Source organism: Astatotilapia calliptera, chromosome 1 (assembly GCF_900246225.1).
Source record: "Astatotilapia calliptera chromosome 1, fAstCal1.2, whole genome shotgun sequence".
Taxonomy (NCBI): domain Eukaryota; kingdom Metazoa; phylum Chordata; class Actinopteri; order Cichliformes; family Cichlidae; genus Astatotilapia; species Astatotilapia calliptera.
Genome location: NC_039302.1, coordinates 8,252,602 through 8,540,959, shown reverse-complemented (window position 1 = coordinate 8,540,959; position 288,358 = coordinate 8,252,602). Strand labels below are relative to the sequence as shown.

The 288,358-nt window shown below is 40.1% G+C and overlaps 5 protein-coding genes across 10 annotated transcripts in view; 3 read left to right on the top strand and 2 right to left on the bottom strand.

Annotated features, from left to right (window-relative positions):
- Positions 1-57,200, top strand: part of tspan4a (tetraspanin 4a) — a 163,174-nt gene extending 105,974 nt beyond the window's left edge. For all 3 annotated transcript variants that reach the window (XM_026162126.1, XM_026162116.1, XM_026162122.1), the window contains 6 exons: positions 1,255-1,446; positions 16,000-16,074; positions 36,765-36,866; positions 38,902-39,033; positions 50,678-50,761; positions 56,781-57,200. In XM_026162126.1, the coding sequence (XP_026017911.1) occupies positions 1,255-1,446; positions 16,000-16,074; positions 36,765-36,866; positions 38,902-39,033; positions 50,678-50,761; positions 56,781-56,849 (654 nt within the window). In that variant the 3' untranslated portion in view covers positions 56,850-57,200. The remainder of the gene's footprint in view (positions 1-1,254; positions 1,447-15,999; positions 16,075-36,764; positions 36,867-38,901; positions 39,034-50,677; positions 50,762-56,780) is intronic.
- Positions 57,201-75,467: 18,267 nt separating this feature from the next.
- Positions 75,468-127,478, bottom strand: ddb1 (damage-specific DNA binding protein 1). Its single transcript, XM_026162014.1, has 27 exons — positions 127,266-127,478; positions 125,980-126,128; positions 125,571-125,687; positions 124,961-125,182; positions 124,644-124,758; positions 124,275-124,372; positions 118,526-118,684; positions 117,323-117,406; positions 116,755-116,871; positions 114,071-114,173; positions 113,270-113,345; positions 113,076-113,184; positions 108,928-109,106; positions 106,514-106,677; positions 103,221-103,328; positions 100,621-100,828; positions 100,260-100,355; positions 99,786-99,897; positions 97,554-97,677; positions 95,767-95,931; positions 95,137-95,231; positions 86,588-86,758; positions 83,769-83,878; positions 82,828-82,997; positions 79,145-79,247; positions 78,297-78,420; positions 75,468-76,139 (listed from the first exon to the last, which is right to left on the bottom strand). Exons 1-27 carry the CDS (start codon positions 127,324-127,326, stop codon positions 76,056-76,058), a joined length of 3,423 nt encoding a protein of 1,140 aa, XP_026017799.1. The 5' UTR covers positions 127,327-127,478; the 3' UTR covers positions 75,468-76,055.
- Positions 126,153-159,273, top strand: LOC113018703 (cilia- and flagella-associated protein 70). 3 transcript variants are annotated; one of them, XM_026162026.1, is made up of 28 exons: positions 126,153-126,866; positions 128,421-128,598; positions 130,268-130,454; positions 130,712-130,807; positions 131,392-131,474; positions 132,858-132,932; positions 133,843-134,034; positions 134,167-134,349; positions 141,280-141,374; positions 143,204-143,276; positions 143,425-143,562; positions 143,888-144,031; positions 145,654-145,745; positions 145,955-146,015; positions 146,157-146,339; positions 146,496-146,627; positions 146,706-146,834; positions 147,142-147,275; positions 148,271-148,386; positions 148,827-149,027; positions 149,283-149,410; positions 149,788-149,940; positions 153,551-153,712; positions 153,953-154,042; positions 154,334-154,435; positions 156,748-156,795; positions 157,188-157,311; positions 158,423-158,887. In XM_026162026.1, the coding sequence occupies exons 2-27, from the start codon at positions 128,527-128,529 to the stop codon at positions 157,296-157,298; spliced, it is 3,180 nt and encodes a 1,059-aa protein (XP_026017811.1). In that variant the 5' UTR covers positions 126,153-126,866; positions 128,421-128,526; the 3' UTR covers positions 157,299-157,311; positions 158,423-158,887. The 3 variants fall into 3 exon arrangements, 2 of the variants coding, with proteins under 2 accessions (XP_026017811.1, XP_026017820.1); XR_003271846.1 differs by lacking the exon at positions 126,153-126,866 and adding an exon at positions 159,168-159,273 and having other exon boundaries at positions 128,466-128,598; positions 158,423-158,583; XM_026162035.1 differs by lacking the exons at positions 126,153-126,866; positions 158,423-158,887 and having other exon boundaries at positions 128,466-128,598; positions 157,188-157,320.
- LOC113028488 (transmembrane protein 138-like) lies at positions 157,341-163,546 on the bottom strand. Its single transcript, XM_026178841.1, has 5 exons — positions 163,527-163,546; positions 159,669-159,857; positions 159,295-159,466; positions 158,894-158,969; positions 157,341-158,099 (listed from the first exon to the last, which is right to left on the bottom strand). Exons 1-5 carry the CDS (start codon positions 163,544-163,546, stop codon positions 157,987-157,989), a joined length of 570 nt encoding a protein of 189 aa, XP_026034626.1. The 3' UTR covers positions 157,341-157,986.
- On the top strand, positions 162,727-191,684 carry LOC113018724 (CD151 antigen-like). Of its 2 annotated transcripts, none has more exons than XM_026162062.1 (8): positions 162,727-163,042; positions 172,231-172,315; positions 175,811-176,002; positions 184,470-184,544; positions 187,984-188,088; positions 189,776-189,931; positions 190,155-190,241; positions 190,374-191,684. In XM_026162062.1, the coding sequence occupies exons 2-8, from the start codon at positions 172,232-172,234 to the stop codon at positions 190,431-190,433; spliced, it is 759 nt and encodes a 252-aa protein (XP_026017847.1). In that variant the 5' UTR covers positions 162,727-163,042; position 172,231; the 3' UTR covers positions 190,434-191,684. The 2 variants fall into 2 exon arrangements, with proteins under 2 accessions (XP_026017847.1, XP_026017840.1); XM_026162055.1 differs by lacking the exon at positions 162,727-163,042 and adding an exon at positions 168,241-168,468.
- Positions 191,685-288,358: the final 96,674 nt, after the last annotated feature.

Here is a 288,358-nt window from a genome sequence, read left to right as displayed (position 1 = left end):
TCTGGGTCTTAAGGACAAAAATTCAAAGGAGCCAAGTTGGCTTTGGACTGAAAATAGTGAAGATTTTGCAGCAGAGCAACTGAATTCTTCAAACGCTCGTCCCAACTGACTGCAGTCGGTCATGTGATGGAAATCGGCAGTGAGCTGCAGGTTCACTTTTGCTAGGAGACTTTGAGGCCCAGATGTCTTACAAAACCAAAAAGGTTTTCAATAAATATATCAAAGATTAACAGAACATGTTGCAATCACAGTGTGTCTCGCTCTGATATTGACCACGCCACGTACACCTGGGTGCATTTCATCATATCTCTGCTAACAGAAGTTCTCTGACATTTCTCTCCCACAGAGAAAACAACAACAACGGAAAAAAAAACAGGAACAGAGAGTCTCCTTGTATGTTTACTTTGGACATGTTACTAGGAGGGGAAGTATTTTCTGCCCCAAAGATTTAAATCAGAACACCACTGTCTAGCCACAAATATCCATCACACGATGGTGAACTACTCTTTTATCAACTAGTATAGACACTATTGTGTTGTATGTACAATTATACCCTGGTGAACATAAATTTGTGCCTAAATGTGACCATTCATGAATTAACTTTTCAGCATGGGAATATAAATGATCTCAGTCTCTCACTCAGAGCAAGTCCTCATCACACTTAAGTTCCCCTTTGCCAGTTTTTTAGATTTTGCAACAACTTTTATATCCCTTAAATTACTAAAAAGGAATGCATAAGATCAAATCTAGTTACTTTTTGGTTAAATGGCTGCCAGCACTGCCCCTTTGGTGTGAGGACTTGCTGTCACCCTGCGGGTGTCTCTCTCTCTCTGTCTTCCCTGCTCAGTGAGAAGCATCTGTGGATGAGCTGGATGTACACGTGCTGTGTGTTTGTGGGCTTTTCCCTTGCAGAGGCTATTCACTGTGTGAGGGAAAAAAAATGAAAAAGGTGTATTGTCACTCCTAATTTTCTCTGTGACTAATCATTTTACATGTGAGCATAGCTGAAATCACAGCACAGCCTTTAACTTGTATGTGGTGATTTTGTCAGACATTCCTCAGACTTGTTCACTTCCTCGCTATCTGGCTTTCCCTCGTTAATCTGCATGCTCCAACCAGTTTTTAATTTATTCTTTTGAGAAAAAAAACTAAGTGGAAAATAACAACATATCTGTAAATACTTTAGACTTTACCATGTTTGCCTGTACTGCCAGCACACTGATAGCTTTACATCTATTTGTGTTTCCACTGCAGTTGGGAGGATGTGGCATCCTGGGCGTCGGGGTCTGGCTCTCAGTGACCCAAGGGAACTTCGCCACCCTGTCATCATCCCTTCCCTCCCTGTCTGCAGCCAACCTGCTCATCGCAGTGGGGACGATCATCATGGTGATTGGCTGCCTCGGCTGTGTGGGAGCTGTCAAGGAGAGCCGTCCTCTGCTGCTGACAGTAAGCAGAATGGTTTTGGATTCACCTGCTGACTTTAAACACAAAGTTGCGATGATGTCATATTTTCAGATTACAGCTTTTACAGAGCACCATAGCTCACGTTGTTTTGAATTGTCTAGTGTGTGTGTGTGTGTGTGTGTGCGCGCGCGCCCGTGCATAACATAAGTACAGTTTTATGTGCTTCTGTTTGATCCGATTGCAAGAGGGCCTTTAGGGTTATTATTGTCATAACAACTATAATAAGGGATTTTCATAAAGCAACAGGTCTAAAAAATCATGCTGCATTTTTAGACAGCATGATTTTCAGTTTTGGGACACTTTGATATGATGTTGTGGTTATTTGACAGGTAACCATTTCATAAAAATGCTTTTAGTGCTGTGAACCACTGTTGCCTAGTTTTGCTTTGGTGAGCAAACTATATTGGTCACACTCATTTTATATCTGAGGTAGGCAAAGAGCACGTGGAGCACAACAATCAGAGTATGCTTTGGGGTTTAAAGTCTTGTTTTTAAGGGGAATATCTCTGCAAATATCTAACAACAACTGTTAACAATAGTGATGACAGTGATGCTGTTTTAATGCTAACATTAGCTTGACAGACGGGAAGGCTTCATAGCTACAATAGACTGATTTACACAATAAAGGGTTTTTCTGGGTCTTTAGACCACAAAAGCTTATGAAGTTCAATAAAGAAGATCTGCATTCACTCCTCTGCCTGCATTCCCGTCCAGGCTGTTAGTGTATTCTTTACTTCACTTCCGTTTTTCCAGCCTGCCAAACTTAATTTTGTCGTCATCGCTCTAGCCCACTCATTTTCTTGCCTGCCTTCTGCAAGCTAAACAGCTTCTGTTACATGTGCTTTAAATCTCAAATCTCTTCCGTTTTTCTGCATTTCAGACTCTGACTTCATGCAGTTGTGTCTTTGTCATTTTGTTTGTTCTTAGTTGTGTCCTGATTACTGTCTAATCACAGGAGCAGGAGCTGCATCACATCAGCTCTACAATCACTCCTGTTGTCTGCAAGTTCTCACTGCTAGCAAAGTCAATCCAGTACCCAGTCATGTTAGTGTACAGCTATAATAGTTAGCCTCTGTCTCATCGCTGGCCGTGCTAGCTTTCTCTTCTCTCTCCTGGCCTCTGATGGCCCTCAAGTCAAACGTAACTACATCAGTAACAACTAGTGAGGGGCCAGTCATCCTCTTGTCCCCAGACTCTGCCTTCTCTACAGAAGGTGTGTCAGCAGGATTGAGGAGATCCTTAGAGTATTCTTTCCACTGCTCAGCTATATCCTCAGTTGAAGTCAGTGGCAATCCTTCTACTTTTACTGTACACTGTGTGAGTATAGTATAGCTTTCCACTCCAGAATCGGGTGAATATTTACCAAAATCACTTTGTTTCATTGCCTCATTGAAGTCCTCCAGACCTGTGTTTTTGCTTCAGCTACCACCTGAGTCACATTGCACTTGGTCTGGCAGTATCTGTCCCACAAGTTAGCCTACACCGATAAGTCTGCTTCTTCAGCTTTATGGCTTCACCATTTGGTTCGGGGATTACCGCAACATAAGATAAGATAAGATAGAACTTTATTAATCCCTCGGGTGGGTTCCTCTGGGAAATTCGACTTCCAAAAAGCACAGCAACGACCGAAGTTACAGTTACAGAATTGTTATGTGTGTGTGTATATATATATATATATATATATATATATATATATATATATATATATATATATATATATATATATATATATATATATGTATATATGTATATATATATACACACACACACACACACACACACACACACACACACACACACACACACACACATATAAATACAGAGACAATATAAATAAAATATACAAAGGGGATAAATAGAATAAATAGGAATAAAAAATAAAAATACAAGTGAATTGCACATTTCAAGTATTGAGTCTATTGCACTGTTGACTATTTACAAAAAGTATTGCACAAGGTATTGTACAGTGAGGTGAAGAGGCACTACAGCTTAGTTGTTCCCCCCTCCTTTGTCCTCCTGTCTCCCCTCCCTCTCCCCTCCAGAGAGGAGTTAAACAGTCTGATGGCGTGTGGGACAAAGGAGTTTTTAAGTCTGTTAGTTCTTGTCTTGGGGAGAAGCAACCTGTCACTGAACAGACTCTTCTGATTGTTTATGGCCGTGTGCAGAGGATGCCCAGCATTGTTCATAATGTCCATCAGTTTCTTTAATGTCCTTTTCTCTGCCACTGTCACCAGAGTGTCCAGCTTCATGCCGACCACAGAGCTAGCCTTCCTGATCAGTTTCTCCAGCCTGGATGAGTCCCTCTTTGCTGTGCTGCTCCCCCAGCACACCACAGCATAGAAAAGTACTCCAGCACACCACTGACTGGTAAAACATCCTCAGGAGCTTCCTGCAGATATTAAAAGACCTCAGCCTCCTGAGGAAGTACAGTCGGCTTTGGGCTTTTTTACACAGGTGCTCTGTGTTGCATGACCAGTCCAGTTTATTGTCCACCCACAGCCCGAGGTACTTGTACTTGTTGACCACCTCCACCTCCTCCCCCTCTATCTGAACCGGCAGTGGACCTTCTCTGGACCTCCCGAAGTCCACAACCAGTTCCTTAGTCTTTGAGGTGTTGAGTTGCAGGTGGTTTGTGTGACTCCATGCGACAAAGTTCCTCACCAGACTTCTGTACTCCTCTTCCTGATCATCCCAGATACACCCCATGATGGCCGTGTCATCTGCAAACTTCTGAATATGGCATAATTCAGAGTTGTAGCAGAAGTCAGAGGTGTACAGGGTGAAGAGAAGAGGGGACAGCACAGTTCCCTGTGGTGCTCCTGTGCTGCTGACCACAGTGTCAACATGACAGGCACCTACTTGCAGCCACAGCTCTGTGCACCCTAAATATATCTGTCCAACATCCCCAACATCCGCTCTTGCCAACTGATTCAACTCACATCTAAGTAGTGATGAGTCGAGCTCAGCTCGTCTCCTCATCCAAGTGTCCGTGACATATGGCCAAAGACTTCAGGATACAATCACAAAATCAGTCATTGACCTGTGACCAAGGTTGTCCTGGTGTAACATGCGCTTATGAACACCCTTATGCTTAAACATAGTATTTGTTATGGACAAGCTGTGATTAGCACACAACTCCAATACCAGAACAGCACTCGGTTTCGGGTCAGGCAGGCTGCTCCTCCCTGTCATGCCTTTCCAGGTTTCACTTTTATTGCCCATGTGAGCATTAAATGATCTCATTAGGACAATGGAGTCATGAGGTGGGGCATCCTACAGCACCCCACCCAGCAACTCCAAGAAGGCTGGGTGCTCTGAACAGTTATTTGGTGAATAAGTGCAGATAAATGTCAGGAACCACCCCCTGAGCCAAAGGGCAGGTAAAAAAAACCCTCTTCTGAGATACAGGTTATGAGACAGGGAATAAAGGAATACCCATCCCTGTCTGCTGGCTCTCACTAAGGGTGGCTCCAGAGTGGAACAGAGTCTGGCCCATTTCCAGGACCCTAGTTGCAGAGCTCAAGCTGTGTGTTGAGGTGAGCCCGACTATCTTTAGTTGATATTTCTCAGCCTCACACACCAACTTAGGCTCATCCCCCAACAGAAAGATAGCGTTCCATGTCCCAACAGCCTCAGCAGCTGGGGATCTGACCACCAGGCCGAGACACACTTGGAGCAAACATTCAGTATCTGTGGTCACTGGAGTCCCTGTGACATTGCTAACATGCTGCAGGTTGAATGTTCTGTCTGTGGACACATTGATAGTTTACATACAGAAAAGTTTTTTTAAAACTCAGCAAAAATGAACAGAACCACGTAATATAACAGTAATAAACAATTTAATAACGTGAATGAAATTTATACTGTTAATAAGGAGCTCCTGGTTTTTCCTGAACTTGCAGGAAAAGAAAAATCTCAGCTTTAGCTTATGGGCCATATGGGGGCCTAGACTTATTGTCAGGGATCCTACTAACCTTTTTCAGTTTAATGCCTAGAAATACTTTTAGTAGCCTTGCTAATCCCAATAAAACAAGCTCTGTGGATATTGTTGGGGCACTGTTGTAATCACAGAAAGAGTTACGCATCATATATTAAAACAAGAAAACAATATCATTTATCACTTTTTCAGTGACAGGATACTATCCAAAGTGGAATGTTTTTTTCTGGAAGTTGAAATGATTTTTATTCCTTCAGTGGTTTCATGTGCTTCAAACTGTAATTGGCTTTTCATGTAGTAGTTATTTTAGAAAATTATATTAGTACTAGATGGCAGATTAGCCCACTCTCCTGCATTCAAATCGATAAAAACTAAAAACTCCCTGTGGCTATGTCAACAGTTTCAAAGCACACTTCAGATGTCCAAATATTAACTACAATTAAGGAGTGTTTCCACCAAACTTTCAGCCTGATCAATATTATAATCTACCATCACTTATACAGATATAAAACATAATTCTTTTAAAAGCTGAGTGCCATGATGCATTTTAACCAAGTGTGAGTTTACAATTGGGGCTTCTGACACTTGATTTATCTTTGCTTTAGAAGAGAGCTACATGCAAATGTGCTATCATACCAATGAAATCATCAAATATCAACCACGTTTATGATATAAACAAACTTTAACTTGAGCTACGATTCTGTGAACAGGTATCCTTCAACCCAGATGCTTGAAGGACTGATAAATATTGAAAAACAAAACAGACAAACACATCAGACATTTCACAGAATTATCTGGAAGAATAATTCTATGTGGGTAAAAAATAGAATTAATCATTAGGAAAATTGCCCAGCAGGAGAAAGCAATTATGAGCTCTGCGGGAATGAGTCTTAGTGTCGATCGTTAATGTGATCCATGACATTTTCCCGACAGTGACCAGACCGATCCCTGCTCCGTGTCAATAAAACGAGGCTAGGCAAATTATAAGCCTTCATCAATGAGTGACAGAACAGCACGTTCTTCACGGAGATTAGAAAAGATTCATCTCGCTTCAAATTTTAGAGCTAATTAGCATATTGATCGCTGATGAGAGACCCAGAGCACTGCAGTGTTGCTGTGAGATATTTGAGGAATTACTTTTGCACTCTGTGCTGGAATAAACATCATTGCTTTCTGCAAACATTTTTTAATTTGTATCACCAAACATCAGTTATAATTTCCAAAAAACACAAGGCTTTTATTGTTCCTTAATTCAGGCAAGAGTGATATCTTTGTTTTTCATATAAATGTAAAACTACATCCTGATATTTTTTTTAGTACATAACCATTTTTTTCCTAATGTGCCCTCCATGTTTAACAATGCTTTGGATAAAGTTACTTCAATTAACTAGAGTAAATTTATTAAGGAAACTCGAAAAAACAGTCTGCAATGCTCCTAATTAAATCTTTTTTAATTCAGCTTTAAACTAATACTAATACGATTTTGTTAAAAAATATTTTTACCCACACAGAAAGCATGAGGTTACTGTTTGAGATTTAGAATGAATTTGAACACTTGTGAAATATCAAGGTTTGCGCAGTGAGGTAAAGCTTAGGTTTAAAGTTTGGGTAGTAAGCTGATGAACTATCTAACCCTAGTTTAGATGCAGATGATGTGCAAACTCTGACTAAACTCGTCACTTCAGTGTAATTAGTGTAATGGTTCCCTCTCAATACAAAGAAAAGGTTACTGGAGATCTGTCATCACAGATATGTTGCCAAGCAACCAGGAAAGACCTCAGAAAGTCACAACACCAAGTCAAGAAAAACTTTAGCTTCATGTCTAAAATCAGTTCTTATTCCCTAGATGGTGGACTCTGTTTGCTGTCCACCGCTATATCGGTATTCTGACAGTAAATATCGATCCATTTCTTTGCTACTGTGTGGAAAGATTTCTGGTAGCAATCCCACAATGCAATCGTTCGCATTTTATTGATTACATGAGTTGCATTCATCCAAACTGGAGCAAGAATTCTTTAATATTGTGTCAGCATCATTATTTACATGTATTAGATAATTACACCAAACACAGTTAATAGGTACAGTGACCGAAATGAGCTAATATGAGGCCTAGGAGACTGTCAGCAGGCACTTGTGAAATAATGCATGAATTCAAGCTTTAGTACAATTCAGGCAGACACTCTCTAAGGAAATAACCTCCTTGTGGCGGGGCATGGTCTGTGGCGTGGCTACAGCGAGGCGGACACACCTGAGTGGCATCAGCGATCACGTCGCACCAGCATTAAAGCCAGTGCTGGGTCCTGACTGATTGTTGTTGTTGGTGTGTGTTCGGCTGCGAGCTGAAAAGCTGCAGTCGACCGTGTAAAGTACGACAACAGTGAATAAAGAAAGTGTATGCTGAAAAGCATGAACAAATTGTTGGGTCTGCTGTGGATTTATTATATTCCTGTACAGTTTTTGTGAGCTGCGCTTCGTTAAGTACTTCTGTGCAAATGCTTGCTAATGCAAATATATCACAAGCCAATCACATGGCAGTAAGTCGTGATCAAGACGATCTGCTGGAGTTCAAATTCAGCACAAGAATGGGGCAAAAATGTGATTTAGGTGACTTTGAACATGGCATAGTTGGTGGTGCCACACTGCTTTCAGCAGATAGAAAGCCAGCAGTGACGTAGAAAACAACTCCCAGAAAAGCACTTCTAAACATGTTGAACCTTCAAATAGATGGTGCCAATCCCGTTAGCTAAGTACATAAACTGAAAGTACAGTTCACATGGACTCACCAAAACTGGACAGTACAAGACTGGAAACACATCACCTGGTCTGTTTAGTCTTAATTTCTGCTGTAACATTTGAATGGTGCAGTTCAGGCTGGTGCTGGTGGTGTACTAGTGTGACTGATATCGTCTTGGCACATTTTGTGAACCTTGGTAACAATTGTGCATTGTGTATCCATCTTCTGATGGCCACTTCCAGCCGGATAATGTGCCATGTCACAAAGCTCCAATCATCTCAAACAGGTTTCTTGAACATGTCAATGAGTTCACTGTACTCAGATGGCCTCCACAGTCACCAGAACTCAGTCCAGCAGAACACCTTTGGGTTGTGGTGGAATAATAGATCTCTATCATGGACATGCAGCCCAAACATCTGGAGTAACTGTGTGATGCTATCAACTCAATATGGCCCACTATCTCAGAGAAAGGTTTTCAGCACCTTGTTGAATTTGTCACAAAGAATTAAAAAGGTTCTGAGAGCCAAAGCGGGTCCAACCGGATACTAGCAAGGTATCACTAGTAAAGTGGCCGGTCAGTGTAGCTATAAAGTCTATTTCTACCAGGCTATAAACATCTTCATTCACTATTTGAACCAGCCACAAGCGGCCATTCAAAAAATGGAGCTGTTGGATTGGAGGCTGTTGTGAAATAACAAGAAATCTCCCTGCATGACCCACCATTGTGTTAACTTACTGTCTGTGGTGTCTGCGCCACCACTTGCTGTTACATGAAATAAAACTACTTTAGAGAAGTAAACACAATCCATTCGCCCTACTGTAAGCTGTTTTGATTTGGTGAAGAGCTGCTAAGTAATATAGCAAAACAAGGTAATTAAACTTGTTTATCAAGTGAGATTGCTGTACAAGATTAGTACTTAGCATACGCAGAGGGAAGCGTTGGACAAAGTTTGAACACTTACAAGTCAGATTGTTGTTCATGTTCCTCTGACTCTACTGACGTAGTGCATGCAAAAATGGAGCATTGCCCTCCAGCTTATGAGCAAATAAAATATGTTTTATAACACTGACATTTATAAGTGATACCAGGAATAAACATGTCTTTTGTGGAAATAGGAATATCACATTTCCTTGCACCAATCACAAACAGGAATTAAGATGATCAGTAATTTATGATTAATTTTTCTGTGTAATTGTTGCGTCTAAGTCACAAAAACATGTTACAGATAGACAAATGTACTTATTGATAACAAAGGTGTTTTTAGCTGGAGTTTCATGTGAACTCTGGTCATTAAAACAGATTTGCACACAAATCCAATACCCTGTCCATTTAATTTGAAAATATGAACCATTTGGGGACGCTTCCATTTTCAACAAGGAAATGGGTAATTAAAGCCATGTTTCAAACCAGTCAGTTTCTAAAGTCAATATATTTTGAATCAAAGGGCACTAAAGAAATGTGGCGGTTCTTCCGACAGATAATCAAGAAAGGTGAGATCACTGCATGAAAGTGGACGCAGGCTGTTTGCACTGAACACCCTCACATGGGTCTGAGGGATAGAAACTGTAAAAATTTTAGACCCACCGCATGAAAACAACAAGGCTATCACCTCAAACGCTTCCCTCCATGTACGCTAAAGGCCTAAAGGGCTCAGATATTGATTTTGGAGGCTCTCATGGACTGTGTGGCTGACGTGACTGCTTCACCAGTCTTGCTGGTCTGTCAAGACACAAAGAGCTACTGACGCTTTCATACTGCAAGGAAATCACAGCATGCATTGATCGCCGTGCCTAGACTTTGAGAACAGCTCATCCTAAGGCGCCACTCAGTGCTGCAGAGCCATATCAGCAGTGCTGCCCAAACAAGTCATGATGTAAATAACACGAGCATATATGCAAGGAACCCTCTGGAGTCCATTACATAAATTTTCATAATGTGTTCGATTCACTTTTAGTCTTTATAGACCAATAAAAGCTACTGTTCTTCAGCTATATTAGAGCTAAATGAAGAGAAAAATAAATCCCAGATCTCAAGTGAGTAATTACAACACGTGCTTTGAAATACTCTACTTAAATACAACACTTTTTTTCTTAAAAAAAAAAAAAAAGACATCTATTCTTGTTATCCAGAGTTGGTGTCCTGCAGTTTTTTGCTGCTCCCTGAAGGCATCAGCGAGATACAAGCCAGCTGTGGCTCATTAGCTCGCATGGAACGAAAAACTGTAATGGAAGCAAAACCTGCAGGACACCAGCCTGCCACAACGGAATAAAGCCATTTGACTTTTATCTTGCTTATAGAGGTACTTGTGCTTATCGATTATAAATGTCTTACTCCTCCTCCGTTTAAGCTCCATTGTTGTAACTCCTAAGGGTAAATTTTATATGACATCCCACTTTGTGACCCCTTACAAAAGCAGCGAATGCACAGGGCTGCTTATAAGATTTCATGTCTCTGTGTGTGTTAACAGTAGATCCTCTTCAACTGGCTACAGTGCTACTAATGCACTGACTTATTTACTTAAGCAAAGAATCAGAGTAACTATTTAAAAATCAGCCTCGTTTGACGACAAATTTGTAAGCTGTAATGTTTTCACTCCATAAAAGCCTCATTTTGCTTTCTTTTACTTTGATCTTCTATAAATCTTTTTTTTTTTCTGTACTTATGCGGCTGGAAGCCACTGCTGTAAACAGAATAACCTATTTCAGTTTGAATAATGACATTTCAGGGGAAACCTATTGAGTCTGCTTCGGTAATGGGATCCAAGTCTTTGTTTCTAATAATTTATTGCTGCGAGTGCACAGACAGAACAAAACAACCCCACTTCAGTTTTAAGGTTTGGTGGTGATGTGTTGCTTACACGTCATTTGCACATACATCATTACAAGTCTGAGCTCAAGCTACTACGGCACAATTAAAGCATGATGATCTAAAAATGTATCTCCACTGCCTGCTGCATGTAACATTTGAGTGTTCTTAGACAACATCTTTGCAGAGCAAATTGGAAAGAAAAAAAGTTCCTATTTTACGTCTGAATTAAAACAACACTTTTACACAGAAAAATACATTTTGCTATGAAAGTTAAGTACTGGGAAGTTGCCTCTGTCCTATTAAATGAATTGTATGTCATCAAGATAGCAACTGCTTGATACTTCTGCACTCGACGTAACTGGCACGCTGTTATTGCTTTTATTATTATTAGTATTTCTATGCAGTTCACAAATGGATTTTCATCACTTACAGTTAATTTCTTCAGCCCTTTGATAATAGTAACCCACTGAAAGCAGCAGCTTGAAATTCCTCAAGCTTATTTAATAGCTTTCTTGTATCATATTAGAAAAGCAGAAAGCAGTATTCTGCGGTGGAACGATTCCACTGAGTGTGGTTTTTGCCTGTGGTCTAAAGGAGAAGTTAAAAACTTCCTATTAAGAGCAGAGTGATGGAGAAATATGCAGAGAGCCACAGGGGATGAGTCTGTTTGTTTTGCGAGCGCTGGCGAGTGCCGGTTTCTCCTTCTAAACGATGTCCGCTTGCTTGCTTGTAATTTCACAGACTGCGAGACACACCCCAAAACACGGAGAACCACCGAAAGACTGAAGAGAAGATATAAATAGCATTTTTGCGTTTTTCTTCACTAAAACATGCAGTGTTCCCAAATCGGGGTTGTGATGCAGGACTTTCAAAAAATAAATAGAAAAATGTTAAAAAAAACTTGTAAAAACTGAAAAGCGGCTCCAGCAGCAGCAGCAGGAGCTGTAAACAAGTTGTGACCTCCAGGAATAAATAATCAAGCTGGAGCAGAAGTGCAGAAAACTGCAGTTCTTCCAGTGGCCCCCTTGGGATTGGCAAGTCAGTTTCTACACCTCCTCCATTTAATATTCAGTAATACAGCAGAAATAAAAAAAACTGGTATAATTTCTTTTTTTTTACAACTCCCTCAATTGAATTGCATTATGGGTTTATAATTTGGGGGTGTTGCCACTAGGAGCACTAATACAATTATTTAACAAATAAGATACCTTGCTGTGTGTGTGTACATTACAGACCAAGTAACCTGGTGAATGAAGAATTTTCCTCATATGCTGCAGCTGCAGTGATGTGGACGCTGTACCAGTCCATCATAGTGAAGAGGGAGCTGAGTGTAAAAGGGAAGCTCTCAATTTACCCTCACCTATGGTCACGAGCTGTGGGTAGTGACTGAAAGAACAAGATACATACTGCAAAATTGAGCTTCCTCCGAAGGGTGGCTGGCCTCTCCCCCACAGATAGGGTGAGAAGTTTAGCCATGCGGGAGAGGCTCAGACTAGAGCTGCTGCTCCTCTAGATCGAAAGGAGCCAGTCAAGGATGGTTTGGGCATCTGACAAGGATGCCCAAACCATAAATAAACCTTACCTTAACTTACCCTTACAAGGATGCCTTACGGGCATGTCCCACCAGGGCAGACCCAGGACACGCTGGAGAGATTATATCTCTCAGCTGGCCTGGGAACGCCTTGGTGTTCCCCCAGACAAGCTGGAGGAGGTGACTGGGGAGAGGGAGGTCTGGGCTTCTCTGCTTAGGCTGTTGCCCCCGCGACTTGGCCCCGGATAAGCGAAAGAAGATGGATGGATGCAACTTAACACCAGTTAGCGTGTATATGTGTCTCTGTACAAGTCTAAAAATGACCGAATTCTGTTGCTATTGGGATAAACAAATGTTTTCTGTTCATATTTGGACTCCGTCTGGCTTCTTGTGGAAAAGAATTGGTAAATGCAGTTATAACAGTGGGAAGAAGGCCTGCGGCAAAATCAGTCTGCGCTGAAAGTTTGACCATTGCACCGAATGTAAATTTGAATTTCTAGCCTACAGTTATTCAGTCTCTACTCACTTAACGCTCGATAGGGGAAAATATTTTCCTTCAAGGATCAAAACAGACCAAGAACTATCGCAAAAGTCAAAATAGCAGAGAATCAGACTTGATCCTTGCTATTTTTATAGTTTTGCTGGAGTGTGTTTGCTTTATTTATTAGTGTATGTTAATTATACACGTAAACTGTCTGTTGATATTTTTTAATATATATTTTTTTGCAAAACTGTTCATGAGAGAAAAAAAATCATATTATCCCAAAATATTGAATTTCTTGAATCCACATCAGAGAATGTTATTTTACTTCTTTAGCTACTAAAAAACATTAGTGTTTACTGGAATTTCACACAAGGCAGGTCTTTATCGCTCAGACAATGAAGGCTGACAGAACAATAGAAATTGATTTCAGATGGTTATTTGAGAGCGCCTCTTGAAGAAGAGCACAAGTGAGTCAAACGCACCGTGGGTTGTATGCTGCCATCAGTTTGATACCTAGTCGGTCTATGCTCTTCCAGGGTTGCCACTGAGACTTTCATCCCTTCCACGCTTGGTGAATCATTCATGCAGGTGCTGCCAAAAGACCTTAGGGGCCCACTTGATGCCAGTCCTGTGAACTAGCAACACTCACATCCACTGTCAAGAAAACACCTGGAATACACAGAGGACACAGGAGCCATGAAAACTTTACTTGTACTGTGTTTTAACCCCCTGTGATGCTCTTTCAGTGTTTCTGTCTGAGCTGAAAAAACCCAGACAAGAGTGTAAAGTAATGCTGCGCTGCAGTGCTTTGAGCTACATGCTAAGGTTAGTATGCTCCCATGCTCAGTTCAGTGCATAATGATATTGTTAAAATGCTTACCTAAGGGTTGGTACGAAGCAGCACTAACAGTCCAAATGCCGGCTCTTAACTTGTTTGCCGAACCTCTCAAGTGTCCTATTTAAGAAAAGGAAAAGAACAAATTCTGCTTGCTGCTTGTCACAATTTACTTAAAAGCTCATTTCTGTCCCTCATGGCTCAGTCAGCTCTCTTACATGAATCAAATAAAGCAAACAGATACCCATAAAAGAATCTCTTTAACTCCAAACCCTGCATGAAAATTATTTTTACACTTTCTTCAATATCAAAACAAGATGTAGTTGACGGCACATCTGAGAGCATCACCAACACGAAAGCTGACAGCTCATTCAGCTCGTTTAAGGGTGTCAACTAATATACGCAGACAAATATGAGGCTTAGATTTCAGGTCGCAAAGTAACAAGAAAGTGACTTTATGTAAACAAAGTTCCAAGAAAATGTGAATTTGATTTAAGAATGAGGGAAAAATATCCATTAACATTAAATTGTCCCATAAATAAGGCTCTAAAATTGTTGCAGTTGAGGTCACCACAGCAGTCGCACGCTCAGCCTCTCCTTAAAACGAGTTCCTTTAGAGGTGGTTGTGATACACTCTATTTCCAAAAGTATTAACTCGTCTGTCATCGCACGCATGTGAGCTTGACGTGCATCCCATTCTCAATCCATAGGGTTTAAGATGATGCCAGCCCACTCTTTGCAGCTATAATAGCTTCAACTTGTCTGGGAAGGCTTTCCACAAGGTTCAGGAGTCTATGGGAATTTTCTTACAGATGCGCATTTGTTAGGTCAGATACTGAGAAGGCCTGGCGCTCAATCTCTGCTCTAATTCATCCCAAAGGATTGAGGTCAGGACTCTGTGCAGGCCAGTGAAGTTCTTCTACACCAAACTCACTCATCCGTGTCTTTATAGACCTTGCTTTGTGCACTGATGCTCTCTCAGAGGCCATCCCAAAACTGTTCCCACAAAGTTTTGAGCATGAAATTGTCTAAAATGTCTTAATATGCTGAAGCTTTAAGAGCTCTTTTCACTGGAACTAAGGAGCCGAGCTCAGCTCCTGAAAAACAGCCCAACACCATAATCCCCCCTTCCACCAAACTCCTCTTGGCACGATGCACTCAGACAAGTACGGTTCTTCTGGCAACTGCCAAACCCAGACTCATCTTTCGGATTGTCAGACAGAGTAGCATGATTCATCACTCACGGTGCCACGCTAGAATTCACTGAGCTCCCGAGAGCAACCCATTCTTTCATAAATGCAGAAGCAGTCTGCATGCCTAGGTGCTCGATTTTTATACATCTATGGCCACAGCTGTGATCGCAACACCTGAATTCAGTGATTTGAATGGGTGAGTGGATACTTTTCGCGATATAGTGTATGTCAGCTTTTTAAAAGGGTGTGCAGGGAAGCTGACTGCCTGCAACCTTTAAGCCAGCCTGCCAGCTAGAATAGCTCGACCAGTCTCAATCTTCAATTGCTGCATAACGCTGACGTGTGTACATGTATTTGTCCCCAGAGATCAGCCGATAATCGTGGTGCCGTTTCATTGAGATAGTTTTATGACCTTCAGGATCATTGTACAGTTGCCTCTCAAAATGTTTCACTCCTCAGCGTTTCAGACACTCACTTCCATGTGTGAGAGACAGAGCCATGTCCTAGCAGAGTAGGTGATGGATGAGCTCGTAACTGTTTTAAGCACTCAAATGGACCCGCAGGAAGAAGATGTATCGCCCATCAAGCAGCTACGCCTGGCCTCTATAGAGAGGAGAGGATGGCAGGGACTGGTGAGGAATAAAATGGGGCTCTTCTAACAAATTTAAAAGTAGAAGAAAACTGTATATCACCTCTCCCAAGCTGTGCTACTGATAGCCCATCTCCTTCTCGTTCTGCCTCTCTCTGTACTCTTGACCTGTCAGTTAGAAACATAAAGGCTTCAATCGCTCCTATTTGGCTGACTCTTCTTTCCTTGACAGTCTCTGCTCATTTCTTGCTTTCCTTACTTTTCTCTCAAACACGCTGGTTTTCTCTTCTTTTTATTGTCCAATTCATTTAGTCTCCACATAAAGACTCCTATTATCCTCCTTTGTTGTCCTTCTGTACTGTACTGATAAATGATGAGTTCAATGACTCATTTGTCTTCACTCTCCACTTTGTGTCTCCACAGTTCTTTATCCTGCTCCTGCTCATCTTCTTCCTGGAAATTCTGTCTATCATGCTTTTCTTCATCTACCAGGATGAGGTAAGTTGCCACTATTACTCTCATCGTGTTATATTTTATGGGTTTTCCTCACCTGTGCAAGATATTAATGACTGTAGAAGAAACTCTCCAATACATTGCATGCCCTTCATATGTCAGAGAGATTGTCGATGTTTCAAAGTGGGGCTGGCATCCAAAATGATGCAGCTCAGTAGCAAGGTTGTTTTGAAGTTCATACAAGCAGTGCTGCGTATGTCAGCTGACATTTTGCATAAACAATGGCTCAATGGGGCTCGGGCTGGTGCACACGCGCCTTTGGAGAGATGTCTGTGTCACAGTTTCCTTTCCTTGTTAATAAATCATATTTCATCTCTGCTCATCTATTTTGGAGGAATTTCGTTGTAAATAAACAAGTCAGACAAGAGTAAATAAGGTGATGAGCCATCCCTCTGCTAATATGAATTTGTAATCCCTTCACATTTTCAGCTGAGGTTTTATTAATGCATTGAACGGATATGTTAAATTCCTCACATACTAGTTTTAATTATGGGCTTGAGGGCTGGCTTTTGAAATAGGTATGAAATTTTAACAATCAGTAAAAGAGCTTGATTTATGCCTTGTTTAACGGTAAAGACACAGATGAAAGCACCGACACTCTCTGCGTTCTGTCCACAAACATCCATCAAACTGAGAATAACAGACGTCATGTTGACAGTGGGTTTTAATCAGACTTGATGAGATTAGTGAGATTACTCAGCGAATTACACTGCAGAGTAAGTCTGGGTCAATGCAATCAATGGATAAATATTTTAAAATATAGCGCTTTTTATCGCAGTTCCTTTATGTTGGTCATCACAACTAAAATTACAATTAGAAATTGAACAGAAATGAGTGGGCAAATTAAACTGCAGTGAACAATAAAAACAATTTGCTTTTGTATAATTTAATGGTTCCCCCTTTAAATATTTTGTGTAACATGCAACAAAGTATTTTTATTTTATTACTGGAGATAAAAATCTTGATTTCATTCAGCTTTTTTTTAATCAATAAATTATCATTACTCGTAGCAATAATTGAAAGCCACAGAGACTGTTCGTCTTACAAGCAGTTCCTAAACAAAAGAAATAAAAGCATTTTTTCATTGTTATGTAAAATTAAGAAAACGCCTCAAGCAAGCTGAAGTTGGACCATTTTCATGAGAAAGTTATGCTCGTATTTTTCTTTTATGCCTTTGATTTCATCGATTGAAATCATTAATCATTTAATCATCAAGAGAAGCAGGCAAGTGAAGTGGACGCAAACTGTAGAGCCTTGTAATTAATTACTGGAAATTTCACAACTGCTTCCATTACATTATTCATCTGCTGGGACAGAGACCGCTACCACCAAAGACTTAGGCCAAGGACAACCCTGGTAGTAATTTCTTTGTAGATTTTGGTAAACAACAACCTACTTTGATATTTCCTTGTGTTTTTATTCGGATGATGTTTCCAGCCGTAGACCTTGGACCTGCGTCTACTTTGTTCTGGCTTTTATGTCTTCGCTGCTATAATTCTGGCACGATCATAGAATTGCTTAATGTGTCATATTTCCATCACAGTTTGTCTCTGGTACTCTAATTCTCTGAATACTTGTGGACTTGCAGGTTCCTCTGGGCTTTCATCCAATCAGCGGTACTCTGTTTAGCCTTTAATGAATGTTGTCTTGTGTCACGCCTCACCTTAGTATCTGTGTTCCTTAATGTTGAGTGTACCCCATTATTCAACCTCTAAATAATTCAGTTTTGTCTACCCAGGAGGCGATTAACGACAGAACAAAGTTTTAAAAAACTGTTAGGGATTCTGCAGAGCTTGGGCACTGTGGGAAATCATTCACAGTAAAGAATGGGTGGCCATTAACAGGGTGAACTCTCTCGCTTTTTAAACAGCCAGACGCAGGACACCTAAAAGTATTATTGTATCTTTATATAGTAGAAACTGTACCCTAATGGAAAATATGATTACAAAAAAATTTGAATATTACAAAGTCCCCCTCAGGAAACGACCGCATAAGTCATTTTTGTGTAAGCTGTTTTTATGATCTAGTTATTCTTTCATCCGTGTGATGTCACTTTAATACTGGATGGAACTCAGCTCTGTGGTAATCTAGAAAATCGAGCTTTTAGACATTTTATAAAAGGGCCTGTTTTGACACAAACCATTACTTTAACTCTTAATCAAGCATAGATGGTCAAAACAAACCTGAAATGGCTCCAGGTGGAAGTTCAGCTCCAGTTTCCAGATTGAAAAATGTCTTCTAACTTGGAAACAAACCTGTTAGTTAATGCACAATTTGCTTCACTGCTGCTGTTGGTAAAAAACCTGCATAAAGCAAATGATAGATGCATGTTTGGTGCTCAGAGCATAATGCACTTTCCTACAGGGTAGCATACTTACTGATTTTACTTATAACAAGCTTTAGTCTCATTGTTGACTGAACATTAAATCATAAAAAACACTCTTGTTACGTGCTGCGTCTAGAAAGACCAAACACAGAATCCAGATTAGGCACAGCTGATAAAATGAGCTGCTATTGGCCATCAAATGAAGAATCAAAGTCCAATAAGAAAAGGAAAAAAATAAAGTACAAGGACAACACACAGAGCACAAGCAGATGGTAATTAGATATGTACAGGTGCAAAGGAGTTACAGACGGCTGCAGATGAAAGTCACAGTCACAGTGGAGGGAAAGGAACAAAAATGGGAAGTAAAACCAAAATTTATCAAAAAAAACATGATGTGACCAGAAGAAAAATAAGTAACAGAAACATGAAGACACTGAAATGTGAAGACAAACATTAATCATGACGACAGAGACAAGCGAGCAAGGAAATGGGAATAAGATAACACTAGAAACAACAACAAAGGATGGGGAATCCACGGGGAACATGACAGCTTTAAGCAGTTTCAAGATATTTGACATCCATCCATCCACTTATCCAATTAAGGGCTGCCGAGCTGTTGTCACAGTGCAAGAGGGTCATTGCTCGTTTTAGTTAGCTGTACCTAAACAAGTAGTAGGTTTTTTAGTTGTAGGAGAACATAGTGTAAAAGTCTGAAATGTCTTGTTATAATATAGATTTTTTTCCACCCAAAAGAAACACTGTGGGGTGTTTATTATTTGGGGAGAATTTACTGTGTTATGATGTCAAACAGAAATGTTATTGAGTACAGACGTACAAACACCTCCTCCATCACTATAATAACATCCTGGAAGCTGCTGGGAGTACAAGACAATGTCTTTCCTCCCGTATGCAAAGCCCTCCAGTTACCATAACTTAAACCGAGTGCAGCAGTAGGTGCATTTTGATGAACTCCATCCCCGTCTACAGGGATGGTCACGCTTAGTGGTCTGCTTTATTACACCTGCTTTAGCACTGATAAAAAGCTCTGTGATGTAGCTGCAAGCTACTTGCAACAGCCCACACATCTTGCATGCACCTGAAATGGTCATCGTTTGTTTCACTTTGTTGGCTACTAAGGATGATGAAAAGGTCCTGTGAGGTTAACTTCAGTGGACCCAGCGTGGCTCAGAATGTCAAAGGGAATAAAAATAAGTCTGACTCGGGGTGGGGTGGTGGTACTGAAAATTGATGTATGGTGCTTTATACTATCTCCATGTGGGTTTACTGCCTTGTCCTCTTGGCATTTTTATCACCTCGCGGGAAAATTACCCCATCGGACAAGCACCAACAAAGCAACAGAAACAGCAGATCACTTGCACTATTTTGTTTAGGGATCAGGAGACTGGCAGCACTATTAGAAGTACAATGTGATGCATACTGCTACCAATAATATCATACGTCACAGTAGCTGTATTATTAGTTGAGCCGCAGAGAAAATCTAATCTCATAACAACAAAGGTCTCTGCATTAAATTAAGTATAAAGGCTAATGAGCCTCTCACACCTCTTAAGTGTAGTCAGTTAATCCAGTGCTTGTTAGCACAATAATATGCCAAGAAAATAAGCGCTTAGTGTTAATCACATATTTAAATGACGTCTGGTGTGTGGACAGTGTATTGCTTCTCCAAAGTATCCTAAACAAGGAAATATCAGGAGAAAGCCAGTTCAACCAATAACATTCATGCATGGAGAGCTGAAGGGGAAGTGGAAATTCCAGGATCCGTTTGGCAAGTTGAAAGAATTTCATTTCAAACCTTTTATCATTTATAGCAGCAGCTTCAAGACCCCAGAATCAGTCTTTCTCTATTTGTCATTCACAAGCCCAGTATCAAAAAATCAACAAAACAAGGGGCCCTTATCAAACACAATTTCCAATATGTCCCAGCGGTGAGTTCAGCACACATAATTTAAACCATACCTGCAAGCTGCTGATCAGGAAGAACCTTCAAGTTGGAGGCATCGAGAATAATGTGAGGTGTTTGTAAGCAACAGTTTGTAGACTTTAATCTCCAGACATGCGAAACGGGTGTTAAAAGGTCTCAACCAAAGTGCAAGTAATAGAGTAAATACTTGGAAACCAACCACTGGAAAGTGGTAACACTGAAAAGGTCAATACAAGTGATTCAAATTATTGGCCGTTCCTCCTCCGGGTTCTTGATAAGTTACCCCCAGGGTCCATATAAAGCTGTTGCACAACTATATTGATAGGACCTCTCGTCCTAACCAATCAATAATGAAAAAGCTGTTTGTGTACACTGATTTAGAAAGCTTATTACATTAGTTTCCTGTACACTGCAGTAGATTGTACAGTTGTATTGGTTTTACAGCCGTCCACTGCAGAATGAAACCACCACATATCAATATTTGGTTGTGAGTGCAGAGACACACACAGACTCCTTTACTGTGTGAGCGGCTGAAATGAAATCAATCAAATAGACATATCTATGAAGTAAGAATGCTCTTTGATTTAAGATTCAAATCCAATATCTGCTTGACACCAACACTGATACCCAGCAGACTTCTGCATCTGCTGGGATTTTTGAGTTCAAACACAGTCTGCAACAAAGGCCCTGTAGCAAAAATGTTTCATTTTGACATATATGAGTTAAAATGAAAAGAAGAACTCTGCTCTCAGATACTCTTAAACTGCTCTGTGTCATCAGCCTGTGATGTTCTTTTTTTAGGAACACTTATCATATTCACTTTTCAGCTGGAATGATTTCACCTCGGCGTGCTCCGTCTGCTTCTGCTAAGAAAATGCGACAATAGTGACATTAGGAGTTTAGATTTAAATTGAGGGGTTGAGAGAAAGGAAAATTAACATAATAGTGAGAACTTTAAGTCAAGAGTATATCTCTTAAGACCATTAAAGGCAACTTGTCTTGTGAAGCCATACTCTTAGAGGGATTAACAATGAAAGTTCAGACAAAAAAAAACAACAACAATGACAACAACAAACTTCACAGCTCTCAGTAAGGTGAGGAATAAACAGGCAGTTTGGTGAACTGCTAATCATATGATATAATACACAGCTCTACAAGTGCTACTATTGTTTATTCAGTTATGTTCTATTAAAATCCTCTGAACTTAAATAACTAAAGCCTTTATGTTGTCACTAAAAATATAAATCATGCAAATCTGATCTGCATTTAGATGATTGCATAATTCAGCAATGAAAAAGTTGCACTACTAAAAATTTGCTTTTTAAGTTGTTTACGGTATAAACAGATTGTTTTTTATAGACTTCATTAATATGAACTGCTTTCCTCATTCATAATTCTCCATTTAGTTGTTTTTCTGTTATCTGTGGAAAATAAATTGAATTCAAGCAAATTTCTTGTGTAATTATGCCCGATTACAAAACTGCAACACCAGTGGATTTGAGAAACGTATTTCTGCTGTCAGAATCACAAAGCTTTCATTCATTGTCATTTACTGTAATGTTTGGTGACTGCATGAAGCCTCTTCTTAGGAGTTTTGTTCAGCCTTCTCGTAAAATCAAAAAAGCCGATAAGCGGCATAAAAAGCAAGCGATTTGGGCTTTGTTCTGCTGTGGCTTCATCATAACATGAGCATCATTCTAGAGTGTAGCTCATCCTGTCAGGATCATTTGTGTCCTCAGCTCTACACGTTGGTACTCATGAGGTAAGAGCAAGATGAGATATTTCCTCAGTAGGTGTCTGTCATGGGTAGCAGTAATTACATATTCGCTTGTGCACTTTGGGACCCGTCAAGGTGAGCTAATGCAATCGTAAAAAGGAAGTCACAAAGAGCTATGGCCAGGCTTACCCACTACACCAAAAGGGTATTGGCCATTAAAATATAACATTAAAATATAATAGTGTCCCTGTTTCTTGTTGTACTGTAACATCGAAAAGCTTAATATGAAATACTGGCCACGTTTTTGCGACTGTTAATCTCAGACAAACAATTAGTTAATGGTTTGGAAACAAGCAGCTAAATCATGAGCCACTGATGTAGAAAAAAAGAAGTCTTGATGTACAAAACATGTAATATTAAATATCCTTTATAAATATTAATTCATGCCTTTTCCTTATGCAAATGAACAGATCCAATCAGACCTAATAAAAAAATGTGGTACTATGAGATATAACTAAAATCACTGGAATAGATTCAATCAGTGGATCTTGACTGACTGATTTCCAGTCAAACTTTGATGTCCGTTGTACATATTTACATTTATAAATGTACATAACCACTTAGCTTACATTTCATTTTATTTTGACAGTAAAATAAACTGGCATATAAAAACAGTAATGAGATGGATTCTCTTAAACATTTTCCATGGTTTGGTAATGATGGTAGAATTTTCCTATATTTACTGGATTACAATCAAATAGCTTAAAAACCAGTGTTATTCCCATTGATCCCAGGGCTAACTACCAAATGAAGTCATGCCAAACTTAAATCCTGAAGTTAATCAGACAACAGATGACAGAGGAAGTCAGATATTCTCAAAGCTTTCATGAACGAGTGTCAATTTAGGAAACCAGGCTGTAGTTGAGACCTGCAGAGGAATAGTGCACACATCAAAAAAAAAAAAAAAAAATACAAAATCTGGAAACCAATCATTTATTTATTAACCATTAAGCTGCCAGAAAGATTCCCTGACAGTGTGCGAATGGGGTGCAGTTTGTCACAGTAGCCAAGCAAAGTAGTAAACGTAGACATTGGCAACTGCCCTAATTTCAATCATGCCTGTGATGGACTAAATAGGCTGTTACTGTCAGTCTGCAATGTGTTAAGTTTTAAAATGTAAGTTGTACTTTTGGTTTATGTTTTTATGTTTCAGTTCATAGGATGGTTTAGTCTTTTGGCCTTTTTCAGTTGATTGAACTATTTTTGAGGAACAAGTCAGGCTCCACTTAAAAGTACAAAATGCTTTTTTCTTATCGCTGTACATGCCAGAGAGAGTTTGTCATGGAAACTCCTTTGTTTTTGGTTTTTGTTAAGAATGCAAAGCTGTGACACCATGAGTGTAGTGGGTTGCTGGGTTGAGCTTCATGTTAGCACAGATACAGGAGAGAATCATCAGTGTAATCAATTAGTAGCAATGCCATGTTATTCATACATATCCAAAGAAAAGGAATTATAGTGCTACCCAGTCCTACCTTTCTCTTATTAAAAAATAAAGAGGGGGTGTTTTTGTGCTTACTCAAGTTAATCGAATGTTATTGGAGAGGTTTATAGCAACTCAAAAAAAAATAAGCGACTTAAACTACTTCTTTCAATGAATGAATGCATAGGTGCAATCAGCATCACAATGTGTCATTAAGAGGGAGGCCTACGGTTAAGGGTTGTTTTACAAGCCTCTAAAGACTACAGAGAACAGATGGTCCATACAAATTTGCTGAACACATTTCCTATGTACCCATAGCTGCAATATATTGTGTTGTAAATCATTCATGTGCTAAATAGATGGGTTAAAGCAAAGCATTATTAAATAATCCTAAGTGAACTTTCATGCCTCTGTGAACAATGAAGTGAAACACCTTTCATCTTGTTGGTTGGGTTTGAAATTAATATCTAGTTTTTCCAGCGAGAGAATGGATCGTGGTAAATTTTGCTGACACGCATCATTTCTCATGAGATCCAGCACCTGTTTCTGCTGTCAGGCGCTCTCACATCAGTGTCTCGTCTTCTTGGCCATGTTCCAGTTTTGTTCGCCTTAACGTGAAAAATTGGGAAATAACTTGATACGGGGAGGGAGAGAGAAAATGTATCCGCTTGTAAACAATCTACCGTACTTCATATACAGCTAAAGAGCAACCGTTCATGCAGTAAAGGAATCTACGGTACATGAAACCCACTGAAACCCTGTTTAACGTGTGATAGCTCCACTTTTTCCACATCATTACTGTTCTGGCATCAGCCATCAAAACATTTTAGCTTGTCAAGATATCAAAATGCCACACCGCTGTCAGAATACATTTCAAGCGTGAGAAATTTTCATTTCATGCCGACTGCAGTAATGCAATTAAGTAAACACCCCTGGCTAATCAAGTTACTAAAATACACCCACGTCAGGGCGATGTTTATATGAGAGACAAATTGAGATGATCGGCAAACCGACAAGACATTTGTTTGTGGAGTGCGGAATAAGTGCAGCGGGGGAATATGCAGTTTGATTACTGCAGATGATGTTGAGGAATTCCAAACATGGTTATTATAGGTAATTTGAATTGCAATCAGGCAAAAGGCAAAAATATACTTAAATCTCGTCAACTTGTAATTGAAACCCGATATGATGAAGAATGTTGCATTTATATCACGGTGCTTTATAATTGAGGATTCTAATAAGGACAAAATTAACATAATGAGGAGTTTTATTCCTAAAAACAAGCAAAAAAGATGAAGTGTTTTTTGATTTGTAAATAGGGTCTCCATGTATTACATTCATAAACCACTACCAACATTATCAACATCCACAAGTAAAGTATGGCAGGATGGGGATTTTAACAAAAGGTCTAGGGTTAAGTCTAGGGGCTCTGCACTATAGCAATACCTCTTTAGGGTGCCTGTCTGTATTGGTGACCTTGAACCCTTTCTCTGGCACCTGCCTAGAGTGTGTTTACTTGTGTTTGCAGGCAGATGAAAGTCAGAAAGCTGAGCCATAGGAAAAAGTTTAGGAAGTATCCTATCTGAATGAGAGGATGAACAGAATATTTGTCTGAACTATGTTCAAATGGTCCCAGTGGAAGGATAGTCTCAGAATATGAGGTGGAAAACCGTGTGATTGCCCCAGTTCTGCTTAGTACCGAGTTAACACAGTAAATTATTCTACAACTTACATCTCAGTCTCCTCAAGAATTCTTTTTACACTGAAGAAACCTGGTTTCATCAGAGTTTACATAACAGGACAGCGTGTTTCTACTCTGAGGTAAAAGACGGGGCAAAAGAATCTGAAAGTCAACGTGACTGATTGCGTATGTGTTTTTACGTCTTTAAACCTAGTTTTTTTTCCTGCTCTATCGGTGCATCATTTTTATGCTTCAAGTCATGCCTGCACGTCAGAGGGATTCTAATTTCAGTTTCACCTCTCAGTTGAACTACATTTTTCCTTCCTGTTAATTCAACAAGTTCAAGCCTACTTGAAGTTGGACTCCTAGGTATATTTTATTGCCTCAGATTATATATTTATTTTCTTAAGATGCAGCACAGTAAGAGCTAGCCTAATGTCTTAGGTACATGCAATGCCTACATCAGTGGTTCTGGTGTTATGGATTGAAAAATAGAAACTAAGTGTGGTTACTTATCTGTAGAGAGTATTTCACCTCGTGTCTGATAAAACAGTGTCAGTTGAGGGGTTTTATCATAAAATCCAAAAAGGCTTCTTGCAAAGGTTTACAATCCCTCTGAGCACTGTTAGCCTCAGGTGAACATCTGTGATATTACAAAGGCTTCACTGGCTCTTTAGGACAACATATAGAGCTGGGTGTGCGCTCTGATAGTGTGAGAGTTTATTTTGTTGGAAAAATCACAGTGGCACAAAGTGTGACATTACTAGGCTTGTTTAGAAAAACTCATTTGGGCTGTGCTGAAAAAACATGAAAATTGCCCAATCTGGCTGGTTGTCAGATTAAAAATATTTTTAAGATGCAAATTAGTTTGGGCAAATTTGTGCAGCTTACCTCCCCCAATCAATTCCAAAAGTCACACTAAACAACTCTTTTTCAAGACATGATTATAATGGAAATGGAAATCCAACAGTACGAATAAAAAGCACACAATGTAAAGGAGTTTTGTTCCAAAGACTCACAGTTTGAATGAAATTAAAAAATGTGTCATTTAAAATACCTTTCAACCCCAGGTAGGCCAAGTATGGAGAAAAGTAAGATAACATACATATATGTACAGTGTTGTCTTCATTTTACATGCAAAAAAGTATGTGTGGCTCCCAGTGTTTTCTTTTCCATGGAAACTGGGTCCAAATGGCTTTTTGGGTGTTAAAGGTTGCCAACCCTTGCCCTAGAGTATGGAGGAATCTGTCCCTAAAAGATCTCACCTTTTTTTAATGAATAAAGATTGTTACCGTCAATATCTATTCAGCCAATCACATGACAGCAGCAATGTTTATATGGGTAATCATGTCGACATGATGAAGACAGCCTGCTGGATTTCAACACGAGCATCAGAATGAGGTATAATGTGATTAAAGTGACTTTGGATGCGGCATGCTTGTTGGTGCTAGAAAGACTGGTGTGAGTATGTCACAAATTACTGGTTTACTGCTGATCCGCTGGGCCGCAGCACCCACCCGGTCACTCCTGTCAGATCAGAACAGGAAACTGAGGCCACAATTCACACAGGCTCAACAAACCTTGACAACAGAAGATTAGAAAAACATTCAGCAATTGGATGAGTCTCGATTTCTGCTGTAACTTTCGAATGGTAAGTTCAGAAATTGTTGTAAACAACATGAAATCATAAAATTCAACCTGCCTGTATTGACGGATTAGGTTTGTGATGGTGATATTTTCTTTAACACTTTAGTACCAACTGAGCATCGTTTAAATGCCACAGCCTACCTGAGTACCATGTCCTTACTGACCACAGGGTACCCATTTTCCGATGGCTGCTTCCAGCACAATAACACAGCGCGTCACAAAGCTCAAATCATTTTAAACTGGTTTCTTGAACATCACAATGAGTTCACTGTACTCAGATGGCCTCCACTGTCACCAGTTCTCAATGGGATGGATTCAAGTCGCATCAGGTTGGTATCATGGAGGTGAAGCCAGCAAATCTGCAGCAGCTCTGTGATTTGTTTCCAGGACCTTTTTAAATTAGTGTGATCACAGATATAAGGCAGTTTGAAGCAAAAAGTATTAGATAGATAGATGGATGGATGGTGTGTTCAGATTTTAAAATTCTCAGCACAATTTCTACCAGGGGTTTGTATCAATCATTGCCTCAGCATTTTTTTTTAAAATTTGAAATTCTTGCTGCAGTCTGTCACTGGCTGTTCCTGTCTGGAACACATAAAATGAGCTATCCTACGGCTGAATCTTAGAATAAACAATCCAACGTACCAGAGTAACTGGGATGCCAAAGCTTAGTATTATACAGACATGGCTAAATTAGCTGTGTTCTTTGCAACTTTTGTCATTTAAATAATTAATGACTTTTTTTAAATAAACAAAAGAGTCAAAGCCTCAGCAAACAAGACCAACTTATAATAGCCGCAGCAGTCAGCCTGCACATGCACCTCTCACCGAAGCACATATAAAAGGCATTTGTGCTGCTCTCTTTTGCTGCCACAATGCTGACCTGAAAGCTTTTCCTTGTTGATGCTGCTGGTGCTGTGCATGCAGCATTTCAATAACCCAACCTCGACTACAGTATCCACCTGTGAGGCTCAGAGTCAGTGCTCCAGAGAAGTTATTATTTTTTCATCATTATCTGTTTGATTGTGATGAGTCACAATGGCAAAGGCGTGACGTCAGTGCGAACACTGTGTGCACTCTGTTTAGACACAGCAGGCTTTCTGAACTATAGTGAAGGAAATGCAGCAGCTAAAAGGTGATAAGACCTCAGGAAAAAGGATCAGAATAGTTCTGTGATGTAAAACTGTTAAGGACAGATTGAAGGCACTGGATGACAGCTTCAGAAAAATGCTTCTGTTTGCTGTCAATAGCTGCAGGCAAAAGGCTTTAAGAGATATTCAGCTGCACATCAGAATAGTTTCACATGGTTTTTTAGAACATCAACGCTGAAACCAGGCACCAGAGGAATGCCTATATATCAGTTGAATTTCATTGTGCAGCATCTTGTATTAACGCCTAATGCCATGATTGAAGCTGTTAAAGTATCATCCTTCAAAACCTTGATTCCACTGCTTCGCTGCTTTCTGAGAGTGGCATTGATTGTCTACTCGTTTGCCAAGTTTGCCAAGTGTTAATCAGGAACTGATTAGAAGCAGTGGATGGAAAAGAGCTGGGGCTGTATTTGATTTGCCTCAGCTAAGGACAGAGATTAGTCACTTAAAGGGGCTTGCCACCCGCTTTAATAATTAACATATGTCATCACTGCTTCCCTGGACACAAGAAAAACTCCGTCAGCAGCTTTAAATGTGAGACCTGCGTGTCCTGGTTGCTGGCTTTCGCGCTTGAGAAGAAGGTTGCCTACAATATTGAGCAATCTGTCCCGAGGCACAGACAAAACGTAAACCGATTCTTCAGAAGGACAGCATCTCCCTATAAACCCTTTTCGAAATGCAGTGTAACGCTTTGATTTAAGCTCATATTCTAGGGGAAGCAAGTTCTTCTGGAGTCAAAAGAAATGCTCTGGAAAACCTGACTTTGGCTCATTTTTGATGGATGTCCTGGGCAGAGATGGGCAGTAACTGTAATCAGATTACTTTTTTCGAGTAACGAGTAAAGCAAGGGATTACTATTGCAAAAACGGTAATTAGATTACCGTTACTTTCCCGTAGGAACGCTGCGTTACTGCGTTACTAAAACCGTGATTTTTTTTTTGCGAGAATGTCTCATGACAGTGACGTAAGCGAGTGCGACGTTTGTGACAACAGCTGTGTGCAGATCAACAGTGGATCATATATCGAGTACTGGAGAGAGTATGAGCGTGCAGCGTTTAAAGCATGGAAGTACTGACCTTACTTTAAGTTTGATTCCATAAAAAGTGACAAAAACATTAGTGTCCATCGTGCGTGGGAAGAAAACTTCTTTTTACAGCGAAAACCCCCCCTAAACTTCCAAGCAAGCTCTGAGTGCGCTACCACATAATGGGAAATTCACAGAGAAACTGCCGTATCCTTCCACTGACCGCTGCGGCACACCTGCACCAGGGTAAACCTCCGCCTACCCTACTCCTGCTTTACAGGTGAAAATAGAGCAAAAGGACCGCTGAGTCTTTGACTTTATTTATTTTCTGCTGTGTTTTACTTGCATCTATTTGAAAGAGTGAGTGTAAACACAAAAAAAAAAAATTTATGTGCTGGAATGTGCAGAAAATAGGTTTAAATGTTAAACAAATTTCTTCCAGTCAGTGAATGTTGCATATAATTACATTTTTGCTTGATGCATAAAGTAAAACAAGTTTTAAAAAGGGACTTTTTCATTTGATTACATTTTGTATGATGGATTATGTAGAAAAAGTAGAATTGGGCTGAGAGATCTATCGCTTTATCACCTCTTCAGGTTGTAAATCGTGTTTTTAAAAAGTAATTAAGTAACTAATTAACTAATTACTTTTGAAAATAAGTAATCAGTAAAGTAACGGGATTACTTTTTTGGGGAAGTAATCAGTAATTAGTTACTGATTTAGGCACATGCCAACAATGCAGAGACCAACAGGTTACTAAATCACACCGACATGAAACAATTGAAACATAACTAATAGAACCTGCATTTGGGATGGTCCTGAGGTATGAAGCTACTAGAGTCACTATGACTTCCAGATTTCAAGTCCACAGCTTATACTTTGATCAGTGAAGCTGAAATTCTTCTTTTTTAGAATAAGTAATGTCATTGTGGAAGATAAAGTAGGGCATTTTTTATGCAGTTTGGCATCTTAGAGTGAAATAACGTGGCCATAGGAAATCCCTGGGGACTTTTATCATTGATCTTTCCTCCTTTTTTTATTAGTGCCTTTATCATTTATTTTTTTTGCATTCTGACTCTGTCTTCCCCCTCATGGCACAGGTAATGGATATCCACTGTTTGGAGGGAGCAAGTGAATTGAGGCATTTCTCTTGTCATTATTTCCCCTCCTCTGAAATCCCTGTCTTGTATTTCTTTCTCCTGGGCTGTCACTGATGGAAAGCTTCTTTTCTTTGCTTCCTGTATTGCCTGCCATCCAGAGTCCAACAGTCATATAACCACTTCATCTTCCCCACAGTGTATTTGCGTTGCACACATTCTAACCTGCGCTGTGCCCTTTTGGCTCATTCTCTCTCCCTCTTTTCCCATGTTTACTTTTTTCCTGCACCCAATATCTTGCCTGCCTTCATCTCGCTTCTCTTTTTCAAATCCACATCTTTCTGGCTCATCTTGTGTCTGCTCTCCTCCCAATATACATCTCTTATCTCTCCTTGTATTGCTGCCATATAAATTATTGATGGCCCATCCTTGACTCGACTGGTGTAGTCAAAGGGCGACCCAAGTACCGAGGACAACATCAATACCAAGCTAAAAGTGCAGCTGTGGCTTGTGCACTCTCTGCTTGACTAACTTTAACCAGAGTCCCTCTTTACTAATGACCTACTTAGAAAAAAAAAATGCTAATTTGAATAAAAAGTTTTCTCTTTTTCTTTCCCCTCTCTTTTTATTTTAATTTGCAGCTCTTCAGATGACTCACAGCTCACTTCAGTCCACTCAAATGGGACATAAAGGCCCCGTGCGCTGGATTCTTACATCACTTTAGACATTGTTGTTGGGATGTCATGTTGTAGCTTGTGGCACCAGTTTATTTAGAAATCAGCGCTTCTTTATTGTTGCAAGAAATTACATCTGTTGTCATTTTTCTTTTCATTCAGAATTCTCTTTCATCTTCATATCTTTGAGGCATCCGAATTACGATTTTTTTTTTTTTTTTTACGTGTTTACGGATCCTAATGCAGCGTCTAATTGTGACTGAGCAATGTCATTTGCAGAGAAGGATGCCACCAATTATTAAGGAAACACCCAAATGAACAATATTAGGAAACTGCCTGTTCAAAAAAAATAAATCAGAAATAAGAGAATCAGTCATTTTAAGTGGCACATCTCACTGAACTCCTTTGTTCACATTCTTAATGTTTTCTTACTTCATCGCTTCTGGTTATCAGAGCATTTATTGTCAGCAACTTGGTACAGTTGGAGTTGCTGTTTTTGTCATTTTGATGATTTTTTATCGAAAAATGCAGTAACAATACTGTAAGGTGTGTATATACACACAGTATATATGGCAGGTATTCTCTTAGAGAGTACGCGAAATGAAAAACAGAATAGACAACAATATTGTAAGCTTGTCAGAGGTAGTGCTGTGCTTCTGGTGAATAGGCTTCTTATTTTTATTGCTGATCAAACAGAGCGGGTAAGACAGGCCTAGTTGCTGGCAGACCTTTCTCAGATTCAGACTGGGACTTTAAGCGAATCCTGATGTTTTTAGACATAAATTCTTTTGTTATCCTGATAAATAAACGCTGTCTGTTACAGATTAGCAGGACTGATAACGTTTGCTGCCTAGCTGCATCATACATACCCATAGATGGTATCAAAGGTCGATGTTGCTATCGTTATATCACCCAGTTTTGAAGACATGAGCCTACATCAATGGTTTCTACCATGCTTTTTTAAGATAAAATGCAGGTTTAAGATTTTTCTGCAATGGATCCATGTGTTTTTTACTGTCTGACATCTGCAGTGGTGCTGTGTAAAGTTGTGGGTCAACTGGAGGAGGTGAAGACAACACTGTTGGTACTTATATATTACAAATTTTGCTCTAATTCTTGTTTTTTGGTAGTATTTCTTAGTATGTGAATATTAGTATTTAAAAAAAAACTACTATGTACTTCCTGGGTGACGCGCTTAAAGGCTAGAGAAACGGACCATTGACCCTGGAAACTAAAGAAAATGATTGATGTAAATATTATTGCACACCTGTGGTGAGCGAAGCTATAATTGGTCTGTTGGTATATTTGTATCACTACACCTCGAAGAAGGCGCGACTGATGTCCATTGTGTATTTTTTATGTCTTTATCCCTGTGAAATATAAGCCGTTTATTCCTTTTTTTAAAATATAATGTTATTTTGTGTCTTTTTCTTTTGCTTATAACTGTTCCCACTTTTCATTTTTGTTGCCGTGTGAATCATTCTGTTATTTTCTTATCATCAACTGAAAGCTGTGGTCTTCAAGAAATGCTGCAAAAATCCAAAAGAACAGTGTGGTATCTGCTACCAGGAAGTCAAACATCGTAGCCTCAAAATGCTCATGTTACATAGAGGTTTGGAGGAGACCAAAGCAGGGCAAAAAATAAAGGGAGAAATTTGATTCATTTGAACTACGTGAAACAGGCGTTTCTCTGTCCTCTCCAAATAAATGATAAAGTAGAATAAATCAGGAGGCCTAGAAACAGAATTATTTAGAGGCAACAATAATTCAGGCCTTTAGGTTTGTCAGATTGTTGCTAGATTTTCTCCTTCCTAGTGTCCCTGTTTCGCTTTTAATACTTTTGTACTTTCAGAGCAATTCTTAGCTTATTGAGTTAGAAGGAGCAGTTCCTTTCTGGTAGTGTCTTTTGAGGTCTTCTGTTACTACTTCTCAGAACTAGGGCATCCTGTGTGCTCTGCAGGGGTAAAATGTTAAATGTAAAGGTTTACTCTGTTTTTCTCTGTTGGTTTGCTGTTCTCTTTTTCTGAGATTTCCACTTGTATGAGAGGTCAGCAGTAAAGTTCACTTGTCTGATGAGGACACATCGAATGCTGGCTGAATGAGAGAGGCCAGATGGAAAACGCATGTTGTGAAACCAAACGTTTCCAGTTAAGTTCTGCCACACAACATAATGCAGACCCCAAAAAAAAAAAAAAAAAGATGCAGTTTACTGCATGACAGGAGCAGGAGGGGCTGCTTTCCCCATTTAATTTGTGAAGATGTCACAATTTTAAGTATTATAAAAATGCACTTCACTTCTGTCATTGTTGTCCCCATGGTAACAGATAATGGTTATGTGTTAAGGGGTCCAAAAGATCATACCAAGAAACAGCTGGGACTATTTGTGAGTGCAGCGCTCACTTGAAAATAATATTAAAAAATAAATTAATTTTTTTTAAAAAAGAAAGTAATTATTTTTGGTAAAGTATCTTGTTGGCACTCGGGGATTTGGTATATACTCACCACCCCCACACAAAGCTGTGTGTGACAGATTTACTGAGCAAAATTTCGCTGTGAATATATTAAGCTGTCACCATTAACCGTGTTTTACTGTTTATGCACATGTCCTTTCACTTTGAGCTGATTTATTTATTTTTTGGCCACAACATTAGCCTCTTTGTGTTTTTCTACATTCTGAAAATAGCATCTGTGTCGATGTTAGGGGTGACTGTAAACGACAATGACGAGATTATAAGCAAAACACATGGTTCATTGCTCCGGAGGTAGTGGCACATTTCTCTCCCCCCCACAGCCACTAGACTGATAAAACAGCTTCACACAGTCATCAGCCAAGCAGGCATTAATGACCTTTAATGAATCCTCGAATATAGGATCTGCATTTGATTATGATGACATTCTGCTATTTTTAAACAAGTTTCAGACAGTATTTAAGGAGAAAATCAGCCACTAAATGCAGCTGGATGAAGGCACAGCGTTAAAAGACTGACGTATGGCCCTTATCTATTTTGCCATCAATTTAAAATAACTTTCTTCTCGTGGAAATGTCAAACTGGAGAGAGTGTCTGTGGAGAGAGCAAAATATTCTCATATTTGATATAATAACACACAGAAAGCCAGAAGAGCTATGGAGCAAAGCACATTGAGCATTTAAATGTCGTTTGGTCAAATGAAGACCGTGTTCACTGAGTATCTGAGTGCTTTGAGTCAGGCTTGATGTAAGGGTTATGTGTCTGGAGCAAAGCAGATGCTAAAAGGCTACTGTGTAGGAAAGCACGAGGTCAGTGGAGATCAATGTGATTGATGTTTGATGGGGTCCACCATCTAAATGTGTAAATAAGGCTGAGCGGCTTTGGAGTTTTTGTTTGCCCGCAGTGTGTATAGCGCACATGCTCTCTTTTTTCTTCAGATTTTATGAACTTCAAAGGCTTGAGGGTATTTAATCATGTTTACCTCTGTGACTGTGTTCACGCCCCCAGTTTGTTTTCTCTTGATTCAAAGCTCACTGCAAAAGCTGATTTTGTTCAGGGTTTTTATCTTGTTTGTTTAGGTTCACTCTGCTAAGCCAGACCTTCTAAACTAAACCCGCATGGAGCCTGTTTACCGAACACCAGCTCAGTGGTCTGCCGTCCAAATCCAATCTAGTCCTCTCACTGCTGACCACAGTTTATCACTTTTAATATCATGTGAAAAGTGGTGTGGAATATAGCCTGAGAGTGAGGATCTGACTGCAGCAGCTCAGTGCTCAAAGTTCATGTATCCAAACGATGTTTAGTGGTGATATTCCTTCAAAGCATGCAACTACCAACACCGGTCTTCCATAAACTATAATTTCCTATCATGTTTTTCCTTTAACCATGCAGCAGTTTAACCACTTTAATCAGTCCAATCAATATAGTGAACAAACAAGACTAGAAAACAAGTGGGATCATTCCAGCGGTCTCAGAAACTACAGCCACTGGTGTCTCAGAGATGTGCACCAGCTGTCCTCTCATATCAAAAATAATGAAGTTACAGCATTAGTTTGGTGGTTCTTACTTGCAGTAGCATGCCAATGTTTTTCTCTGCTGCAAAACAGTGGAGTTCTCCATCGGGTTGGGACAGAGAGACATGCAGACTAAAAATGGAGCTAAGCTAAGAGACAAAGTTCTTGATTTATCAGTCATCAACGGTCTGATGCTCACCAAAAAAAAATCTTGAGCAAATTATTCTCTAGTGTGACTCGGCTTAGCCTTAGAGATAGGCTGATAAGCACATCCGGAGAGACCTCAGAGTCGAGGTGCTGCTCATCCATGTCGAAAGGAGCCAGTTCAGGTGAAGTGCTAGAGTCTCCCTTTGGATGTGCCTCCCTCCAGGCCAGATGATTATATGCCTCATCTGGGAATGCCTCAGAAAGTATTGCTGTGGAGAACGACTTCTGGAATACCCTGCTTAGCCTGCTGGCACCATCGTTTAAGATGACGGATGGATGGTTGTCGTGACAATAGTTAATGTTGTGACAAATTTGAAGCTAAATCACAATGATTTCTTAAAATTAAACAAGTACTTTTTAGTGCCTAAATCTAACTTTTTTGCCAGTCTAGGGGCTCATGCAAAAACAAAGAAACAAAGCAAGCGTACCAAAATACAACAGGGGGGATCCATGTAGAAAATTAACCAAATTAACCTCCTACTTTCTACTTCAAACTGTCATACAGAAAGCAAAAGGCACGAGTTACGCAGGTGTGGCAGGTTGGGACGAGGAAAATATGACTGAATCCTTCGCAGATGGTAGCCATCTTGGCTCATAACGTAACCTGTGGTCATCAGTGAAGAGTCAGTCATTCATAAGCTGTGGCGTACTGTTGACCACTTTTGTAGGCTACGTCGTAGGCAGATGTTTAACTTGTGAGCACAGCACTCTTTTTGCCTTCAAATGAAACTCTTTAAAACAGTACAGCTTTTTCTTGACATTCAATAACCCCCCAGTCAGTACCAGTCAGTAGTTTTAGACAATGTGTTTTCATCCTATTAAATATTACCTTTTTTTCTCACTCCAAGGTGTTTGTTGGCACTGATGCCAGAAGGTACAACCATGGAAATATTGGTTGATAAGATAATACCCCCCTTTTGTAGACCTTTTTAAGTCCACATTAGGTTGGAGGAGTGATAGGCGTTGCAGGTTTATCACCTAGAAAACAATGATTCTTATCTTGTTTGAGAATCTAAACCTAAATCTAAGTAGCTTTAATCAGCTGATTAAGTTTAGGTCCGGTGTTTGGTTTGGAAAAACATTGCGGTTTAGGTTAAAATGCATCACTTCACACCAGTAATCCTTCCCATTTATTAAGGGTTTTACTTTACAATACCAAAGGACGCCTTATGTGTAATTTTACCACACCACTCACATACGCAGTAGCTGAGGATGAACTGAGTATTTCCGTGCTGTAAGCTTTCAGTATGTATGTATGTAGGTGGATTGCTAATTATAGCTGTGTTATTTTACTATACTTGCTGCCTTTATAAGTGGGACAAAGACACATTCATGCATTGATGAAAGAACGGAGCAATTTCTTCTCTTCTCTATTTTAAGTATGTTTAATTATAGAAAACCTGTGATAAACAATAGAACAATATATATTCATAAAAAACATTTTAGTACTGTCTTTCGTCAAGTCAAAATCAAAATATATGGTATCAAAAACACTCTGTTCTGGTTCACTCCTGACAGATTGTGCTTTTCCCAAATGAGAACTGAGTCTGTGGTTATTTGTTGCCACTTGAGTTTAAATCACGTTTGTCCTCCGCTGATGAAAATGGAAACCAGCTGCTCTGAAATGTATAGAGAAGATGTCCTTTATAACATCTCACCCACACAGTAGCAAAAAGTAGTTTTGTTAAAGTAAATTGTCCTGTTGTCCTGCCTTAAATAACCGCGTTTCCTGTCCTGTGTTCTCAGATTGACCACTACGCCCAAAGAGATCTGAAGAAGGGTCTGCAGCTCTTTGGCACAGAGGGCAACGTGGGTTTGACCAACGCCTGGATGATAGTACAAACTGATGTAAGTTGTGAGATCACCGGAGGGAGTAGGCGATGCTTTGGGATGCATCTATTTCAGATTTAACTGCTTTAAAAGAAATAATATAACTGTGCCGGTAATAGTAAATACAACAACACAAGCTTGAATCTGTGACATTTTGACTGCATTATTCATTGTTATAGTACATTGCATCTTTGCTATTGGAAGAGTTTCACTGTCTCTTTTTCTTGTTTTGTTTTGGGGGGGTTTTGTGCCACTGGGATCACGTTAAATTATAAGTGAATAGTGAAATGCGGAAACACCATTTCGTTTTACATTTCTCCTTTCAGGGTAATATACGAATAAAATACTGCAATCCTTTTAGCCGTTAATAGGATCTGGACATTTATAAGTCGGCTAATAAAAGAAACACCACCAATCTGAGAAATGGCACCAGAAGACGTGTCTTGAAATGACTCTACTGACAGTAATAAACACTTAAAGCGTTCCTGGTTTAAATGCTGTGGTAAAATGTTTTCAGAGAGATTAATGCAAACATCATAGACTCTCGGAGGTAATCTTTGTCTCCAGCTCTCACTTTGATGTGCATTTTCCTGTTGCAATATTTATATATATAGTTGTTTTCTTCCTCTATATATCTCTCCAAAGAAAACACAATGTGAAAAACACAGATTTGGAATTAAGGATTGCAGAGGACGGATGCTGCTGTTAGAAAATGCGTTTGGGAGACATCAAATGATAGATCGCAGACTTAGGGGCTCTTTGGACCTTCTTTTTTTTTTACATCACAGATCCTGTGTTATGGCTTGTAGTTTTGTACCATTAGTAAATGTGCGGTGCATGCTGGTTGTTTGGCTCTGCTCTGTGTTGGTGTGTATACGTGTGTCTAGTGCGTGTTTACCTGTGAATGTGTGTGTGCGTGGTGACTGATAAGACATAAATGATGACAAAGAAATCTATTGCTATGCAAATACTGTATGCAAATCCAGGTGTGTTTATACGTGTAGGTGTAAATGCGCACATTTGATTTTCTTCCTGCACGCTGGATCATGCCATAAGAAGAATCTGCCTGAATGAACCGCTGCCTGAAAATGCTAGAGCACGAGCGTGAACGTGCATTTCCCCCCCACACACACCTTTGTCAGATCAGCCGCTGTGTGTATGTATGGGTCTCCACAGAGTCTGGCTGAGATGAAGATCATTATACGGCAGCTCTCATTCTGTCACTCCCTCCCAAGCCTCTTACATATATGCTGACTCACTGAATGGATAATGCAGCAGATGTCCCTGGAGCAAAGTTCACCCTGAATATTATTAATGGCCACCTATGGAGCTATGTATGCATGCATGTAGACGTAGATCTACCTTAGGCAGAGCAGGAAAGAGCTCCAAAAGGCACTAAATGAATCCTCGGTATAATAAATCTGTACTGGCTGCGCACATTTGGTCGTTAACTTTCCAAGGTGATAACATCTGAATATTCTGACTGTGTGTTCTGACCGAAGTTTACATCTTTATTTCCCAGCTCTCTCTGGTGATTTGAATTCTGTAGTTCCTCATGTTAGTGCTTCCATTGTTTAAGGAAGTGAGTAAGTTTTAAATTAACACAAAATCCCCAACTGTGCCCACGCAGACAGCATTATTCCCCTGTGGAATTTAAGTCCACCAGATGAAAAAAAAAATCTCTTTCAGAGGCATTTAATCTTTTCAACTACACTGATGAAATGAATTGTGCTGAAAGCCACGATGCCTTATATAAAAAAAATCTATACCAATCTCAAAGCGGGGAAATATTTATTTAAAAGAAAAGTGGGGCGAGTTAGAAAGTTATTTTAAGGCTTTGAGACGGCTACAGCTCAATATCAGGCGGATGAGGTGTTTTATATGCTCAGCACATATCGGTTATTTTACCCAAGGAATCTTAATTCGTGCGAGGTAAACAGCTTTCGTGCCCATCACTGGAGGATGTATATTTCTTTTGCCGTGAATTAGGATTTCAGTGTGGTGATAACAAAAGGTCAGACTCTGAAGGCTCATTGTTTTTCTCCTGGCGCAGTTTCGTTGCTGTGGAGTGACCAACCACACAGACTGGTTTGAGGTTTACAACGCCAGCCGCGTGCCAGACTCCTGCTGCCTGGAGTACAGCGACAACTGTGGCCTGGACAACCCGGGAACATGGTGGACAGCGGTGAGTTCAGACATATAAACCCAAGTATACAACAACTTCAAATTGTGCTACTGATATTCCTTCTTTTGTGGTGTTTTTTTCCACAATTTTATTTTTGCAGAGGATATATTTAGTTTGCTAAACCCATCCTCAAACACATTTGGTGTGTAAAGAGTCAGCGCAGCCACGTATCATTTTAATCACCTGCAAAATCATAAACACAACTGCACGTGAGAAAAAATTAAAAGATTTAAGACGAATTAAATGTAGTGTTGTAAACTTGAAAATTGGAAAACTTGAGAGCATTGCAGCCTACTGTTAGATAATGATGGAGATAGTATTAATGATAGAGGTTTTGCTTAACTCAGAGGAGCAATTACGTGTCACAGTTCTCTGATTCAGGTAAATATCTAGTCAATATCCTACTTTGCTAATAGTCTTAACTTCAAAACGTTATTAAGCATATGTAATGTGTAATTTTCTTAGTTATAATAAGAGTACCTCCAGTATTTTCCTCTGTTTGGACCGAGCAGTCTACTGATACTTTTGTTTTTGTGGCACAACTTATCATATTCGTTCAATCCAACATGGACGCTGACTGAAAACGACTTTTTCTTCATCTCTGTGCCTGTGAATTTCACATTAAAAAGATTCTACATGCTTTATTTTGTAATACACCATGCTGTAATACAGCATTTTGTAATACACCATGTCGAATTTGCAGGGGGGGGGTTATAGTGTGTGCTCAAAATTGAGTCTTTGCAGGACTGTGCAGGCCTTTTTCTTCACATTTTACCTAGCCAGTACTTTTTTTTTTCATGCATCTCTCCCAAATTACAGATTCTGATTCATTTTGATGGTAAGAAAGACCAATGAAAATGTCAGGCTTTTGTCTCTAATAGTTTCTGATATATTCATTTTCAAAAAAAAAAAAAAAAAAAATTGGGTCGACGGATATTTTTCAAACCAAATGTATCTTGAAAATATTTGATATATGAAACTAAAATTTCACAGCTACCATCATAAATGTTCAAATGTTCTGCTGTAAAATTGTCATCCAAATCGGCGATTGTCGAGCAGAAGGCTTGTTTGATTTGAGACAAAATGACTCTACTAGATTATATTTACATGATTCATCGTTCTAAATAATCATTAATGACCTTATACTAAGGCTCGGTTCATTTGCTCTCTGAAACAGACTACTTTAGCTTCTCTCACTCAACCTTAAAAGTGGCTGTTTTCTAATTGGCTGCCCCTCCCAAACAGAAGGTTTGAACAACAGGCTTCTGTGCTCACCGACATACAGAGTCAAGACTAGACAGAACTGTCTGGAACCGAGAGTGTAGAGCAGCCTGAACATCCCCATGTATGTATATATAGTATATGTGACAGAAAATAAGGACAAGCATAATAAGCCTCTTTCATGATGCCTCTGAGCTCACATTTACTAAAATGTCTAAAAGTTCAATCCATATAAAGCTGCTTTTGCATCCAATCAGAATTCTTACCTACGCTTGATTATCCAAGCATACCAAGTACTTGGTAAGTAATTGTAATTTGGGATGTTAACGGGCAATTCTTTGCTTGATCTCGAATCTGAAATCAATTCAGGACCACAATCAACGTCTAATTCATCTGCTTCAAAACAGTCTGACTCACAAATTGTCAGCAGTCATTTTGCAGTTAAAAAAGGAGAAGCCTTTAAACCTCAGCAGCCCAGCACTTCACCAAGTAAACAGGAGGCCTGGGAGATTTTTGTGTTCATTATAGTGGTTATTGAATTAATCACCTCTCTCCAGAAGGACTTGACTGCTGGTGCTACTAATGTTTTTCTAATGTATTATTAGTGTCATATTTTTAATTCTTAGCAGCTGGACCGTACAGAGAGTTTTTGTTTTCCTTGTGGATTTCAGCACATTAGAAGAAAAGAAGCATGAAACAGAATAACTGCATTTCACATGTATTTCTTTTATCGGGATCTTACATTCTGGCCAGGTTAAAGCCAGCAGTGCAATTTAGCTTAAAAATCAAAGCACTTCAAGGTACTCTCATCTTTAAATAACATTCAAAGTACTTTTACTCTCACGGCTTGGCCATGTTTAATTCAGATTGAAAAAGCTCCTTTCCATTTCAGCATACAGGCATTCATCAGGGAACAGATTTCATGGAAACAGTTCCTTTTTGGGGGGATTTCACTAATGGCAAACTTAAAAACCTAAGCCAGGTGTTGAAGCTCAGAAGAATACGAATGCAAATCACTAGTGTAATTGTATTATACTGCTATAATACCATGAGTGTAACTTGAATCTTAGTCAATCTAACTATTTAAATTGAATAAGATTCAAATAAGATTGAATAAAACAGTAAAATCTAAGTCGTCATTTAACCCAGGCCTGTAATTTATAAAATCAGAAAGCTTCCTTTTGGTTAAGTCTCCTTTATGTGTCACATCTTTGTATGGAAAGAATGATGTAATCACTTCCAAAGGCCTACAGTATAGATGGGTTACTAATATGGAGGTCCAGGTAGTGTCTAGCCATGGGCTAACTAATATTGCCCGTGCATGTGGAGTGTTTGTGCTCTGCTCTCCTGTAAATGTCTCATTTTTTTCCCGTGTAAACAACTTTGCAGCTGGGACATTCTAGCCTATAGATGATCGATGAGGTTTTGCAGTAACTGAAATGATTAATAGTAAACTCCTTTTGAGAAAACAACAGATCTCCATCTGGCACAGATGGAGATCTGTCTGTGCAACGACTTCATTGATTGCACTTGTAGGACCCCTCCCGTAGGTGTTAGACCCAATCATGATAGCTGTGTAGCTGTTCATCTTGTAGAGTCAAAGACCTGCTAAAACTGGTGGGTCAGGTAAGATCTGGATCAATACATCATCTTTTTCAATCATACCCCCACTTTGTGCCAATTTATAACATTCTTTCTGTTGGTTCGGGAACATTTCTTTGTAGGTTAGTTTCTGTTATTTCTGTACCCACGTTGCAAATTTTCCATGGAACTGACCGTAAGAGGCATTTTCCTCCAGCCACTTTGGATGAAAACTCTAAATACAGATGTGTACAAAGATGGTAAGATGTAAGTGCTGTATTCTCTCCTTGCTGTTATCTAAAGATAGCTTAAGATTAGGTCTATTGTTGCTTTGAAAAATAATGTGCTTACCTCGGATGAACATCCATCACTCCTAATTGTCATGGGATTATGGCGACCACCAAAAAAGTAGCCGAGTGCTGCTGGGCCCTGCACATGATCTATAATTGTGTACAATTACTTAATGTGCATGGTTTTGAAATTGTCTGTATGTGTGTGAGTGTTTTCCAGTTGTTTGAGCTTGTTAAGCATGCTGGTAGCGTCCTGAACAAAAGCAGGTAATAAAGATAAGAAAGGTTTAATGAAAAAGTCAATGTATTTTACTGCTGGCTTCATAAGGCTGTCTTTGCCTGATATCAAAGGGGAATTTTCAGTAGATTCATGTATCTCTGGAAGCATTCAAAAAGCAGGGTTTTCTTTCATCTTCAGAGATCCAGCTTTTTTTTGCTTGCGACTGTGAGGATTTCTCCTAATTCTATTTTCAGAGACGCAGCTGCATTGTGTGGCAAAAGTTGGTATAAGTCAGTGTTATTTAGTGTTATTTTGCACTTCGGCTGCTGCAAAATCGCACACAAAAAGGATTTTAAAAAGCCAAAAGGTTCAAAAGGCCAGAACTACGATAAATAGATGCTTGTCCGTGCACCGGTGAGAAAGGTGAGGAAGCTGTGGGATTGCAGTGGTAAATAGTAGTAGTAGTATATATAGTATACATCATTTTTGCAGGTTTGACTGAATAAAAATGGAACACGTGTTATTGTCTGGACAGTTTGCAAAGCTTCACATGATTTAGCAAGACTGGATGTTGTTTCTGGAGAGGTAATTGAGTATGCTGTGATAATATGGAGGGACAGCTGGAATTAATAGCACATTCATTCAAACCCACCTACTTGTGGCCTGTTCATCACCCTGTAAAACTGTGCTCCACTGAATGTTTTACTACAGTATCATTACATTACTGCAGTGTCATTGCAACATAATTATTCTGAACTGAAGCAGCTACCTCTTCTCTTGATATTCTTCCGTTAGATTTGCCATGAACACAGTTCTTGAACGCAGTTAGTCTCAGCACTTCAATCGTTAAATCAATCTGGAGGTTTAATGAATTGGTGAGAAAATTGGCCTCTTTTCTTTTACATACATACATATAACAGTCGTGCACCTATATTAAAGAAATTTCATCCCTGAACAACCGTGCACTTATTTTCAGAATTATCTCTCATTCCAAACTGTTTTTTATTGAATTTTATTAAATTTGTAGTCTTTCAGCGGGCTACATCTTGATGACTAATGAGTTCCTATTGGCGGATGATGCATCAAATTGTCCCCTACAGCTAGCCTTTATTATTAGCCTGTCACACATGCTCTAATGTTTTAGTAACCTTTGGTGACCCAAATTGATCTTTGGATTGCACAGATTAAAACAATAATGGCTAGACTTTAGCAAACAGCATGAATTTCTATATATGTACGCCCATCGACCTCAGTGTTAAAACCATCTGCCCAGTAATATGTAGCTCATTAGCAGCAGATCTCCTGGATCCTGCAGTTTTCAGCATATACTTCTGTGCATCAGACGTGTTCCAGAGGATCTTGTTCGACTGGAAGGATCAGTGCAGCGGCTTCTCTATTGCAATCTTCGAGATGTTTTTGTGGTGTGCCGGGGCGCACTGGCCTGCTGAATGGTGGGGTCTGCAATATTTATGAAGTGGTGTACGTCAAAGTAAAATCCACATTCATGCCACCACCCAAGCAGAACATTACATTGTTGATCAGCCTGTCAGCGGTTTAAATTGGTTTGAATGTTTGATCACTGTATAGCACCCCACACTTGAAACACACTGATTTATATGATTGCATAATTTTTCTAAACTGTGCATTTAATTATTGATGGTGAGTGATAAATAGACCAGCCTTAACACATGCCCAAAGCTAGTTAGTTAACTTCACCTGCCTACCGCTGTGCCTGTTCTGTAGAACATCTCTGATCTCTGCCCCTCTCCTGCAGCCTGGCTGCCTTGAATCTCCCTGCTGTTAGTACAGCAGGTGCTGCCACTGAATCTTTCTGCATTAACAGGCATCACTTTCTAGTGCTTTCAAGTTTTTCCTACCCACCATTTTCTTTGCGTTTCATCTCCATGTTTAGAAAATCCTAACTTTGGTCTGACCGTTCCACGGTGGACACGATGTTCTCTGGAATATCCATCAAATGTGATTGTTGCACCCACTCTTTGCAAAAGAAAGGGTTCAGTAGCTTTTAATGGGAAGAAAATGTCAAATAATATAAATGGAATAATTGGCACTGGCAAAGTGTCTCAGTGGCTGTATAAGATGTGAGCCTTTAAGCGTAATGAAGCTATTATGTTTAATGAAAAAGAAGAAAAGAGAGGCGCAGCTCCCAGCAGACAACAGGTGTGCCAACTGCAGCATCTGATTATTATCATCCTATATGGAGGAGATAAAAATAAGATTTGAAGTTGATCGTCATCATTAAGGACGGAGAGCGTTACGTTCACCTCACACACCGAGACTCCTGCAGTCCAGCAGCACTAAGCCAGTCATAGAACATCATTAGGAGTGAAGGCGATGAACAGTAATGGCAACGATTTTTGTTCCGTTCGGCGTCTGATGTTATTAAGTTATTGCAACAAAATAGCAAATGGGCCGTTTCAGAAATCATATCAAGGGTGCCAGATGCTGCCTGCAGAAACAGCCACAGATTGCATGGTTCGAGATCAGAGGTGGGCAATTAATTTTCCCAAGAGGCCACACTGGGACTATTGTGGAGGGCTGAGCTCAGTTCTGCTCAGTATTAATTTTGTCTCCTTTAAGCTTCTTTGTGTGACCCTCCACAACAGTCCCGGTTTCTCATGTGGCCCCTTGAGGAAATGAATTACCCACTCTTGCTGTAGAACAAGTGCTGTGAATCTCTTGAACATTTCAAAGCTTGTGAGGTGACTTTATTTTGTATCTATAGCTAGTGTTGCAAGTTCAGGAGTATAATTTTGATATTCTGATCTAAACCTTTTATTCCTTGAAAGTACTTATAAGAGCTCCTCAAAATGATTGCTTTTCAAACCAGCATTTTTCTGAACTTTTTCAAACTGTCAAACGTTAAATTTCCACAATTTTTAGATGAATGTGCTGATGGACATTAGCCAGCCAGAATGCACAGAATGCTCCTGATTTCCCACTAAATGGTCAGATAAATGTTTTGTTATCATTCTACAGAATATAGTCATTATATTAAGAAAGATTACATTTATATTTATTGGTTTATGATTTATCAAATGTTGGAGGTTAGCACTGTTGTCTTACAGTAAGAAGGTTCTGGGATCGACTCCACCACCTGCTGCTGGGACCTTTCTCTGTGGAGTTTGTGTGTTCTCGCTGTGTCTTCGTGGGTTCTCTCTGGCTTCCTCCTACAGTCCAAAGACATGCAGATTGCAAATTGCCCATAGGTGTGAACATGAGTGTGAACGGTTGTCTGTCTCTCTGTCAGGCCTGTGACACACTGGTAACCTATGGCAGCTGGGTTGGGCTCCAGCCTCCCTTGCAACCCTGAATTGGATAAGTGGAAGAGGATTTACAGATAGAGTTGTCAAATGTGAACTGTGAAACAAAGACTCTTACAGAAGATGACAGGTACTGAACTGAAGACATGAGCTTCAGCAGTCACCAATAAATCTTGGTTTCCTCTCGTAAACTGCAGAATTTGAATTCGGTGCCATTATGCACAAAGGGCCAAGCTGACAAACGACAATGGTTTTCACGTTTCAAAATGAAAACGTGCAACCTTTGAAAGCTTTTCCTATTTCTCTTTGTGAGATCAGCTTCTGCATAAACCACTGAAAGCTTTTTTTAAAATAAGGCATATTTACGCCCTTCAGGTGACTGCTTGTTGGCCTTCTGAATTTCACTAGCGCCTGCGGCTTGAAAGGCATTTTGACAATAAATTAATGTGGCTTGTTTTATATTTTGATTCATGTTTGTCTGCAGATCAAGGATTCTGTCCCTGTAGTTCTCAGTGAAGCACAGCAGCTCTCTCTTCCAATAATACCTGCATTCACTTCTGCACTGAATGTGGATATCTGTTGCATACCTCGCTTCAATTGAACGCGTACTCAGATGTTGCCCTCAGTGTGTTAGTATTGTCCAACTGAATTCAGTTTCAACAGCTTCCCAGTGTGAAGTCACACATTTTATACTCGAGTGATTTTTCTGTCGGGTTCCAAGCGACAAGTACAAATCAGATGCTGTTCAAGGCCACCGGCAGGTTTGCGTTGCTCAAGTGTCTCGGAGCAGATGGGAGTGTTTCTTTTCCCCACATTCAAGTTTTATAAATGCCTCTTAGTACCGTTCAGTAAATATTTCAATAATGCATGTAATACTGGAGGAATAAAGGTCTGCTGCTTTGTCTTGGTTTGTATTTTTGTGGCTCTTGTCATTGGCGGTTAAGTGTTCACGGTGTCAAACAATGTCAAAAAAATCCCGCTATGCATTCACTGACAGGCGAACAGAAACGAGGTTGGAATGACAGGTTCAAACAAAGGCTCGACAGCATTCACACACAAAGACGCAGTCACATTTTAAAAGCCCTGAAAATTTTTAAGATCTATGAAAACCTTTGTAGACAACTACATCACAGCTGCAACTGTTTATGCGAGAGGGCGAAGAGTTGAATAAACTCTGCTTTTGTCAGAATTACAAAGGCACAGGGTCATCTTTTAGATATCTCAGCCACACAGGCTGAGATATCTACTGGCTTGATCCGAAGCCAGTGGATGAATGGATTCAGAGATTCTTTAATGTCACTGTTAGACTCAAACCTACGTGACAAATAAAGGAGACTGCACAGTGTTTTAATCATGCAGAGTAAATAATGTGTACAGTAGTGTGTGAATGTCAGTCAGTCAACCAGCATGCTTTAGAGTCTTTTGAGCCCAACTTGCTTAGGTGTGCTGTATCTCTAACCAGGTCAGCTCCACCCACCAATTTCCTGTAAGAAATTGAAAGACACAGCAAATAAGGACAGGACAACGAGGCCAGCCCAGAGGCCGTCGCCAGTAAATGAATTGCTGGCATAGACAGGTTCTGTTTGCACCACCACCAGGTTATTAGACATGGCAATGGAAACAACAGCACCGGAGTGCAATTTCAACAAATTGTGAACTTCAGACAATCATTGTAGAAGCCCAGAAAAGGAAACACGTTTTATGTGATGGTCTGAGGTCTAAAATCACAAACGGAATAAAAATACTGAATGGAAACAAGTAGCAGAGGCTTTAACTAAGTTCAAAGCCAAAGGAACCAAAAGAAGGTAGAAGCCATATTTGAGTAACCGCTAACACCTGTTATTGGCACATCTATGATTCTACACTAGCAATGGATTTATATATATATATGCATATGTATATTCTTTTGCTAGTACAAAGGGAAGGAAAAATTACAGCAAGCAAACTTTTTCACCACTTGTTTGTGCAACTGCCAAACTTTCTCTGTTTGGCTGTAAAGAGTATTTCTAAAATTACGGTGAGAATTCAATGGGAACGGTGTTAGACCATAAAATGCAAAATGGTATATCGCCATTGCAGAAACATTTAATAGCCATAAATCAATCAAAAATACATCAGTTCAACTTTTACAGTCATAATATGTAGAAATCTTCTTTTTTTTTTTTTATTGTGAAAATCACTTTTTTATCACTTTTATGCTGAAAATACAAAAATATCATATATATCAACAGAAGACTAAATAGTGGCCGAGGAAGTGTCTGGATATACTCCCAATCCAAAAAGGCCTGTGCTACCGTGACATCGCTGTGCAACCATAAGAGTGGCACAAGGTCAGGTTGAAGCACCTCGTCTCGGTTCCTAAGTCCAGTAAGATTTCCACCAAGAACAATCAGATCAAAGATGCTGCTCTCGTCGACATGCAAGGCTGCAGCTACAGCTCAGATACGCATGCAAGCATCCAGCGTGCCGATAGGCCGGCCTCGATTAACTTCAGCCAGGCGTAGCATGCTGGCACATGATAATGTGTATATACTGTTTTTTGTATTCTTAGATCGACTTGAGAATATGGTAAATTGAACCATTTCTGAGGTGTACAAGTGAGTTCATTTGTGTTTGGTAAGCAAAGGAATAATCCTGCCACTGACTAAAAATCAACTGAAATTGAAAACTACTCATAGAGTATGTTTGGGTACCTGAGAGATGTACTGAAAATAGATGTGCATTTCTTCTTCTTTTTTTTTTCTACCCTGTTAAAGAATTTTTGAAAGGCAGTTAGAGTCTGTTGATTTTATTTTAAGGACAGAAGTTGAAGTCTGAACCCAGCTGTACATCATCTAGTTCGTATTTGAGCTGAGTCCTTTTTTAACTGACACGTTAGAGCATCTTTTCACAGTGAGGAAAATGATGCAGAGATGAAGGTGGAGGCGGTCCAGGGGAAAGTACAGTCCAAAACAAGATTCATGAGAATCCATTGAGACCAGGACGGAAAGTGCAAATTCGGCACACGCTGCACTTTTAGACAGAGTTCAGAGTTAACACCTACCACTTGAACACCACAGAATTCTTGAAAAGGCCAGAGCTGTGAAAAAGAGACTGTCTGTCAACATCAATGTAAACCTGCTGCAGCGCTCGCTGGAAATGGATGATATTCATGAACCAGGATGAGTGGAAAATGCAGGTGACGTGGACCTTGGCAGGACTTTCATGCAATGACTTGTGATCACACACGCATCACTTTTCCAGTCCAGCTCTTTTTACTCACAATGCTCTCGTTATCACGACTGCCCACACACACACTATCCATAGACTCTTCATTAGAGCCTCTCACAGGCACACTCATCCATCCCCACAGGCAATATCACAGGCCTGCCACTACAGCATGGGTAGTAATGACTGTACAGGTCACAGCCTTACAGTTCAGTGCCACTGTAAGGATTTTTCTAAACTAAACTGTTGCTGTTACTTAAGACAGTGTGGTACTTGTGCTTGTTATGCACAGTGTTTCTTAAATGTGTTGAATGGGGCTTTAAATTTGCAATAAAGGATTTTTGGACTTATAAGTGTTTTTTAAGCTGAGCAGTCATAGTTTTCTATTCTAATAACTTTACCTGCTAAATCCTCCTCTGTGTTGGCCAACTAAGCAGCCACAAAGCTGCCAAATCCCACATTAAGAGCAAGGAAAGTGAAATTCGTGGTGTAGTCCACTAAGTAGTGGCTACAACAGCCAAAGAATTGTTGCAAAGACATTGATTGCGGTTTCTTTTACATTTTTTTTTTAGCTTGCCCTGGAACGTTGTTGATGGGTTTAGTGTCTGGCATGGCAGGTTCAGGTTTACTAACGTGGGGTTTCCCCCCCCTAGGTTTTATGAGAGTCTGCAGTGGATGTCAGACAATAAAAATATGAATTTATATATTTTCAGATGCAGCTTTCTGGTCCAAGGGGTTTACATTCGGGCAGCATTTTGATGAATAACTTCGAAGATGTCTGAAATTTTGGCTTACTGCATGACTTTCCATATTGATCCAGCCGAGAACTCTTTTGCCGCACACCAAGGAAAAAAAAAATATATATATTTTTCGGTACCAGTGAAATGCAGAGTTGATTGTGTTTGCTTTCTCTGGCTCTGACTCAGCTCCTTGATGTAAGGACATTTATAAAATAGCACAATCAGGAAGTTAAGTCTGCAGAAATGAATAATTAAATTAGAACAGCACTGTAGCCTGTTATGATAGCACTTACCCTTTTACTACAGTGTGTCAGGCAGGCTTTTCTCCTGTGTATCTATCATATTGACACACACAGAGCTCACCACCCGGCTTTAAAATGTCTGCAGTGCCCGTGTGTCACATAGCTTTCATTGCAAATGCCACTCCATTACTTCTGATGTCCGCTTTCATCTGCACAGAGACAGCCACTTCCTTTGCTTTTGATAATCCATCTCCTTCTCTTTACTTGCGTAAACTTCTGAGCATCAGAATAACTAAGACTAATAATTAACTTTCTTTTCTTCCTGCCTCTCAGGTACACAAAGATTGTACATTCAAAAGTGATTTTTAAATCTAGTCTGGATGTTGAAACTGTCTTGGAGACAAAAACAAAAAACGGCGAAGCAGTGAGAGGGTAGAGAGAGGGTTCTCCTTTTTTTTCTGTCAACTTGCCTTCAGAATAAATTCAAGCAACGTCAGACATGAAAAATTCAGGCCCTTCTCATGTCGAAGTGATACAGACGGCATATGTGCTGCTCCTGTACTCACATTACTGCTGTTTGTACTGCTGAAGGGAGACAGAGACAGCAGGGCTTCGAATTTAAAAAGTTTTCCCAAAGAATATTAGGTCAGAGAGAAAGGATTAGTAGATAAGGATGTTGCCACATGGGATCCTTTAGCTTAGGAGTATTTTCTATCATGGTTTCTTTATACAGTAGGAAAAGAGTCGTTGTAAGGGTTCCTTCGCCTGTGTATTTATTACAAGACATCTTAATAGTGAGTTTACTTTTGGGGGCTAATGTTTGCTCATCATGTGCATATTTTTTTTCTGTGTGTCTCCGCAGCCGTGCTACGAGCGGGTAAAGGACTGGCTTAATGAGAACCTGGTGGCACTTTGGATCTTTGCACTATGCACAGCACTTACTCAGGTAATTGAAGCTGGAAAGCTGTGTGATTTTTATTTTTTTTCCCCAAGACCCTTTAGCTCCATCCTTGCTATCTATGGCACTGCTTCAGAAAAAGGCTCCTACTTTGAGATAAATAAATCTAATACTGCCTGTTTCCTTTGCATTAAGCGTAGGAACGCAGGATTTTTGTGGACAGCTTGAGCCCATATAAGCCTCTTGTGTTACTGCTGAAGACCACATAGGGAGGTTTGACTTTCCATAAAATTCTTTTATCTCCTTTCCAGCCAAGTGATACGTGATGTGGTTTCACAATCTGGGTGGAGAAATATGCTCTGCCTGAGAACATCGATCACACGAGGCTCCTGTGTGGCTGTAGGCTGATTTTTAGTCACCCATTAGAGTCTCAGTGCCCTTGAAAACCCTGCATGCAACATCCTACGTGATAAACCTACACAGAGCAAAATGAAAACTAGATCGAAGAATGAAGAGCTTCCGGTCTTGTCGTAAATAATCTGTGGTACAGTACAACACAAGGAGTTATTTACGGTTTAAATAATTGCAAGTAAGAATTTTACAAGTGAAAAACCGAGTGAATATCTAACAGAACGTGCAGAGACTTGTGGTGTAATCATAGACTCCACGCTCGCCTGTTCAACTGCTCGTTAACACAGATATGTAATCAACCAATCACATCGCCACAACTCAGCAAACTCTATTCTGAGGTTCAAATCGAGCGTCTGAATCGGGAAGAAAAGTGATTTCAGTGATTCCTGTGGGATTTTCACACACAGCCTTATTGACGTCCGAGGTCAGAGGAGGATGGGTGGACTGCTTCAAGCTGAAAGGCAAGCAACAGTAGCTCAGAAAACCACTTATTACATCCAAGACATGCAGAAGGGCATCGCTGAATGCACAACACATCAAACCTTGAAGCAGATGAGCTTCAGCAGCAGAAGACCACAGGCTGCAGTTTACAAACAAGCTCACCAAAACTGGGCAATCCGGTCATTAAGTGATGACGTGACGAATCCTACTTCCGGGTCTAAAGTAGTCTGCGTTTAATATGGCTTTTGTGTTGTTAACATGTTTAATGTTTTATATTTTCTTCTATTTAATCTCAAAAAGCTCCTAAAACAGTCAGTGATCACTGTTGACCTCCCTCGGCTTTTATTACCGCTAATCATTTATTAGAGCTCAGTTTTTAAAACCTTAGGATGTAACTACAGCCCAGCCCATGCAGCAGTATATGAATGACTAACCTCGTATTGTGGATGGATTATCTCAGTTGTTCTCCTGGCTGAAGTTTGGTCCTTTTACAGCATCCTGCCATGCGATTACATTTGTTCCTGACCACCGAGAACACTCACGTTAACTTTTATCGAGTGGAAAAAAAAGTTAGCTTGTTTATATTATGCTAACATAGCTGTGTCGCTAGCGGTCACGTAGCACATCATTATATACCAGCTAGCCAAACTTCAGTAACCCTACAAACGTCACTGCTGTTTAGTTTTCTGTCTTCATTTATGTTGGAAGTGATAACAGAGCTGTACGTTTTAATTTGTTTCCAAAACCCCGCAGTCAGGATATGCTATATTGTATTTAGATAGCAGGAAGTTAGCTCGCTAGCTTCTAACTTCTAACTCCGTTAAATGTCATAAATTCCGTTTTCATGGATGCCTGGATGTTAAACTCAATTGTTACACCTGGTAGAGCAGAACGCTGATCATTTTATTACAGATGAAAGACTTTAGACAGTTTTTCAACTCTCAGTAATGCCATAGTGATCGTTTGATATATGGACCCGCAGCGGAGTTTAGGCCCAGACACGGCTAGTGACGTCAGACTTAACGACCGGATGGAGGATTGGAACACAGTTCAGTTTGTTAGGGTTAGAATTTGGTGTAAACATCATGAAATCATATTTTGGGCTCCTTCGAACCAAATGACGATCACTCATTTTCCTTAATGACCACAGCGTACCCATCTTCCGATGGCTCCTCCCTGTAGGATAAAGCTCAGATCATTCCAAACTGGTTTCTCGGCATCCACATTCACCAGATCTCAGTCCAGTATAAACAGTGGACTTTGCTACAGCATTTTGGCTGTTACCATATTGATTTGAGAAACCGAAGGCACTGCATGCTCTTACCAACCACAAAGCCACATAAGGAAGTTCTCCACTGGCTCCATGTTTATAGACCTCCATCTTTTATCTACAGTCTGTGGGTACATATAATTATTTACGATAGTTGATGTTAGTAAACATTAGATGAACTGATGGAGCACAACCGATATTAATGATATTACTGCTTGATCTAACAAAAGGCTTGCCTGCTTATGTTACACAAGATTTTTCATTAATCATCAGTGGATATTATTCACATCAGTGGCTGCAGTTTGGCAAGATTTGCATAGTTTTTTTAAAGGCTCGCAGACATCTCTTTATTTAGCAACACACAGCTTGCACACAGCTCGAGAGAGATGTCTGAAAACCCCTTAAAGTGCAGCGTGTTTTAGGAGGCACTTTAGGAATAAACATTTTAGGAGTGGATGAGGTTTAGATAAACCCCAGAAGATATTTTTTTACTCATAGCATTAGAGACAGAGAATCGTGACAGTAAAGCAACTTAAAACCTAGAATCTGCTTATACATAAACCCAAATATATCCATAAATTCAACAAACCAGTGACTAGACAGTTCGGATAAATGAGGGATTATCATAATAGTAGTTCATATAAACACAGGCAACTGAAATTTTAAAGGTACTTATATTTTAAGACACCATGTTGACTAAAATTGAATTATGAGAGTGTACAAACCATATTTTCATCCATCTTGGCTGTGCACAAAAGTTAGCTTTAGGGAAGTTTTATGGTCAAGGCTCGAGAGAAGTGTTTAATCAGGGTTTCCTACGGTGCGTGCGACACAGCAGGGTCTACAGGAACATTTTAAAATAGGTTACAGATACTGGTAACAGCAGCCATTAAGCAAGCTCACTGAATTATGACTCTCCCACAAATCAGAAACAATAAGGGCCAGTTCTGTATAATGAAACGATGTTGATTTATTATTCTAAAAAGTTCGAACTATGTTAATGGAGCTGCATCATTTAATTCACTCGCAGTCAGGCAAACGCACACTTGGATTGCATCTGCATTGAGCCATTTAAATCTGAAAAGCAGTTTTTTTGTGTGTGTGTGCCAAAGTGATTTGCGCGCACATTAGCATTGCGGTGTCATTTCTGTGTCCACAGTGAAATGTTTGAATGCCACCATTTTGCAACATCTCTGTTTGTCCCCCGTGCACAATGAAACGACTTTTCTGGCATTTTAAGCTTTAAACACTCCAGAGACCAATTTAGTAAAAGGTCTGTTTTCAGGGGAGAAAAAGGCTCTTTTAGTCTGAATGTCTGGGCGGAGAGCTGAAACAGAGAGAAAGAGACACATTTACAATTTACCTGGCTTAATGTGGACGTCCTCCTACATAGAAACACGAGAATTTATTTTAGTCTTTAACTTTAAATTAAGGCACCTTTGTTTACTTTAACTAGTTTTTTATTGGCATGCAGATGAGAAGCATACTGGCTCTATAACTACCAAGTGAATGATTCAAAAACTTGAAAAATTGTGCAAACCTGCACAAATAACCGAGCGCTAACAGTGCCCGAATATCATCAAGTCTTTCCAACTCAGTCTCATTCAAAAGTGAGGTTTTTTACCCAGTGAATCCACTGATATTTTACTTTAGATGCCAGTTTCCCGCTCTAAAGTGAATTCACACTTAGTGAATTCATTATAGAAGACAACTGCCACTTAATTAACAGACTGCATCCTCAAGTGATGTGTTACACCTTGAAAAAAGTGGAGAACCATTGAGATGCACAAGTTTGATTTTAGTGGTACAAGAACAAAGTCATCAGAAGTAGAACTATGTCCTTTAATAATGAATCACTTCAGAGGTTTTCAAACCTAACTTGAAGGTTTTTTTTCAAAGTTTCTTTCAAGGCTGAGAACAAATGCACTGCCTAAATTTGCTGAATAACTTTCCGCTGACTGGCTTTATCGCTGTGTAAAGGACCACACAGGTTCAGCCATATCTATAATGCATCATAATGAGTCTGTGTGGGATAATGTGTGTGATCTCAGGTTGCATAACACTTTATACCAGTGTCAGTGAATTGTAAATTGATCGTTACTTTTTACTGGTATCAAACGCATCATAATTATTGTGATGTTTCATTGTTATTAGTATCATTTGTGTTACTATAATTGTAGATTGTATTGTATAAAATAACGACTCTATGGATACATATTGTATGATGTATTGCATCATAGATATCATGTACAAACGTGTCGAGCCACCTCTTATTTCTTTATATTTTGCCCACAAGGAGCCAAACTTTCGAGTCATTGTTCTATTATAGTTATTCTTTGTACTCATTTTGAGTCCAGTCCTTATACCTGACCATTTTCAGGGCAATGTTTTTTGTTAGACGAACATTTAAGAATAAATAAGTCATCTAACTCAGGGGATGGTGCTGTGTCTACAAATAACAGACAACTCATTTTAAATTGTATCTTTGGGCACTTTGTTACTAGCAGCAGGTCACAAAAAATTATAATCTGTTCTCATTTCTTTAGCTGAATCTATGAAAAATACCAAAGATAGCATAGTTTTACAGACTTGAAATAGTATTTTCAACTCCAACAATGAGATTCCCAAATAGCTAATAGCTGGAAACTTGAAATATCTTAGAATGGCATGCAGTGTGTCCTTTATAATTAATCCTAAATGAATAGTAAAAAATCCAGCAAAAACCTGACACATAGCTGACACTGGACTTTCAACTAAGCTGTTCTCTGAAGCATTTCAGCCAGTAGTGTTGATGATCTCTTCAAAACTGAATTCTGATTGCAGATAAGTACTGTTAGATTTTCATTCACTGTGCAATACCATCTGGCAGCAGCTTCATTTTTCAGTATGACAATGATCCCAAACACACTGCCATCACAATAAAAGCATAGCTGGATAGAAAAACACAGTGGAACACTATCAGTCATGGATTGGCCTCCCAGAGCTCGACACTCGAGATTATTGAAGGAGTGTGGGGTTGTGTTGAAAAAGAACTGAACAAAAAGTCAACCAACATCCTGAAGACTACTTAAAGAAATGACAAAACTTGACTAAGAGAGCTCAGACTGTGTTGAAGAATAAAAGTGATCATTTTTAATTTAATTCAATTGTATTTATACAGCACCAAATCATAACAACAGTCGCCTCAAGGCACTTTATACAATAATATAACAGAGAAAACCCCAACAATCATGTGACCCCCTATGAGCAAGCACTTTGGCGACAGTGGGAAGGAAAAACTCGCCTTTAACAGGAAGAAACCTCCAGCAGAACCAGGCTCAGGGAGGAGCGGCCACTGGACGTGACCGGTTGGGGTGAGGGGAGGAAGACAGCACAAAAGACATGCTGTGGAAGCGAGCCAGAGATTAATAATAAGTAATGATTAAATGTAGAGAGGTGTAAAAGCACACAGTGAGTGGAAAAGGTGCCTGAATAAGCATATTATAACCGATATGTGATATTGACTTTCAACCTCTGTTTTTGTCTTACTTAAAAAAGATAAAGCAGAATATTTAGCCAACATATCTTACACTTATTTGAGTGTTGGGACTGTCTCCTTATCATTATCAGAGATACACTTCCTCTTCTTTCAGCTGCTCGCCACAGCGAATCATCACATCTGCCTCCTCAGTCTATTACTAGCATCCTTCTCTGTCACAGGAACCCTCTAGGTGATCTGTGATCGTTCTCTCTTCCCTAGCAGCTCTGTCTTCACCATCCTTTGTCCAATAAGTTAAGTTAGCTACACTAAGAGTTCGCTGTAACAGTGGGAGAATATCTTTTTGTCATGTATGGTTGAGCAGGTACACAGCGATCCAAAAAGTGAGATGAAAAGTTCCTTTTATATTTCACTCCCAGATCTCTGAACCCTTTAATGGCCGGCCTGTTTTTGTTGTGTTTGTGCAGATCCTGGGTCTGGTCTTCTCCATGACAATGTTCTGTCAGGCAGTGAAAGTGGAGACCTTCTACGCCTAGCGATCGACCCTTCCCTTCCACCCTTTGGCGCACTTGGATTGTTATTCATCAGAGAGGAACGGCCATAGACCCACCCTGTTCTCCTCGTTCCTCTCTCCCTGCCTCTCCACCTGCTCCCCCTTCCCCCTCTTCTTTCCAGCGGTTGTCCTCTCTGTGACATTCGCTCTTGGATGTCACCGGTCAGTTTTCTTGCTAACTATCAACAAGCACAGTGTCAGTGTAATACCTGAGTTCCTATGGTTTGCTCTGTGTCGAAAGCTAATTTCTGTGATACATTTTATGAAACAGTATTACGAACATGTATAAAAAAGAAAACAAAACAAAATCCAGTGTAACCCCTTTTTTAAAATCTGTGTTTCGGTTTTAAATTATTTTATGGTTTGTATGTGTTTTCAAAACGAGAGCTACAGTTGAGCAGTGTGCACTGTGTAAAGTGCTTTAAGTGCATGTCTCCTGCAATGATGTGTATTAAATGTTTTGGCTCAACCTTATCTTGTCATTCCTTAACAGAAAACACCATTCTGGTTTAATGTGTAGTCATGCTTTTTTCTGCCTGGTATCCTGGATACTAAACATGAGCAATAATGGATAAAAGGGAAAAAATGCCACGTAAAATTGTTAATTTGGCCTCTCTGCCACGGCACACTGCAGTCATTAAAACATTTTGTAGCGCCTAACTAATCAGGCATTAATTAGATACTTTAATGAAACCTGTGACCAAGTCTGAAGCTTGTGACTTTTTTATTTTTTTATTGGCTGGAGTTTTTCATGAGACACGGGAATAAAAGGAGGAATTTAAATGAACAGTACAGTAGAAGGAGCCTTGAGACTGCCCTGGGGCAATTTCCCTTCCAGCACCAATCAACGCACCAATGACAAAGACTCATCTTTAAAGTCTCCTCTCGCCCTTTTATGACTCCCTAAGTTCCTTTTTTCTCCTCACCTTGGACCGTCAACTATAATACAAGAAATACACCGAGTGTGTACACCAGAGACAACCTTTGATTAAATAACCCCAAAGGGGGAAAACGCTTTAAGACTTGTTTTCATCTGTAATTTAAAGTGCTGCAGGTGCTGGAAGTCTTTTTTGCTTTCATTGTGATTTCTGGTCCATTGCTTCTTTTTATTTTCTTTAATTACAAAGTCATGACCTCAAAGGGCAAAAGTTCTAACATTATCAAATATGTGGAAATAGCCCTCCTGAAATCAACCCAAGAAATTACAGTCAGCAGCTAGGTAGAGCTACAGGCCTCATTACTGTTTTCATATGAATCCAAATGGACCATTTTCAGACATATACACAAGTGTTTCTTTTACCATACATGTACAGGATTATGGGAATGTTGGAAATAGGAAATGCAATAAACTGACAGAGCCTTTAACGATTCTGGAGATATCTTCAAAACAGCTTTTAGTGTTAAACCACTTTCCCACCAGAGAGTTGCAGATAATGGTTGCACCTGAGCGGCATAAACGGGCACTATTTTACAGAGAGGAAGAAGCTGAACTTAAAGATAGCATTAAGGCTCTGAGAAGAAATAAAATCTTTAAGTAATACGGTGACAAAAATGTATATTGTGGACCTTTTAATGCATGTCAGAACTGGGTGTCCTGTCATGGCTCGCTTTTCATTCTTCCATTTGCATCCATGTAATGGACCTGAGCGTGCATTACTTGCCCCAAGTTCACATAAATGGCATGTAAGTACTACAATTCTTGCTATTTTACCAATTGATATGAATGTACAGCAATATTCACTGATTACTGATATATATATATACCGGCCAATCACATGGCAGCAATAAATTTAGGCATGCAGACAGGGTCAAGGTGACCTGCTGAAATTCAAAGTGATCATCAGAATGGGGAAAGGGTGATTTAAGTGACTTTGAACGTGGCATGGTCCTTGGTGCTAGATGCTGCTGATATACGGGGATTTTTCCGGCACAGCATTCTCTGGAGTTTAGAGAGATGGTCTGAAAAAGAGAAAATATCCAGTGAAAGGCAGTCGTCTGGGCAAAAATGCCTTGTTGATGTCAGAGGAGAAAAGCGAGACTGCTTCCAGCTCATAAAGAAGCTAAACTAACTCAAATTATAACCAAGGTATGGAGAATAGCATCTCTGAATGCAGAAAACAGAACATTGAAGCAGCTTGGCTACAGCAGCAAAGGACCACCCCAAGTCCCACTCCTGGCAGCTAAGAACAGAACAATCTCCTATTGGACAATAGGAGGGTGGACAGAAAAATGTTGCCTGGTACGAATTTTAGTCTAAACAACATGAAAGCAGGAATACATGCTGCTTTGTATCCACAATCCAGGCTGCTGTTGGTGTATTGGTGGTGGGGATATTTCCTTTAGCACACTTTGGGCCCAGGTTAGTAACTGAGCAGTGTTTAAACACCAAAGACTAAATCTCATTGCTGCACGTGGCCAGACCTTTAGGACCACAGTGTACCATCTTCTGGTGGCTACTTCCAGCAGGATAACGTATCATGATACAAAGCTCACATCACTTCAGACTGGTGAGGATTGTTTCCGGCCTCTTGTGGAATAGATGCCACAAAGCATATAGACAGTTCTGAAAGCAAAGATGGGGTTTTACACATTATTAGCTAGGATATCACTGAGTGATCCCTCCTCACTTTGAAGCCTCAAGATTAGCATTTTTGCCATCACCACATTTGACTTTTGGACCCAATATCTGGGCAAGAGTGATAAGCACCATATTAGAGGTTCAGTTCAATGTCTCTAATTAGGGGAGATGAGCCCTAAGACATAATCCTGACTTTCTGTTCTAACAAAATCCCCATTGCTAGTCATTATGAAGAAGAAAATTAGCCACAGAGACCAAAATTATCTCTGTAGCATGCTGTAACAGCATGCAAGTCTATGATGACTGACTCACTTGCTTTTGGAGTCAGCCTCTAGTGGCCTATAGAGGAACTGCAGCTTTTGTTTTTCCAGCCCTGGAGGTTGCTGCTTGCTTTTCACACATAAATAGTGCATGAGAACTATGTCAAAAGTATGCACTCCAGTAGCGGTGTTGGATCCCAGCATGCAATGTGTGAAAGACAGGAAACACGATGGAACAATCACAAGTCAATCCCATGGCCCACATAGAGACAGAAGCAGCTTTCACTCACACATTCACACATTTATTATTCATGTGGTATATCCCTGTTAAACTGAAGCATTTTCAAGTAAATCTCATACAAAGCACACTTTCAACAAGCACTTCCATTTTTCTAGAACATGTAATTGAACTTAACTATCCAGCAAGGACACCGATAATACTGATAGGATGTCAAAGACACGCAAATGTGACATTTCAATAAGAAATTTAATACATATGAGAATACAAGGAGACTCAGAATGGTGTCAGCACACAGCGGTTCGGGATTCTGTGTTATGTAAGAGTAAAGTTTGAAAATTTTGTGGTTTTGGAAACAGTGGACCACAGTAAGATCTCATATCTTGGGCTTGTATTTGAGTTTGTTTGTTTTTTTGTGTGTTAGGATGCCGGGGTCGTTGACCCAGTGTTTTGAGTTTATTATATCATTTATCATTTCTAGTCTTTGGTTTCTTTGTTAGAGTTCTATCTTATGGTTTATGTCTCTGTGTCTGCCCTGGTCCCACGTCTCTGTTCCCTCTGTTGCAGTGCCTGCCTGTGAGTCTATGTCTGTAAGTTCAGTCTGTGTTCTGTTTCCTGTTTTACTTTGAAAGTCCTTGTCTCATGTAAATGCTTCTGGTTGTGCTTCCTTTTGTCATGGTCCTGAGTCTGAGGACTCAGTGTTTTGTGTTTCCTTATGCTTTTGTTCATTCCGAGTGTGTATTCTGTTGTGATTTTGCCATTTGTTAGGTTTCTGTTCTTTGCCTGCCTGCTCCCACTTCTCTGTGTTCCCTCTGTCTGTCCATGGTGTTATTGTGTCTGTCAAGTTCAGTGTCCTGTCTGGTTCTCTGTGTCTGTTAGTTTCCTGTTTTATTCTGAAAGTTCATGTCTCATGTCAGTGTGTTCAGTTTTACCTCTCCCCTGGCTCGTTAGCCTAATTGCTCCCAGCTGTGTCTCCCTCCTGTGGCCCATTCCCTGATTACTCCCCGTGTATTTAAGCCCTGTGTTTTCCTGTGCTCTCTGTCGCGTCGTCGGTTTAATTCCATGTCAGTCTGCATTATTCTGTTACCCGGTATTCATTCTGTGTCTTTGTGCATTTTGCTCCTCCTCCCGTGAGTGTCTGGTTTAAGTTTTGTTCGTTAGTTTTCCCAGTTTAGGTTTGTTTACTCCCCGCCCTGCTCTTCCTGTTTTGTCACCTTCTCACCCGCTGTAAATAAACACTCACTCGCACCCCAGCCGGTACCTGCATTTTGGATCCTTTTTTCAATACACCACACGACTGCCCCAGCCATGACACCTTTGTCTCGTTAGGCCTGATTTGCTCCAGTTGTGTTTCCCTCCTGTTACCCATTCCCTGATTACTCCTCTGTGTATTTAAGCCCTGTGTTTCAGTTTGTCTGTGTCATGATCTACTGTTTACGATGCTGTGTGGTCTGTTTGCCTGAGTTTGTGGTTTTTGGAGTCTCAGTTTTGTTACATTTTTTGAGTTCAGCATTAAAGCTGTTTTGAGTTCACGTCTGTCTCCGGAGTCTGCACTTTGGGTCCTTTTCCTGCTTGCACACAGCCGCTCCTTAACATTTTGCCTGACTTGCTCTTACAAGAACGAAGATGTTGTTAAATTGGTAAGACATGTGTGGGAATTTCCTCAGCTCACTAATATCAAAACAAATATCCCTAGATTTTTTACATATTGATTTCAGCTTTGTCAGTTATAAACATTGGACCTTTATTACCTTGTTTTTGTAGGTTTTATTGGACCAACAATGAATGCAAACAGTACATGAAAATTATAGTCCTCGGTCCTTCGGTGAAAGAAAGCAGCCACGGCTGAAACCTTATTTCAACAAACAATGTGGATATTAAAATTCCCGCTCCCTGCCTGTAATGGCTCAGAACCTGCAATCATACAGAAAATAGAAAATATTCTAACCCCGGTAGCGATCATTATCCTCAAACCGCAACGAAAAAGAAAAGACAGTGTGTTGGTAAAGTGTAAAAGCAAGGTTCAGGCTGAGCTAGGTTTAAATTCCAAAAACGAAATCTTTAAAACTTTAAACAAAATAAATCAGGGGATAGACAGCCTTTTTTTGAGGTTTCAGTTGGAAAAAACACACAAAAATAAATGAAAAATGACTACAAATTCACGTCAGAGGATCAGACGAGGGACATGTGATCAAAAAGACAGAAAACACTTGTTTTTTTTTTTAGTGTGTGTGTGTCTCTTTCACTTTCTTGCACCTGTGTAGTAGAGTCAAGGGTTTTTGTGAAGCCCATTGTGTCACATTCTGTCCACGGTCAGACTGCAATAGTCTGGATACAAAGAAAGTGACAAATCAGCAGCTGCAAAAAGCCCACAGGTGTGTGTAGCAATGCTAAAACAAGCGTGGTGCGACGTGCCAGTTCCATTAGCAGAGAAATGTGGTTGCTTTCAACACAGCAAGCCTTCTCCAAACCCCAATGCCTCTTCACCTCCTCGTCCCTCTGTTTCCTCACAAATTCACCTCAGTATTTTAGCACTTCTGCCCCCCCAAAACCTTCACATGCATTATTCACGCTCATGTTCGTGGACTTTCTCCCATCTTGTGCTTGATCAATAAAACATACCTGTGTGCTTGCTCCCTACACCCCTCAATCCTCTTGTCTCGCTCCCAGAGCGAAATCCTTGAGTCCCCGCTGAGGTGATAAAACAGGATGGCCTTTTCAAAGTGGGAGAAAATGACTACAATCCAGGCCATCTCTCACCAGCGTGAGTTGCGTCTCCAATTTGGTTAGCAAAAGGAAGTCCTTGTATTTGTCACACACTTAGAGAAACCAACCTTTTGTCATGTTCCTGGGTCTGTTGACCCAGCGTTTTAAGTTTTAGTTTATTTGCATTTTGTTTATGTTTAAGTTCATTAGATTAGCAAAGTTCATTTGGTTATTCGACTCCTTGTGTTTTCTTCCCCTGTATTTAAGTTTCCCTCACCCTTTGTGTTTCATGCTGTGTGTCTTATGTTATCAGGTTTGTATTATGTCTGTCTCGTGTTTCCTGTTTTATTTTGAAGGAGTCGTGTGTTCTTTGTTCATTGTATGTAGTTTCACTTCCCTTGTCCTGTCATTAGGCTCATGTCAGTCAGCTGTTCCTCCATGTGTTCCCATTTCCCCTAATCACCTCCTGTGTATTTAGGTCCTCTGTTTTCAGTGTGTCATTGTCAGGTCGTCAGTTGTCCACGCCATGCTTCCAAGTTTCATGTCAAGGTTTTTCTTGTTGTTTGTTTAGTTCTCCCAGTTTAGGTTAATGTTAGTTTTACTTCAGTTTGCCTTGCCCTTTGATTGTACCTTTTTTACCAGCCATATTAAACAGCTCGCTTTTTGTTAACATTCAAGTTTTGTTCCCTGTTCCTTGGAGTCTGTATTTTGGGTCCACTCTTCACAATACATACAGTCTCCCTCCGCCAGACTCTGACACCTTTATCTAAGTTTCCTCCAAGAAAGAGGAGGCACAATCCAAAATATTCTATCACCAGAGAACAAAGTAAGATAAATGAAGTTTAACTTCAGGCTGTTAAATTCTTAAAAATGCAAATCCAAAACAGACTAATATGATGCAGCACAGGGTGTCTTTTGTCCCCTCACTCCCAACTGGTGGTAGCAGACGGCTGCAGATGGAGGTTTCTTCCTGTTAAAAGGGAGTTTTTCCTTCCCATTGTGACCAAGTGCAAGACTGTTGGGGTTTTCTCTGTACTATTGAATGTTTTTGCCTAAAATGGCTCAGAACCTCCAACCATACAGAAACTAGAAAGTATTCTAACCTTGGTGGTGATCATTATCCTCAAACTGCAAAGAAAAAGAAAACTGACAGAGTGAAAAACTAAAGCTTTAAAAATTAATAATTAAATAAAACAGGCGTTTTTTGTTTTAGGGTTTGTTTTGTTTGTTTTTAAGAATATAGTGCACGTTGAGGCAACTCTTGTTCTGCTCTGGTGCTATATAAATAAAACTGAATTGAATTAAATGTTGTGCGTGCCAGATGTTAAAATGTGTTGCATCAAAGTGTTAAAAAAAAAAAACAACCTCCACGATTACGTGATTTGATTAGGATCCTCTGTATCTCACATCGGCATTCATTCACCCAAACATTACACCTACATATGATCTTGCTCCAAAACCATAAGAAATAACCTGCTGCTGCATCATCCTCCACTCCTCTGGGAGGCTCTCCATTTGCTTTTCTATTTTAGAATCTGGCTGCAGGGGGAGATGCTACTTCTGGCCCAATCATGGCCCACTTTCACTCGCTGGCTCACAGCTGATGTTCCAGTTCATCCACATTCCTACAGGGGATGATAATAGTAAGATAATCGAGCAGTAATTAGGTAACACTTAGCGTCAACTCACTGTGATGTATTACTTGACTCTGGGGTACAAAAGTGATGTTGAGGCACCGACTAATGAAAAAAAAAAGTCATTATTATATAATTTCTGTGCCAGTTCATGATTCATGAAGAAAGTGGTGAGTTTGATGAGTCACAGATATTTATGAATAAATCAGAACCTCCTCATTTGTTAATACTGCTCTCTGATCGCTGATTTTTATTTACACATCTTTGCTAGAAATTCAGCGACTCCTTACTAACATTTATTATTGATGCTAACTCGTCTAGTGTATTTGTGTGTGTGTGTGTTATCATTTTAAAGTGCTTCTCGCTGTCTGTGATGTTGCCTGCCTCACATTTGAGCCTCATACCTGCCAGACATTTCCACTTCACTATGACAGCAGTCCCAGTTGGCCAGGGTGCCTAGACCTTTTTTTTCCCCCACAGCAGCATCTCATCACAGCAAAAGCACAGGTGTAACTGATAATATTAAAAATGACTGCATTTCATTTCATTGAGCCTGTTCCAGCGTCTTAGTATTGTGTATGCTGGCTCTGTGTCACAGCTCTCCGAGACACTCGATGGAACTGATCCACCATGAATGAAATTTGCTCACCTGTGCTTTCCCAGCTGGCCCAATTGAAAATAGCTGTCATGGAAAAGAAAAAGGCGAATATAACAAATTTAACTGATTCACTGGAAAGACGGCACTTATAATAGTATTTCATTGAAAATTACTGATTTAATCTACTACGTGTATCTGATATTTTCCCTTATCATGAAGGGGTTGGCTTATATTTAATAAAAACAACTTAACTGCAGCCGCTGAAAGCTCATAACTGTGCATATTGTGCATCATGGCTCACTGTCATGGCTCATTGGGAAACAGATATGTAGTAAGCCAATTACATGGCAGCAACTCAGTGCATTTAGCCACGCAGACATGGCCAATGTGCTGATGTTCAAATCAAGCAAGAGACTCTGAACATGGCATGTTTGCTGGTGTTGGGCTGGTCTGAGTCAGCGAAGAACAGGTGACTGATGCTCCAGTTTGCTGTGGCTCTCCAAAGCTGGGCAACAGAAGGTTGGAAAAAGGTTACCTATGAGTCTCTATTTCTGTTGCCACGTTCAGATAAAAGAGTCAGTTGACCCAGTGCAAACATCATAAAAGCGTGGATCTATCCTGGCTTGTATCAATGGTTCAGGCTGGTGGGGGATGTAATGGTGAGGGCATTTTCTTGGCAAAGTTATTGCCCCTTAAATGTTTAAATATTTCACCCTAACTGAGTGTCACGGCTCATCAAGTCCATCCCTTCGTGACTAAAGTGTATCCATCTTCTGATTCCAGCAGGATGTTATCACTAAGCTCAAACTGGTTTCTTGAACGTGGCAGTGAGTTCCCTGTACTCCCTGTAAATGGGCTCCACACTCATCAGATCTCAATCCAACAGAGCACTTTTCAGATGTGGTGAGAGATCAAATCTGCAGCAGCTCTGTGATGCTATCGTGTCAACATGAGCCAAAATCTCAGAGGAATGTTTGAAGGACCATGACGAATGCGTGTCATGAAGAATTAATGCAGTCGTGAAGGGAACCTAGTATAAGCAAGGTGTACCTAATGAAGTGGCTGATGAGCGAATACACTTGACTATGTGAGCATGTTAACATCTGCATCATTCCACATGTAGTAGTGTCTCTGTGTATTGTGATTTGTGATCATACAGTATGCATTATCCTATTGTGTAACACAGGGTTTTTGACTCATTGAGACGACTTTAAAAAGGCTTCAAATTCTAAATAATTCCAAGTATTTATTCCCATCTTGTGCTTCAGTGAACAAAATCTGTGTGGTCAGACTTTAAACCAGCCATGTGAGGTAAAAAGTTTGACCTAGCAAACTCCCCTGCATGTGGTCATCAATCAAACTCTGGCTGGGGTCCTTTAAATCGCCACTGATCAACTGACATACCAGATTGCAGCGCAGTTTGTAAGCAGCAGAAAATAACTTTGGCTTCAGTAATTTTTTCTTTACATTTCTCAAGCTGAGAGTGAGAAAATACAAACCACACAGCACTGACTATTTTAATACTGCTCCAATTGCTTTTCCACAACGTGGGCTTTTTGTAAACTCTGGTTTACAATCCAGAACAACTCTTCCTCTCTTTATGCTGAATTGTGATGCCAGCACTGATAATACTGTCCCGGTGCATTAAAAGGACACGGCAGAAGTCTGGCGAGTGGCGACAAATGAAGAGCTGGGGGGTTTCTGCACAGAAGAATATATGTCCCTCACATTGTAAAATGTCATTTTTTAAAAAGCAGTTTAAATAATTTACGTATTTCATTAGCAGACATTTGTGTTTGGTAAATAATATCAGATCACAAAGAAATGCACAGTATTTCTATTCATTTGGCTCCCTGTTAAGTCCAAAATTGAATTTAAAAACCTTCTCTTAACATACACGGTCTTGAATAATTAGGCCTTATCATATCTTAATGGCCTCATAGTATTTTATTATCCAAACAGAGCACTTCACTCTCAGAGGCAGAGTATTTAAAAGTAAAATGGAAGGCAGAGCCTTCATCTTTCAGGCCCCTCTTTGGAAATAGCTCCCAGTTTGGATTGGGGAGACAGACACACTCTCTTTTAGGATTAATGTTGAAACATTTCTTTTAGATAAAACTTATAGTTACGACTGGACTCTGAATTATCCCTCAGTTACTCTGCAATGGCTGCTGGGGGTGTTTCTTCTTTACCCTTGTTACTACTCTCATATGTTCACACAGCACTCTGCACTTAAACATTAGTTGTTTGCTCGCTTCCCTAGTGTGTTTTTTTTGTCCCGCCTCTTACCCATCCCCCACCCTGAGCCTGGTCCTTCCTCTTAAAAGGGAGTTTTTCTTTCCTGCTATTTCAAAGTGCAAGCCCACTGGGGGTCATCTGATTGTTGGGGCTTTTCTCTCTTTATCTTATGACAAAGTGCCTTGACTTGACTGCTGTTGTGATTTGGTGCTATATAAATAGAACAGAATTGAATTTGTGACAAATACAGTAACAGGAGCATAGATTGACTAACGTAAGTGGATTTTCTAGTTTTCTCTTGTTCCTTGAACACAGTGGATGTTACAGACAGCAGGGAGCTTGGAAATGTCTAAATGATTGTCTTTGAACAGAAAGATCAAATATAATTTAGCTTCCAGTTTAAAGAATTTGCTGAGATTCCCATTTCAGAACCACACATCTTTGAAGCACTTCTTTATTTTAGTTATTTATTTTTAACCTGTGTCAGAAGATAAATTGGAGACGGCACAGACTGCCAGTGGCCCACCAAAAAAATCCTGCAGTGAGGTCAGACGACAGAATCAATATAAGATGAACCAAAAACAAACTTTTCCTCTGTCGCAAGCGGTTAAAACTTTCTTCATGTCGCTCTGTGGCTTAAAATGTGTCTCAGCTTCACTTCCTGTTGTTCACATATTAAGATGATGTGGTTCAGAGATCATTTACATAAAGGTTTGGCATACTTAGCTGATGAGCAGAGCACCTTCAGGTTTTTGAGTACTGCCTTCCATCTGATATAAACGTTTAAGGAGACCCTTGAGCTGAGTGCAAGCAGGCTCACATGCACAATTTAAGGCAGATGTTAAACTTTTATATACCCTTAAGTGAGAAGGGGTCACAGCTTTTGTCACAAAAAATAATTCCTAGACATGAATTCATAGAATTGTCTTATTTGCAGAGCAGGCAGGGTCCGTCTCCACCGGGTTGTTTAGACTGCAGCACCTCGATGAGTGCATGGACGAAAATGAAAATGTGTGCAGACATTTAAGATTCCCGGTGGAGAAGTCATGCCAGCTTTGATGCTTCCACAGCGTTTCTCCTAATGCCCCAGTTTGCTGACATGTCTTGACAAAAATGTTGAAATGTGAATGAGCAGTCGCGTCCTTCTCGGGTTGAATAATAAAGCAGAAATCAGAAAGTCAGTCAATCAGTGGAGGGCTAAAGCTGCTGAAAACTCAGCCTTCTTAGGGTTTTCTGGAGTTTTTCTTTTTTATTGTTGTTGTTGTTGTTGTACAATTTGGTTGCAGCCATGAACACAAAGCCAACGCCACAGGAAGCTGTGTGATTCTTGTTTGTCTCCCTGCTCTGTTGAGCGAGTGCACGACTACTACCAGATTACAATCTCCGCATGGTTATCAGAGAAAATCGGTGTTATCAGACACTTGCCTCCAGTCAACTAAAAATAAATAAATAAACTGAAAAAAAAAAAAAAGATTTGCTGCCTAATGTAGGGCACCTCAATTTGAATATTTCATGCAGTACACCCGAGCATCAAAACCAGTCCCATCTGAAGTTAACGCGATTAGAGGCACTGCATCATTAACACAATCGGGCGGAAATGATTGTGCAGGGCGTGCATTAGTGGTCTCAAGAACAGTTTTCCATCAAATTTTATCTTCAGTGTAATTTCACGGCGTAAGCTGTGCTCATTTCTGCCTCTAATTTAAGAAAGAGATGGCTGCTCTTATCACTAGTACACAGAGGAGCACTCATCGTTCCTTTTGAGTTGGGCTATCATGTGTTCCGTGCATTTGCCTGAAATCTTCACATCACCCTGTCAGCGTTCGCACACGTCTCCATCTTCCTACGCAATTACGGATAATTGTGGTATTGGAAAGGCAAGAGAGGAAAGCAACACTGCAATCTTCTAGTAATCCAATTCCACAATAGTTCTGCAGGGTGTAAAAAATCTAAAAGTATTAGTGCACATTTTTTTTTCTTCCCAGCAACACAATGAGAAATTATTTCAGTATTTTGACATTTGAAATTTTTCAAAATTACACCTGGAAGGAATTCATTTCGTATTCCGGCAAACAAGATACCTTGGGCCTGGACTGGGATGTAAGACGGAAATGCTGAAAGGACAAAGAACAAAACAGCTCTGATCACAAGCTTGCAGAAAGGAGACAACAAACGGGGCACGACAGCCCCTCAGCTGCAGCAGGACAGGAATGGCAATAATAAATTATGTGCCAGAAAGTAGGGGCTCCCTGCCAGGGTCGAAAGCATTAACCATGCTGTTTAGAGTCCATAAAATAGTCCAGTTGTGCGCTGGAGGGGGAAACACGTTTATCTGGGGACAGTGTGGAGTCCCGCTTGCTTGAATCTGTGACAAAGACATCAGGCTTTTTTTGGAGACACGAGTAACCACAATATGAAAGGCAACTGGTGCAAAAACGTGCAGAGCTGTCAAAGGAAAATCACACGAAAATGTTTTGGTGGTTTCAAACTGGGTTTCAAACTCAGGTGCAGTGCAGAGTTTCCCAACCTGAGGCTGGAAAAGTGTAGGCGGAGAGGTATTGGCAGCGGGAATGAAAAGGTTCACATGTTTAAGTTTGACTAACAAGAAGGGACACCTCCATTATCACTTCTTACTATTTTTCAATGAACTTTTCTCTTGTGAGAACCCAAATTTGTAGATCATTGAACTGCTGCATCATAAAGTCTGAAGAATCTGACCGGGACGTCTGTGTAGAACATTTGCTGTCATTTCTACAGAAACCTCACGTGTTCTTTCAAGAGACAATCCTGACATAATTCTCCATCCAACTATTAGTGGCAGTTATCAGGTCTACCGCCTAATGCAACATCATTAGTGCCTTAAAGACTTTAGACACCGCCTGAAGATATATGCCGTTATTGTTCATAATTCTTAGGCAGCAAATCTCAAGAATTAGTTATATTTATTTTATTTTTCCCCCACCCTGAGTTAGAAATCTTCACTTGCGTGCAACAAATTCACCAGTTTTATTCCTGCCTATACTCTGGAGGGATTTTCATGGAGAGGGTTCTTATATTATTCAGAGGTTGAATTATAGAACTTTTCATTTATGGAAACATTGTTGCACAAGAAAACGTTAAAAATGGATCACTAAGCCACACAGTTGGTGCTGGATGATGGGGTTTTGTTTTGTTTTACTACAGAGTCACAGTTTGGGAAAATCACATATATATATCACACTTTAAAGATTCCCTAATGAACTAAATGTGTATTGATCCAAGAAATGTAGTATGTGTTCCTGACTCACAACTACAGAGACCAGCAAGGGTAACCTAAGAGTAAGGACTAAAAACTAAAACTAAAAGTGTGCTTTAGCAATTTAATCAAACTATGACACTCGAGGAGTCTGCTGAAGCTCTCTGGGAGGGATGTTTTGAAGCCGGGGGCACCGACATCAAAGACTCAGTCACTTTTGGCACCGGGAATGGCCGGGGGGGGGGGGGCTCTCTAGCTCTGGCTCAGTGGGATTAAGAGCGGCCATATGTAGCTGGGGGCCAGACCAAGCGGAGGTGCGAAAAACTTCTCAGTGAAAAGAGTCAGCCCTCCGAAACAGAGCTGCAGGGCTCCTCTCTGAGTACACCTGTTTAGAATCAGCAGATAACCACATGTCAAAAAATCTGAAATGAAATTATCTCTTTGAGCCTCCCAGCTGCTCCAGCAAAGCTGCAAGTTTATGATATGAGAGTGCAGATGTAATGGACAGTTGCCAGAGGTGGTTCTACATGATTGACCTTCACCCATTTAAAGGAGAGTGTGATACGTGAAAGAATATCACCCATCAGTGATGGGCAGTGCCTTGCAGGAGGCCTTGTATGCAGCTTGAAACCCATCATCGGGTTAGAAAGAGTACATGAAGGGAGAAAGGGCTAACAAGCCACATACACGTTTCTTTTGGTTATTTTTTCTGCTGCGTATTGCTTGGTGTTATTTATAGTAATTTGAGTTCAGAGTTCACAGACGAGCCTTCAAAATAGAATTAGTGGAACTTTTCTCAGAAAAAGAAAAACAGCTGCTGTTGTTCTAAAACTAAAACCATTAGCTGAAAGATGCCAGAACCTGCTCAGAGCTTTAAGGTCAACATGATAAACACATGGGTTAATCATCACAAGCAGCTCTTTTTATGTTACACACCAGTATGCTAATCGTTTCTGCTGTGGACGTAACATATTTAACAGTGCCGCTTTAAGGTTGTGTCTTTTGTAGTTGAAGAGCTGATTTTAGCGTGCATGTTAGGAAAGGATAAAAATGTCTTCCTTTGGGTTTTATGAAGACATCTCTAAATCCAAATGTATTTGATTTACAAGTCTGAGGTCAACACAGTGATGTTAGCCTACTGATTCTCCTCTGCTTTAACTATGATGCAGTGCTGCTGGGTGGCAAAGGAAGCAGTCTTTTGTGCAGCGTATGACACAGTAGACGTGCCATAGAAGAAAAAGCACCGACCCACTTAATAGCATTAGGGTCATATCAGCCTCAATCCAGCACAAGGCTTCTGCTGGACTGTCTCAGATTTGCATAAAAATGTATGCAAATCAAATTTATGACAGAAAAATCTCTTTTTTTAACAAAATAATTCCACTAGAGGTTTGAGTGATAGCAGCGCAGGTTAATCCTGACTGTACAAAGTTGTAATCATATTTAAATACAACCCCAGGTGAAGAACAACACATGACACATTGCACCATGTCATTAATTATTTAACAAACACTTAGATCCAGCTTTAGCAGCCATGATCATTTTCTTTATGCCTTTATCAGTTTTTCGCATCATTGTTGGGGAATTTTGGCTCACTCTTATCTTTACAAAGCTACTTCAGATGGTTAAGATTTGCAGGAATTCATTTAATCACAGTTCTCTTAAAGTTCCATCAAAGTGTTTTAATCAGGTTGGACTTTGAGTTCATAGCTGGCTCAATGACTGCAAAGTTCCCAGGTCCTGTGGCTCCAAACAAGCCCAAATCATCACCCCTCCATCACCGTGCTTGACAGTTGATATGAAGTGTTTGTGCTGATATGCTGCGTTCGGTTTTCTCCACACTAGCCACTGTCCAGCATAGTCAAATGTCTCCAATTTGGCCTTGTTCGTCCAAAAGGACACTGCATCAAACGTCTTATGATATTTGTTCAGATGCAATTATTTTTTTCAGAGAAAAGGCTTTGTTCTGGCAACACAACAAAGCCGCTACTTGTTCAGTCTTTCGCTAATTGTATTCTCATGAATTTAACAGGCTAACTGAGGTCTGAGTCTGAGAGCTCTTAGGTTTTTTTTTGCAGTTTCTCTGAACATTGCACAGTTTGACCTTAGAGTGAATTTGCACTTCTGGGAAGACTGGCTGCGGCCTTAAATTGTTTCCACTTGTGAATAAAATCTTGCTCACTGCAGAATGATGGACTTCAAATTGTTTAGAAGCGCCCTCATAACCCTTCCCAGATTGATGGGAAGCAGCACATGCTTCTCTAAGATCACTGCTGACGTCTTTCCTTCTTGACATTATGTTAAGATACACCCAAACACTCCAATCCAGGAAACTGCTAACACGTCTCCTTTCTTAAAGGCGCTCACATAGCTGATGATCAGTTAATAAGAGACATTTAATTAGCAGCACCTGGCTCCAACTGACCTCCTTTACTTGGTTTCTCACACGGCACTTCTGAATTTTGGATGAATTTTTGTTAAATAAGTCATGGCATGGTGTGGTATGTCATGTGCGGTTGTTCATCTGAAGTTGTTTTTACATAATTTATGTTTGAATGTGCCCTGATACATCAAACCTTAGAAGTGAAGGAGTGTGTGCTTTCTTTCTGTGGAAACGGGGTGAACTTGCTGTCAAAACATGCAAAGCCATCGTACGTAGTCATGCTTTCAGTTTTATGGTTTAATGGTGACAGATTTCCAAAACTCTTAAATGTGTTTTAAGCGAGTAATTATGCAGGCTTTGTGGAAACAGCTAGGGGTTAAAGCCTCCATTATTTAATACAAACTGAGATGAAGTGAGACAGATTTTAGACATAAACAAATCATTAAAACTTGCATTCAGTTACTAAATACAATGAGCCATGGGGCTCTACACAGCCACCTTAAAGCGTTAGAGTCTTGGTTGTTTCAGGGGTTTTTTTTTGCCCTGTTGTCTGAAAGGGATTAGCTGAGTTTTCAATGAAAAATGCATGGCGATGTTTTTTTTGGTTTTTTCGCTTGAACCTCAGGGCTGATTATTTCTTTTAGTCCTGAATATTTCATGTTATAAATGTATTTTAACATAACATGTGAAAGCAAGCAAGTTTGCAAAGGCTTAAAATATTTAAGATCAGACATAATAGTTCAGAATATATTTGTGTGTTTTAAACTTTTAGTGAGGGCTGACCGCTTTGTTAACATTCGGGTTGAGGATGGACACACCCCTGGAGATCTACAAGGGGAATTATTATTTAACGGTGGAACAAAACATTGGGTCAAAGCGCCACATTAACCATTTTAAAGCTTAATATCTTACAGCAATGTTGCCTGGAGTGCTTTTTTATAAACCTTGCATTAACATTAAGAATGAATGCTGTGATATACACGGTTACATAGGGGGCTGTCACTGTGTCCTGCTTTCTGGTATGTCCTTGGTAAGGCATCAGTGTAGTGTGTATACACACAACTTACAACATGTGACTTACACAAAATAAAAAGCAGCAGTACTCAGAGTGATATGAGTTTCCATCACAGAAAATTGAATCCCCCATCAGTGAAAACAGGTACAAATATTGAGTTGACGTATTATTTTTAATGTCTGCACTCTAATTTGATTTCTTTGTGACATGTACAGAGGTCTCCAGTGAACTCAGAGTACAGTGGGTGTGAAGATGGAGGCAGAAGCAGAGCAAAAATGCCTTTGGATGGTGACAGTGGGACAAAAATAGCTCAGGAGAATTGGCAGTGGACTTTCGCTGCCAGTCAGTGACCAGTTTCCTTCAAAATCTCAGTGGAGAGAATCATTTCTAAAAGGCTGGTGTGCACAGTCAGCCCAGCAGTATTTCCATCTGTAAGACCTTTGATACCTTCAACAGGAGACGCTGCTTTATTCCAATCTGACATTGTTTACTGAAGATGAAGAGGAATGTGCACACGACATAAATTAATGAGATGCTTGAGAATACAATGCACAGCAGCATTCTGAATTTCAGCAGGTCTGATAAAGAAACACAGATGAGACTCTGCGTGCTCGGTACACAAACAGATTTACTGTCCCAGAAACACTTTTTAAACCAATTTTTCTTTTTTTTTTTTTTTGGGGGGGGCAAGTTCACTGTGGCTGTGGCGCTGACAGTAGCGAGTCAGCATTAACTGCAAATAAAACCCAAGGAGCTGTATTAATTTGATGAACGAGGCTGACTGCAGAGATCGTAGAGGGCACCTTCTGGAAGAATATTAAATAGTTGTACATATAAAAACGGGAAAAGACTCAACTTTGCAACCTAAATAAAAACAGTGCCGCCTGAATAAAGAGGCTATAAAGTTGTACGTTAAGAGCCGTGCCAGCCGAGCAGTGACATTTTTAGATTCTTTACATAATTATAAGTATTTATACTGCACTATAAAACCCTCCATTTCAGGTAAAAAGTACTAGCAATGTGCACAATTAAGCAGCACTATCTATTAATCTCTGATATCCTGGTATTTTAGTCCCGGTCTCATGTTTTGTTTTAGTGTTGTTTGATGTGAAGCACTTTGTGATTCATCTTGAATCTGCTCTTTAAATACATTTAAAAACTCAGTTGAAGATATTATTATTTTATCTCAACTGATTATTTCTTATCGCTTTTTAACAAAACAATGAAATTAAAGAAATTGCATTTTCCCATTTTAAAAGCTGGAATCAAAACTGTTTGCATCATCAGCCCAATGCAATTTAATTAAAGCTTAGTTATTAAAGCTCAGAGCAGCAGGATCACAGCACTTTGGCTAAACTGTAGATAAACATGTCAAAATGATGCAGTTTAGTGCATGTAATGTTCAATATGGGTAGTTGAAGTTATTAGTATAATTGTGTTTTATCAGTTAGCACCAACCACAAATAACAGACAACGGGGATGTCTACATCTTTGCAAGTAAATGGCTCATATTAAACCTATCAGCTGCAGAGACTTTAGATTTGTTAATCCAGATGAGCTCCATGAAAAGCAAGAAGTTTAAACTAGTATGCAGAAGTCTTCATGAGTAACTCTAATTATTGACTTTTACATTAATTACTGACAGCGGTAACCTCGAGTGATGCAGTGCACCAAGGCTTGAGTTTGGACAACAATCAAGAACCGGAGATAAAGATGTGAAGAGTACTAAAGCAAAGTTTATTAGAATTAACAAAGAAAACATCACAAAGACAAAATATCTATAAATCTATCTTATTTTCTTTGTCATACAGCAAGTTTACTCCAGACTTGACGAATAAACTTGGGAACTGTAAAGCAGTCACATTTAAAAGGTGGGGTGTAGACAATCAGCTAACCTTAAACTGTCACAAACATCCCAGAGAACAGCTTCTGTGTGAGGAAAATCTCTGGATTTTTCCTGTTTATATTCCACACACACACACGCGCACTCGCAAACACACAAACAAACGCACGCACTCAGACCAGTGTTTTCACTTCGGTCTTTCTGTTGTTCAGACAGGATGCTACGCACTTTGCCTGGAGACTCTCGTCTAAATGAAGAGTGCTACAGTCATCGTGTAGCACCTTCAGGGTCTCAACAGGTGACAAATTATTGAAGTCTGGCAGATGACCATGCGCACATTGTTTATTTATAATTATTTACATATCTGCAAAACAACCAAACCGTTCCCTTCGTCAGCGTCTTCACTACGCCTCGGGACCGTCCCCTCGCTCGCTCGGCGGGGCTCTCGATGCCACTGGAAACTAGTGGATCCTTGTCAGCTCCTCTACAATCTTAATCACCTCGTCCACTGTGGCTTCACGCTTCATGCCGCTGCCGTCATCGATCTGAAATTGAATGACAATTGGAGCTATGAGGCTCCAATACTGAGACAAACCCCCCCCCCCAGTGCCACTCAGCCTCACTCCTTCACCTGCATTTATTATTTCACTTGAGTGGACATGAAATGATCTAAAAAGCTTCTGAAAAAAATTACTCAACGCTTAGTTTCTGCCAATTTTTTTATTTATCTATTATTATTATTATTTTTTATATGATTGCACTTAATCCGTGTCATTTTTTTCATCACTTTCTGCTGCCTGTAGAGGCTCTTGGGTTTTCCTGCTGTGAACCGAAACTTCTTTCTACTGGGATTTAAATGATGGGCTTTCAATGAAAGTGCAAGCAAACAACACAAAAGAACTGATTACATTTTTTTTCTTGGACTATGTTTTTTTTTTTTTTTTGTCCGAAAATGACTAAAATGGATAAGGCTGGATTCCAGAGTCTTCTTTGGACAGAGTAAATGTGATGGCATCACTTGAGCTTCATAAAGCTGAGATTTTAATGGGCTTTTTAGCGTATTAAGATGCTAGGCTGCTGAAAAACAAAACAAGAAACTGTTAGTTGCAGGCTTAATTTTTTATATCAAATATGCAATCAGTTTTTAGTGTACCTATTTTTAGTTGCACAGAGACACCAGTGAGCAGCTAACATATTTTATTTTTATAGCAGTGATCCAACTTTAGCAGAACCCTGGCTTTAAACAGGCATCTCCTGGCAAACAAACCATCCAAATACTTTGGACTGTCTTTATTGGCTGCTCTCGGGAGGCAAACAGGGAACAGCCTTTGTTTATCAGCTAAAAGTGTAATTTTTTTTTTAAAAATGCAGTAAGGCTAAGAAGACACACAAAGCAGTATATTGTTATTTGTTTATATGCCAAAATTTATTTTCCCACCTGTTCTGCTATGAATGTTATTTCCAGTTCCCAGTCAGCTAATAAAAACTGTCCAAAGAGTCATTCAAAGTTCAGCGTCGCTTTAAGCCAAAAAACCACAAATACAAACTGCATCCTTCTTCACCAGCTGCTCCGGTTGGACCTGTTGGCTTCTGTCAACCTCAGTTATTACACCAGCTTTCATATTTGTTTGTTCACTTGAAATTTACTAATAACAATATGCAACTATACTAGAGGGAACAACACTGAATTTACTTCAGTGATATAGATGCAAGTCCATCTCTGCACTCGAGCTGAGTACACATGCCATAGAGAAGAGAGCTGTCTCACAAACCTAACACAAAGTATTTCTTTACACCAAAATGGCACTGCCTGCAAGATTTCCAAAGCAATTCAAGTTCCTATTTTAAAAGTTATGATACAGCTGCACACCCGGGAACAAAGTGTAAAATTTCCCGAAGGAGCCTCAGACTTTCAAAACAACTGTGGAGAAAGAGCCTCCATATTACCGGCAGGTACGTGCTGGAGAAAGTGATGGAGGCAGGAACAGACAGGCTGTAAGCTAAACACTAAACAGGCACGGGCCTGATGCCTCGCTGCTCTTTTGAACATAATACAACTTAAATATGAAAAGAGACGTGAAGACAGAGGTTTGGGAGGCGGTTTAAGATTGGACTAGAGCTGCTATAAGACTGACGAGGCCAATCTGACAAGCTGCAAGCGCTGGCAATGTTTGTCGTGAGGAACTGATGCTCTCTTGGTAATCACTGAACGTTCCAGGAAGACGGGGATCCTGAGCATACTGACTATCTCAGTTAGCAGACTTGAATCCAAGTGAAAAGATTTGGTGGGATAAAAACAATGAGCTTTTACAAATGAGGCAGATGGAAAACAGCAATTATAGACAAAGGCAATCTGACTAAAGTCAAAAGGTTCAGAAAGTTTAATGTCTTTCTTAAATATACTGACTAATCATTTGCAGAGGCCAGCCCACACTTTATGTGTAATCAGTGATGACAGTACCGAGGGATGTACAACTCTTTCTTGTACTCAACTAGAGGTCATAAAGGGAAAAGTCATCAACAAACTGTTGGCTTGGGATGAATAATGACTTCTATTTTGTTTTACAACATGTTATCACTACACTAAAAACACCAAGCGGACTCTAAAGAGACCTCTGTTGGTATGTTTTTGTAACAATGTTTACTCATCACTTGAAAACCATCCTGGTTAAATGTAGATCCGAACGGACATGAGCTCCTACCTGCAGAGTGCTGACAACCTCCTGCATCTTTGCCCGGCCGAGATCCAGGAAGCTTTCAATGAGGTCCCCGTCAATGAATCCCGTGGCCTGCTCCGTCTTTCGCTCCGTGTGGAAGGACCTCCAGGTGCAGCGCAGTCAAGGAAAATCAATACAAGGCAGTTGCTTCGCCTGAGGACAGCACCTTCGGTACAATAACGCACACTTTACCTCAGGCCGAGTCAACAGATATTCACTATAGTGAGAAAGCAGTCTAATAAAAGCAGCACTGCTCAGAAGACCAGAGAGAAAAGGTTGGTTGAGTCACCACGTTACTGCTGAATCCATAACAACTGTGCAATGCTTAATAATACTTTGGGGAATGTATTATCTAGACTAACATGCCTGGACAAATCAATGAAATCTAAAAAACAGAAAAATGCCCTTCACAATTTCCTAAAACCAGAGGAGATTTTCTTAAGCTTAGTTTTGTCTGACCAGCGCTCTAAAACCTAAAAACAAGCCGTCGCAGTACGTCAGTAGAAGATCAATGCAACCAGTAAAACCTCACATCAGAGAAATCAGAAGTGGCTCAAGTTTTGCTTAAAAATGATAAAATAAGTCACAAAAGACTTCTTTTGCCAACTGCTAAATTGCTTTAGTTTAAGCTGTAAATACAAATCAAATGATGAGACAAAAGCCTGTGGAGCCGAATACAAATTTTCGCACACTTGAAATATCTATCAAACAAATCAAAGCTAATTAAAAGAAAACAGTATTACTCCTCTCGCTTCTCAAACCACAGCTGCCAGTGCAGTTCACCTCCATCTTTCTGACAGATGGCAAGCGTACTATAAAAGTAAAAAGGATATAAGCTGTGCTCGATTTTTCCCACGCTCTTGATGACTTTGTTGAGGCGGTTCTGCAGGTCCAACAGGAGGCTGTACCAGCCCTCGGACAGGGATGTCACCAGACCTAAACACACAAACACGCACACGTTAGTCAAAAACACAATGGAGGCGTTACAGATTTTCACCTCGGCAGTCTTTTGCAGCAGATGGGAAATACTTCTGGGTTCACATCAGCGAGAAGAATTTTAAGGACTAGATTCATAATAAACTCATAACAGCTGTATAATTAATAAATCAAAAGATCATTAGTGTGACTGCAATCTCCCTAATACAAATTTCATGCTTGTATGCTGGGACTATGTTGGGTGTAAAGAAGCATGATTTCAATAGTTCAATAATTTAAAAGATTTCCAAACGGTCTCATTTTGAGACCGACTGTGCTGTAAATATTGTAGTCGCACGGTTTTGGGGGAGTGGTGCGCTCTTCTCTGTGCTACAAATTAAAGTTCTGGCACACAGAGTGGGCTAATCTAACGCTCTGGGGAAGTAATGTGCACTCAAACTGACTGCCACAAAAAACAAAACAAAACAAAAAAAAAGCAACTTGTGAACAAAGAGTTGCACTGATGTGCAATGCAGAACTTATTTCTGTGTCTGTAAAGTCATGAAAGTGCTTTGGGACATGAGCCTGGAGGATAGCAGGGCAACAACTAACTACTATAATCATCTATTAATCTGATTAGCTTTGACTGAGAAATGTCAGAAATAAAAATGTAAAACAAAACTTGGAGCAACAACTTGATATTAGGCACTTAACGCTTTTATGTTTAATAAAAAATGCTAAAGTGAATACGCTGTATGGCAATGTGATGGAAGCCTGTGCCGTATGCGTCAATAAACAGTAAATTCTATTTAATATGCTTTTTGTGTTGCTGTGACTGATGTGGAGCAACAGAGAGACTATAAAAGTGTTCCAAATAAAAGCTGCAGAAAAAAAATGCCACATTATTTTTCTTCATCAGAGGGTTAATGAAAGGTCTTTGATCATCAGTCTACCCTCTCCTTCTCCCTTTTCCACTGGAGGATTAGTGCCAGCAACTCAGTGCACCCAAATACCACATTCTGCATCAACAGTTCTGGATGAAAAAAACCAATGAATATGCATTTTCTCCTGCTGATCTTCTAGGAACTTGTATGTAAATTGGACTCATGGCTCATCATTTGCATGTTGTCTTGTTTTGTTTAACAAACAGTCAGAAATTTTTAGATAGAATATATATATGAAGTTGGGGAAAAAATTAAATCGAGAGGAATAAATAGATAAAAACTACAATTTATTCATTTTGGCCTCATGCTAGAACAAAACATATTTTGGAGGTTTAGCTAAAAGTGAATCAAAAAAACTAAATAAAACATTTTAAACTTCATCACACTGATTAAGCTCCGCAACTCCTTAGAAAATACTAACATCCAGTATTCTTTATTTGACTAATAACAAAAGTAAAATATTTAGAATTTACATTTAGCATTGAAAGACTGTTCCTAAAGCTCTGCCTTTCCCAAATAATGGACTCTCCCGCGTTACTTCAATCGATCACAATAATCTTCCCATCTAAGATTACCTACTATCCGTTTTCAACAAGTTTATTGCAAGTTTATCTGCTTGTTTGTTGCTATCTGGCTGGAATAATCTTGCGGCCTTGCAGCTTCTTTCCAGTAATGTCTAATAAATCAAAACATCTCAGAGCAATAACCCTGGCAGAGGTATTTATCTTCATTAGACACTGAAGCTCATTTTAGTTTACCAGCTCCTGTGGAAACCTTTAACTGGAGCGTACAATGGAAATTCTCGTATCCTGTTAAACTTTCTTCTGACACTTTTTCAGGAGTCACAGAGAGAGTGCTGAGGGGAAATTATGTGCTCTGGGAGACCAAGGGGTGAAATACTGCTGTGTCTGAATGTTGTGTCCTCCGCGTTTTTCATCCCTGCCTTCATTACTGCCAGGATGAAAGTTACTAGTTTTAATCTGAGTAATGAGGTGTAAACTGTGATTTCTTTTCCTTTCTTATTCCTTTCTCAAATGGAAACATTAGTTTTAAAGAAATGGCTTTGGAGACATTTGTGCACCGTCTAATTAGCCTGAGGAATATGAAAACACTGACAGTGACTGTAGCACTGCAGAGCAGTCATTTGCTAAAGGACTGTCATTGTGAGATTTTTCACCGGATTTATTTATTTTTTTTCTTTTTAAATTTCCTACCTAATCTGTTAGAAAACTGTTCACAGAGATACCTGTGGTTTATCCTGAGCAATGGAGGCAGCGTTTTGAAGCTTTTGATCAACAAAAAATATGCAGCTCTGTAAAACATAAAAACCACCTGGCTGTAATAATCTGCTATTGTCTTAAATATCACGGCGACGCCACTGCGTGCAATAGGTCGGCAGCCTCATGAAATTTCCCCTTGTGGGACTAATAAAGGTATATCATATCATATCACATTTCAAAACACTAGAAAGAAGTAAGAAAGAGAAACCAGGTTTTTTAAATTAAAACTCTAAAGACTTGTAGAATTCTTCTCATTATTCATCTACATATGCTGATCAGCAAAAACACAGAAAACACAGAGGTGAAAAGATCAACATTGAGAATCTCACTAGAACTGGTTAAAAACAAAAAGAAAGAAAAAAAAGCTGCCTCTTAGACTGTGTCCTTTCCTGGCGCATTTCATGATGCACGCCTTACTGCTTGAAAAGAAAAGAGCCTGGGTGCTATAAACTGGCCTGTCCAGACCAGTCACCTGAGCCAGTAAGAGAGAAGATTTCTCTCTTAAACCTACAGCAACTCCTCAGTTCATCAATAAAGAGCGTAGCAAGGAGAAGAAGAAGAAGAGGGAGATTCAATAAAGTGCTCAACATCTAACCTTTGACAGCATTAAATTTAAAATGAACTGTATTTCCAAAAACAGTTTCATTTTATTATCTTTTAAAATTAAACACAGGGTTAAAATGAGCTTGTTCTATTTACATCTTACACCACAGAATAACTCCTGCTATCAATCCTCTATTGAATAACGATGGAAACTCTCAGCAGTGGCTACTACAAATAAATCCATGCTAATCTATAAAACTGGACATTACTAATGAGTGGGAAAATATTCATATTTTTGCCATTTAGGTGAAGTAACGCTAAAAGAGAAATTTCAGCAGTTAAAAATCAGATTTAGCCAACAGTTAGATGACTGGAGCCCCTGACTTCTCAGTGCATCTTTGCACAAAGGCTGAAAAACAAGGAGGGCGGGGATAAATCTTGCCTGGCTCTGAAAACTATCTACCTCCCGTCACTTCCACTAATTAACAAATTATCTCTCATTTGTCTGACCAGGACAAAAGCCAAGGTGAAAGTAAAGTTTTGGAGTGCTACATGCTGAAAAGTTACTTGGCTGGGAGCCTCCACTCAGTTCAAGGAAACCAGTGGACAGTAGGAAGTTCCTACTACCAGCCAAGAAACAGTGCACCGTTTGTCTTTGTGTAGACCGAGAGGCAGTGGGAACTAAATATTGTTACCTTTGTCACTTGGCATGTAGTTTCCACCTCTTCTCAGTCTTGGGAAGCTAAGCTAACTAATACTGGCTAAGCTAAACTATGCTAACTAATACTGGCTGTAGGCTTACAGCAATTTGTCATTTGTCATCAGTGCACTTACCAATCATGCCATTAACCGTGCCAAAGAGCACTGAGCCCTGGGTGGGTGTGGAGCTCTCGCCGAGGTTCTGCAGCACCAGCGAACCATGGCAGAAGACATTTACAAACTCCCCAAGGTGAAACAGCCCCACTTCCTGCAGGTGCTGACGCTCCTCGTCTGTGGTGGCCGCACTGACCGGAGAAAGGACGGTGGGAGAGAAATGCAAAAGGTGGAGAGTGAGGGATTACAAACAATAAAGAATAAAACATGTGAGAAAAAGAGTTGATGTATGAGCAAACAGGAGAGAAAAAATAAAGTGCAAAAACAAAGAGAAAATTATGTTAAGGGAGAATAAATTATTGGGGGACAGACTTGATCGATTAAACAAAACAAAAAACAAGGGGGGCAGAGATATTAAAAGCGTTAGAAAAGGTCAGAGAATGATAGAGAAGTAATGGATAAAAGGGTGAGAAACGGGGGAGAGCAACAGGAAGAGAGATGTGACACAAAAATAAAGGTCAAAAGCATTGAGAGGTCCAGCTTGATGTAGAAGGCGGATAATAAGCTGGGACATAAATGTAGCACACTCACTTCCAGATCACATCTTTCTTACTTTTCCTTAAAGTCAACACTTGTTTTATAGCAGAATTACTAAAGAGAGAAAGGCAGCAGAGTGACTAAAAGTTCACCGCTGAGATAACTTCCAAAACAAATGCAAGGACAATTGCTGCTGCATCACATTCACTCCAGTGATGGTGCTCTACAAAGTACCGTGCAACTCACGGTAAAAAACACCCTCCTAATAAGATGATACTGCTTTCAGTGAATAAATGTTGGAGTTAACACAAACTTTTTGATGGTTGACTTCAATGGAAAATGTAATGGGGCCGTAATGCTTACAGGAATCATTCACGTTAATGTGCAAAACTACTCACGGCACCGTTTATACTGCTCCTCCTCACCTGTCCTTTTGGCAGACAAACAGATTGAAGGCGTTCTCCGCCCCCAGGAAGTTGTCGTCATCCAGAATTTCCACTGCACTCATCCAGTTAGGATTGAAGTCACGGGCAATCTAAAGCAAATAATAAAAAAACAAAACAAACAAACGTAAGATATGTCAGAGAAAACAGTAAACACCAGAGAGGTCCTGGGCAAAACAAAGGTGGTACTTGTCTCCAAGTAGATACTGCATTATCTATGAGCTAAGAAGTGCTGACTCCAAACATACTGCTTTTATGTTTCAAGCCCCGAGCAACATGAAATGTCCTTGAATACAAAGGCATGAAAAATGCTTTTCAAATCTGTTCTATTCATGCTGATTATGCGCATAGAGGATCCTGAACTGGGTCTATGATGGACACTATATATAACTCAAAGTATTTGCACTGTGAGCTCACTGGCTTATTTTAAATGAAGGATGCTAGATCATGTACAACTCCAGCAATAAGCCAAACAATGCTTTATCATCTATTTTACTGTTAATAGGAGTCTAATTGGCAAAGTAGATCACCGTGCTGTATTAAAGATGACTGAAAATTAGTGTTTGAGATGATAAACACATTAAGATGACCCCTATTGATCATTACAAAGAATACAGGTTCACATGACTACAGATAAATATAAGGCCAATATTTACTTTTAATCTTGTTTATCTTCTAAGGTAAATATCTAGCTGTTTATCTGTTGAATGTGTCATTACATTCAAAAGCTAGTTGCAAACTATCTCTGCTTTCTGTTTGGTGTTGAGCAGTAGGGGTTATACTGTAATATCTATCTTGAAATATTTCAGGAAAGGTGTGATAATGATATTTCTGGCAATGTAGAAAAAAAAATACTGAACTGAAGCAGCACTTATAAGTGTAAATAAATGAAGGACATTTTCCAGCCTCTTCCAATGAGCTACTGTCCCTGATGACACACTTCCTAATTTGAAGTGTGAATCTACTGAAACAAGTTGTTAGCAGGAGGAACAATATAGTGCAACAGTAGTAAATCAGGTGTAGCACCAAAGTAGTTTGAGTAGCTAGTTTTCCCAGGAAATCGTTGAAAATAAAGTAAATGCTTAACACTAAGTAATTTAACATGGTAGCAGATAGGGCTGTTCGATATAACGATATGTATTGGATGACGATATAAAAACGTCTATCGTTTCATTTTACGTTATCGTTTGTTTCATGGTGTCGCAAAATAAACTGTTTACGGCAATATTTTTTCATCGTTCTGATGATCACTGTAGTGGCTAAATTAATTATATTAATTTCTCTCTTAAGTTCTCTCTTTCTCTTATATATATATATATTTATTTAATATAACCACACTACTGATGGACAAGCGCCTGTTTTTATGCCTTGTGGTTAGCAACAGCGACGGTAGCACCTTTGCATGTCCGCTTGTTTATGTTCCACATAAACCTTTCACAATAAAGCTCAAGATCCTGCTGAGACTTTTCAAAATAAACTGAATCACGTGAAAGAGCAGATTAGAGCCGCCAGGTGCTAAAAAATAAACCTTAGACTCAAATGTTAGAACAGGCAACCCACAGCACGCCATGTAATAAATACAAAGAAAACGGCGGCCGTTACAACTTATGTCTAAAAATGTGTAGTTTCATGCATCGGTTAAAACACTCGACTCCGGTTAAAGGACGCTCTTATATCGGGATATGAGATTTTGGTCATATCGCACAGCCCTAGTAGCAGATGGTGTTGGGCAGCTCCTGATAAGTTACAATGTTAAATTGCTTAACTTATCAGGAGCGGCCCAACACCATCACATAAAAACATCCCACATCATCAACTGCAAGCATCTACTTCTTTGTAGCCAAGCTGCACTGGACAGCTTTGACCTAAAGTGTTGAAACACATTTGTTGTTTCCTCGTTTTGCATGAATGGTTTTCTTGCATGTTGTCGCGCTGGGTTGTATAAGTAGCTCCTGTTTTACATACTAAATCGTCATTGCAGGCTGACAGGTGTGGCTGTTGCTCTCACACACGCCTTGGCTTGTCTCGTTAGTCCATGCACTAGAGTGTAAATGTATGCCACAGCTATAGCAATGATATCACAATACGACATTTTAATATCACATATCAAATTGATTGTGTTATTGTGAATGATGTTAGAGTCCTGATGGCCAGATAGAGAAATATACAGCACTGTACACTAAAACAAACAGCCTGTTGCACTGAACCAAAGCTGCTGGCAGAGAAAATTAAAGATTTTCTATCTCCCAACAGCAAACTACAGAGTTTAGTACTTGTTTTTTTTTAGTTTTTTTTTTTAGGTGCAACACTTTATCTATTTTTAATGTAAAATATTGATTATACTTGCTTTGGTATGTAAGTAGATAATATTTTCCATCTAAAATTTTAAGGCACTTGAAGGTATATTTTGTTTCTAAATAAATTCAAGCCCTTTTGGTCTCCAGGACTTATTACACTGAGCATAACAAGACAACACGCACACAATAGGATGCGTGAGTCATCATCAAATCTCTGTATCTTTCTTCCACAAATCAATTTGAACACTTTGCTCATCAGAAGGCTGGGAGGTATGAGGCTATGCGTGGTAGACATTAAAAAACAACAACAACAACATTTATACCCTGAAGAGTGACAACATGCAAATGTGGGTAAACAGACACTAAACCAAAGTCTTTAAAAATAAAATCAAATTCTTTCAAAACCAGCAGCCTTGAATGAAACTCAAGGTTAATTTGTGTTTTCACAGCTGTTTTCAGTACAGACAAACCAACTTGTTTGATATATTAAACCTCTCTTCTTACCTCTTCAAAGTTGCCCTCCATGGATTTGTATGCCAGCAGCAGGACGGACCTCATCAAGTCTCCCACCAGAATGAAATCTCCTTTGGTCTTCAGGTAAAGGGCCATAATATTGTTGTAGTGGTTACACTCGGTCCTCAGCTCCTTCTCGGCCGTCCACTCGTACAGACGGACCTTAAACAAACAAGAAGTGTGTATAATTGTTGGTTGTCAAGCTGCCAAAGATAAAAGCAGCAGTGATTAGCTTTAGCCATGTTTGATGAAGTGTATGACATTTTACTTCCACAATGCTATCACTCCAGATTGTGTGTGTGAGCATGAAGGCGAGGTGCTGATTGAGTATGTGAATTATAAGCTGCAACATTAATGAACATTAAACGGCTAATTACACTCGCAGTTTCATGCTGTCTGCACCAGCTAACAACTTTTTTTAAATTAATTTGAGTCAAGCAATTGACAAAACAAAAAAATCAAGGTAGACCAAATTTCTACTCATGACGGTAAACTCAATAGAACAAAGACTAGCCGGTTTTATTTGGAATGATTATTATTATCATTATAGTCATCATCTATTGTTATTATTATTTCAAAAAATGTAACTACATGTACAAAGTTTACATTACAACAACAACAAAGAAAACCAACAAAAACAAAACAACTTCATCCTTTATTCATTTAATGACGTCTTTTTGTTTTACTTTCGGATCTATTTTTTTCTTTGTTTTTATAGTTGAGTATAATTTAAAAATGTAATAAACTTTATTTACTCAGCTGTACTAGAGTTACTAAGGGGGAGAAAACAAACAAACAAACAAAAGAAAAAAGAAAAACGAAAAAAAGAGAACCAAAAAAAGATGGTTGCCCAGTGATTACATCAAAGTAGCTGCAATCACCATGCAATATCCTCAACCTCTGGGTCACCAATTTTGATCACAAGGTGATTGCACAGGTCACTCGTCTCTAAACAATCACGGTCTCACTTCAATCTATTTTGTATTCCTACGCTGCAATCAATCTGAATCAGTAATGACTCTTGACTGTTTGTCTTTGCAGTAGGGGACTCCACTCAGCTTGTAGTCCAATATAAGAACAACATTTCTACTTGAGTCAGGAATTTCTTAAATTTCCAGAAAAAATTTAAATTATTTGTTTGTCCATATCAAGTTTGAGCAGAAATAAAGAGTGTTGTGCTTAAAAGACACTAAGGTGCAGAAAGAAAGATCCAAGTGTAAAACTCTGTAGTTTAAAAACAAACAAACAAACAAACAAACAAAAAAAGATAAGAAAAAATAAGAAAAATTGTCCAGTAAAAAAATCCCAAACATTTTGCATAATGCTCTACTGAGGTTGTCACCATAAAGAAAAATTAATACTGCTTCCAGGATTGATTACCCTTTAATCACTGTTTATCTTTGGGAGCTAGATGTGGAAAGTTAGCTGCAGTGAGTGATGGGTTTCAGATATCTGAAACCCATCACTAAATCTTTGGATAAACATGACTTTCTAGCTTTTAATCTATCTATATCTTAGTGTGAATGAGTGTGATATTACAAAAGAGTGGGGAGTGAGGCTGTTTCTTTCGCACTGTATGTCAAGAAATCCTAATATTCATCCATGTGGGATCAAATGATTTAGATATTGAAGAAAAACTGCTAAGGAGGTAGTTTTTGTCATTTCCTGTCACAATCAAAGAAAGTCAAAACATGCAAATCACTTGAAAGTGGACTAAATGAAGCACACTGAGCAGTCTGACTGAAAAAGTATTTGTTCCCTTTCAGTCGATTCACTCGGTACAACACATAAGTATGGGATATCACGCCCTCGCGTGTCCTGGCTGAAGAAACCTTTATTCACGCCTTTACGGCAGATGACGTGTGATGACACGCGCAAGGCCCCGCCCGCACATATAGCCGCTGCCATCACAGTCATCCCTCAGTTCTTACGCTCTTCACCTCGCTGAGAACACCTCTGCTGAGTTGGGCTAGCTAGCTACTGCTAGTTAGCTCCGTTGTCTGCCAACTTGAACCTAGCTTAACTGCCCCTGTTGGTGTTAGCCTCCACCGCCCAGCTGGTGCGTAGGCTGCCCGCGGAGCGCTATTTTCAAGTTTTTCTTGTGCAGCGTTTCGCTTTGCGTTTTGGGAATGGACTCCAAACCGAAGCGAGCAAAGCAGAAATCTTCTGTTCGCCCCTGTCCTCAGGGATGTGGTTTCTCTTTGCACGACAGCGACCAGCACGATGCCTGCCCTGTCTGCCTGGGGATCGTCCACGCTAGGAGAGCGTTGACGGAGCCCGAAGCTTGTGCGTTTTGTCGCCAGCTCCGACGCTCGACCCTGGAAGGACGGGTGACGTTTGTGGAAAGAGTGCTGGGACGCTCGGCTGTCGCACGGCATGACCCTCTTCTTTCCGAGTCTGGAGCCCCGGCTTCGTCCGAGTCCGAAGACGAAAATTTTCAGGTCGATGTCCCCGCGATTAGCTGGGCTGACCACATGGAATACGTTGACGGGTTAGCCGATGACGGACCGGAACCATGCAGGAGCGCTGACGGGCTTCAGCCTGGGTTGAAGCCCGCCAGCGCTCCCCAGGAAGACGATGACGTGCTGGACATCGGCCTGGACATCCATGGTTTGTCGGAGGATGAGCAGGAGAGCTCATTGTCGACCCAATATGCCGCCGCTGCTGCGCCGGTCGGCCACGATGACACCTCTCTTTTCTCCCTGTTTCGCCGTGCCGCTGAGAAGCTGCAGGTGGACTGGCCCTCTCCTCCACCAGCTCGGAAGCCGTCGCGGTTTGCGGGTTTTTTCCTTCCACCGGAGCCCGCAACGGCCAAAAACTGCCTCCCCATGTTCCCAGACTTTCTCTGCGAGCTAACAGCGTCATGGGACAAACCTCTGTCTACCCGCGTCACTGTGCCCGGCTATGGACAGTACATGGAATTGGACGGCGCCGAGGGAGCTGGTTTAGCTAACCCACCCCCTATGGAGCCGTCTCTGGCTGCTTATCTGGCCCCGTCCCATAACCATGGTGTCGGTGGCCCCGCAACTCTGCCGTCCAAGCACTGCAGATTCTCGGCCTCGCAGCTGGAGAAGATTTATCGGGCTCAGGCCGGCACCGCTCGAGCCATGAGCTCCGTCACCATGCTCCAGACGTACCAAGCAATGTGCCTGGCGGAGCTTGGATCGCTGGTTCCGGAGGACAGCCCGCTGTCACCTCTTCTTAACGAGGTTAGAGTCACCACGGATTACATCCTCCGTGCGTCTCGCGGTGCAGCGCTCTCCCTGGGCAGAGGGATGGCTTCGACAGTGGTGGCGCAGAGGCACCTGTGGCTGACCCTCTCCGACGTCCCTGATAGAGACAGAGCTGTGTATCTGGACGCACCAGTGTCTGCGGCTGGGTTATTCGGACATTCACTTGAAGCCATTCAGGCTAGATTCGATCTGAGGAAGAAGCAGACGGAAGCTCTGCGCGACATCATCCCCAGACGCCAGCCCCAGCCCAAGCCCACTGCTAGCTCTCACAGGCCCGCCGCTCCTCTGACAGCTGGCAAGAGACCGGCGCCCACTGCTGGAGTGGGAGGGCCGCCGGCGAGAGCACGTACTCCGGCCCGAGCTCCACGCCAGTCGGCCTGGGGCAAAGGCCCTCCCCCGGGCCCCCGACGGGACCCGACGCCCAGGAGGAAGAAGCCTCAGCCCTCCTAGCTGTGATTGCGAGTGGGGAAGGGATCCGGCAGCAGGGAGACGCTGCTCTTACCCCTCTGTTGCCGCACAAGAGGTGCCGCTTAAGTTCTGTTCAGGTTGTCAGCCCCAGAAGGCGCTGCACTTCCCTATCGCGGTCTCCCAAGCACATAACCCCTGCACACGGTTCAGATGTGTTGAATGTTCAAGCGACCACATCGAGTGTTCCCGCTGTTTTTCATTGTTATGGCCCGGAAAAGGTGCACCCAACAAAATGTATAAATGTACATGTTCCCATGTTGCAATCAATAAAGAGTGTTGTTTACTCTCAAACAATCTCAAATGCTCAACCTGCAGGCGAAATGAGCCAGGTCAGGCAGGGGATGCAGTCCCCTGCAGACACATTGGGGGGCGACGGCGCCCCGCCGTCAGTGCTGCAGGCCAGCCGGCTGGCTGCTCACTTCCCTCAGTGGCGCGCTTGCGCCCCCTCTCCGTGGGTGCTGCAAACCGTTGCCATGGGTTACCGGTTGCAGTTCCGGGTCAAGCCGCCTCGTTTCCAAAGAGTCGTGAACACGATTGTCAACCCCGAGGCAGCCTTGGTACTCAGAGAGGAAATACAGGCGCTATTACAGAAGAGAGCAATACGGGTGGTCCCCGCTTCGGAGACGGACAAAGGTTGGTACAGCCGTTATTTTGTCATTCCGAAGAAAGGGGGAGGGCTTCGTCCCATCCTCGACCTGCGAGTCTTGAACACGTACCTGCGAACGTACAGGTTCAAGATGCTAACACTCAGACAGCTCCTGAGTGCAGTCGGCCCGGGAGATTGGTTTGCGACAATCGATCTAACAGATGCTTATTTTCATGTCGCTATACACCCGAAACACAGGCAGTTTCTGAGGTTTGCGTTCGAGGGCGTAGCCTACGAATACCTAGTGCTGCCGTTCGGGCTGTCGCTCGCTCCCCGCACCTTTACGAAATGTGCCGAGGCAGCGCTAGCGCCCCTCAGGAAGAGGGGCATCCGCATCTTGGCCTACCTGGACGACTGGGCTCTCGTGGCTTGCTCCAGAGAACAGGCGGAGACGCAGCTGTCGCGGGTTCTGTCACACATTCAGACACTGGGGTTCTCTGTGAACTTTCAGAAGAGCTCGCTAATCCCAGGTCAACAGATCGCTTTTCTCGGTCTGGAAATATGCTCTCTTTCCAGCCGCGCACGGTTGTCAGAGCACAGAGTGGCCGCGTTTCATCGCTGCCTCGCTCAATTTCAGCTGGGACGCAGACTGCGTTTCCAGACGATATTGCGCTTGTTGGGCATGATGGCATCTATGATCGCCGTAGTGCCGCTTGGGCTGTTGAAAATGAGAGCGTTTCAACGCTGGACTCTCTCTCACCGTTTGTGTGCTTCGCGTCACCTCCGGAGGAGGCTGCCGGTAACTGCGTCTTGCATGCTAGCTCTCCGTCCTTGGAGGGAGCCCGGGCTACTGCACCAGGGCTCTCGGATTGGGAGGGTGTTGTTTCGCAAGGTGGTGTCCACAGATGCTTCCCTAAGTGGGTGGGGAGCGCTGTGCGAGGGTGCGTCAGTGAGAGGGATCTGGTCCGCGGCTCAGCGCCAGCTGCACATCAACCACTTAGAGCTGTTGGCAGTGTTCTTAGCTCTAAAGCGTTTCCGTCCAGTCCTGCAGGGCCAGCATGTCTTAGTCAGGACGGACAATTCAACAGTGGTGTCTTATATAAACAGGCAGGGAGGAACACGCTCTCTTCCCCTGTTGCAGCTGTCTCGCTCTCTGCTGTTATGGTGCAGTGTTCATTTTCTGACTCTAAGAGCCACCCATGTCCCGGGCCACCTGAACCTGGGGCCGGACCTTCTCTCCAGGGGGGGTCCTCTGGTGAGAGAATGGAGGTTACACCCTTCAATAGTGGCTCAGATTTGGGATCTATTTGGCGAGGCGCAAATAGATCTTTTTGCTTCCAGGGTGAATGCTCACTGCCCCCTGTACTTCTCCATAATCGACCACGATGCACCCTTGGGCTTGGACGCGCTAGCGCACCAATGGCCAGACGTGCTCCTGTATGCATTTCCCCCAGTGGAAATGATATCTCCAATTCTGGAGAGGGTGCGTCGGCATTCCCTCTCTCTGATCCTGGTGGCCCCTTGGTGGCCCGCGAAGGCGTGGTATGCAGAAATAATCAGCCTGCTTGCAGCAAGTCCTTGGCAGCTTCCTCTCCGCAGGGATCTCCTCTCTCAGGCGGGGGGGGAAGTGTTTCATCCGCGCCCGGATCTGTGGCACCTTCATGCTTACCTGCTGAGAGGTTAAACTTGGTTGCTAAGGGTCTGCCACCTAGTGTGGTAGCGACGATTCAGAGCGCCAGGGCCTCGTCTACTAGAGGCTTGTACGCTTACAAATGGCGAGCCTTCGAGCGATGGTGCCAGGACCGCCACACTCTCCCATTTCAGTGCTCTATTGTGGATGTTTTGACATTCCTGCAGGAGCTGTTGGATACAGGCCTTTCGTTTTCGACGATCAGGGTTTATTTAGCGGCTATATCTGCTTGTCATATCGGTTTTGACGGGGTGACACCAGGTGCGCATCCCCTCGCCGTGCGTTTTCTGAAAGGGGTTCGCCGGCTGAGGCCCGTGCTTAAGTCCAGTGTCCCGGCTTGGGACTTGTCTTTGGTGCTGGAGGCCCTTTGTGGCCCTCCGTTTGAACCCGTTGAGTCGGTAGATATGAAACTTCTTTCGTATAAGACCGCGTAACTTCTCGCTTTGGCCTCGGCGAAGCGAGTGGGGGACCTTCATGCGCTGTCTGTGCGTCCTGCCTGCACACAGTTTTCTCCTGATGGCCGCAAGGTCGTATTGCGTCCGAATGCCGCCTATCTTCCCAAGGTCATGCCTGCATCTTATAGTTCAATGGAGTTTGAGTTGCTGAGCTTTTGCTCCCCTCCTTTTGAATCTGAGGAGCAGAGGAGGGTGCATTCTCTTTGTCCGGTGCGTGCGCTACGCACCTACATTGAGCGCACTCGGGATGTGCGTTTGTGTGCCCAGTTGTTTGTCTGCTTCGCTAATCCGAATAGAGGTAGAGCTCTGTCCAGACAGAGGCTGTCCCACTGGATTGTAGAAGCTATCTCGCTGGCATACAGCACCGGAGGTTTTGCGTTGCCCCACGGGGTGGGAGCTCATTCCACCAGGGGGATGGCGACCTCATGGGCTCTTTTTAGAGGGGTGCCTGTGGCTGATATTTGTGCAGCGGCTAATTGGGCGTCGCCGCACACTTTTGTGCGGTTTTATCGGTTGGACGTTACAGCCCCTTCGGTGGCTCATGCTGTCCTTTCTGCTGGGTCTACCACTCACTAAGGATGTGGTGGTCCCGTTCCGGTTCGGTGGCTGCTCTGCGGGGCGTGTATATAGGTCCCATACTTATGTGTTGTACCGAGTGAATCGACTGAAAGGGAACGATTAGTTATGTCTATAACTTCTGTTCCCTGAAGGAGAGGAACGAGGTACAACACAGGGTGGCCCCACTGAGCGGTTGGCTCGGTGAAGAGCGGCTATCGAACTGAGGGATGACTGTGATGGCAGCGGCTATATGTGCGGGCGGGGCCTTGCGCGTGTCATCACACGTCATCTGCCGTAAAGGCGTGAATAAAGGTTTCTTCAGCCAGGACACGCGAGGGCGTGATATCCCATACTTATGTGTTGTACCTCGTTCCTCTCCTTCAGGGAACAGAAGTTATAGACATAACTAATCGTTTTGTATATTTGTCACACTTAAATTTTTCAGATCATCAAACAAATTAAATATAAGAAAAAGATAATAAAAACAAAATGCCATTTCTTAATGAAGGTCTTTATTGAGGGCCAAAAAATTCACACCTACATGGCCCTGTGCAAAACAGTTAACCCCCTTGTTTTAACATAAATCAACTCCAGCCACACCCAGGCCTGATTACTGCCACACCAGTTATCAATCAAGAAATCACTTAAATTAGGACCTGCCTGACACAGTGGAGTAAAACAAAATTCTCAAAAGTGTGACAAATATTAAAAAGGAACTCAGGAAGGGGGCGAACACTTTTTCACACCACTGTCTAACCTCTGCAAATTTAAAACGTTCACCACTAGGGGACAGCATTATATCCATGGTTGTGTTGTGCTGGTTTTGTTTTATTTTAAATGTTTATCTTTAGGTCTATTCTCATTTCCTCATTCCAACGTCGGACATGAGAATGTGTTATTTTGGTCGCCTACATAAATGTTATATTAATTCAATGCTCCATCTTGTGCTACAAATTCATATTATATGAAAGTACAGCCTGGTCCCAGGTCACCTTCAGTTGATGTCTCTCCAGCACAATACAAAGAAGTTTTACAAAAGTACGCTTAAGGAATAAACACTTTAGAGTGTAAATGTTATATATTCACATACTATTTGGAAGAGAATATGCAGCTATTCTTCACGTTAAGGTGAAATGAAGGATCCAAGTGAAAGTTTCTCTAGCTGGAAGCTTGAGCATCTGCAGAGCCAGGTCAGTTATAAAAGTAAACACAGTTTTTTCATAACTCAGTTTCCTCGACACATGGTGAGAAAACTGAAGCAAAATAGAGAGGTGCTGCTTTCAATCTCTGGACTACATGGTAAATTGTGACGTGTGCAGTGAAAAGCAATTGTGATGGAGGTGCACTTGACTCAGGCACCTTCCCAAGGGCCGAAAGTAAAGATTTAATTATGCAAGCAAGTTTTTTCAGTAAAAGAAAAAAAAATTGAATCTGACAAATTAAAACAATTTAACCTTCAAGCTGCACTTTTTCTTCAGGTCTTCAAGCATGACTATAAGAAAAAGTCAAGATTTTTCAAAGACCAGCTAAAAATACTAATGTCCACTTACTGTGCTATTTATGCTGGCCAGGAATTTGCCATTGAACTCTACCATAGAGTAGACAGCTCCTTTCACCTCCTTTTCAGCAACGGTTTGGAGCTTACCTGGAGGAAAAAGCAGAGTGTCTCCCAGTCAATCTTGTGTTAACTTTCAAAGCATTAGACATGAAAGGTTGAGTTAAACTAGCTCCTACAAAAAAAAGTGACTACTGCTTAATTACTGAGAGATGTGGGAAAAAGTGAAGAAAGGAAGACGGATGCGTTCAGAATGAGGATAGGCAAAATGAAGAGTTGCAGGAGGATAAACGAAAGGCACGCAATGCACCTTGAGAGGGGCGCAGTGTGAAAGGAAATGAGAAGAATCAGTAGTGTCGAGAGGAGGAACGTCTGATAAGAAGTGATAAGAAAATGATTAAGTGAGGAGGGAAACAGGAGCGTGGCAGGACAAAGTGTTCGTGCGTGAAATACAGGACAGAGGGTGGAGAGGAGAAAATGAAAACAGGTGAAGGATGAAGAGAGCAAGGCGAAATGAGCCGGGCTGAGAAGGCAAATGGGATAAAGGTTGAAGAACAAGACAGAAAAGTGATTTTAGGTTTATTTGCTGCAAATGGAGAAACCTGAAGAATGTTTGGGTACTGACCGTCGGTGTAGTGGAAGACAATGATGCGTCCTTGCTTGGGCTCAGCCTCCTCTGGGTACACCATGGCGGTGCCGACGATAAAATACACAGACGGGTCTTTTCCCAGGCGACAAGACACCAGGCTGAGAGCATACTCACTGGGGAGGAACTGATGGGCATGCAGAACTGACAAATACACAAAATACAAATGACTTTGTTAGAAATGTAAAACAAGGAGAATGTTACTTGAATTTAAAGTTTTTGTTAATAGTTGAAGAATGAATCTCTTCACAAATGGAAACACTGTAACATTGCAATAAAAGTCGGACAAGGCAAGCATGAGTGGCCAAGCAGGTTTTTAACTACACTAGAGAGGAAAAACTACTGCAATCGCTGTTATAATGTCCTTTCACAACACACAATGTCCACTTGAACAGTTAAGAAATATTATTTTAAAATTATTTAAGACGTTATTAGTATTGTTAGTATCTAAAAATCTACAGATAATATCCATGATGTGAACCTCTTTTCAGTTCACAATCTAATTGAAAAGCAGTGCCGCTGGATACTGTATAAACAACAGAAAATCAACAAACACACCACACCTGCCCAGATCTCCCTCTACCATCCTCTCACGTTGCTTCTTTTGAATCAGATTTATCTCGTTGAGGTGAGAGCTCAGGTTTATCTGAATATTGCAATCTCAGCAGCACATTACACTGGACTCAATGTCGTGCAGTAATTGTATAACACTGCACAATACATTCATTAGTAGAGCTATTTTAAACACATGTCCTACACATCGTCTGGTAATTATTCGCCCAGTTCAGCTCTCCATTCGTTGTTAATGGATGGCTTCATAATTAGACAGCATGCTTTTGTCTTCTCATCCAAATATCTTATAGCCAAGATGGAGGATTGCCTACAGCTTGTATACAGGTCTGTTTGATTGTTCTTGGCCCATTGTACTTTTTTTTTCTCCCCCATTTGTGTTTAATGCCAATTTCGATGTGTGATGCTGAACAAGATTTTCAGAATTATGTAGCAAACCGGGCTGATCCCCTGCATCTGTATACTATGAAGACAGGCATAATTTCTAACCTCCCTCACTCTCTTTTTAGTTTTATTGCACCTGTCTAGAGAGGAAATTTTTCAATTTTATTGCTGCTTTTGCTCATTAACCTAGGCAGTGTAGGTGGAGGTAATTAATAAAATATAACTGCATACAAATCAGGATCTGCACCCTAATGCATCAAAATGTGTCTCCATATCTGATGGAAAACTCACAACATCTAAATAAGCAGTTATCTGATTGCACATTAATAAAGCAGAATGGGATGTGGACACAGTGTGCTGAGCCAGTCCCTTATTTACATATTATTAACATATAACATACACTAATTTATGTGGGGATGGTCATGCCTGGGTATTTAAAAAAAAAAAAAAAAAAAGGCTTGGTGCAGTAAAATCTGCAATGCAAAACAGACTGAAGGAAATCCTGCCTGGGATTCAGCTTGAACTGTTTGCATGACTCCCAAAAATCATTCAGTTATTTAATAAAGAGCCAGAGGTTTGCTTTAGATACAGAATGCCAAAACATTTATGTTTTATGAACCTTTTTACAATCATAGAACACAAAAAACCCACCATAAAAACACAAATATTTAAGCAGAAAATAAGATTAAATAAAAGAAAACAGCAACTTTTATTAGCAAATGATGACCATGCACCATATTGCCAACAATTTTACATTACTTTACTATCATATGCTCCTAGTTCAAATGGAAATATATATTCTGCTGTCTCACCTTCAAAGGTGTGTTGATCCACAACCAGCAGATTGTGAACCTCCACCTCTTCCCCGAAGGAAGTCTCGTGGGGAGAAGTGCTGCTGGGGAAGAGCTTGCTGGAGCTCACACTGCTAGAGAGAGCCTAGAAGGATGCAGATTTATGAGATGGAACAAGCAAGAGAAGGGCAGACAAAGCCAAACACAGGTTTATAAAACAATTCAAATCCCCATTTCAACATGAGCTGTGTGAACAGCGCAGTCGGCACCATCTGTGGCAGCAGATGTGCAGCATTTTAAAATCAGGTAAACATCATTCTGGTCATCACATGTGAGAGGCGCTCTGGCAGTAAATGCAAACACAAATAAAAGTATACACCTGTCCCCTTGGAGAAGATAAAGAGCCATGCTGAGCGGGCATAACACATACTGCCAGTGTGGACGTTTCTGATTAGCTCTCCATGTGAGAATCCCTTTGAAAGTCTCATTCTACTATTTTTTTCTTTCTTTCTTGTCAGCTAAAAAGTCGTCATCTGCATTTCGTGTCAACAAATTAAACAAAAGCTGACTATGTTCCCTGTTGTTAAAATTTGATGTGAACTCTAAACTCTAACCAGATAAATTGAGCTTGACTGTGAGCAATAGTAAGAGATGACAATGGAATAAAGCAAATGCCCTAATCCTTCCTCATTCATTCACTCTGCTGCTTTCTAAATGGCTTTACAGGACAAATGTTCTAACAATAATTGTAATCCTTCAGGGTTCCTGCACCATTTGAAAATAAAAATTAATGTTTTTATATTAGACTTAGAAAATAACCTATTAATCATCATTTAGACATCATACATTTACTCTTATTGCTACTACATTATTTTTGTCACCTTTATTTTTATGAGATGCGTAGTTAAATGCATGCCCTAGCGCCTATATGGTCACTGCCACTACATACAGGGAGTTTTATTTTAATGGGGCGAGACAGAATATCAACCAAAAATGAAACACAAAAAACTAATTTTAAATTGATCTGATTGAATGAAGTGCTGCGGACAGATAAAATCAAAATCCAGCTCAACCTGCTGTGAGGAAATACTGATTATGAGCTAAAGAATAACATTCCCACAGTCAAGCACAGAGGTGGAAACATTATGCTTCAGGGCTGTTTATCTCATAAGTTTACAGGATAACTTCAGTACACTGAGTAGCCAATGGATGGGGCTACGAACTGTAAAATCAAGGACGAGAACCTTTTTCTTTCACCGTGACAAGGACCTAAAACATACCACCACAGGAACAAAGGAGTGGCTAAAGCAAAAAGACATTAAGGTCTAGAGGCCTAGCCAGTGACCAGACCATAATGTTATAGAAAAGTAGGAAGGAGCTAAAGCTTCGAGTTGCCAAGTGGCAGTCACGAAACCTGCAGGATTTAGAGAGTTTTTCTAAAGAGGAGTGGGACAAATTCCCTTCTGAGATGTGTTACATGTTGACTTAAAGCTTGCACTCTATACTAAACACCTGCTGTTTCTTTTTACTCATGTGAACCACCACCACCGCCAAAAAAATTACTGACAAGTTTATTTCTTCTCAAGGCAAATGTAATGGAATTATACCGTTTTACCATCACATTTGAACATAGATACCATGATTTGCTGTTCTCCAGCCAGTACAACATGCTTTCTCTTCACACTGAAAGCCAGAAACAACCCGTTGTTATCTAATTTGTATATTTAAAATGCTAAAAATTTCTATGACAAACCTGACAATGGCTCAGTAGTTGATTACTTCAATTATGCTATTAGGTTAGTGTTTAATTAACAGCTCCCATTAATGCATTCTAAAATAAATAGATGTGATCAAAACATGAGAAGAAAAAAAACACATTTACTTTCTGACTTCTCTAAACTCCACATAGCAACATTTCGAACCTTTTAAAACTTGCATACAGTATTGTTAATCTCTGAACAGGAAACCTTTTACTGTAACAGCTTCAGTTACGCTCAGATTACAATTATCAGGTTGTGATTAAGCAAAGTGTAACACTGAATACCACAGGAGTCAGATTTTAGACTCCTAGCTGAGAAATTTGGGCTGCAGTGGTCCTCACAGGTAACAAACAAGACAAAACATTTGGCGTCTTGACAGCTCACAGATTCATTTTATGAACAATATTCTCAGTCAGTGTGCCTGGCTAGATAAGAGTGCAGAACAAACAAGCCCTGTGGTGTTTATCATCCAAACAACAGGGAGGTACCGCACCTGAGTGCTCGCGCTGGGTCGTACAGCAGATGTGGTGCCGCTCACATCCTGAATCTCCACTCTGCTGGACAGAACTCCGAAACACTGGGAAACCTCCTGGTAACAGATCCGTCTGAGTGAGAAAAGACAGTGATAGAAACACGTTAGCGAATATGAAAACAGCAAATGGGTAAACAGGATGAAAAAAAAGCCCCTAGGGGAGCCTGCTTTGTGTTTTCTGACTTGATAACATAACCTTATCAATAACCTAACCTGATAGCCTTTATCAAATGATATTAAGCCATGGCTATCACTTAAAAGATTGGGGAAAAAAGAATGACAAAAATTGATCCAGCGTATGTAACAAAACCAGTGTGAGAAAGTGGTTAGAACAAATGGGCACTGCAAACATGAAGAACAAACAGCATTATTTGTACAGATGATGGATGTGAAATGCTCATTTCAAGTTCAGTTCTAACTCAATATTTGACTGACCTTGGAGATTCATACAGGGGAACAGTGCGAATGTGGAGTTTCTGAATCTCATCGATGGTTCCAATAGTCAGAGTGCTGTTGTTGGCCAGAGCCAAACTGTGATGAAAAACGCAGCATTAGTAAGGGGCGAGAAAAGAGGCAAAATACACCCACTATCTGCAAATCAAAAAGTGGGATTGTATGCATCTGTAATCAAAAGAGACTACATCTGAGTCAGCTCTGTCAGCTAGAGGATCAAAACAAAAGACGTTAAGGGCTTACGGCTACCAACTCTTCAGAGCACAGAAAAGAAAACAGATGAATTTCCCATAAAACCACACACTGATAAAATATGATAGGGAAGAAAAGTTCTGCTGCTGACCTGTCGGGGTAGCCCTCAGAGTTGAGTGGGCACATATAATTGACCTCCTTGAGGTTGACATTGGAGAACACCAGCTTGTGGTTGGAGGAATAGATAACAGTGGGTCGGTCAGAGCAGGCAAAGACATTGGAAGTGGACAGGGATCTGAAGGTCCTCAGCACAGTGGGCTGTGTACCAAGAGTGACCTTCTTACGCTCGCTTAGGGCACCTAGGAAAAGGAAACGAGATCAAACCACAGACTTGAAACAGCTTGAGAAATGGGTCTACATCCGTATTTGGGTCAAAAGAGCCTTTTGCCAAGTTCCTTTAAGCCACCCAGAAAGACGCACTGAGAGCAGATCCTCTGCCAAAGCAAATGCTCTATCAGGGGGTTCACGAAATTCAACTTGGTAGTTTTTGTTGATCTCGCTGGCATTAAGTATTAATGCTTTGCCCTTGTGTTCTCCTTGTATACGTTGCTTTTAATGCTCACCAAACCATTCAGTGGCCCCATGAGGTCTGAATAAAAGCATCTGCTTTAATTACGTTTCACCGCTCCATTCAGTTTATTCTTTATCTTTTGTCCAGCCAGTAGTTATAACAGCAGTATACAGAGAATAACCTGCACAGGCGTTGGCCTTTAATTTGACTGAATTACTGAACCATATTTATATGAACACACATAAATTATTTATTAATTTGCGTAGAGATAAAATCTGAAAAATCTTGTCTTAAAGTAAGGCTGAAAAGCTAGTTTATACATTGATTAGCTCCAGACTGTTGTAAATCATTATTATCTGGTCACTCTAAAAGCTTGAAAAGCCATCAGCTGATTCAGAAAGTTACAGTGATTGTACTAACTGGGACTAGAGAGAGAGAGGGAGAGCATATTTTTCTCCCATTTTAGCGTCTCTGCCTTGGCTCCCTGTTAAATTAAGAATAGAAAATCTTCCTCACATGCAAAATCCTGACCCCATCATATCTTAAAGACCTCATAGTACCTTGTTATCCTAACAGAGTACTTCACTTTCAAACTACTGGCTTATTTGTAGTTCAAATTTCATAAGACTATAATGGAGGGTAGAGCCTTCATCTTTTACGCCCCTCCTCTGTGGAAACATTAGGCTTAAAACTGTCCTTTTTAACAAAGCTTAAAATTAGGCCTGGATCAAGTGACCCAGGGGAATCTTTGTGATGTGTTTGTAAATGAAATATGGCATCTTTGAACTGCTGGTCTGACAAAACGAGCAATTAGAAAATGTATCTTTGTACTTTAATGGACCTCATAATTTCCATAATCAGTAATGAATACGTTAACAAACTGGCCTCCCCATTGGACTACATCTCAGCACATGCCTACATTTCACTGTAGAGGCAGAACAGATTAAGTCTTGATTAAGAGGCATTAATGGATTTAAATGTTCTGATTGGTTGGGACTTACATAACATTCATTCTAATACAGTAATAAAGAATAAGAATCAAAAACTTACAAAGATCGCTGTAAAACACTGCCAGATGTGTTTGGGTAAATCAGACAGTGATAATGCATGCAGCTATTTAAAATTCAAAAACAGACACCTGAAAATCTGTTTTAGTTTCGTCTGGCAGCAGTTCAGGACTATTCAACTACATTTGCATCAAATGACTGCACCGCCTGTGATAACAGTTGTATAATGTCTTCTGGGGCTTTTAAATTTACTTTTTTTTTTTACTACTGAAATGACCTCAACTGGGTATCTTGACTGCATGATATCATTTCAGTGACACCATCCAGTCGTATTCTGGGCTCAGAGATTATGCACTAGAAAGAGCTGAGCATTTAGCAGGCAGGGAATGTTTATTAGAAGGAAATACTAACATGTTGAAAGTGCAGGATGATGAAGTGGTCATGAAGCCTGAGACCTAAAATCCAGAGGTTACCAGCCTAAGCAGCTTTTATTTTAACTAGCAATATCAGAAATACTACATTAATGTTAAGCAAGCTACCAGAGAGCCCTTTCTCTATAACATGGTCAAATTCGTTTGATCTGATGTGAATGATGCAGCATACTAAATGAAAACCGAGGTAATTAGTGGAAAGTCTTTGCTAGTCCTCAGTGCGTAACATTAGCTGATGCACATATAAACACTCACTGGACTTTACTGAACTGCACAGCATCTTTTCAGGACCAAAAAGCAGACGGTTAAACACAGAAAAGCATTTATTGTCTCACTCTCAAGTCCTCCTTTTACAATTCCATTTAAATATATCCATCTCATGTCAGAGACCCTTTAATATTTCTATTCTTCTGGCCACATTTGGCCTTGATGTAGGCTGCCTTGGTCCTGTCTGTGAAACTGCTGCTTTTTTCTGCCTTTACCACATTGAAAATCTTTAACGGTTCAATGACAGCCTTTCAATCAAACTTATAACACAGCTTTCTTCAGGCAGTAGAGTTTCTGAACCAACACATCCAAATATAGTGCTGGCAGTTACGCAAGTCGACAAGAAATGATAAACTAAAAATGAAAATGCTCACAGACAGCAGCCTGTGGCCCAGCCTGAAGGTCCTCATCAGTCTGGAGAAGTCTGAGAAGCTCTCGTCTAAAGATTGTAGCGGTAACAGTGAGAAGGACCTACCAGTCTGCAGATCCAGACCAAAGTAGAAGAGTGCTCCATCTCCCAGGGCACACAGCAAGTAGTAGCTCCCTTCAAAGGTGGTCATTAGGATAGAGCGAGGAATGATTTCTGAGGACACACACAAACAAGTGATTTATTTTTGCTGTACTCTAGAGTCACTGGTTCTATACTAAAGTGATAAATGTTTGTAAAAATACCTCCGTCAGAAAAATCAATCAAGTTTATTCAGACTCTGTGGTAACTTTAAAAGAAACAATATTTGAATGCTTCAGGATAAATATAAAGAGTTCAGTTTTGCTCAGTTTCCCAAACACCGGTTTCTTTGACTGCAGGCCAGTTACATCAAAACAACTTTGGCTATGATTAAGTACTTACTGGCTGACTCACCAAAAAGCACCACTGTTCAGATAGAAGTGTACAAAATGAAAAGGGGGACATATTTCCATGGAAATGTACATCAATTATTTTTAGCTGAGCAGGACAAATTATTAAAGTTCAAACATGAAGATGTACTCTGAAGGACATGCATAGAAGGTCTAAAACACAATCAATGTAACAAAGCTAACATAGCTTAAGGGCAGAAGTGGGACGAAGTATTGAAATTCTGCTTCCACTGACAGATCTAAAAATGTCAACATGTTGAGTATTACAGTACTGTGCAGACATCTCAAGCCACGCCTTATTTCTTTATGGGATGCTAGGAAAATATGTGCAATGATTTATTGAAACATGTCCAAACATAAATGGAAAGACAGTATTAAGGCAAAAATAGTGGCAAAACTACCTCTATTCTTCAACAAAACCTGCACTCTCTCTTGCACAAGCTTCCTTCAAGTATCAAATCAAATTCAAATTTTATTTGTCACGTACACAGTCATACACAATACGATATGCAGTGAAATGCTTAGACAACTGCTCGTGACCTAAAGAAAAAAAGAAAAGGCTACAAAATATACACAAATATATATATCTCTATATATATATATATATATATCTCTGACCTGTCTCCCCATGTGATGTCTGTGTTGTGTATGTAAGGTCGGGGGGGGGGGGGGGGGGGGGGGGGGTCCCATTTCGCTGCAGGGCAACTTGCATGTGACAAATAAAGGCTTTCTTGAGATGATTCCACACTGCTTCAAAGAAGTTGTGGTCTGGGCTCTGGGGAGGCCAGTCCATGACTCATACTGTTCCACTGTGTGTTTTTCTTTTTAGACATACTTTTACTTTTCAGAATGGCCCTTTATTGTCATTGTACACATACAATAAAGCACCTTTCTACCATCAGTTCCATTAATATTAATATCTCAAACATCACTGGCTGAAAGGTAGCTCCTAACCATTGCTGCAGATACTTTTGCACCTCTCTTCTGACCTGCTCATATTAATGAAAATGATTTGAACCAACATTTCAAATTGGGATTTGTCACTCCATAAGACCTTTGTCACAGATTTTCAATTCTTGTGTTCCTGTCAGCATTTTCTCTTTGTTTGCCTTCCATAAGAATAGTTTCTTCACACCAGCCCTGAGACCATTCCTGATGAAGCTGCAGTGAACAGCAGATGGATCAACTGATTGTAGATTTTAGGCCTGGAACAACTTCTTGACTACATTTCCAGAATTTTATGAGGACACGCTGCAAACCATGCTGAGATAAGCAAAGTTTTCAGTTAATAGTTCTTTAGAATCTGATTATCTAACTCTGCTATCGTTGGCATTTTTCATAGATTCAACTAAAAAAAGAAAAAAAGAAAAAGGAACAAATTAAGAGTTTTTGCAACAGGATGCTAGTAACAAAGTGGCTAAAGATACAATATGAATCTAATTCTGTCAAATTGTCCGTTACGTCTGGAAACAACACTGGATCTTTAAAGAACACCAATAATGAGGGGTGGCTCAAGACTTTTGCACAGTATTGTATCTTAGCTACGAGTTTAAACTCTGCAGTCAGACTGTAGTTTGTATGGCAGCAGGCAAAAAAAGTGTAAAAAAAGTTTGTTCACTGAGCATCTGTCAATCAAACACAGTTGGAAAATAAAGTGTGACACTGTGGGAAAGACTGTGGAGTTGTTCTTTGTGGAAAGTAAGAGGCCTGCCAGTGCCAGTTCACTGTTATGAATTTTTTTTTTTCCCCAGTAACTGCTGACTTTTTCATAAGTTCAACCCAAAAAGTATTCAAGTCCTCTCTTGCATACTTTAAACATTCAAAGTTTAAATTCTTCTCAAGTGTATAAGTGGTGCACTAAATGCATTTAGATTAGCAGCATATTTAATGCTTAAGCACTCATCAAGTACTTGCTAAAATGAGCTGCTTCATGTGAGATGCCATTTACATCTATTAAACTGGAAACTGGAGATACAATCCATTTCACTGAAGCCATTACTGCACTATTATGGACCCATGCCTTGGAGTGATTTATTAAAATTCTTAAAGCAATAGTTTCACTATTTTTTTTGTTTTGTCCAGTTCTGTCCGGTCACAAATCAACATGTTTCAGTCTGCTTATTTTTGAGCACAAAAACCAACAACTAGCTGTTTCAGAGGTCAGTTTCTGTAGGAGTATTTCTTAGCTGGGAGCAGTTGAAGGCAACAAGAGAAGAGCTACTGCTCTCATATAAAAAAAACCCTTAATATTAAAAGTTCATTCCTGAACTTTTAAAAGATGCTAGTAGGCATATTTTGTTTTACCATTTGACAAAGCCAGGCTATCATTTTCTCCCATGGTAAGCTTAGTATCTAACTCAACTGTTTGTTGGATTTGACTTTTCCCCCCAACCATCACAGACCTAAATTGAAGAAATGTAAGCTTTTTTATTTAGAGAGAGTTCCACATCTCTTCAAATAAACCATGCACATAAAAAAATGGAACCAGTTCAGTAGATCAATGTGAACCAAAGTATTTTATATTGTTTGCCTTTTCTGTGGCAGGTATGTTTGAGAAATTCTGTAAAAACAGCTTCCTCAAATGAAGTTTGTTCCTGTTTCAGTATTCTTAATATTATTTTTGCTATCAAATCTTATTGGAATTAGGCTTTTGCTTAATAATTTTACAACACTCATGTTAGTAAATTACTGTGGTCACAGTGATATTGAGACCTCAAAGTTCATGTTATTCATACTTTCTGAGAACGGTTCAGGAATTGCTGCTTTTGTACAATTGTGCGGACCATGTATGCACTACTGTGCAACACAAATATACTTGAATGACATTATTTCCATCGACATCTCTCTCCACAAGCCACTAACAGCTTTCCACTGCTCTTGTCTGGGTAATCTCATTCTCATTTCTCTCACCTCCACCGAGCATTTCCTTGTGCAGGGCTGTGAAACAGGGTAGTTTGAGCACACGGGCTGAGATGTCAGTCCAGAGTCCCACAGCACAGAGCGGTGACTCACCGCCACCCTCCCCGAGAGGTGTGATGTCCAAGCAGGCGACCTCATGCTCCATTTCTGTGGTACTGAGAAAGGTGAGGAGGATTTGAGAAAACAGTAGCAAGCTGCCCTGCAAATTGTGAAAAGAAGTGTGACCAAATTTGCGCGCGCGCACACACACACACACACACACACACACACCTGACTAAAATAGCTAATGGGATAATTGTGTTACTGACACGGAGAAGGAGTTCTAATCAATTTTTCCTCAATGTGAGATACAAACTGAGAAATGTTACACTGATAAGTATGAGTCAGTTTAACACCAGCTAAAATTGCCAGACAACCAAACAACCAACCTTATTCAATTCAGAGTAATGGTTGGTGATGTAGAGGAAGAGGCAGTGTACATTTTGACCAGGTCAATAATAATAATAATAATAATAATAATAATAATAATGGATTGGATTTATATAGCGCTTTTCAAGGCACCCCATTCACAATCACAAATTAACCTAACATGCATGCCTTTGGACTGGAGGAGAAAGTTGGAATACCCAACTTTGCAGACATGGGGTGAACTCCAACAACAAAACTTCCTTCTCAAAGATGAGTGTCAGTCATACAGTTTACCTTCCTTGTTTATGCTCTGCTGAAAATATATATCTTTAACGACAAACCCCATTAGTGTGGGTGTATATGCTTGCTGAGTAAAAGCACAACATCAGGACATACAGCATCAATGTGGAAATATAAAATTACAGATGCCACAAGAGGCCTTTTCTTTAAATCATTTTAAAATGTCTATTGCTAAACTTGATAAGCGGATCTAAACATAGAAACAATTTTGAAGATGGAAAATATTCTAAGCTTTAAATTATAAAGGACATCAAGTTAAATGCCCTGGTAAAAAATCTTTAATTCACTGTCATTAAAATGATTTTAAAAAACAGTCTTTTAGTATCACACATCAATCTGTACAACGAAGGTCAAACATCTAAATTGGTCATTACTACAAAGAAAGCTTTGAATAAAATGACAAGAAAAGAAGCTTTTCACTTTTTAATTAAAATGGCCAATGAACTGCATTGTAATGGAACAAGGCTACTCAACAATGCAAATATAATGGATAATCACTGTCCAAGGTGAGTACTCGCACTTTAATTATATTAGAGGAGAGCATTAGAGTCCTGTACACACCTTTAAGCCAACAGTGACTTTCTGGTTTACACAGATTTTTGTGACGCACACAGCAAACCAGCTGCTTATTGATGCAGCCCAAACATTATTTCAAAGCCTCCATTTAAGACTCTTCCCTCTGTCTCCGTTTCATCATTTACGAACACCCACTGCAAACAAACACAGTGTTCCTCAAGCAGCCCTGGTGGCAAGCTTTACAACTGTGCATCCTTCTCTTCTAAACTACTGTGAAATAGTACATACATTACTGCAAAAGGGCCAAAAGACAGTCATACAAGGAAACCAGAGCAGCAACGTGAAAGAACAATAAAAAGTAACTCCACTATCCTCCTGCAACATGTATTAAATAAAAAAATTAAAAAAACATAACTGTGAGACTAATGAACTACTGGGGATAGAGTTAATTAACCTTTGTTAATAAGCTTCCATACCTCTGTTCTGTTGGGCATTGCATATGCAGTCAAATGTATCATATTGAATATTCAAATAACGTGAAAGTAGTCTAATAGTTATATAGAAATTTCTTTACGAAACATTTGAGCCCAACTTCCTGAATTAAGAGTTCACTTTTTATTAATAGGACAAGATTTAAGTCTCTGCACTTAGATAACTGAATAGCATTAACTGCAGTATATAGCTTTATTGCTCAAGTGAATCTGTATCGAGGTCCCAGTGAAAATGATGAGATTGGACATTGGACATGCTTGTGAACTCGCAAGCTGCTCATATTTGCTCACTAAGGCTTTCCATGATAATTATGCAGCTAAGTGAGCAGCCAGTTGGCTTTGTGGAAAGACTGGAAGTAATAATAATAATAATAATAATGGATTGGATTTATATAGCGCTTTTCAAGGCACCCAAAGCGCTTTACAATACCACTATTCATTCACTCTCACATTCACACACTGGTGGAGGCAAGCTATGGTTGTAGCCACAGCGAGGCTGCCAAATCGCGCCATCGGCCCCTCTGGCCAACAGCAGTAGGTGGTAGGGTAAAGTGTCTTGCCCAAGGACACAACGACCAGGACAGAGAGCCCGGGGATCGAACCGGCGGCCTTCCGGTTACAGATGCGCAGTGGGAAGTGGGTTTTAACAGTGAATAAAAAAATGTTAATAAGTCCCCATTTTTGTCCTACCTGATCTGTTTGAGCTCTCCAGCTAGGATCTGCAGGTAGTAGAGGGCTCGGCCCACAGCAAGCACCACTTGGGTGTGGTTGCACGCAGCCACACTGATGTTCCTGCCCTGTGGCTCCTTCCATTCACTCACCAACGTCTTGCTGTCCTGAAGCACCAGGCGCACAGAGCCTGATGTGATCTGGAGAAACATTATTTGTTATTTGGTGTTTCCACAGATGACAAAGAAACTGTGAGCTAGAAAGTATTTTAAAGAATATCTTATTGCACAGAATATCTTAATCTATGAAAAACCAAAGAGGTTTCATCCTTCTTCTAATTTTTTACATAAAATTTCCCATCTAATGAATTCCACTGATTTAGCACCGTTAACATATCAGATGCTAAGACTGCTTTAAAACACTTCCATTCATACTTATAGAGCTGATGCTAGACTTAAAAATAAAAGATAAAAGCAAGATAAAAACAAATGAAGACAAAGCAAAGGCTTCAGTAACATGCTTATTAGAAAATAAAGCAAAATCATTTTGTAGAAAATAAAGCAGTTTAACTACAATACAAATGTCAAGAAATATAGTATGATTAAAAGAAACATGAAGGATGAATGGCTGCCATTTGTTTGCTCCCAGAAATCACTTTTGTGAAACAACAAAACCAAATGTCACTGTAACATATAGTAATGATATTACTATTGTTGTAACGGTTCATTTCATTGCATTTGTATTTCACATCCCACAAAAGTCCCTGAGGTTAGGTAGCAAGACAAATGCAATGTTTAAAATATAATGGTGTATTGTAAAAGGGGAGTACTACTAGGGCTGGGCCATATTATACCGTTCACGGTAATACCGGTATAATGTTAGGCAACGATAGGAAAATGAAATATCGGGATAGAATGGGAGTAAAACGCGCATGCGCAGTGCCTTTGTTTTCATACGCACATGGCCGATTGTTGAGTGAAACAGATGAACCAGAATTGGTTTGTAAAAATGGTGCAACTTCCGTGATGTGGAACTGGTTTGGTGTTTGTCCGTCAGATACACAACAAAGCACATTTTCTTTGCAGAACATGCAAGCGGCCGTTGTTATTGTCATATTTGTCGGACTAAGATGCTCTTAAATCTGGGAGTAATCTGGGTCCTAAACTCCGTATGCTTCAGGTCAAACAACACTGCAGCATCACTTAGAGTTAAAAACTGTCTAAATTCTTTCATCTTTAATAAAACGATCAGCATTGCTGCTTTACCAGGTGTAACTATAAAGTTTAACTTCCAGGCATCCATGAAAACAAAAGTTATTACATTTAACGGAGTTAGAAGTTAGCAGGAAGCTAGCGGAAGTTAGCTCGCTAGTTTCGCTAGTTACCTAAGCATGATATTGCATGTTCTGACTGAGAGATTTCTGAAAAAAATCAAACGTACAGCTCTGCTATCACTTCCAACATAAATGAAGACAGGAAACTAAACAGCAGTGACGTTTGTAGGGTTACTGAAGTTGGGCTAGCTGGTATATAATGATGTGCTACGTGATCGCTAGCGACACAGCTATGTTAGCATAACATAAACAGTGAAGCTGGAGGACGAACACTAACACTTTTCCACTTATAAAAGTTAACGTGAAGGTTCTTCATGGTTAGAGACAAATGCAATCGCATGGCAGGATGCTGTAAACGGACCAAACTTCAGTCAGGAGAACAACTGAGATAATCCATCCACAATACGAGGTTAGTCATTAATATACTGCAACAACATGGGAATAGAGCAGCTGCCAGAGAATTCAACATTAATGAATCAATGGTACAGAAGTGGAGGAAGCAAGAAGAATGAGTTTAATAAAGTTTGATTTATTGGACTGCTTTGTTTCGCTTAATGTGCCTTATAATCCCGTGCACCTTATGGTCCGAAAAATACGTACTGCACACTGCAGTTTAATGTTGCAAAGCACCTCTTTTTAACTTCAGTGGATATTATACATGGTTATGCTCAGGATATGTCAGCCCATTTCTACTGGAAATGCCTTTTGGTTAAACTTTCAGCAAGGAATTTGCATTTGCACTGTTACATTTTTATAAAGCTTTAATGTACATAAAAACCAGCTTCTTGTTTAAGTGAAAATAAATGGAAGGTTGTCTTTTTGCGCTAGTAATGTTGTGGAGTTGTATTTTGTCTCGCATCAATTATATCGTCGGTTATATCGTTATCGCAAATTTTCAAATATATATCGTGATAAATATTTTTGGCCATATCGCCCTGCTCTAAGTACTACTATACAGCAGTGAAAAAGCAAGACAGGACAAAGGCGCTGAAGAAGCCCTAATTACAGACTGCAGCAGGTATAAACATTAAGAAGTGAAGGTAGTGCACCGTTTAGACAATGCAAAACCTCACGCTGCAGCACAAATACAGTTTGATAAGAAAAAGAGAAGAAAAAATAAATAAATAAATCATGCACGGCAGTAAAATGCAACACTGTTGTAAATACAACGGCAAATTAATGCTGCAGAAAATAATGTTGGGATTTAGTGCACGGAACAGTATATAAGTGAATTATTTTATGCTCATTTTAAGTGTGCTCAGTGCTGCTGTTTATTACTAATGTGATGGTTGCACATTAGAGAGCTGTGTATTCTGTGTTATAGCATCTGCACTTCCAAGTGGAACTTTTGGAATTGCAGTAGATTAGCATCAAGTATAACAACATTTAGACTTTGTTTAAAATTACCTAATGAACTAAAAGGACATTCCAGTGAGAGAATAATGCAAAGTTTGCACTGTTGTAACTTCACGGTTGAGCTTCATGTGATGTTAGTAATGTACAGCTCAACAACTTGGACAAATAAAATGAAGAGAATCTTTACTGACCTTAAAACATGCTGCAAATAATCTACGAAAGCGTGAGACAAAGCTATCCAACCAAATTATGAATTAGGCACAAGTTACAGCGGTGGTTCATCCACGTATAAGGAGAGCCACTTTTGTAACACAGAAAATCTGACTTTAAGATTGACAAAGCTCGCTAACCCAGTCTTGCTTTGTAGTGCACCCCTTTGGAAACTACCTATGTATGATATGATGGTTAATCATACTGGTGTTTGCAATGGCAAATAGACAACATAAGCATCCCTCTGAAACTGTGTTTGTTGCCACTTGTAGGTGTTTATGTGGTGTTTTACTGCTTCTGAGAGAAATATCAGCATTGTTTACCAGCTCCTTTTTCAGACTTTTTGCAGTTTCGTGTAAGTATGGTAGTGCATAGTTGGCTTGTCTGAGCTTGTTTACTGGAATCAGCTGCCTAGAGCTTTTATTGTGACATTAATTAGAGCAGCGAAGCACATGGCCTATGTGCAGGATGTTGAACCAAAACTAATGAGCTAAAAATAAGGCTAAAAGCTGCAAATAGGTACCAAGTCAGCCATTCATTCTGAGTTTAGTGCTATGAGCATGTTCATGGCACACCGAGTAATTAGGTAAATAATAATCCTATGTTGACAATTTCCTATTACAGCAATATTTAATGTGAATTTTACAAACTTTCAAATTTGGACACTACCACTAAAAATTAACACAGTCTTTAGTGTTCTCATGTCTCATGTCACCAGTGCCATCTAATACTATGCTGTAGTGTCCTTTCGGGACAACCCCTCTATCACTGGTGGCTTTAATGCAAACGTAAGGAAAACTCAACTGAAGGGCCAAAACAATGAGTGGCGTAGCAACACTCAGTCAGATAATAACGTCAAAATGTATTCAATATAAACACATGAAGTGTACGAGTTAGTAAAAAACCCCAGCACTGAAATACGAGCAGAGTTTTCATAACCTAAAGATTAATGGTTGAGGTTGTAACATTTGGCAGAATTCCCAGCAGGATTCATCCACATTTCCAAAAGGGAGGATGAAACTTGAGATTAAATTAAGTAAAATATTTATATTAAGTATAAAATACATGAAGTCTTTTTGAACTCTTCACATTCAGAACTGGCCCTTTTAATCATGCATGATTCAGCTCCGCCAAAGGATATGTTATTAAATGGCACAAGGCCACAGCTGAATAATTAATTTAGAATTTGTGAAACGAATTCTTACTTTCCAAAGCATGAACAGACCCCGTACTTTATATATAACAGATATGTGCATGTGTGCATACAAACCTGAATAAGTTGTTGGTGTGCCACATTTCCACAGTAAAATGTCTGCTGGTTGTCAACAAAGCCTGGAAGCTCAGTCTCCTCAACTTCCTCACCACTCAGCATCAACACTCTGGGGGGAAAACATACTCTTGAGATAAGATGCGCATTTTCAAAATTGACCCTGTCCTTATCTGGCATTCTGCACAAACGCTCACCGTGTCTGACCCACAAAAGACAGCACCAGCATGTCATCTGTCTCTCTGCCTGCCTCAGAGCGGAGAGGCCACAGACCTTGAAGGGAATTTGAGAGTGTTAGACTGAAAAAGTTACTTTCAGCACCAATTTGCAAAGAAATAAAAGAAATGCAATATCAAGACGGTGCCCAATGTTAAACTATTCCATTTGTCAAATGTTAACATGTTGGAGGATGTACAGGTTGCAAATCACTCTCGAGGAGCCATTGATTACCTAAGTAAATAATTGCCTCTCATAAAAGAGGCCAGGGGCAAGAGCCAGCAGCTAACTCTTTTAGGGCATAGATGGTCGATAAAGAGCTATAAACTAACAAGTGTGAGCAGACCTTAACTGGCCTGTGTGTCTCATTCAAGCACCGGAGAAGAGTCCTTTGAGAGACACCTAATTTTCTGGGATTAAGAGGTGTCTGCTGTCGTTAAAACCTGACGAGCTTCCTAAAATTGTCTGCTTACCATAGCAGACACTGCAGAGCACTTTGATTTTCTAAATTAAAACAAATGCCTCCAAACCAAACCTTGGCAATGTTCCTGTTATTTAGAAAGTGCAGAGGGAAGACCTATGACATCGGAGCCATCTGTTCCTGTTCAGGTGCCAAACCTGAATGAGCAACAGCTGGCATCTTGGCCAGCAGAGGCAAACAGATGTGCGGGGTGAAGTGGCTCTACTCTGAAGTCAGTAGAATATTAAGGTCCAAATAAAGTCAAGGCTCGAGAGGGAGATGGCTGATGAGACACAGACTTACACACACAAAACACACAAACCTTTGATTCCTGGCAGGTCAATGCTGGCATGCTCATGAATTCCAATGCCATTGCGGATTATCCGAAGAGAGCCCTCTTTAAATGCACCTGAGCATGTCACCAGCTGAAAGCACCAAAGAGAGACATTAAGACAAAGATTGAGATATGTCGCTTTCCTCCCCCTTTTTGTCAATTAAACAACACCTTATTTCTGCTTCCAACCAACTATTATGTTTTTGTAAAGAATAAATCCTTTCACACAATCTATAACTTTTTATATATTCTAACACATCATTCACATCTGTAACAAAACTGTCCATTACAGTCACTAATCACAAGGGAGTGAGCAAAAACTGCAAAGATCTGAACTCAAGGACATGACTAATGGGACAAGAAACATGAGCAGTCAGTCATACCATTTTACTCCCAAATGAAGTCATTTAAATAATATGGCTATGTTGTAGCGATGTCTTCATGTTTCAAAGACCCCAGCAATTAACTTGCTCACTGCATTGTTGTTATAACTATTCAGTTAATCAGCGATTAATTTTCTCCATTAGTTTCCAAACTGTAAAACGTGATAACATTAGGGATGCACAGATATATCAGCCTTAAGTTGGGATTGGCTAATACTGGGTGTGCTGAATGTTATGAGCCAATTAGTAGTCAGTAAAAGATATCCATCTGCTGCTGTGGTAGCTAAAGGTTCAAATTCAGTGTAATGAAGACATAAAAGACTCTGAAATAGCTAAATACTTTTGTTCTTTGTGAATACGGTATTAATGGACAGAAACACAAAAACAAAAAATAACAATTTCATAGCTTAAAGATTTTGTACTAAATGAGTGCTTCAGTGCCAAGAGAAAGCAGTTTAAAACAAACAAACAAGCCCCCAAAATGTTAGTATTTTGGTTAAAATTCAGTCAGACACATTATTATCATTAATGCTAAAAGACCTAGTTTAAGTACTTGTCATAAAAAGTCATAAAAGTGCAGAAATCCTTCTTATACGGTTTCGATAGTAAAGCAGACATCAATACAACTAAAATGTAGTTTGTAGAAATTGTGAACTGGCTCACAGTAGAGCGTCTCTGAGACTGCCATTATAAACATCACGCTGTTGAGATCCAGCAGCCTCAAGGTAAATAACTGCCTGTACAGTATGACTGGAGAGCACCAGAATGTTATTTATGCATCCAGTCATGGTACACTAACAGGATTAATACCAGAGCCTGCATAATCTCAGCGTCTACCACCTGCCACCCAACAGTTTCCTCCCAATAGAAACAGTCATGATGATCTTGGCAACCCACCTCGCTCCCTTGAGCATGTTTTCGAATGCCCTCACACACTAAGCCACACTCTCATGGGGCCGACTGCCTTTTCTTCTGTTGCACATCCATGAGCACAACCCCTATTATGATTTATCTGAGAGAGGTCGTGTTATATTTTCTCCTGCGCCATGTGCGTCAATCCTCTGACATCTTAACTGCGTTGCAATGTGTTTGCATTAATTAATCAGGGTCAAATGTTTTCCAGATTTGCAGCTAATGGCAAATTAAAACAATTGTGACTGGATTTATTTCTGGCCCTTGAATTAGAGAGAATGGATGAATGCAGGCAGTGGCTGATGCTGCGCTCGTCTGTACCCAGTAGAGTGGCTCAGTGCGCTAGTGGACCACTGCCTTTGGAACCACATCAAATACCCTGAGGCCTGGTGTCAAACTCTGCCAACAAAACCTTCTGCATCTCCCTGTGCCCCAGTGATTCAACACAAAGGAGGACAAATGTTCAAATTAGAAATTGGGGGGGTTTTTTGTGTTTTTTTTTTGTAGCAGATACCTGCAGTTATGTGTTGAAGAACATGCCAAAAGATGGTTGCATTTTAACATAAGCATTATATTTTGAGAAATAAGATAACATTTTCTGGATTTGTGGCTCCATTTTAAATCTGGCATTACCATGCAGTACAAGCTAGATCACATTGTATCCTGAATACAAATGGTTTGATATCTGCTCAAGGTAAACAGAACTAAGCACACACAAGTGCTGAAGATGATGGATTGTTGGGATACATGCAGACAGGGACAGGGTCTTCACCGTCAGTTTGAAAGGGTGTAAATATTATTAGAGGAAATTACATTCACAGCAATCTGGCTTTGTGCAATGGAATAAGAAAACCAATTTAGGTTTGTGTAGCAGAGGTGCATTTTAACATCCAGTGTAACTGCAGACCAGCTAACCAACATCTAGACTCGGCTAGGTGAAAAAAGGCACCATACATAAGAAGAACAACCACATTACATACAAAGCTCACAGGAATCTCCTGAGTGCACTGTACGCAGATTTTCTGGCTTTTGCAAGTTTGTGCTCTGAGGCATTACAAGCTCAATTCTGCTGAGAAGAACACTGTTAACATGGCCCTCGAAATCGCTGCATTGGTGGTATAAGCCGAGACTCCCTGAAGGCTGTGACAAAGATGATAATAAGGAGGAAAACTCAGAGGGAGACTCAACATAAGGCAAGTGTATCCAGTGTCTGCTTGAAGGGTTTTCAGTAATCACCATGTCACATATAAACTCTCTAGCAAACACCCCCACCCAAAAAAATTAATTTGATTTTGTTACTGAATATGTGATGTAGCCTTTATTTGCTCTGAAGCTCTGTTTTTTCTAGAAATAAAGGATTAAGCATGTGGATTTTACCTGGCCTTGGCCTTGCCTCTCAAGGTCAACCACACACATATCCACAATAGGGCCCAGATTGGTGAATGTCTCCATCACAGCCACGTATGAGCCTTGCTCATTGCTGTCCACGTTGAGCTGCAAATAAACAAAATTGTCTTTACAAAGGATGTAATCTGTACAATTTCTCTGAAAATCACACACGGTATGTCAAATTACGATGATCTTGGAGGTTATTAATTCACTATTTACTATACTTGCTTATTATATTTAAATTTAGTAAACCAAAATGCAAACATAAAAATAATAGAGCAGAATAATGAAGAACCGAGGGAAAGAAATTAATTTTCAAAATTAATTTCTGAATCAGTCCATTAAGTATTTCCATTGTTTAAAACAAGGTATGAAAAACACTGCAGGATTTATCACACATTTCTACACACATCTACTAAAAGTTTAACTTCTTTTAACTTAGTTTACCTTTTTTTTTTTTTTTTTTTTAACCAGAGGAAAAAAACCCAGTGTGTTTAAAGTTATTTTCAATAACAAAAAACAAACAAAAAAAACAAACAAGACTCTTTCTGCTTACCTTTACTAACTGGGAGTCGCCTAATCTAGAGCCCACAAACACAACACCGTTGTCCAAGTAGGTCAGACATTCAGCAATAGATGTCTGTCAGTGAAGGGACACACAAACATTTCAGCCTCTTGATCATAGCACAGTGGGGCTGCAATTTACAATCAGTTACATTTTAATCAATATGAAAATGACTTTGCTGATTAATCCTCTACCAATAATTGTCAGAACTTAGTTTGAAAAAAAGAAAAGAAAAGAAAAGTCACAAATATAATGATTTTTTTTTTCCATCTGAAATTAAAGATTTTGACCTTTTATACATTAAATCATTAATAAAAAAAGAATTAACCTGATGATAAAAAACCCTTTTTTTCCAAGTATAATCCTCTAACAGGAGAATCAGAAAGGTCACCTAACGCACGACTTTTCAGCTAGAAAATTAAAATAACTTTGGCAGACAAAAGTTATTCATGTAAAGTGTAAAAAGAAAAGATTTTAAAAATTGAATTATTGTATTTCATAATTAAATGTCAGTAAATCTAAGTAATGTAAAAACAAACAATGTTTGTTATTAAATTTACCCATCACTGTGTACATGATTTTAGACATATTGACTTAATAAAGCGTTCTGTCTGACATTTTAACATACAGCTGTTCCTACGTGTTTATTGAACAGACTTGTCCTAATAGCAGTAGACTTTATAATAATCTAAAAAGCAAACAGCTCCCAACTCAAAAGCACTACTAGAGTAAAACTAGAAGACTAGCAGGAAAGCCTTTTCCATCTCTAAACTCCTCAGAAAGTAATTAAAGAAAGGTGCTACAAACCAAATGTCGTCTGCCTTGAACATGAGCCTTAGCTTCAAGCACAGTATTGAAATACAATCATTACCTAAATCAACTTTAAAGGGATAAGTGACAGCCTGGCAAGCAAGCAACAAAGAGGTGAGATAATTTGTTCTTATCTTCTGTGCAAGTGTAGACAGATCCATTAGCTCAGGGGCATAAACCACTAAAAAGTCAATTGTAACAAAAGACAGCACAGAGATGATGAGAACAAAAAGCAGCGGTAAGAAAATCAGAAAGAAACAGAGAGGGTCGTTGAGCCAGGAAGTGAGAAAGTGATGGGAGAAATGCCCGAGGAAAGGCAGGTGGATAAACAGATGGAAGACAGCCAGCAATACCTCGGCCTAAAGAAAAAGAGAAATGAAAGACCTCTCCAAGCAGCTCCACATGCAGGTCTTTGAGCACCACTGTGCCGTCCATTAGCTCCTCCTTCTCCAACAGCAGCATAAAGAGACGTCCCTCCATGTCACCGAGCAGGTACCGTGAGCCATTGGGGTCCACGCGGTTGTGGCAGACAATGGTGCTTTGCTGTAAGCGAGAGCAAGACACAAACACATCAAACACAATATGACCAACAGTGGTCAGCCAACACCTATAAAAGCTTGATTCTAATAGGGTCCACGCTTTAGCAAATCAACCATTAGTCAACTATTTATATTTGTGTGTGCAGGGAAGTAGCAGTGCTCCACCACCAAAGCACTTCTTGGAGTATTAAAGAATTCAGTATTATGTGTACACCATTTTAGGTACATTGCAAAAACCTTTCATGTTACTTTAAAAGATCTTTTAAATTGCATGTGGGTGCACAGCAATACATGTGCAGAGAAGGAAGCTGGAAAACTAAGTTGTCAGTGCTCTCTGTTGGACAAACTTTGCAATAGCAACAGTATTTCTAAACACATATTTTGTATGCTTGTAGAGAAATATCATGTCACTGATGTATTTTTGATATGCTAATATTCCCCAGGAGTAATCTGAAGCAGACTGATTTATCAGCCATTCGTACAATAATGTAATGCCACTCTTATATTGTCTTATCAGTGTTTGCTGTCATAATGTATCATGCTGTTTAAAATATGCTTTCTAAACTTTGAAAAGGTATAGGAAAGGACTATCAACTGAGGCTGTTGTAAAATATTTTACAGTACCTTCACTTTGAGGCTCGCTTTCAGCTTTCAGCATTGAGCTTTTCAAAAATTCTTACTCTAAACAAAACTGAGCAGCACCAAAACATGTTAGGAGATTCAAATAATACTCCAGATTAAAGCTGGCATTTAACTCCCGTAGTGTGACCGAGTTTGTTACTTTCTTTCAAAAGGAGATATTATTATTGTCAACGACTGCTGTATATGCAGAGTCAATTTCTCACTTGATCAAACCTTTACAAAACTCATTTTCACAATCACCCAGCCTGTAGCATTACTTAAAACTTTTGTCAAAAACTTTTATTTTCACAGCTTTGCAAACTTGTGGACTCCTCTTGACTGAATGGCAGGTAATTAGCTGGTTAGCTCTGACATGTGAAACCAGTCTACTTCCTCACCAGCTACTGTAATGCCCTAGATGAGCTGAGACATTTTCAGCAGACCTCCGTGTTGGCAGAAGCTTTGGTGTTCCACATTCATTTTTCACTTTGGTGCTCCAGAGTGACAATTTATTAATTAGCTGCCAAAACAGTTCTGTTATACATCAAAGGATAAGCCTCTGTGTTTTCTTGATACTTTTGAAAGGAGTGTGTTTGAACTGAATACAAATAACATATTAGGTGAAAAAAAAAAAACAAATTAAAAAAAAAATGTGGCTTCAATGATCACTTAACAACTTTCCTATTACCTGTTCCTATTCAAACACTAGAAAAGCTGGACAATGCTACCGTGCAGTTGTAGTAATGAAGACACGAGAGCTTGAATTAGAGAGGGAAAAAACCCTGACAGATCAGTAGGTCTGGAGGATGTTTTGAGCTATTGATAAGACATGAGAGGAATCTGTGTTTGAAGCCACCATTGTGTTGCATTTTCATTTGAGGTGTTAACTTTATTTTCATATGGTTCCAAAGTCCTTTTAGAGGCAGATTTTGCAACAAGGAATCCATCCTGAAACAAACCCACGGACTTATTTGAGCAGTTATTTTGAAGAATGAATTACATGAACTTTGATTCCTCTATAACATGAAAAACTGATTTAAATGTTTCCTGTCCTTTGTTAAAAATATTGCTTTAAAAAACCCTTTTCTCCTAGATGTTATCATTTTCACCAAAGGATTATATGACTAAATTTCTCTCTTAAAATGTCTGTGGTGGTACTGATACAGTTACTACTTCTTTTTCCATTTTTGCTTCTATTATAATCCGACATCAACTAAATAATCAAGGGGAAAAAAGCTAAAGGGACAGCATACTTTGAACAATGTTGGTTAGTTATGAATATGATAGTAAAGTGTATCCCAGTGATAGCGCTGCAGCTAATAAGCGCCAAGCAATGCAATTAAAAACAAGAAAATGTCAGGAAAAGGGGAGTGATAGAGGACAATACCAGAAATGAGGCTCATGCCATCATGGGTGAGATGACACACCAGGGCCAGGAACACCAAGAAAGTATCCAGAGAGAGCTCCAGGATTTCTGCTGTACAGCGGGACCTTTTCTCAGGGAGAATTGGAAGTACAGTGGTCCCTTATTTATCTCAGGAGTTACGTTATAAAAATAACCTGCGATAGGTGAAATCTGCGATGTAGCCAGCTTTATTTTTTACAATTATTATAGATGTTTTAAGGCTGTAAAACCCCTCGCTACACACTTTATACACTTTTCTCAAACAGGCGGGAACATTTTCCCACAATCTCTCTTGTTTAAACTCTCTCAAAGTTCAAACCTTCGTAGAAAAATAAGTCCAGAAATAGAATGAAACCAAAGATCAAACCCTGTTTTCAGGTCCAGAACATGGGAATAGAGCAGCTGCCAGAGAATTCAACATTAATGAATCAATGGTACAGAAGTAGAGGAAGCAAAAAGAATGAGTGGAGTAAAGTTGGACTTATCTGACTGTTTTGTTTTACTAATGCGCCTTATAATCTGGTGCACCTTATGCTCCGAAAAATACGGTAAGTTCTACCTCATCTTCCTCTGCCTTTTGAGTGCTACTGCACGTGCCTTAGATGGTGCAAAACGTTTCGTCGACATTGTTGTGTTTGTTGGGGAGAAAACTTAAGCATACAGTACAGCACTTCAGAGTCACACTGCTAGTGATCGAAGATTTATGTAAATTTGACAAGCTGAACTCATTCTGTACTGTACAGGAGACACAGCACGGAGGAGATTGATTGACAATGGTCTACAGCCAATCAGGACGAAGAACACAATGCGCTGTTAAAACCCCCTGAGAAAAAAAAAAAGCATGCGAAATTGCACAAAAAAAATCTGTGAAACAGCAAAACCGTGTTATAGTGAGGGACCACTGTAGTTTTTTTTCCTCCTTCACTTTGATCCTATACCTTTAAAATGTTGTGTTATTATACAAATAGATGTTAACAGACTACAAAATCCAGTAAAAACAGTAAACTTGGTAAAAAAAGAAAAACACATTTTGAAATAAAACAAACAAACTTCCAAGCGGAGTGGCAATGCTCAGTTGTAGAAGAATGGTAGAAACAACCCATCATTATGGAAACAGGCCATAATATCAGCGATCAAAGAAGGGGAAAGAGGGAACAGAGTAGGTCATACAGACCCATTTCTAGATCACATATTATAGAATATTTACTTGAATAATTCCAAAAAGACCAGAAAATATTTGACAGATTCTGGAAACAAAAAACAAAAACAGGATTTTCACGCAAGACAATGTAAGGCGAGCACTGCAACTTGTTGATATCATGAGCAATAGTGGTTCAAAGTCACTGGCCAGCACTCTTAATCTACAAAGGGCCCATGACGCTGTACAAAGCCCATCTTAATCAGATTATTCATCAAAAAAAAAAAAATGTAAATAAAAATACTATTTAAAATGGAATACCAATAATATGATGTACCTGGGGGCTAATATCCCAAAGAATCTAAAAAACTCTTTAAATTATGGCCACATCAAAAAAAGAAATAAAACTAAAATTTGACTTAATAGTGATGTAATTTAATATGATTTAATAAATGTAAAAGTTCTATACCGAAGATGAATATCTAGGTAATTAGTTGGGTAAAATATGATGCAAACTTCAAACTTTCTTGGGGACTTTGTTGGAAAATTTCCAACATCTCAGTGAAAACTACAATTTAGACATACATGATTTGTTTAGATACTTACAGGTGAAGCAACACTTTTATAGAAATGCTAAAACTATTGGGGAATCTGATAAGAGCACTGTTATTATTTGGGGCACTATCCACAAGAAACAGGTATCTACAATTTATACATGAATACAATTTCTCATGAAATATTCCACCTTATACATCAAAATCAAATGGGAGAAGAAGGCAAATGTCACGCCAATAGTTGACGATCGATTAAATATGTGAATTAAATGCCAGCTAGTGGAGAGAATATTCATGAAAGAATTTTATGTTTTATTGCTCCAAAAAGAAAATTCCTACAAAATAGCAGATATGACAAACAGTAACACAACCATATCAGGTTTTGAGATTGACAATAGTTGTGTTATTGTATATTTAAGTAATATACTCCCTGATTATTACATTCAAAACAAATATTTTACGAAAGTATTACTTATTGACAGTAAAAAGGAAATAATAGGGAAGTGGCTGGATAAGGAGCCACCGACTAAAGACTAAGCCTGGTTCAGCCAGAGGTTTTATCCAGTTAAAAGGGGAGTTTTCCCCTTCCCACGGTCACAAAGTGCTTGCTCATAGGGATTTGTCTGATTGTTTGTGGGGCTTTCTCTGTTTTATTGTAGGGTCTTCCCCTTACAATATAAAGTCCCTTGGGAAGACTGTTGTTGTGGTTTGGCGCTATATAAATGAAGTCAAATTGAACAGAGATAATGTTAAAAATGCCCACTGTCATGGTCAACTACTGACTACGTGTGCCTTATTGTATTACTCCTGGGTTTTGTTGTTTTTTGTTTTTTTTAAAGGGCCCACACGTGAGCCCACTGTGAAATTCCTAACCTATAACGAGATAAATATATGTTAATATTTCGATAGCTGGTACATCTTCCTTATTAATGTATCACAAATTCCCTGACTATCTACAGCAGATATATGATCAAGTGATTACCTATATACTTTTAAGACAAACAAGCTTTCCTGTTTCCAAATGGGTGAATTCATCAAAAGTTTGAATCATTAATGAACCCTGAAAAGTCAATAATCAATCATCCTTAAATTGGGGAGATAAGTTAATTATTAGGATAGTCAACAGGTCTAGCAAAGATATTTGTTTTAAAATGAAGATAATGAAAACAGTGTAATTAGAAGATTCCTAATCTGAATGATTTCGAATTTTCTTTTCGTAATTCATGAAAATGTTCTTCTAAAGAGCAGCGAGGGAGGAAAGAACAACCTCTAATTATAGAAGCGAGAAACCGTTGAGGGGCTCTTGGGCCTTGAGCTCTTTTAAATGCCAGTAGAAAGACTACAACTAAATCTTGATAATACTAAAACCCTGAGGTATTGGAAGCTTAGCACCGATAAGAGTCATAACAAAAGAAAGCACATGTACACCTTAGGGTTTAAAAAATATAACAAAACAATCATGCTTACAAAGTGTGATTCTGAAGACAGCTCTACAATCACACTCTTGATTTCACACCGTTTTATACACAAGCTTCAGATTTGGGCTCATGTTCCCAGACAAGCTCGATTTAATTAGTTTGCTTCCATCAGCCCAATACTAACAGCTATTTTGATGCATCACTGAATTAGATATAGGATACTTACTTGTGATAGGGCACTACTACCCGCTCTGCAAGTGACTTCACCAACTAACTCTATTTTGACTGCCCCTGGTACAGAAATAGTCTATTTGCTGAGACTTACAGTGCTTAGGCTTCTAACAGCCACAGTCTAACTCAATTCTACATTATTGCAACTTAAATGTTTACCTAGCTTCTTTTGAACAGCTGAACGATCAAAATATCTAAAGCAGAAGTGTGCTATCTGTTATCATTACCTTGATAGTGGGTGGTGCAATGGCCAAGTATTTGTCTCCATTGTGGTAGGTGATAGACTCTTGTCCTATGATTATAGCTCCACCAAATGGCTCAGGGACTAAAATACAAGAACACAGACAAGAGAGTGATTATTCTGGGAAGTTTCTGCTATTTTGGAGATGTTTACAGCACAGAAGCTAATATCCTCTGCATTACCAGTTATCAGTAGTGCTGTGGGTTAAATGTATTCAACAATTGAAATTATTCATGACTTGTAAACTAAACTTACACACTTATGAACTAGCAATTCATAGCTCACATCCTTGTGTTTTCACACAGCAGTTTTCGTTATTATCACGGCTATATGTTGAGTTAAATAGTTGAAGTACCTGGGATCACCATTGAAGCCTCAGCCTCCACATTCTCCTGTTTCCAGGGGCCTTTGTTAAACTCCTTCTCCCTCAGAGAAACCTCATAGGTCTTCACATGGCGTCCCTGAGGGTCCTATGAAACACAACACATGGAATAAAACTGGTCACTAATTGCACTTTGCTACTGTGCATTGCTTAGTTACCATAAGCTTGAAACCATTCTCCCGGAATAAATAAATTAAATAGAAATGTCCCGGATATATGAATTTTTCAACATATTCTTTTTTTCCCATTTCATTAAAGGCACATTCCCACATTCTGTACTGCTCATGTACCTGGTAGATGAAACAAACAGTTGGAGCCTGGCAGCCATACAGAAAGTGAACGTCGATGACCTGGAGCTCCTCCAGTCTGATGTTGAAAGCTTTGAGCTCACGGTTGTCCCTGTCCAATGGGATCACCTTAAACAAGCCGTCATACAGCCGCAGGCCAATCATGCGGCATTCTGGGTCTACAATTCCGATGATACCCGTCTCTGACGGACGCCCAATACGATCCTGCAAAAGAGCATTGGGTTAGGAACTGTTTAGCACTGGGAGTGTATGAGAAAGCATCACATTATGTAGCACATAGCTAGTTACATTTTTCCAGCTGTTATAGTCTAAGAAGTCCAAAATGTCACTGATATAAACCACATTAAAGAATACAAGAATTCTGAAATGTTACCTAACGGTGTTTACCAATTTAAATGGCAAATGGATAATTTAAAACAGTCTAAATTAAGATTTATTAATATGAATGTAGTGGAGCTAAAAAAGAGTGAACTGCTGCATTCAACCAAGAAGAACAAAATACATACTGCCCTTCATATGAACACACCATAACAAATAGAATGTCCTTACAATGTGGCTCATGTCTATAACAATATTAGTGTTGTTGTCTCACCTGGACATTGCCATGGGCTCGGGTGATGATGTCAATGCTCTCCCCGGTCTGTTTGTATTCTAGGATGCAGGCGTTGTACTTAGATGTAAGAATGAACAGCAGGTCTTTGCTCTCACCCTGAAGAATGAGGAGGAAAAAGGCACCAGAGTTACATGTTATACACCTGATCAGCCTCTGTGAGCCCGATTAGAAGACAGTGCCTGCATGTGTCATATCCTATTTGTAATGTGCAGACTTTCACTATTTTTGAGAGGCAAAATTTGCACCCTACTTTGTAGATGATTGAGAAACACACCACAGTACAAATCATTTATGGTGCAGTTAAATATATATTAAATAACCAGACCACTAACTAGTCGAGCAGGAAAAATAATTCAAAGTGTTGCCGACTGCACACAAAACCCCTTACCTTGGGCCTGAAGAGCTCCATAACAGCAATTCTGCCATACATGCCCACTTCTTTGACGGGCCTCAGGCCCTCTGCTGTGACCACATAGATTTCCAAACGTGTGTTTTTAGCTATGAGCAAATTGAGGTCTTCAGCAGAGGTGAAGTGACCTGCAGAAAAACAATGGTTACATTATGTTCAATACACTGGTTTTAATGTGAGAGTAGTGGGCACACAGAGAAATTAAAAATGTCCACAAATATCACTAAATTGGGGCATAAATATTCTGGTGCTTCTCAAATACATTTACATATCAGCTTAACTGCTGATTTTTAATGTCTTCTTTAGTCTTTAGCAGCTTAAAAACAACTTACAAGGAAATTATCCAACTTCCTTAAGTGTTCTAATTTATCACAATAAGGAAAATCGCAAACGGTTACTTGTGTTCAAAATGGTCTAAAATAATATATCTTGGCCAAACTGGTTCATTCCATTATCTACTCCAACAAATGTAACTGTGTCAGAGTCAGTGCTACAATCAACGACCTACCATGAAAAGTAGTAATTTCGCAAGTTCTTTAAACATCTTTACACTCTGATTGCACTTGGCAGTATCAATTATCAGATTGCTTAACAATAAAAGTAACTTGTAAGTAGATTTCACGTCTAGACTATTACACGTGAGCATTCATCTCAATTCGTCACCCCATATCATCTCGAGGTCTCTACTATCGCCATGAAAAATAAAAAGAGAGTGAACATGAAGAGATGATGCATCCTACGCAGCCATTTCATGGGTGCATGTCAAACTGTAACTTTAATGTGACAGAATTCCTATTGGTCTAGCCTGAAATACAAAAAGACAGCAGCATAAGCGTCTCTATGAGCTTTAATGCATCACGGTTTTTGTGAGTCAAATGAACGAAAACGTAATCTAGCTTAACTCGTTTTAAGTGGGGCACTAAGTCTGTGTGATATGCTAATGTTTGTGAGCAGAGGAAGCGCATTTTGATCCGCTGCAACTGACGTGCAGGACACAGCTAACGTTACATCAAAAAGAAGAAGCAAGAAAAAAAACGTCTGCCGTGTGTATGTTAAAGCAGACGTGACAAGAGATGTGTGTGTTGAGACACGCATACAAACGAGCAGAACCTATGTGACAAGTAAACCGTTGACATAGCAAAACAAGAGCTAGCGGCTACTACAGGCCCGTTTGGAGCACTTTAGTTGTAGCGCGGGAGCAAAGCTAACATGCAGGTGGCAAATGTTTCCTTACTGCACAACGGCGAAAAACAGCGCGGATTTACCTGTGATGCAGGCGTTAACCGCCGTAGGTTTCTGGGCTGTTACAACGTAATTGTAGGACATTTTTGACAAAAACAAAAGACAAACACCAGAATAGTGTTTAATCTCTCTCAAGTGACAAAATCATTGATAATAAAGCTTCCGGAAGTAGAAAGCTGAGCTCTGTAGAGGTCTGAGATTGAGCGCCGCTAGCGACGCGGAGGACTACCAGCAAGGCAATGATTTTATTTATTTGTCCAACGAAATACGCGGTGCGTTACATTAAACGGGAAACGCATTAGTCAATCGCTAAAAGAAAATATATTCATATGAAATGTACAAATAAATAAATAAAATGAAAGTACAACTCTGACCACTTAGGTGATCAGTAATTTAGCTTATATAAAGAGCTGTAACGCTGCAACAAAATGGTGTTGATATTTTTTTTAATGTTGCAAAAACTACATAAAACGGTCTCTTTTGATACATCCTGCTCGAGATATTAAATTTTTGCAGTTTTATGGGAAGAACACAGAAAAAGCAAATTAAACTCCCAATGCCAATATAAAATGTGTTCTCGCCCTCAGAAAATGGCTAAGAGTCCTTGAATGCACTCAAGGTATTTCACACACAACAGCTTAAAAACGAGTGCGCCACCAGGATGTTTCCCCTGTAGTGAGCAGTGACCCCTGCTGTCTCACTAGTACTATTACAGAACAAAATGTTTCCTAAATGTTTTCCTGAATAAAAGCGAGTACAAAATCGATTCTCTCACATGTGTAATGCACCGAGGGTGAAAAGCAGTATTTGCCTGTAATACGAAAGATATTTCTTTAATATTTGTTTTTGAATATATCTTTGCAGAAGAATAAGATATCTGCGTTGAATGACGCTGCATTCATGTAATGACATGCATAATAGGCTATTCATGTACTATAATATTATAATATTAGCTGAACCTCTCACAAAAAAGCACTTTGAAGACAGGTACAGTGAAACAGGGCACTACTTTTATGAGTTGATTGAGTACATGTATCCATGTATCATGCTGTGCTTTGTTGTGTGTTGTGGTATATATGAGCACATTAGGACAGATTCCTATCAACCGCGTCGCTGAACTGGTAACAGTAAACTTGAATCTGAAGTTAATTTTGCCCTTCTTGTTGTATATTGTTCAGCATTTTCGAGTTCACGTTGAACCCACCATATCAGAGCCGCCGCCTGTGAGCGACGAGAGGTATCGTTGCCATGGAAACGCGTCCCCGTGCGACAAACTGACCTTTAATGGAGGCTCCAGGAAACACGAAAAGACACAGCATGAGTATAAAAATACATATAAACCGTGGAAATGACCTGGTAAGTCAACTTGCCGTTACTTAGAAATGATCCCCATAAACCTGTGAAATTTGCTAACACTGCGGCATAACAGTCTAACGGAAGTCTAGGTACGTGTTGTGTATGAAGTTTTTTTTACCTTAAAATTCACGAAGCAACAAATTACCTTGATAACCCAACATTACCGTCCAGCAGTTCCGAAAGAAACTTTGAGGTGTTCACTTCTAAGCTGTTATTGTTTGACAGTAAAAGATTATAGCTCACCTTAAGAGAGCTGTAATATTCCTTTATTCATAGAACCTGGAGTGCAGTATAGGAATATAGCATGATATATATGTAGCTATAATTTTGTTGCAGTAGATTTCATCATCCTTATGTTCGTGCGATTCAGTACAGTACATATATATGTAGGGATGAAATATATAGAGAATGTAATTTATAGAGAAGAGGAAGTCATCTATAATGGACAACAGTAGAAACCCTCTCCACGTTCTGATGGCTGGCAGGTACCCTCTGTCCTCTCACCCCCCACCCATTTATTAGTTATCAGTCCATTAAAACAGTGAGCAAGTAATCTAGTACTTGGAATGTTGGTAGTTCAATTCCTGGATGTTCCAGTCTGCATGCCAAAGTGTTCTTGGGAAAGGCATTGAAGCCAAAGTCCATCATCCATCAGTGTGTGCGTGTTAGTTTGAGGAAAAAGTATTTTTAAAAAGCGCTTGTATGAATGAGGCACATGGCAAGTAGAGTAGAAATGTGCTATGTAAGAACCAGTCCATTTGCAATCTTTTATTGTATTGTATTGTGTATCCCTCTTTTGAACTTTATTTATTTATGACTGGAGGAATGTTTGCTTTTTAAATGGAGCTGCTGGATATCTATATCTGGATATCTGTTTATTTGTTTTAAGACTTCTCAATAAGCTTTTTAGAGCTTCCCAATGAACTTGTTATCTTTAATTGGTTCGGTTTTTTATCATTACATGAAATTAGAATTGTGTTTGTTAAAAAAAGAAAATTGCAAATATTTTAGGTGGCTATTCTTTTTCTTTCTCCTTGTATTGTTACATAACTTTTACCACCACTTACCACCAAATATATAAAAAAAATACTCAAGTAAATGGGCAAATATCAAAGTAAAATTTAACACAAGTAGCACTTGGTTCAAGATTATTTCGTTCAAGATTGTATGCAGTTATGTAAAGCACTGAAGTTAAAATTCTATTTTAATAATGTCATAGTAAAATGTCAGTCAGTTTTCATTCTCATCATTGACCATCCATCATTGATCTAATTAGAAAACTCAAAGTTAGCTTATGTGTATTTGGGCAGGTCAGCTCGCTCTATATTTTCAGTCCCATATCTCATAAACAGTTGTTTTCTTATCAGCAAAACTGCTTTTAGCACACAGTCTTCTTTTCTAGTTTCAATTCACATTGACTTATCCAAAGAGAGACATAAAAGCAAACAACTTCCCGAGTTATAGGTCTTAGAAGGCTTTGGTAGCATGCGGTACTAATAGCTTACATGGAGACTGGTGGAATATACTTTTGATGTTATGCTAACTACATTTTACTTCTTCAACAAGTATCTAAGTAAATTTAATGTAATTAAAGCTTTATTTTAAAATGTGATATAATCTTAAGTAAATGTTTACAGCTTGCTATGTATTTCTTTACTTTTCTTTTTAGCAATCAAAAAAAGGAGACAGCTTTCAGAGTTTGGTGCGGGTTGAGTTTGATGGAACATTGCTGGGAGAGTCAGATGAGAAGCAGGGTAACCCCATGCAGGACTTTATTGACTATAAATTTACCTGCATCTTCCGCTGGCCAAACGACGCTCAGGCTCTCAGTGACATTGCCCAAAAACCCATTGTATGTAAGTCGAGATTTGAAATATTCTCCTGTCTCTGATAATATGATGAAACTGAAAATGGCACTAACCAGCAGCTGAAACATTTCATTTCATTCTATTTTCTTTCAGTTTGATCAACACTTTTTTTGTTGCTTTTTTTTATTTTATTACATTTTTGTTGTGAATACCTTGTGTAATTGGTGACAGGAATCTCCTTGATAACCAAACATGCTAAAAATGTCCACTGTTGTGTTTAATGTATATGGTTTTGTGGTGGTCAGTGACAGTGATAGAAGTCCTGGCTGAGGAGAAGAATGATGAACCAAGACAAGTGCCTCTGGGCCAGGCTGTTGTTGACCTTCTACCACTGTTACAAGGTACAGCTATAGCTATCCGGTCTTTCCATACCAGATCAGTCAGATCTGACAAAAGTTCCCACCTGGCTTCTTCATAATCAGATGACTTATTTATTGCTCATGAAAAAATGTAAATTCATACTATGACAAGTTTCTGAATTAAAGGCCCTGGAAGGTGGGTTGAAATGTGGTACATTTTTGAGCCCCTAACTTCATAACTGTTGGAGCTAGCCATATGAAACCTTCAAAGCTGCAAAAACAAATTTAAGCTCTATTATAAACTGAAAACAAGTAATTTTATTTTCCCTCACTTAGAGTATAACACTCCAAATGCAAAATCTAGTTTTAATTTGGCAGTTTTTTTTTTCTCTAACTAACCTTTAGCATCAGTGTACCTACAGTATCTACATTTTCTTAATTTCTGATACCGGGCTCATGTTCTAGCAGTGATCCCTTTTCAAAATTGGTTTCTGATATAGTCAGCATATCGTCCCAGCTAACAGCTGCTTTGTATGGAGGTCAGAAAAGCAAAAATTCATTTCAGAGAGCTTTTCTTAGCAGAGCAGAACTTTCATTTGTTAGAGTGATTTTCTCTTTGTCTTCAGGTCAGTGCAGTTTCTCATCCACAGTCTCTGTCAATTCGGTGCCCAACCTCCGGGCCAAATCTGCCCAGGACACCGGCCTCAAGGTCAGTTGAGGACTCTGCAGTCATTCTCTTGGAGACCCAACGATGTTTGTATGAACATGCTTTTCAGCATGTCTCACTTTTCACACATGGTTGCTGTATGCATACAGCCGGCTGTAGCTTTTCAGCTCACAGCCCGACACACACCAACACAACAGCACAGATAGCACAGACTTTAAGGCGGCGAGGCGTGATTCCGGGTGCCGCTCAGGTGCGTCCGCCTCCCCTGCAGCGGCGCTGCAGACCACGCCCCGCCACACACCTTAACCTGGTAAAATACATATTTAGACAGAATTTTGCAAATATCTATTTTTCATTTTTTAGCAGCATAGTGCTTTTTTTCCAATTATTTTTTAAAAGTCAGGTCAAGGCTCCAAAATCCCAAAGGTGATATAAGGGTGGCGGCTCACAGCATCTTTTGTTTGCTGGATCATTTTAGTTCAGCTGGGTGTCTTTCCTTTTGTTATATTTCTTTAAGATTTAAAAATGTGTTAATTACATAAATAAAATGTAACTTTCTCTGTAGCACTTCATGGATTTCATAAGCAACACACCTTAGTTGTTCACACAAAGCATAAAGGTAAAAAACAATATATACAGTGTTATCTTCATTTTAGATGTCAAAAAGTATTTGCGGCTCCCAGCGTTTTTGTTTGCATGGAAACCGGCTCCAAATGGCTCTTTGGGTGTTAAAGGTTGCTGACCCCTGGACTACACTCTCTGCTATTTTTACATAGCAAAGTAACCCAAATAAATTACAAGTGTTTTTGTGTATTTTTAATATTGACAAAGATTGAACATCTTTAAATGAACTTAAAAACAGCACTGATCAGACATGCTTGCATATAGTTCTGACTGAAAAAGTGAATTAACAATTAAACAATTATTTCTTATTATATTATTAAGTCTAGATTACCAACACAGACTCTACAATTATTTAGCATCTATTGCCTTTTTTCGATGGTTACAGCTAAAGTACAATTTTAAACCAAAACAAATGCCACAATTTGAGACTATTTATTGTCTGGTCAAAAATAAGGCTCCCAGGCTCAAGCGGTATCTGGTAAAAAAAAAAAAAAAAAAGTTTAGTATTTAGTATTTTTAACCCACTGACAGGTTGGGTTGAGTATATAAAAAGAGATTCCAAATATTAGTTTTGCAGACATTTTAAAATAATGCATTCAACACATTTGGCAAAGCCTAAGAAGCACACAGTGTGTTTTGTTAAATCAATACTAATTCCAGACATGTAGACACTTTAGTTATATATGAAATGTGTAAAATAACAACTAGAAACAATAGAAAGATAATGGACAGTTGAAAAATAGAATTCACAATTTAAGTTTTTTTTACATTGTTTTAAGAGTGTATCCATATTGCCCACAGTTCCCCAACAAAGATAGGAGTGCAACCAGAATGAAGCAAGGATCCAGCCAAGCAGTTTTTAAATGGAAAATGAAGGTAATCCCATTACTCTACAGGGACAGTTATAGTAAGCATAAATAAAATATCCCTCAGATGAGCCTTCAGGGGTTCAGGTCTATCTAAAAGTCCCTGCGCCCCCTTAGTTGAATTCTACAGATTTATGACTAGAAGTCCAAATTAGTCATAGAGTTTGGTAAAGAAAAAGTAAAATACCAACATCACAGGTAAGTTGCTGCTCAAAATCAGTTTAATAATTCAGCTAACAGTAGCTTCATCCATACAGCAACGAGCATGACATCGGAGGGTATTAACTCTGGTGCCCATGCAAGTTGGACTTTGAGAAATACCTCTCACTTTAAATGTGGTATTGCGGTATTATAAATTAACCAACAGCTTTTCTAATTAACACATTCATGGTGAGAAAGCCAAAGACCGGCACTTCATTTCATTTATCATGTGAAATGCTATGCTAGCAAGGTTCAACTCCTAATACTAAACAACCTTGTTGTTAGATTACAAATAAAATGTGATGTGCATCAAATAAAATACAGATAGAAATACAACAGATAAAAAGTGCAACAGGCCAGAAAAAAACAAACTAAGCTGTATAAACTGTTAGTGAGTCCTCTTATCCTTTTCAGTGGCAATATGTTTTTGTTGGTTTATTTTGTTATTTGTTATTGAGGAACATGTTCGTTTTAAGGTGTTGTTAAACATAAGTATTTTTTTGCTGGGTTATGATAAACGACAAAAAAACAGCCACTTACATGTATTATATGTTAAATATGTGAATTTACATATAATGATAAAATGAGCTTTCATTGCACTCAGGAAATTGTTTAGTGTTGTGTATTATGGTTTGAAAAGCACTTAGGACCTAAGGATTTGTATTCAGTATGGTTAAAGCAGTATATCAATGAAAAATATAAACTGCTCTGCTTTTTAGGTGCCTACCCTCGATGTGAGTGTCAGTGTGTTGGATCCAATACTGTCCGAGGCTGACCTCTCAGCCTCTAATCTACTAAAGGTAACTTTGGAGACAGCCTACTCTGTCCCAGACTCATGGATGCTGCCATCCGGCCCTGCTCCCACTACCTTCACATACACTGCTGCCCTAGAGATCCCTCTTACTGCAGACGTGAGTGTTATACTGTGCTTTTTATGTGGCCTCTTAAGGCATACTGCTCTATTCACACTAGCTTAAAATGTCAATCTTTCCAAGGGTGATGCGTTTTTGACAAATGTAGCTTTACTACTGCTTTGCTCCCAGCAAGACCAAGTGCTAGTGTTCCCTGAAGGGCAGCTGAAGGCAGGGGGGCAGGGAGAAGAAAAGGAACGTCAGAAGAAGAGGCCCCATAGGGACACACTAGCTCCAGAGAACCACTTCCTGCCTGGAGTCTTTTTCAAGCCAGAGGAAATTGATCAGGAGGATGGTGAGCTGACTGCTCGAGAGGTAAATACAAATGCAGCTTGCAGATACTACCAATAATATTAGCTGGAATGTTGCAAAAAAAAAGAAAGAAAGAAAGTTAAAAACACTCTTAAAGTGACCTCGAGATTTGATAATCAGTTTTGTTCATCAGTTTCTTACCTGTTGAAGTTCAGGGTGTGCCTGCTGAGGTGGTGTCAACATTCACTCAGCTTTAACATCGCCCTGGGTTCTCGGCCTGCTTAGCATTACCATTCTGTCTGTACAGATGCTTGCAAAGCAGCATAATGCTAACACAAGTTCCTGGATGCGGTTTGCACTTTACGATTGTGCTCTTGTCCTTTTGTGCAATAAAAATAAATGTAATGTCCATATCCGTACTACAGACCGTGCCATTTATTTCCCTTTTAAAAAGAAGGAAATAAAGTATTAATTTGCACATATGAGACACATGGAATTTTAGATTGGGATTTTATCGTATTTGCTACATCCACTACATCACACTGATGTAGAATTCTGAAAAACAGACAAATTTTCATCCATCAAATGTGATATACGTGTCATTACAGGGTTAGACAGACACAAAAACTAACAAAGATGGGTAATAAGGATCAGATGAACTGGATCAGATTCTAACTATCCCTGTCCCTAACAGGGACACCAACCTTTAGCATATCCATCCATCCATCCATCCATCCATCCATCCATCCATCCATCCATCCATCCATCTTCATCCGCTTTATCCGAGGCCGGGCCGCGGGGGCAGCAGCCTAAGCAAAGAGGCCCAGACCTCCCTCTCCCCAGCCACCTCCTCCAGCTTATCCGGGGGAACACCAAGGCGTTCCCAGGCCAGCCGAGAGATATAATCTCTCCAGCGTGTCCTGGGTCTGCCCCGGGGCCTCCTCCCGGTGGGACATGCCTGGAACACCTCACCCAGGAGGCGCCCAGGGGGCATCCTTGTCAGATGCCCGAACCACCTCAGCTGGCTCCTTTCGATGTGGAGCAGCAGCGGCTCTACTCTGAGCCCCTCCCGGATGACCGAACTTCTCACCCTATCTCTAAGGGAGAGGCCAGCCACCTTTCGGAGGAAGCTCATTTCTGCCGCTTGTATCCGCGATCTCGTTCTTTCGGTCACTACCCACAGCTCGTGGCCATAGGTGAGGGTAGGGACGTAGATCGACCGGTAAATTGAGAGCTTTGCTTTTACACTCAGCTCCCTCTTCACCACGACGGACCGGTGCAGCGTCCACATTACTGCAGCTGCAGCCCCAATCCGTCTGTCGATCTCCGGCTCCCTTCTCCCATCACTCGCGAACAAGACCCCAAGATACTTGAACTCCTCCACTTGGGGCAGGAACTCATCCCCGACCCGGAGTGGGCACTCCACCCTTTTCCGGCTGAGAACCATGGCCTCAGATTTGGAGGTGCTGATCCTCATTCCCGCTGCTTCACACTCGGCTGCGAACCGTTCCAGTGCGAGCTGGAGGCCCTCACCCGATGAAGCCAACAGAACCACATCATCCGCAAAAATCAGAGATGAGATTCTGAGGCCACCAAAGCGAAAGCCCTTCGCCACTTGGCTGTGCCTAGAAATCCTGTCCATAAAAATTATGAACAGAACCGGAGACAAAGGGCAGCCCTGGCGGAGCCCATCACCCACCGGGAACGAGTCCGACTTATTGCCGACAATGCGAACCAAGCTCTTACAACGGTTGTATAGGGGTCAAATGGCCCGTAGCAATGGGCCAGACACCCCACACTCCCGCAACACCTCCCACAGGACACCCCGAGGGACACAGTCGAATGCCTTCTCCAAGTCCACAAAACACATGTAGACTGGTTGGGCAAACTCCCATGCACCTTCAAGTATCCTCGAGAGGATAAAGAGCTGGTCCAGTGTTCCGCGACCAAGACAAAAACCGCATTGCTCCTCCTGTATCCGAGGTTCGACTAGCGGACGAACTCTCCTTTCCAGCACCCTGGCATAGACTTTCCCAGGGAGGCTGAGGAGTGTGATCCCCCTGTAGTTGGAACACACCCTCCGGTCCACCACCCCGGTCTTCCAGTCCACAGGTACTGCCCCTGATGCCGTCGGGGGGTTCCCCGGAGGCATCTTCCTTGGGGGGCTCAACCCGGGGTAACGGTCATGTCCGGTTAGGGGCTCTGTTGGCTCTGAGGTGACTGTTTCCTCGTGGCTGTGTGCAGCGGGGCTAGGGGAGGGTCTGTGCTGACGGACGTGGGTTACTGACCTGGTAGCCTGGCTGCCCCTGGGTGGGTCCAGGATGGGCGTGAGGTTCTGGGGGCGCTCCGTCTCTGGGCTGGGACCCGGGCCTTGGGGGCTTGGGTCCTGGTTGGTGTGTTGCCGGGGTTGTGGGCGGGTGGGTGCATGGGGGCCCAGCCCTGGAGCAGGGTGCCGCCGGTGCATCGAGCCACCCGGGGGGCTCTTCAACTGGTGGGGGAGATTGTAGCAGAGGTGGGACCAAGTCATTGTTTTGCAACTCTCAAGTAAGTCTCAAGTCTTTATCCTCAAGTCTCAAGTCAAGTCTCAAGTAATGTCAGGCAAGTCAGAGTCGAGTCTCAAGTCACTGGTGTAAAAGTCCGAGTCAAGTCACAAGTCTGAAACTTTGAATTTCAAGTCCTTTCGAGTCTTTAAAAAAAAAAAAAAAAAAAAAACGAAAAAATAATGTTGCAGTTATGCTAAATGTAAATATTAGACCATGTAATTTTTAAATCTGTGTTTTTCTCAACACATGACAAAATAGTGAACTTAGAAAATATACACAAATTGTGAAATTGCACCTCTTTAAAATGCAGCTCAATTAAACCTAGCTCCAAGAATAATTTTCACCAACAGTTCTGAGATAAGCTGCATGTTATTCTTGGATGCGGTTGTAGGACCAGCTTTAAAATCGCATGACAAAAATATCATACACATTAAAAAAAACTGCATCACCAACGTAGCCTGGACAACATTTGCTAGTTAGATGAAGTCAGCTATCTCATCTTAGCATATTTATATGCATATTTATAATCATACGGCTCTTGGAGTGAGTGCATACACTCATGAAGTTTAGTAACTTCAGGTCACTGCAACAAGCCCAGGTACAGTTTACCGACGGATGGGTGCAGGACCTTGAAATGCACCGTGTAGAACGAAAGACCATCGTACCTATCATAAGTTTACCAGTCTCACAAATCGTCGTCATAAATACACATTCCTTAACCGTTTATTAATAGGACCTTTGAGCTCAACGGTAATTAATTAGCAGTGGAAATAATTTCTGGTAGCATCACAGAAATGTAGCAGTGACAATAAGACTGTATGCTGTAATCGTACTGGGCAATTAGTGATACAAACCTGTTTTATCCTGTGAATAAAAGTATGTTTTTGTCAATGTACCATAATAACAGAAGCGAAACGCAATATTGTGTCAGGATAATTCACTATTTATGCACAATAAATAAAGGAGCATAGCGCGACAATTTCTGTTCAGCGCCAGACTTGCTTGTAACCTATATCACTAATTATGTTATGAAAATGACGTATTAACTACAACAGCAGACTGACCTTCGTGTAAATGCTTGGAGCAGACTAACCTGTGAGCTGGAGTGTTCTGGGACGTTATATTTGATCTTTGAACGGCTGCAATCCAGGCCACCCGTCGGCTCTTTGTTACTTCGGAAACATGGCTCGAACAATTTCTCTTCAACGACGTAATCCGATAACAACCGATCTCTTTACCCGTCGGCTTCCCGTGGCTGTCATGCGACCGGCTATTGTAGTTAATAATACAACAGCTTCTTGACATTTTTGTGTTTCTTTTTATCGCTGTGTGACTGATTTTAATTGAAAGCCTGCGTGCGCTAGTATCGCTTGCCACGAGTTCCCAGAATCCTTTGCGGTTCTACCCGTGAATGACGTCACATTTTCAATCTCTATATAATATGCATGTTAAATTTTATATTTTGGGTAAAATATCAAGTCTTTTCAAGTAAACCGGTTCAAGTCCAATTCAAGTCCCAAGTCATTGGTGTAAAAGTCCAAGTCAAGTCACAAGTCTTAGAACATTTTTTCAAGTCAAGTCTAAAGTCATAAAATTAATGACTCGAGTCTGACTCGAGTCCAAGTCATGTGACTCGAGTCCACACCTCTGGATTGTAGCATCTTGCAGGAGCTTTCCTCTCCTCAGGAGCTCCCTCTGCAGGAGGGGGAGATACAGGAGAGGTGGAGGAAGATCTCAGCCTGGGTGTTTATTGTCTTATGTAGTCTGGAAGATGAGTGGATGGTGGGGTGGGTGCAGTTTTCTCTGTGGTGGGGTTGGGTGGACTGTCCCGGGCTCTGTGGGGCCGGGAGGCGCTGCTGCACTGGGCCCCGGTCTGGATGGGCCTGGGCCCCCTTTCCCTGGCGGGTCGCGGAGTATGGGGGTGCCTACTGGGGTCAGCGGGGGAGCTGGCCCCAGGGAGGGGTCACTTGCCCCTCCCTTCCTTCCCTCCCCATCTCCAGCTGCCTCCCTCTTCCCGCTCCACCACAACCACCCACACATGCAGGACCTTGGAGTAGGGGTATGTCACCAGGGTGCAGAGGAGGCTACCCCCCCTCTGTCCCCTTCTGGCTACCTCTGCCTCAATTTTATCCCACAACTTAGACATTCACATTACTCACACTCTCATTACACATTTATATAGGATCTTGGGGGTGGGCACGATACACGGAGTCCAAAGTACCATCAGGGTGTACACCCCACCCCTGGCGTCGTTGCCCACCTCTCAATTTTAAATACACGTAGACATTGAGGGCTAGCAGGAGGGACCATGCGCTTACCTGCTGCTCTCTGGCAGGTAGCTCCATGCCCTCCTGGGTTTTAAATGCACCTTAGAACACACATGCATCAACATTACAATGAGCGGGTGGAGGGAGGTTTGGAGTCTTCTCTCACCCCCATTCTCTGCGACCTGCTGGAGCGGGGGGGCTAGGAGGAGGAGTTGGCCGTCCGACTGCGGTCTGGAGTGTGGGGCCTTCCTGCTGCTGCGGAGTCGGGGCGGTCTGCCTCCCCCCACCGCAGGGAAAAGGGTAACACCACCTGGGTCTGGGTGCAGTTCCCCCCTCCAGGGGCAAGGGTACCTAGACCCGGTTTGTAGAGTACGCTTGGGGAGTGTGATCGTGTGTACAGCGTCTCTTTATGTCTGTCTCCACGTTGGTTGAGTGTGGAGTAAGTGCATATGAGAGCATGAGGGTGGGAATGGATGTTTGTATCTGTGTGTGCCTGTACGTCTGTGTCTATATGTCAGGTTGGGTATCAGACGCCACCTCTCTGGGGACATCTCAGGCCCTCCAAAGTTTGGAGGCCTATCTCCCCCTACCACCACTTCCCCTGCCAGTGGCGGACTCCCTCAGACATCGGTGCGTTGGTGGTTCTTTGTGTCCGGGGATGGGCGTCCAGGTACACACCGGCTCACTCCTTGGCGGCCGCTTATCGGGGCCTGGAGCCTGGGGCTCGCTCGGGCCACTTCGGAGGTGGGGTGCCCCCGGCCTCTCGGCCTGGGGCTCGGTCACTCAGGCACGGCTGGCTGCCGGCGGAGCTCACGGGCGCGTCACTGCAACTCCCCCTGGCTTCTGCTCTGCGGCTGCTGAGTGAGCCCTCATCTGGGACTCTCCTCAGCTCTTTCTGGGACAGTGGCGCAGCTGCCCCTCTGTTGGTCTTCCTTGGTCTCTTGTGTTCTGGGGGCCTCTGGATGTCTGGAGTTTTGATCTCCTCCACACCTGCTTCACGCCCTGGAGGACGGGGCTGTGGCTCCCCACACCCTCTAGCAGATTATTACATGAAGGAACCTTTAAAAAAAACCAAAAAAAACAAGCGCGTCCATGCTCACAGGTGTACACACGGGTGCTCACACACACAAACTACACCCTTTTTGGCTCCTACCTCAAAGCACACTGTGTTCTGTTGATCTTATGTGCTGCACAATAATGTTTAACATTTAGTATTTACTGTCATATTCCCATATATCATTGTGATGTTGTTTATTCTATTACTCTTGTTCTCTTCTGCTTGCTTTCTTTTTTCTTTCTCAGCAGGTGATCCAGGTGATTGATATATGCATTTTTTTTTCTCTGCCCGTTCTGTTGGTTTATGTTTTTTGCCCTTCTCCCCCATCCCTCTTCTCAGCTGTTTCTCTTTCCCTCTTTCTTTCTCCCCTTCTTTCCCCCAGTCAAGTCTGTCCTGTATTCAGTAAGTGAAAATAAAATAAACAATAAAAGGTGAATCAAATGGACCATTACGGCAAGGCTGGGATGGTCAGTTTGGTAAAGTAAATCCGTTGGGCATCTTTGTTTGCCTTTAGACAACAATTCTGATGGCAAAAGAGCCAAACGGGACAGGCAAAAAAAAAAAAAAAAAAAGGGAGGCTGAGGAGTGTGATCCCCCTGTAGTTGGAACACACCCTCCGGACCCCCTTCTTAAACATGGGGACCACCACCCCGGTCTGCCAGTCCACAGGTACTGCCCCTGATCTCCACGCAACATTGCAGAGGCGTGTCAACCAGGACAGCCCTACAACGTCCAGAGCCTTCAGGAACTCGGGGCGGACCTCATCAACACCAGGGGCTCTGCCACCAAGGAGTTGTTTAACTGCCTCAGTGACCTCGCGGGTCATTCCCCTCATCCCCAGACTCTGCTTCCTTATTCATATCCTTATTCACTATATCCATGAACCTCCTCTGAGGTCTTACTCTTTTCCTCCTGCTTGACAGCTCCCTCTTTATATATTTGTCCACTCAACAAATCAAGAACTGAGGAAAATAATAAAACCCAAGAATCAATGTCGATAAACTCAAAGGAAGACAAAAACTCAGAAATCTCAGAAAACCACAGATAATCCAAAAACCACAATTCCATTGAAGATAACAGCATGTGAAAGCTTATTTACAGGCTTGTGGTGTAAATGTTCCCACAGGACCGGGCATTTCGTGATGAGGCAGAGACCACGAAGAACAGAGTGAGCTGGGACACAGAGATGTACTGCTTTCTGGACGCAGGGGGAACTACAAGGTTGGAGGCTGAGCATGCAAATCACTCCTTTATTTCTCTGTGTACCGGACCACCATGCTACCTGCTGGCTACAATTTTACGAATTTAATCTAGAAAGGGAAAGTCAGTCACCAGTTTCTTTGTTACAGAACACATGTTATAGCAGAGTCTAAGAGCAGGATTTCCTTATTCAGAACATTTCAGGCATGCAAGGAAATCAGAAAGTAATGAAAAAGGAATTTGATCTTATCACTGATTTTAGGCACACAGTGAGCATGTGATCTGTGCAAGTATACAGTAAGTAAATAGGCTTAATGCTTAGAGTAAAGGTCAAATGTATGAAAGAAAAAACAACTAGTGCAGTGGTTTTCACAAAGGCCCACATGAGAAATTGGGACTGTTGTGAAGGGCTGCACCAATAAGCTGAACTCAGTTATTATGCTCAATATTAACTGTATCACTATAAAACGCTACTGGTAAGAGTAGATGTTACAGCTAGACAACGAAAATGTGAAATATCCATAGTAAAAATTTAATTTTTTTTTATCACAGTTTAGTCAACATTCTCCAAAATGACACCTTTTTTCCTCGGTGAAAGAAATCTAGTCTGTTTTACCAACCCTTTGTTTGCTTGGCAGTAGCACTGAAGTTGAAACTCTCTCAAACAAATACTTGAATCCACTCCTTGTTTCTCTAAGTATCGCCAAGACAACAATAGTTCTTAACTGGAAATCAAAGAAATAGTTACATATTAACATCCAGACAAACCTTCTCATTGAAGACACACATTTAGAAACCATGACATTCTTGCAAAAAGACAATAGAGCTGTGTTTATCAACATTTTAAACCCATTTTCTGAATTAATCATGTTGATTATTATTATCATTGTTGTTGTTTAATGGTAAATGGCCTGTATTTGTATAGTGCTTTACTAGTCCCTAAGGACCCCAAAGCGCTTTACAAATCCAGTCATCCACCCATTCAAATCAAATCAAATCAAATCAAATCAAATCACTTTTATTGTCACATCAATATTCACAATGATATATGGGAGTACTCATTCACACACACTGGTGATGGCAAGCTACATTGTAGCCACAGCCACCCTGGGGTACACTGACAGAGGTGAGGCTGTCGGACACTGGTGCCACCGGGCCCTCTGACCACCACCAGTAGGCAACGGGTGAAGTGTCTTGCCCAAGGACACAACGACCGAGACTGTTCAAGTCGGGGCTCGAACCGGCAACCTTCCGATTACAAGGCAAACTCCCAACTCTTGAGCCACGATCGCCCCAGTTGTTGTTGTTGTTTATTTTGCCAGAACAATTTAATATGTGACCTTGGGACTGGTGGGATCTGGAGTTGCTCACTAGGTGGGTTTGGGCTGTGGTGGTACCTCGGGGTGGTCCTGGACCTCCATCCACTGTGCCCCATCTCTCATGTTGTCGGCCAACTAATGACATTGTCTTTGCAACACATTAGGAAACAAAAATAAAACAAAGGAATAAAGAAAGGAAAAAAATAATAATATAAAACAACTGTAATACACATGAAAGGGTAGGTTAAACATGATTAAAGTGGGATTCGCATCTCACAGTGTTTTGTTATTACATCACACAAGATTAGGGTTACCAAAAATATAGCAAGCTTTTAATATAACAAAAAAAGATCAAGGCAGTCATGTCAGTGTAAGCCGATATAGGTTGAATGGGTGCTTCTGAGTTGGGAGGTGGGAATGGGATGTCCCCTGGGCTGCACCCTCCATGCCTTTGGTGAATTGCTCTAGGATGATGGAAAACACAAAGAGAGAATATAAAAATGTGTGTATCAGTACTGATTATAATTTCAGGCTGAAGCAAAGGATAACTAAGAGCAGATTGTGGCCAGTGGAGATCATGAGGTCATTGGCTCCATTATCAAAGGTTAGTATTCCTTTTTATTCTCTCTTCTTTGGTGTTTGGATTTCCAGTATTTAGGATATCATATGCAATAAGCTTAGAAAAAACAACATGTGATTTTAAGTCTAACTGAGATGGAGACCAGACCAGACCTGTGTGTGTTTGTGTGTAGTTAGGTGCTGAGGACTCAGAAATCCCCTACCATGGTTTGGCATTTATAGACTTTGGGCAGCTGCTGTATCCTGGAGTCCAGCGAATCCGAGGAGCATACAGCGTTCAGCCTTTCTCTGAGGAAGATTTGCTGAATAAGGTTCCAGTAACACACACACATCACTCATTTGCTTTAAATTTGGTTTCCTTGTAAAATATAAATAAAAACAGAATGGAGTACTTAGTTAATCTCACAAACCAATATTTTATTCACAGTAAAAATCAGAAAACAAATCAAATATTAAAACTGAGAATGTATATTTATGCGTAAAATATGGGTTTATGAATTTTGGAAATAATTTTACTCTCTTTATAAATACAATTTACACAGTGTTCCAACTCTGGGGTTGCAGTTGATATTGCCTTTATTTAAATAGGGCTGTTAAATTGCTATGTGAATTGTTTAACCTCTCTTGCACTCAAAGGCCAAGCGAAGCATCAGTGTTTTAAAGGAAAAAGCTAAGGAAGCTGCCAGCCAGGCCAAAGATATTGTCAGCTCTAACAAAGCAGGAAAGAACATGAATGGAAGCAACAAGGGACCCACAGATTCCAATGAGCAAGGCAAAAAGGTCAGAAAAGTTTTGATGGTCACAAGTGAATAATTCTTTAGAGTTTTTATAAGTTTTCCAGCATAAGCAAAGTCCAACAGTTCCTTTTCCCCCCTCAAACAATTAAACCTGACTTCAGTTATAAGAATTTAGACCATAACATAAAGTTTTTTTAAAATTATATCAGCAACATGCAAATCACAGTGAAGGAGCTGTGCCATTAACTGCAGCTGGCCTGCAGTGATTTATATGAACCTGAGCCACAAGTCAATGCCGAGGGAACCCTAAGCTCCATGTAAACATCAACATAACTCTGCACAGCATTAGCGAAGAAATCAATAAAATTATCAGTGTTCCCTCGAAGCTGTGTGTGTGCACAATTGCGCACTGCTGGCACGGTCTCTGCGCACAGAAAATCTGCGTTGCGCACACACACAAAAAAATCTAACCTGAATTGAAATTAAAATCAATACTTTAACAAGTCTGTTTTGCAGTGTTAGTCAGTAAATGACTGGCTGCTCCCGTATGGGATCCAGCCAGTAATGCGATTCACATTCGTATATACGCAGCTAATCAATGTCGTTGACAGGCTCTGACAGCGTCCTTATGTGCCGACACCGGTGTTTTAGCGAGCAAAGCGGCGTGGCGACGTTTAGCGCAAATCTTGTATAGTTAGTGTGTATTGCAGTCAATAGTTTTGTTGTGTGTGTCAGAACAACTGCTGAATGTTACAGGTGTTACAGCAGTGATGCATCTCCTGTTGTCAGGCCTGCAGGTATCAGGTTGTTGTTCTCCTTTATCTCGTAGTGGACTGAAATTATTTTTGGGGTGGCACAAATAATTTGTGTGGCATCAGATTTGATGCAATTTGAACAGCTGATTGTTCTCTAAATAATTTAAAATGTTTATTTAAAAAAACGCCTTGGCTGCATTTTTAGGTAAACAGCTGCAAAAAACTTTGTTGTTTGCATAACTCAGTTACTTTTTTGAAGAAGTAACTATATAATTCATTGCCCAACACTGGTATATACTGTATTTTGCAGACAGAGAGTTACAGGACTCTCCCCCAGACCACAGACTCATACTCATAATACAAGTCAGAGCTTTATGAACAAAAAAACAAAACAAAAAAACAAAACAAAAAAAAGTTGTCTTCAAAATTGGGGTTTAAGTTATTTTTACTTCCAATAGTGTTAAGATACTACACAGGTCATGAACAAGATTTGTTTAAATTTTCATTGTAAGTGGGCTAAAGCAGTTAATTAAAAGTAGTCTAACATAAATGTAAATGCTGTAATTTGATTATTTTAATAAACCATGTAACTTGGATGGATTCGATGCTGGTGTGACCGCAGTGCACACGTCTGATGTTGCTCACAGTGGTCCAAGGGATCGCTCAGGGAGTTTGTGCGTTCGCTCAGAAACATGAATAAGTAGAGCGAACATTGATTAGGAGAATTTACTGGAGACTCCAGTACCAGTTGCAATTTAGTACAGCTGAGCACAGATCAGCAGCAGTAGATGCTCAAACTTACTGCACATCCTTATTACTGCAATATATTATAAAGTCGTATTTAGCTGATGTGTTTTCTGTTTAAGCAGAAATTTGGAAAACTTTAACTCTTCACTTGTGTTAATGGCAGATGTATGTGGAGGCCAGAACTTATATTATCATTGAGATAGCCTTGGAGAAACCGCTGGTACCAAAACCATCACCAGAAGAGCTAGCCCAAAGGTAATGTGCTAATTAAACCATGTGGTGACTGAGTCTGACCTGCTTCTTTTGGCTCCATTATTAGATTGTAGCACCGAGATAGAGTTATACATTTATCAACACTTTCACACACACGTAAGTGTTAAATTTAGTAGTTGCCCCCTCTGTTTCTGACTGACTGTGAAACACAAATGAGTGAGTGTATTGAGATGTTTTTGTGTTTCTTGCAGGGTGACGGCATTGATCCCTCCCAAACCTAAACGTCCAGCTGGTCCTAGTAGAGCAGAAAGAGTAAAACACACACACACACACACACACACACACACACACACACACACACACACACACACACACACACACACACAATGAATTGCCCAATCGAGGAGATTTGCATGCTTGATGTATTCTCTCCACCGGTGTGTGCTCCTGCAGGCTGTGCTGGACTTCCACAGGCAGGTAGCAAACACGGTGTCCCATGTTTCAGAACAGTGTGAGGAACTATTTGGAACAAGTTGTGAAATTCCCCAAGACGACAGCTTGGAGAAAATGAAGATTCAGTTGATAGGAGCGCTCAATGACTCTGGGAGATACTTTGTCTTCAAGGAACAAATGAAGGTCAGACCAAATGCCCACATCTATGATGGATTAATGAAATTTACAAGGACACTGAAACTATTTTTAGGGATCGATCTAATGGTTCTGGTCATATTTTTCTTCTACATTAGTGTCATTATTTCTCCACAACGGCTTGTGTATATTTCTGGTTTGTAGCATGCGGTGGTGAGGATCGTACGTGACAAGATGAGGCGGACAGAGCCATTCACGGATGATCAACAGCTGAAGGAATTTGCCAGCAAACTCTATGTCTACCTGGTTGATGAGATGCACGTTGCTATGAGCAAGGTACCAAACACACACTTTCATATACAGTCTGTGAGGACATCTTTTGACTTTTTTGTTTTATCCTTACTTCCTTAACAGATTTATTCTCCAGATGCTGTTGAGGGCTACCCAGATAACATCCAGTTACACTGTTCTCAGCTCTCACATTTTGCCAGAGAGGCACAGCTTACTGGGAATTACGAGCAGGCTGCATATTACTGGAAAGAGGTATAATAACAATGCTCTAAAGCTCATTGCGAAAAAAATAAATAATCAGGAAGATTTATGTAAAAAAAAAACAGAATAAGGGTGACAGACAACTATTTGCTGGACAGATTTAATTACTTGTCAGAATGTCATATAAAGACTGGGTTATATTTGTCTGTTATTCTCAAGAATATTTATAATAATGTTATGTTTGAATGTTTTTCTTTTGTTTCGTCAAGTGGACACAAGTCACATTGCAGCACTGAATAATGATAATGGTTGTTAAAATAGATGAAGTGGTTTCTGATATTTTTTTATTAACCTGCAGCTAGTGGTCAGGCACCCAAATGAGCCCACCTATATGTTTGAGTGGGGGGGCCTGTACATGCTGACCGGAGACTACCTGAAGGCAAAAGAGTGTTATCATGATGCTGTGTCTATCGACCAAGTGCACCAACCCAGGTTAGAAATGCACTCCTTACAATATTGATCTTCACTTTAAGCAAATCATTAATTTAATAAGAGATTAATTATTGAATAATTATTTTAGCCTGCATATTATATATATATCTAAATATTATAGAGTGTATAAGTATAGTCTAGCAATCAGCTCAATTCTAAATCATGATGGTATATTATTTGTATATTATTATTTGACAGAGGAAGAGAGATATTTAGAGTTACTTCCTGTCACAGTATTCTTCATCTCCACTGTATTTTCTGACGTCACAAGCAATGAACCTACCTGCTCGTGTTTTTACTTTTATTGGAACATGGTTCAGTGGTTACTTACAATACAACTTTATTTGTATAGCACGTTTAAAAGACCAGCGGTACACCAAAGTGCTTTACAATAAAAACAGGAAAATTAAGACATGATTAAATAATAGACTATTAACAAAGTAGGGAATATAAGAACTATGTAACAAAGTTACTAAGAAGAGATATAGCTAAAAGATAAAGTACATAAATAAAAAATTGAACCAAATATAAAATAGGGACACTAACTAGATGGAAAAGCTATGTTGAATAAGTGAGTTTTTAAATGGGATTTAAAAGATAAAATGGAGTCTGACGCACGGATAGTGATAGGAAGGTTGTTCCACAGATTAGGTGCAACCAGGGCAAAAGCACGGTCACCCCTAGATTTAAGTCTAGATCTAGGCTGAGCCAAGAGTAATTGGGCTGAAGACCCGAGGGCTCACCCAGGGACATATAGACTAAGAAGATCGACAAGATAACGAGGGGCTAAATTATTTATCATTTTAAAGGTGAGCAACAATGTTTTAAATTCAATGCGATACTTTATGGGTAACCAATGCAAATCAATAAGAACAGGTGTGATAGAGGCATGCTTTCTAATGCCAGTCAGGAGGCGAGCCGCAGCATAAAAAACAGGTCGTCAAACAGTTTCACGAGTTCAAGACCGATGTTTCTTTATCCTCTTCTTGCTCCAGCCTGATGATGTGTGGGGTATTGGCAGTGATGTTTGAGCATTACAGTGAGGCCCAGACTTTCCTTGAGCGAGCCACCAGCCTAGACCCTCTCAGCGTGGTGGCCTGGACACTGCTGGGTGAGATGAGGATCTGTTTTGCTTCCTGCTGCTATTGTATCAGTGAACAGCAAAATGATACTACCAAACTTCATTTGTCAGCAGCTATTACTGTTTGTTGTCTACCCCCAGTGTAATGGAGGCCCCGCAGGTTACTCAAGACAGTTTGACTGTTGTGTGTGACTTTCATAGATTTAGGTTGGTTTGTAAATCTGTCTTTAAAATATCCAACCATCATCTTCAATTTAGGGTTGGGTGGAGCCCAGTTTGTCATAGGGTGAGAGACAGGGTAGACCCTGGACTGGTCTCTTTAAGAGTTGACACAGACTGAACAGACAAAATGATGAACAAACAAAAAAACATGAATATAAAACAATCTGTAACCTAAACACCCACAACAATAGTGGAAGAGGGATGCATGCTGGGGAACGTGGAGTAACCTTGTTGGGTGTTTGCTCCAGGTTTGTTCCATGTGGGTCAGAACGACTCCATCCAGGCTGCGAGGGCTTTTATGGAGGCCACAAAGCTGTTGAATGCAGAAGAGGCAAAAAAGCAAGAGCAGAGCGAGGAGAAGGGGGAGAAAGACAAGGAGGAGAAACACCAAGAGGAAGAGAACAAGCAGGAGGCAGATGAAACAACAAACTCTCCCAGAGTTATGCAAGGTGAGGAAAACAAAAAAACAGAAATACAGACATATACAAGACAGTGTCAAGTGCAATAATGCCAGTCTATGCATGAGTTCAACCCATTCTGTTCCCCTGAGCCCCATCTCCCTGTCAAGGAACTACTTTTGTTACTACTCTGTCTGCTAGAGCTCTCATGCACTTCAGCCCAAAGGGCATAGGGCAGAAGAAAATAAACCCTTGGAGTAACTGATTTTATCTGACTGTGTAGCTTTATTTTTCTCCTTTACCCAGAACTTGTTGACCAGGATTCAGAGATGCAGAAAGAAGAGCCTCCAGCACTGAGTGTCAGCTTGAAATCAGCTCCTGCTACTATTTACACACAGATCATCCAATTCCTGCTGCAGAACAATGCACTGCAGGTAAAACATACCCAGCGTGTTGGTTTGTACAGCACTGTGTGAACGTGACCATCGGTTTATTCTGTTACCGCACAAAAAGGGGCATATTACATATGGCAATCTGCAATTTCAAAAGACACTTGGTTTTAGAAACATGTGTTAGTGATATGTGTTTTATGAAAGTATGATAGCATCAGTTGCAGTTTATCATTTTGAAAAAAGATTCGATTTTTCTCTTTATTTATATTTTTGCAATTTTTAAAAAAAGTCTTATGTAATATTGGGAACAATAAATGTCTAATTTTAAAAGCTCTGAGCAGTAATGTTTGAACAAAAATAAAACAAATGAAAAAAGCAATAGCCGAAATTGTTCAGAGATGACTGTTTTCTGTTGTCAGATGGCAGAAGTCGCTCTATCTGAGGAGCTCCTATGTTCAGATGGCGGTCGCAGTGCTTCCTACTTCATTCATCTGGCCCAGTTGCAGCTGCTTAAAGCAGACTACTGCAGTGCTGCTGCCAACCTCAAAGAGGCACTGTCCAGCATAGATCAGGTATTTCCACACTACCTCTGGCTACAACACGAGTATCGACTGGGTGAGGAATATTACATGAGTGTTCAACTGCATGTAGGGCATTACTTTTCCAGAAAGCATTTGGTGCTCTGTTTGTAAAGTGTGAAACCTGCAATTTATTGTCTAATTTATCATGCTATTCTTTTTTTTATCTTCACTAAACACCAAACAAATGAATAATAAATAAATATATTTGTTATTTTTATATTTTCAAGGTGCATATTTATTGTATATGACAAAGTAATCAGTTACAGCCACTGTTACTTTTTGATGCTCACCTTCTATAGGTGTATAGGTGTACATGGTTGCTGTACACACACAGCCGGCTGTAGATTTCCAGCACATAGCCTGACACATACCAGCACAACAGCTGAGAGAGCGCAGACTTTAAGGTGGCGAGGCGTGATTGCGGATGCCAAAGGCCATGTAAGGATGATGGCTCACAACAGGTTTTGTTTGCTACATTCCGCATCTACAGTGACTCCTGGTGACTGTGTGGGGACAGTTGGTTATAGTGCACCTGAGTTTATGCTTGGTAATACATATAATGAAGCAATAGACATGTGGTCTCTGGGGCTGGTAACTGTGGAGCTTGCTACAGGGGTGCCACTCTACCCTGTGGAAAATGAATATGATGTTTTGAAATTCATCATAGACACGCAGGGTCAGCCACCAGATCATGTTCTAGACTCTGGCTTGTACACTAATTACTATTTCATATGAGACGTAGTTGTCTTGAACAACTAATGGAAGCTACCACAGGACCTCAAAATGACCAACATTTATTTGTCAGCCTAATTAAAAAAATGTTGGCCTTGGATACAAACCAGCGCATAACTTTTCCACCCTGGCCTCTCGGGAGTAGCACAGGGAGACAAAACCTTGCGGCCTCTCAGCAGCCTTCAAGTTGGAAAAGAGAAAGCTCACACAAAAATAATCTCCAGCATTGCTTCGTTGACCCCGGACAAAAGTGACAAAAACACAAGCAGGGATTGGAAAAGGCCATTAACAGCAAATTACACTGCAAGAATTAATTAAGCTGCTTTTATATCACTTTGGCTTTTTTTTTGTTTTGTTTTAATTTTCACTCCCCCCACCCCAACCAGTCACAGCAGATGGCTGTCCCTTCCTGAGCCTGGTTCTGTCGGAGGGTTCTTCCTCTTTGAAGGGAGATTTCCTCCCCACTGTCGCTAATTGCTTGCTCATAGGGAATCATCTGATTGTTGGGGTGGTCAAAACTCCAGCGGAACTAGCAATTCTTGTGAAATTCTTTTTTAAAAGCCTAAAAAAAATCAAAACAACCTATGGATATTGTCTTGAACTTGGCCACAATTTTGCTTAAAATCCCTAAAGTAATCCCTGTGTCAAGTTCTTGCCAATATTCAAAGCGGAGCAGCAGACAACTTACCATCACATCAGTCCTTCAATCAGACCTAATTCGATACAAATTGGGGGAAAAAATGGATGTATATTAAATAAAGCAGCTTTAAGCATCAGCTAATTTTTGTTTGTAATTCTTTTTAAATATAGTGCTACCCTTTAGCCTCCTAGTAGACATACCTGTGTTATAAATGTGAAAATCCTCTTAGTTTTTTGTTTTGTTTTGTTTTTTTTAGAAAAGTTGAGCTCTGACCTTGAAGTCAAGATCCCTGAGATTTAAACCTTAAAGAGATTTTCAGCAGATGCAACCATGGTATTGATTTGAAAATTCTATGTTGCCTCGTACTTGAGTTTAGAGATGGCACGATACCACTTTTTTATGTCCGATACCGATACCGATATCATAAATTTGGATATCTGCCGATACCGATATGAATCCGATATAGTGTTTTTTAATCAACAAAACTGTTTTTTAAAATATCTTGCTGCATTTTGCAAGTCTGCAAGTTCATACTCAAGTTTAAAACAACAACTACACTAAAGCTATTCTGTTATACCTGTATACAAAAAAAATATTTCATAGTTCAGCAATACTGATCAATCTAATAAACTTAGACCTACACCATCCTCCCTATTCTGGTATTTTAAAGAGTACTTAGCGTAAATATTAAGCAACCTAACTAATAGGGTTCCAACTCCCAGCAACAACAAAAATAAATAAATAAAAAATAGGGAACCACCCCTCACGCTCCACCTCATGATGCTTAATCAACGTAATCAACCTTAATTTGATGCAGTGTGAAAAAAAATGCACAGAAATCAATTATTTTTCAAGAAATATTAAATAGATTCAACATCTTTCTTCAACAAAATTGCAGACTGCACAGATGGTACCTTCCCAAAGGAAAAAGTACTATAGCTTACTAGGGTATATATTAGACTTAATAGTTACTATATACAGTAATTGACTTCTATTCATTTTACATCAAATTAAAACTTTGGGTGTCAGATAATTATTTATTAAAAGCTAGACATTTTAAATGAGAATAAGAAAGAAAAGTATGTCTTTGTGCCCCCTTTTCCCAGTTAATGCCCTATCGGCCCCCCTGGCTAAACTTTGCTAGATCCGCCCCTGCACAGTTACCAGCCGTCAGCTACGTAGAAAAAGATCCTGGTGTAGAAAGTAATATTAAATAAATTGTAACAACAGCTGATCAAGCTTAAACGTGCTGCTGTTGTTCAGCCGCTGGTTTGCTCTTTCTGGCGCAAAGTGGACCAAAAACAAACAAGAGAGACTCACGACAGAAAAGCCGATCAGCTGATCATTTAAGCAGTTTCACGATTGAAGTAGCAGCCGGAGAGCGAGAGGCAGTCGCTTGTTAAGCTTAACGTGGGAATGCTTTACAAACATTCAGAGATGGACTTACACACTTGCTTTACTTCTCTCGGGGATAACTTTGTCGGAGATGAAATGCCAGGTTGCTAGCGAAGCTCCACATGCTATCCAGACCACCGACAGGTCCCGCATGCCACAGCTGCTCTATCACGTGATGCATACTGCTCCGACGTTCTGAGGCGAGTTACGGCGTGTTGCAAGTTTTGTGAGGTGCTTTCGTGATATTTAATGGATCGGATTACATTTTTTATTTTTCTCCGATATCCGATCCAGTAATTTAGGTCAGTATCGGACCGATACCGATACGTAATATCGGATCGGTCCATCTCTACTTGAGTTACTGCATTTACAAACTTGGGTGTCCACTGCGCCCCGCCATATACCAAACTCAAAAGATTAAGTGCTGTTTTTTTTAGTTCTTTCATAAAGTTTACAACACACAAATAAGAAAAATAGGAACACTATTGTCATTTTTGACAACACTATTTTCTTTTGTCTTTTGTGTGCACACAGTCTGTGTCAACACATAGGGGAACACTGACACTTCATAAGATTTTCACTGTGTTTGTCTAATTCAGCCGCAACTTTCGGATTTTTCACATAACAAGCAGCATGAATTTTGTCCCTCATCATTTCAGCTGGAAGCACTTTATAAGGTGGTCTTTCACGTGAACATTGATGTTTCTAATCCTGGAACCCTGGGCAGTTTATATAATAAGTTTCATCCAGACTGAGAAATGTGTCTAGAAGAAGCATTCGTCAAGCAACTTTGCTGACTATTGACCCAAAGAGTCTTGCCCACTTTCTCACCAGGATCCTGATGCATGGGCTTGGAATGGTCACTGTCACTATCTACGAGGGGAGTTCCATGAGGCTGAGGAGAGCTACGAGTGGAGCTTCAAATTCCAGCAGAAGCCATCAGACTCTCACATTGTCTTGCTCCGCCTGGGATCCAGCTACTTTATGCAGGAGAAGGTCAGATATTAAGACAGGCATCACTGTCTGATCAGTCAGACAGTTACTCATGTGTACTGCGTCTGCTAGCATCTATTCACTGTGTGAGAGTTTACCTCATGCATTTTTCAAGAAAGAAACAAAATGGACCAGCCATATGTCTTGGAAAATAACAGCAAAACTCAAATGTGACTTAAAACATCTCATGTGAAACCACAAAGTTATACAGTGTAACTCTGTCTTATTTTTTTTAACTCTCAGTTTCAGGAAGCCAAGGTTGTGTACCTGCAGGCCTGTGAACAGTCTCCATCCTGCCTGACCTGGCTAGGCCTGGGCGGTGCATGTTACCGGGTAAAACTCTTACCTTCAGAACATTGATGGGAAGGATCGTATTAAACTCAAAAAAAGCTTCTATGTTGTGCCTTCAGAATTATTTTTGTTATATGGAAAATAAAATAAAATTGTAAAACCTGTGATTCCACTCAGTGTATGGTTCAAGGTTTTAAGTACACTCCTGTTTCTATTGTTAAAAGAAATACTTTTGAAATACTAGCTTAAAAGAATAGTTGGGAGCCCTACTCTGTTTGTTTTGAAAGGAAGTCACCCTTTGTTGTTTCAGTGGGCATTTCTGTGTCTGTTTAGTTGGAGGAGTTTTGTACAGCTGAGGAAGCTTTGACTGAGGCCAACCATTTGGACAACCAGAATGCAGAGGTCTGGGCTTACCTGTCTCTCATTTGCCTCAAGGTGAGTGATGATAAAACACTATTAATGTCATTATTAATGTCCTCCGTCTGTATTTCAAGATAATCTCGCGCACAGTGGCCTGACACATCCCCTTTTATGAAGACTACAGAACAGCGTGTCTTTGTTAGAAATTAAAAAACAATCTACAGGAGTCAGAAGAGCTGAGTGGTTAGGGTTATGGTAAGAATTGAGTCAGTTTAAGCTTTGGAATAAATGACTCTTCAGGATGAGGGATGGGTTCAGAGTAAAAAGCCCTAACCTCCATAGAATCTAACGCCAACATCCATCCTTTTGCCCTTTGGTAAAGCCAATGCTTTAGTCACTGAACACACTTTAATGAGACACCAATTAATTTGGGAAAATGCTTGTGCAAGTAGACGCTGCATGTCGATCAATATGATAAATGGCTAAAATCAATTCAGGAATGCAGACTTTGAAGTAGGACATTTTGATTAGTATCAATTAATATTAGTGACTAACTGTATTTTAATTGAGCTCTCTTTTAACCTTGACACCTTGTCTTCTGCACATGTGAAGTACTCACAACATATTACTGACTCTGTGATTCAAAAATCTGCAGAAATCAGTAGTCTGATTGTGACTCATGACATGGAACTGAGTTCTGCTTCCTTCGATTCGCGGTGTTTAAAGATACTGGACAAAGTGGCACCTCCACAAATTAGAAAAGACAGCATCGCTAAATCATCTCCTTGGATCACTAAATCTATTTGCAGTTTTAGTTGGCTTTGCCTTAAGACTGAGTACCTGTGGGAAAACCACAAAATGTCCTATTTACAATAGGAAAAGGGAATGCCAAGGTTCTATTTGACACTGAGAATAACATTGTTTCTCCTCCAACACCAAGTACACCAGGTTTTTCAGATAAGGACTACAACTCCCACAGATCGCCCTTTCGATCATAAACTCTCACACATCCCAAAATTGTAGAATCTTTTCACCCACTTTCTTTAGCTATGTATGTCAAACACTACTCCAAATTAAACCCTCAGCAAACTCAGCCAATGTCTTAAGTTTTAGACTCCATTTGGCCCTCTGTGGTCAGGCTGTGTCCTAGAGTTCTTTAAACAGGTGGTTATCCAACCAGGTTTGAAAAAGCTAAATCTGGACCTTACACTAAACACCAGCTATAGACCTGTTTCAAAACTTCCTAAATTGCTAAAGTATTACAAAAACAAAAATAAAAGGTGGTTGGGACACGAAGGTGTTGGAGAAGCACAATATTCTTGCTAACGTTCAGTCTGGTTTTAGGAAGTTGCACTCCACAGCTCTCCTTAAAGTTTCGATCTTTGGATGGCTGCGGATAAGGGTGATTGCTCAGCCAGCCCTTGGTTTGCCTGACCTTATCTCAGCCTTTGAAATGTCAAATCTCCATCAAATCTTAGTCCAACAGTTAAACTACATGGTAGGGATCTCTGGCTCTTTCTTAGAGTGGGTCACTTCATTTCTTGCTTATAGAACACTTTTGTCCTCATTGGGAAATTTTGGGTTTGAAACGGCTGCATTTCCATGTGGCATTCTGCAAGGATCTGGTTTAAGTCCCTTGTTATGGGGCAGCGATAGCTCAGTAGGTAGAGTGTTCGCCCCGTGATTGGAGGCGGTCAGGGGTTCAAATCCACCGAATGGCTACCCTGAGGTACCTTGGGCAAGGTACTGTCTCTACACACTGCTTCCCGGGTGCAGGATTGGTAGCTGCCCACTACTGAAGATGCACGTTGATGCCTTTATCTCCACCTGCCTAGACTATTGCAATGCTTTGTTTTTGTGCCCGTTTAAAGCATCTATTAATTGCTTCCAATCTGTCCATAATGCTGCTTCAACACTTTTAACTCAAACTCATAAGTTCACTCATTGTTAGATAGTTCAAAATCTTGATTCTTACTTCTGTGACCTTACAAGATGAGGCCCCTAGTTATATCATCAATCTTTTCAATCTTGTCTGCAGATAAAGGTCTCCTTGTGATTCCACATGCCCGTATGAAAACTAAGAAGGATTTTGCTTTCCAGACTTTAGTGCCAAAACTGTGGAACAGCTTATCGCTTTTGCTGCACACCAATGACTCTGTGGCTTCCTTTAAAAAAAATGCCTAAATGCATCTATTCAGACCAGCAATTTGGTAAAAATTTTGTTTTGTGTTGTTTTACTTGATTCAGGTGTGTTCGTTTGACTGTATTTTTAATATTTGTGTAAAGCACTTGTCTTGAAAAGGAGTATACAAACAAACTTTACTTACTTACATAACTAAACACATGGTCTGCAACTCAATTAACACTGATGAACCTTTTGTTTTCAGTCTGGCAAAAAGGAGGAAGCAGAGAAGTTTTATAAATATGCAATACGGGTGAGTTTGGTTGTTGTTTTTGTCAGTCACTGTAATTTAACATATCAGTGGGGCGGTTAGTGATTTACTATTAATTATCCATGTTTTAAATTCTATATTAAGTAGTGATTTTTTTTAAAAGAAAAAGTAGACATGCAACATTAATACTGAATATAAAACAACAAAAACAGCTTCTCTGTGAGTTCTCTGTAGCATTTGATTACTAAGGATATAGATTTCCTGCTGTCCTTGATTTTCTCGTAAATTACATTAGAGCCCTGTAATCCTTTATTTTGTCACAGTGAATCAGTTTTTACTAAATATTGCATCCTCTTATCCAAGGTGAATTTTACATTAAGATGCTGGTTTCTTTAAAAAAGAAAAAACATTTTCTGTTTTCTCGGTATCCACAGTTCAACCTACAGATGGAGTCACTCCACAAAGAGTTTGAAAAGTTGAAGAATCAGCTTCGCTTCCATCATCTGGAGTCATGCTTTGAAAGAAGCACTGAAGCAAAAGAATAAATCATATGTCCAAGTATGTACACATTATATCTCAATGACCAGTATTTGAAACAACATTTTATTGGGTTTTCAGCATGTGTAGTGTATGAAAATTAAATACAGAGAGTTCAGATGTACATGATGACTTAGATTTCACAGACAGTGAGGATAAGTAACCGGTTGAGCCATAAAAGTTAAGCTCTGATCAATATCAACATAACAAACACAGTTAAAGCAACACCATAATCTCAAATCTATATAAATCAATTGCAATATAGTGTTGTTGTTTTTTTGTTTAAATACAAAAACAAAGAAAAGAAAGGAGGCTATATGGTGACTGGTACCAGCAGGATATAAAACATTTACTATTTCACATTTGATGTCATTCTTTTGTTATCATTTATGCAGGAAAACAAGCCCTCATGACACTTTGTGGTGTTTTTGTTCTAAGACACCTTTCAAAATTTTGGCACAATCCTCTCTGTGTTGAAAGGAAATGTTGTGAAATATTCTTTTGAGCTTGTCAAATAGTTCACGAAGGATGTGTTAGAATGGGCCCTGAATAAATTTCCTTTAAAACCAAATGGATTACAGTGACCAGTTCTTTGTTTTGCATGGGTTTTCTTTGTAACATACTGTATTTTGATATTCTTTTAATGCCGTTTTTAAACTAGGCATCTGAGTGTTGGTGTGATCTATTGCAGAGAGATCATTGTCTGACCCGTGAAAACATATCTCTCAGCCACGGCGAATCCTCATAGAGGCGAGGGTCACCCAGATACTCTGAGGTTCTCTTGTAGAAGTAGTAGTACAGCACAGAAGCTGCAAACAGGAAATTATGTTAGGAGGCTTTAAAATATACGGATATTTAATTTACAAATGTCTGTAAATTAGAAACATGACTGATGTGAATGTAGATTTTCATATCAGTGACTCTTTTGTAATGAGTTTGCACAGTGATCAAGGTTATTCAAGAGATTTATGTGATTGCAAAATAAACAGGGAGAAAACTTGAAAATTCCCACCAGTGTTTAAAACTGAGTGAGGTAATGGCTGTGCTTACACACTGAGTAGCTGTCTGGACAGGTCTTAAGTGGCAGACAAAGCAAAGACAACAAATAGCACATGACTCTTCTCATACGCAGATCACCTACAGAGAGTAATGCCAGCTAGACGATGCAAGCTTTTATCCACTTATGAGCTTATACATGTATAAAAGTGGCACCCACATGGTGATGAAATGTGATGTCACTGCCTGGAAGAGTAACCAGTAACAACAGGCGACAGGTAAAGGAAAAATAAAAAGGTGGGTGAAATGATCATACAGTTTACTAGGACATTAATGGGTTGTTGTTGTTTTTAGCTTAAATCTGTACTGCTGTTTTGAACTGCTTCACCTGCTTGTATTGTCTCCATGTATTTTCTCCTGTCTCATTTGCAAAATCTAAATTTAATTATTCAGTCAAAATGTAAACATTTATTTTACAAGTTAATATGTATAATCAGATTATAGAGTGGAAAAATCCTAACCTTTTGTACTGTATACTCTTCAGTGTTTACATGAAAACATTCTAAATGAAAAGAGGTACATTTGTTGCATGAACTTGTTATCTTACCAGCTCTTTGGAACACAAAAAGCACCTGAAGACCGTCGGTCCAAATAAATCTGTTTGTATTTAACCAGCGCAGATTCTGAAAGGAATAGAAGGATGACAAAAAGGCCACTTTGTGATAAATTCAGAGACTTTGTACATTATAGATAATTTAACAATTACAACCAGAATGATGAGAAATGATGATGTTATTTTCTCAGTCTCATATAATGACACATTTTAACCAAGTTTTATCTTCTTTCTTTTTTTCTTTCTCATGATGTTTTTCTCTTGGCAGTTATTAAAATCAAAATGAAAGCATTTTAAATGTCTGTAAGCTTGTTGTACAGTATCTCCCCAAAAAAGTGGCATAAAAATTTGAATTTTCCAATCCGGCATTTTCGCCTTTGTTTTTAACGACGTACCATAAGCCAAGAATGGAGAATGATGCTGAAGGTCAAGTAAAGAGCAGATAGCATTAGCATGGTTCTAAACCGCTCCAGCAATATGGCAACCAGTCCAACCTGGAACACATAGGTGTTGAACAGCATCAACAGAATGATGATCAGGTTAAACAGGATGGCAATGTCCTGGATTCTGTTGAAGAAAAGGAAACAGTATAAGCAGCAGAAAAAACAATGATGAAAACAGGAAGAGCTTGTCGGCAGGATTATTGTCTTGTCTAAAATACATTTTACTTCAGCATTTCAAAAGATTCAGTGCAGATAAATTGAGAATTATTTCCCCCCCTTGAGCTAGAGGCTGCGTTAGGCTGAAACAGTGAAAAAGTTTGACGTACATGAAAAGTACCAGCTGCACAGCTGGCTCAGTCCTCAGCAGCTCACTGAAGGAGTTGACAAACAGGTCAAAGGAGAGCAGGCTGAGCTGGATCAGTAACACCAGAGAGTAGTTGCTGGTATGGAGCGTCTCCGGCCCGAAGGCTAGGCGCCCGGGCGGACTGTGGTTCCACTGCGGATCCAAGGCTGCGCTGCACCCTCACACACACACATACAAACATCAATCGAGTTCTTTTTTTTGTTACAGTTTTGGGGTCTCAGTAAGGCATTCAAATGTCTCCACTCTCAATTCCCCAAATGTAATTAAAACATGACTGATGCCAAATGAAGCATATGTTGTTCAAAGCAGTCCTGTTCACTGGGTAAAAATGTATGTCCTTTCAAAAGAGGGAACGGAGTCCGTTTTAGGGGTGAGCTGCCAGGAAGTCGACATGTCAGAAGTGCTGATTTTTATAGCTCCAACACCAGCAGGTGTGGTAGCACGGTACCGTATTTGTTGTGGCTGAAACAGCAAGGTCTCTGTTGGGCCTCCATATCAAAACCGATGAGTAATCAGCACCGCAGTGAATGCAGCAGAGATCCTGTGGAAGGAGACAGATTAGTATTCTGCGACAACGCTTCAGGGTACACGCACACAAAAAAAGGCCAGTCTCATTTTATAGAAAAGCACCCAAACATTGTGCAAATTGCCATTTAACTGCCTTACACTCATTCAGCTGCTTCGTACTACAAAACATCTCCTGCCCCAGGTAAGTTACACTTTTATACCCTGAAGGGAGGGATACCTTGTTCAGAAGTGACAGTTTTATTGGGAACCCACACTGCTCTAAGGCAGTCCCAGAGTTCTGATGCCAGGAAAATATAGAATAACTGCTAAGTCAATTCACATAAATGGGAAATGTGTTACATTTCTAGTGGTTTCTAGCTAAATTTGAAATGCAGTTTAGACTTCTGCCACTTGCTTGTTGTCATTAGTTTTTATTGAGTGGACAGTGTCCAAAGCGCTAATCAAAGCATGAGAAAAAACAAAACAAAAAACATATCAGAACTAACTGACTAATTGTTTGTCTTTAAGCAGCTTCTCTCTCAAAAGAGCCTCATTTTCTGATGACAGAAAAACAGATTCTGATTTATTCCTTCCCAGCACATTTTATCCATCACATTAGGAAAAAAAGAAAACAAAAACAAAACATCTTTACTCGATTTTTATAGAGAAACAGGTCCTTTCACTACTGTTGTCACCCCTCTGTGTATTTCTTAAGTAGGTACTTTAAAATCTTTGCCTGTGCCAGGATCGCTATCCAGCAGGATCCTTCACACCGACACCAGGTTGATCCTCTTATGATCCCCGTATTTATGGCTTGGCACGGCCCTGGCAGGTGTGAGGAAGATTAGGACTATTTCTAAACCCTGAACCATCAACTACGAGGCTACTTCTTCTTGAAAGCTGTCCCACTAAGTTTCTAGGTTAGCAGCCCTACCTACCCCTTGGCAAAAACTGCTTTAGCAGTATGAACTAGAAAATAACAACATGTATTAAATGCAAAAAATTTTAAGTGCAGTGGACAACAACATATATGGACTGTGAGCAACTTCTGCTATTTTGTTAATTGATCAAAATGATCAAAAAAGTATATAAGTCTAAGACATAATGTTTTCCCTGTGTAAAGAAACGTGCTGTAAGTTAAAAAAAAAGTCTTTGTTGTTGTTAGTGTTCTACCAGCTTGTAGTTCTTAGTACTGCAACACTTAATCTTCTTAGAAACATCAACAGCTTGTTGCTTTAGACAGAAACAACAGAAACAATGACATTCTTCAAGTTTCACAACATAAGCTACTGAAACTGGATCACAAACCTGCAAACGAAGGTGGGTTTCAGGGGCTGAAGAAGTATGCAACTCTCCAAACGACGCATGTGGCCACCATCAACACAGCGTGCAGCAGATTGGCAGCTTTTGTCTGTCCTGGTAACAGGTCTGATCCCTCCAGCTCTCTAAAAGACAGGCGCAAAGGTTTAGTCATGTGCCACCAATCATGTTGAGTTTGTTTACACACAGCTTGTTGAGATTGTAATGATGAATAAAGCTGTGCAAGCACAGTTGGATGCAATGTTAGTGATTACCTGTGATGAGTCTATGATTAATAGAGTGAAAAATGTTCCCAGTGACTGTGCCACATTTCCTTTTAATTTGATTGCAGGTTCTTCAACCACATGCAAGTGAATGTTGACGGGTTACAAATGGATGCTGTGGGAGCTTTTTTCCCCTAGCTCTTTCAATCACATTTCCATTCAAGATTACTGTAATGCTTCTGGGAAAGATAATTAAAGTCAAGCAACTAGGAAACTGTTGTCATCTAGTGGTAAGTATGTATTATTGCATACACAGTGGCAGACCACAGAGAATCAGCAGAACAAGCTAGATTGAAGTCAATATCAATTTGATAATGAAATAATAAATTAATGTACTTAATTGTAACATATTTGTTGATTGTTTGGGGAAAAAAAAGATGATTCAGACCAGGCTTTCTTCAGCTCCCACTTTGGATTTGGGAGACAGACACCCTCTCTACTTTTAAGATTGGACTTAAAACTTTTCTTTTTGATGAAGCATATAGCTAGGCCTGCATCCGGTGGCCCTGACTCCTCCCTTTGGCCCTGTTACGGCCCTAGCAGGGCCTCCTCCTGAAGGTGCCTGTGTGGGCGTGTCCCACTACCTCTTCTGCCTGAGGTGCCACCTTTTCCCTTTTGTGCAGCTGACTCTCGTCAGTAATTAAAGAGATTTAAGCCCAGGGAAAGGTGAGCTCTGGCCAGAGTGCCATGTGAGTGGTTACAGCTAGTGAGCTGTGTGTCTGGGTTTGTGTCTAGTGAGCTGCGCTCTCTTTTTGACTTACGTTTTACTTTATTGACCAACGCCTGAGTTTTGTTTGTTTTCTTAAATGGTGATAGCGGCTTTTCCGTCTCTTTTAGTTGAGAAACTTGAATAAAACTCTTTAATTTAACCCTTTTGCCTCCTTGACTCCTTTTTCTGACCTGGACACTTTTTGTTACTTCCCCCTCACTGCCTAGACCCCTCAGGGGAAAGTAACAAGTGGGGGCTCGTCCAGGATATTTGAAAAGGGAGCTTCAAGTTGGATTTGATTATCTTGCTTTGTCACCTATTTGAGAACTACAACTTCCCAGTTAAGTTAGGTGAGTGTCCAGCTGAGCTTCGTTTTAAGTTCTTCCTTCGGGCACTCTTTTGTTATTTTGCCTTTATTATTTTTGGAGTAATCCTGGGCGGGGATTAGTTCCCTGTTGGGGGTAGGCAATTCAGGGCTCCAGTCGCTGAAGTTTCGCCTTTCAAGTTGCCTTGAGCCCGGCACGCTCCAGAAGATAGGTAGGTAAAGTTTGTTGTGCTTAGGAACTGCGTAAGTTGTTTGTTTAATGTGTATACTGCAAGAGGTAAGTTGGTCAGTTAAAGTAAGTTGTGTAGTTTTCCATTAATGGGTTAATTATTGGGTAGTCTCTGAGTGAGTTGGCAGAGAAGTGTGGTTGTGTCTTAATTAGGGTGTGTTTTCTAACCCTTCTCCGGCCCCCAAAATGGATGATGCAGCTATCAATGCACAGGTGTCTAGAAGCTCGTTTGTGGGCAATAACATCCACCTGGTTCCCGTTTTCTGTGAATCCAGTGTTGAGAGCTTCTTCAGTGTGTTTGAAAGCATAGCAACTTCATTACAGTGGCCTGAAGACGTGTGGGGGGGTGATGTTGCTGTGTAAATTCACGGGTAAGGCTCAGGAAGCTTGTTCTGGTCTGTCTAGGCAGGACGGCCTAGTTTATGAAAAGATCAAAAGTGCCGTCCTCCAAGCCTATGAACTTGTACCTGAGGCCTATAGGCAGCATTTTCGAGGTATGGAGTTGGCACAGGGTCAGTCCTATCTTGACTTCGCTAGGGACAAGGCGAAGCTTTTTGATAGGTGGTGCTCTGCAAGCCAGGTTGATGACTTGGGGTCGTTACGTGAGCTTGTGCTGGTAGAGGACTTTAAGAACACAGTGCCTGACTGTGTTGCTTCTTATTTAAGTGAACAAAGGGTTTTCACATTACAGCAGGCTGCCACACTGGCAGATGAGTTCACCCTAAGTCATAAAATAAATGCTGTAGAATGTGATACCCCTCTGTGCCATAGTACATCTTGGAGAGGTAAGAGTGGGCCAGCTAACCAGGCTGGAAAAGTTGTGGTTTCGAGACCCGAAACAAAGCTTTGTTTCTTCTGCCACAAACCTGGACACCTTGTTGCTAACTGTTTGAAGTTGAAACGCAAACAGAAAGCCCACTCAAAGCAAAAAGGGCCTGCTTTGAGAAAAGTCAGTCGTGGCTCTCAAACCGACAAGGTTGCCAGGCCTACTAAAGGCTAAACTTGGCGCAAAATTGCTCAGTAGCACCCTGTAGTCAGTGTAAGAGGTCAACTAGCCCAGAGCTGCTGCTGCTGGTTGACAATGTCCCGGTTTCTCAAAATGACCTGCAGGTGGACAGATCATGTATAACACCACCACTCAGACCTGCACCCCTGACTAACAAACATGCCTGTACCCGTGACCTGAGCAATCGTCTGAAAACTGTTACAGTAAGGTCTTCTGACTGCCTGCTGTGTTCTCCACATGTGATGGCTCAAAAAAGCCCTGGCTAGCACATGAGACATTGTTTTGAGGGTCTGTGGCCACCCTCAGTATTTTGAGCCCATTGAGATGGGGTTGGTAGCTTCCGCAGGCAATGCCTAACCATTGCCATGGGGTTTGGTAGGTGGAAAGCCTGCAATTTGTTGATGCGACGGTTACGGACTTGATTAGTTGTTCTGGTTATCATAATCATGTGACAAACCACGGGTTTGTATTTATGGGAGGGGGTGTTACGGCCCTAGCAGGGCCTCCTCCTGAAGGTGCCTGTGTGGGCGTGTCCCACTACCTCTTCTGCCTGAGGTGCCACCTTTTCCCTTTTGTGCAGCTGACTCTCGTCAGTAATTAAAGAGACTTAAGCCCAGGGAAAGGTGAGCTCTGGCCAGAGTGCCATGTGAGTGGTTACAGCTAGTGAGCTGTGTGTTTGTGGTGGTTGCAGCTAGTGAGCTGTGTGTTTGTGGTGGTTGCAGCAAGTGAGCTGTGTGTGTTTGTGGTGGTTGCAGCAAGTGAGCTGTGTGTGTGTTTGTGGTGGTTGCAGCTAGTGAGCTGTGTGTGTGTTTGTGGTGGTTGCAGCTAGTGAGCTGTGTGTGTGTTTGTGGTGGTTGCAGCTAGTGAGCTGTGTGTGTGTTTGTGGTGGTTGCAGCTAGTGAGCTGTGTGTGTGTTTGTGGTGGTTGCAGCTAGTGAGCTGTGTGTGTGTTTGTGGTGGTTGCAGCTAGTGAGCTGTGTGTGTGTTTGTGGTGGTTGCAGCTAGTGAGCTGTGTGTGTGTTTGTGGTGGTTGCAGCTAGTGAGCTGTGTGTGGTGGTTGCAGCTAGTGAGCTGTGTTTGTGGTGGTTGCAGCTAGTGAGCTGTGTTTGTGGTGGTTGCAGCTAGTGAGCTGTGTTTGTGGTGGTTGCAGCTAGTGAGCTGTGTTTGTGGTGGTTGCAGCTAGTGAGCTGTGTTTGTGGTGGTTGCAGCAGCTAGTGAGCTGTGTTTGTGGTGGTTGCAGCAGCTAGTGAGCTGTGTTTGTGGTGGTTGCAGCAGCTAGTGAGCTGTGTGTGGTGGTTACAGCTAGTGAGCTGTGTGTGGTGGTTACAGCTAGTGAGCTGTGTGTGTGTGTGGTGGTTGCAGCTAGTGAGCTGTGTGTGTGTGTGGTGGTTGCAGCTAGTGAGCTGTGTGTGTGTGTGTGGTGGTTGCAGCTAGTGAGCTGTGTGTGTGTGTGTGTGGTGGTTGCAGCTAGTGAGCTGTGTGTGTGTGTGTGGTGGTTGCAGCTAGTGAGCTGTGTGTGTGTGTGTGGTGGTTGCAGCTAGTGAGCTGTGTGTGTGTGTGTGTGGTGGTTGCAGCTAGTGAGCTGTGTGTGTGTGTGTGTGGTGGTTGCAGCTAGTGAGCTGTGTGTGTGTGTGTGTGTGTGTGGTGGTTGCAGCTAGTGAGCTGTGTGTGTGTGTGTGTGTGTGTGGTGGTTGCAGCTAGTGAGCTGTGTGTGTGTGTGTGTGTGGTGGTTGCAGCTAGTGAGCTGTGTGTGTGTGGTGGTTGCAGCTAGTGAGCTGTGTGTGTGGTGGTTGCAGCTAGTGAGCTGTGTGTGTGGTGGTTGCAGCTAGTGAGCTGTGTGTGTGGTGGTTGCAGCTAGTGAGCTGTGTGTGTGGTGGTTGCAGCTAGTGAGCTGTGTGTGTGGTGGTTGCAGCTAGTGAGCTGTGTGTGGGTGGTGGTTGCAGCTAGTGAGCTGTGTGTGGGTGGTGGTTGCAGCTAGTGAGCTGTGTGTGTGGGTGGTGGTTGCAGCTAGTGAGCTGTGTGTGTGGGTGGTGGTTGCAGCTAGTGAGCTGTGTGTGTGGGTGGTGGTTGCAGCTAGTGAGCTGTGTGTGTGGGTGGTGGTTGCAGCTAGTGAGCTGCTTCTCTCTCTCTCTTTTTGACTTACGTTTTACTTTATTGACCAACGCCTGAGTTTTGTTTTTCTTAAATGGTGATAGCGGCTTTTCCGTCTCTTTTAGTTGAGAAACTTTAATAAAACTCTTTAATTTAACCCTTTTGCCTCCTTGACTCCTTTTTTCTGACCTGGACACTTTTTGTTACTTCCCCCTCACTGCCTAGACCCCTCAGGGGAGCGTAACAGGCCCAGGCTACTGAAGGCTTCCCATCAGCTTGTTTCTTCTTCACTCACCTTTTTCCATTAACTGTGTGTTTATACACCACTCTACATTTAATTGATTTTTTTAATTTGATTTTATTGATTAGCATTCAAAGATAAGATAAGATAGAACTTTATTAATCCCTCGGGTGGGTTCCTCTGGGAAATTCGACTTCCAAAAAAAGCACAGCAACGACCAAAGTTACAGAACTGATAGATATAGATAGATATAGATATAGATATAGATATAGATATATATATATATATATATATATATATATATATATATATATATAAATAAATGGGAATAAAAATACAAGTGAATTGCACATTTCAAGTATTGATTCTATTGCACTGTTGACTATTTACAAAAAGTATTGCACAAGGTATCTCAGTGAAGACAGAACAAAGATCTACCACAAAGCAAGAAAGCATGAGACAAGGCTAATCAAAAGGTATTGGCTGAAGCACTTGCTTATTACGCCAACCCTTTTAACAAAAGATCTTTTTGCATGCAGCTCCTGTACACAGGGCTCGAAGCAAATAATAAAACAAAGCAAAAACCAACAAGAAGTAAAACTTTCCACCTTAGATAAGATGTGTTTTCCTCTAACAGAAACACATCTCTGCTTTATATTTGTCCTTATCTTGTTTTGGTTTTTTTTTTTTTTTTTTTTTTTTTTAAGAAATCTTTTCCCCTTAAGTCATATTGACTCTGACTTTGAACAGCTTCTGAGTACTGGGGCAAAGCAAGTTATTTTGTGCTTTATACATTATCTGTGCCATTTCATATTCAACTAAATCATAAAATTTCAGGGTATTCAGATTAATAAACAAAATGTTAGTTTGTTCTATATAGTTTGATTGGTTTATAATTCTTATAGCTCTTTTTTGTAACTTGAAAATAGGAAGTGTATTCGTTTTATATGCATTACCCCATATCTCCAGACTAAGTCATATGTGGAAGCAACAGAGTACAATAAAGTGTATAATGATTTTTTTTTTTTTTTTTTTTTTTTGTTCAGGACATGCTTTGTTTTATAGAGAATAGCAATGGTTTTTGACATTTTTGTTTTCACATGGTTTATATGATACTTCCAACTCAGCTTATCATCAATTATCACTCCAAGAAATTTATTTTCGTACACTCTTTCAATTTCAATTCCATTAACCCTGATTTTAGTAATCGCTGGTAATCATTGCTTCCACAGCGTGCCTTTTGCTCTGTCTTCCTTCCCTCATCCCAACTGGTTGTGGCAGATTGCTATTCCACCATGAGCCTGTTTCTGCTGGAGGTTTCTTCCTGTTAAAAGGGAGTTTTTCTTTCCCGATGTAGCAGAGTGCTTGCTCAAAGGGTTGTTGGGGTTTTCTCTCTGTTATTGTAGGGTCTTTACAATATTAAAGCACACTGAATTGACTGTTGTTGTGATTTGTGATCAAATAAAATCTAACTTAAAATTTTACGGGTAGATTGCATCGAATCAATCATAATTACTAAATACTAATCTCAACTAGTAAAATATAATTTTTTTTTAAATCTTAGAAATGAGACAACAGGTGACTTCTTCATAGGGCAAGATATAAGCCCAGATTGCTGTTTAATTTTAGATTTGTTTCACGTTTTATCATTATATTTGAAAAATAACTAGGCTAAGTCTTATGTAATTATTCTTCAACTTTCTTTATACTCTTTATACAAGAGTATATTTCTGCGACTCAAATGTTTAGTCCCGCATTTTTAACAAGCCTTACAAATGCACTTAGATCCTAGATCCCGTCTTTCTCGGCTTCCCTCTTTCCTCCCTGTGACTGTCTGCTCTTACTACACAAAGCATCGCCCCGGGACGTGAAAAACTCAGTAAACGTGCAAGGTGGCCCGGGGTGGAGTCAGCACTCAGCAGCTTCAGCCTTACTGACTGCGTGAGCTCAGCGTTTTGATTCCCTACCCTCTAGCTTCACTTCCATCTGAAAAACGTCTTTATCCTTGGAAAAGGCGTCCTTTAGGAATACCCACACATTTGTTTCGTCGATAGCAGCTAGAAGAACGGCAGGTAAGTAGAAACAGGAAGTAGTCTGCGTACAAAGGTTAGCGTATGCTGCGGTGCCGCAGTGGCCCGTTGAGGTGGTATTGGAATATTTTGTGAACTAAGCGAAAGGTTTAATTGCTTCTGATGGAAGCTTGGCTTACATGCACTCTTTTATTAAGATGATATAGCGTAAAAAAGTAGGTCGTTTTGAGGGGAAAACATGGCTGTGTAAAACCCCAAAGTTGATTCTGTTCATCTGGACGTAGCGTCAGTGGGAGAATGGCTGTTTTAACATTTACAGCCGCAAAGGACAGTTTTATAAGTGTAGCGTTAGCTTACACTACAGCAGCAAAAGAGATGTGTAACGTAAGTTAAAAACCACAGAAAAAAACATACAATATTGCTTTTATTTCATTTGTTTTATTTAATAGATATGGTTAGCTAGGGGGACTTTTCCTTGTGGTCAATGCTACCTAACGTGGCTAATATGCTTTAATGGGTTAATCTTGGTATTATCGCGAAGCTTTAGGTTTTCTGTTTGAAGCTGCGCCGATCTCAACGCAACATGACACTATCGCACAGCTATAACAGCTCATTAATGAAGGATTTATGCTTATCGATCCCAGTTTGCACACATGTATTGTTAAACTACTGTGGTTAGCCGAACGTACAGTGCTGTGTATGTGAATGTCATCCAAAACGGAGCAGGGTTCCCCTTAAAAAGAGTAAAAAGTAAATTTTGAAACATGTTTAGCTTCCCAAAAACAGTGGGCCTCTGTTTTCATCAGTCACAAGTAGGTTGCACGTAGGTCTTAAAATGTCCACAAACAGGTTGCTGTGTACATTATATGCTTTTATGGAAATGCTGGATGAGGCTGTAGCATTTTGGATGGAAATTTCTAAAATGTAGTTTTTGCATGTAAAGATAAATTAGAAGTAGCAACATTTTTTAGGTATGACACTAGAAAGTGACACTAGAGTGGTTTACAGCAACAAAAGCAAATGAAGGTTACATATGGGAGATCTTAGAGGGACAGGCCTCACAAATCTTAGTTTCCTTTCTCAGAACATTTCTCATCATATGTAAAGCTGTCAAATACAGTGATCAAATGTATGTTTAAAACTGGTGGTTGGTGCTTTAAATCAAGTACAAACAAAATGCTTGATCAACCTTCACTAACCTGCAACATATGTAGCACTTTAAAAAAATCTGTACACTTATGTGGATGATAAAAAATCCTTTCTGCACCCGTTCCAAGTGATTCACCACTGTAATCTCACACAGCAGACAAGACTGCTGTTAGCTCATGGACATGAGTGTGTCAGACAGGTGGTGCATGTTGGCTTTATTTACCAAGAGGTAGTCTTGTTTAATTTCCTGATGAGTAAAGACACCTCATCCTGAAACAAACCAAAGATGGCATGACACATAGCTGTGGAATTGTGCCCTTTGAAAGTAAACCCACTTAACAGAAGTGCTGTTTCTCCTGTAGTGCTTTTTTCCATTCTAAAAAGAAAGCTTTGAGACACTTAAACAGATGACTGCTCCTCTTGGCTCAGCAGACTAATATCCAACCCCGAAAAGCAAAAGGAGGAGTTGTCAGTTATGTCTTGTTTAAATTTAATTAACAGGAGCACACCAAGAGAGAGACCACCATAACAGATGGCCAACCAACGGAGACCAGACATACTCACTCATTCATGCACAGCCCATGTCTAAATTGACGGTAGTCTGCAGTATGTGGGGGTGGGAAAGCAGATGGGAAAGAAGAGGAGTGCAAGCCTGGGCCTGACTTGCAAGTTTGTAGCGTGAAAAAAAAGTGGATGGGAGATGTGGGAAACAAAGATTTACAGGGAAGCAGTATGTTGTTTTAGACAATGGGATATATAAAACTTAACTTCAAACTTTGTGAAGTGGAGTTGTAATGAGACTGCTCTCAGATTTTAATACAGTGCCTGTGTTTAAATATAGATGGGATCAAATATAAAGAAAAAATGTAGCCATTAAGCACTAATGCAGGTTGATTTTCATTTGTAGTATTAGTAATAAGATTTATGAAATCCACTCTGTTTAAAACATTCATATAATATTAAACAAGTGTTGGATCCTGGTATCAGGCACTAAAGAACTAAGAAGCGGGTGGTTATAATTTGCAGCCGTTGGCTACTGCTCAGCTCCTACTCACTGCTTAGTCATGGATCTCTCTGCATATACATGTAATAACTCAGCTTGCTGATTCTGCCTACACTGCTGATCTGGTGCTCACTCCCCCACATACTACATTAGCTTTGTAACAACTCATTTGTTAAAAGCCTGTTAAAATATTTCACTCCTTTTCTGTTTTATTTATATTGCACCAAATGACAACATAAGTCATCTCAGGGCACTTAAGATAGTAAGGTCAAGACCCTGCTTCACTTTTTAAGCAATCAACACTTTTGGCTATCAGGAGATTTCCTCTCATTCTACTTTTGGAATGTCTAGGTCCCAAAAGTAAGCCTGCACTCAGAGAGCAAAGTGCTCTGTTGGGATACGAGGTCTTTAAGACATGACGAAGCTTGATCATTAAGAAAGAGAAAATAAAATTTGGAGAAATCTGATCTCACTGGCTACTTCCCATCAGTACAGCAGCATTTTGGTTACACTGGAGGCATTTCAGAGTGCTGGAAGGCAACCTTGAGAATCTGAAATGTATCAGCCCTAGCACAAAACCCTGTGAAACCATATGATTAACTTTGGTATGTTTGTGTTTTGTTACTTTAACAGAAGAAATCTGGTAAAGTGTCTAACCATCAAGCCAAAGAGTGTGTTCCAGTCCCAGCACAGTTTAAAATGTAATCAGTGATGGGAAGTTCCTCTGGTCTTAGCTTCTTAGATTTTGATTGTCATACATGACGACACAGTGAGTCAGAATATCAATTTATATGGCAGCCAGAGTTTAAATTTATATTCTGACTTTAATCAAAGTAGTAACTTTGTGTTTTCAGTGTGTGAAGGGTTCACATAATGTCTCAAACCTGTGACCCTTTTGCCCATTTTCAGTGGCTTCCTGTGGTTCTGGTAAAAACTATATTAATATAACTTTAGAAATGAACATGAATGTTAACATTTTTATGTCTCTATACTTTCTTTAGCAATTCTTTACATTCTGCAGTTGTAAAACTGTGTGACTTATAATCAAATTAAAAAGAGGTTTTAATATTTTGTTAACTACAATGCTTGTCATAGCTATAGTCTATCACCTGGCACTTTATCTGCTTACTTTTGGATTCCAAAAACAAAAAATTGAAAGGTTGCCATGGAAAACAACAGTAAGCACATTTATTTGTTCACCACCCGAGCTGTTAGCTTACTGGTATGCTTCATCTCTCGTTGGTCTTTAACTTTTTTTTCTTTTCATTGTTCTTCCCTTTTTTTGAGCAGTGACTGCAGAGTAGTCACATGTTAAAAGATTTATTGTTAGGCTCAAATATGTTTTGTGACTCCACATTGATTTCTTTTGGTTAAAAATTACACAAAAATGTCTTTTGATTGTAAAGGTTACCAACCGGTGGCTTAGACAATAAATTTGCTCTGTTTTTTTAAAGGTGTAAGATAACGGCTTTGTTTAATGGTAGTAAAATACGTTTTTATTTGTACTATAATCACATTTATAGTTATTAGTTGTATGTGTGAAAGCTGGAGATTGTAGTGAGTGCTTGTGTACTGACTGTATAAACAGAACTGAAAATGCTGTTCCGTTATGAAATCATTATAACTGACTGAAAATCTGCTGTCTCTTGTAGCATGGGGGTCTTAGAGGAGAAAAAGGAAACATGTGGGACCATCTGCCTGAAATACCTGCTGTTTGCTTTCAACTTTCTCTTTTGGGTAAGTTTTCATTTAAGCGACCTCGAGCCTGTGCCGAGGAATTAACTGTTGAAATGTTTGCATTGAGCACAGATGCACAAATGCTTTGGACAGATTTTTTTTGTTATATCTGATATCACTGTGGTGGTGTTGTTCCTGCATCATTATAATAATGTTGGTCCAGGATCAATATTGCAACTGACCAGTCACGTTATCGTGAAATACTTACTTCTTTTGGTAAGTATTTCAAGTGTTTTCTTTATTAATTTATGCAATATAAAAATATATTATCAAGTCAGTTTTGCTGTTAGCCAAATTTAGGTTATTAATGTTAGTTTGCTAGTGATAGTTCGTTAATAGCATTAGCTAACTTCTTGCTAATGCTAACTGAATGCTTAGGCAGTGTCATTGGTCAGTTGCAGTGCTGACATCATTACGATGCAACGCAATGTCACAGCAAAGCGTGTAATAGATGCTGGTCCACTGTGTGGATGTCACGTTTTGCCTCTCGTAAGCGTGAAATGGACAGGATGTTCAAGTTGCAGTAAGCTGCAGTACCAGCAGAGGGAGATATTTTGTTTTAAGCAACCACAAATACAGTCACAGGGAACCATTTAAAGAGACATTACTAACACATTTGCGTGTAAATAGATATCAGGCACCTAGCTTAATAATTTCTGGCATACAAGGGGCCTAGAATGTACTTTATACCATCGTTGGTCACGACCATCTTCTTTGCTTTAAATATATTATCTCCCACTGCTGGTACTGCCTCTTAAGCATGTGTGACTTCTACACCCTTCTGGTGGATTCTGGCTGGTGAGATGATGTAAGAACAACACCAATACAGGGGTATTTTTTTCTTTTTCTTTTTTTAAAGAAATCCAATGGAATTGTATATGTTTTACCTGTTGGCTTAGCTGCTAATTTTATTAATTATAACAACATTCCCCCACAAATCAGGTGAGGGGAAAATAATTGAAAGCCACAAGTTTTCACACAAGCTTTAACAAACTAAAGGTGTAAGAGTCTCTCTCCTTTCACACTAATATGCATACACACAGTATACCTTCATATTAACCAGCTCTTTTTGGTAATATGATATAAATAGGAGAAATTGGCTCGAAAACCCTCTCTGAGGACATTAACAAAGCCTTCTTTATTTGGGCAGTAGATAAATGCCTGCTGCTATTCCAGTTCATGTAGTCAAAGGCAAGCTGCATATTTTTACAGAGGACAAAGGCGATGCGTTCAAAGCCTTATTTCCCTCAGACTTTCCAATGTCAAGAATGTGTTGTTCTGAACTCATCATCTGAATGCGTGTGTAAAATAAGAGTCAAACATCAGTGTGGCACCCTTACTGTCTGAACCCCACTCATTCTTGGTGTGAAGTCACACTTGCAGCTCTGCCCATATGTGATAATCATCTGTCTGCCAAAGAATCAGATCTTTCTCAAATTGGCAGACAAATAGAGCATCTTCAGTGCCAGAGTTACAGCCGTGTGAATATTTCACACTAAACCAAATCGTTTGAAATTTGCCTTGCAGTTATTTACATGGTCTCTGGTGGTTATTAAATCAGTTTGGAAAAAGGTATATAGCAACAGTCATTGCAGCCAGAAATATCTTGACTGAAGTTCAGACACCAAAATGAACACTTTGCCACACTATAAAGCATTTCGCTAAATGGCAGCCGTCCATTTACCCCAGGAGTAACATATGGTCACAGTGTCTGGGTTTTTATTGAAGTGCGTGGTTTGATCAAATTTGAAGAGAACTGAACACGCAGATTGAACTCAAATTGAGTGAAGAACAAAATAGGTAAATATTTTTAAATAAGATTAAGATTTACTCAGACATTGCAGGTTTTTCATAAAGTAAAAACACTGCAAGATCAGTTTGGGTTCTTTTGGACCATTACATCTTTGGGGTTTTAGTTTTTACAGTTGTGACATTGATACAGTATTTTCAGGACACTCCCTGATTAAAAATGAGCAAAAATTTTACATTTCATGCATAAAAGGATTTGCTATTTGTATCATTTTGTGTTGTATATGACCTTTTAAATATCATCAAACATCTGCTTCATATCTACAATATTTTAAATACAAACAAACAGACACTACATTACAGTGCAGTACGTTGCCCTTTAAACAAACTACTCCTTGGAGGAAATATTAAAAAGAAATGTAACATTTGGGGATCAGTGATAACTTAAACTTTGTTAAAGATAGACAGAGGAAGCTTCCTATTTGTTCAGACCTTCTCGACTGTCAGATTCTTCCCCTATTACCGCTTGCTGCCACTGGGGGTCACTAAAGCTTGCATGTCTTTTATACAGCTTTTGAATACAGAGAGGTAATAAACTAAAGAAAAACCTGAACCCTAAAGCAAAGGGGTCCAGTGGACTTGATGTGCTGTGCGGGGAATTTTGATGGCATGGTTTAGGCCAAACTGCCCAACCCTAAAAACGATGGTTCACTCTGAATCAATATAATCTACTGGTTGATTGCCACTAAAAGTAAACAGTATAAATAGATTACGAGTGAAGAGTGAAGGCTGTTGTGCTACACCTTTGTTTGGTGTTTTACTGCCACTGTTTCTGGGTGTGGTTCTGTCTGAGTCAGTGTCTAGTTTCTGTGGCCATCATCCTCTCTTTTAAATTAAATCTAAATTAGGCAGGCAGTTAGATTGACTGCTTTGGCATGAAGACAGATTTCTGTTGCACTGCTGCACCATCTGCTGACTCGTCTTGCTAATATTGTATTGATTTAATTCTCCTCATATTCTCTTTAACTGTTAGCTCGGGTAATGCCGAAGATGTGAGACAATGGCGGTAGTTTCGTGCTGGGTTTAATGACTAATTCTCTTTAATTAATCAGGCAGTAAACCATATGGTTGCTTTAAAAATGTTTGAAATTGAAAATTGTTAAAGAAGTGCCACAGCTAATGATAGTTTTATTTGAATAAATTAGGCAATTATTTTTGACATTTAATGCGTAAAATGTTAATAACAGCAAACAAATGTCATTCACAATTCTTCGAGCCTGAGCCTAGCCAAGAACTTCATTACTTTGCTTGTTTGGTCACCGTCCAAAAAGAACTATAAATAACAAAGAAGCAGCGGTTCCTTAAATGAAAATCATTAAACAGTTAAAGTGCGTGATTTAGTTTCAAATTCTTTCTGTCGAGAAACGATTGATCTGTCGCTGGGGCTGAGTTTGTATTCTCTTTAAACATGTCACCACAGCACCACAACCCCAACCTTCAGTTATCTCGCAACAGAAACTGATTCAGGTCTGGATCCTGTGTGGCAGCGGTGGGTCGTATTTTTGACAGATATTAATTTTAGGCTCCTACTTTGTCACTCTGAAGCCGACTTGGGAGATTAATAATTGAAACCTTTTTATCACTCTCAGCTTCAGTGTTGTTCAGTGTTCTGCACCACAGTCGTGGTTCTCGTTTCCCAGGCTGGCCGCTGGCAGAAACTGAACTCATCATGTGCTCTTCTCCCAGTTGGCAGGGGGCGTTGTAATGGCGGTGGGTGTTTGGACCTTGGTCCTGAAGAGCGACTACATCAGCCTTCTCTCCTCCAAGACCTACGCTGCCTCCGCCTACATATTGGTCCTGGCTGGAGTCATCGTCATGGTAACAGGCGTGCTGGGCTGCTGTGCCACCTTCAAGGAGCAGAAAAGGCTACTGAGAGCGGTAAGAGATCACGTCAAGGTAGAGAGACAAAACATACGAGTGTGAAAATATCACAGAGTAGAACAGTAACAGCTAAACTGTGCCGCTTAAACAAAAACTGAGAGGATGACAGAGGCTGTAAGTCATTTTGTATATTCCTCCTACTACCATCTGTAATTAGAGAGTTCAACTTTCTTAGCCAACTGCACTTTACAGTATTAGCTCATAAACAATAAAAAAATAACATCATAAACAGTAACTTGTTGTTCTGTTGCTTAATGACTGGTCAGTTTATTACATTACAGCAAATATTGTTCTAAAACTGCCTTGGTGTACTGAACAGGAAGGACATTCAGTTAACTAAGAACAAAAGGCATTTCGAAGCATAGATATCAGTTCAAGAACCAGACTGTGTAAATATGTATGCATGTACTATGACTTAGTATGTACAGTATGTGCTACAATGTAACCACCTCCATTTGGAAAGCCACCATCAATACTAAGCAGGAGTAAAGAATTTCCATTCATACAGATTAGTTGCATGCTGTGGTGCAAATGTTTTCTGCGTGTTTGTTGAGGTATTTCCCCTCTTTGTTGTGATTAGGAGTCATGAGTCAAAAAAGTCATTATTACACATATTACACTGGACACTTTTCTTAAAAGTAATGCAATAATGTTCCTTAATTACTCCCAGGAAAAAGTCATTTGTTATACTAGTCGTTACTTTACTTTCATGGTACTAAATCCTTAATGAGGACACACATCTCTAAGATCTTTCTCTTAGTAGAAACAAGGTACATGAACAGGTAGAAAGTGAGGCTGCAGCCTGATGGGCAGTGTTGGTCAAGTTATTTGAAAAAAGTAATCAGTAACTAATTACTGATTACTTCCCCCAAAAAAGTAATCCCGTTACTTTACTGATTACTTATTTTCAAAGTAATTAATTACTTAGTTACTTAGTTACTTTTTAAAAACACGATTTACAACCTGAAGAGGTGATAAAGCGATAGATCTTTCAGCCCAATTCTACTTTTTCTACATAATCCATCATACAAAATGTAATCAAATGGAAAAGTCCCTTTTTTAAAACTTGTTTTATTAGTTTTAATCTTTTAACTTTATGCATCAAGCAAAAATTTAATTATATGCAACATTCTCTGACTGGAAGAAATTTGTTTAATATTTAAACCTATTTTCTGCACATTCCAGCACATAAAATAAAATATGTTTTGTGTTTACACTCAGTCTTTCAAATAGATGCAAGTAAAACACAGCAGAAAATAAATAACATCAAAGACTAGCGGTCCTGTTGCTCTATTTTCACCTGTAAAGCAGGACTGCGGTAGGCGGAGGTTTGCTCTGGTGCAGGTGTGCCGCGGTCAGTGGAAGAATCCGCGAGTTTCTCTGTGAGTTTCCCATTACGTCGTAGCTACTTGGTGCTTGCTCGGAAGTTTAGGGGTTTTTTTCGCTGTAAAAAGAAGTTTTCTTCCCACGCACGATGGACACTAATGTTTTTGTCACTTTTTATGGAATCAAACTCAAAGTAAGGTCAGTACTTCCACGCTTTAAACGCCGCACACTCATACTCTCTCCCGCACTCGATATATTATCCATTGTTGATCTGCACACAGCTGCTGTCACCAACGTCGCACTTGCTTACGTCACTGTCATGAGACATTCTCGCAAAAAAATCACGGTTTTAGTAACGCAGCGTTCCTACGGGAAAGTAACGGTAATCTAATTACCGATTTTGCAATAGTAATCCCTTACTTTACTCGTTACTTGAAAAAAGTAATCTGATTACAGTAACGCGTTACCTCTGCTGATGGGTCATCAGTTTGTTACCCGTTGGAGTTAAGGGTCTGACTGCTGGGCTCGGCATTCACTCAGCTTTGATTTTGGGTTCTTGGCTAGCTTAGCGTTAGCATTTTGTCTTGGTAAATGCTTGTAAAGAAACGAGGTTGTGTTAGTAGCATAATGTGGCTGTTTCTGTCCTGGATGCAGTTTTCCACTTTACTATTTATCTCATTCATTTGTGCAATAAAAGTAAATGGCCATATTCATGCTCTAGACTGTGTTGGTGTTTTCCTCCTCTGACATGCAAACTGAAATCAACAGATTGTAGTGGAAGTGCAAGAACCGATAACTGGTATCAATAAGCAGGCAGTCTAACAATTCCCAGGAATTGGACTACCTGGAACTGGTTTTCTACAAGAACCGGTTCTCGATTCCTCATCGTTAATCATCTTGATAGAGAATCGAACAAAAGGCAGCCAGCGTCTTTGCACTTTTAATGCCCTTAAAAAAGCCTGGAGAATTATTCTTGAAGATCACGGTGTTTCTAAAAAAATGTGGCCATAAGACATGTCTGTTTGCCTTATTCCATGTATATTTGCGCAATGCGACAATACAATGTAAAGGGGTAGTTCAAGACTTATACACAGTACTATGCAGACAGACATACACACAGACATGATGAGAGCAGTCGAGGTTGAGGTGTCAGCCTCAGTTGCATTCACTTCAGACCAAACAAACACTTGATGGGAGCGTGTGCCCATATTTGATTTGGCACACGTCGTACACAGACTCAGCACAAGGTTCTGCCAATAGAGACACCTGCATGGCACTAAAACCAGCTCAAAATAGAAACGCATAGAAACCCACTCTTGCACAAACGCTCACTGTGCTCATCCAAACATTTCCACATGGTAAACTTATGCAAGCGCACCACTGTGGGCAGAGCTTAAATGTTTGTGTTACAAGCTTTGCCAGAACAGCTTTGCTTCATTGGCATAAGTCCACTTACTGTAAGTATTTTCTGTAGTACAAGAATAGCATTTCAAACAAAGTTATGTGTTATTGATGACATTGATTCTTCCCTCACAGGAAGCAGGAAAGGTATTGTTGTCTGCATAGCCTCATATGCCAGTAGGGTGCTCATACATTATCTTATTCTTGCATTTTATTAGTGTGCTAGTGATGAGCAGCACTGTTTGTAATGGCTAAAGTTACTGAAAAAGACTCCCTTTAATTTCCTATCTGGAAACAGCCAACCGAAAAATATTCAGTCACATGCAAGTGGAATTACGATCTAGTTAAATGGAAAAACAAGATTAGTTACCTCATCAAGATTGGTATCTTGATGATTAGGAAAGTTTTTTGTTGAGTATAATTGATTTGGAGCTGTCTGTTGCTTTTGTCCTTATTGAATTTTGAAGAACAATACACTCAAATGTGGGTGTTGGCTGTAGTTCTCAGAGCAACGAGTGATGGGAATCTGGGCTTTCGATGTTTCAAAATGTAATTAAATAGCCTAATAGATTTGTGTAAAATACATGAAGAAGTACCCACTTTCTCCATTTTATTTGATTCATAACGAGATGCGTGCACCACCTCTTATCGTTTTTCTGTGTGTGGGAGGGGGGGTTGAAATGCTTGGTGCAACTCGAAGAGTTGAGATTAGGGCGATGAATCACGGTGAAAGAATGAACTTGTCGACAAGGAGAGATGCTATCGAGATTGTTAAAGAGGGTGAGCATAAGGGCGGGGGGTGGGGGTGGGGGGGGGTGGAGGCGGATTAATTGTTGTTGTTATATTTTGTGTGCGGTGAGTGCCTAGTACCTGCTGAGAGTACACAAGAGCGGCGGTGATTGGCAGCACAGTCCTGTACCGTAAAGGTCACAAGTTCTAACAGCAGAAAAAGCTGATCCAGCCTTGGCGTCATCAGGACATTCTGCAGCTGTATGACTTAAACAAAGTCACTGCAGTTGCCTTTTAATTAAAGCGAAGGTCCTGTCAGACAGTAAGTAAAGATGTTTGCGATGTATGCTCTGTGCAAAGTATGAGAAGTCAGAAGGACAAAGGAGAACAACTGTCCCGTGGGAAGAGTCGGTTGGGATCTGTCTGCAAACACACAACTTCATTGTGTTGTTGGAGAAAAGCAAAAGAACAAAGGAATGACTCGGGGAAAGCAGAGAGAAACTTTTGCTTTCCAAATGACAGAGCCAAATGGAAAGCAGTCCAAACAGAGGCCGGATCCACCTGTGGAGAAACTGACTTCATGCAGTTTGACTGCACATGTTACAAGCTCGAGTGTTCCTTGGTCTCTGCCCTTCTCTCCCTTTTCTGTGTTTGCCTTGACTTCTTAATGCATTTACAATATAGGGCATTAGTGTATCAACTGAAAGACCACAAAAACTGCTTACAATTTGTTATTAATAATCAAGGTATTGATGTGTTTGATATGAAAGATACCAGCACAAATGAAAAACTGGAGCAGTCATTCCACTTTGAGTCGCACCGTCTCTCATCATCGGTTTTACTTCAAATCATTTTTTTCTTATCTGCCTATATTTGTTTTTTTTTCTTTCTTTCATTTGAATTATATTTATCTCAGTCAACAGGCAGACAGTTTTGCATGCAGAAGCAGAGGTTAATGATGGCTACTTTATAGTTCAATTAAACTTGCAGCCTGCCTGTTCTGTTAACTGGTGGGTTTTTGCAACCTGGTTAAAGATCACTGTCAACATTTGACAAGCCACACAGCTGATTCTGAGATCTCTCATAGGTTTCAAGAAACTAGAAGAAAAATTTGGTGTTAGTGTTAAAGCCATTCCTACTCCTGTAAATACATCTAAATGTGGCAGAAATAATGACATACATAATTCTTTGTGTAAAGCTTGGTCTCGGTTTGTGGTCTAAATCGTAGAGTTGGTGCTTAGTTTGACATCTTTGAATAGCCTCTCTGTTTGTGTTTGTGTGCTTGTTTTTTGATGCATGGTGCATTTTGAAGAGTTAGGATTACGGCCATGAATCACAGCGAAGGAATGAACTTGGCAAGAGAGAGCAAACATGGAGAACATAATGGGAGTTTTGTGTGTGTGTGTTTGTGTGTGTGTGTGTACACCATCCTGACTTTATCTTGCACATCAAAAGAAGCAAATTCATGGCATCTTGTCGCTACATCTTGGAGGCATTTGCATTTTTAACTCATTAGGACATCTTCATCCAGAATCTTTTATTTATGAATTTCAAATCGTCCATAAAAGTGCAGCTGACGTCTCCCTCTTCTATAATAAATTTGACTGATCATCTTATTTATTTATATATTTTTAATATCATTCAGCTACATTTGCTGGCGATATTGCCTGCATGCATTTTTTCCAACTTACCTTTTATGAGCTGGACAGGTAAGATAATTTTTCAGTCCACATGGAAAAAACAAGAGCCTAAAATATCATGTCATCACTACCTAATAACCAATATGTGTTTCATATTGTACCAAGTCTTTTAAAAACAAAGTGCATAAAGATAGAATTTCAAAATCGCTCTTTGCTAAATTATTCTTATATTTATTGAGTGTAGGCACAACAGTGGTTCATCTTTTGACTTGGGTGCCTTTTTATACTTGATTGAATCATAGGTCCGTGTTAAGTGGCTTGACAAACAACATGTGCAAAGGTTTTTGAAAGACCTTTAGAAAGCCAGAAGAGCTATTGCTCAAGATTACTTTAAAGACTTTTGAAAAAGTGGCTCAAGAGGGCTGCTTCAAGACTTTTGCACATTACCTGTTGAGAGAATTCAATAAAAAAACTTAAACTACAGGTAATGGGTAAATAGATAAACAAAAAACTAAATAACTAATAACCACTATCAGAAAGTTGTGGACTTCTGATTCAAGTTTCTCCAGTTTGAGGATTTTATATTTTTTAAATAATCAACATTTTTAAGAAATGCAGCTGAACCTTTGCATTCACCAGCAAGCAAAGTGCATTTAATGAGTAAGGCGATTACACGCCCCGCTAGCAACTAAATTACAAAAGGTGGCTGGTTCAGTACCTTGAAAGGCCAACACTCATCCAACTGTGATCGGTACGATTAAAAGTCACCTTCAGCATGACTTTGTTGCTCCAGGCTTAGTAATTGTAAAGGCAGCACTACGCTTCCAATAAAACCTGAAATGGAGACACAGTTAAACATTGATGTGCATGCAAATATGGGTTTCTTCTTTGCAGCACTATATTGTTCACTGTGGCGGAGGTACATTCAGATGAAGGAGAGAAAATGTTACATACACTCTGGAGTAAAACACATGCTGTCAAAGTAGGACACTAAAAGCCAAAGAACTCTGTTCAAATATTATCTAATAACCACAGCAATGTGCGAGTGATTTGACTCTGATATGTTAGCTGTGTGAGAGAAAAAAGAAAACTGTAGTTCAGTCAGAAAGCCTACATGGAAAGGATGCAGTGGAGTCTGAGGCCAACACAGTGCTTTAGAAAGCATTTTATTCATATGAACCTGCTGAGAGTCATTTTGGCAGTAATTACCCTGTACCCTTAAGTCACCCGGGAGAAGACTGGAAGCGCAGACGTAAAATGAGAGAGACTGTGCCTGAGATCTCGAGGAGGCCCGCAAAGTCGATGCAGTCAGTAATTCGTCTCTATAGCCAACAACAAGTTCTCTGTCACGCCCTGTGTACGTCACTGTCCGTGTGGGATCAGTCTGGAAAAGCTGTGCGTGCGATTGTGTGCAAAGGAGTGAGAACAGGCAGAGCCACACGACACAGTTATGTCACAGTATCAGGGAAGTGGCCTTAATTCTATGTATGTTCAATTGCAACTGTATATACTGTAGGCTGCAGGTGATGTTGTGATTGATGTTTAAAATATATACATATATAAAATATTAAAATATTTACATATATAATCATAAATTGGAGGAAGGTGTTTTTTTCTATGGAATGTTATTACTAAAACCACAGATTTATATTTGGGGTATAATATAAGTGAGAAAAATCTAATAATCCTGTTGCCTAATAAGAGTTTCAGATGACATCAGAGACATTTTAAGCAAGTTTTCATCATTGTTTTGACTTTTTTTTTTCCTTTTTGCAGCAGAACATTTTACACCTAAAATATATTATCTAACTCAATAGTCTCCGGAAATTAAAGAAGGAGAAATTAGATGTGAAATATCATTGAAAATGCGATAAAAGCGTATCTAATCCTGCAGTGTCTCCTTTATAAGTCATCCCACAGATGTCCTCATACACGCGTATGAGATCACTTTACACGTGGTAAGTATCAAATCCAGATTAATCCAATCATGGGAGGAAAATGATGTAAAAACAACATCATGCCAGGTGTGCATGGATTAAAAAAAACGAAACTATATCTGTATTTTCATGTGTTGTCTTTCTCTTCAAACCCTCAACACTGCATCAAATGCATCTTGAAGTCTGCTCAGCATTCAGGCTCAGAGCTGCTCGGAGATCTAATCAGCAGCAGCTATCAAATCAAAGGCCCAAGTCCTTTTTACCGGGCTGATTTTCTCCCCTGTGGAAGCAGCAGTCCAGAGGAATTTAGGCCAAGGTTTGGGTCAGATAATAATCTCTTCTTGTCTTTAATTCTGAAGAGGAGAAGTTCAACTTTTCACTTGGCTTGAAAGGCAGACGCTCCCCCTAATTTTCCAATGGGCTTGGTCACGAATCAGATGCAAATGATAAACTCTGTGACATGTGCCACTCTGCAGTGACTCAAAAGTTTTGCAGTTTCATCCTGGAATCTTACTCAGAGCAAAAGAGCAGAACAAGAGTGGATGATTAAGCAGAGAACGGTATTATTGTAATTTTGTCATCTGTTTTATGTTCTGGCAGAGTCATTTATCTACTTTACACTGTTACAAGGCTCTTAAGTCCACCTGTATGATATAATACCGTCCTTGGATTGGGTTATATCTACATGCATGAATGCCATAAACACTCAGTCTTGTGAATTTCCCGAATGTGTGAAATTTTTGTCTGTGTAAAGCTCTGCCATTTACTACCCTTAGAGTTCTAGAGTTCTACTTACAATATTTATATCAGCTGTACATTACTACATTAGACATTCTTGTTTTGACAGACAGCATCATAACAGTTTTGAAATAATGTCATTTAAATGTGTAACTTTTTTTAAAATGACAATTTAATGCTGCGTAATGATGCGTGAGCGTAATCAAATACTCTAAGGGAGGTTGTTGCATAGAATTCTTTCTTTGGTCATTATAGATAGACAGACAGCTTTTGCTTCACTGAAACAATTACCCACATCATTCCACCACTTTTATACTCGCAGGAACATTTCTCCTCCAAAGGTGTGTGACTGTGCAACTTTCTGCATTGTCTAGTTTTTGTATTTCTGATAGACAGCTTAATATAAGTTAGCCAACCCTTTGCCATTGCATTGTTTCTGTTTGGTTCTACCTCTCTAACAGTGCTGTGTGGATGACTTTGCTGCATGAGTGGGTTTGATTACATTATTCTTGCTCAAGGAAGGATGACACAGGGCCTTGGAAAGGAAACATAGTTCAAGCTGGCTTAAGAGAATCATGTTTCAAGTGGTGTCAAAGGCAGCCCCGCAAGCTGCCACATCACATTTGTAACCAACTGGTCGTGTCGCTTTATCACCATCCACTAACTGTAATTCCTTCTTCTCTGTGTTTCCAGTACTTCATTCTGCTGCTGTGTATCTTCCTGTTGGAGATCCTGGCCGGTGTCCTTGCTTATATCTACTATCAGCAGGTAATTCCCATTGTATCATTAAAAAAAACACCTTTCTTGTAATGTATGTATGTGTGAAATTGAAGGAGGAGCAGGTGGCAGATATTGCAAGAGTGGATATTTATTTTAGATGACAAAAAATGTAATTTCAACTCAGGTTAGCATTTTGTAACTTATTATAGCATCTTTAGTAAATCTGTGTTACCATCTCGCGTCGACTCCAGTCTGCTGTATTACAGTAAATCATCATCTGATATTAAAAAATGATGTTAAGGTGTGTAGCATATATTGCATTGTGCAAAAATTCAATAGAGCATGCTTGACAAATGTGTTGTGTCTCCTAATCCAAGCACGTAGTCAAAAGCATTGTAATAATACACAGACAACTGTTTCATTTCCCACATGGCATGTGCTCTGCTGTAATTTTAACCACGACAAAAACCAGCGTGAGAAACGAGATTCCAGAAAGGCCGTATAAGACGGCCCATTAAAAATACAAATATCTGACTGCCCATATTACTTGTGGTACATTGAGTCCAAATGGAATGAAAAATGCCTGCAGCAGGACACATAATAAGCCTGAATGCACTGTGTCAGAATCATTTCAAAGCATTTGCTTTGATTTTGAACTCAAATACACAGAATTTTCAAACTTATTTCATTTCACTCCACTAAAGAATGAAGAACCTTACTGGCAGGTTAATGACTGAAAAAAGTAGAAACACCACAGACTGTGTACTAAATGCACACGGTTTGGTTTTCAAGTGATTATTTTCTCGTGTGTAGTTAATGTATAAGCTAAACTAAAACTGACAGCCTCCCTCGGCACATTTCTGCTGTAGCACTGTAGAGTTATACTGACTGCACTGCAAACAAGAGCAAATGACAAGCATTTTTCCTTTAGGAATATTAACATGACATTGCTCTCTACCAACATCGCTCCCACCCCGCTTAGTCTTATAAGTGGCTTGTAGCTCAGGAACAGGACTTTTCTCAGTCTAGAGGTACACTGTTTTCACTTTAACTGCCTCTTTCATTAATGCACAGTTCATGAGCAGCCACTGAGGTCCATGGCTGTGTGCCGCTTCCTAAAGCTCTGTCTACTTTACTTGCCTCAAAATATTCTCACAAGCATTAAGTTGTGTTAAAGTCTCTAAAGCCTCTTCCCCTGTTATTAATCTTTTCACTCTCTCTGCTAATAAGTTGTGAGAACGATACCAAGATGAACAACTCATGTAACATGCTTGTAATTCACAAACGCACCCATTTTTAGCTACAGATTCTGCACAAGGGATTTGCTCAGACTTTATTTTGTTTTTGTAATCAGACATGATCATAAACCTCTTTGTGATTGCTTTGTTTGCGAGCTGCTTCCGTAGGTTGCTCATAGTTTGCATGAATTACTTGTCTGCAAACCTTCACCATTTAACTTTCACTATTATTACAAAAATAATTCTCATTTTTCAGGAGCCATTTGAAATTTCTCTCTGTCCCCAAATGGCTGAGATTTAGTGAACATGGTCAAACCTATGCAGAGGTGGTTATTCTGTCTGTGTTCAGACAGAAGTACCATGACACAACATGATATCCCTGTAAAGCTCGTTTTGTGTTCTTTCCAAAATCATTTTATATTTTGTCTCTAGCAAATATCTAGTAAATTGTAAAATGAGCTCACTGCTGGTCTGATCTTAAAGAAAAAAGGGTTAATAGACTTCAAACAGATGCCATGTATTAAAATACACACCTTATTCATAGACTGTTTTTAACAGGTTGTATTCATGCTGGTTTCTGATCTAAAGTTGTGCTTTGTAATATAAGAGTGACAGGGTTGGGCACTAGCAAAGTACTGAGCTTGCCCATAGTTTGATGAATGAAGCTGACTTGTCTACAAACACTCACCATTTTACTCTCTAAACCAGCGGTCCCCAACCCCCGGGCCTCGGACCGGTACCGGTCCGAGAGTTGTTTGGTATCGGGCCGCGACAGTTGAGGCTCAGGTGTGAAATGTATGGTTTTCAGGGTTTTTATCAGTTTTCAGCGTTATTTTGTTATCCTTTTTATCGTTAACTCTGTTTTCCTGGGTCTTTTCACGTGTGTTATGAATAAATCTTATTTTTTTCGGTACCGGTACTAGTTTTATTTTGTTGTATTTATCCGCAACACCTTAAAGGCCGGTCCGTGAAAATATTGTCGGGCAAAAAAGGTTGGGGACCGCTGCTCTAAACTGTAGTAAAACTTGAAAAAGTGCAATGCAAAACAGAAAACGTTGTGCCTCACCACAAGACGCAACTTTTATGTTGAAGGTAAACAGTCTTTGTTTACAGTGTGCGTCACACTTTTCAGAGTTTCTCTACGACTTGGCGAATAGTTTGCTACTGTTTGCAGACAAGTCTGTATGTGTCATACAAATGATTCGCAACCACAGCGACCTACTAGCAACACATGTAGGTTTATACAGTGCAGCACCGTATACTTACTAGTGACAGCTAGCAACCTCCCGGAACAGCTTATAGCCAGAAATACATTTTTTCCTAGCAAGCAGTGGTTGTCAGGGGGTCACTGACGCTGACAGTTTCCCAGGGATTGCCAGCAACCTTCAGCAGCAAATTGCAACTGGTGGTCCAGCCTTGTATGGCCTATTATTATCATTAACAGAAAACAAGCTAACAAAAGAAAAAGCATAATTCAAGTATATCAAAGACCCATGATGCTGTTCTTGCTTTTAAATGAATATGTATTCAATAAAACAGCAGTACTAAACTGCTCCTGTGTAAAGATGGGAAGCACTGAGATGCAGGTAATGGCTGTGGTTCATCCCAGTGTCATAGTCATGCGACCATCCATTGTGCCTGGAATTCATGTTTGCTCATACTCGTATGTGGTTAATGCAATGTCATGGTGTAGTTCACTCCCATACTGGCTCTCTCATACTTACGGAGTCCCTTTAAAATGTGAATGACTGTTTTCATTCACCGCTGCAGTGTTTCTGAAACTGTCAACAGGTAAAATGAAAACCTGAACACCTCCTCTTCTTTGTTTTCACCTCGCGTCTCTCATCTTTCTCTGCCCTCCCTTCCTCTCTTCATCATTCATTCCCTTGATATCTCCTTCATGCTTTGATTTACAGTGGTTTCCCAGCTGGCTTGTTGCCATAGAAACTGAGCCCCCCAGACCTTCCACTCCTGCGTTTTCTGCCACTGGTCTAGAGAACAAAAAAATAAATAAAATAAAACCCAAAAAACAGACTTCCTCTGCTTTTACACTAGCTTCGTCTTCATATGCCTCTCTGTTGTTAGAAGTACTTCCGTGATGTGTATTTTAAATCCCGTGTGCTATGATGTGCTGGAGAATCAGTAGTCGAAGCGACAAATTCATCACTTTAGGTCATGCTCTGTCGTGCTGCCTTCCCATTTTTGTTGGCTGATACTACATGTACACCTGTGTGCGTGTTTCTGAACAGTTGAATGATGAGCTGAAGCAGAACCTAAAGAAGACCATGACTGACGAGTATAATCAAACAAACTCCGAGCACATCACCAAGGCTGTAGACAAGCTGCAGCAGGAGGTAAGTGTCTGCAATGGATGAAGGAGTCCAGACACAAATGTTGTGCAGCTTTGTGAGATTTCTTTGCACATTTGGATTTCTACATTGGCCAGCGTGGATGGAATTTAGGTTGTTGCGTGCATCCACTTTTTCATATTGCAAATGAACCTGGACTTCCAAGCCAAAGTCACATGGACTCACATGTGGTTTGTTGATTGGACAGCCCTCATGCTACCCTATCATCTCATCAGATTAGAGATTTTGGAGATGGGAGCGAGTCAAAGTAAATCCAATTCAGTCCACGACTTCATCTAAGCATGATGGACTGGTCTGCACTCTCTGCTGTAATTTACCTTCTCTTCTAGCCAAACGAGCTGACAGTGCGTTAAGGAATGTGTAAATCTGAGGTGCTGTTAAGACTTCTGTTAGTTTTTATACTCATTGCTTAGTTTTTTGAGTATAAAATCTTGTCTTTCACACATCAACATGTAGTCATTCTTCTAAACTTCATTTTGCATAATTTCCAAAAAAACATGAATTTGCACTATTAAAGGAATTTGTAAATGTTCTTTTAATGGAGTCATTTTTATCATATATTCAAATAGCATCAGTATGAGAACAGAACTACAGTATACATGCATACATACATTTCCCTCAAAGTAAATATGAGGAAAATGTGAATCTTAAAGTTTACTTTAAAAATAAAACAATTGGCTCAAACTGAGTTGTAAATCTTGAGCAGGAGCTGCACCTCCGTTGAATATGGAAACAACATTTGGATTTGCAAAACAATTCACATTTCAATCACAACTGTATTTTACTTTACAGCGGGCCTTTTTGAGTGCAGCTTTTCAAGTTTTGCCATCAGATTTGATTGTGAATTCGATTTTGATATCAAAACTATTTGATCTTCATGTGAAAAAGAACGTTTTCACAACTAAGTACATCCCACGACTCGGTAGCTTGGAGAACCACCTTTAGCAACAATAACATAAAGTAACCATTTGCTGCGTGACCTTGTCAGTCTCTCACATCGTTGTAGAAGAATTCTGGTCCGCTCTTCTTTACAGTGTTGCTTCACGTCATTGAGGTTTGTGGGTGTTCGTTCATGCACAGTTTGATACCTTGCTCAGCCAGTTGTAGATTTGCTGCTACTGATTGATCTGCTGCTTGACCCAGTTTGGCCAATTAGCAATTATACATATTTGACTCTAGAATATTTGGTGTACAGAGAGAGGAATTCATGATTGATTTGATTACTGCAAGGTATCATCAGCCTATTTAGGCCAGCTTAAGTTTACTTTAAAGACAGGAATGTGGGAAATGGTTATTCTGACTCTATCGAAAGTCAACAAAATCCACTTACTGACTTGCAGTATAAAAAACCCCTTTGTTTAAACGCTAAAAAAAATAAAAATAAAAATGGCACATTAAGGTTTTACATAAATGTAATTTCCAGTTTTAACGTGAAGCCAAGCAAACTGCCTGCTGATGCCTAATGTTTGCCTTACTGGGGGAATCAATCATCTTATAATGCTCGTAATAATGCTTTGAACCAAGAGAACACGTATGCAGAGTTTTGCTCAAGTGAAGTGCAACACTTAATTATTTGTTATCAGTGTAAACCAGTTCTTTCATGGATGTTTGTCTGAGTCTTTTATACTTTCCTGCTGTCAGTGAAGTGTTTTTCCTCCATCTCCTCCATCAGTTCAAGTGCTGTGGGAGCAACAGTTCAGCTGACTGGGCTGAGAGCGTCTATATTCGCTCTGGTGCAAAAGGCAGGAAGGTGCCTGACAGCTGCTGTAAGACCATCACCAACATGTGCGGTATAAGAGACCACCCATCCAACATCTACAAGGTGGAGGTGAGTGCGTGAACGGTGTCGGGGGGGGGGGGTGGGGAGGGCTTCATCTGTATTTCTCTCATGTCTCGAGATGTCAGCATAGAGGCGGTGTGGCGTGAGCGTAGCAGAAAAAAGAACAGCCATCACATCCAAACTGTATACATAACATTGTTTGCAGTGAGACTCCAGCAACACTCCCACATCAACTGATGCAACATGAAGACAATCTTTGTTTTTCATTTAGGGTGGTTGCATCACTAAACTGGAGAATTTCATCTTGGACCACCTGAAGATCATTGGAGCCGTCGGTGTTGGGATCGCTTGTGTACAGGTGAGCAAAAAAAATAAAGAAAATGCCTTTAGCATTGTGCTTACACACAGAGACTCAATAAATGTATGTACACCTATGGAGAATACAGCTTTTCTAAATTACGTTTTTATTTTCATCTGTTTTAATCCCCAGATCATCGGGATGGTGTTTACATGCTGCCTATATCGAAATCTAAAGGCAGAGCCGTACTAAGAGAAGCAAAAGAAGAAAAATGTGTGAGTGAAGGAGGTAACTTCATCACCGCATGCCATACTCAAATAGCCCATAGGTTCTTTTCTTTGTCCTCCGCATAGGGGAGGATTTGTTTGGCAAGGGATCAAATTGCACATCTGAGCATCTCATTTTGGTAAACAAAGGGTAGAAAAAAAACCCACTACAAGGTTTCTTGAAGTAATTAGGCTCTCAAATTGCACTCTCAGCTCCATCTTCAAGATCACAGCACTGTGAGAAAAAGCCTCAGAGAGAAACTGATGAGAATTTTAACTGATTGTGTAAATTAGTGTGAGACAGCCTCCCTGGGACTCAAACATTGTAGTTTTCTTCCACTCGGATTCCCTCAATGTACTTTTATATGTGTAGACCAGGTGCTACACCCGAGAGTGGAGTAAAGATCAGTGGAGTAAAACTGGCACTTTGCAGGAAAATGTTAATCCTGGTCACAGCAGCTTCTTTTCTCCATCAGCATAGCTTAACAAGCTCACCTCTGGGGCCCTCTTCAACTGCAGTAGTGTTTAGTTTCCACATTAACAAGACAGTCCTGTGTTTTAGATCTTCTTCTGTAATGACCTTTAAACATGGGAACAAATATATATATCATCTATTTTCTTTTACATATGTACTTTCTTATGAGCTGTTAATACTTTTGCCTTTATTACCTAATCTGTCTCCTTACTGAGACGTGTCTGATCATGTTTTAAGTCTCCTAAGAACACATTTTCTGCCAGAATGAAGGTGAACAGGTTAGTGCCTTGCTCAGCACCATAACTGTGCCATTTGATGTCCTAACACCAGCCTTTAAACACGGTTTGACTAGTTTAGGTGTAAACACTGATCTCATTGAAGGGAGTTTGTGATTATGAGCAGTCCCACTGATATTGTTCAAACGAAAGTGCGTCTTGTTTTTGATTTTATTGCCTTTTGTTTTTATACACTGATGCCAAAGCCATCAACTGTAACACTGGACCTACTCTGTCTCCTCCAGCCTTATTCCTATACATACTGATGTCTCTGTTTTTGTAAATGAAGATTTTTTTTTTTACTCTGCTATAAACTGCGACTATATTATTGTATTTAATACACACTGTAGAAAATGATATTCTCTCACTGTTAGTAATGATCTTTCCTTTGTGCCTCAAAGCTAAAACCAGGCTAATCTGCTGTATTTCTGTCCTCCTGGTAATCCAGGATGTATTTTAGTTTAAATAAACATTGATTAAAAATGTGCTTTGCTTCTGCTGTGTTTGCTCTCATAGGAGAACATTAGCATTGTTAATGGTGTATTTTAAACAGCAGTATTGCACAAATACTGAGTGATGCCCTTCACAATAAAGGTTCACTCAAGTCATGTCATCACAGAAACTGCCAAAAAAAGGCCCTCACATTATTGTATAAAGACAAACCATGTGCCTGTGACCAGTGGCCCTTACCAAATTGGCACCAGCTTACAGGTGCATTAGTGTATTAACCAGAAGTCAATTGTCTGTACTGTAGTACTGTGATGATGAAGATTTGGGATGTGAGCCATATTCCAGACAGCTGCTTTTACAATGTATTACCTATACCATGATGACAGTTAGATGGCCTTGTAATGAGAGCCATCGTGCTGTTGGGCACGAGGCAGGGTAGTTTAAACCCTAGTAATGTTAAGATTAACAGCGGGACATTTGTCATTTGGGTGAGTGGCAGCAGTTAGTGCATGCAAACACAGGGAGGCAGCACTCACCTGGCTTTCAGCACCACAACATCACACTGATGAAAACAGCTGGTGTGTGAGTGTGTCTGTGTGTAAAACACCTAGAGGCTATTGAGGATCACCCCCCCCACACACACACACACACACACATACACACATCCCACACCCACCCACCGACACTACAACCACCCGAACTTTCCCAGTCATTCCTATTACAGAATGACATTATAAGCTTTATTAGTTTCCCGAAGTGTTCGGGGGGGGGGGGGGGCAAAAAGGGCAAATTAGGCCTTTCAAACATGCACATGGTGACAAATGTCACTTGGACAGTGAGCTGTGCCTACTCACAGTTCTGTTTCTACATAATATTAATTATTTCCAAAATATGCTTCTGTGTAACAAGCAGAAAGGAAATCAAATGGCAACCGGTCAGCTCACAGCTACTAATTGGTTTCCACTGGGACTGCTAACAATGCAAATTAAGCCATTTCTCAGTTAGTGAAGCTGGCAGTGTAAAAACATTTCCCCCTGTGTGTAGCAGGCACACATGGCGAAATGAAACGACACAAATCAGTGTGTATTGTCACACCACCCCTTTAAGGTGCTCTAAACAGTACACCTCACGAAAGCTGAGTCATCCTCGGCAAAATGGGAGGGGTTCGTGTTTTTTTTTTTTTTTTTTTTTTTTACCCCCCCCCCCCCACACCTTCATAGGGGGGATTTGGCATTTAACGTTTCCAATGGAGTGAAAGTAGTTGAGCACATGGCGATTTTTAACAGGGCACTTTTCCAAAGAGCAGACATCTGCAGAATGCAAGTTGTCCTGTGCTCTTGAGACTTTGGTCTCCACCTGAGTTTGACTTTAAATAGATGACAGAAATTATGACAACCCTCTGAACAACCATTGCGCCTCCAGCAATTGAGTCCTGCTGATGAGAACCATAATAAATTCCCTCCTCCCCCCCCCCCCCCCCCCCCGTGCGGGCCTCCCTGCCTGTTGCGCCTGCTCACTGAAACAGCCTTCATACAGCCTAACCAAGGGGTATGCTAACAATGGTAGTGCATGACATTTCCAAAATATCTCCTCCGGTACTCTCTAAGCAGTTGTCAATTTGATGCACATGTCACCTGCTGCACCTTGGCCAGTTTGGCCCGTCCACCAGAGAGTGCTATTTTCAGTCCAGTGGCAGAAGCTTGTGCACCCTTCACCTTCCACCTTTGTCCTAGGAGGTGATGCGATTCCTGAGTCTACAGGGTAAAACCGGCAGCAGGGAGCTGTGCTGCAGTTTGTCTGCAGCTGGTGACAGAAGAAGGAATATGCAACCATTTGTTCCCAGGGTCACCCAAGGGCAAAGGAGTCCAAGGGTACAGAAACCTGTGTCTAATTTTGGCATATATTTGTATATTTTCAACTTCGGACTGCTGAGGTTAATAACTTGTTCTTTTGGATTTGGTTTCACAGCAATCGCAAGGTTAGGTGAGTAACATGCTTCAGTCTACAGCTGCCTACAGGGAAATGAATGCAAACTGTAGCGATATAAACTGCAGGTTTCCATCTGGTACATCAGGGTGATCCTCAGAGTGGTGATATTAAAGAAAATGGGAAAGAAAAGAGAATTTCCAAAATATGACCAATTCTTTGCTGGTGTTCTGAATGATTTTGTGGACAATTTGAGATGATTTGTCACTGAAAACTCTTTTAAAAAAGAAGAAGAAATGTGATCTTAAATGGTAAGCAGCTAGATAGACATTGCAGTCTTTTAAGGTTTCACAAACTCAATATGTGAGGAACAACTTGTTTGTGTGTGAAACAGGACTGTGGTATTAGGAAAGCAGTGCATGGCTGAACCATTTTAGCTGTGACTGTGACTTTGAGCCACTTCGAGCAACTAATACTGTGCTGCTGCTACAGGTCAATACAGGAGAGCCTAAACATGGCGTGCCTCTATCCTTTTCCATGTGCACGCTCTGGTTCCTGAATATCTCTGCCGCAGAGATCTCCGCTCAGTTCATTCTCATTCAGGGCTTCAGCTGTTTACTTTGTGTGCGTATGAAAGAGTGGGAGTGGGGGTGAGGGGGTGATGTTGGTGGATGGTGCACGCCAGGGGTGGGGGAAGGCGGTAACAAATGTAATCTTGAGTCTGTAGATGGCAGCAACACTCTTGGCCAATCTGTCTCAATAAATGGAAAAAAGTCTTTTGTTTTGGCTGTCAGGGGCTGCCAACTGAAATTGAAATTAATTTGAAAATCCAGCATAAAGCGAAAAGAAACACTAAACTAAACAACCTCCCCAAAACATCAACGTAATGGTGAAATAAACCCACTCAGAAGAGCCGTTTCACTGCCTCCTGCTGTATACCTGTGTCCAGACCTGAATGTATGCAGAGTCACGCTCCGCGCGTGTTTTAAATCAAGCCATGTTCCTTTAATAAAACGCCCAACATGCACAAAGGGATAAATACAGTGTGATTAATAAAGAGAACAGCTCCACTCATATGAGGATCGTGTCTCTGGGTCAGGCTTGAGCCTCTCTATGAAGCAGAAGATGCTACCGGACAAATTAGGCTTGTTCTGCTCACTTGGACAATCTGTAAATTGACTTGCTGAACATGACTGATTATATTTGGCAAATTTTGAAAAAAAAAATCTTTTTACAGGTTATCAACACTCCTACTAAATGCTGACTACACTTTTTTTTAGTGTGTGTGTGTGTGTGTGTGTGTGTGTGTGTAGAGGGGGTGCTGATTATGTAAGTCATTTACATTTCCTCCAATTTAAGAGTGACTGGCTCAGTGAAGTGAGAGACTGAGCCACAGTAGCTTTCAAGCTCCCCTCAGACTAATACTGAAGAGCTGCGTGAAATAAAACCTCTCACTGAGCTGCCTCTCAGCTCTGAGGAGATGTCGCTAGTGCATCTGTTAGGGGGGGGGGGGGGTGCGTGAATGAACGTATGGGTAAAGCTCCAGTTTGCTCACAAGAAGTTCACACTTATCCCTCTGCATTCAGATACTGTACCATGCACGCTGCACACATCACTCCCTGTCACTCACCTCAGCCCTGATTCGCTCCCTGAAGCATAACACCCCAACATCTGGCTCGCTCTGTCCTCTTCCTTTTCTGGGTCACATCCCATTTCAGGCAGAGGGAAGTCTGAGTCCTGTGTAAGACCTTCTCCAAGGTGGTTTGACCAGCTGGCTTCTGATCTTCCTCTAGGCAGTTGTGTTGTTTCTGTGTGTTGGAGGGGGTGGGGGTATTAACTTTGGTATGTTCCCTCAGGGATAGCATCAGGGTTGCAGCTGCACATGTAGAATGAGTAGGAGTCTGCAAGACCACGGCCTTGGAAATGAATATACCACGCAAATGAAAAAAAACGTATGTATGATCTGCCAACCGGCACCTGTGTGACATCATTTAAAACACACAAACTTAAACCAAACAAGTCATTTGTTAAGTTTGGACCATATTTCCAGTGTAGAGATGATTATTACAGTCCAGATTACATGTGTACGTGCATATTTATATCTTTGTTTACTTAAAATTCACTTTAAACATTGTCAAACCTTTATACTTTGAACACTTTAAAATGGCCAAATGCCATATTTCATAATACAGTACTGTGCAAAAGCCTTGCCCTTCAGTTCTTTATATTCTGCAATGAAAATGGGAAATAGATGCAGTGATTCATCGAAACATGTGCAAACATACGTGGAATTACAGTAAATAAGGCAAAAATAGAGTTTGTACAATTCAACTCAGTTCAAATTGACCACCTTTATTCTTCAGCACAGTCTGAACTCTCTTTTAAGCTTTCTTAGTATTATTTCTTTAAGTAGTTCTTTAGGAATATTTCTCCAGGCTTCTTGAAGAACATTCAAAGCTCTTCTTTGGATGTTTCTGCCTTTTGTTTTGTTTTCTGTCACTGCTTCAATAATGTTGAGGTCCAGGCTCCAGTCCATGACTGATAGGGTTTCATTGTGTGTTTTTCTGCCAAGGTATGCTTTTACTGCACTGGCAGTGTGTTTGTCATACTAAAAAAATAAGGCCTTTGCCAGTCAAATGCTTTCCAGACAGTACTGCATTGTGGATCCAAATCAGACACCTGTCTGAATTCATAATTCCATCAGTTTGACAAGATCCCTACAAACCACCAGCTGAAATGAAGCCACAGTCCATGAAAACACCTTGGTTGTGCTTTACAGATGTTGTACCCTCACTGTTGTGCTGCTCTCCTGACCGCCTCCTTATATAATGACAATTTGAACTAAAAATTTCAAAACACTCCACTGAGATTATTTCTGATGGAACTTCTGATTCCCTAAAAACTTTCAGATGCTTTTTATCTGCTGTAGATATTTCTTAGGTCTACTACTCCAATTGTTCAGTTTCCTCAGATTTTATAAGGACACACTGCAAATCGTGCCAAAACAAATGGTTTTTACAGGAAAATCTGGCTCCTAATATAAAGAAATACGGGGCGGATCAAGACTTCAGCATAATATTGTATGTCAGTCAAATGTCAATTAAATATTCCCTTGTTGGTATCGCTTATCTGGATTTTGATTGCAGTTTTGTTCCTCTGCCAGTTCCTCTACAATTAGTCTTAACACAAGTAGTACTGTGTAGATATGACTGTTGTCCACATGTTATTATATTGTTTCATAGATGGGCGATATGCTCAGGGAACGACGTGAAATGAGCCAAAATGACTTCTTTCAAACAGAGGGGGAAGTCTACATGATGAATAGTGATCATTCTGAACCATGAGCTACTCTAGTAGAGTCCAAGAGTAAAAAAAAAACAGGCCTATAAATGCACATAATAGGCTTCGTTTAAAGTTTGAAAGTGTAAGATATTGATTATGCAGAGTGAGAACATAACTACTGATGAATGAATGTAAAATTAAGTGGAACTTTAATGTGAAAATGTTATTTTCACTCCTTTTTCACAGCTTTTTAGCAGTTTAATGTGTAAAAATTTACTCGATTTTATTACCTGATTCTAAATTTTGTATGAAAGCTATGAAAAAGTGACTGCATCGTTAGAATAAATATCTCAGAGAGGAAAAGGGGATATTACTTATCCTGAAAAGTGTTCTTTTTCTTTTAGAAAAAAAAATCAAATATTAAATACTTTTCCGTTGATTGATTTTTTTTTTTCCATACTTAAACTGCAGCAGATTTTTAGAGACTGCTAACTGTTCTAAAGCTGAAAATGAGACTTTCCTTTATCTTCTTGAAGCATGACAGCAGTGACCATACATCTGCCCGTACTTTATTAACAATTAGGGTAAATTGCTCACATTCATTAAAGGGTTAATGACAGAGCATGAGTCAGCAGGCATTTTCCACGGGTATGGCTGTGTGTATTTTAGGTTTAAATGCTTTAAATGCTGCACTTTAACTGATCACATCTCAGCAGTGCTGAGGTCAATGACTCTTAGCTGCACCTGATCAGAGCACCCAGGGACATTAAATGTGCATTAAAAGATTTTCTGGAGTGGATAATAAAATGCTTATCGACATGCTTGGATTAAGCCAATGGGCGAGATGGGAATATTGAAACATTTTTTAATATCTTTAACTTTACATCAGAAATGTGCTCATGCAGGTAAAATCCTAATTAGAGAATGACTTAAAGGTCCAGAAATGAAGGGCCTGTAACAGAATCTGTTGAGTTATTATTGACGTTTTGAGGATTCTTTGGTTACCTGAACAGGAGGAACACGTTGTACGCTCCTTATGGCAAAGGGGAGAGAGACCCATGGTAAATGTATAAATATCCATTGCACATTGGCTATAGATGCCTATATAGCCATCATACTAATTTCAAATGAATACATATACAGTCCATGCTGTCATCAAAGGGATAACACAACACGAATCACCAAAACATATCAACTGACTAGAGTACGTTGGAAAGATGCTACTAAATATCTGCACGACTAGTTTTATTGAGGTGTAGCTGAAATGCGTAACAGTCTGCAGACACTTTTTTTGTTTTCTTTCTAATTGGTCTTTCCTGACTGAGCAGCAGTGATACGAGAACCCCCTCAGGGTGCCTGAATGCAGCACAGCATTGGCACAATAGTCAACGTTCTGGGGCATTCTCCCTGCTTGAAACATTTTTAAGTAGGTAATTGCGTACTTATACAAATGTGCAAACATACACTAGGAATGATAATCTGATACCTAAACATTCATAATTCCATTGATGTTAAATACTGTTTGTAATTTCAATTCAGTTGTCCCATACGTACATTGGGGAGGCTTGTTCGACTTCAGACACTCACATAATCAATCTGAGGTAGTGCAGGATGATTCAAGAGGAGAAAAAAACTGCTGTTGTGTATTCTAATATATGTGCCTTGCTAGGAATATTGAATTGTATCTGTTTGGGTTAGAAAATGTCAATGTCTTTTTCATAAGGGACCAGAAGCCCAATAGAGGGTTCAGTATTTAACAACATAAGCCGAGTTTCATGGAACCTGGTAAAGAAAGGGAGTGTGGATAAAAGAAGAACTTACTCAATGTTGCTATCGACCTGCATCACTTTCTTACAGAGGGTTGGCCTTGGCAGGGGGCTTAGTTTTTCTGATAAGTTTTCTCGTTGGTGGTCGGATGATCTCTGGTCCTCTTGGTCTGTTCTGCCCCAGGACACCATTAAGACCCCAAGGAGAGGATGTGGTGATGTATAACAAATCCCAACCCCTACATCGGGTTTGTTGTATTATTATAGGTCTACCTTAAAGTATAAGTGCGTTGAGGCGACTGTTGTTGTGATTTGGCGCTGGATAAATAAAACTGAATTGAAACCCTGACACTGAACAAGGTGCTCAAAGCTAACAGGACTAAAAGTACAAGGCTAGGATGTGTTGACTATAACAAGTCGCGCTTTTTTACATTTCAGTTTAAACATAATGGACGGTTATGATACACTATTTTAAGTTAAATACGGATACAATTACTCCTCAAGCCTCTGTTGCTGTGACACAATTTTCTTGTGCGGTTCGTGTGATTAGAACAATATAAATACATTTAATTTAAAAATCCTGCCCTCGTGGTAATTAAATGAAAATGCAGAGATGTTAACAACATGTATTCAGTACATCAAAAGGGAGAATTGTTCCCCATTGGATTAAATGTCTGATGCATGCTGCACCATGTACTTATGTGTTAATCCATTTGTGACTAAAATGTAAGTACAAGTTTGGTAGTAGTAATTGGAGCCATTAGACACGTGTAATGCAATAAACGAACATTTACCACATTAATACTGGCCCGTGCCTACCCCAGTAGGTAAACCCATCAGTATAAAGTAACAACATTTACATTTCGGTTATCCTATTTTGCATGCTGACTGCTAACTTATCATAGATTTGTACAAATGAACCTTTGTTGGTGTTGCTGTTGTTGGTACTGATAAAGATAAAACCAAGGATATATGGCAGTGGTTATTTCTTACATTTAAGGTCTATTTCACTGCCTGGTGGTTTCTCCTCTCTTAACCTTCTCGGATGGTTTAGTTTGAAGCAAATTATCTAATTTATAAACACATAAATGTGTAACATGGCATTCCACATTGTTGGAGGCAGCCATGAGAACATGAGTACACTGTGGTCATAAAAGGATGGGGATGATGAGCAATAATACACAGGTAGGCTGAGGTGTTTATACAATGCCCATACCATTACAGCAGTACCACCAGCCTGAACCGTTGATACAGTGCAGGACGGATCCATACTTTCATGTTGTTTACATCAAATTCTAAAGTTACCATCTAAGTGTCACAGCAGAAACTGAGACTCATCAGAGCAGGCAACACATGTCTGTGTAGTCTTCTGCTGCTCATCTGCTTCAACGTTCTATGTTCTGTGTATTCAGAGATGCTGTTCTGCATACTCTGGTTATAATGAGTGGTATTTGAGTCACCGTTGTCTTCCTATCAACTCAAAGCAGTCTAGGCATTCTTTGACCGATAAGAGAATTCATAATAGAATTGGAATCGCTAAATTCTTATCAATTCCCATCCCTCGCGGGAGATAATATATTTGTCTAAATGTGTTGGGCCAAGAAGTTGCAAGTGAGCAAGGAAGGTATGGTGTACAATCCAGGGTCCTTGATCACCAGAGACGATTAAGCTAGGTGGCTAATGTGTATTTCCACGTGAATGTTTTCGTAATGTCTCTTCAAAAGTTTTCCCAGGATTATTGTCATGTTGGACTGAAATAAAATCTCACTCTGCTGTTGCTGCAACTCACTGCAGTGTTTGCAGGCATGTCTATTTCACACTTTGAACCAGCGTGTCTGTTGCACATTTTGCCGTTATACTGGGTTGAGCATGAAAAGAAGGCATTTTTGCCCAGAGAACTGCTGCTCGCTGGATATTTTCTCTTTTTCAGACCATTCTGAGTGGCTGAGAGGCTGTGTGGGAAAATCTCAGCAGATCAGCAGTTTCAGACCAGCCTGTCTGTCCCCACCAACGTGCCGTGCTCAAAGTACTAAAACCACTTTTCCTTGACATTCTGATGCTCGGTTTGAACTTTGGCAGGTTGTCTTGACTATGTCTGCATGCCTAAATGTGTTATGCGATTGGCTGATTAGACATTTGTCTTAACAAGCAGTTGAACAGATGTACCTAATGAAGTGGCCAGTTAGTGTATATTCTCTGCTCCTCAGTGTATCTTGTGCTCCAGTACCTGTCTGTGAACATTAATAATTATTTACTATAGATGCATCGGTCGACCTGCTGCTAGTAGATTATTGGGTTTAGATTTATGTGTCAGCTCACTAATTTTATACATGACCCTTGCCACTTGATGTGCCCATCAGGGTAATGGAGCATGTGGATGCTGATGGATGGTAAATACATCCGAGCTGTCAGGACTTTGCCCACATAGATAAATGTATGCCCCACAAGAGGAAATAGTAAAAAACTATATATATATTTCATTAGTACACTGTTTTGTTTTGTTTTTACGGAGACATTATGCAAAGCACTTTAAGATGTTTTTATACAGTTTAAACCGTGACGCTTTTCAACTTCATTTTGCATCAGCTGCTTCCACAAAATCATAACATCAGCATAAATCAGATAAAGTTACATTTCTAGATCGATGAGTCCTGCAGGTCTGCTAATCAAGTTACTCTTAGGCCAGTTTTATTGATGATAATGACTTTCACCATTTGAACGTAATTTGGTTAAGGTGGTCACAGCAGCGGCTTTAATCTGATTCAGATTATTTATGCAAAGTTGTAACTTAGAGTGTGCAAAATATAGCACCACCAGCACCTTTGATCAGCGCAGATATGACCGTGCATATTGCTTTCACAGTGTTTTCTTTACCTTTTTCCGTCCTTTTTTCGGTTGTCTTATATTTTTCTTTCGCTGTAGAAAAAGCCAGCACCCACCACCACTTCCCCTGCCAGTGGCGGACTCCCTCAGGTATCGGTGCGTTGGTGGTTCTTTGTGTCTGGGGGTGGGCGTCCGGGTACACACCGGCTCACTCCTTGGCGGCCGCTCATCGGGGCCTGGAGCCTGGGGCTCGCTCGGGCCACTTCGGAGGTGGGGTGCCCCCAGCCTCTCGGCCTGGGGCTTGGTCACTCAGGCACAGCTGGCTGCCGGCGGAGCTCATGGGCGCGTCACTACAACTCCCCCTGGCTTCTGCTCCGCGGCTGCTGGGTGAGCCCTCATCTGGGACTCTCCTCAGCTCTTACTGGGACAGTGGCGCGGCTGCCCCTCTGTTTTTTTTATTATGTTGCTCTTTGTTGTTTGCTTTCTCTTCTGTTTTTTTTCTCCACACAGGTGACCCAGGTGTTTTGTTTTTTTGTTTGTTTGTTTTTTTCTTTCTTCCCCCCCTTCTCACCGTCTCTTCTCCCCTTTGGTTTTCTTTCTCTCCCTCTCTTTCTTTCATTCTTTCTCCCTGTCCTATCCCCCAGTCATGTCTGTCCCGTTTGTAGCAACTGAAAATAAAATAAATTCATAATTATAATAAAGGTCAATCAAATGGACCAATATGGCAAGGCCATGATGATCCACTTGGTAAAATAAATCCGCTTGGCATCTTTCTTGGCCTTAAGACAACAATTCTGATGGCTAAAGATCCAAACGGGACACACAAAAAAAAAAAAAGAAAAAGCCAGCAGCTGTTGACGTGCTGCACCTCCAATCTTATTGTATATGTATCACTGATGGGAAAAGAGATGGAGGCGGAGGAGGTGGGGGTGCCAAGGGTGTGTGTGTGTGTGTGTGTGTGTGTGTGTGTGTGTGTGTGTGTGTGTGTTTGGGTTGGCGGTGCAAGTTGCTGGGGCGTAAAAAGTCCACTACTATTTGTCACAGTCGACTCTGCCTGGCTGTCAGAGGGGCCTGGCTGTATTCTGCAGCAGAGGCCTCTGGGAGCATCCCACTGTGCATCTGCCAGGCAGTAACCTGAACGCCTGTTGCTCCCTTAGCTATGGAGGCTGTGTGTGTGTGTGTGTGTGTGTGTGTGTGTGTGTGTGTGTGTGTGTGTGTGTGTGTGTGTGTTTGGAAGTGAAGCATCATGCAAAGAAGAGAAAAGAAAAACAGGAGGTTTGCCAAAACTATCTGCCCATGTCAGCCTTCAAGGTGAGACTCTCAGAAATAATGTTGTTGTTGTTGCTGCTTATGCTGACCTAGGTCCGCATCAGTGTTTATTTCTTGCTCACTCTGTATAGTCTTGCATTTTAAAGTCAAATTATTAGAAGTAGAATTTTCTTAAATTATATAAAATATATAAGGTGTAAGTGTCCTTTAAGCGCAGAAGCCCATACACAATACACGATATGATACTAATATATGGTGTTATTGTTTGAGCTGGAGAGCTGGAGCTAATTTTAGTTCATGGATTTATGTACTGGGCCCCAAAATCAGACTTGAGTTGAGTCTAGTTAATCCACTACTTACTGTTGGCTGAGCACGCTTAGTTGCAAGCAAGGTCACATTATATCTAACTGACCGCAGCAATGTGAGTTTTGATTTGGTAAACAAAATGATACAGAACTGCTATAAACTGAAAGGTGACTTGTTTAGAGCTTTGTTTGCCTTATTTATTTGTTTAGCTAAATGCAAACAGCTTTGGTTTATCCAAACTAAGCTGAGGTAAAAAATAAAAGCCACGCAGTTAAAAGACTAGCTTCACTTTTTTCCTCTTTGCTGCAGTAGACATGTCAGGGGGGCTACCGAAAACTAGCTCTTGGCTGTATCTGCAGATCATGTGGTATGCGAGGAGTCTCTTATGCACATATTCAGAGTTGAAAATCTGAATATGCTTCAAGAAAAATATTTTGTGTTAGTAAGAGGAAGTTTGGAGATTTACTTAATGTAAAACAGCAGGTTGGAACTGAGACTGGCAGCAACAGCTCCTGTCCAAAAACACATATCACACACGCACACACCGGTTGGCCCCAAGGACACTGCTTTCTCTTCACATGATTCGTCTCTCTTGACATGCAGGTCATCAGCTCAGCATGCTAATGAATGAATGAGTGAGTGAATGAACGGATGGATGAACGGATGAATTCCCTTGCATGCTGAAGTAAACAGCGATCACAGGATGGACCCTGGATGTCTTAGTCAAGCTGTCTCTTGCATTAAGGTTATGTAACTGAGGGAGTGGAAAAGGACATGTGTATGTGTGTTTGCACTGAGTGCGCGCATGTGCATGTGTATGTGTGTGGGGGTGCGAGCTCAGTTCCTTTTATTCACAATTGCATCCTGACTTTGCTCTTTTGAGGATTATGGAGGTGGCAGATAGCTTCAAAGAGTATCATTTTCAAAGGTCATTATGAGTTATTCTCACTCTCAGTTTTTATAAAATCTCTTTTTCAAATCCCACAGTCCTTATCAAACCTATCGATTGTACTGTGTTTTTACCTTATTCTACTGAATTCTTAATAATAATTTGACAGCCAAGTAATGCAATTGACTTTAATGTTATTATGACATGAAATATTAAAAAAATATTTATGTAATATATTCCAAAATTTTACCTGGTCAAGCTTAACTATATAAAAAATAATTTTGTTATATTTATTATATTACTATATATATAAAATATTTTTTAATATATAAAAATTATTTATTAATTATTAACCATTATTATTTTTATTATGAATCCTTTTCCACACAACAAAACCAAACCAAAAAATAAAACCATAAATATAACAACATTAAAAAAAATCATGTTTATTAGCAAGTTTCTGTGAACATTCGCGACACCCTCTTGTGGTAAAAAGTCTGTATTACACAAAAGTGTGGCCATGCCCAAATTCAGCTTCAGTTGATACGTCTTCAATATAATACAGAGATATGTAATTATTATTAATAGTAGAATTATTAGTAACTTTTTAGTTTCATTGCAAACATATGATGGGGATGTATTTACAGGGACCATGAAAAACTTTAAAATGTAGGTGAAATAGCTCAAGTTTTTTTGGTGTAACAGAAAACTGGGCAATTGTTCCACTCTAGTGAAGTCCTTGCCATTTTGTAGGTCAGCTCCGGGTTGGCTGATGTGTCACACTGTTCACATCCAATTAGCTTGCCGTTTAAAACCCCTCAAACTTAAAACAGAAGCTCCTGCGATTGTAATGCCGGCTTGTTATCTGATAGGAAGCTGCATGTGACCCTGTGTGAAGCCAGTCTCGCTCGCATGTGCACATGTGTCGCTTGTTTGCTCCCCCCTGTCACTTCACCAGCTAGGGGGTGGTTGAGCCTGCCAGCTCTGAATGCATGCAGTGAGAGGAGAAAGTGTGTGTGTGAGAGAGGTGAGAGAGACATAGAGAACAAGCGAGTGTTTATATTTGGATCTAGCGGTACACTCGTGTTTGAAAGCTCTGAAGAAACGCGATCACAGTTTCCTCACATTCTATTTCATTTCTTTCCTAGTCTAGGAAATCGTTCTCTGGCTCCTTCCACACGACAGCAGCTGTAATAAAGCAGATACTCACGTTTCACACACGCAGTTTGGAGAGTCTAAAAGATTTCTTTCAGAAGGTGGCACTGGAAGGGGGGCCTACACTGCAAGTCTTTCTTTAACTTTTGAAAACAATCTGTCAGTCATGCCTGCTTTGCAGCGATTGTGGAAAGAAAAAAAGAAAGAAATATCCCCGTTTCCACTTTGCTTTCCTGAACTACTCACCTCTACAGAGATAGTGTGCTTGTAGAGTGAAAACAACATTAGTGTCCTGACTGAGTACGAGGGAGTTAGTCAGTCTCTCCTCACTTCCTTCAGCAACTGTTAGAAATTGTGGCGAACTCTAAATATCATACAGTATAATATGTTTGTCATTTTCACATTTGTGGACCAAGAAAGAGGTCGCTGAGGGGGACAATGGACAACTAGGTCCAAGGAACTTGTAGTCGACATGCATCTTAACCTTTTTGCTTCTTTGGAGATGCTCATTGACTCCTTGTTTTGGTGATTTGTTTTTGTATGTCAATTATACGCCTTGATTATGTTGCTGGGATATGCTCCAGCCCCCTCATGACCTTTAATTGCATAAATGGAAGAGAGTAGATGGATTGATGGATGGATTGGTCACATGTAAAGACATTTCACGTGTATACACTACTAGTAAAAAAGTACACATGATCAGGTAAGCGTCTTCTCTGACGTTGATCTGAAACATGCTTCCTACTTCCTTAGCACAGTTTGAGAACAGAGAAGGAAAATGACATTCGAGCAAATCATTTAGTCAGCAGTAAAAGTGGATTCACACACAAGATATGGAGTGTATGTACGCTATGTACAAGGAGCCTGCAGGGATGCTGCAACCACATATTTGTCATACATATACTGCCATCCATGGACTTCTCAATACAATAATTCATTGTTCCTGGAATGAGAAAGCTCTGCTGAGATCCTGAGGCTGAAGCTTAGCGTGCCTTTCTCAGCAGTTTAAGGGAAAATTTTCTGTATGTCTGTAACACATTTGAATTGAGAACTTCAGGTTACGTTTATAAAGTTTACCTCTGAAAATGAGCTAAAATTCTGCACATTCTTAGATTTTACGCGAGATACGTTTAAAATTTGAAAGATTAAATTAATTGGGTTCAACAAGACCGGTAATACTTTTCTTTCACTGTCACGCTCCTGCAGGTCAGAGAGCAGGGAGAGCAAAAAGAGATTTACAGTTTTAAGCTGAAAAGACCAAATCATGTGATCATGTGAAAGTACTGACATTTGCAAATGGCACGTCATGGCAGACAAAATGCACACAAACAGTCACACATACTTCACCTCAACAACTAAGCCTCCTTGATAGAGTGCTGGGCTGTTAAGCCACTGTAACGTGGAACAAGTGGATGGAAGCTGCCAGCTAATGATATCTATTTAATTTTCTTTAAGCCTGGGTGCTCAGATGTAGGTCACAGGATGATTCACCTCAGCAGCATCCTTGCAAAAACAAAACAACAACAGCAAAAAAAAAAGAAGAAAAAGAAGAAAACAGACAATGTGGAGACGTTAAGTGTGTGGGAGCTGAATAAAGCAGTGCAATGCATTCTTCCATCTCTGTGTCGCTCTCAGTATCTCCCCCTGTCTATCTTGGTCATTTTCATTCTGTTTGCAGCTCAACGCCCTCACCATTTGTCCGCACGGCTCTGCGCCGTCATCCTATCTGCCTTGACAAGGAGGGTCTTGCCAGACGCTCATTTGGAAATGGGTTAGAGCTGCATCAGTGACTCAATTGAGATGCATCTGAGGATGTTAGTCTCGCTCCGGGCCGCCACAGCTTTTAGGTGACGCGGCTGTAGCTTCAATCAGACTGGAGACTGTTTTCTTTTTGTTCAGACGGGCTCATTAACGTCAACACAATTTGACATTGAGGACAATTTCTGTACTATTTTGTACACACTTTGTTCAACGTTTTGCTGCACTGTCAAGCAAGGATTTGTGTTGAAAACAGTTGTGACAGCTGAACCTTTCCTATAAAGCAACATTCATGGAGTATTTTCTGTACGTATAGGTGGTAATCTGTGCTGCAAGTTTGGACTGGACTGAGAAATCCTGTGGTGAATGCCCTTAGAAATTAGGTGGTTTAAAAATATAAATAAATAAAACTGTACAACATCTTTCTGTTGCACGGTACAGGAGTCATGTACCCAGCTGTGCAGTCCTAGTCGACTTTAGCGACTCACTTCCACAGCAGCTTTATCAGTATGAGTGCCAAACGGTGACGTAACTGGAAGCTGACCTCGCTAACTTTTAGAGGCAGCGAGGAGAGCCCACACATAAATCCGCCAAGCTGGATGGGACTTGAAATTATTGCAAGAAGGTGTCAGAGTTCAGTCAGCCACACCCAACAAAAAATATTGTGTTGCTTTTTGACAGCTGATTGGACTGTATAAACAGATAGGCAAGTATAATTATTGATAATGTTTTTAATAATTAACTCAGTTTGTTCAATTTAACTCTACATTTATTGAAAACATGTTTTAGCATTTGTTTTGACAAGGACACACTGACAAATCCAGTGTGTCCTGGAATCAATCTATCCATCTTCTTCCGCTTACCCAGGGTCAGAAGCCCAGACCTCCCTCTCCCCATCTACCTCCTCCGCTTGTCCAGGGGAACAACAAGGTGTTCCCAGGCCAGCTGAGAGATATAATCTCTCTAGCATGTCCTGGATCTGCCCCGGGGCCTCCTCCCGGGTTGACATGCCTGAAGAACCTCGCCCAGGAGGCGCCCAGGAGGCATCCTTGTCAGATGCCCGAACCACCTCAACTGGCTCCTTTTGATGTGAAGCGGCTCTATTCTGAGCCCTTCCCGGATGGCCAAACTTCTCACCCTATCTCTAAGGGAGAGGCCAGCCACCCTTAGGAGGAAGCTAGAAATAGCTTGCCTCCTGAAATACCTCCACTGCCTCCTTTTGATGTGGAGTCATAATGACTTTACTCTGAGCCACTCCAAAAATAATCACTCTATTTCTGAGGGACAGTCTAGCTGGGGACAATTTGTATACATATGATCATGACAATAAAACTACTTCTTCTTCTTCTTTTGTTAAGCTCATTTCTGCCAATTGCTTCCATGGTGTAATTCCTCCAGGCACTACACACAGCTTGTGGGCATACATAAGGATTTCCAGCTCCCTTTTTCTCCTTTCCTTACTCATGACTCCACTTGGGGAAGCAACTCCTTCCCAATCTGGAATGGGCACTCCATCATTGCTGCTTCAAACATGTCTCACATCTGACTTTCAGTGAATCATCTGACTTTCAGTGAACATTATATAAATTTAAATGGAGAAATCTACTTTTGCGTGATATGTTATTTCACACGGGCTGTAAACAGCACTGTGTTCATCTTTTTTCAACTTGTTGCAAATGTCTATTAAATTAGGACTATTCTCATGATGGTTTCTTTCTTGGCTAGTCCCATTTTGCAAAATCATTTGAGCAGTCCTATAATGTGTTTGAGATAATCAGGATTATACCACACTGTAAACTAACATTTCCACCACTGCTAAAGATTTGTGTGCAGTGTGATGAGGGGTGACAGACATGAAATGAAATGCTGCATGATGATATATGAATTAAATCAGCCTGAACAACTTCAGACTGAGCGTGGTTGTACATCAAGCCGGAGTTAAAGGACCACAAGTAGGAGGTTTATATATTTTAATCAGTTTACACCACTTAATTATAATTTACATAACATTTGGACTATTATCTAAAATCTGTGAAGTGTGTCAGATGTTTTTCTACAGTTTCCAACCCCTTGAGGCTTTCAATCCTTAACATGCATTTGCATACAACAGGAAAATCAACTCAATTTCGAAAGCTTGAAGTAGAAAATCTATCACAGTAAATGCTTACCATTTATAAGTTACGCTTTCATTTCATTCAAATGTTTAAAATCCTCTTTTGCTGATGAATCGGATGATAACAAAAATCTGAAATAGGTTCTAAGACTTTATCTTAATTAGTAAGTGTTTTAGTTAGCAATCTATTTTAAAATCACTATAGCTACAGTACAACTATATATATACAGCAGGGATGCACACTGTTGTATTAAGTCAAGCAGCTAGTCATGCAGTCTGACTTTGCAAGGGTTGGGTTGTTCTAAAGAGCTCAATGAAATCAAGTATGGTACGTTAATTGAATGGAACTGCTGCAACAAGTCATTGTTTTTGGTTTTTAATTCTTCATTAATAAATGCACCCAAATGCAACTGGTTAATCCCATCCATGAGTGCACTCAGCCTTGTGAATTGTAACAGCAGGTAGAATATCACAGAGCCTGCATCCCACACTGCTTCAGTAATGTTGAGGTCCAGACTTTGGGGAGGCCAATCCATGACTGCTAGTGATTCATTGTGTGTTTTTCTATGCAGGCATGCTTTTACTGCACTTGCATCACTGTCATCATGCTGGAGAAGTTGGTATTGCAAAGTGGATTACAATCAATGACACTTTCCTTGTGTGACACCTCTGCCTTTTCTCCCTGTTTCCCTTACTTCAGAATGTCTTCTTGACAGCCACCCTTCCACTGACACTATTTTTTTGAGTCTTCAGTGAACAGTAGATAGCAGTAGATCAGCTGAAGGGTCAGATGTATTTCTCGTGTCAGGTCTTTGCTTAAGGACATGAATTTCAGATACAGTTTATCTGCTATAGATAGTTTTTCATCCAGTTCCCTGAAAATTTTAAAGACATACTGCACACCATGCTGAGATGTACCAAGTCAATACTATTTTATGCCTGTCAAATGATTTTGTTTGTTGCATTTTTCATTGATTCAACTAAAGAAATGGGGAAATGAATCAAGACACAATTCATCCTGTCAAAGAAAAGAACCCCAACCCCTCCCAAAAAACAAAATAAGAAACTATTCCTCTGAAAATGGTCAGTTAAAACATTGAAAAAGCAGCCATAGCCCAAAGAAAACCTTTGGAAGAGAAAGTCTCAAGAAAGTCTTGAGAAAAAATTATACAAAACCTTTTTTTGGTATAAAAAAAAAAAAAACAATAACAAAGGGCATCTTATGCTTCGGATCACATTTGAGTAGTGCATTTCTGTTAAATTCTCCACACTGTTGTGTTGCGCACATTGATTTTAAAGCAATTTCTGTATTTATGTATTTTTTCTGTCTAACATCACTACTTTTTGATTCATGCTCCTCTCTACTGGACATCTGCCTCCTGTCACTGCATCAATTCTTCCTCTCCATCTATTTTTGTGGGCTTGGAACATCATGTCATACACAGTATTACAGCTACATTACAGCCTGATTGACCATTTTTTATCCTGCTGCGATCAAATTAATCTGGACGGGTCTGAAACAATGAATGATAATATAACAATCTGGGAGCTGGCCACTTGTTCCAAAAATCAATTGATATTTGGCCAGAGCTAATGCCTGCACAGACTATCCAGTGTGGTGTGACAGGGCACTTGGAAGTTAACAGGCTATTGGAGGCAGCTCTGCAGGAGCTGTTATTTGAACTATTTTACAGAGAAAATGTTTTCCAATTTTAAGATTGGAGTTATTTGTGTTTTAGTGAAGGTTTTATTGACATTATATTTTATAACTTGCTGCAGTTGGATTTAACTGTTCCTCAGTGAATCTTCAGGGCTATTTTTTTTTTAACTTTGTGTTTAATCCCATTCTAGCAAGATATCCTGTGCATGAGCTGCTCAGCAGATGCATGCACACTAGCACATAGCAAATAACTGGCACCGATAATCACAAGATCCCTCACTGCTGTGTGATGGATAACAATCAGTACTGCAGCACACACTTCTGTTTGTTTTATTGTGATGCAATTTAAAAGCACAATTTGTTTGATCAAACTGTATTAAAAAAAGGAACCTGAGACCAGGTCACGAGGAAGAATCCTTTCTTGATGGCAAAAGTGTTTTTAAGATAACTTTTCAGGCTTTTTATCATCAGGCATCAATCGAGCAAAAAATGTGCATGCAATGCTGAAATGAGAATTAGATAGATTACATAATAATTATTTTTGATTTTGTTGTAGTCCCTATCAGTATAGCCATTGTGTTTCTATGGGTTGTATAAACATGAAGTGAGGAGTCACACAAAACAGTGTATATGAGGGCAACAAGCACAAATTCCCTGCAGCTTTCTAAAAAACTCACTTTTTACTGGAATCATTGATCACTGATGGCCAAGCTTCGCTGTTTCCCCCCCTGTGTCTCGCTCAGAAATTAAGTATTGCTGGATTCTTTAGTTCAAGTCAAAATCAATTTCTGCGTTATTGGATTGCATGGAAAAAAAAACTGACGATAGCCCACAGTGTTGATTGTGGTCTGTGAACGATATACAAGCCAAACTTCATTAAAGGAGTCACATAGATTTTCTTAATGCTGGAAAGTCTGTTAAAGCAGAATGAGAGGTCATATCTCAGCAATGCTCTGAGGTCATAAACACAACTTTTGTGCATGGACTGAAATGGCCAATCTCACAATGAAGGTTATCTTCTTGTGTGCTTTCATTCCAGGGAGTTATCTATATTTAGATAACTCCCTGGAAGTCCTGTTATGACCACTTGCCCTTTGTAATTTCTCCACTGACCTCCAGTCTACTCAGCACTTTTAGCCCCCTGCAACTTCCAGTCCCTGAAAAAAAAAGTCAAGTTTAAGAATCCCAGTTCCTGTATAATGAAGAAACTTGGTGATCACTGTCTGAAAGCTGCTTCAGGGTGAGCTAAGTAGTTATACTAACAAAGAATACTACTTTAAAAACAGTAAAACAAAAAAAAGAAAAAATGAGGTACTCAGCGATTAATGCATTTGTTTTGTATCAGTTATGAAATCTCTCTTCTCAGCATGCTAAAGAAAAAGCTTTCATATTGATACTGATTGAGTCTATTTTGCCCTAAAACGCTGGAAATCCCAAACCAAACTCAGAACACGAACATGGTTTGCTATGCGTGAAAATAAAGTGCGAGCCTAAAATCTTTCACCCAGGCCTAGAAGTAACAAGTTAACACCTGCGTCATGTTAGCTTTACCTCAGGCTACCTGCCTCCTCAGATGATAAGCAGTGACTTGTGCTGAGTTATACACATGCTTACAATTATGATTTTTGGATCAACAATTTATTCATGCACCGTGACTCACATCGCTTCGGGGGAAATAAGATCATTTTGTGCCGCACGTTACCGACTCATTATTTATTCTGAGCGCTCTCACAGGTCAAAGTTATTTACAGGTCACAGAAAATGAAACGTATCAAGCAACTGTTTTTGAGCATGACTGTAAATTTAACAGTTGCTGTTTCCACAACATGTGATGGAAGTATTAGGTAATTTTTTATCACTTGTATATTCAAATGTTTTTGGATTTCTTTACCAAATTATTTTGCAAATTTAGAAAAAGGAGATGTTTCCTCATTCGATAGTTTTGTAGATGAACAACTATTGTGGTGTAGCAGAACAACCACAAAGACACTTGATCTGTTGGCATACGCATGTGTATACATTTACTGTATTGCCAAAAGTATTCAGTCACCCATCAAAATCATGGAATTTAGGTGTTCTGATCACTTCTGTGGTCACAGGTGTATAAAAAAATCAAACACCTGGTGCTTCAAATATTTGTGAAAGAATGGGTCGCTCTCAGGAGCTCACTGAGTTCCAGCGTGGTGCCTTGATAATATATCACCTGTGCAACAAGTCGGGTCACAAAATTTCCTCACTACAAAATCTTCCACAATCAACTGTTCATGCTATTATATCAAATAGGAAGTTATTGGGAATCATAGCAACTCAGCCACGTAAAATCACAGTCGGGTCAGTGGATTCTGCAGCTCATAGTGTGCAAAGGTTGCCAACTTCCTGCAGAGTCAATCGCTACAGACCTCCAACCTTCATGTGGCCTTTAGATTAGCTCAAGAACAGTCCATAGAAAGCTTCATGGATGGCTTTCTATGGCTGAGGATCTGCATCCATGCCTTACATCACCAAGTGCAATGCAAAGCATTGGATGCAGTCATGTAAAGCTGGACTGAATCACGCTTCTCCGTCTTACAATATAATGCGGATTGAGGTGGAGAGGAGATTATGGTGTGGGGTTGTTTTTCAGGAGTTGGACTCGGCCCCTTAGTGCCAGTGAAAGGAACTCTTAATGCTTTAAGATACCAGGGCATTTTGGACCATTTCATACTCCAGTTTGGGGGAGATCACTTCCTGTTCCAACATGACTGCGCACCACCGCACAAAACAAGGTCCATAAAGACACATATGAGAGAAATTGACTAGCCTGCACAGAGTCCTGACCTCACATCACCTTTGGGATGAATGACTGAAAGCCAGGCCTTCTTGCCCAACATCAGTGTGTGACCTCACAAAACACTCTTCTGGAAGAATGGCCAAAAATTTCCACAAACACTCCTGAACCTTTTGGAAAGCCTTCCCGGAAGAGTTGAAGCTGTTATAGTTGCAAAGTGTGGCTGACATCATGTCACTCAAGGTCATATCCATGTGAAAGCAGGCAAGCGTTTGCTTGTGCTAAGAAGTTGCCAGTATTATCATGGCGCAACAAAAAGTCACAAACTTCACAGCTGTGTAGCTCAAAATGAAGGCTGAGGATGAGCCTGAGCCCTGAGCAAAGGATACCCTAAGTGGGTGGCACGAAGATGCATTTTTAACAAATTTGCAACTCCTAATGTGAAGTGTCCATGTCTGTGTGTGTTCCAACAACTTAGTCGCTGCTGGGTGCTGCTGTGATCCCACTGCAAGATGGCCTCCAGTTTAGATTTTGAACATCTTTGCCAGTCACTACATCCTGGCTCTTAATGCAATGCTCAGCTGCCAAATGAAGTCAGTGAATGAAATGAGAAGTGCTGCTCGGTGTCAGTCAGGTGTTTGGCCGATCTGCCGCCGCTGAAGTTGCTGGAGTGACATCATCAAGCGTATGAGTCAGAAGACCTCAAATGCGAACGCTGGCTCTGAGACACACTGACAACCATTCGGCCGGACAGCTGGAGGTGGCTGTGTGACTCCGTCGTGGGGAATTGTCCATCTCACTGTGCCACACTTGGGCAGACTCTGACAGATAAATGACCAGACGTGATTAACAGCTTGTCATGGTAATTCTGGGGCATGTGGGCCACCGTGAGCGCCTCCGGGAGGACTCGCTGCACAGCGAGAGATTTTGGTCACCCGTAAAGTACATGAATGTGACGCTAGTCAGTTCCAGAGAATGAGTCCACATAACCATCTCAAATTCAACTAGCAGACAGACGGAGACAGATTGTTTTCATCCTGAACCAGAAACAAAAGCAGGCACTGCTGGGAAAGAGTCTGTGAAACCAGTTGATTCCCACCTTGTGTTCCCTCTGCATTTCACAGACTTCTTTTGGATCAGTGCATTTATCATATTTATGGGTTATTTTTTGTAGATCTAGATTTGATTAAACATTTCGCTATCCTTCAGGGTTTAAAATCATCATCATCTCACAGTGGTAGCAGTTAATGGACCGTGTGCCTACCAGCTTTTAGCTGTCTGGCAGCTTGTTGCATTTTATTTACCTTGCTGAGAATGTGTTAAAAATGATGGGCTGTATTTTTAAATGTGCAAAAACATAACGCAAGACTGAGATGGGTCAACCTGAGAAAGCGTCTTTAGATCAAGTATTCCCAAACTCGATCTGCTTAGAGGCGTTTTATAGCACCGTGAGTGATTTGTGAGTGTAAGGAAAGAGTGCAGCAGTGCATTCACCTGTTTACAGATACGATTAAAGAAAGTTTAACAGCTTGTCAAGCTGCACAGTCAACCCAGCTCTGTCTCAGGTGTAAAAATGAAAATATTTTGGCATTTCCTCATTATTGTCACCACTGATATAGTGTCACGGTAAATCCCCTACTGAACTGTACCAGGAATGCTGAATTTCACACTGATTACTATACGCTAAAACATGACTTTAAGAACCTTTGCTAAATGGTGCTTCACAAATTTGCACCCAGTCATCTTTGAGACTTTCTACCAGCAAGATCTGGAACCTTTTTTTAATTCTAGGAGCTTCTTCCATGTCACACACATTGAGGTCTTAGAGCCAAAACACAGAAATAAAAAGAAAGAAAGAAATGCAACACATGGGAGCACCCGCAGGTGGTCCACAGATCATCCCACTGTCACGATACACTAGTTTGGCCTCTAGTTTTTCTGTTTGTTCAAAACAGCAAACGAATGCTGTTGTTGTAGTTGGGGAAGAAATAACAGGGACTTAGTCACGCTGCAGAAAAAATACCTAAGGGGAATCCACTTCATCCAACAGACAGCTCAGCGTCTGTGTATTAAGAGATGAGGAGGATGAGCAAGTTTGATGGGCTTTCACAGTAAATTCCCCTAGGTCTCTTCCTTCAAAAATAACCAGTTCTGGACCAAAATATTTTTTACTGCATTCATTTTTGAAGATGTTACACTTTGGTGAGCCTTTACAGCATGTGGCAGAGTGATCAGCTACACTATACATCAGCACATATGTTATCCTCTAGTTAAGCAAAAGTGTAGAAACATATACAAGTGTACAAACTAATCCAAAGCAACAAACAAAGAAAAACTTCCTGAATACCTGTTAATCAGGTTTTGTTTGTATGTTATTTCTGGAAACCTCTATGTCCAGCTCTTTGGACATGCCATAGGAAAAGGCTGCAACTGGAAACATCACAAATGATGTGAGCAGAATTGAAGGCAAAGTCACTGAGTATGAAATCAAGCCATTATTAAGGTTTTGGGACCTTGTGTCTGTGTCAGGCTTTCATAACAAAACAAACAAAAAAATAGGACCAACAGTCAAACATGGTGGTTGTTTTGTGATGGTCTGGGGCTGCTTTGATATTTCAGGATCTAGATGACCTACTGTCATTGATTGAACCATGAATTCTGCTCTTTACCAGAAAATCCTGAAGTAGAAGGTCTGGCCATTAATTCATACCATAAAGCTCAAGACACTTGTGACAATGATCTTAAACACACCAGCAAGTCCACCTCTGAATGGCTCAAATAACAAGAAATGAAATGAAAGTTCTGGAGTGGCCAAAGTCCAGACTCAAATTTCATTGAGAAGCTTTGAAATAAACAAAATGCTCAAAAACACTTCAGTGTGGCTAAATTAAAACAATCCAGCATAAAAGATCGAGTTGAACTTCTCCACAGTGATGTGAAAGACTGGCAGTGGCACACATGATTTAAAACCTTGATTTTATATTTACCTGGGCTATCTTTCATGTTTTGCTTCATGATCTGAAACATTCAAGAGTGTGAAATATCCAAAAACAAGAAATCAGGAAGGGGACAAATATTTTTTCATTCATCATTCATTCTGTGCAAATGAATGAGTAAGATCACAAAACCCCTGAAATGGAAACAAGCAGCGGAACCTGTTGAATCCATGAATGACGGTTTGATACACGCTCATACTGAAATGTTACTTTCGTTTGTTGGATTTTTACTTTGATTAAAAAAAAAACATGAAAATTGGAATACCACCTTAGCAAACGGTGGACTGCTTTGCACTCCTGACAATTCATGTCAGGTGCTCTTGTTCTGGACAGCGAGCCAGCCAGCATCGTATCGAGCAAAAGAGGCAGGTTCATTCATCACTGGCTGGCGCAGTTTGCTCCGTAAATGATACATTGGCAGCTGACAGATGTGGGTCACTTTCAGCCAGAGTGATAATCGGCATCTGCGAATCCATGAGTCTGATGTTGGAGGACTGTAGTAAAGGCTCCAAAGGTGCTGAGGTCCTGCCAAAAGCAGTCAACTTGTACAGTATACTGACAGAGGAGAAATTGGCCCCTTCTTCCCTGAAGACGTTTGACATGACGCAGAGAGAAAGGCGACACACTGGTACGCCTATACATGAAACAGAGCCATGATTAGTTATTAGCAGCACCGGTGCTTTTCCTGCTATGATTAGTCAAAATATTTGCCATGAAAAATGCCTATTAGGAAATAATGGCAACTGTACACTGTAAAACAGGTTTCGTGGCACATATTTACAAAACCCAAACATAATTTATGACAGCGGCTCTCAAATATAGGCCACACTGAGTAGCAGGTTGGAAAAAAGGGCAGTGTGACAGGGTGAAAAATAAGGAGAGTAGTAAAACTTAACGAGCCTTTTTCACAAACATAAAAACATAAAGCGATGCGTTGACGTTTGGATGCCTGTCAAGATTTATTTCTTGGCATTTGATTTATTTTCAGCTGAGAATAACATTTTAAAAAGCAGGTGATTCATAACAATGAAAATATGACCATTTTCCATGTGTGTTTGCTGCCAAGAAGTATTACCAGATGTGATTATATGTTCAACTTATCCTTATTCTATCAAAATAAGGTTCAGTTTGACTGATTTACTAAAAATATTAACTGATTAAACGCTCCTAAAGACTCCTGAGACATTCCAACATTAAAACAACACAGCAGCTACTTTTCCTTTTCATAAGCTCAAACTGCTAATTTCCATGCAGCTTTAAAAGTTCTACATATGCCTGTTTGTATTGCAGCTACTCTTTGGTTAAATGTAAAAAAATATCCACATTAATTACACACTGTGTCTGTAATCTTTCCGTAGCTTGCATATAGCTTCCTGGATGAAATGACATCAGCTCTGTGTGGGAAAACCAGGCAACTGTGAGCCCGCTCGAACGCAGACTCAAAGCCTATTAGTGACGTTACATTTTCCCCATTGACAAGTTTGGCTTTTGTTAACTGCGACTAATTCATCTCCTGCGCGCAAGCGAAAGACACGCAGAGAACACAACATACACAATGCAGGCACACCAGATTATCCCTCATTTCAACAGGATAACAACTGTCTCTTTATAATAACAACAAAGAAGCAAAGCCACCCCCCTCCCTGGATGCCCTCACTGAAGGATGTGATGGATGCTGTTTTGCATGTAATATTGAATTCACATTCAGGCATGTTTTACTGTAACTTTGTTTGTCAGGTTGAATCTCGTGCAGATCACCTTTGCAAAACCATCAAAAATCCAATGACCCCGTTTCATCTTTAGCCCAGGCTCACTACACAAGGTGCACTGCACAGTTTCCCTTGTATTTTCTCCATATAAGGTTATATTTCCAACCAAGATTAATGTTTGTGTGTTTCTGTTATCATAGCCTGTATGTTCTCTGAAATCGCAATTAGGGTTTTAATAAAAGTACATTTTACAGAATCTCATATCCTCCTGAGATATGAGATTCGTAATATTGTGAATCTCTGTAATTCAACTAAATAAGCTTGATGTAGCAGTTTCCAAAGAACTTGTAATTCCCTGAGAATGAAAGTCCTTGTCATGTATACATTTTTTCCATTGCTTGTTTGATTGGGTCCTAGTATTACAGGATAGATGTATAATGGGTTTACAAATAGGCTAAACATAAAAAAAAAATCAGGTAAACTATTAGCCACATATATTTAAAAAGATGAATAATTTTCACTTAATTTTTTTAATGATGTTTATGCTGCAGTCCTCTGCAAGTAGGGAGTTGCAGTGGGTGCTAGGCTCACTTAGTCCATGTGCGAAGAAAAATTGTGTTTTTTTTTCTTCTATTTATCTCTAGCCTACTTTATAGCGGACCATTTAAGCCACTGTTTCGGTGTGCTCATTGCTTCAAATAGTATAGACTTTTGAAGAAACCCTGCAGGACACAGTCCTCTGGACTTTAAATTTTGATAATGGCATCTAATGACGTTGCAGAAGCTCTTCTCTTCTTAGACAGCATTGATTTAATTGATTACACTGCTCTTTTACTGTCGGTGTGAAATGGCTCGAAGACTAACATTTCTGAACTACTTCTGTGGTCATTAAGTGAGTGGCTGGGATGGCTTATCAATACAAGCACAGGAAAAAACAAACTATTTGAGCCAACGGGTGCATTTAAGGTCTACTACACTGATCAATCCAGGTCCAGAGAGAGCCAAATAAAGTCGAGTGCTTACGTCTTACGTCTTCCAACAATTCTCATAAACTCAGAATTAACCCATTAAAAATCTTGAAAAGCAGGTCCTGGTGTGTGGAAACCACTACATTACAGGAATACAGTAATTGGACATTCAGGCTAAGCCTCATGTCTTGAACCGAAGTCAGTGCTCTAAGTCACGAAAACGTGCATAAAAATGCTCATTTATTGTCACACTTAATTATTATAATTAAGAGATTAGACAAGCAACCTTCCAGACAGCTAACAGGAAGCCGGCTAAACAACAACAATAAGCTAATATAACGCCAGCTTATGCCAGCTAAAGCTAGCTTTCAGTGTCATAACAATCACACTTTCTCTGTGAAAAAAGTTTGATTACATTCTCATATGAACGTTTATTCAGTTAGTGACAGTCACTGATCTTAGATCCACTTCATAGAAGGTTCCACTAACACCAGCTAACTGCAGCTAACCTTTTGTACAAACACAGAAGTGCTTACCAACAGAACATTTCAGGCATATCCTCAGTAGCACACCTTAGTATGGCTGTCAATGGTTAGATGTGAGTTTCTCTAACTCACTCATATCCAGTGATGGGAATAACGGCATTACAAGTAACAGCGTTACTAACGGCGTTACTTTTTTCAGTAACGAGGAACCTAACTAATTACTATTCCTGTTGTTACAACGCCCTTACAGTTACTAACAAAAAACGCGGTCCGTTACTCCGTCTGCAGGTTTTACACGTTTACATACAATCGCAGTTACTGTCCCTCTATTTACAAAGGCAGAGGCCTCACGATGTGATTATTTTACATGTAGTTGTTTTTTTTCATGTGTAATAATATTCAACATTGATATCAATACATTTTTCAAAAAATGCCTCTCTGTGCAAAATAGGTTTAAAAACATAAACAACTGTGGGATACTGTTTGTCTGTGATTAAAACCGGGGGAACAAATCGTGGCAGGATGAGCCTGACATTTTTTGTATCTCGCTGTAACTTTACTGTATAAATTATAGTATAGAATGTATATCTCCAAAATGTCAGGAGTAGTTAGTCATTACAAGAAGTGATTGTGAACTAAAAATCACAAATGTGGAATACTGTTTGTCTGTGATTTAAACAGCCCAGCGCTGCTCCCAACGAAGGGAAAAGCAATTCTCCAGGGGAGACCTACCTCGGCACTTGTGCAGGTGAAGCCAAAGGGAAGATATGCTTCACCATATTTTCTAGTCATATTTTCAGCGATGCTTCATCTCCTGCTTTGCGTTTCTGTAGGCGCCCCATGCTAGCAGTGTCCAAGCCTTTTGTTTTTTTTCCCCCCTTGTCATGGCCCCCCTTGTCATGGCTCTGCGCCCCCCTAGGGGGCGGGCCCCACACTTTGGGAAGGTCTGGTCTAAGCACAACACCTGGAGCTAAGGGGGCGCATGAGTGCTGCTGTTTGACTGAGGAAGAATAAAGTAGTCGTGGTAAGCTAATCACATGACCACTTAAAGACAAAGCAACAAGGTGATATATGCCAGTTTTTAAATTGTGTTGATAGGCCACCTAAAACCAGAGTCATGATAAACAATATATACGCAGCGTTTTTTCCTCAATAGTTTCGTCACATTTACAGTCTAAGGACAGCGCCAGCGAGCGCTCTGCTTATGACCCCCCCCCCCCCCCCCCCCCAAAAAAAAAAAAAAAAAAACAGGGGAAGTTTTAGTTTAGTTAGTGTGTAGTGTTGTGGATAGTTTTGTGTTGTGTGTCAGAACAATGAGGCGACTGCTGTCTCCAGGTAGAAACAGGAGTGATACACCTGCTGCTGTCAGACCTGCAGGTATCAGGCTGTGATGTTCTCCTTTATAGTGGACAGAAATTATTTTTTTGGAGTGGCACAAATATTTGTGTGGCATCTTATTGAATGCCGAACAGCTGATTGTTCTGTAAATAGTTTTAAATGGTAAATGGAAAAGATAACAGCTTCTGTTAACCACAAGCTGGAGAAATTTACATCATATTGGGAAAACTGGGTCAAATATATCACGTCTCATAGGCCAGATTTTACTATTACAAACCAATAATTATGATGTATGTATATATATTTATAGGATCACCCCATACCAACACATCCGTGTTTTTTTTTGCTTTGTTTTGTTTTGTTTTGTTTTTTTTTTGTTTGGTTTTTTTTTCTTTTTTTAGGTTTGTTAGTTTTGTTTTTTGATTTTCGCATTATGTGATGGTTTCAATTACTTCTATCGTTGTAAGTATTCTTCCCTTATGACTTGGTTGTAAATTAAAATACTATTTCAGTATCTAAGGCAGATAACCTAAGTATGAAGAATGCTTACATGATGTACATATTGTGAATGCCTGCTTTTGAAACCTTAATAAAAATATGAATTAAAAAAAATAAATGGTAAATGGATGCAAATAACTTTGTTGTTTGCAAAACTTGTGCATAGCATTTTAAAATTGACAATTTATATTTGCATTTAAAGTTATGAAAAATGATTCATTAAACATGTTTGTGGTTGTTACAGTAAAAAATGTAACTTTTTCTACTCTGATTTTATGTTTTTTGTCTGATTTTAGATCAATTGTGTTAATACAGTATGTCTAAATGAAAACATGACTGTAAATTCAGACACGTGAGGTTGTGCTGAAAAGGATGATACCAAACAAGGCAAAGTAAATAGTTTTTAAAGGGAAAATGTGGAGGGAAAATCAAAAGTAGTTAAAAATGGCCAATTATACCCTGGACCCCAGAGGGTTAAATGTTTTTTTTTAAAGTAACGCAATAGTTACTTTTCAAGTAATTAAGTACTTTTGGAATATTGTAACTCAGTTACTAACTCAGTTATTTTTTTGAAGAAGTAACTAGTAACTATAATTAATTACTTTTTCAAAGTAACTTGCCCAACACTGCTCATATCAGACTCCCTTCACAGAGTTTTGAAGCTTCGTCCAGAGTAATTAGACGTGGATGCACAATGACAGCTGAGGTGAACAGTAGCTACTGACACCCTCAGATAGCCAAAGACTCTAGGGCTGATCCAGTTGGGAGCCAGTTTGCTACAGTCAGTGGATTCACTACAGATGAACAGCAAGGTTTTTGAGGTGAATCGGAGTAAGAACGTAAAACATTGCAAAATATTTGGTTGACACATCCGTTTTTTAGTCTTGATTTATCGCTAAGTGTTGATATAATTCAGATATGTTAAAATACAGTGTGTTCAAAATCGCTTTTTGCAGAAACACAATAGCCGACCACGACTAGATTACAGTCTGAATGTATGTCTTTGATCTTTCTTGCCTTGAATTGGGAGGATAAAAAAAAATTGAATTTAGTTTACTCAATCTACAAACTACTGAGATCTAGGGGTGACATTGTACACACTGTAGTTTAGTCTACTTCGTCTACTTCAGTCTACTTTGGGTAGAATGTAAACAGTGCTGACAATGCATTACCCTCTATTATATTATACTTGGCCTATTTACTATTCATATATTCATTTACTATCATTAAGATTACTCACTGTCTTGTAATAATACAATTTTTAGTTTTTCTAAGAAAGTCTTGTAATGGATTGAATTATTCCATTCCTTTTAAACACACCATGTATAATGCTCACAGTGATTTTTATACAACTCTCTGATGAAATGCCAGGAACTTAATTGTCAGCAGTCACCCCTCCATGTGAGAAAACAACAAAGCAAAGCATTATACAGTACATGGGTCCAGAACTCATTAGATGGTCCCTGCATAGAGCAGTACAGACATTAATTCTTCTGCAGAGCCAGTCTTGGGATCTGGACCAGCACACCACTGCTACATCCTGCCAGTCTGTCTCCTCTGATGATCAATAGCGGTGAACAGAAGGCAGCTGGAAGCTCGCTTCTAAAGACTTTTGTAGTGTGCCAACTTATTTTGGTTGGCAATCCTTGATTAGTGTTTAATCTCACTGGCCTTTGCTAAATTCTGCTTATCCTTGATGAAATAAACTGTCAGCTGACAAAAATCACAAGACTGAGCGACATAAATTAAAACATTTTGGATACTATTTAATGTTAAATTAAAGAAGAACTCACTACATTTAGAGCAGCTGCTATAACAAACCCCGTTTTGGGCATTGTCTATTAGAAGGCTGCATATTATACGCTTAGGGGCACATTGTTTATGGTTGGTTAGAGTTGGATGTTAAAATACAGCAAGTTTGTTTCGCTAACAAGAACACACTGCGGGTTTGCTCACTACCAGTTAGTTGGCTGAGTGCGTGCTGGACAATTAAACTGTTAATTAAAATGCTTTTCATAACACCTGAAGAAAAAAAACAAATTATTAGGCTGCAAAGTCATTTAACCCTTTAAAGTGTGTAATGTTGATTCTGCTTTACTTTGTCCTTTTTTGATACTTTAGCCAGACAGTTTTCCTCTGCATGTTTTGTCCGATACCCTGAAGTACCTCAAACCGCTGAGCATCGCAGCTTTTACAGAAAAAATATTTGGAAATGCAAATTAGTCACAGATGAGTCCAGGAAATGAGGTAGCAGTGGTTCTCCTGGCCACCTCCCTGTTCTCCACTTTGCTATCACTGTGTCGTCTGTGTTGCTGATGGTTTTTCCCCTGTGCTCAGATTCATAAAAGATGAGATGAAATGCAGCTTTATTGATCCCAGTAGGGAAATTCTGTCACTGCAGCCGCAACAAAATGGGCTTCAGCAGGGGAAAAGGAAACAATACAAGAGCAAATAAAAAAATATGCATGTAAAAAGACATGCTAAACTACTGCAGAGTTAAAAAAACATGTTCAATAATTTTGATGGACTCATGGGAGAAACATAGTTTTAGATTTAGAGAGAACTGATAGAAAATGAAAGAAAGAGATGATAAGACTTTGACTGTGCAACAAGAGCATTGCCAAAGAACCTGTGAATGCCTGCGTGCATCATTTAAAGCTTCCAGCCAGCAGGGACCTATGTATCGGTGTTTGGTTAAGTCTAGACGGGGAGGGACACGATCGCTGTAGGCGTACAGCATGCTCCAGCTACCGCTCTCTGCTTTTTGCCTGTCTCCTGCTTTCTTTGTTTCAGAACCTCTCCCCCTCTGTCTCTTTCTTTCTCTGTGTTTAACCGCGTACTGTCTAAATGAGGGGGAACAGAAGCTGCAGAAGTCGGAGACAGGGCGAGTTCAAGAGCCGGAGAGAGCAGCAGACGCGCCAGCTGCCAATCACAGCTGTCAATCAGTGGCCTCATGACACACATCAAAGACTTCTGTAAGCCTTCAGATCTTATTAAGGGAGAACTTATTTCTAAAATGACCACCAGTACACTTGAAAGAGGGGTTCAGTTTAGTAAATATAGCCACAATAACTTGTGTGACCTAGTGTTCCTGAAGAACCGAGCCATCATCGACCACGGGGGTTTATTTTTATCACTTACACATGGGCTGGAGTTTCCAGGAGTTGCTGTCTGGCCCTTCACAGCTCCTGAGCTGGTAGACTTGGACACCATGGGGAAGAAAGCATCACAAGAAAAGAGTTTGTTTCAGCCAGATTTATTCTCTGGTGGTCAGACTAACATGTGACCAGTGGAGAATTGTGCATTTCTGGCAGGGCTTTTAAGGAGAACCTGTTGTTCACATGTTTAATACACTTTGGGATTAAAGTGTGACTGATGAAGGATTGTTGAGGCTAATGCTAGTATTAATAATTTGTATTAATCACATCTAGGGTCACAGGTTAGAGTTTAATTTTTTTCTGGGGCTAAGCTGAAAGATGCTTTGTATTACTTGTTCTTTAACAATGTCATTGTGGTTGAGCGTTCAGTTAAGGGGGATATTATATCCAAATATTCTCATTTTTTTTCCTTCTTATCTTGCAGGGAAACCACTCAGCATTCATACGTTTCCCCGTCACCCTCTCATCTCCCCCGAGCAGCACCTTCTGCTTTAATAATTCACAACACAGTCGATCATTTATAAACATTAAAATTTCACTACCTCTAACTTTGGACCAGGATGTTATTGAAAGTCATCGTAAAGCAAAGAATAAAAAAGTACACACAGGTACAAAAAATAATTACTATCGATGTGTGTTTGACAGCATTGAGGGTGTCCATACTCACACAGGGTTTCTAGAAAGAACTCGTGAAGTCAGTATTTGCATTTTTAGATTAATAAATGGGTAAATACATAATGAATTATTCACCCCAATAAGTATATTCCTACAAATTTACTGGGGTTTGGATCAGTGGGGTTTACGGTGGCCCTAAGAGGCCAAATGGACTGCAACTTAAGAAAACACCAGCAATAAGAAAAACGCTGGAGAAGCACACAAAACACAACGGAAATACGAAAACAGAAAAAAAAAGAGATTTCCAAAAGCACTAGGGAAGTGTTTCTGGGGAGACAATAACCTGACGGACCAGTTGCAGGAACCCAAAACACTGTAGGCGTGTTTTATCATGATTCATATAATACTGATGACGGATTTTTAGGCTAATAGTTAGGCTAACACACTTACCTCTCATCTTTTGTTTCCTCACAAAACCGATAGATCCTCCACTTCTTTTAAGTGTCTCCCAGCGCAATTCTTAGCATATTTTGGTTCCTGCAACTGGTCCGTCGGGTTATTGTCTCCTCAAAAACACTTCCCTTCTGTTTTTTCCTATTTCCGTTGTGTTTTGTGTGCTTTTGCAGCGTTTTTCTTATTGCTAGTGTTTTCAGTCCGTTTGGCCTCTCAGGGCCACCGTAGAGGTTACTGCGGAAGATGGCAAAACTCCCTCGAATGTATACGTGACCTTACAAGTTATTTTAAAATTCTTTGTCTTTAGCTTTTGATATATGAGGATTTGTACATTTGACTTGTTATCAAGGGCTTGGCTATTTTCCCTTTATCCCCCAGCTCTACCACTTCCTATACAGAAGAGATCATTTGCTGCACTACTGAGTCCTTTGCAACCTTGTGCCCTCATTGTCCCTGTAACTGCTTCACAAAACAAACACAATGCAACACAATCTTTTATTTTGTTAATTTTTTGTTTGTCTGCCTTTATTTTCAGTTACAGTTCCTCCTCAGGGCAGAGGATAGCACTGTTACTCAAGTTTTTCTCAATCTTCTGAGATAATTTACTTGGCAGGAGATATTGTGTTTTTGTTCCTTTCTCTTCAAAACACCCCATAAGTGTTCTGCTGGTTTCAAGTCAAGTTTGCCTCTGGCCATGTCATGGTTTTTTATTTTTCCTTAGAAATTCTTGGTCGATTTAGCAGCCTGCTTGAAAATGTTATGATTTAGAAATTTTCCTCCTCTGCCAAACCAGGAGACTTGGGGTTTGGCAGTTGATATGTTGGCGTATCCACAAGCACCCATATACAGGCCTGAATCATCAATTATGATATTGATTATAAAACTTTATTTACAGAAACCTGTTTTCAGATGTAATTGGACAAACTAGCACAAATTTAAATATAAGGTTTGTTTATAATATTTAGATCCTTCGCAGACAGTGATTTCCTGAAGTCTAGAAGCCATGGACATCACCAGATGCTGCGTTTCCTCCCTTGAGATGCTTTGTTAGGTCAGTTGTTACTTACTTGCTCGTCTCCCTGCTTTCAGTACTTGAAAAGCATCCTCTGTCAGGTTGAAAAGTATCCCATTTCTTTTTTCCTTGAGAAACTCTTGGTTTGCTTTTGCTGTTTGCTTTGGGTAATTTTCTCTGTCCAATCAGTTTCTTCAGTGTTTGGCTGAATCTGAGCAGAGAGTATAGCCCTGTATACTTCAAAATTCATCCTGCTGCTTCTATATATGTCTGTGCCATAACATTACCTCCACTGTTTGACAGACAATGTGGTACACCGTTTCTCTCTTTCTCTACCAATCAGTCTGGTACATTTATTCTTGTTTTATCCACCCAAACATGTTTTTTGTTTGTATTCCAGTACTAGGCATGTTCACCGTTGTCTTCTTGAGTGTAGCCACCTTATTTTCAAACCTCTGTATTTCCTTTCAGGAAGGCACCACATGATTGTTGACCTGAACAATGATGGCCTACCTCTTTGAGACTGCTCTTGGCTTGGTTAGATGTAGTGAAATGGTTTTATTAATCCAGAAAAGAACTCTGTGATCATCAGCTTTAGTTGTCTTCACTGCTCTTTCAGTCCTTTTGACGTTGCTTTGCTGTCCAGTAAATTAATTCTTCTTAAGAATGAACCACATTATTGTTTTGGCCACTCTTGAAGTATTTACCTTTGCAATGATAGTTTTATTTTGGTTTTAAACCTATTGATGGCTTCCTTCATTAACATCTCTTTGGACCTCTGGACAGCTCCAGTGAGTTTGCAATGTTAAAAAGAAACTGCAATTCTTTTATTGTCTTAACTAAAGATGGAATAACAGAACAGGCCTCACCTGAACATGAAACTGTCTATCAGTCAGTTATCTCATTTTGTTTTAACTTCTCAGATGCATAAAAATGTGATTTTTAAAGAGTTCATGTAACATTTTTGGAAAATCTCTTGAATTAAATTTGAAAGGTTTTCACTTCAATCACATCTGGATTGTTTGATTTAAAGCCACCGTGGTGGTGTAAAGAGGGAAAACTACAAGAAATGTGTCATTGTCCAAAACCGTTTATCTCAGTCTCATCTCTCCATACAATTTTCTCTCCATATTTATCAGGCTTCTTTTCATCTCCAGCAAAGTTTATTCCTGCATTTTTGTCCCGAAGAGCAATTAACGGTTTAATTTTATACAACGCCCTTCACAGTGTCTGAACTGTCACAGAAACTCAGATCATCACGATAACCCCTGTGCCAAGTCTGAAGCCCTTGTCCATTTGAGGACAGACACTGCAGCTCTGATTAATAGGCGCTATGGCATGCTCTATACCTCCTGATCACTGCTGCAACTCTGTTTTTGCAGACTTTTAGCAGTTCCGTGATCTTCCCGTATCCAATTCCATCTTTATGAACTCTTAAAACCTGCTTTTTTCCCACAATTCTTTTGATATTTTCTCCTATTTGCAGCCAGATTATACGCAGTTCTTTTATTCAAAGTTTAAAATTCATTTTATAGCAGTTTTGCTGCATTCAGACCATTTTATATCCACAGATGCACGCAGTTATATTTCAGTAATCAAAGGTTTTCAAAATTGGGACATCGATCACAGGTGTATTTTCTTTTTTGGGGTCTTCCTAAAATAGTTAGGGTTTTTTCTTGTTCATAAAAGGAAAACCTCTATTTGTGAACTTATTAAAGGTAATACAATATTAAATCGTCTGAAAAACGTGATGTCCATAAAGGGGTGTAATCACATACTTCTGTTAGGTACTTTATCGAGTCACTTAGCCATAACTTCTGTTTGTCTTTGTGTCTTTGCTAAGATTTTTTGAGTGAGTTGTATTGTTCCTTTATGAAACAGAGTTTTCTTTACAATTAATAGATGAATGTTAATAGTTAAGCACTTTGCATGATGCTAAATACTATCCGGTCTTTAAGTCTGATGTCATTAGCTGTTTCTGGTTCCAAACTCTGCTTCAGCTCCCAAAGTCAAACGAACACAGTGGCATCACTGAGAGTTAAAAACGGTCTAAATTCTTTCATCTTTAATAAGTTGAACATCCAGGCATCCATGAAAACAGAATTTATGAAATTTAACTGAGTTAAAGTTAGCAGGAGGTTAGCTCGCTAGTTTCCACCTAAACTTAATATACCATGTTCTGACTGAGAGATTTTAGACAGGAAACTAAGCAGCAGTGACGTTTGTGGGGTTACTAAAGTTGGGCTAGCTGGTATATAATGATGTGCTACGTAGTGGCTAGCTACACAGCTAGCATAATATAAACACATTAGCACAGTGAAGCTGGAGGATGAACGTTAACTTTTTTCCACTTGATGAAAGCTAACGTGTGGTTTCCCGATTGTTAGGGACAAATACAGTCACATGGCAGGATGCTGTAAAAGGACCAAACTTCAGTCGGGAAAACAACTGAGATAATCGATTCGCAATAGAGGCTAGTCATTAATATACTGCTGCATGGGCTGGGCTGTAGTTACATCGTAAGGTTTTAAAAACTGAGCTTTAAAATGATTAGTGGTGATAAAAAAAACACATCAAAAAGGTAGTGATCACCACCTTGCTTTAGGGGCTTGTTCAGATTAAACAGAACAAAATACAAAGCATTAAAACATGTCAAAAATGCAACAGCTTTAATAAACGCAGAGAAGTTGGACCCGGAAACAGAGTTCATATGTCATCAATTAAAAACCGGATAGCTGATGTTTATGAGTTATCCTGGTAGTTGCAATGCATTTAGAGTAAAGGCCTGTAAATATTTTACTGTAGTAAGATCATTGTTACCACTTGAAGATAGTTGGACTGGATTTCAGCTAGTGAAGATAGGACACTAACTGTGGATTCACAATGTGAAACTGATGGTTTTCATTTTCACATTTTCAGTCATTCTAGTGTCTACATGAGTAAATAAATCAAAAGGCAACATTGTGTCCGAAAGTGCATCTGTGGAAGTCAGAGGTCATGAGTCTCGTGTACCCAACCATGTGGTGAAAGATATCTCAGGGAGAAGGTTTTTACATCACATATCATTAAACGTTAATTAGTAAAGTGGGCTTCAGGGACCTTGCTTCCCATCTGGCTGTCTCTCACATACCTTGTCCTTCACATTTCGTTGAGAAGATGAAAGTAGGAATGGCTCCCACATCAGCGCAGGACTGCAAGTGTATTAATAATGCAATTTGTGTTAACGACAGAACATCTGCCCCAGGTTGCTGTATGGTTAGCCACAGGTGCACCAGCTGTCTTTTACCATTTATCCTCCTAATCACTTCAGCTGACGTCAGAGTTTAAATCGCGAGAAGGAAGCATCATGTTCTTTTTATTAAAAGTTAATTAAACGGGACATTTTATTTTCCTGTTTAAATCAAAGACAAAACTTTTCTTTCTCCACCAGTTTCTTCATTTACTCCCTTCAGAAAAACTGGTTTTACACCAGATTGATTCCCAGATATAAAAGTACAAGGCATGAAAAATAAGATATAAATGGAAAAAAAAAAATCAAATACATGCAGCAAAAAGCTCCAAGGAACACAAAATTATTAATATTAACTACATTTATTATGAATATTAAATACTAACTAATGTAGAAGAGCTTTCCTCCCAAACTCCTCTACAATTTGGGAAGAAGATAATGGAGGGTATAAGGATTTTTTAGATCACACAAGCAAACACACATACATATGAGTGTGGGGATCCTGTGATAAAAGGCTGAAACACCCACTATAAGCTCGGTGGGTGACATCACTAAATGGCCATCATCATCATCAAAAAAGCAATCCTCCAATTCCACCTATTACAGTAAGTGCTATTAAGCAAACACAGTGCGGAAAATCACTCTCCTGCTTACAGAACCCAAGTTTACTTTCTTGAAATTGTTGTTTTTGCTCAAACATCAGTCCACACTCAAACCTATACTTCTATAAGGACATAAGGCAAATGATTGCTGAAGGCAGGAGGCTAGAACCAGCTTCTTTGCTGGTATTAGCGTTGTTTTTTAAATGCATAAATGACCATTGGGTCTTTTCAGTGGATGTATTCTAAAGCAGCGGTCCCCAACCTCCGGGTCGTGAGAATTGAGGCTCAGGTGTTAAATTTATGGTTTTCATCTGTATTTTTGTTTTGATTGCTTTTATCAGTTTCCCTGGGTCTTTTTACCATGTGTTATGAATACATCTTATTTTTTTTTGGTACCGGTACTGGTTTTATTTTGTTGAATTTATCCGCAACACCTTAAAGGCCAGCCCTTGAAATATTGTTGGACATAAACCGGTCCGTGGCGCAAAAAAGGTTGGGGACCGCTGTTCCAAAGTAACTGGCTAGTTCGACATTGGTCATCTGTCTCAGGTGCTGAAAGTGCTATGTTCCTATTGCAAATCCCACCTATAAACCATCACTGAAATGCATAAACAAACGTTACAATTCCTGTTAAAGAATGGAGGGTATATGTTGGCTACTTACCCAGCGTGTCAGTCGATCCCTGCAATTCAAAGAGAAAGCAGAATATGAGTCAATGTCAGGATACAAACACCAGCTGTGTTGAGAACTGTGTCTTAAGGATGAATTAAAGAAAGCAAAACTCTTATTCTGTCTAAAAATGGAACTTCTATCTCAGTGTACTTTAAGCGATTCTCCTGTTAAAGTTTCCTTTGCAGCGTGAAGAACAGGCTCTTCTCGCTTCGCTTTGCTGCGTCTCTCCTCCGTTAGTGTTGCTTCATCAGCGGAGACACTGTTCTCTCCACCTAGTGCACACTGGGCCTACAACCAGCACAGTGTCTCATCATGTTGAGCAAAATGGACACAGGAGTATCTAAAGGCTTATCACTTGCATTGTATTACCCAGAATTCCTTTTGCCTATGTTATGCTCATCTCTCTTGCTCCTGATCCACATTTGGCATGGCTGGATGGTCATTTTGCCAGAGGAGAATTGGAAGAGATTGTGTGCAGCCCCTTCAGTATGCTCTCCCTCCGAGCCTCTGGATATTTCAGCGGAGCAGGGAAGCAGCTAGGCAACAGTCTATGAGAGAGGTAATTGGTTCCTGGTGATGAGACGAATTGACATTCATTTGGCCACAGTGCTGTTTTTATTTCCCCGTCTGCGCCCTCCGACGAACGCAGAAGCCAAATCGGGCCAGCGTTGAAGCTGAAATGCCTCGGCTATTTCTCGAATAAATATCAGCATGTGTTTTAAATGGAAGTCAAATTGAGACGGGATTGTCCATCCAGAGTGAAGGAGAGTGGCTTCTCCTCACACACACTTTGATGGGTATCTCTTACCATCGTGCTTGAGCGCATCCGAGCATTCCTTGCCTCCAGACGCAGCGAAGAGAAAAGAACACATCCTCCAGAACTGACAGGGTTTATTCTTTTTACTGTCAGAGCTATTTGTAAAACAACTATTCTTTGGTGGCAATTCTTTAAATATTAAAAAGTGAGGTTCTAGTTCCTTACTTTTTTCTTTTTTTCGAAGCTGGAAATCTCTGCCAGAAGCTTTTACTCTGTGAAAAATCAAACGCAGGTAACACCAAAATAGACTGACAGCTTCTCTGGGGTTTATGGATGCGGATATTCATGCGGTGAGGGGGCTGCAGGGTGGAGGGGTGGATGGGGAGGAGTAACAAACATTTCAAACATCACCTTCACGGCGTGGCATAGTGGCCCCGCCGTGCACGCTCCCCGTCAAGCGCAGCCGCCGTCGCACCGTGCTGCACGTTTGCGGCTCTATCGCAAAAATTCATTAACAAAGCGGAGCCGAGACGAAACAGGCGCCTTTTTTTTCTGCCTCATCGGTAAGATTCAAACTGAGCGTGAGTTACGTAAGCGCTGCTAAATTTATCAATGCTCATTTTATGCAAAGCCTGAGCTCCCAGGCGCAGACTGTGTGATGTTCAGAATGGGAGAAAGGCTTTTGTTTCCCCTGCAAGCCATCTGATTTCTATTTCCGTGTCTGAAAAACAAGATTTTAAAAAGGTCATGCTAATTTTAGCCGTGTTTTCGTGAAGGAGAAGGGAGATGCTTTTCTTTTTCGTTCAAACGCAAGAGACAATCAAAGCAGACTTCAGTCAGATTACAGCTGAGGTTACAGCGCAGAAGATTACAGTCTCGGGTGAATGGCAGGCACATGCTACTTCTCCATATGCTGCTTTCTTCTGTCACTCTCGCTCCTCTTCAGTGTGTGAGAAAGAGACGGAGAGGAGGACTGACAGTGTGTTTTTCCGGGGTGTACCTCAGTGGAAAGAGTGTGCAGGAGTCTCTCAGTGTCTGTTTCATTCACAGTGAAGTCTAAAACTGAAGTGGTGATTTCCAGATCTCACGCAGGATCTTTGTACTTGAACAAGGCAGCTTTCGTGCTTTTTGAAACTCTGTCTGCCTCCTTCGTACACGCTTCTGACGACCTCCACTGGAAGCATTAACTCATTAAGCTGTATGCTTAACCCCTGCACTTTAATCCTCATCCTGACCTAAATTTAATCCTATTTCTGCCAGTTGGCAGGTTATTTTCCTTTTTTCTCCCCACTGCTTCAAACCTTTTTTTTTATGTTCGTAAGTCTTCCATCATTTAAATCCACTTATCATGCTCAATACACTGCACACAGGAAGTCTTTCACAGGAGTAAAGTGGAGCTCAACTTGTGATGGCAGTGAAGCCACTGGCATTTTGATCTGTGACATCTTTAAACTCTTTTAATAACACAGTAAATGGTAAATGGCCTGTATGTGTATAGCGCTTTACTTAGTCCCTATGGACCCTGAAGCACTTTACACTACATTCAGTCATCCACACATTCACACACTGGCGAGCTACATTGTAGCCACAGCTGCCCTGGGGCGCACTGACAGAGGCGAGGCTGCCGGACACTGGCGCCACCGGGCCCTCTGACCACCACCAGTAGGCAACGGGTGAAGTGTCTTGCCCAAGGACACAACGACCGAGACTGTCGGAGCTGGGGCTCGAACCGGCAACCTTCCAATTACAAGACGAACTGCCACGATCCCCCGATAAGTACTAAGTACTAACACTTCATTTTCATGTCAAAACACTCACCGTCCCCTTTTACAGAAAAGTTAAAAACAATAAGAATAAACAAAAATGCCCATCAAGTCAATAAAACAAATTTCCAATATGTAAAGTCAGAGGATTTATGTGACGGTGGAACACGGTCAGGAAATGAAAATGTTTTGGAAATGGAGAGAGACTCAGTAGCATGAATGTTTGGCTCTAGACCCCATGGTAGTGAAACGGGGGGGGGGGGGGGGGGGGGGGGGGTGACATGGAGAGAAGATGGAGACCTGAGAGTACGAGTGGGTGCGTTGACATGCAGCAGTTCACAAAGGTATTTAGCTAGAAGCCAGTGGAGCTGGTGAAGGTCAGGTGTGGAATCAGAGTTCTGGACCAACTAAAGTTTATGTATGAAAAGCATCAAATGCTCTGGGGTCTCTTCAACCTCTTCAATCTACAAACATCATCACTGCATCTTACACTGTCAGCAACGCCAGTACTCAAAACTGGAACCTTCATATGATGCTTCTACTCAGCCACTGTCCTATCATTTTCTTCACTTATTTTAAAATGTTATTTTATATATTCATTTATATATGTTTTATTAAAAACCTCAAATAAAACATTAAGGGTAACAGACATGCAAGGAAAATAAATGCATTCATATACCTTGATCAAGAAGTATTAGTGCATCTTGTGCAATTTGATTTTGAAATCTCACAGCAAAGAATAAATCTAAACCATTGAAGCACGATGAAAGGACAAATAGTTTTATCTCTGGCATTAATAACATAAAATGACCTTTTACAGAAGGGTTTGACTTCAGTAAAGTTTATCAAGGACGGAATGATAAAACAGAATAAAATAGTCTTTATTCTGTCAGTATTTCTAGATAACATGCAGTGCTCTATTACTCACTGAAACCTGTATACATAGATTACATTCATACAGTTCTAACAAGCTTCAGTATGACCACCTTTATTCTTCAACACAGCTTGAACTCTGTTAGACAAGCTTTCATATCTTTTCTTTAAGTAGTAGGAATGGTTCATAGAATAGAATAGTTCAGGAATAGTTCTCTGGGCTTCTTGAAGGACAATCAATGCTCTTCTTTTGATGTTGGCTGCCTTTTGTTACAATTTCTGTCAACATGATCCCACACTGCTTCAAGGACTGGGCTCTGGGGAGGCCAATCCGTGATCCCAGTTTTCCACTGTGTGTTTTTCTATTGTATTAGGTTTTCCTGGATTTAATTTCCAGTTTCAGATGCTGTTCATCCACTGTATATAGTTTTTTTAGGCCCACCACTTCTTTTATCCTCCACTTGTCTGGTTTTCTTTCTTTTTTTGAGGGCACACAGTAGACCATGCTGAGATACTCTAAGAGTTCAGCAGATAGCTCATGGAAATCATCTTGACACTGTAAAAATATAATCAAAGGCTGTTATATCTGGCATTCTTCTAACTTAAAACTGGGTACAAATTATATGGACTAATCTTGTCTCAAATGAATGAAGACGGATATGTTTATATCAGATTGCTAGTAGCAAAGTTTAACAAAAGATTGGAGATTTAAACTTGTTTCTTTAAGTTTTCTTAGACACAGGACAGATTTATGCCTTGAGTTAGTCGCCTTTTTATGATTGAATGATTCAGTCCAGGTATAACAATTGGACTGAAAATGAATTAAAAAGAAAAAGAAAAACTTAAAAAAAGTGATGGGTGTGTAATAGTATGATGGAACCAATTCCACGAAGCTCCCGGCGTGAAGTTTTTGTGCTGATGTTAATGTCACAGGAAGTTTTGGACCCCTGCAGGCAGGAGAGCATTGACAACCTTTATAGACTATGCACCTCAGCACTCAGTGGCATTGTTCTTAATGTTTACATGATCTGCCACTTCATGGCTGAGTAGCTGTGCTTCCTAAACAATAACACCACTTAGAGCTGATGGTAGAATACGACTGGTTGCAATGATGGCGTCCAATTACAGCACCATGCTCAAATTCAGTGAGCTCTTTAGACTGACCCATTCTTTCACAGAAGGTTGTAAAGGCAGCCTGCATGGCTGGGATGCTGGATTTTATATACCTGTTGTAATGAGACTGAAAACACCCAATACCTTTATGCACATAGTCTACAGCTTTGACACACTAACAAATTTTTAATACTCCATAATAATCCATTTTCTTAGACGCTCAATGAATTCACAGGGGTGCTGGAGCCTGTCGCAGCTGTCACAGGGTGCAATGTGGGATACACCCTGGAGAGGTTTGCCATCCATCATGGGGAAGTCTGAATTCTAAGGAATCCAGATCCAACAGGTCTCAAGCAGCCAGTCCTTAGAACTGCCAAAGTCCTAAAGAATATTTTAAAATTCACTGTCAGTTGTTGAATGGCCTAAGAAAGATTTCTAGAGTTGAAATCAAAGTATGTAGTTTTAATGTTATATTTTTAGGTTACAGTGCCAGTGATGGCATTTTTGTACAAATATTTATAAATGTTACCACCAAACACCATAATCATACTTAACTCTTCAAGGCACTTGGGATTTGTCACAGTTCGATACCAACCCTTCAGTAAATGTTACTGTTGTTGACATTTTTTGTCCTCTCACCTTCGTGCATGGTTGCATTGAAATCCCACACAGCACAAAAGGAAACGCCTTCCTCACGCTCCCCTCAACAATTCAGTGACTCACCTCCCGTTTATGAAGCCTGCATCGACCCTGATAGTACTACAGCTGAGTTTCACATATGAAACTGTCCCCGTTTCCCTTCGGCTCGGCTGATCTGTGCATTTCATATGATTCAGAGCATCACGGATCATTAAGCATTTGCAACACGATCAGCGTTCCCACGTTCAAAATGGTGGAGGGGAGCTGTTTAGCGAGGAGCCGCTGGATCCTGATCAAGCCTCTATGCTAGGGATATGTTTCCGCTACAGACCACACTGCCTGTTACCATGACAACAAACAGAAATTTCTCTTCTCTCACACACACATTTAACCCGAGTGCTTTTCAACACTGCAACCATCCTCCCCTCTCTTCCTCTCTCTCCCCCGGAGTTGCTACCCACTTCTCTGCTCCCAGCATCTCCAGAGTTTGGGGAATACACTTCAATTGATCTCCTGCAGACGAGCGGAGCGAGACCGGTCACGTGACTAATTCAGATGTCAGCGACATCACTGCCTCGTTTCTTCTCGCTTTTCAGGCACGATCGTTTTGGGCGCAAACTACAGCGGAGCCTGTGCAACCTGAAGCAGAATGAATTGAGCTAACAAACACGGTGAAGCGACGAGGCGCTTAGTGTCGACCCGGCTGTGCGACCGGGTCAGGCCCACTCAGGAGATCCGCCTGGCCTCCAGTGAAAAATACAGTCCCAGTCACCTGTTTTGACCTCTTCCACCACATGAGTAGAGAAAACATTTTGTTGTTGTTGTCTCCACATAGAAATAGACTCTCCTCGGGCTTGGAGACAGCAGAGAGGATACTCTAACATGCTGTGAGAGGACAGTCCTACTGAGCACAGATCCCAGAGCAGCACTGGGCCTTTGACCTTTGACTTTCATAAACTTTTACATTTTAAAATGCTGGATAAAGAGAAACCAGACAGTGTCCCCTTTATTTTAGCGCCTTGAGCTGTGAAACACGTTTGGATTGACTTTACACGTAAAGCAGATTAACCACACTGCTCCTGACAACCTGAACTGTGTTTTCCTCTCACTTTGTATGCCGAATGACGTGAAACCTAACAAGCTGCTTAAGCATCTCGACTTCAAAGCAGCTGTTGGGCTGTGAGATAAATCCAATGGAAATCGCTGATGGTTTGATGTGTGTTGGTTGAGTGGGGTTGCACCGCTCGCCTGTCTTCCACCTCTGTTTTTCCTCCCAAACTCCCTGAAAATTGGTTACACCGTAGTTAGTCAGGATGTCTGCATTTGTGGACTTTATATTGATCTATAGGCTCACGGACACATACATCTGTCTAGATCTTTCTGTATCTATTTCTTGTTCTTAGACTATTTGCCTCAAAAAATGTACCTCTGTCACGCACAACTAAATACAGAAACGCTGTAAAATGCAACATTTATCCCTGACAACATTGAACATTGTCATTGAATGCCAAATTTAATAAATTGAGAGTGAAAGGACTATGCCAGGGGAGTAAGTGCAAGGTCAATGCCACTGGATCTAAGTGCAGAAGCTGGTAAATGTTCCCCTGGGGAGGTCACTGGCCTGAGTCACGCTGTATTTGTCTGGCAGAAGGCCGACTGGCATTTTCTGGATGTAAAAGAACAGTTTGTCCATAGCAGCAAGAACAATTGTTGCTGACAACTTTTCCGTCCTCAGCTACGGTGACGGCAGCGGCGTTTGTAAAGGAGCAAGCAGGTACCATTTGGGTGATTGGGTTTCAGGGGCCACAAGCATGAGGCAGGCAGGTGGTATTGGGTTTCTGTGCTGAGGGGAAATTGTGAACGCCAAATTCGCTGGCATGATCATATGAGAGCAACCTTCTGCCATGTGCTGATATATTGTTCCCTGTCAGGTGTCGTCTTACGGCTCTGAGAGATGGGTTCTCCTGGAAGAGAGACGTGTCGAGCGTGAAGCCCAAACAGTGCTGTGCCACCACTCTGACTCTGCAAGTTGTGTTCAGGAGGCTTCTGCTGTGTAACACAAATATACTGATGTGTGTGTGTGTGGTATACATATATATATATATATATATATATAGATATAGATATCTATCTATATATATAGATATAGATATCTATCTATATATATAGATATAGATATCTATATATATATATAGATATAGATATATAGATATATATAGATATAGATATATAGATATATAGATATATAGATATATAGATATATAGATATAGATATATAGATATCTATATCTATATATCTATATATCTATATATCTAGATCCTGAAGCGTAGACTGGTGAGGTCCCGTAGAGGTGGATTCAGTTGGGTGTTTTGCTCTCAGGTGATACGCCAGTGATGAACTGCTTCTGTGGTACTTGAATTCAGCGTTGCAAATTGTGCATCTTACTCTCGTTTTGTCCAACAAGCCATCAGGCAACTTTTTAAAGAGAAACTTTCCACCCAAAAGTCCGCCCTCGTCCATGCTTGCGTGTGTTAGCTAGTGTTAGCTAGATAGTAGCATGGTGTCACTTCTTCTTCTTCTTCTAATCATTTCTGTCAGGCCAAATGCCAGCATAGCACACTGTTGCCCCCTCCTCCAGAGGTGCTCATGAATTTAAAGGTCTTAGATTACAGGAAATTAATAAAAAAACAAAATCAGCGTTAAATTTTCTTAATGCATTAAACATTTCGCGTTGATCTTAACAATTAACGCGATAATTTTGACAGCACTAATATATATATATATATATATATATATATATATATATATATATATATATATATATATATATATATATATATATATATATATATATATTAGGGGTGCAACGATATTCGTATCGATATTGAACCGTTCGATACAGTGCTTTCGGTTCGGTACGCATATGTATCGAACAATACAACATTTGTAATTTATTTTATCAATTTTGCTTCTGACGATGCTGTCTGTGTTGAGCGCTCAGTGAATCTGTGTTCGACTACTCCGCCTAGGCTGCACTGTCCAGCGCAGATCCACTGAGCGCTCAACACAGACAGCATAGTCAGAAGGAAGAGCGCAGGGCACCTCCCCCACCCTCATTCAGATCTGGCGTTTGGAATTATTTTGGTTTTCATGTGACGTATGGCCCTGAAGGTAAGCGAGTCATGGACTAAAGTAAAACAGTATGTTGGATGTGCCATGCAATGCTCAATTACATTGGTGGGAACTAGTGTGTTAGCGCAGTTAGCTCGTTAACGTGTTGGCCGTCTAGCCCCATGCACGGAGCGATCTGCGGTAGCTCGTTAACGGAGATTTGCCATGTTGTGGCGTTAAGGTCATTTCAACGAGATCAACCTGAAAGCACTAGTGGGAACACAACGAATATGACTGCACATTTACGCCGACATCATCCTAGTGCAAAGACAAGTGGAAGCAGACAAAAAAAAGCAAGCATGCTACTAACTTTAGCCGAGTCATTTAGACAGCTGTTAGCACATGATTCTCCTTATGCTGCTGAGAATATAGCCCAGAAGAAGCGGATAGTATAGCTTTTATTTTGGAAAGAGCCATTTCTCTGTAATAAACTCTCTTTTCCAAAGATGAGTGATTCCTCAATCAGATACAGGGCTTGCAATATCGCTAGCCCGACGTCCCGGAGCTAGCGATTTTTTTCAGTCGGGCTACCAAAATCTATCTCTGCCCTGCCCGTCGGGCTATTGTAGGAAAAATATATGTCAATGCTTTTGCATTCTTTCAGAAATGTAGCTGGGTAATTATGTCATTGGCATCGGTGAGCCACTGTCAATATGTGACATATTGAAATCGCGTTTGAATTTGCGCTTGTTTTTTTGCTTTCACTTTGCAATCGTGTGAACTGTGTATAGAGAGCGACAGCACTGATCTGTGAGTGATGATAATTTGTGCACCAATTCCTCTGACATCGTCTTATTAATCGTTAGCTTACTATGCAAACATGATAAGTGAAATCTCCCGCAGCAAGCTTAAACATGTGAGAGGTTGATCGCGCAGAGAATCGCTGAGCTTATGTGAGTGAGCGTGTAAAAGCATTTCAGTTCTGCTGAGCCAAATAAGACAGGTCAGGGTGAAGAAGTGACAGCCAAAGAAAAGCTTACCACAAAACGGAGAAGTTATGACAAATCAGACTATAAGGCAAAAAGAAAGTGCAGCTTTATGGTTTCATGGACAAAAGAATTTCTGTGGCTGCAATATGACGAGCTAAATAACCAGGGCTGCACATAAGTGGTCCGCAGGTGCGCATTCGCTGTCAAAATAAAAAACACGCACAAGGGTTAGGGTTAAATTTAAAAACTGTACTTTTGAGTTAAAATATATATTTATAATTTTAATAAATGACAAATTAAAAATGCATGAACATTTTTTTGTATCGAAAAAATATCGAACCGTGACACCAAAGTATCGAACCGAACCGAACCGTGAATTTTGTGTATCGTTGCACCCCTAATATATATATATATATATATATATATATATATATATATATATATATATATAAACCACCCAGCATGCCCCTGCGGGGGGTTTATCCTTCATGCTCGGGTCCTCTACCAGAGGCCTGGGAGCTTGAGGGTCCTGCGCAGTATCTTAGCTGTTCCCAGGACTGCGCTCTTCTGGACAGAGATCTCCGATGTTATTCCCGGGATCTGCTGGAGCCACTCGCCTAGCTTGGGAGTCACCGCACCTAGTGCTCCGAGTGCTATATATATATATAGGAGATAAGATGTACCACAACGTAAGGAGTGCTCTGACACGTTGATAAATATGTTTTTTTCCTTTCTCGCAGTCGATTAGATGAGATGATAAGGCTGTATGAAAAAATGTTCCTATTAAGTTTTGAACTGGACTGTCAGTATATATATATATATATATATATATATATATATATATATAGATATAGATATAGATATAGATATATATATATAGATATAGATATAGATACATATAGATATATATATAGATATAGATATATATATAGATATATAGATAGATACTGTATATATATATATATATATATATATATATATATATATATATATATATATATATATATATATATATATATATATATATATATATATAAGGACATGCAATGTATTTTAGAATTTACTACAAGCTCCTGTGCACATTGCTTTAAAAATTGCCTTTTTAAATCGGGTAATTCTTTTGGATACACCTTTTATATAAATGTGACTGTGATAGCCTCATCTGGGATCTATCATGCTACATCTAGGACTGAATTCAAAGTCCTGTTTGTTACTCTTTATAAACTTAGGCATACCTTAAAGACCTCACAGCACCACATTATCCAAAAGCTAACTTGTTGTTGCCAAAGTTTTAGAAGGTAGAATGGGAGCCTTTTTCATGTGGATCCAGCTCCCAGTTTTGACTCTGGTGATAGACACCCTCATTGAGTTCAAAATGAGGCTTTAAGCATTGATTTTCCTATCGAGCTTAAAGTTACCACTGAAGCTGGTGACCCTGAACCATCCCTTTATTTATCCTGCTCGGGCAGGTGGAGGTAGGGGTATCTCCCATGATGCACAGAGTATTTCTCCTCCGCTCTCATGGGTTTCACCTCCCGTGCATTTATATGCTGCTATAAATGACTCAAAGTTACGACATACAGTCGTAACTTTGAGTCTTCTCTCCCCCACAGTTTGTACTTCGTCCTGTTTGTGGGCTCTCTTTGCTCTTCTTTTCTCTCATCTCTTTCCCCCCTCATTCCTCAGCTGGCTGTGGCAGATGGCTGCCCCTCACTGAGCCTCGTTCTGCTGGAGGTTTTCTCCCAGTTCAAGGGAGTTTTTTTTTTCCTTTTCTCCCGACTGCTGCCAAGTACTTGCACAAAGTGGATTGATTGTTTTCTGTCTTTACCTTACACCTTGAGATAACTTCTATTGTGCTATGAGTGCTACGCAAATAAAATGAATGGAACCAACTGTATAACTGTGCAGCAGTGAGCTTCCTTTGCAAGCTCTTTGTTCAAGAAAGAAAAAGTGAGCAAACACAGTGGATAAAACATTCTGCATCACCGCTTCTTCAGGTTCACTCACAGCAAGGAGGCAGCCATCTGAACGAGTTGGTCTGGATGTTTGTTAGTTGCATTGTGTGTGTGTGTGTGTGTGTGTGTGTGTGTGTGTGTGTGTGTGTGTGTGTGTGTGTGTGTGTGTGTGTGTGCAGGCACCCTCCTGTAGACCTTGTCTCGTTTTTTCGGGAACAGCTGTAAAGGGTGAGCTACTATATATATCCTCGACACTGGTCTAATTTTCCTCTCTTTGAGCTGAACCCACAGTCATACATCCACCTTTCAGGGTCGCTGTCATCCACAACAAATGACAAACTCTCTTAGCTCCTCAAACATTTGTAGGGCATTAAAAAAATTCAAAATAATGTCAAGCATTTGTTAAATTTTCCCCTGACAGGCACTGGAAACGAATAGTTTCCATCCCAGCGCAACCACTGCGAGGAGGCCGAGCACGTACCCGCCCGCAGCACGTCCATCAGCAGCTTGATGGATGAACTGGTGTTTGTCCAAGAGTCTAGTAATTGCACCACAACGGAGCCATTTGAAATATTTAAGCAGCGTTGAACACGAATGGCTCGGGCATCCAGTTTCAAAAGCAACCACCGTAAACGGCCACTGTGGGTGAAAATGTTCTGTCACTGTGATACCCGGCCCCTGCTGACAGAGCTGATTCTGACTGAGCCGCACGAGTGATGTCCCAGCAGTTCAGCCAACAGCAAACAAAACACTGTGAGAAAACAGGCAGGGAGGGAGATGTGCTGATGTTAGCAGATTAGCCAAAGTAGGCGATTGCATGACAATGTGTAGTTAAAAAAACAACAACAAAAGAACCCCCATAATGACAGGATAGTTTAAAGTTTGACGTAAATGGTTTCTGTTTCTAAGTGTTTAATATTCATGTCTTGCAGTGTTGTAATCTCGCTGCTTTTTGCTGCGGTGCTGAAGAAATGCTACCTAACCACAAAAAAATGAGCCCACTTCACTTCAGTCCATCTGGCTCACTTAGAATCACATATGGGAAGACAATGACATCTACAAAGCTCGAAAAAGTACCCACACCATCCCTGTTGCTCACGTACAAAGTCTTAAATGCATGTGTACCGATTACCTGATACGCACAGATCCCATTGCATGCCCACGTGGAGTTTTAAGACAAATTTCATGCTGCCAGCTTCCAGATCCACAAATGTGAGCTGCGTTCACCTGTAAAAGTGGAACACCTGGGCTTTAAAAGCAGGCATTTCGTCATATAATAGATAGAACAGCTCAACACCCCTCCACTAGGAAATACAGATTTAATAATTAAAAGCATTAAACTGTAGCCTGAAGGTTAATATATAGGTTAAATAAACTGTTATTACACCCATTTGTCATTAGGCTTAACATTAACATTAGCCTGCTATTATCAGAGAATGGTAATATTGTTATAATATTATACTTCTTTTCCCAAAATATACAGAGATTAGTTAGCATATATTCCCTCCAGAGGATCGACAGTGATACACAATTATGCTGTTCTGTCACCTGTGCACTGACGCCCAGATGGCCCAGTTTTGTGCAAATCTTAGCACTTCTGGATTATATCGTACGCATTTGCTTTTGAGGCATATTTCTCTCCATAATCACACAGCATAAGAAAACTGTAGCTGTATCGCACATCCACCGCAGTCCTCAAATTCACTCAGCTGCTTGCGAGGACGCAAATGCCTGAGTCAGTTGGAACGGACATTAAATGGTCCTTAACCTGCCAGCTCCCTGGTACAAAGTCCTATAATGTCTGATTGAGCCCATAGAGCGGGTAATTGTCTGGGCATTAGGTGCTGCCTCCTGCATCCAAGCTGAATCAAAAGAAAAAGAAAGAAAAAGTATTACTTGCACTCACAGACCATCTCCTGCTGTGTGAGAAAGGGCAAACACTCACAAGGCCCCAATCTGATTCTCTTCACACTGTCCTGGTTAAAGTACTTTTGAGGAAGATCAAGTCCATCACCATCCATGCCATCAGTTACAGGCTTGTACATCTGCTCTATGGGTGCACCAAAATGTATAGGATAGAAGACTGAAATACGCCTTGTTATATTTGTAAGTAATGAAGATTAAAGATTAGACTAGAGTAGCTATTCATACTGAGTATTTATAGAGGCAAGAAAACGCGTCAGCCTGCAAGCAAACATGCAGGATTTCTAAGATTACTGTAGACCCGCCTTCAGATGAGGTTTGTCTATGACAGCAAAATGATGAGCAGCATACTTCTGTTTTCTGGATTTTTATTGAATATATTATATTTTTCTTTAATCAACATTGCACATATTCCATTTCAATCACATCTCATATTGCTGTCTACAAAATGTTATGAATGTAGAAAATCCAGAATTTGGAAGGCTTACCCCCAAAAAAACTAATCAAAAAAAAAAAAAAATCATAAATAAAACAAAGAAGAAAACAAAACAGGACAATTAAGGTCAGAAAGTGACAAGCTCCAAAGATACAGAGAGAGAGAGTGAAGGAGAAAGAGAGGCGCACCCTCAGGAAAGGAATACAAACATACCTTGGATTAGGATGCATATTTCTCAAAACAAAGCATCATGCAGAATAAAAGCAAGGCTGGCCAAAACTCACATGGATATTTCTCAACACCTGAACTGTAGAAATATTTTACATATTCATGAATAACTACTGCCAGTTTCTCTGCACTGATCAATGATGATTATCCCTCCTTTGTAAACTCAACCCCCTAAACAAAAAACAGAATCGCCATCATTGTCATCATCACACTGCAGCAGCAGAGCAGCAAGCATGTAGAAACACCTCTCGTGGCTGCACGTAGACGGCGTTTCCACTGCGAGTGAGGCGATCGTGAGAATCATCGAGACTAATAGTAGATATGCTGGATTGTGACCGCCGTTACTTGTAGCTGACCAATCTGCACCAGCTTGCATAGACGCCTGATTATCCTGGTTTTGAACCCCGTCTCTGTCCTGTCAAATTCTCTCCTGGAGTAATGATCAGAAACAACTGTCACGTCGGTTTCACAGGTTAAGAGTTTCTGACCTAATTGCAAAGTGCTAAATTAGAAATGTTGTGCATAAAGAATGCCCGTTTGCTTGAAAGCGATACTCCCACATGCTCACTGTTTCTTGGCCTGTAAATGTGAAGGTTTGCTTTGGGGGGGAATTGTGCAGTGCCCCACATGCAGTCTGTTCATGACAAAATTATTGGCTACAGCAATTGGTCTGCATACTGTAGGTAAAAGGACACATACTAATTATCTTTCTGTGCTGGGCGCGTCCCGAAAAACAGCACGTTTCATCTTTATGACCGTCTGCGGGCTTTTAAATCATACTTTGGATGCGAGGATTACGGCAGGCCCAGAGAAGCTAACGCTCCGTAATTAACCAAAACATGCAAATAGACGAAACACAATTAAACGAAGCAATCATCTTCACCACATTCAGTGCGCACGTGCAACTGGACAGAACGTGCTGGGAATATAGACAACGGCCGAATAAAGAAGCGGGCGCTTTGCATCAGAGTGCGTTTTCTGCATTTGCAGCACATTTACTGCCGGACCTGTCGATGACGGCAATTTTCCCATTTTTGGTTTTGTCTAAATGTTGCAAACGTGTTGCGGAATTGGTGGAAACGTTTAGTTTGTTTGCTTGTGTTTTGTCTAATTTCACGCGTTCGAATGCGTTTTACTGAGACATGACACACAGAGCATTTATCACAGAGCGAGGGGTGGAATTACACAATGTTCCAAAAAAATTGTCTTGTTTTCCATTAGGGCTGCAACTATTTAGTCATTCGTCATTTGTTAACTGGTGCAATTTCCCTCAGAATCCAGAAGAACTCAGATTCTCAGTCTGACATTTTGGGATATGATAAAAGCATCATGGCCTGAATTTGGATAAGCTAGAACCTGTTTTCCATCAACAACCGAAGAGATAAGTCCACACTTAATAAAAAAAAGTCATATGTCTCGTACTTTGATGAAAGATGGTTGAGCCCTGTAATCTCTGTCTAGAGAAACGCAGCAAGGATATCACTGGTTTGTGGTAGAGTTACATGTATGACCAGTTATAGTTGCTTCTGTATTAACTACTAAAAGTGCTTCCAATTCCAACGTAATACTCGTGGTCATGTGGTCATCCTCGCTGTAAACCCAGTAATCTGACCTTTGTGCTTACATTAGCTGTATTTCCAACAGACACAAACAAATTATGCAAAGCTTCTTTTGTTTTATTTGTCTCATATCTCAGACCGGTTTCTAAATATATGGATGCGGACAGGTAAACACTGCGTTCATTGAATTTGCAGCACGAAAACACTTCACAGCAAAAGCAAACTGCGTCACCGCTCAACAGTTCTGCAGCGCTCCTCACAGGGCACCTTGTTTATAAGGAGATTAAGACATAAAACGAGTTTCTGCTGTTATCTAATGCTGTGGATATTACAATAAACACTCGGGCTTTTATCCTCATAATAATGCAGCGCTTTTATTTATGTACAGTATGTGTCGGCGGGATGTAATATCCAAACCGAGCCACATGGAAGCATCTGCAGTGCTTTCCGGGTGCAATGTGAAGATATCAGGCTCAGTCGGTTTGTCCTTTCAAGATATCTGGAGACAAAAAGAGGGTTTTAAATTTGAATCAAATTCAGTGTATGAAGAGTAAATTCAGTCTTAAAGGCAAAACTGACATTTTTGTTTCACTGAGCAGGGTCTTGGTTTTCGGGTTGGTTTTTAATAACTGTGATGCTCTGTGAAATGCTCTGTCATTGTGGAGCCCAAATGTAGACTGAAACTGAAACCTGGAATAAATTCAAAGGCTGGCTGAACATGAGGATGTAATTTCAACGGTTTTGGATCAACGCTGAAAAACCATAAGAAACTTTTTTCTCAGCTAAATCTGAACCGTTTTGTTTGTCTTGGCTTTAGAAACCAATCGGTGATTTCTTTCAGTGAGTAAATCCTTTGTTATTGACTAAAGGAGGCATTCATCTTAAAACTTAATCTTGCTCGGTTGCACAGAGACGGAAGAGTCTCGCAGGTGTTTAGGCCTCAGAAATACGTGAGCTTCGACAGAAAAGCACTTTCTCACAATGTGGGCGCTTACGTAAGAGGTGTTATTAATCTAAAACTCAGTCCCAACAATTGTTTTCTTTTGTTTGAGTCTAGTTCTTTTCTTTGATGTGTTGAGTTCAAAACTGATCTGAGCGACTCTGGTCAGCAGTTGTGTGAGCTACTTTCTCTGGCATTCAGAAATGTTTTACATGTAGCGTTGGTGAGTTTTCTAGCTCCAAGGCAATTGTAATTAAAATGTTCTCCTCTCACCTCGTCCTGTGTGTTATCTAATGTCCCCACACAAACTGTTGGTAACCTCCCCAGCAGCTTTGTAAAATCTGCTCATTTGCCGCGCTGAATCACAACAAATTATCACTGCAGTTATTACCGCAGGTCACTTTAGCGTCCTTAGGAATGCCTAGCAGTGCAAAGTTTAAAGACGTGATGCAGCTGTTTGCTCACGACAGGACCTGGATGATGAGGCTGGATAATCTGAGGACCTTTCTGTTTAGTGTACACGTCCATGATTTTCTGCTTCAAAGGCTGAAATTCCGCCTTGGTAATCTTCTGTCTTTGTATGTGACATTTTTCTTGGTTTCCTTCTGAGTATTTAGTTTAGAGCATATATAACTCAGTGCTGTGCATCAGTGCAGCTCGACACAATTGTCAAGTCTAACCAAATAAATTATTTTAATTCATAGATTGAGGAAATGGGTTACAGAGTGCCCAGATTTCCTCCAGCCTCCTTTGGTGCTTATTTGCTCTGCTTGATTGAATGCGGTGGCCTGCGGGATCAATTGGCAGGCTGATCATGTTCTTTTTCTGTCTACTAACCTGTGGGAATATTACTCTTTGGCTTTTGTGGTAACACCAAGCTGTAGCTAATTAATTTGTCCCTCATAAATATATCAGTGTCACACAGCTTCTGGTCATCACTGGCAGTTGGTGCGATAGTATCTGGGATAGCTGCGTCTCAGATATCTGAACACCCCGTGAGCTAATGTTCAGCTTCAAATGCTTGTGCTGGCCTCTCCTGACGCTCCCTGGGCCTCTCCGGGTTTGGAACATCTTGTGCTTCAGGCACATAATCTGACAAGATCAGTGTAATGAGATTACTTCTGAAAATATATTTTTGGACATCAGTCACAATTTTGATTTAATCTACCTGTGAAAGAAATAGCTCAACATTTTTGGGTAATAAGTTTTTCGTCCTTCTAGCTGGGGAAAGACAGACTGTCTGTACAGTTGATAAGTACCTAGGAGCCGGTTTTAGCTTAAACTCTGCGTATAATGAATTGTTGTTTTAATTATCAAAGAAAAATGTGATAGCTCCAAAGCTTTGTGCCTGTGTGCTAAATAGCCAAATCATTTGTTGTATTGTTTCATAAACATTTTAATTTCATTCATTTAATTTCCCTTAATAATTTCTACATTTGTCAACATTTTTTTTCCAGTTTTACGTTAACGTGATTTTTAAAGAAACATGCAAATTGTAGCTAAAAGAAACAATGCGCCAACTGTAAAATCTGGGCTAACAGCAGTGTTTAAAACAACAACTTTAGCTGATAGATGATAGGAGGTGCTGATATGATTTTTGTCATTTAGTCCTCTGCTGTGCAAAAGTCAAGAAGAATATTGTTTTAAAGAATTTCCACCCTTCATGACACTACTGCTGAACATTTATCCAGCAAAAAATAACCAATTTACATCACAGAAAATCATGTTTCTGTCAATATGAGTCGACAATAACAATCGGCACACACTAACATTGGACGTATATGTGATGCAGCATGCAAAAAGCCGGTCAAAGATACGGACCATGAATCCCAGCAACGACGCAATCAAGAACAACTGGACTTCACGAATATTTCAAATATTTATTGTAGCGTCACTGCTTGCAAATGCTTCTTAAAGCTATGCCCCCAAAATACAGTTTAACAGTTTGTGATGCATAAACTGCAAATAAACACCTCGTCCAGCCAACGTTTTAGCCATGACGCGAAACCCCCTGCTCAGCGCAGACACAACGCCCAAGGGTGTGACTTTCACATCGTTAGCCTACAGTGATCAATGGTTTCGCATGATGCTAGCACAGATTTTATCAGAAGTTAACAAATGTGCTACAACTGACTATTAATTTTCATTCTTACTATATTGCAATAACTCCAACGCACAGTCTGACATCTTCAAATTACAATCTCATCATAAAAGGTAGATAAATGAAACCAGTTTGCTGTCACATGCTGCATCACATATGTGTGTGTGTGCATCCTTAGCTACAATTGGATGTGTGATTGCTCCTTTTGGATCACCTTTTTCCCCTCCTTTCTTTCACACATTTGTTGTTATGCAACTTTTTAAAGTGACAGTCCCTAACCTCTGCTACTGTGCACTGGTGTTCTTGGTTAAACTGCTGGTATCCCTCCTCACAATGATAAAGTAAACTGACGAAAAAAACCCCACATCTTTTCTATAAAGAGTACCCCAAATAAACCACTGACATCTGTTTTTAAAATATTGTGGCTATAGGGTGATTTAAAAAAAAAAAAAGAAGAAGAAGAAAAGAATTTGACACCAAGGAAATTTTTTAACATTCAGTAAACATCTTTCGTAAGGGTCACTATATTGAGGTAATTACAGATATGAATTTTCAGAAAAAGAGCACACATGAGAACTTGGAAGATAAGATGAAGGACACAAGCTTTCATGTGCCATTAAAGCAAATAGTGTATGTAAAGGGTGCTTTTTAATGGAAAACAATGTCTTCATTAAAATATATTTATATATGTATGTATGTGACATGATTTACTACTACTGGCATGTCAGTGGACATTTCTAATCCTTGTATTCACAGGCAACTTTGCAGATCTAAGAGCGGTAACAAATGCCAGCGCCCCTCTCACAAAGCTGCACAAATGACATCAGTAACCTCATGTCTCAATATGCCAAATAAATAGGTAAGTGGATTTTCAATGGGAGTTTTGTTAAAAAGACAAAAGAAGAAAAAGGAACAAATGAAATAAAGAAGTACACTGAAGAATGTTGGAGCAGCATTCGCAACAATATGAAGAAAGTGAAACGGACAAACTGAACACAGAGGATTATGGTGGATGGTCATAACAGTCAAAGAAAGTGAAAAGTCTCAAATTACTCTATCTGCGAAACACATCTTAGGACACACAAGTAGAAACGTCTGGTATTTACATTTTTTTTCCTATTCAGTGTGCATCTATGTCACAACATTTTCCAGAAGTCCACAACATACAGTAAATTCAGGGTTTCACCTTTGGTTAATGTAATTATCAAGGCTAGGTTTAAAAAAATATAGAACACACGTCCATGTTACTTTTGCATACAGGTAAATTCAAAGTGAAAACATATCAACAAAGCAGCTGGTCAGCTCTAAATTTGCATCGGAGAAAAGAAACGTAAGGTATTTCGTCTTTACGTCAATGATTCTCGAGCAGTGAGAGCCCGGCGAGTTTCGTCTGCTGTGATAGAAAGTGAGTGTGGCTGATATTTATGATGGGTGTTTATGTGCCTGACATCTTTGCTTTAGTGTAAGTGGATCTTAATGTAAGAGGATAATCTTCTGATGTATTTCAGTGTGTTGCATTGAGCCAGTCAATATATGTCTCGTATTTCTCTCCCAACCCTATACACTTTCCGGACGAGGATTTCCATGTGTTATGACACAATGTGTCGTAGATCGTTATTTAATTTTTTTTTTTGCCAACAGATAAGCGAGCAACTCAGGCCAGCCTTGTGTGGTTGACAATATGAAACGAGATTTCTTTTTTTTTTTTAAAAAGTCATACTGCTGGCCGCACAGAAGCAGAGCAAACTCACCATTTAGTAACCTATGACACCTACGAAGCCGACCCAACTAAAACATGTCGACGTTACGACCAAACATTATCTCTATCATATTAAAATATTCACATCTGTTCCTTACAAGACACTTTTTTCACATGTAAATAAAACATCTGTATTTTTGAACAAGTCTTCTTAGTTATCTTCACTTCATACATCTTTACATGTGTAGTAATTAAGGCAATCATTTTGGGCCGCGACTCACTCACACGCTAACTCCAGTCTCAGCCTTCGAGGGTTTGTTTACTGATACCATACAGCAGCTCTCTCCTCCAATTGTCCAAACGCCAAGTGTCATCCGGTTGTTGCTTTTCAGTGTCCGCTTGTGCTCAAGATGACCTGTCACAACGTTTTGCTTGTTCTCTGTGATTTCCAGAGATGCGGGCGGGGTGCAGGGATACTCCCTCTCCCTGTAACTGGCAGCGCTGCAACAAAGAGAGAAACAGGAAATCTATAATCATGCTTGACGAAACGGCACCCTCAAGATGGAGCAATTTGCCCAAACACCAAGCTGATATTGTGCATATTTTCCTTTCCCACCCAAAAGTTGGGCAAGATGCACTCACTACAGATAAACATCAGGGTCATTAAGCAGCAGCTCCTTCTGAAGCACTTTGGCAGGGGATACGTCTGAGCTTTGTATAAGACCACATGGGGGTTTAGTTACATAAATAAACCATTTGTTATACACCCCTTAACATGCTTACGTTCATTTATCCTTCAGTAGCTTAAGCACTTAAAACAGTTTACTCTGTCTGCCAGTATCATATTCATCCAATGACAGGGGGTTCTGATTTATTGAACTGATACAGTTTATTTACACTGAGTGAAATAACCAGTGGTTTTGTTTTTTGTTTTTTTAATGCTGCACCGTCCCATCAAACCGGGGAAGCCCTAATGTCACAGCACTAGACACACCCATTGTTGTTTGGGTGTACAACTTTTGATAACATCATCCTGCTGGAGAAGGAGACGCACAGATAAGTCCCATCCACACAAGCGCATGACTCGCCTCTGACTTTCAGTTACATACTGTAAACGTTACCTCGTCAATTCCTGCTGCTAGCAAAACAGGCAGGGCTCGCTCAAACAGGGCAAAGGTTATGTACGCTGAGAAGATGAAAAATCAAGCCTTTCATCAGCAAAACTGTGGCCAATCATAACACTTGTGCATGTCTGCGTGTATGTCCAAATGTCAAGGTTTAGGCTAAGCATTTTAAAAGTATGCAACTTGTGAAAGCTGTAGATAGTGTTATTGCTCCTGGGTGCCTCCTGGGTGAGGTATGGAAATGTCTCGCCGGGAGGAGGCCCCGGGGAAGATCCAGGACACGCCGGAGAGATTATATCTCTCGGCTGGCCTGAGAACGCCTTGCTAGGGTAAGGAGAGAGAGGTTTGGGCTTCTCTGCTTAGGCTGATGCCCCCGCGACCCGACCCCTGATGGATGGATGGATATTCTTGGTTGTCTCAACAAAAAGGTCTGTCTTCATCCAACAGATAAAACTGATTTCCTTTTATTATATTACTCTCTCTTCTCTTCTTGTCTGTGTGTGTGTGTGTGTATATATATATATATATATATATATATATATATATATATATATATATATATATATATATATATACATATGTGTGTGTTATATTATTTTTCTTAAATGCAGAATTTTATACAGGAAAGCTTAAATAAGACCACACCTGATATGTTGATTTTTTAAATAAAAATGTAGACATACTCATTGATAAAAATACATATAGTGTGAGTGTTACACAACCACTAAAATAATAATAATTTCAATAATACATATATATAAATAATATTAATAACACTTACATCTCATTAATTTAATTTTATGCTTTTTATTGCAATGAATAATTACCCAAAATGTAGTGTTTTACTAAGTTTTTTTTACATTATGCCACTAATGCTAGTTTTATTTTGTTGTTGTTGCCCATTACACTCAGCTCCATGTAGTTCAATGTAGTGCACTGTATTAGATATTCTGAAATAAAGGGAAAGCATCTCTTATTGAGAAAAAACAAGTAAAATGAAATATAACATTTTTATTTTAATATCAGAATCTGGTGTAAGTTGCTTCAGTTTCTTCCTTGGACCATTTGATGTACAGCAGTAAACATTCGCGCATCACTAGTGTGGGGGTTTCCAGTAGGGATAGGGCAGCGACAGCTCCTGTTTTTTCATCAATCAACAGTCATCTTTGGTTTCTGCTCAAGTATAACAACAGCTGCTCCAAAGTAGAGCTGATGTCAGTGTCATACCAGGTTATAAACGCAAAGCAGCAGCTTGGTTGTCAAAATTGTACGTTTAGTAAAAAAAAAAAAAAACAAGAAAAAAATTGTATTTAATTAGTCTAAAATCAGACAAATAACAGAGGTGTATGCCAAAAACAGGTAAACTCCAATTACGAAAGAGAAACTGTGATCACATGCCCGACAGAAACCTATAGCGGCGTGATGACGGACATACGCCGCATTAAAAAAACCAAAAGCTCCTCTGTAGCTGTTTTTAATGTTGATTAAACTCAAATTTTAATTCCTTCCTCATGAAGTGTTTGTTATTTTGGCTACCCCCTGTAGGGTGAAACATTTCACAGAACTGTTTTGTGCCACAGCTATTTGTGCTTATTAAGATGCACACTATTAGAGACAAGCGTCCTCTTTAAACGGAGCAGCTGTTGTATAATTCTCCACCTCAATAATTTGAGGATTTCCACAAAGTCTCCCAGGAGTTGAAGGCATTCTGTATGCAATCATAGCTGCAGCAGGCACAAGGCAATTACAACAAACATACTGACTGTTTTTAATCTAATCTAATCCCTTATTAGGACTTTGGAGCTAAACCTGTGCTTGTTTACATTCCAGGTTTTGTTTGTTGGGGGGGCTCCTGTGGTATATTTGCGCTCCAGTACACTGCACCTGTAACGGTAGGAGGGCAAATATAGGATTCAATAATGTCAGCATGAGCACTCAATATACTGAGCGTCAGACTGTCCTGAGAGGGGAACTCAGAAGAGATCAGTGAATGTCATTAATATTATTCACTGTCTGCGATTTACAGTATTGCGTTCTGGCACTAAAAAGCCACTGTGTCACAATTCTTGAAATAAAAGCGGCTGTGTGTGTGTTTGTGCACGAGTAGAGCAACCTAAAGCTGAAGAGAACCATGACTAACTTACTACAACACTGAAACACACACTGAATATGTCAGCAGAGATGTCCACGGCACTGCCACACTAGGCAAGGCGACCCATGCTGTGATCTGCCGAGGTTTATAAGCGTTATTATGATATACTGTGTGAAGACAGTTTAAAAAAAATAATATTTTATGAGCACATATCATAGCAATAAATTAAGTTTCATTTCACCCTTAATGGGTTGGTGCAATATTAGAATGAGCCATTTGTTGTGCAAGGAACTTTGGAGCGTATCATGTATGAAGGAAAGCAACTTCTCAGCAGGTGCAGAGTGGTTATTATTAATGTTATTAGGTGTTGTTTGTGCAAACATTTGCATTAATTTGTATAATATATGCATTTATAACAAACATCAGTACTCACCTATATTATACCCAAAGTGTAACAGTATCACAAGTACAATAAAAAAAATCAGTCATAGAAACGTCTGTTCTCAATCATTTACATTCAGATTTATTTACATACCAGCATTAAGTATAAAAGATGCATTCAAATCATTCAAACATGAGTGTAACTTTGCTTTTAAGCTTGAAAATGCTATTGAAACTGAACTGATTGCGTCTCATCATTCCCTATAATACTACCTTTCTTTTACTGGGTGATTCTACACAGTTCTCAGTAATACAATCATCAGCCCAGGAGACAGTCTGCAGTTTGTGAATTACACATAAACCACCGATGTTAAAGGGGAGATACCTGGAAAACACTAAATACCTCAGTGGTGGGAAATAATGGTTAAAAAAAATACCCACACTTTATAAATGAGAACAAGAGATTCCATTTATTTATTTGCTAAACTAAAACAGATCTAGGGAGAATATTGTCATGTAACTGGCCTCACAGCTGTGAGCTCGCCAATAGGAGGCAGGACCATTTTTAGTGCCACATTGAGACACTGTTGCTCAAGGCTAAGCCAAGAGCACCACCGCAAACCTGCTCACATCCGACAATCCACCTGCGTACCCAGAAGCCATCCCTATTCACAATGCAAGAGCCCAGCAGCAGCTTTTCTGTTGGGAATGGATTTAAAATCATTATGGTGTTTGTAGAGAGCGCCCAGTAGAGACTGCCAGAAACAGAGCCCTCAGGTACAGCATTATGTGGGAGACAATTTTACAGCCCTGAAGCTCGAAAGGATATTAATAAAACTGTAGGGGAGGGACTGATAGAGCTAATAATCCAAATGACTCAACAGTTAGTTCACCTGTTTTTGAAGAGTCATTTTACTGTTTTGGAACAAAAAATACGTTGTTTGTTTAAAAAAATCAATTAATACACTCTCCTTTTGCCTTTTAAGCTTTAGCTGACCAGCACCTTCTTACTACAGTATAATCAGGGACAGTAACTCACGGCTGACAATCGGTGTATTTCTTTCAGGTATTTACAGAAAGGACAAGTATAAAAATACCAAGTATCAATGATTCTGGATTGATAAAACTGACTGAAAAAAATGATGACACCTATGACCACGATATCCGACACGCAGTGAGATTCTCTACTGCTGTCCAACGATCCTTTACGTGCAAGACCGGTGTCCCGTGACCTCGTTATTCTTAAAACGGAGCGCTTATTATCATGATGAGAGAGGTTGCAGTCTTGACGCCTACAGTCACAGACGATGCACTGAGTGCTATTCGTTTAAAAAAAACATGAGCGTGAGAGACAAAGGTGTGACTGCAGAGATCTACCAGCCAGAGAAGGACTACAGATACTAGTGTCTGGGGGGGAAAAAGCTTCTATTATTGCCCTTACATTTTGATAGCAACAACTAACTAATGCACAGCTGTGAATCAAGAAGCCGTTTCATTTATTTTAGCTTGAGACTTCCTGCCAGCATGTGCAAAGCAGCAAGGTTTTTCACACGGGCAGAACAACATCATCTTTATCTTGGAGTGGAATAAATTCCTCAAGAGGGCAAATAGGTGAGGACATCAGCAGCAAGAACTATTACTGTTGAATCAAGTTGGGAAATGAGACGTAACACCTTCTCATTACTTGCTACCTAGATTGCACATCAACCGTGCAGCCTCCTGCTACAAATGCATTCATAACTCTTGTTTTTGGGTTTTTTTTACACAGGCAGTTAAATCTGTGCGAATAAATCTGTTCTCATGCATCACGGGTCTAGTTGGTCTTATTAATGTAGCAAAAATCAAGAGGCAGGGATTAAATATTAAAGAGTTCTCTCTTTTTTTGACATAAAGGTAAAAAATTCCTCTGGATCTGCCACAGGTGCAAAAATGTCAACTCAACCGTCACCTTTTAATTTCTTTTTAACTATATATGTGTGATTATGACAGATTGAGCTTGAGCTCTGGCTCCCTTGAGAATATTCTCTATGACACCAAAGTGTTTTTGTTATAACTTTCATCTAAATATTCCGGTCTAGGTGTCACGAGCAACTATTATCATCAAAGCGGCAGCAGGAACTTCGCAGGCAAGTCACTTGTTTCATTTTTTCAAAGGAAGCTGTCCAGGAAACAGAGTTGTTTATAAGGTGGAAACAGACACCACTTTGTCCTTTGCAAAGGATTTCACAGGTTATCTGATGTCACGGGCGCATTTGTATGTTTTCACAAAGACCAACAGACCAGATGTGACCCACAAACGGTGTATGCACTGCTTTTTAGTGGGAAAAAATGGAGTGGTAATATTTCCAGACATCTCACAAAGTCCCAAGATTTAAAATTCCTAGTTACACTTGTTTTGTTTGTTTTTTTAACATTAAATAATCAGAATCAGAACTGTACAAAGCCGCAAAGGGCAGTTTTAAAGCCACTCTGATCAAATGATCCACATCAACAGACTGATGCACAGCAATTCTTGTTGGTTATCCTTTAACTATCAAAGACAAGTAGTGACCTACAGAGCTGAGAAAAAAGGTCATGTAAGTCCTGAAGTAGGCTGTGAGTAGCCAAGTTTGACGCTTTTCAGCTGTGAAAATGTCAAATGCCTACTTTTGATGATCAGAAGTGACTGGCTTTGCAGTTCATAACATCAAAAATACATGTCAATTATTTGATTTCTACTTTCCACATCAGCCAAAGATTCAGGCAGCTAACTAATCTCATAGATCCGCCAAGTGGCGACGTGAAATCACATTGGCGACATCTATCTTTTATACACAGTCTGTGAAGAAAGATTGTAAAAGACATTAAAGGTAATATCAGAAAACTTTAGCTGGGTTTTGATCCAAACCCTAGACATAAAAATATGACACTTTGAGAAAAAAAAAGCTAAATAATGCCACAGGGACTGGCTTTAAGAGAGTGCACAGGCACATGGAGCACGGTGCCTGGCTTCCTGTTTGCTGACACTAATCCAAAGGCAGCGGGGATTTTTTCTGCCTCTTGCTGCTTCTTGCCTCACACCCCTGCAGGGCTCTTACATCCACACTGGCTTTCAGATTCACGCGCACACACACACACATAAACATACACAAATGAACACAGATAGACTATAAATATTCAGGCCAGGATCGACGGTACGTGCAACACAATGTACGCCGGGGACATAATACACACTGTGCTCATTTCAACCCTGTCACTGAGCTCTCTGTCAGCACTTTCCGTTAGAAAAAAAAACCCAACATAACTTGCACATCTGCTTATCTGATGCTGTTCATTTAGGCAGACTTGTCTATGAATGTGCTCTGTGAAGCCCAAACTCCAGCGGTCCCATCAACGTTTTCTGTGGTTCTCATTAGATGTGTCGGCTGCTGAGCTTCAGGTGTTTTGTGTTTATTTGTGTCTTGGTCTGAGAGTGTGAGGTGCTGTTTGGAAAGCACATGTGTAACACAACGAGTCGCATTACACCATGACAGACTGTCACGGTGAATTAAAGCTAGAACAGAAACGGAGGCAGTGGTCAGGAAATATCATTAATGTCACAACACTCTGCTTCACTCTAAACAAGAATACTTTCACTGAATGCAGCTGAACAAAATCGTCCCTGTTTTGGGTTTTTATTTCTGAATGAGCAGTCACTAATTGTCCAAAAGTACTGACCTGTGTTTGAATGACATAACCAATGTACAGTACAAAAAGCATGAAGATGGAAAAAGCAGCTGAAATCTGGGTTAGCTTCAATTACTTCCAAGCCAGCAGCCAAACAATCTATAAGTTTAGATGGTTCTGTCTTCTGTGACACTGACGTATAGTGACAGACCCTCTTATCTAATTTTTTAGCCCCACGACTTACTGACAGAACGAAGGGTTTACAGTCCAAAATGTCAAAATTAGAGCCATCTTCCTTTCTTAGAAACACAATTTGACACAAATACATTTGAAATAGATTGTCTGCATAGGGCCCTATCTTTAATATGATAACAAGTTTATATGTTAATATGATAAAGTGTCTCAGTAACTGTGTAGATCAGTTCCAATCAGTGCTGTACTGTATGGGAGTGTTTAAAGGATTTATTTGTAATGTATTTTTAGGTATGCCGCATGTCTTTAGGGGATGGCAGTGTTGGCCTTTCTGCTACATTGATCCAGGCAGAAATGTCAATATTTACATACAAATACATAAAAATTTTCTACATCCATTCTTGATTTCCTTAAGGAAAAATTCTGATCACTTTTATGTTCCATGCCCAACGCTTAATCAGTCTTGCTTGCAGTTTGTGTTTTCGCACTTGCGAGCACATTTTTGCATCTAAGCATGCTAAGTAAAGACGGTGAAGATCCTGTTAAACAGCATCCCCGTCAACACGCTGCATGATGTTTGCATTTATAGCTCAAAGCTCTGATATGGCAAGGTACAACCTCACAGAGCCGCTAGCATGGCTTTAGATGCCATGTCTTGTTAACAGTGTAATGCTATACACGGTGGCTCCCAAGCTTTTTAATTTATTAGACATGCCCCCACTTCCCTGTCAGATAAACTCAATAATGATTGAGCTTGATGTTATGCAACACTTGTTAATTATATAAAAGTGGATGTTGCATTAATGTTCCTGGCAATCCTGAAGTCAGCTTGGTAATGTTTTTTGTTTTTGTGGTTGTTAACTGCCACTTAAATTGAGAGAAGTTGAATGCTTCAGTCATTTGTCCGTCACTCTGTTCAGTAGTTTCCAACAATATCACAACACAGCACACAGTGTGCAAGAGTTAAAGTGGACATAACAGTTAAATATACTAAACTTGTATTTTTTTTCTCTAAATCCAGGCTTTCTGTGCAGCTTTTAAAGAAGCTCCAGACTATGTGGTCCCTTATTTCAAATTTCCTCTACTGTTTTAGAGCTTGAACGACTACTAAATCTTCTACGACACAAATGCGTGACTTTAACCTATTATGCGTTGCCCGGGTTTTTGTTTTTTGTTTTGTTCATTACTTTTTTAATTTCATGTATAGATTTTAACTGTGCTCATGGTACATTAAGCACAATTTCATAATTTGTGTGAACAAAAGCACAGAGCCGTTTACCCAAAATGAAAACTGTCATTATCGTCTCATCCCCGTCAGTCACATCGTACCACCTCCAAACCAGCCTCCTCTATCTAGTGCCCCCGCAGGCATTTCTCACATGTGCACTTCAACAGTGACTTAATGAAACGCCTACAATCGCTTATCAACAGCAGATGTAGATGCCTGTCAGTTGTCTTGCCAAGCATAAAAAATACCATGTTGTTTCCCTTGATGATAGAAACTGCTGGCAATATATCCCCCAATTCACAACTAAATTACAAACTAGAACTCGTTTCGGAAAAATTGACCCACTACAATTCTGTTCTGAATGTTTGATTAGAAACCCAAAAGTGGTTTGGTATTATATTATGACTAGGTTAGCATTAGTCATATATTAAAATTTCTCTTGATTCCAAAAAACCCCATCAAAAAACATTTTCTGATATTTTCAAGGGTCCAGTCAAATCCATAGATCCCAGAAACACAAACAGGACAGGAAAGAAGATGAATCATGGAGCACATCAAAATTTCACCTTCTTGGGTACAGTGGACAATGACGGAGTCCTATTAAAATTAAACAAAACTTAAAAACTGAGTACTGGGGTTTCAAAATCTGGGCAGATAAAGGTGTACAGAAGGTGGCAGATCTTTATAAGCATGGCAACCTTCTTACATTTGATCAGCTATGCCAAATATACAGCATCCCCAAAAAACATTTTTTTAAAAATGTACAAGTTAAACATTTCATTATGTCAAAATATAAACAGATTGTATCTGAGCCACTATTATCACAATTGGAGAATGTCATACTTAAAAAGCCAGTGGGCAGAAGTCATATCTCTTCAGTTTATACAGCTCTGTTAACACATGATGGGGAATCTGCCACTGACAAGTTGGACGCATGGAGGGCTGACATCCAAGAGGAGATACACGAGGTGGACTGGGAAACTGCATGTTTAAAAGCCCAAAGACAATCAATTAATACAAGGATGAAACTCCTCCAATATAAGTGGTTGATGAGAACTTATATAACCCCAGTCAAACTGAATCGCTGGTCGCCTGTCATCCCAGATAGCTGCAGTAAATGTTTAGACGAGAAGGGCACTCTGCTCCACTGTGTATGGAGCTGTCCAAAATTACAACAGTACTGGAAATTAATCACGCAAACTTTATCTAAGATTGTTGGAGTAAATATACCTGTTGAAGCAAAAATGTGTGTGTTGGGTATACAGTGGGGCAAAAAAGTATTTAGTCAGCCACCGATTGTGCAAGTTCCCCCACTTAAAATGATGACAGAGGTCAGTAATTTGCACCAGAGGTACACTTCAACTGTGAGAGACAGAATGTGAAAAAAAAATCCATGAATTCACATGGTAGGATTTGTAAAGAATTTATTCGTAAATTAGGGTGGAAAATAAGTATTTGGTCACCTCAAACAAGGAAAATCTCTGGCTCTCACAGACCTGTAACGTCTTCTGTAAGAAGCTTTTCTGTCCCCCACTCGTTACCTGTATGAATGGCACCTGTTTGAACTCATCATCTGTATAAAAGACACCTGTCCACAGCCTCAAACAGTCAGACTCCAAACTCCGCCATGGCCAAGACCAAAGAGCTTTCGAAGGACACCAGGAAAAGTATTGTAGACCTGCACCAGACTGGGAAGAGTGAATCTACAATAGGCAAGCAGCTTGGTGTGAAAAAATCAACTGTGGGAGCAATCATCAGAAAATGGAAGACGTACAAGACCACTGATAATCTCCCTCGATCTGGGGCTCCACGCAAGATCTCATCCCGTGGGGTCAAAATGATCATGAGAACGGTGAGCAAAGATCCCAGAACCACACGGGGGGACCTGGTGAATGACCTGCAGAGAGCTGGGACCAAAGTAACAAAGGTCACCATCAGTAACACACTACAACGGCAGGGAATCAAATCCCGCAGTGCCAGACGTGTTCCGCTGCTGAAGCCAGTGCATGTCCAGGCCCGTCTGAAGTTTGCCAGAGAGCACATGGATGATACAGCAGAGGATTGGGAGAATGTCATGTGGTCAGATGAAACCAAAGTAGAACTTTTTGGTATAAACTCAACTCGTCGTGTTTGGAGGAAGAAGAATACTGAGTTGCATCCCAAGAACACCATACCTACTGTGAAGCATGGGGGTGGAAACATCATGCTATGGGGCTGTTTTTCTGCCAAGGGGACAGAACGACTGATCCGTGTTAAGGACAGAATGAATGGGGCCATGTATCGTGAGATTTTGAGCCAAAACCTCCTTCCATCAGTGAGAACTTTGAAGATGAAACGAGGCTGGGTCTTCCAACATGACAATGATCCAAAACACACCGCCCGGGCAACAAAGGAGTGGCTCCGTAAGAAGCATTTGAAAGTCCTGGAGTGGCCTAGCCAGTCTCCAGACCTCAACCCCATAGAAAATCTGTGGCGGGAGTTGAAAGTCCGTGTTGCTCGGCGACAGCCCCAAAACATCACTGCTCTCGAGAAGATCTGCATGGAGGAATGGGCCAAAATACCAGCTACTGTGTGTGCAAACCTGGTAAAGACCTATAGTAAATGTTTGACCTCTGTTATTGCCAACAAAGGTTATGTTACAAAGTATTGAGTTGTATTTTTGTTATTGACCAAATACTTATTTTCCACCCTGATTTACGAATAAATTCTTTACAAATCCTACCATGTGGATTCATGGATTTTTTTTTCACATTCTGTCTCTCACAGTTGAAGTGTACCTCTGGTGCAAATTACTGACCTCTGTCATCATTTTAGGTGGGGCAGCTTGCACAATCGGTGGCTGACTAAATACTTTTTTGCCCCACTGTATATCCAAAGAACTGTGACTTTAGCACCAGACAGCTAAAATAATTGACTTTGGCCTCCTGCAAGCTAGGCGCTTAATATCTTTGTATTGGAAGAAAGTGGATGCACCCTCAAGTCATATGTGGGTGAAGGAGATGGCATCATGTATTGTATTGGAACGACTTACTTATATTATCAGAGGAAAGGGAGTAGATTTTGAAGAAATATGGTTACCTTTAACTGAGTTTCTGAGACATTATGAAGGGAATTAATTTAGAAAGTGATACTTGTGCTGAGTTTTGGGTTTCTTTGTGTGTGTGTGGTTTTCTTTTTGTTTGTTTTTTTGTTTTTTTTTGTTGTTGTTTTCTTTGTTATCTGTTTCTTTGTTTTTGTTGTTTTTATTTTTCGTTCGCGTCTTGCTTTGTTTGTTTTACCATGCTGTGCATCGGTTTTGTTTTATTTTATTATTTATTTATTTTTATTATTATTATTGTTGTTTCTTTTAATTTATATTTGTTTATTTTGGGGACTATGTTCTTTAATATAAATCTCAGGTTAACTGTACTACTATTCTTTGCTTGTTCTGTAATATAAAAGTCAATAAACATAATGTTTAAAAAAAACAAAAAAACAAACAAACTGAGTACTGAAATGACGTTTGAATAAAATGTCCTTAAATTGAGCCCAATGTTCTTTTTAGGGATGTGCCAAATAGTATTGCTCATTTGGTGGTCAGTTGTATTAAGAACCACAGAGAAGTTATATTATGTTTTAATATTGTCAAGTCTTTCTAACTCTTTTTATATTTAGACCTCTAAAATAGTAAAATAACTCTTGCTCAGGAGTTCGATGAGACTAAAAATGGAGCTAAAAGACTGTATTTGAATTATTTCTGAGGCTCCCAGAAATAAGTCTAAAAGTGCAAAATGTTGCTCTGTTGTTACATGAACAGATGTCTTCTAACAAGTTTGCCATAACATTATTGTGTTGCTGTATGCTTACCCAAAGTGACCAAAAAAATGTCCTTTTGATAGATTTAAATGTTTTGAGCTTGTCTTAGACAACTTTTTCAATTAACTTTACCCATGATTTTTTTTCTACGAGGCTCAATAGTTAATTCTTTCTGGTCACAATCTGATTGGCGCTGAATGTATTTTCTTACTCTGACTAGACAGAGTCCCACAGGCTACACAGTTTGCTAAATTAAACCCTGCTGGATAAAAATTGATCAGGAACTTTGAATGGAAACTTAATTGTATTTTCTCAGAGGTTAGTCAATACACCAGTAACATGCAATTAGTTTGAAAACTTCTGCTGAACAGCGTGTTTATCTCCCCACTATCACATAGGTGAGATTTATCAAGCAAGGCCAACAGCCTGAATTCTGCTACAGGGGGAGAGGAAAATCTGTTTTACTTTAAAGAAAATAAATAATCTGTAACATAAAAAAAGAATCTTTTTCTATTTATTTCCAGCCATGTGAATAGATTTCAACGAAGATGTTACATTTCCGGTTGTAAAAGCTGCCAGGAATCTCTACAGGAATCTCTACAATCACCTTAAATTCATCACTTCTCGACTCGAGCTTGAATACAATTTTCACCCAGCAAAAATGAGTCCCATTTTTCTCTCAATTAGGTTGCTGCAATATTCATCATCATTGTTGATGCCAACTCCTCTGTTGGTCTGGCAAGGCTAGCTAGTAGACTATCATGTGCTTTCTTCCTTACACATGGAGGTGCCAGTCGCCTACCTGCATGGACTGCCAAATCAGCAACAAAGATGCAACCCCAGCCTTCTTCCTACCTACTGACACTGCCAAAGAGTAATCAAAGTACTGTATGTATCCATGTATGGTTTACTGTGGGAGTGGAAATCATGTTCGCCCACACTCGATTCATGGTAAATGCATGCTGTAGAAATCAAAGAAGCACAGTTCTGTTTCTGTATATGCACAGTTTAATTGTGAACCTGTGGCTCAGGTTCTTTGCAATGCTAACTAATAACTGTAGTTGTACCAACCTGGCCTTAATTAATGATCATTAGTTAGCAACAAACCAAGAGTAAATTCTGAGCTTCCCTTTGATGTGATTTCATAATTTTGTCCTTGTTGCCCTCAACCCCCCAGCTTTCTGCACATGAGGACAGGAGTGGGTTTGTGAAACCTGACTACTGTACATCCCACAAGCAAAACTGGTATGGCCCGGATCTGGCCCACATACCGCAAAGAATGACGGCCCTTTGGTGGCCCAGATTTGGTTTGCCAGAGGTGGCCCACACATGGGCCCGCTCAAGGCCATTTGAGGACACACTGCTGGCCCTGTCCTGGCCCAGAACAGTTTCAGCTATGGCCCCAGATGTCTGCCTAATGTGTACCTTAATCAAGCCATGTAATAACAACATGTGCCAGAACATAATAGTGCAAAAGTAACATGAAGAAACTCAGTTGAGACAGTGAATGGACTGACTCTTATATAGCGCTGTTCTACTCTCCTGGATTACTCAAAGTGCTTCCTGACTACATGGATGCACATTCACACGTGACTTGATGTGACTGAAGGAGCCAGGGATCGAACCACTAATCTTCCAATCAGTAGATGACTGGCTCTACCTCCAGAGCTACAGCCTTTACAGTGGTAAACCCTCACTAGGCTTTGGATAAAGTGTACAATCACAACCCGGTCAAACCTGCATTTGAAACGTTGGCTACCATAGCAGTACAGTATTGCAACGTGGTATTTGGATCTTCTAACTAAAATAGGAACATAAATAGTGTCATCATTGCCAGACCGGGCCCACATCTGGTTGACATACACTCTGCCATGACACCTGTCAGTCAGAAGTGCCAGCTTGATGCCGGATCTGGGACAGAACTGTTTTCTATGAGCCTGGGCCACATAAACCAAACCATAATCGGGCCTGATATGGCATGCCATCACATAAATAGTCCCATCTACGCCAGGCCTGGCCTACATCTCGATGACATACCACTTACCATGCCAAAAGTCAGCCAGCAGTGCCGGCTTGACACCAGATCCAGGCCAGACCTGTCTGCTATGTGGGATGTTGTAGTCAGGGATATTTACTGACAATTAATAACTGTTTTTACAGGTATAAACTGAATAATATAGAAACTACAATGGATCCACAGTACAGTGTTTCCCACTGGTTTGGTGGGCACGTGGTCAGTAGTAGGAACCTCCTGTGCTGTCCCAAGACCATGGTAGAGGAAAACTATGCTTACTGGTGTAAAATCAGTGGAAACCAGAAGACACTGCAAATAGATTGCAACAAAGATTTTACACGGTTACCATGCCTTTGCCATTGTGGTTTTGCTCTCTTTGTTCTTTTACTGAGTCTTCCCATGGCTGGACCACAATACTGCACCCTGTCATTCTGCTGAATTGATTTGTCCGTCACGTCTCCCACAGCATCCCCCGTCTGCCCTAAGTGACGTCTTCCTCAGAAGTCTTTATTTGCTTTTGCTTTTTTAGAAGAAGAAAATTAATGAGCGATGTCAGTCTGAAGCCTGAAATTAAGTTAATAGTGAGTTGCTTTTTCTCCTACTTCATTTGCTGGGAATGTAAAACGTAAAATGAAACACAAAGTCTGACTTTTTCCTAAAATAAAAATCTTCAGAGGAAACAAGACAAAAATCAAAGCCCCTTTACAAGTCTTTCCCTCAAGAAGTGGCTGTGTCCTAGAAGGACCACTTCTTACTGTTTCCTTTTCAGTTGACTACTTTACTACTTTTTTATGCATCAGACAGATTTATCCATTCCTAGCAGTATTCTGGTGCAGAAAGGAGGGTATATTTTCCATTTGATCTTTACTCATCCATACTAAAGAACCCCTTATTTTTGTTCTGGATGAGATTTAAGTGCTTATAGTCTTGAGGTTAATGACCCTTTCTTTAACGGCACCGAAGTTGTCCAGTGCAGGTGGTAAGACAAAAATCAAAGACAGAGCGTGTGTAGTTGATTTTGTTTCATGAGCACTTTGTGTTCACTGGCTTGTTCTACTTCTGTGATCATGGTTTATGTTTATTGGCCATCTTTTTGCTGTTGAAATCTCATCCTTGATGTGAATGTTGATTACATTGCACATTAGAGTATGCTGTACAGTCCTACAGTTCACTCCAGTCGCTCCAGTCTGAAAATGCAAACAAAGATGACCCGCTTGTGTATGTCGGTTCGTAGTTATAATCAGACACATTATAGTTATTACGAATCTGTGAAACTGCTCAGCGTTATGAGTGCAGTGATTCACACATTGGCCCCGTTCACCTGTTTGGGTTGACTAAGCTTAATTCAACAGTCCACTTGGCAATTTGTAAGGATGAATAATGAAGCAGTAATCCACAGCAGGCCACAGTTCAGGAACAGTCAATCTGTTCTAGGGTGACACAGTTTTCACATATCAGCCTTGTCTCCTGTAAGTCAAAGACCTGTGACAAATAAAAGGAAAAACCTAAGGCGCTTGAGGATCTATTGGCTTTACGAGGATGTTTATTGCTATGTTTTAGAAAAATGGTGTTTCATCTGTCCAATTATATCTGAAGACTGAATCACTGTCAGAGTGCACTGAAGCTGGTGCCAAATGGTAGCTCTTAGGTATTAATTTGTCACCTGTCTGTGTGTCTTTATCACTGCAACTTTCGACATCTAAATAGTTTTTTCATGATTGAGTGTATTGTTATGTATTTTTTTTTTTTTATCCATGTAAAGCCTGAAACTTGAAATACCAAAAATGTATAATTATTTGAAACTAACACATTTAATTCATATCATTTTTGCTAAATACAACGTTTTTCTGCAATTTTTGTTGCTTAAAAATGTATTATTGTTTCTTTGGGGGGGGGGGGGGGGTCAAACTGATGATTTAGAGTCTCATAAACTCCCCAAAAAGTTTTGTAATTGTGGTTTGGATTAAAAATAACAACATATAGCAATAATATACAGTCTCAACTCAAAGTAGGGTACATCTGGGGCGATCGTGGCTCAAAAGTTGGGAGTTCGCCTTGTAATCAGAAGATTGCCGGTTCGAGCCCCGGTTTGGATAGTCTCGGTCGTTGTGTCCTTGGGCAAGACACTTCACCCGTTGCCTACTGGTGGTGGTCAGAGGGCCCGGTGGCGCCAGTGTCCGGCAGCTCTGTCAGTGCGCCCCAGGGTGGCTGTGGCTACAATGTAGCTTGCCATCACCAGTGTGTGAATGGGTGGATGACTGAATGTGTAAAGCGCTTTGGGGTCCTTAGAGACTAGTAAATTGCTATACAAATACAGGCCGTTTACATCAACACAAAAATGTATTGGTAGGTAATTTTTGCTGTTTCACCTGAACTTTTAAGGCAGCATGGTGGCACGGTGGTTAGCACCGTTGCCGCACAGCAAGAAGGTCCTGAGTTCAATTCCAACATCAGGCCGGGGTCTTTCTGTGTGGAGTTTGCATGTTCTCTCCGTGTTTGCGTGGGTTCCCTCCGGGTACTCCGGCTTCCTCCCACTGTCCAAAGACATGCAGCTTGTGGGGATAGGTTGATTGGATAATCCAAATTGTCACTAGGTGTGAATGAATGTGAGTGCGAATGGTTGTCTGTCCCTGTGTGTTGGCCCTGCGACAGACTGGCGACCTGTCCAGGGTGTACCCCGCCTCTCGCCCTATGACAGCTGGGATAGGCTCCAGCACCCCCCGCGACCCTGAAAAGGATAAGCGGAAGCGAATGGATGGATGGATGGACCTGAACTTTTAAACCATTTCTTCCCATAATATGACCTTTATACTTTGATATAAACAACTGTAATATATCTATAAGTTTAGTATGTTTGTTTGAGGTTACCCAAGTTGCCAGACTGGCAGCATGCTAACACAAAGCTAGCAAAAAAGCCAGAAAAATGTTAAAGCTCAGTGAATGCTGACCCCAGCCCAGCAGCCAGACCCTGAACTTCAACAGGTAACAAAGGAGTGATGAGCTGTCAGCATGTAGCATCCCTTTCTACTTGTTAATGGCTCTAATGTAGAATCACCATGGTGACAGCTTTGAAGTCTCTTTAGGCTGGTTACTTTGTGTTGATAGCGATAAAAGAAAGCATGTATGTGCAAGTATGTGTTTCCTTATTAGAATACAAATATGTGTTGGTGTCTGCAACTGTTGCCTCAGATTTTTATTGTTAACTTGTTATTATGTGTCAATGCTTTAAGGTCATTTTACATAACAAGAAAGGAATATAATGAGTAGTGTAACATATTACTTTAAGTAACAAATAGCATTACTTTTAAGAAATGTGTACATATAATACAATAATTTGACCCAACAAAGGTTCTAACATTTTTTACTTTTCACAGGTTAGTCTAGGGATTTGGAAAGAACAAGCCTCAGACTTAAGTGGCATCCTCCAAAGCTAACGTGGAAGTGACACTGTAGTTAGGGACAACTTGGGGCTGGCTCTAAAAGGAGGTGAATTCCCACATGTTAAAATATCAGAAAATATCACAAACCATATCACAAGTTTGTGCTTCAGTTTTGGTTCTTGTTTTTTCAGTCTATTACTTAATACAAATTATGCGTGTCTGCATGCAATCACACTGCTTTCTAACCAAGCTAGCTTCCATTAGCGGGTAAACTAGCACACCACCATTTCATCCATATAAGGTAGCTTCTGTTTCAAAAAATCCCCCTCTTTAAGTAGAAATTATGTTAACTTACACATAATTCTCTCAGAGTTTTCCGTATTTTAATCTAGGGAAAGGGGATTATAAATCGGTAATAACCCCGACTGTTGGACTGTGTAATCCCTAATTTTTTCTCATTTTTTCTGAATAATCATGCTGTGACCTTCACATTCATCCTTAATACAAGCGCACTATTATATTGTCCGTTTTTTTTCAACAGTGATTTATGTACTTCCTGTCAATAATGATGCACTAATAATAACAATGCCGTTCACTGCCCTGAATGCCATTTTTCCACTCATTTGGCTCATTCTTGGCAACAGTCTCTGTTTCTGATCATAACAGCAGACACTTATCACCATAATTATACATAAATGAGCCATTCAGTGTTGAAAGAAAAAAAAAAATGTCTGGAAGTTCTGCTGTGCTGTGTGAATCGATTGACGGGCTAAATTTTTCTCTCCATGGTGTCAGCTGGGAACAGGTCCTGCATTGTGTGAGCTGAGGACAGTCAATTATCCTGCAGTTTCTCCATCACATTCGAGTCAAGCCGCTGTCTGTTTTATAGTTTCTTTCTTCCTATAATCTCTTTCATGGTTTAAAAAAAAGGATTTTTCTGCACACATAACTACTGTATTTGCACTTGAGACACTGTGCTTCTTTCATGAAATTGAGCTCCTCACAAAACACCTCAGTCTCTTTGAGCTCTTCTTTTGTTGATCTCCCCCTGCTCTCATTTCAAACAAGCCATTCTGATTGGACTTCACTGGTTTTTTTCCACAACCTTATGACTTATTTTAACACCTGTACTTCTTTCTGTAGCCGCTGTACTTGCCGCCACTCCTTCACAGACTCTCAGACAATACCTGCATCAACGTATATCCAAAAGAACCTAAAGGCATGTGTTCATCTGCTTGTTGTATTCAGAAGCTAGTTTTATAAAGAACATTATAAAATTGTGGGATTCACCAGGAACCCCACGCTACGATTTGCAAGTTTTAACGTTTTGTAACATTTATTGTGCTTTATCATCTTTTAGCAACTGCAGATGAGTTAAATGTTGTCAATAATAGTTTTATCCAATAAGGTAAAAGGTATCTCACTTCTGTTTTGTTTTTTTTCTTTTAGCTGTAAAATGAAAATAACACTGTCACTAAAACCTCCCATAAATGTTGCCATAATACAGAGTCAGCCTGCTATCAGCCTCTGAATGGATGGGGTCAAACTGGCAATTACATGCAATCGGTTTCTGATAATACAGCAATTAACTATAGTCAATCATTGAAAATCACACATCTGTTGCTGTCTGCATAGACAGAAATTCACATTTCATTTGTGTTCAGCAGCCTTCCTGTTCTATAGGAATATAACCAGAATACAACCAGCGGGCAGCCAGTTGAGTCGAGTTCCCTTGAGTTGTGCAAATTGACAGACTCATTCAGACTGAGGGCAACATGTTGGCATGTCTCCATTTATAAATTGCACAGCAGTTATTTGCAAACCTTTGACAGTCTCTCTGAGAGTGACTGCAGTCAGTTCAAGTCAGACTGCAACTGTTTGCAGAAAGCTTGCCTCCTATTAGGCAAAATGAGTCCTCTGGCTTTTAGTATTTAGTATGCTTTTAGTCCCTGGATACAACGCCACTGTGAAGAAAAATGAGATACTATGCCATATGTCGTTTTTTCCCCATTCCTAATACCTATAAACATTTTGCCCTTGCATATATTTCAATCAAGCCAGCCATGTCACATGTTGCTGTTGCTCATTCTAATTTAAAGTACACTTGCTTTAGTACTGTAGTACTCAGTACTACACTGAGTAGCTTTTATTGTGAAGTCATCAGTGGAAACAGAGGTTAGTTCAGGCTGTTCATAAAAAATGCATCTACAAAACTACTTTATGGACATCAGATTTGAAATTACTGGCTGGCTTGTTTGTGAACAGATATACCAGCTGCTCTTCTGTTTTGTGCAAATTATCTATACAACAAATGCGCACTGCCCATAGAATTACGTGAGATTAAGCATGTACTGCTCGTGATCACTACATCCAGCAGGAGTGATGTCTTAAAGTACGTCACTCCTGTATATAAGTATACCTCGTGTCTCGTTGCCTTTACTAAGACCTGCTTCTTCACCTGTGAAACTCAGAATCAAGACTGTACGTCAAACAGCAGACTTCTTGTTTGTTGTTGCAGTCTTGCCTCCACACAAAGGCAAGGTCAAGCCTATCCAGCAGCAGCGGCCTGAAGGGATCAGCCTTGAAAGAGCTAGATCACTGAGCATTCTTGTTTCCCTTTGGTGCAATGGGGACTAACACATCCTTTTATCGCAGTTTTCTGGGGTTGTAGACCACCAATTTCAAAACGATTTGCACCTTCCCTCCTCGTACACAGCACAACTTTATGGCATTCTGTAATCTGCATGTTTCACAGTGATGTTAGTCTGTTTTTAACAATTATAGTGGACAGGCACAAAGACAAGGTTCCAGTATCACCATTACAAACTATGTGGCGCACACTGTAGATGCCTCTATCCTCACACGAAAGCATTTACCCTTTAAGCATATTTTCAAATATGTGGTTGTGTCAGAATGGTGTGGGATTTTATTTAAAAGGCAACAGCATCATGTATGCATTCACAGGAGCTCGCTCTTTTATTTGGTTCATGCTTCTGTTTCTCTGCGTGCATAATGCACCATTCCCTGGATTTACATCCTGAAAAGTGGAAAAATTAATGTGATAATTTTCTTCTGCAAAGGAAGCAGAAAGGGAAGAATCGCCTGGCGCTTGCTCAAAGTAGCTGATTCAAACATCTGGACTTCAATAACAGGAGGAAAAAAAGGTGAAACAGGCAAGAATAAAAGACTGGCTCGGCTGATGAGGACAGCTGAAAAAAGGCATTTTTCACTGCACTAGAATATTGCTTGATTAGACACCTGAGGATGATTGCAGTGGTATAAAGGTAAGTGTGATGACTGGATTGATTATGGTCCAGCTCGTCAGACTGTAATTAAACTAAATCCTGGACTCTAAAGTGAATCCTTTAGTGTAGTAATTCTGTTACAGCAGAATCTTTACCCTTTAGAAAGGAAGGGGAGCGGTGTGTCCAACAATCTTCCTTTTCTTTTGTTATTTATCTACATAGATTTTCTTTAGAGGCCCTTAAAGCCAGCGTGCTTGGGCTCTTTGTCAGCCATTGTTTCTTATATAAGAATGAACACATGTTCACAAGTCACCAGTCACTATTGTTGTATCATCTGATGTCGTCGAGCTCTCAAAAGCAGCAATTTTAGCACATTGGCCCTGAATGGGCACTATCTGGCCACTGTGCCATGACTATAATGGGGGTTTGCAATTTTAACATTGGCAGAATAACAGCTTTTTCTCCAGAGTGGCAGTGCTCTCTCTGGTGCTGCTGTACCAGTTATAGCACTGGGCACTCTACTGATCCTTTACCTTTTATTAGACCGAAGTTACAGTACAACTTACTTCAACTTAGACCCTGACATTTGATGCTGAAAGGGGGGAGATGAAAGTGAATCTTGTAAATCTTGATATATAAATAAGCTATAAATGAAGCCTGTATGTTATTATTATAGCTGTGGCTTGGCTAGTTATTGTTTGAGTACACAAGTGTAAAGATCTGAGTGATTTAAAAAAAAAAAAGTTGACACACTATCCACATTAATGCATGTTTTCAATGACCATTGTTGGTGGTTGAACCACTTGGGTTTTAATTTGATGACATGCAGTGGGGGAAATAGTGGTTCCACACAGCCTACAAACAGCTTTGCTGACTATCATCTACATGCAGTAGCTGTTTACTATCACCAGGGGGCAGTGCAACAGCCAATTGGTCTGTCACTCTTGCTGTTATTGGTCCTTCAGCCAGTTGCAGAGACAGGAAAGTTATAATGCAAAGATTAATAAAAGCAGTGAAAACTCTCTGCTGTAGCCAACATCTATGTAATTATGTGCATTAAACTCAGAAGTACATGGCAAATACATGCTATAATAAATAATTGAAGGCTATACAGGAACAAAGAATTGAAATATCAAAGTCTAAAACTATGCAGTTTAGTTTTCAAACAGTTACAATAGAATATCTTTCCGGCTTTAGTAAATTGGTTGCGAACATCTGAAGATATACAGTTAAACAGCACCAAGAGGAACTTTTGCTTTTTAACCATTTGACCAGCAAACCACAACTGTACTGTAGCACTGAAGGCAGTGCAGCTGTGGTTTCACCTTCCTTAGGCATTTTGCACGTTTGTCTGCTTATTTTTATTGCAAAATGCTGCTTGAGGGTTTACAGACATATCCTACCTGTTTCAAATCACCACATGATTTTATCCCCCCTTGATTATTCCATTTTATAAGCCAACATTGTTTGTTTATGAGTAATAGCGTGGATTTGCTAGGGCACATGTCAGGTCGTTAGCAAACATGTCTACTATTACAGTACTATAGCCTAACATCTTTTATTATAAGCTGTACATAGATACGGTTGCTAGTGAATTGTAATCTCGTTCAGATACATTTTGGACAGCAAAAACCTGTCCTGCAGTGCCTCCCATGTAGTTCACATTTGTGTTAGCAGTTTGAAAAACTTGCGAAAGTTACCTACAGATCTTAGGAGGAAATTTTGGGGACTGTGGAGACATTTTTTTTCAATAATCTGCTAGTGGGCTGAATATCCCAGCAAGTGCTTAAAAATCACCTGAAAATGATTTTTCTTGCTGCGCACTTCAATAACACAGAGAACATTACAGGTTTAAATCAGACAGGTTCCATATGTGTTTATGATGCTCCTAATTAGCGTCCACTAATCAACCTTATTATGGAGGTGAATTTTTTCCCATTGGGAACAGCTTTTTTTCCCCAATAATTATGACTTATTACTCCAAAAAATGCATTATGTCTCATTTGCCTCAGTTTATTACCTTTATCTCTAGGCACAAAGCTATTTAAGAGCTTATATTTTCACTTAGGTAAACACCGGCCTATTTATTAATGCTAAACAAGCAAAGAGTTTTCACAAGCATCTCTATTTAAAAGTATTTTTTTTTAAGTTTTTATTTAAAGCTAACAATATCAGTGTATCTGGATTTACAAAGCAAGAACCTTTAGCCTTCCAGCACATTAATTTAAATATCCACTAAAAATCATAATTGAAGCACAAAGAGAAATCTGCATATAATTTTTGGTTTTCTCCAGCACACTCTTCCTCTTTATGTGACATCTATAGCCGAGTAGCTGCACAAGCAGTGGAGACCCAAAAGACAGGACAGGCACTGCATTTAAATAGACATGGTGTAGCATTCACAGTATAATGCATAATTCAGCCTCGCACTGTGGATTAAACCCTGCTCCCCAGCTGTTGCAGAGAGCCACTTAAAAACAGCATGTAGCACGACAGCCAGGACCCTGAACTGTTACTGATATCATGAGGCTCCTCTTTGCTGTTTAGCACTTGAATTTCACTCCAGAATATGCAGCAGATTGAGTCAAATAAGAAAGACATGCACATATTATATATTTTTAGAGTCGTTTTCTCAGCCAGTGAACTGTTTGGAAAACTCTTTTCTCCAAAACACACATTTTCCAAACCGTGGGTGAGACTTGGAAAAAAAAAAGAAGAAGAAGAAAGAAAAGAAAGTGCAAATGTTCACACACGTCTTTTTCTCCTTTTTAACAGTTGCACTTAACCAAACCCCAAACACATGGCATGCACACGCGCACACACACACACACACACACACACACACACACACACACACACACACACACACACACACACACACACACACACACACACACAAACACACACACACACACAAGGACAATGTTTTCCACAGAAAAATAGCTACTATCAGAGATTCCAGCCCCTGTTGCTATGACAATGATTACATTTATCCAAAACACAAGTTTCTTGCTTATGACTTATGGTGCCCTCCACCCCATCCTCCGAGAGAGCGTTTTCAACAAATGTATGGCAATGCAGCCCTGGAACAACATTACATGGAGCCAATTGATCAAGTCTGACGGGAAGAGCCCGGTGTGCTCGGGGAGAGCGTTTCATAATAAATAAACAAATAAACCAAAGGAGAAACAAAAAAGCACAAATGTCTGCCAACACTGAATAATTTCTGGCAGTCTCATCTGGAGATATCGTACCTGCCACTTACGTCTGAAGCTTTCTGGGTCCCGCATCTATTACAATCCAGCTTATAAATGGGATATCTGTCTCGTGCTTAGTGAGGTGTAATGTGACTATAACTGCACACATCAATGATCCAGATCTCCACAAATATTGAATTATTTTGGCAAAAAGGACGGGAGAGTCTGTCTACACAGACGTTTTAGAGGAAGTCTGCTTACACACACAAACTCCAGGAAAAAAACAATTAACTGACTTGATGTAATTTGACATAATCTAGCTACGTTCTGCATTCGCTAAGGAAATATGTGTATGTGTACATTCCTGGCAGATTGCTTTGTAATGAAACCGGTGTAATGGTTGCAATAATGTGGGATTATTTAGATTGCGAATAAAATCGTTGCCACCATGCAAATATCCCACAGCAATATCAACTTTTACTTGAAGTCTACAACTAATTTGATTCATTAAAATAAAAGGCACAGCTTGTGTGTTCAGACTTTTACTGCCATGTCTACAGTGTAATGTTTTTCTTTAAAAATGTCTAATTTCTTACACAAGAATAGTGTTAGGATCAATAACAACTGTGCTGCTGGTGGAAAATTTGGCACAAATGTTTTGCACAATTGAGCTTTCCTTGACTAACACGTAGCTTGCAGAGAATGAAAGAAAAAGCAAAGGGAACCAAAATCAACCGCTCTGTGGTGGAAAACGTTGCACTGGGAGATTGTAAAGCTCTACAACGAGCAGCTGGTTCCGTCACAATAAATCCACCATTGATGCAGTTCTTCACTTAGAAATTCAGGCATAGACTTTATTTTTCCCATTTAAAAGATAACAAGCTTAATTTTCCCCACTGTTGCATCAACTCGAATGAGGCTCTTTGGCCATTTGCGTATTCTGCCTGTGCGTGTGCATGAGTTTCCGATGCTGCAGCTACCACTAAAATTAACAAGCTCTACCGATGTGTTTTTTTTCTTTTTTTTTGTGAGACAAATACCATCCCTGGCACAGCAGGAAATGCTGTACCTATTTTTAACAGCAAAACATGCAGTTTTTCAACTGGGACACATGGGAGGGCTCCAATTAGCTCACAGGAAACCCACAGAGGCAAACACTGAGATAACTAATAATATGTCTTCCCCCCCCATGCCGACACACTGTACCAGAAGAGGGAAAAAAGGAAACATGTCTAGAAAGATCTGGGTTTGGGAGGAAGAATTTGACTATAAAATATTTATGTAATGAAAATCAACATTAAATCTAGCTTTATGCACAACACCAGAGTAAAGTACAATGAGTTATAAGTACGCTGTGTGTCTGACACTTTACAATTTAAGTATTTGAACGGCAATACAGCCTGTTAGTTACTTTCACACTTTCATGGTGCTTGTGAAACGATTGATTTGAACAGTATCTGATGAATAAACACACCGAGTCTCTCCCTCACTATTTAACTCATTCACTGCTACTGTCTTTGCCACTCCTCTTGACTTTCATTCCCATCCATGTGTTCATTCACTCTTCTTTCATTCATAAACTCATATCCTGCCTGACCCACATATTCCTCCATTCTTACACACTGATTGATTCTTTTGATAACTCATTCATACTTTATCTCTCTTTTCTTTCACACACACACACACACACACACACACACACACACACACACACACACACACACACACACACACACACACACACAAAGTAATCCATCAATTTTTTATCTACTTACTGCTCGTTCAATCAATCACCCATTCACTGGGTGTTTCTTGACTAATTCATTCATTCATCCATTATTCACCTTCCTCCTTTCATGCGCCGACTCTGCTCATTTACTAATTCTTTATTCATGCGTTCACATATTTAGTCATTCTTTCACTAATGGATTTTCTGCTGGATTTGCACTCTTATGTAAGTATATACAGTGGGTCACTCAAATAATTAATTTGTTCATGGATAATTTTTCGGCATTTATTAGTTTGGGGGTCAGCTGATCTGTTCTTGATGAATTGATGTCACTACATTTCTTTTAAAACCACGGAGCTTTCAATCCAGTTTTTTTCACTCACAGTCGTTGAAATGAGCATTTTTTTCATTTTCAAATTTTCATTTCATTTAAATTTAAGCTTTGCATTTATTTGAATGTGGCACAAAAGCTACTTATCAACTAACGTGTAAAATACTTATCCTGTTACATTAAAATGAGGTGAATTTTAGTGCAAATGGAAAATACTGCCGTGTAACAGATATGATTTTTCATAAAACTGGTCTGAAAGGAAAAGCAGTATCATTTGCACAGATTTACTTAATTAGGCAGTTAAAGGCTATAAAACTCAGCATAACATCTACAGGGACAGCGCTGAGATAAAAAACATAGACCTGCGGAGACATTTGAATAATACTAAAATGACAGGACGAATATAACATCTTCTTAACTTATTCTGTGTGGTTACCTGCTGCCTGTTCTCATACTTGGCAGTCTACCTTCACTCACTCTGAATAATTTGGAGACATTTTCAGTATTTTCTGTGCACCAGATAGCATGCACAGAGGCCCACACAAATAGATTCTGTGGCTGCAGGGGGAAAGAAGAAAAAATCAACAAATCAACTGTTTGTTAACAGTAAAAATTAAAAGGAATTTTCCATCAGTTCAATGGTAGCCTTTTAAATCTGCCAACTGCTGAGTCTCGCATCTAACGAAGAGGCAGAAAACCATGACTGCATAAAACCAGGAGTTGGCTGGAGGGAAAAAGGATTTACTGTTAGTGGCCTGCGAAGTAAAACAAAAAATCCTAAAAGAGGACGCTGTGGTTTCTCTGCATAATCCAACAGACGTCAGTTAAAGCCTTCCAAAATAGCTGCGTGGACGCGGCCCAAGGAAAATGAAACTGCAAAGTCCCTTGAACATAAAGACGGTTTTCACCCTCAGTGGTATGAGCGAAGCCAGAACTGGAAACAGTTGTCCGCTGGGAGAAATTTTATTATTATTATTATTTCCATGTCATGCTAATAACAACATGCCATAGCCCTGGCAAAATCAGCTTCCATTTATTAAAGAAAATATGGCTCTAGCAGCTTTGGCATCTTGACATATCATTAACTGATATCAGATCCGTGAGAGAAAACCCAAATAAATGTAATGAGAACCACTGAAAAAAACGTTTCATCACAGCTGCTTTATACGCTTCCTGTTCCTTTCAAATCAAAAAGGCCACAACTATTTCCCTAAAACTCAATGGGAATTCTCGATAAAGCATCATTCCCTGGCCCACGCTAAACCCGATCTTGAGGTTATTCATTTACACGAATCAGCAGAGAATAGTTTTTTTTAAAAAAGGGGAAAAAATCTGAGTTGGCACCTCAAAAGAAGTCATCAAGAACACACTAATTAAAGCCGAATTGGATAGGATCAGCAGAGAGCGACACGGAGCAGGAAGGCATGATAACAAATTATCTGAATGAGAGGTAAGGGAGCATAAATAAATTAAAACCGACCTGCTGCAGTAAATGAAATCAAAAGGAAAACAGAAACTGTGGAAGCCGGTGGGAGGGTGTGTGTTGTATGTAAGAATGTGTGTGATCAAAGAGGCGAACGGGAAGCAAGGGAGGGAGGCTGCGATGTGCCACTGAGGGAAGCAGTCAAGCAGTTTGGTTAATCACGCAGCTCTCAAGATTGCATGCAACAGATATCTGCACAAGATAGAATGAGTGTGTGTGTTTGTGCCAACATGGCAGCCAAAGGGAAGCAGAACCGAAAGCACCAGTCAATTAAACTGCTGCCCAACCAGTCATCATCTTAAACATAAAGTTTCACAATAAACCATTTTCTAAATAGGATGGCTCGCCTGTAAATAGTTTTAATAAACACTTAACAAACCATTTAGACCGTAAAGCACAAGAAAACAGTGAAACAATAAAATATGGCAATGCCGTTGCATTTCTCGCGTTGCCAACTAGCATCGCAAAAGCCCTGAAATACTCACTGCAGTTTAAAAGCCAGTGAATTCTCACACTAGAGGGTTTTTTTCTCACTTTAATTATCAGATTATTTGTTTTCCAATTCTCTAAAGCTTTCAGCTGATGTGGTCGACGATGGGGAAAATGTTGGGAATTAAAATATCAAACAAGTTGACAACAGATCAGTAAAATGTTACCTGACAAAGAATTCCTTTTCTTTTTCTACCCTGTTTCCTTTTGCAACACAACATCGGTTCTTGTGAAGGGTCGATGACTGATGGTGATGATCGTGCCGTCATTCCTGTGATGTAAATAAGAAGCTAGTAGTTTAGCTTAGCATGAACCCGAAACTATTTCTAGTTTGTTTTATTTCACACTAAAACTAAAATGTAAAAACAACAGTTTTATTTGATGTTATGTGTGAGACTATTTCCTAGCCCAGACCAATTCGCTGTGGACTGGTAGGTTTTTTATCATGTAGGTGTGAAAGTGCCCTGAATCTCAATGTAACAAGAAAAAAGAAATGTACGTTTAATTCCCCAAATCTCAATCTTCATTCCCTTCACTCGAGTTAGGAGAAAGGGATTTTAAGAGCTTGGTTTACAGCAGAAAAAGTCTAAGAGTTTGCTTCAATGTCTAAACGAAACCACAGCTTTTCCTAACTTTAACAAAAGGCCCTGAATCTTTTTTTGTTTTTTCAGCCGATCCTGTAAGGGTCTTAGGACTTGAATCGCTCAAATGCAACTTGGATTGGAACTGTGACCATGCAATGGCTAAAAAAAGAAGAAAGAAAAACAAAGAAAAACAAAACAAAAGCAAGCAAACAAAAAACTAAAATCTATGAATATAATCCACGTTGTAATTATATCCCTGTCACATTACCGAGAAAACTAATTAGCAGGACGCAGACATGATTTCTTGAAGAGAAATGGACTGCTGGATACTTCACTTACAGTGATTCATTTGTTGGCCGGCTGCTGCTTTGAATTAACTTTTGTATAAAATCCTTTCAGCTCTCTTTCTGTTTACACTGACTGAAGCCTGCAGAGAGAGCTGATGGACACAGTGCACCGTGATGTTTCTGTTCAAACTCTACTTTAACCTCAGCTATGCAGCGGACTGTAATTCAGGTTTTAAGCAAACGAAGTCCGAGAAATCTCACGGGACATGATGAAATCAGTGTGAAACGTCTTAAGCGTTTTAAAATTTCCCGTTTTACAAAGATTTAAGGCAGCTGCAGGTAAAACACATGGCCTGAAAACCAACATGAATACAATCACCAACTGTGCTCTGCTGCTGAAGTAAAACACCCACATCAGCCATTCATGCGTTCATTATCTCTAACCAAACCAAGGACCTTCTTGCTGTGGGATGATAGTGGCGAGCACTGAGCCGCTGCGCTATCCCACCTACATAATTTAAATACATTATGTTGAATCACATGCAAAGAGGGACTGTACGAGGGGAAAGGAGTGAGGAGCTCATCTAGGTGCTGACAGATGTTCATTCTGACACTGATGGGTGAAAAAAATTGGCTTTGTCCTGAAGAGAGCCAAAGACAGCAAAATGAACTCCAGCTATTGTTCTCTGCAGTCCACAAGTACCCAGATCTTTTATTTAAATAAAAGTATGTGAATGCCACATGTACTTGTATGTGTAAAGCAGCCATTAAAGCTGGCACATGATTTTACTGTGCACCACTAAAAGTTTAACATAAAGAGACAAAAAAAAACCCCAAAAAAACTAGTAAATGTTCTGTTTTATTTCTGGCTTCTGGATTTTTCTTCAGAATCTGTGTACCGAACACCTGTAGAAGTTTTAAAAAGTTAAGGACACATCTTCCGCGTTTAACGACGACTGAATGTCTGTTTGAATCTGATCTGGCATAACTGGGCACAGAAATCATTTATATTCACACAGTGAAAATTACTGTTTGTGCCAATCTGCACCTCAAACCTCCTTCACTTACTGTAACTCGAATCCAATTGATACTATACAATAAACATTTAAAAATCAAATCATTTGCATGGATCAAGATGATGTGTGTGTGTGTGTGTGGGGGGGTCTTGGTCTTTGCAGACCATGAAAGTGACTCATCCTCATGTAAGCAAGTCAAGTCCTGGCATGCGGATTGGTCGCGTACAGCGCACACACATGCACATACACACAAATGCACGCATGCACACCCGATGAGATATACCCCAGGCCCTTTAGAGCGAGCATTAGTCACTCCACATAAAAGCATCTAGTCACTCCAAAGCAGGAGAGCAGAGAGAACGAGTGGGAGACGAGGTCTGTAGAGGTCCGGTCACGGCAGCCATTTTCCAACACATCCAAATGCTGCTCGGGCAGGACAAAAGCCGAGAACGCTTTAATGTTACAGAGTCGGGCTCAAGTTTACATAATAGCGATCGATAGAACAGGAGACGCCCCCTGATCCAGGCTCATGTGGGATTTGTGTTTTCATTGTCCACACTGAACAAACTGACCACAGGGTGAAACTTGAGGTCATCTGACTGTAATTGATGTTGACTGCACACGTGGCACACTTACATAACTGTATATTACTTATTGCCTTTTAACATTTGTGGTCGCTACACCATCCAGGACTAGTCAGAAAGCTATGTGAATCAAAGGTGTGCATTCAGTTCTGCACAACTCTCTTTCGGTTTGAATTCGAGCCCTGAGTTCAGCTGTCTTTGTTCAATAGCACCGCAAGTGGGTGATACTCTCTGAATTTGAAATGCCTGTTAGATAATGGTGATGAACTACTTATTGACAGTGCTATCAAACAGTGTAAGATGTAATCACTGAGACATTTTGTAAAGCTGCTGGTATCTGACTGAGCAGGAAAAATGCAGAAATGCAAACAGGTTTCGGGGGAAAGCAGTAGAGAGATTATTAGTATTCTAGACTGTGCGCCGTTATATTGTGGGTGATGAATACATTTACTGCTCGGTGCAGTGAGATTTCTAACTGCAGATGCATGTTTTGTAGGACAAGTCACTAAGCTGTAGCAAACCACAAAGCACACAGCTTTCCAATTAATGTACAGTATACGTAAAACGACTCTCGCTAGGAGTGCACGAGGCACTTTTTTTTTAGGGTGTGCTTCTGGTCAGTTTACCACCCGACTGGAAGATGTTCTGCTTTCAACCCTGCAATGCAAAGTGTAAAATATTACATGAGTTTTGAAGACCTCTATATCGTCATTGTTATTTTTTTCCCCTGTGAAACCAGATATCCAATCAGACACATGCAGTGCTATTACGAGGAATAAACGCTGGACAACTGATACAAATTAAAATTCATGCATGTACATTTTTTTGTAGCATTATGTCAACTGTAACATAGTGCTACAATTAAGGCACCCCCAGGTGCAAAACTACTGAAAATAGCTTAATGGTTAGGGTGGAGTGATACTCTGGCTGTGTGGATGTGTGGGTTTCCTGTGGGTATTCTGGCTTCCTGCCACAGTCCCAAAGACATACATGTCAGGTTAATTGGTAAATGACTACCAATGTGAGGTAAAGCGCTTCAAGAGTAAAAAATAAAATGCATATTAAAGTATTGTTAAAGATGTGACTTAGTCTAAAGAGCCTTGGAAAATGTGGATGGATGCATATATATGGATTAGACTAAGCCACACACACACAGTCACATATTTTTAAATACAGCTAGAACTGTTCAAACGAATTCCCTTTAAATCATCAAAATGTGTTCCTTTTTTTTTTGGTAGTAGTAGGGGATGTCTGTGTTGATTGTTCAAAATATATATAATCTAGCAAAAACATTTCTTCATTTATCAAAAGCAAAATGTGTTTGGTTGTACCTTGCTTGCCCCTAGTTTTGTTACGGTAATGAAGCGCTCTTTTGATAACTACTTAAAGTTGGCTCTTCATCTGATTGATCGGCATGAAGAGAGTTGTGCTATGTCCATGTCTGAATGTCTGTGTCTTTTCTAGCCCCTTCAATCCAAGCACTTTTTTAGGTACACTAACTTAAAGCTGCATTAACAGATTATTGGGAAATGCTTTAAGTATATTAAACAAGCTGACAAATATGTGATTTACAACAATATTAGCTCTGATAAGGCTGGCATGCAGTTGCCCCTTCTTTCACGTCTATCCCCTCACTGGAGTCATGTGTCTGCCCAGTTGATAAATTCAAGCCTGTTATTTCCTATCCTTTGCCCTCTTTGAGTCTTTGACTTTCTTCCTCGGTCTGTTTTTAACTTTGCCTTGCTGCTATCTGTTGCTTGATTGCAGTAAAAGTGATTGATGAGAGCAATAGAGCCATGTAGACAATTTGCAGCTTTTGTGGATAAATCAATTATCTAAAAGAGGCTAGAAAGTTGCACATCAATCCAGCACACACATTGCACACAGTAATTTGAATCAATAATGGAGAGCATGTAGCTCTTTCGGTTTTCATATAATATTGCCTATCATTAAATTAAATACATAAGGTCCAGCAGGCTTAGTCTCCAGAAATATTAAGAAACACTCCTCCACACTGCTGCTTTAACACGATTAGGTCTGCATGAAAAGCTACTATGATATTTGTTTTAACATGTTATGTTGCTAATGTTGGGGCTGCGTGACGCTTCAGAAACACTTAATACAAAGCTTCAGGATCAGTTTATGCTGTGGGCTACAACTGCAGTGTCTTCACTGCGTTAAAAGGGTAGCGAAATTTAAATGCGCCCTGCAATATATATGTGTGTGTGTATATATATATGTAGTAACTACAAGTGTCATCTCATTTCCACTCTAATCTAATGAAATGTAGACACTGACATTGTATTAACATGATGCACTGCCTGACCCTAACACCACCTTGTCATCAGGTTTTGTTTGTCCTATCCACTCAAGTCCACTCAAGGAGAATTTGTCTGTTATCTAATCGCGAGTAGCTTGTAGCATTTAGACCAAACAGTTTCGACAGCACACTTTAATTGCACTTCTGACCGCCGCTAAATGTATGAAACACAGAGAAAAGTCCAATGAATCAATACTTTCTTCCTGACAAGCAAATGCACTGGCATAAGACAGACAGAGTCTTATGTTTAGTAATTGCAGCAATGATTTTAGTCTAATCTAGTCTAATTATAATGACATGTATGTACGATTTCAAGCCTAAAACCAGTATTTGGCATATATGTTTGTCCATTTCAGTGCTGACATGCTTGGAGCAAATAACAGTGAGATAAATCCACTTTGGCAGTACTTGTACCTCTTTAGTAACAGAGAACACAGAGACATCTGGCCTAATGAGATGCTCGGGTTTCCCTGGGTTTGTTTCTTGTAACTGATTTCAAAGACAGCCGCAGCTCTGTATATGGTCAGGACTTCAACCAAGTCCCTTATCTTATAAATATGAACAAAAAAAATTGCAACTTCAAAGAGCATTTGAAAAAGTTAATTATGTTTTACTCTTGGACAGCCTTTCTGTAGATAATACTGACTTTATATGGTGATAAAAATGATATGAACATTATCTGCTGTTCTCTACATTGTGTATCACCTTTTGTGGCTGATCTCACAGTTGTAGCCTCAGAAAATAAAGAGCCTTATTGCACCTTTAGGGTATAATGGCTTGTCACTGTGGCATTACACAAGCACTGCTGCGCGCACTTGGCAGGCAGTACGTATTTGTACTCTTGTCATTTCCAGTCTTGATCTTCATCAGCGTCGTAACTCTGCTGACAATTTCGGTACTTTAATGCAACTGTACAAAAAGTGACTGATTAAAAAGGGTGAAAATGTATCTTTAACTACCTGACATTTGTGGCACTGATATGCAGAAAAACATACAGAATGAAAGGGGGAATTAAATGCTTTTCAAATAGCTACATTAAATAAAAAAAAAACAAAAACCTTGAAATAGAAGTGTAAAATGTATATTTTACCCCATTTCATTTCCAATGCGTCCAAGCATACTGTCTTCTGATATTGGTAATTTTTCTTAACTGTTTGGGAAAATAAATCTACCTTTTTTGGACTTCAGAGAGGTACATGTAGTTATCTTTTGGTCCAATAATTAGCCCTAGGGGGTTGCATTTGTGCATTTGTACCTAAATAGATTTTCAATGTACAGCTTAAAATTCTTTATCTTTGAATATTAATGATAAAACTAATTGTAATTCATGGAAACTAATAAACAGCTAGACATAAAAACCAGAGTCTCTATTATCTGATCTAAAGGAACATTTTTAACAAGCGTTCTGCTTGACAGTTGTAGTTTGTGTAGCAGTGGCCACATTTTTAGTTTCAAAAGTTGAGAGCCTAAGAAGTACAGAAATCCAATCTCGAAGTCATCTGACGGCAGAGTAGGCTTTTTATTAGCACTTTTTGATTTATTAGTATTTTTAAACAGTGATGACACAAAGAACACGAAGAATTACTGCTTCCTCTAAAGGCTAAGTTATTAGATTATAGCCTAAGAGTTCTCAGATTGCGACCATCCAAACACTATTTCTGTTTCCAAATATAAATGAAACTTAAATTACCCACGTACGGTTTACAATACAATCTAAAAGTGCATATTTGACTATTTGTCAGGCTTGCCCTTCAGTGATTTTCTGGCACATGCTGATGTGTGTTTCTAGATTTCCACAGTTGATAAACAGCATCTGCAGCCTCTCAAACGTTTACAGGACCAGCAGGGCACCCATCCTCTGTTCGCCAGCTCATCTTCACAGGGAGCAGGAGAGAAAACTTTTTTTTTTTATGGTTGAGCAGCTGCTCTATTTAATCAAATCTGAAGCTTGTTCACAAAAAGCTGCAGCGCTGTGGGGTTTTAGGTACCACTCTGGAAAATGAGGGGTGAAAAAAGCCTCAACTTGATATGACAAATCTTTGAAATGCTTACCTTTCCCAATGCCATAACAAATCTGTAATCCTCTGTTGCCCCAGATTGACTGTGTGTGACAGCAAACTTCATCAACACTTTGACCCCTCATACCTCTGTGTACACTACAGGTAAACTGGCCATTTAAATACTGAAATATTAATCCATTTTTTTAGAAACTAAATAAACTCTGCATTCGAACAAAATGAAGTTAGAATTTTATATTGCAAAGTAAAGACCCTACAATATAGAAAGAAACCCCAACAATCAGATTGCACCCTATGAGGAATTGGCGACAGTGGGAAGGAAAAACTCCCTTTTAACAGGAAGAAACCTCCAGCGGAATCAGACTCAGGGAGGGACAGTCAGGTGCCGCGACCATCTGGGGGTGAGCGGAGGAAGACAAGACAAAAGCGAGACATGGGAGAAAGAGCCAGAGCTTAATAATTTATCAATCAATCAATCAATCAATCAATCAATCAATCAATCAATCAATCAAGGCTTTATTCGCCACATGCAGGTTGCCCTGCAGTGAATTGGGACCCCCACCCCCACCCCCCCCCCGACCTTGCACACGCAACACAGACATCACATGGGGATACAGGTCGGAGATCGGTAGCGTTACAGAAAAACACTGAAATATACACTACAATGGGAAAGTACAAGAGGATAAAAAGAGACCTCTACTCATGCTGGGCTGCTGGGAGGACAGCATGAGAACAGGAAACAAAAAAACTCCTCTGCACAAAAAACACATAAATGTCCACAGCACAACATTATGGAGCACGTGACAAGGCACAGGGTTGGGTGGGGGGTGAGAAGTAATCCGAAGCAAACACAGCAGCCATCCTGCCCAGTGCGGGCCCAGACCCGCCGTGTCCTCCAGGAGGTTGTATTTATCCGCAACACCTTAAAGGTCGGTCAGTGAAAATATTGTCTGACATTAAAGCAGTCCGTGGTGCAAAAAAGGTTGGGGACTGCTGTATTATACCATAACTAACGGAGGTTTCGGGGTCATCTGGTCCAGCTCTAAATATAAGCTTAATCAAAAATCAATATCGGCACTTAATATCTGCCACCTGAATCAAAACTGTTAGCTGGTTCCATAACAGAGGGGACTGAAAACTACTGAAAACTGGAATCAAAAGTAAGCCTGTAGTCTGAGCACAAAGTGCTCTGTTAGGATAATAAGGTACTATGAAGAGGACTGAATGTCCTCTTCATAGGACAAAACAAAAGCAAAAATAAAAACAAACCAGCTTTTTTTTTTCTTTTAAATGCTGAACATGCAACAAGCACCATTTTTAATAACTGTAAGGCAATAACATAAACTGTGGGCGGCGAAATCCAATACGGAAGCATATGAGTAATTAGCAATACAATCTTCACGTCTAGAGTGAAGTAACACAATAAAGCCAGAGATGCTGTCAGATTAATGCAGCCAGTTGGAAAGAGGGTATACAGTGGAGGGTGCAGAGAATCAGGTTGCTATTCTTCAATAGAAGGACATTATGTAACTGCTACACGGAAACCACAAGCTGGTTTAAACTTACAATAGAGATGTAATCCCAGGTGTGTTTTATTAACTGCTCCTGTCCAATGGGGCTGTGAATACAGCGGATACATGGAAAACTGGAGGAACCCAACTGTCTTTGTCAAATGCATGATGGGCTGGAGCAATTAGGATGTTGACATGGATCAATTAGCGAGTCAAACCTGTTCAAATGGTTGTTTATCACGTTAAATAAAAATAAAGGTAGTTTACAGTGATAGCGATGCCATATTAACCATTAATTGTTTAATCTTTTAAACAATATGCTCTGATAAGTAAAGATTAGCAATACTCTGGATTTTTCTGACTAAAAGCAAAACCGCAGCACAAATACTGTTGTTATTGCAAAAGTTGCTTTTACAGCTTGCTGGGCTGTAAAAGTATTTCATAAGCTTCATCTCAAGTCGGTCTAACAATTAAAATCAAGTGCATTCTTTATTGAACCGTCCATTTGCAATAAAAGATAATGAATAATC

Bases quoted from the DNA above. Each gene is read 5' to 3' on its own strand.
- LOC113018724 (XM_026162062.1), top strand. From the start codon at position 172,232: ATGGGGGTCTTAGAGGAGAAAAAGGAAACATGTGGGACCATCTGCCTG. The intron at 184,545-187,983 runs GTAATTCCCATT...GTTTCTGAACAG, and splicing joins CTTATATCTACTATCAGCAG to TTGAATGATGAGCTGAAGCA. The intron at 189,932-190,154 runs GTGAGTGCGTGA...TTTTTCATTTAG, and splicing joins CCAACATCTACAAGGTGGAG to GGTGGTTGCATCACTAAACT.
- LOC113018703 (XM_026162026.1), top strand. From the start codon at position 128,527: ATGGAGGCTCCAGGAAACACGAAAAGACACAGCATGAGTATAAAAATA. The intron at 143,277-143,424 runs GTTAGTATTCCT...GTTTGTGTGTAG, and splicing joins CATTGGCTCCATTATCAAAG to TTAGGTGCTGAGGACTCAGA. The intron at 149,941-153,550 runs GTATTTCCACAC...CTTTCTCACCAG, and splicing joins CACTGTCCAGCATAGATCAG to GATCCTGATGCATGGGCTTG.
- LOC113028488 (XM_026178841.1), bottom strand. From the start codon at position 163,546: ATGCTGCCTATAGGCCTCAG. The intron at 159,858-163,526 runs GTACAAGTTCAT...GTGAGGGTGCAG, and splicing joins ATGCTGCCTATAGGCCTCAG to CGCAGCCTTGGATCCGCAGT. The intron at 159,467-159,668 runs GTACGTCAAACT...TTTCTTCAACAG, and splicing joins GTGCAGCTGGTACTTTTCAT to AATCCAGGACATTGCCATCC.
- ddb1 (XM_026162014.1), bottom strand. From the start codon at position 127,326: ATGTCCTACAATTACGTTGTAACAGCCCAGAAACCTACGGCGGTTAAC. The intron at 116,872-117,322 runs GTAAGCAGAAAG...GTTTATTTGCAG, and splicing joins GCGACTCCCAGTTAGTAAAG to CTCAACGTGGACAGCAATGA. The intron at 103,329-106,513 runs GTGAGAGAAATG...GTGTGTCCTCAG, and splicing joins CAAGGAAATGCTCGGTGGAG to AAATCATTCCTCGCTCTATC.